Consider the following 288,358-nt stretch of genomic DNA (forward strand, 5'->3'; position numbering starts at 1 on the left):
ATCCTTGCAGTCACGAAAGCTTCAAATCTAGAACTAACTTCACTCCGAAACGTCGTGATTTTATTGTTTTATTTTTATTAATTTTAATTTCATTTTTTACCTACGTAACTTTACCGAAAGAACTAAGAGTATGAGTTAAGTTAGTCTTCAAGGAGGATGAGGGCCTGGTTAAAGATGATATCAGAAAAGGTGATATCAAGGTTTGGATTTTCTCGTTGAGCTCTGTGGAGGATGTCCTCACGCATGCCCTCTGTATTTTTGGCAGAGTCCCATGGGGTTAGATGGGCTGCAATCTCAGTTGAGAAGGGGACTGACTAACAGAAGCTTCTGTCATAACTTTATCAAGATGCTGATCATCAAGAATTCCACAAACATTGCAAGCTTCTCTGTATATTTGACAGACCTTGCACTGTTTTGAGGTCTTCGAAAGATTTGGGCCCTTTGACAACATGGAGAAGTATTCGGAGAAAGCAGCACTCCTGATTGTTGGGATGAACTGTGTAGACTCTTCCTAAGGCATCAGATTAACCGTCACCAGCACGTCGTTTCCATTTTTTTAGCAGTCCATGTATAGTAGGAGGGAACTTCATGGTAGAGCAGGTTGGCAGCAAATGGGTAACTTTGGCACAAAACAAATAACGCCACCAGGGTGGTATCTTGTGGTGCCAGGGCATGTTGTTGGGCATTTCCTTCGGTGAAGTAGATGCGTTGACCATTTTCGAGGTGAACTGCCAAATGGACGACTGTGGGGGAACACTCATGGATGGGAAACCAAGAATTCAAAGACAGCCATGTCAGAGCCTTTGTTGATGTATTTGCAAACATATTTGATGGCTTGCGCAGAATTGCAGAATTCCACATTTATGTGGCCCTCAAAGATCTTGCACAGAAGAGGGCAGTAGGGAACGATCCACTCGTTGTCAACCTTCATTTCAGAGTTAGTGCCAGGTCTGAGCGTTGTTTCAAATCCACCATGCTCAGTATTTCTGCAACGATGTAGAGGATAGCCATCATGGCCTGACTGAGTGTTTTTCAAGAAGTTTTGTGGATACTTCTTGGTACACCTGCGGTCTTGCATACATGGCGAATTTGGATTGAACTCCCCACATGGGCCATGGACCATTTGCTTCCAGACCACATCAAATAGTACAGGGTCTTGATTCTGGTTAGGTAGCTCAGCACTGATAAATGTGTCAATGTCACTTGCATTAATTTTTTTCTTCATCCATAGCAATATGTGAGCATGAGGAAGATCATGTTTTGCCACTCATTGGTGTGCAAGTTACATCTTGACATTCCAAAGATGCGGCCTTCCTTAGTCATAATAAGCCTCATGAGTTCATCAACTTTGAGTTTGAAGACCCTTGCAATAATGTCATGTCTGTCTGTTGGCTTTTGGTTTGGATAAAGCTCAACCTGGATCTCCTTACACTTAGGATTGCAAGTGAAGGTGATAGAGATTGGGCCTGCCATATTGGCTGATGTACGTCATGGCATCCTGAATCTTCTCATGCATGTGTAGTGACATAAGAAGGGAGGGGCTGCTGGGGGCTCTGGGACCCTGGGTGGGCCAAGCGCTTAAGCCTCTTGGCACCAGCCGTTGGGTTCCTAGGCCCTTAAGCCTCTTGGCGCCGCCAACGGGGGGGGGGGGGGGGGGGGGGGGCTGTGTGTGCTCTGTGGGATGTCTGGTGGCGCACACGGCCCCACCCCTCGTTGGACCAGGCATAAAAGGGGAGCTCCCTGGACAATCAGGGCCCAGTCGGAGCTCAAGACCCAATACCCAAGACCAGCCATCGGAGGACCCTGGGACGCTGTGAGAGCCAGTGGAACTCCCGACTCTACGACCTTGTGAGGGCGAGTTCCAGAGCGTAGCCAGAGTAGAGTATCTAGGCTGTGTACCTAGGCTGTGTACCTGGGAGCTGTTACAGAGTATCAGGGCTGTTGGAGTGTTGTATTGTAATAAAGGAGTTACCTCTACAAGTGTCTCCGGAACCCATTACACATGTGTAATAAAGCACTTCCACGATGGGTTAAGACTTGTGTCTTTCTTTTATTAACAATTACTGCTCGGCTCCGCACCCCCCTTCCAGATGGTTTCACTCTCTCTCCACTGCCGTAATGCGCGCATTCCCTCATCCTCCGTTGCGGCGCGGCTTTGCTCGCTCTCTCTCACTGCTGGCTGGCGGCGCGCAGGGAGTAGAGAGGGCTTCGCCGGTAGAGGTTGCCATGTGGCCGGTGGTGTGACGAGGTGGGCGAAGATGCAGTCCAGACTCCAGGCTTCCACACCGACCCCGAGTCCTCTCACTGCCTCTCCTTATATTGCTCCCGGCGGAGCTAAGCTCCGCCTCTAGTCATGCCCCTCCTAGAACCTCCCCGACCCTTCCTGAAAGTACCCACGAGCCCCGCCCATTACCTTTGGCCCAGATGGAACCCTTACCTCCGATTGGCTATGAATAACCCAGCAGTGCCTATGCAGCCCTTCGTCGTCCCTCAGGTGGCGCTCTCTCATTACACATGTATCTTGGTCCACCTGTGAAGGATGAAGGCAAAATAACTCATCTGCCCACATTCTGAGTGTTTGCATGTACGTCAGCATTGATAGCGTCCCTGGGATGAGCATACTGTTCTACACGCAGGCGTTTTTGATTAAGTTCAGTGGAAAGAAGGCGCTCACTCTCAACTCATCGACAACATACAGTAGGTTATCATTTGAAGCCGAGGCGACCTAGAGGAAGCTCACGACCATTTAAGAGAATCGTCATCGGTGTTAGGCGTGAGGGGAATGGAACTGGGGTCGGCGGGTTGGTGGTGCAGCGCGCTTACTGCTAGATTACCGACACACACACACACATGGACTGACACATACAGCGAATGAAATGGAGTAGGTATGCAGGGGAAAGAAACGTGTTACATCGTATCTGCTGTAATCAAACATCTTGCTTAAAAAGATAGCAGCGAGCGAAAGTGATAAATAAATGTAAACAAACTGATAATAGTTAATGACATAAAGTCCTGCTCACAAGAGGGAAGTTTGTGAGGCAAAAGACAATGGCTGTACTTTGTTGTCTTAAGGAAATGAAATAGAGTCGTCAGTCTGCAGGGGAAAAAATCGTGTAACAGTGTGCATGTACTGTCATCAAACATCTTGTTTAAAAAATTATCGGCGAGCGAAAGCGTGAAATAAATGTAAACAAAGTGATAATAGTTCTTGAGTAAAGTCCTGCTCACAACAGGAAACTTTGTGGGCAAAAAGACGCATTGGCTGGACTTTGTTGTCTTAAGGAAATTAAATATAAGATAGTACCCAGGGGAAAAAGCGTGTTACATGGTGTACATTAATTGTCATAGAAATTGCTTAAAGTGTACGCTGTATTCTGAAAAAAATCGGTAACAGAAATAAAATAAAATAGATGTATGTTTGAACGGAGCTGTAAATCGGTGTTACCTCGCTCAGTGTCCACACGAAAGAGAAATGGCCCCTCACCCCCACCGAACGCGTGACTTGGTAGGGTTGAGCGTGCTCGCTAATAAATAAATAACCGGAAACAGCACTAAATCGCGAATTAAACTACCTTAAAGGTGACGGACGCGAAATCGGAATAGCGCTGGCACAGCACGGGGCTTATGGCATGCTACCTGGCTACTTTTTTAAACCCCACGGTTTGCGAGCCAAATCCTTCGCAAGTTTGGGCCGCACAGACAGACAAAAAATACCTTTTATAGGTAAAATAAGTTAAATTTAAAAATACTTTTTTAAAAACACGCTCTAATTAAATGTACCGTACGAGTAATGGCAAAACTCCACGACTCCAGGAAGTGGCCCCGAAGCTTGCCATAACGTAAGGGACCGTGGTGATTTACAGCCAACGTCAATTGAGCGTGGACAATTAGACCCAAGCCTAAACATAACATAAAAGATGGTTGAAAAATATTGTATTTTAATGATATAATATAGTATTGTCATCAGTAAGACATACGTATACGAAGTTTGCAGTCGATACCACATTGGGAAGTAGGTTAAAATTGAGTTACAAGATTTTAGGATACGACAACAGACGGAGTGAGTTAAATAAAAGCGTGTAATAAAAAAGGGGTAAAACCTATTCTTATTTTTTCATGCTTTGATGTGGAGTCCACATTTTTGTTATACTGCCTTCTTCTGGCGAGCCAGGCTATTCTGATCATGATCTCTGGCTCTTAAGCATTATGATGCTACTAGGTGTATATATGTAATAAAAGACTCCGTCAGGCACTGCTGGTCTCCGTTGGTCTTTTATTTAGGTTCTTTCTCCGCACCCCGCTGGTCCCCTTCGCGGACCAGCGTCGTCTCGCGCGCGCCCCGCACGCGCTCCCTCGTCCTCTCCTCCACTCTTCCTCACACCCCGCTGGTCCTGACAAGGGACCAGCGTCTCCTCTCGCGTGCCGCGCACGCTCCTCCGTTAGCTCCTCCACTCCCGCACTCCGCTGGCCGACGGCGTGCTGAAGGTCCTTCTGCCACTTGGCCGATGGCGCGGATCTCCTCTTACCACCCAACGCGGCTCAGCCTCTTAACTTCCCAACTGACCCCGATCTCTTCCGGGCTCCCACTTATATCCTCTCCCCCCACGTGACCCTGACTCCTCCCCTTCCGGATCGTCAGATCCGGCCTTCTCGTACTGCCCAGCTGGCTCCGCCCCCATTCACCTCGCTTCCCATTGGAGCCGAGGTGAACGGCGGCCCCTCCCACACGCCCCCCAGACCGGGCTGTGTGATTGGGCCAGAGTCCAGCAGGAATCCCATTTACGCTCGCATTACATATATATGTGGATGCTTTAGGCATGAGCACCAGTCACCAGAGGGGTATGCAGTGCCAATTGGGGTATGTGGGACGAATTGGATAGACTTCATTACGTGTAGCTCATTTTGACTTGGTATTTTATCCACAAAATATAAAGTAATACAGTTGGAAGTCTACTGTTTTTGTCCAATTGCTAAGATAGGTTTTGTGGATGTACTGTCTACATTTTTAATCCATCCTGATTTTAAAACGTATTTTTTTAAAAACTGGAATACATTTTCCTCGAAACTAAACAAAATTACTGAGAACCCCTGAAATTAACGCCAATTACAAATCCCAGAGCCTGGATGGAGACTCGTGCATTCGGCAGCTGCAGCAAAGTGAACGCACCACACGAGATTAAAATTTTAGGAGAAACAATTTTTATTGCTAAAACAGCGCCGAACCTTCGTGCTGACGATCACACAATGCGCCAGAGGGTTTTTATTTTATTTTGTGAAACGCAGTTTAAAAAAAAATGGACGATGCGACGACGAGGCATTTCACTCAAAACTCCACGTGCACCATCTCATCAGCAGCGCGTTGACGTTGGGCTGTGCAGAAACTTTCAAGATCACTCACGGAGTTGATGCACCAGAGGCGTGCACACAGTGCGCCTTCTTTACTTAACGCAACCATTTTTTTTTACCTCGTGTAAGTGTAATATTGAATACAAATGACCAATACATTGTTGTATTTTTTGCAAACTTTAATAAAAAAAAATTCAATTTATTTCTAAGTCAGCAACCACACACTTTAAAGGGTACAATACCAAATCAGTGGTTGCTGCATGGCAATTCCAGATTGTAAATGCAATGTGTTTTTACTCCATATTAATAAAACGTGTTATCCAACATTGCAATCTAGAATGGTTGCCGGTAACGATGATACAGGCGCTTCCAATATAATTTCCCTTTTAAAATTAAGTTCACGTAACTTGTCTTACTTTCCAGTAGCCACAATTTTGTTAATACAGTAAAGTATACAATGGTATTAAACCACCACTGATTGACATTCTCCATACAGCCTTATGCGAACAAAATCGATGACAGCAGCCTCTCATACTTCATCGACCCACGACCAAACTCCAAGTACTCGCATCAAGGATTCTCGCTCAGTCTTCACTGAATGATTTGAAATGGAAATGACTGCCCGTCACAAAGATGACTTTTGCCAACAAAGCACACACACAACAGCAATTCATTAAAACTAAAAGCAGCGTGTAATGTATTGTTGTTAACAGTGTAAAGCGTGCAACAATGTCCTTGGCGACACTTGAACGAGTTATGCTTTGCGCTTGGTGCTGTAACCTTAGATATTTAGTCTTCTCAAGACTCCCGTCATAACATCCAACTCCAGGGTCAAACCTTTCCACACCATATCAACATTATCCAAGTAAATGCTGGTCAAGCCCGCTGATGGATAGCCTGAACGCATTTATCATCTTTCCTTGTCCACAAACAGCTCAGCCTTGACATTCGCTTTGCTAAGGCTGATATAACCCATACTACTCGAGTCATGTATAACCAGCTTACCTATACTCTTTTTCTCTCCGTGGCTACCGCTTTCACGTTGTAAACTTCAGGGGCATGGGGTTGGCGTATCGTGATTTGGAAACGTGCACCACGGTAGTTGTGTCCAAACTGGAGTTTGAGAACAGCTGAACTGCGCAATTAAATATTGAATTTAAAGAGGATCACATTACTTTAAGGAGAAAATGCATCAATAAATGGAGTCCATTCGTCATAAAATATAGTTTTTAACTGCAGTTCTGAATCAACGGAGCTATAAAAACACTTAACATTTTTACAAACAACACACTGGAAACATCTATATAAAAACAACAATATGCGCCACAAACTGTGTAAATACAAGATGGGTGGTTAAATGTGTTGGGGATTATTTATATTCCTTTTCATATTGGGAAAATGAATATAAACGAGTCGGTTGTGGATTTTCTTCTACATTACCATTCCAGGGTTCAGATTCAATAATACACTGTCGATGAGCGGAGACAAACCATCAACCAAGATTTTGAACTTGAAACTTTATGGCGGGGAGCGAAATGCTCTTTCGGCTCCAGCAAGCTTACAGAATCTCATGTTGAGTTGACCAATTTAAAGTTGATAAACTGCCTTCTACTCGTGTACACAGCATATAGAACCGATGCGTATTTTAAAATGAAGTACCTACACTTGTGAACTAAACACACATCTGTGTGATTTATAAATACGCTTGCACGTATTAAAATTATGTTCATTACAACTTTAAACATATGTAAACCGGCGATAGTTGAAATAATTCATTACCAAGCTACAGCTTTAAGCAGCTAATGCCTTCAACACTAAATGCATATGTTCTTTCTTAATGATATGATTGTAGTTAAATACTTTGCATTATAATTTTCCCTTTTAAAAATGATAATTTAACGTAATTCCAATACATAAATGAAATCAGGTAAACTGTCCCGATGTTCTAAACAAGAGCGTATCTCTTTGTCGGAGGCCCTGAGCTAGCTGTTGGAATTGAACATCGTACATCAGGGGTGGAGAAGAAGGTAGCTAACAAGCCCTCCCCCCACCCCCACGTTTTCATTTCATACGGCCCGGCCCACGGGCACACGAGGGCTCCAACCACTTGGAAAGGCCTGCAAACCGACACTTCTCTCGCAAGCACGCTATTTTAGGTACATGTGACAGAAATATTTCTGATCTGGCAGCACAGTTTGCAATTTTGGTGGCCTCAAGTCACTTTTAGTCATGGCAAAAGCCCTCTTGCAGTGACAATTGAGGTGCTTGTGTTACTCTGTGGCCCACCAAAAGGTATTTGGATGACCAGCAGTAATTGAACAGATTTCCTAACCCCTGTCGTTAATGGTGCTCGTTTCTACTGACCCAGCTCTCAGTTAAGTGAGGTCAGTCTTTGAGCGGCTCGGCCAAGTAACAAAGGCCATTGGCGTCCACGGCAAGTTATGAAATTTAGCTCACGGACCAGATGTGCGTGTCTCGAGAATGTGGAGCAAAACGGTTCTATTTTAAATGTGCTGTTGGGTATTCAGGTGCCACTGCTACATAACTCATCCAGCAGTGGAATGCGCAGGGCCAATGGTTCTTTAGTGCAATAGTCAACCAGATACCGTCTCAACGGGTTAAGTAAAAACTCACTGTGAACACAGCGATTCCTTACAGATTAATGCTATATTTTTTGCTGACTTATTGCATTACTTGCTCTGGAAGGCCTATGCTTTTTGTACATGACGTTGACTTACATACATTTTTTAACCCAATTTATTCAGTGCATCTCCGACAGGTCTCTTGAGCAGATGGCACGTATCGGCAGATGGCAGCCACCTCCGAACGAGTTTGCCACTTGCCAGAGGCACACATTCAGTGGATTCCCTTCAGCTGTACCCCGTGCTACTACCATTCTGTTACAACTTAAACAAAAGCTTACAACGCAACGTGGTCCATCAGAAATTGCCGTCCAACAACTGCAGGGCCTAAATTACCCTCCTCTGGCTTACTGCTATAAAAAAAGTAAAAACGTGCCATTTTGGACCACGTTTAAATTTTGAAGAATCAATTTAAACCCTTCTCGGTCACTGCGCACCATTTGCCATCTTCCAACAACGGTTAGAAGTTCCGCATTTTAAGACATTGCATTTTTTTTGAAAACGTACACATCGTATATGTACAAAGCATTTGTGATTTCCGATTCGTTTCAAGTGACATTGTTTTGCATATATCTCGTCATTTGGATGAATAAGTTAAAGACAGAAAGGCATTTGAGCAATATTCTCACTTCCGAAGCATAACTCAACGCTCGACTTTAAATCAGCCCACAGATAAAGGTGAGGGAGACGTTTGCATTAAAGTCCCTTCTACACTCACCACAGGAGTTTATACGTCGCCGGCATAATTCTCCCGGTCACCTGGTCTGTTGTACGATTGTTTACATCACAACATGGTCCACGTGTGGTCAGATGCACGGACACTTTGCCATATGGGTCAAGTTTAAGCCTTTGTCCACCGTATCACAAATCGGGATGATCGTGCCCAGCAAGCGGCCTGAAGCGATTGGGGCCTTGTGCAATCAGAATGATAGCAGAGGCCCAGATGTGGCCTATTCATGCCTTTACGTGTAGGCTCAAAATCCCTCCTGCAATGATGGTTGGCGTTGGTAATTATTACACGTTACCTCCCTATCATTTGCGAATCAACGGTGAGCTGGCACTTCTGGCTGCCCGAAAATGTAACCTCTCTTTACGCGTGCACGAACCTGCACCTACAAACACCAGCTATTTGCTCACATCCTCCATGGAGAAGGTTCCCACGTGTATCAATCATCTCCGTTCAATGCAGATTAAGTACGATACGCACATATTGACGTGGCGCAGATTACAGCAAACACTCTGACGTTTACCCGTTTCTTTGCAATGGGAGGTATCAGCACATTTTCACAAAAAAAAAATCAGACGAAAAGTTACATTTGTCAAGATGCTAATTAGTCCCCAAACTGAGTACCACACCAAACATAACGTACACGTTAAATTAAAACTTGGGTTGCGGAGTTTGGGATACATTGTTCATAAGGTTCCCGAGGCACGGCAATCCAACCCCCTTACATCACACGAACCCAGAGTTTGGAGAGACCCTGATTTAGTTTACTTGGACCAAAGTAATGGGACTTAACGAGACGATTCATACGGCCCTGGTGCCAAGAGACCCGAATGCATGCGTTACATGGTCCCTGAGCAAATTACAAACTGTGCGACTCAAACGCACGCTCATGCAAGCCCACCTGACTGCCTGAAGCACGTGAACCCGCAGGCACAAATCACATCTGTCACAATTTGCGTGGTGGCTGGGTCCAAGTGCCGCAAACTCACGGTTGACATGGACCCCTGATCGGGGGGGAGGGGGGAGAGTCCCAGATGAGGCATCGGCACAAACCCTGGCACCAAGCAGACCGACTGCGGGATCCACAACGTGAACTCCATGTCAAGGAGAGTTAAAATACTCGCATCATGTGGAGTGCGAGTCAACAAAGCACACGTGTGCGATCCTGCCGCTCGTATCACGGAACCTCAATGGTTCTTAAGTCTCAAGAGCCGATGGCGAACGCCGGCCTTCAATCTGCAACCAAATCCCACGGACCCTCAAAAACACAAATTCCCTTAACAATACTCTGAAATGCGACAATAAGCAGCAATGGAATGCCCTGCACGGCTGGACCGGGAGTCTGACCCAACAGACGAGGATCGCCCAAGCCATCGAGATACTGCATCGGGATCCCTCGGACAAAGTAACAGGCGAGGGCATCTCAAGAACAGGTGCCGTGGGTTGTGTGGTTTTTTTGATGCCAATGATATCGGAGGCAATTCCTTCCTGTTAATTAGAATAATCTCGTTTGACCATCCGGACTGTACAAGGTGAAAAAAGCACTTTCCTCACACACACACACACATATATACTGATGTTGAGTAGGTGGCGTTACACTCCTACTAATCTGCTCAGAAGGGCTCATCCCCAATTCCTCAAAATTGTGAATTTGCACCGAATTAAGAAAATGAGACTACGTTTATCAAGCAAAACTATGACCAATACGGAATTTTCCGTTTCGGCGTTTTCGAAAGTCTGCTTTTGGCACGGGGCATGGTAGATTTGGCTTCCTGTGAAGCACCGAATACATTATTTGGATTTCACTAATTGTGCGATCTCATCGTCAGTCGGTGTACGAGGGGAAGAACCACCCCATTGAGAAACGCCCGACACATTAATGCCGAGCAATGGCGGCTCGGTAGAAGGACCCTGGAAAGATTTTATGGAACCACTTCAAAATTCGGTGTTCCTTCCACGCGCGGGTGTCACTGCAACCGCAAGATTGGCATTCCTGTCGCATGGATATAGTCCTCGGTTGGGCTGAGCAAACGTATAACCAATGAGGTGGTGTGCTTTCTCTGCGCAGTTGATGGTCGAGCTGGACCCCAGCAGCTCGCTGCAATGGAGCACTTGGTTTTAATGTCTGGTGGGAGCTCGAGATTCAAACACAAAATCTCAGCGATGCTCACATTCAGCGATTCAAAGGTAGAATTTAACTCGCCAGAGCTACTGAGCGCGTTATGAAATTGGCAGCGAATTTGGGATTTCGTACTGGTATACACGTGCCCACACCGCACACTTACATGAAAATAAAAGATTCCTCGCCATTTACCCTTCGAGACTATAGCAATAATTTGTTGGATATGATGTACGAAGGACGGCACAGTACACGAGGCGGAGCACAGTCAGCTTCACACCCGGTCACCTTTGTTTCCCCAATATCGACATTTACACACAGTATCAGGTCCTCATTTCAGGCTGTCAATGTAGCAGAGGCCTCAAAACAGGTTCAGATATGACGTATGTGACCTGTAAATTGAATTAGCGCAGACAGGGGGGCAAAAACACACCTTGTGAAGAAAGTTAAGCGGCACCCAGGTGCTGAATACTGTTACGGGGGTCTTTGGTTGAACAGCAAGCGTTTAAGGGAAGCCCATCCAAGGGTATCCAGCCATACACACCGTAGACATGACACAGTTTTACCGGACTGGGATCCAGAGTCCATGACACGTTTCAGAATCGGTGTCATCCGTGCTGCAGAAATATTCACCTTTTTAAAAGTCTTAAAGTGACCAACACAAGTCAATTAAAGAGACGTCCCTGCTATTTTTTTAATAGAAAAATCATGAAATTCACGTTTAATTAGCCATATAAAAACACTAGTACCGCCAACGCCACGCCACGTGTTAGTGGTACTGACAAGTTGCATCTGTTCAGCAATCGTGAACGATCCAATATGCTCTGGGCCACTTCCCAAACACGGCACTGCCTCGCGCACATTAGCGTAAATATAGATTTTTTATCAGTGCCGATTTATATCACGACACATTCGATGCTACCATCTGTAACAGTTGGTGTGGCCGTTGCAAGTTGCGCGTGCCGAGTTGATGCGGTGCGTTTTTATTAGGCTTAAACTTTCTTCACTTGGTATAAAATTTTATACCTGCAAAAAATTAAGTTTTACAGAAAACTTTAAACTTGCAAGCATATACATGAAATATTTTTTTTTTATCCAAGCATTTGCAAAAAAAAAACCTAAAACAAATGTTAGCATTATAAGTTTGATTTCACCAAAAAAAGACAAAGCAGTACCGATGTCTTTAGATAGCCAATGAAAATGAATGTCCATAACTCCGCAGTTAAATGAAGAAAATGGACAATTCACTTTCAATTCCCTTTTACTGGCCATCTAAAGAATAGGACTGCTGGTACAATGTCCACACGCCACGCATGCCCTAAAGACCAAGCTGCAGGCAACAAGAAGATACTTTGTGGCTTGAAACTTAAGTTCCAGGAGACCTGAGTTTAAGGGACAACCGCATGGGTTACGACGGTGGGGAATTAAAATTGAAGGCACGGAAATTTGGGGACCAAATCTCATGTTTTTGCTGGAAGGCTGTTTCTGTCACATTAGTAGAATTTTTTTTCCAACTCACTGCTATTTTCTGCAGTGCATCCCAGTTTCCTTCCAAATGTGCAATGCTAAAAAACGAAACGTCCCAATTCATCCCAGAGCAGCACCTTTTCCGAAATGGGTCTTGGGACTCGAGTAAAGTTGAACGTAAATAAATAAATAAAGCTTATCTGTGGAAATGAGCATGGGGGGGGGGGGGGTGATCAAAGCCACGGGGCGAGAATTTCCCATGAAAAATGGTGGGGGGTCCAATTCCTCCGATTGACACTCCACTGCAGACTTCCCACACATCGGTACTCTACTGGGCTACGGGAGGTTTGTAGGCTCAACTTAACAAACAACGATTGTGAAAACAAGAGTCCTTTTGCGCAATGTTGCCCGGCTGAATTACAAACTATTGCTGGTGTGTTCACCTAATAAAAACCTGTGGAGTTGGTCTCCTGGAGCTGTTTCAAAGCACTCGGTGTTTCTCATCCAGGCAGTAGTCAAAACACTCCAAACCAAAACATTACATCCTACAAAAATGTTAAACCAACCTGGCGTATAACCCTAAATAAAATAAACTCGCATTTAAATAATCCTAACAATAGTTTAACCAAAACTATATCACAAACAAAACACAAAGCTTACTACAGTATACACACACATAGTCAATTATCGTGAACATAAATGGCTTTGGTGAAAACTTACACCTCATTGGATGCGATGACTCTGTGGCCACTTAAGAGGCACAGGTGTGTGCGCGTTTCCAGCATTGTTGGATGCATGAGAGAGAAGCAGCCTCTGAAGGTTGTATTTACACAACCACCAGAACAAATATAAATAACTCAATTACACATAAAATTTTGTCATCAAAAACAAGTTTGACAAATTTTGGGAGGGTCTCCGTTCCACGGGCCACCTCGAAGCCACGTGGAAATTCCACATTGAAATGGCAGAGGCCAATCCTTCTCATGAGACAGCCAACATCGACACCCCACAAAGAGGTCCTTATTTTATCAGCCCCTGAAAGTTGACGGGCCAAGCGGACCTCCACAGGAGTTACGCACATGCAACTGAGAAAGACGGCGACAAGAGATGAAGGTACGCGGGCAAAAATGTATGATAAATAAATTGCAAAAAAATATATACCTGGGCGATTTGGTAACTTTGGATATACAACCTTTGCAGCTGCTTTTGGTTTTGGAGAAGGGGGATGGGTGGATTTAACTTATTGACAAATGGCATTAACTTTGGAGTCAGAAAACATTGAACAAGGGGCAGTGGTGTAGCTTCCGGTAAAGCAGGCAACTGCGTTTACCGACACGCTCATAAGGAGTGGAGCGCTGGGGGCGGTCGGGGTGGGTGCCCCCATGGGTTCTGGCCCACAGTCGTGCCACTACTCAATTACGGGCACTTGCTGCAACAAGATAAATCATTACTGGATGTGGAAAGGGGTACGAGCATGCCAGATTTTACCTGCAATTTCTGACTTTGAAAGCACCAGTAGAAAAACACATCTGCAGGTCACTCAAAATCCTAATTGCGATTTTGAAGAGAGCATAATGAGCTGTGTAATTGGATAAACTATTATCACTGCACTGTTTGGATTACATTTGACACAGCATGGTATTGGAGACAAACGCGTGACTCCAAAAAAGTCCTTCGAGTCTCAAACAATACAGAGAATGGCATTTAAGATAAATATTTGAATGGGAGCCAAGGGAAGCATTTATAAAACTCAATTATAAAATATTGGTAATTGCAGTTCTATTCTTGGTTCTTTCGGTAAAGTCACGTAGAAGAGAAATAATAAAATAATAATAAAACAATTAAATTCTCACGAATATGATTGCTTGTGTTTCAATCGAAACGTCGTAATAATTTAATAGTTTTATTTTTATTATTTTATTATTTCCCTTCTACGTTACTTTACCAAAAGAACCAAGAATTTGAATCCCTGCAGTCACGAAAGCTTTAAATCGAAATTGCAGTTCTGCTTTCAGGCAGTAAAGCAATTGATAGCCAACCAGTTCCTGGCCTTCAGTAGCAAATACGAAACAAAAGTCAAACATGACGTGTTATTTATTTATTTAACCAGGTAAGGCCCACTGAGCTCTTATTGAGAAGCGGCCTGGCTATTATAAACGATAACTCAACGAAATGGATCATCATGTGGAAATGTATAGCAGTCAAATTCTCTAAACGCATGTTTCTAAATGTGGAGAGAAAATCCGGACGACCCAGAGAAAAATCCACGGGATCATGGGGAGAGAGACACGCAGACTCCAAATATACAGGCGTCACAGGGCGATGATCAAACCCACGACCTCCGAACAGGCAAAATTGAATTCGCATCTCGCTACCACAGGATGTAATCTAACAATATTCCGTGATGGACCACATGACGCGGAACGTGTGTGTGCGCGGCAGTGTGATGGGTGCGATTGGCTTGGTGGATGGCAGTGTAGCAGTTAGGCCTGGCGTGACGATTCCCGCCGTATGTGCTGCACTGGCAGCTCACAGGCATTGTATCATGATGAACGACGTAGCTGCTCCCAAAGCAAGGCCCAGCGCCAGGAAGAACATCATCACCGAGCCGGCTGTCTCCGCATTGTGGGCCTCCACTTGCCTGCGAGCGCGCACACACAAACGTCACCCGTTTAGCTGAGCGCGGGAAGTACTGCTGCCGGTGGGCGTCATTGTTGAGCAGCCGCGAAACAAAGATTAGTACGCAGCTCGCATGAAATGCAACACGATGGTGTGCTGAAGTAACTAATTGGCACGTTTTGTTTACGTGACAAAGTTTACTAATTTGGCCGTGTCGGGTGGTGGCAGGTTTAACGACACATTGATATTTTTCGATTTAAAGCTTTCGTGACTGCAGGTATTCATATTCTTGGTTCTTTCGGTAAAGTCACGTAGAAGGGAAATAATACAATAACAAAAATAAAACATATAATAAAAAATAAAATAAGTTATATTGTTTTATTTTATTATTTCCCTTCTACGTGCCTTTACCAAAAGACACATTGATATGTGATCTAACCCAAACAAAAATTCATCATGGATTAGCACGCCTGGCTACGTACGGTGTGAAAGAAGTTCCACATACACTCACACATGCAAAGATGCAGCTTCAAAAACATACACGGCTCTTATCTTGTAACTACATGTGCTGGTAGGGTGTCCCGGGGCAATCCGAACCCGGGTTTGAAGCTTTGTGAATTATATTTGTTTGTTGTTTATTGAGTCAGGAACACTCCGTAAACACTGCTGTGATTCCGGTGGCATTACATTAAATGCCCAGCAGTCACACTGCAATTATGTCACTCGGGTGCCACAGAGCACCCTGGAAATGTACTTCAAAGTCTTTTTCCCCTTGGAAGAAGCTTGAAAATCATTTCAGATCGCCCAGCACACGGTCAAAATAAAGGCTGCCGCATTACAAGATGTGGGTTGTGTGGTCGCTGCCACTCATGGCCGATAATCTTCGTCTTGCTTGCGTCTTTTAGAATTAGGACCAACTCATGATTAGGATACTCAATTTGGGCCGAGTCTACCGAGGGGGAACACGAGACAGTTTCAGATACCGGGTGCTCCTGCCGTTGCGCTTGACCGGGAATCGAACCGGAGACGCTTAAATTGCGCAGCGCTATGCGCTGGCTTGGTAGTAATAGCGCGATGCTAAACCCCGACGCGGAGGTTACATCGCAAAGGGCTGCCCCCTGACGCGGGCGCATCGGCAGCGGTAGTGGCAGCAGCAGCACCTACTTGGGGCCATAGCTCATGGCCAGCGAGGCCAGGTATCCGCTGCTCATGCCGAACAGCAGCATGACGAGGAAGAAGGCGACGTCGTGCGCCAGCAGGGCGCTGCCAAAGGGGTGTGGGGTCACGTTGCACAGCAGGAACGCCGGAATGAACACCAGGCGTGCCGCCACCAGCACCGGGAACCAGCAGCTGTGCTCCCCTGGCTACAAAGGCATAAAGAAAGACAAAGTTTCCCCCTTATGCACCGTGAAGACTACACGGGCTGCGGAGGGGCAAGTGCTGTTCAGCAAGCGCCTATGAAGGATGGCATGGCGCACGAGGGGCTTGCGTGGGGTCGACACGTGCTTTGCCTATGCCCTCAGGGGTCGGCAATCAAAAAAAGAGCGGCCATTTTTTTCGAATTCGGTCAAAAAAATAAAATATTTCAAAAGCCGCAACGCATGTGAATACGAGACGGCCCTCAATAAATAACGTCACGAAGCGGTCCTGAATGATCCGCATGGGGCTCCGGAGCCGCAAGTTGCCAAACCCTGCCCAAGGTAAACTGGACTTCCATGGCCAGGAGTTTGCAACCAAAATAACAAGAGGGGAGCCATTTTTTCGAATTTCAGGGCCGCAATGCAGTCCTTAAAAAGCCGCATGCGGAGTCACAAGTTGTCGACCCCTGCCAATGGCCTACCCAGTGCCGACGTTTACAGCTGCACCAACGGGTGCTCATGCAAGGCCAATTCAACCTTACCGCAGGTCCGAGACCCTGTTGGATATATTCGCCAGTGATGTTTGGCAGCGGCTGGGAATGAATGAAACTCATGTCGCCAGGTTTGGAGCACACTCCGGTGTTATCGACTGCGCGGACAAATTGTGAGTGGCGCAGATAATTGCATTCTCTAGTGCACTTACATGCTCTCCGCCTTCATCTAACTCGCACTAAGCGGCACGGTGAGGTATGGTCAAACATCCCTCATGACCTGCACAGTTTGGGGAAGGACCTCTCATCCAAGGGTTGTACGCGTACACATGTCTCCAACCGCCGTCTGGTCTGGCCTGTTCGGCGCGTGCGCTCTGCACGGATGTCAATGAGGAATTGTGGAGGGGGTGGTGGTGGGCGGCAGATGTAGGATGTGGTGGGAGGCGCTGGGTGGGACGTCACTCACCCACATGACGACAGCTGTGAGGCTGCGGCCCATGAAGTCGCTCACACCAAACGTGAGGAAGCAGCACACGGGCAGGAAGAGGCTGTCTGTTGCACGGGTTCGAGGGGGGCGGGCAAACGCGGTAATTGAAATTACCAACCGGGCAAATCGTACTACATCAAGCGAGTTGTTGTCCATGCTGCTAGTTTTACATGGGCTGCAAAGCCAGGGAAATAAGAGTTAAAACTCTAAAACTATTTTTATTTTACCAGGTAAGATCCACTGAGCTAAGTAATTATTATTGAGAAGTGAACACAAATGATAGCTCAACGAAGTGGCTTATCACGTGGTAATTTATAGCAGCCAAATACTCTAAAAAGCATGTTTCTAAAAGTGGAGGGAAAAACCGGTGAACCCGACAAATCCACGCAACTATGGGTAGAACATTACAACTCCAAATATACAGGCGTTAGGATCGGGATCGAACCCACGACTTCCTGTTTACCAGACGAGGTGGTTAACATCTCGCCACCGTGACTCTGCGATACACGGAAGAAACGTCAAGACTTGGTGCGAAATTTTTTTCCCTGTAAATGCGAGCTCTGATTTATTCTACGAGTCGTCATGGTGATGCTAAAACCAACATGGCCGATTTTTTGTTACAATGCATGTAACAAGCGTGAAGACGTTTATTCAGAAAACTAGATTAATCTTATCTTCATAAAGGCATTTTACAAATATAAAATGCCTAGATTTATTACACAGACGAGGCTAAAAAAGTTAGAATGGCAACGAAATGTGCAATTGTTTTGTAAATCAACAGAAACAAAGATGCCTGTTGAACATGGGACACAGGAAAATATTTTTGAATCACATCACTAAAGCTGTGCACGGGAAAGCTACACCTATAACTTTTTATTAATGAGGAGAGAAACATAATAAGGACACATTTATTATTTACACAACCTAACCCAAAAAAAACCCTTCATGACGGATGAATACCGGTTGTGAAAGCCGACTAACATGTTAAACGGGAGAGAATGGGGGGGGGGCTCTTACTCCACATGTTGTGGGTGCTGAATGTGGCGACGCGCACGGTGAGCGCCGGGAACACAGCGATAGTGAACCAGAACACGCAACACACGCACAGCGCCATCGGCCAGATCTGCAAAACACAACGGACGTCGCCCCACGGGTTAGGACTCGGCAAGGCTGTGGAGGGCAAGTGGCTGTTATAGCAAGCAGCCCATTGGTGCCAGCGCAGATAACACGCGAGTGTCGAGCGGGTACCTTTCTGAAGATGATGTAGATGCTGTCGGGCTTAGGAGGCTCTTCTCCCTTGTTGTTCAGATTCAAGAAGGCCTGATGGGGCCCTGCTACTTTACTATCGCCTGTAAAACAGACGGAAATACAGACACACCTACGTGTACATATATAAAACAGAAATAGATCCCACGTATAGCCTGCATACTGTTGCCGTTAGCGAGCACGTATGAAGGCCAGCACGGCGCATGCGGGGGAAGTGTATCCACCACCATGCTCAGCTGCCTTTGTCTCCCCAGCAAAGTGCGAATGCTCACGCAACGCATCGGGTTACTGATTTTTTAAATTCGTCTCGATCTAGGGAAGGCCCCCGGACTGGTCCAGATATTCACCAGCGATGTTGGCCATGAGAAGGAATTGAACACAGCTTTTCCAGGATCACCGTGCCCACAAGTGAACCAAAGCAGCATTGCGCACGCATGCACAAAGACCCTCGCCGAGCCGTCTATGCAGCAAAAACAAGTTCAATTCTATTCTCATATTTTGGTATTGGCAAAGGAGGTCCCAGGATACAGGCAAAGTTCGATAAGTTAAGTAAATGGTCAAAGTCTTTCCATCAATGGCGCAGTCTCTGAGCCATTGATGGAAATTCCAAATTCCCATAGCGGTGGCCGGTCTTCCTGCAGGATGCCCACTACAAACCTTCCACGTATTGTTACTAATGTTAACAATCACAGAGGGATAAAGACCTGAGCTGACACTCGACAATTAACAAAAACGACTTTATTCATAATAAATATACATGAAGACAACACGGTGTGTCTCTGAGAGCTCTTAATAAAAGTTTTTGGGTTAGATCGTGTTATTTATAAATGTGTCGTAACCCTCCACCACCCGACACGGCAAATCAGTAAAAAAGTGTCACGTTGACAAAAGACAAATAGTTCACTACTTTAGCCCACCGGTGTGTTGAAGAGTGAATCCACAACATTTACAATTTTTGGGTACAACGTTTCGCTGGTAATTACATCCAGCATCATCGGGCAATTTGCCAGAATAGTAAGTAAGGCGGTAGCTATCCGAACGGTTAAAGTTATTTTGATTTCTTTCAATTTCGATAGTTTCTCTAATTAGTCTTGAGCGGCCGAACGAGCAAACGCACATGATGCAAGCACGGGCACACGCACGCAGGTCACCCACCATTAGCGATGTGTTCATTTTTGTTTTCTGTGTCATCCGTGGTGGTGGGGTGGTTGTCTTTGTCCAGGTAATACCTGGCGAATTTCTGCATGGGGCGGTGGAGAGGCACAGCAGCAGAGAGGAACACGATGACGACGAGCAAAACAAAAAGTACGATCTGAGAGAGACGCTGACTAAGCTTGCACCAAGACACAACACGCCAGAGTGCGTACCACGGAGGAACAGATGCGGCGAGGCCGTGAGACAGAGAGTGAATGCAAAAATAAAACGGGGAGTGTACAGGAAGATAAAACATTTGGTCGAGGGAGAAATGGATGACTTATAGAAAGAGGGAGAGAAGGGAGAGGGAAGGGGTGGGTGAGGATGGCAGGATGAGAATGAGAGAGGAAGAAATGGAGAATATGTAGAGAGAAGAACAAGGAGGGAGGGATAAAGTAGAAATGGAGGCGACAGAAAAAGTTAAGGCAAGATAAAAAAAGGTGGAAGATCAATAAGGGATTGAAATTAAAAGCAAGAGAAGGATGGAAGGAGGAAAGTGGAAGAAGAGGAGATGGTAGAAAGGAAAGGGAGGGAAGAGCAGAGAGGAAATTGGAGGGGAAATGAAAGGATGGAGACAGAGATAGAGAGGGTAGAAAGGAGGAGAAGTGGATGGAAGGTGGGTGGTGGGATCGGTGCGGTGGTGAGATGGAATGAGCCATGGTGGGTGGTGGGATCGGTGTGGTGATGAGATGGAATGAGCCATGGTGGGTGGTGGGATCGGTGCGGTGGTGAGATGGAATGAGCCATGGTGGGTGGTGGGATCGGTGTGGTGATGAGATGGAATGAGCCATGGTGGGTGATGGGATCGGTGCGGTGGTGAGATGGAATGAGCCATTGTGGGTGGTGGGATCGGTGCGGTGGTGAGATGGAATGAGCCATGGTGGGTGGTGGGATCGGTGTGGTGATAAGATGGAATGAGCCATGGTGGGTGGTGGGATCGGTGCGGTGGTGAGATGGAATGAGCCATGGTGGGTGGTGGGATCGGTGTGGTGATGAGATGGAATGAGCCATGGTGGGTGGTGGGATCGGTGCGGTGGTGAGATGGAATGAGCCATGGTGGGTGGTGGGATCGGTGTGGTGATGAGATGGAATGAGCCATGGTGGGTGATGGGATCGGTGCGGTGGTGAGATGGAATGAGCCATTGTGGGTGGTGGGATCGGTGCGGTGGTGAGATGGAATGAGCCATGGTGGGTGGTGGGATCGGTGTGGTGATAAGATGGAATGAGCCATGGTGGGTGGTGGGATCGGTGCGGTGGTGAGATGGAATGAGCCATGGTGGGTGGTGGGATCGGTGTGGTGATGAGATGGAATGAGCCATGGTGGGTGGTGGGATCGGTGCGGTAGTGAGATGGAATGAGCTATGGTGGGTGGTGGGATCGGTGCGGTGGTGAGTGGGGGGGGGCTCACCAGACGAGGCAGGCAGAGGTAGCTAAATATGGCGATGGCCGTTACAACGCACGCTGTCACGAAATACCAGAACGCAGCCGAGCGAGAGTCTGCGCCACCTGTGGGGGAGAGGAGGGAGATGGGCGAGGGGACATTGCTGCATCCGACCGCATGTCTCCCGCGCGTCTCTTGGTGGCGCCGTCACCGTGGAGACCCAAACTGTTGGTGTGGTTGTAACCGTTCAATGAATCGTCACCATTCTGGATCTCAATCCCATTTCTTCTGTCCCCTTTTTCACCAACGAATATTTTTTTGTTTACCAAAAATGTATATTCACTGATGAATCGATGAATTTCCTACGACGGCAGAAAATGTTGTTCAAGTTTATTTGTAGTTTAGTTTTGTTTAACCAGGTGAGGACTTGCGTGGCGCGAATGAGTCTCATTTGAAAGTGACCTGGGGTTATGAAGATCACGAAAGCGGAACTAGTAAAATAAGCACAGCAATGAAGCAAGCTAGTGCAAAAACAACTGTGCCACAAGACACATCGAGAATACTGCACCAACATAAATAATTGTGAAACTAACAAATTCAATGCAGTGCAAGTCTTCTCGGGCATGTTCTTTTTTCCGTTTTGTAGTGTTGGTATGGCACAGGTCCTGTGACACACTACAGTGCGGCAGTACGGCACAGCACCGTGCGTCAAGTGCAACCGTGCGTCGTCACGAGGTGTGTGGAGGTGCCTTGCCACCGCATGCCCAAGCAGCTTTTGTTCGGCCGGATAGGTGGAGCTAAACGGGCGTGGTACGGGCTAGAGGAGAGATGGGACTGATGTGGCGTAGAAGGATGTGGAGCCGATTGGACTTGCCTGTGGAGGAGGTTCATGAAGGATGCTACTGGGCAGTTGGAGGCAGTCGCCCTCCAACAACAACGGAGGGCAGAGGAGCAAAGCGGAGCGCTGGGTGGCTGAAATACAGAAAGTTGGCTCCACTACGAACCCGGCAACGTGAGTTTGATATCCGCTAGTAGCCAACACTAGCAATGATCATCTGAACCAGTCCTGGGCCTCCTCAAGGTCGATTCAGCCTCAAATGAGGCGTGGTGCCAGCCTTCACAGGTGCTCGCTCACAGCACTTTCCCTAAACAGTCCGTTCAGGCTCCACGGGGGATCTTTGTTTTTGTATGATGTGGCGAGGTGCTTACTGAGGATGGAGAAGATCATGGCGAGGGCGGTGAAGATGCCGGACATGCCCTGCCCGCTCATGACGGGCGCCGTGTAGCCAGGGGGGAGCAGTCCCACAAGGCCAAACACGCTGCTCTGGAACACAGCGCCAAACGCTGCACCCGCACACGCACGACATCAACAACTAGTGACGTGTTGTGATGTTTAAAACGTGTTTACAGTCAGTCTTGCAGATGCATTCCTGAAAAGTCCCAGGTAAAGCCAAAACGCATTATGCTAGGAATTACTGTACAGTATACCAATACGAACTTGCTATTTGCGAATTGCATCTGGAACTGTACACGACTGCACCAATAGACAGGGAGAAAGAACGTGATGAGAGAGAATGTGATCCGAGAAAATGATGAGTTAAAGGGATGAGAGAGAAAGTGATGAGATGTAGTAGTCACGTATTGATTTACTGTAATTCGTAGGCCAATATCATTATCCACAAAAATTGCTATTCGCATGCATCTCTGGAACGTATCGCTTGCGCATAATGAGGGAATACCGTATACACATTGCGGCAGTCATCCTATGGCGGGACAAAAAACTGAGCTGTAGGCATGCCACCACGTGCCGTATCACTCCACGCGTATACCCAGAATTACCACACCGCTCAACTGCGCAGCTCAAGAAAATAGTTCGTCGTCGATGGCTCAGAAACCGTGTGACAGCGGCACACGTTCCGCGTTCCGCAATAAGTGTTGCCAAATGGAAGAACTGCGTTACAGCTAAAACGCGTTGTGTGAGGATTTACTTTTCATGTTATGTATGTATGCATATGGCGTGAGTGTAGTGGTTAGCACACTGCACTATGAACCCGGTGATTGATTCCCGCTCACGACTGCGAACAGTGACAAATATATATGAATTGGTCCTGGGCCTCCCCCCTAGGTCAACTCGGCCTCAAAGGAGTAACGGGTGCGGCGTGTAAACATCACCACTGGGGGATTACAAAGGAGGCCGGGCGTGGTGCAGGCCACACCATTTCCTCGTGTGAGGTGTTGGCTTTCGTAGGTGCTCGCTAACACAGCACTTGCCCCAACAGTCTACGGGGGGGGATAACTTCAGAGAGATTTGGCGAAAATTGTGTCGTCGAGACCACGAGACCAATTTTAAACGCGACAATTTGATTCGTTTGTCTGTGTCGGGTGCTTGAGAGTCTCAACCACACAAATTAGATCCGATCATTCCATGGCCCATCCCAAACATCTATCAAGAACAAGACGGATCTCCGTCTTGTTCATACCAGCTTAACGGTGGTGGCTATTATGCACGTGGCCTGTAATGCAGCACTGTCGAGGCAGTGAACGTTAAGGAGGTGCTATACCCTGGCTCGCCAGGAGAAGGCGGTACGGCAAAGAGCAAACCATCTGTATGGGATACATCGTTGCCCCCTCGCATGTGTGTGCTTTCTCCGGGCACCCCGGTTACCTCCCACACATATCAACACCCATTAATTGAATGAAAACATCTTAATATAGAGATGACCGCGGAGCTTGGACAACTGTTGGTGCTGATTCGCCACGTGGCTGCCTTCCCGTATGTCTGTGCTTCGTCGCAGAAGCAGAGGGCAGTGCAGAACAGTCCATTGTTATATTACACTACACCTCCTTGTCGACGCTACTCAACTTTTACTTACGACCCACACGGCGTGCGGGAGGTCCTTATCCAGGCACTGGACTTTAACCAGAACTTTCAAAGCGACAGAGAGAATCCCCCGTGATCACGTGCACGTGCGACTGTGCAGTTGTGTGGTTATGGGTAGCTGTGGGGCTGTGGGTCTGTGGGGCTATGTGGCTGTGTGGCTGTGGGGCTATGGGTTGTGTGGCTGTGGGATGTGTGGGTATGGGGCTGTCGGGCTATATGACAGTGGGGCTGTGTGGCTGTGTGGCTGTAGGGCTCTGTGGCTGTAGGGCTCTGTGGCTGTGTGGCTCTTTGGCTGCTGTGTGACTGTGAGGCTGTGAGGCTGTGTGACTGTGTGGCTGCTGTGTGACTGTGGCGCTGTACGACTGTGGTGCTGTAGAGCAATGCGCGAGGGGACCCACAGTTGATGAGGAACACGGTGACCATGGTGATGCCAAAAAAGGCGCTGGGCGACAGGGAGCTGGCCCACACGAGAATGCCCGTGAGCACGAACATCATCAGGATGCCACCCAGCCCCCCCACGATGCGCAGCTTGATCGGGATCCTGCACCGCAGACAAGGGGGAAGCGGGGGGGGTGGGAAGAAACACACACAGCCAATTAGTCACGTAAACAAAACGTGCCAATTAGTTACTACTTCAGCACACCGGTGAGTTGGAGACTAAACCAAGACATTTACAATTTGTGTCCAACATGCTGGTGTAGTGGACACAAATTGAGTGGTGGTATGGTGTAGTCCGGCAAAACAACCCCCTACCTCCTTGTTTGGCGCCGGACAGTAATGCTGTGATGAGCAGTGCCATGGGGGACGGGCCAATTTCGACTGGCCATTCCCCTCATGGTGTTTGTAGCCACCAAAGCAGCCAAAGGATTGTTCTGGATGGGTGTGAGTGGCTGGTAACCCCTCCACCTTCAATTTAATTACCACAAAACTACGTGAAAAATATGCAAACACGTTTGTGTCAGGGGCCCTGAGGAGACAGGCGTCTAGGACATCTCCTGGCCAAACCCCGTTTGGCGGAGCCAGGAGACTGAATCGATACCCTCACGGTTCCTCCAGAAACAACTAAAAGCCACTGCGGGTGGTCACGTGGAATGTTCGAATGCTCACTGCAGAGGAGAGGCTGCCACTCCTCTGTCGGCAGCTGGACCGGTACCACCTGGATCTCTGTGGTATTCAGGAGGTCCGGTGGACCGGCTCTGGCTCCTGCCACAATGAGGGGTGGACAGTCCTCTACTCGGGGCAGGAGACTGCCAGACAACAGGGAGTGGCCCTTCTTCTGAACAAAAGAATGAAGAGTGCATGGGAGCTTGGCGGTGAGGTGTGGGAAGCTATAAGTCCAGGCTACTTTGAGCTCATCTTCCAATCAACCAGAGGCGAGGAGTGGTGGTTGTGATTATTTATGCCCCCACCGAAGATGAACATCAGTGGAGGGATGCAGGCAAGGCCGATGAGTCAGATGCTTTCTTTCTATGACCTCCTGTTACAGGTGCTAGCTAAAGTGGCCCCTCGGGATAGAGTCATCATGTTGGGTGACTTTAATGCCCAAGTTGGTCATGATGCTGGCACCTGGTCTGGAGTGATTGGAAGGCATGGGCCAGATCAGCTCGATAATATGTTGTTCCATCATTGGCGCATCCACACAACATCATGGATGCACGCCAGGTCCAAGCAAGAACATCTGCTGGACTACATGATGACGTAACCGTGGATGTGGGCCCATATCCTTGAGACCAGGACCTACCATGGAGCTGATCTGCCCACTGATCATCGGCTTGTCATCTGTAAGATGCGCCTGCCATTCTTCCACTCCGGTGGTTGTTGTACACCCAGGACCCCATTCCAACCCACAGCAGCCTGGTCTCAGCTAGCTGATGAAAGTTGCAAGCGAGAATTTCATCTTCGCTTGTATCTGGGGTTGGCATCGTCCCCCACTCCTCCTGATGCCGAAGGGAAATGGGCGATGTTTAGGACTGTGGCTCATGCAGCTATAATGGCTGCTTTGGGTAAACGGTCCAGACCTCCCCAGAGACCCTGGCTGACAGAGGTGTTCAGGCAGGCTGAGAAAAAGGAACAGGCCCACTCTCACGTCTACAGCATCCCACGTCAGAGAATGAGGAGGCTTACTGCAGCCTTTTTTTGAAGGTTCAGAGAGCCGCGAGGCGCTGCAAGGATGAGTGGTGGTTGCGGGTTGCTGATGAGATGAAGTCTGCCTCAGTAGCCCGCAATCACAAATCGCTCTTTAACTCCATCAAAGAAGTAACTTGTAGCGCCACACCTATCACCGTCATTAGGAGAAAGAAAGATGATCCGATCTCTGACCCCCAGGAATAGGTTTGCAGATTTGCACAGCATTTCTGTGAGGTCTTGGGGAGGGGAAATCCCTCAGCCTGAAAAACATGGGGAAGTGGGGATGACCCTACTTAGGCTACCGTGCTTCAAATACTGAAAGAAGCAGTCACCCCCTGTGAGTGGCAGGCTGAGGTGCCATCTATTGAGGAAGCACAGAAGGCGATCCAGAGTCTGAGAAAAGCACCGGGCAGAGATTATCTCCCAAGCGAAATGCCGTGGGAGGGTGGCGTTTGTACCCAGACTGCCCTACATGACATTATAATAACAGTCTGGACCACTAGATGGGTTCCGCAGGATTGGAAAGATGCCCTGGTGGTCCCCCTCTTTAAAAAAGGAGGATCGCACAGACTGTAACAACTACAGGGGCATCTCCCTCAGTGCGCTGGGAAAGGTCCTGGCAAGGATCATTCAACATCACCTTGCCAGACACGCTGAGGAGAGACTTGCGGAGCCCCATTGTGGTTTCAGAAAAGGGCGGTCCTGCACAAATGCCATATTTTCTGTCCGTCTGCTACAGCAGAGGTGTAGGGAATTCCAATAGGACTTACATCTTTGCTTTATTGACCTGGTCAAAGCCTATGATACCATCAGTAGGCCTGTGCTCTGGGTTCTTTTTCGTGCTTTTGGAGTCTCTGACTCTCTGCTCACAATCATTAAGGACCTTCATCATGGTGATCAGGCCCGAGTAAAACTACGTGTCTGGGAGTCAAGAGCCATTCCCTGTTCACCTTGGGGTGCGACAGAGATTTCCTCTGGCTCCCAAATTATTTAACATCTATTTTGACCACGTTGTTCATGAAGCCTTCGATGGCTGTACCAGAGGAATTTCCTTCTGGTACAGATACAATGGGAGGCTAATCAATGCCTGAGGGCAGTCAAGGGATGGCTTCCTAGTTGTCAATCATGTTACGTATGCCTATGATTTGGTGATTGCTGCTCACTCAGAGGAGGGGTTGGAGGTGCTGCTGCTTAACCTGGAGCATGCCACTAAGAGGTGGGGCCTTACTATCAGCCCCACCAAAACTAAGCACTTGTCTGGGTATATGTACCATCAGACACTCCACCCCCCCACAACTCCCAATTGGTGATGGGGCAGTTGTGGAGTGGAGAGTTTTCCATACCTGGGCAGTATGCTCATGACAGGCTCCGGTTTGACATTAGAAGTCTCACTCAGAATCAGTCGAGCAGCATTTTCTTTTCATCGGCTGCGTAACGCTGTGTGGAAGCTACCTGGTCTGTCGCTCCACACGAAGCTTCGGGTCTTCTCGGCCACGGTCATGCCCTCCCTTCTCTACACTTGCAAAACGTGGGCCCCCCTAATGGAACATCTTCGCCGGTTAGAAACATTTAGACTGGCCTGCCTACGATCCATGTTGGGTTTAACCAGGCTAGATTGTGTGAGGAGCTCACAAATACTTGAAAGATCTGGACAAAGTTCCATCGCTGAGCTCCTCCGGCAAGCAAGGCTGCGTTGGCTGGGCCATGTAGCCCGCATGCAAAGTCACCGCATGCCTAAACAGCTTTTGTTCGGCTGGATAGAAGCGGCTAAACAGGCACGGCATGGGCTAGAGAAGAGATGGTACAGGAGGATGTGGAGCTGAGTGGACTTGCCGATGACTAGTACCAGCGGTGTCAAGATCGGCATCCGTGGAGGAGGCTCGTGAAGGACGCTTTTATATGTTATGTTTCGGCTTGGGTCTAATTGTCCACGCTCAACTGACGTTGCCTGTAAATTACCATGGTCCCTTACGTTAAGGCAAGCTTCGGGGCCACTTCCTCGAGTCGTGGAGTTCTTCCATTACTAGTACGGTACATTTCATTAAAGCGTGTTTAAAAGTTTTTAAAAATATTACTTATTGGTGTTGAGGCGAGTCGTGGTGTGGAGGTGAGAGGTGGTGTTCGGAGGGGTCGGTGGTGTGGTGTGTAGGTGAGTGGTGCAGTGGTGGATAGGTAAGTGGTGGTGTGGTGGTGAGTGGTGGTGTGGTGGTTAGTGGTAGTTTTGGGAGGGGTCGGTGATGTGGTGTGTAGTGTGGTGTGTACGTGAGTGGTGGTGTCGTGTGTAGGTGAGGGGTGGTGTTTGGAGGGGTCGGTGGTGTGGTGTGTAGTGTGGTGTGTACGTAAGTGGTGGTGTGGTGTGTAGTGTGGTGTGTAGTGTGGTGTGTAGTGTGGTGTGTAGTGTGGTGTGTAGTGTGGTGTGTAGTGTGGTGTGTAGTGTGGTGTGTAGTGTGGTGTGTAGTGTGGTGTGTACGTGAGTGGTAGTGTGGTGTGTACGTGAGTGGTGGTGTGGTGTGTAGTGTGGTGTGTACGTGAGTGGTGGTGTGGTGTGTAGTGTGGTGTGTACGTGAGTGGTGGTGTGGTGTGTAGTGTGGTGTGTAGTGTGGTGTGTACGTGAGTGGTGGTGTGGTGTGTAGTGTGGTGTGTACGTGAGTGGTGGTGTGGTGTGGAGGTGAGGGGTGGTGTTGGGAGTGGTCAGTGGTACGGTGTGGAGGTGAGAGGAAGTGGGTTGGTACGGGGAGGTAGGGGCAGTCTCAGCTGGCTGGGGAGACATTCAAATGTGGACGTGTCAGTCGGCGCATAAGATAGCTGTCACCGTGTCCACTGTAGCGGAAGCCGGCTATGTGACAAGCCAAGGACGGGGCTCACAAGGAAGGTTGCATCCCTTCCGTAGGGGAGGCTTGCCCCACTCCTGACAAGAGGCGAGGTGGACCGGTAGGCATGGGAGCGCGCTTGTGTCTCTGTGCGAGGCTCACAGCGTGTGCAGCATGGAGTTGAGGCAGCAGAAGATGAGCAGAGGCACCATGGAGCATATGGTCATGGTGCTGTCAAAGTTCTTGGACAGCTCGCTCTCCAACGCAGGTGCACCAGAAATGCTGTCATTGCTGCCGTTGCTGTTCCTGGCCGTGACGTTCTCTTTCTTGTCTTGCAGGCGGCCCTTGAAGTACTGCAACAGAGCCAGGGACAGCGACAGGTGAGCGGGCGAGTGCACTCGGGCACGTAGTAATTTATGGTGCGAAGTTTAACACGCGTACGTACGTTAGATGCATTCAAAGATATCAAAGGCTCCAATGCAGATGGATTCCGCCACGCTGGGTGCGGTGATGCACCCAGCGTGTGACCCAGTGCCGTCAAAGCTGGGAGTTTGCAAATTCACGCTGCGGGACTGTGAGGCATCCGCAACAGCACAGCAAACGGGTTCATGCCCCCATCTTTAGGCGCAGGTTTTTACCAGCCACTCAGGTTTCCTCTTCTGTGAAATGTTGTCTCTGAACAAGGAACTGGGTTGATTGTAAAGCAGGACACGATCTCGAGGTTATCTCAGCCCATGTCCCTTTGCTTAAACCAGGAATACTAGAGGTTCCTGCTGGTTGGTACTCGTGCTCAGGCGAGGTGTGGCATTCACAGACTCCAGGACTCAGTTTTTTACTCGTCTTAAGGAGCCTCAGCACCATAGTCGGTCAGAATGTTGTTTAATCGCCACGTGCAAAAATGTCATCAGGTCCTGCAATTTTCATGTCAGGGCTCTACGACACATTCGGCTGCTATTGAGTCACGACAGCCAACACGGTGCAATGCAGCATCGAGCAACCAGTCCTCTACTTATGAACACACGACTTACGAACATCCGCAACCTCGCTATAAGCGAGTTCTGGATTCGCGAGTTGCGCGAGCAACTCAGCGTCTACCAATTCCCTAGTCGCGACCCGCCAGACTACAGCGTTCGCGAGTGCACTACGTAGTGCCAGATCACCAACACTGGGGAGGCGCGCGCAGAATGTTGTTACATTTGAAACGGTCTCCGAGGATTTAGCCACGCTCCCTGGGCTGCCCCGCTTTGTCCTCAGTATCAAAGAAATCCCGTTCTGAACTCGCTATTGGGCATTTTTGTTTTAGTTTATACGCACTTACAGTCGACTTCGTTTAAACATTTTGGTATAAACGAGTAGACTGTGAGGCCCGTTACCATTGCCTCCAACATCATCAAATGATCATCATCAAAAGTACTTTAACAAGTTGTTATTAATGATTTATTCTAGTCATCGTTATTAAAGATTTATTATTTCCCCCCTTATGTTCACTGGTACCAGGAACGTAACACCAGTTTGTCCTATTGGGACAAGGTTTCTGCATTCGTGAAAAGTTTGAGAAAATGTAACCCTCAAAGATAGAGAGTTTATTGAATTTACTTTTAATATAGACTTAAAAAGCAAACTCGCGGAACAATTTTTTCTTATTTGTGTTTTATTTGCAAGTGAATATTTATCACAGTATTACATGTAAATACACAATATTTCTTCTTATTTATGAGTTTAACAATGTTTCCCTTTTTTGTCAAACCGTAAGATATTGTATAACAGTGACCATATGGGCAATTAAAATACGGTACATTATTGCGTTCTGTCTAACGAAATGCTCGACTTCCAAAACGGCTCTCAACGGAACCCGTTCGTAAGTCGAGGACTGTTATTCTTGACAAAGCTCGATTGTTGCAACTTTATACTCTACTGAACGTCTGGAAAAATATTGGCAAGGTGCAACGTGTCCAAAATCCTTTGACACGTGTTTGCGATAGGTACTGTAAGATCTGACCGTGTCCGTCCGGTCCTTGTCGAGCTGCATTGGCTTCCGGTTGCTGAACGAATACATTATACGTTCGCACTCATTACACACAAAGTGCTTGTCACAAATGAACCACGATACCTCGCTGATCTCGTCAAGAAGCATAAACCATCACGCAAATTCTGTTCATCCTCGCAGCAGCTTTTGGCTATCCATCGAACTAAGACGGTCACCGCATCGCACACTTTCAGATGCGTTTCTGCAGCCGTCTGGGACACCCTTCCTTCCGATATTGGAAAGCCACTGGGAGCTATGCACTTTTAAATAATCTAGATTGAAATCTCATTTCTTTTGAATAGCTTTGTTGTGTTTAGTTTGTTGTACTTCCCCCGCTCCTCTGATTAGAATGATTAGCTACGTACGGTGCGAAAAAAATTCAACGTATACACATACGTACATGTCCCATGCTAGGTGGTGCTTCTTGCTCTGTCATGAAAGTCAAAGGTCAAAGTGGTTTCTTACTCTGAGCATTGAGGCTGTGCTCTTCTCTTGTCTAAAGCCCTGAGCCAGTGGTGAAAATTCCACATTCCTATGGCGAGGGTATTATCCACAGGACAACGACTGACTTCCCCACAATCACGCGTCTCTGCGATTAGGGTGTTCGTGACGTGTGCGGTGTTATGGTGGAGTCGGTAGGGTGTTCGGCGTGCAGCGAATATGGTGTTCACAGTGCTGCATACCGGTCGACGTTGTGTTCATGTGGAGTGCACCATGAACGCCATTTGACAAGGTGTCACGGTGTTTAAAAAGAGGTTCAAGGTGTATTTTATAATGTCTTTGATATATTTTAACTAAATTTGATACTTTCCATTGTTTTTTGCAACTAAAATTTTATTGATGTCACGCTTACTTGTGAAGCGCTCTGCGACAATTTCACTCTGAAGGGTGCAATATGAAAGTTTGATTGAGAGGCCAAGTTAATCCCCAGCAAGAATTTGAACTCGCAACCTCGCAATTGCGAGCCGCTCGCTCTACTGCTGCTATGCACTAATTTCTTTATAACTGCTTTTGTATTCTTTGGTTTTTTCGGTAAAGTCACGTGGGTAATTTTTTTTTTTTTTTATTATGACGTTTTGATTGCAACACAAGCAATCATCATCAGGTGTGACATCAAGCAACGGCCAGAATTTCTTGCTGTGGTTGTTACACCTGATGATGATTGCTTGTGTTGCAATCGAAACGTCGTGATTACATTTTTTTTTCCTACGTGACTTTACCGAAAAAACCAAAGAGTATGAATCCTTGCAGTCACGAAAGCTTCAAATCTAGAACTGCTTGTGTTCAGTTTTTTGTCCTTCCCCCTGCACCTCAAATAACCCAACGGATAATAGATATCCATTGTAATTTCTGACTACTTTAACCCCCCGCCCCCTCTGGTCTTCGCACCCGATTGGCTCACAAGGGACGTCATCACATTCACCCCTCGTCTATTTAAGACCGAAACAGGCAGGAGGATTGGTTGTTGCACTTGCCGGCGAAATGTCGTACTCGAATTGTAAATGTTAAGGGTTTTATTCTCCAACACACCGGTGGTGTGCTAGTAACTAATTGCCATGTTTTGTTTACGTGACAAGCCTTACTTGATTGGCTGTGTCGGGTGGTGGTGGGTTTAACGACACATTTATATTTAGGCGATCTAACCCAAAAGAAAAAAAAAACCTCTTATGGACGTACATTGATGTTCATCCTCAGGGCTGTGCTGGGATAGATTACGTGAAGAGAGAAAAAACCAGTATGTCGTGCTTTACGAAGCTCCTGCCATTTCAGAATGAGTATGTGCGGATCGCATATGACAAAATCAACTGGAATGTGCCCCACCTTGTCAGATTTCTCAAGTTAACCCGGGCGTTGAGCCTGAACAGTGCTTGAACAGGTGACCAGCCTGGATAAACAAGGGCAATCCAGCAATGTGGAGGCGAGGGTCATGTAACACAGGCACCGTGGTGGCGAGGTGTTAACTCCCTCGCCTCATATGCAGGAGGTCGTGGATTCGATCCGGACCTTGACGATGCCTGTTTATAGGGGAGTTTGCATATTCTCTACATGGTTGGATTTTTCTCCGGATACACATAAGCCACTTTCATCGAGCTCTCATTTGTGGCTAGGTTGCTTCTCCAAAAGAGCTATATTGCTCAGTGGGCCTTGCCTGGTAAAATCCAAAATAGTGGAAAGTTTCAGCAGTGGACTGTAACCAGAACTTTCAGAGCAGCAGCTTGAGGCTGTTGTTATCAGGCGGCTACGAGGGGTGGGGTTGCGTGCACAGGATGGAGGAGGGCCGCTTACTCAGACAGGGAAAATGGATCAGCATCCACATATCAGTGACCCAAATGGTGGTGATGGACTACAACATCGGACTGTGGACGTCAGACGTGAACTGTGCAAGGGTTGCAGAATCTCAAAGCAGGGAAGCGATGACATGGTGTGGTGGGCATCACCAGGATTGGTAGTCATTACCCCTTATGTCTGTACGTATGTTGAATTTCTTTTGTAGCGTACGAAACCAACCGTGCTAAATCAGAGGTGCGGGATGTGCAGACACTGATGCTCCGTGTAGCCCGATTTAATTATGGGTATCTAGAGTCTAATGCAGAACCCATCAGCTCAACGGTGCAACCTTAAGTCTCGAGACATGTTCATTATGAGCCAATCTCAGTGCGTTAACTAACGAAAAAAAAACAACTTGCAAGGCTTTGTCAATTCACTGCGGGATAAAGGCCACCCCATGCAGTGCTTGTCATGGGGGTTGTTTGACTGCCACACCATCACCACCCCGCTGGCCAATGTGGTGGTGATGCCGGACGGTCCAGGACAGGTCCAGATGTCACCCTCCACTCATGTTAGCTGCAGCCAGGATTCGAACTCAGGTGGCCGGGTTCATAGCGCAATCGAGCCAACCACTGCTCCACCCCTCCCACCATTTGTGTTATAAACATAGTTGATTAAAACAGTTTTCTACACACACACGCAATTCATGCCTCGAAACGTGCTTGTAAGCAGCTTATTTATGGAAATGTATTTCTACGAGAGGAGTAGACTGCAAAAAGTTGCGAGAAACCGAATCGCAAACCTCCACAGCCTTTCTGGGGCTCTACAAATATTATTATTCAATCAAATCTCGTCCACGCACGGCGCACAGTTGATGGCGCCGTCAGTGGCCGGGGGCGAATCTTCACGCACAGACTCGTGAACGACTGTCACCCTGGCCTCACCCGAAAATGCACAATCGCAGTTTCTTCTACGGGGAGCACGGTGGCTGGGTCATTTCAGGGTAGGGTGGGGAAGAAACTACAATTGCCATTCATTAGAAAAAAATATATAAGGGCTCGGGGCTGGATTATTCACACATATTGCAGCTCTTTGACCGGTTGCCACTCATACAACACGTCATGAGGTCAGCGCATGATAGGGGTTTGAGATAAAAGCAAACGTTCGCTCTGCTGTGATACGAACACACAAATCTGTGGGAAAAAAAGAGCTTTGCAGCTCATCGGATTCCTCCGGTATGAATAAGTATTCCGATTCTGATTAAACACGTAGCATGGAGCGTCGATTACGTCGAATTTGGCTGTCCTGCTAATTTGTCGAGCGGCCACACGCTGATGCCCTACAGAGCCCCAATAGAAGACGAACTCTACACGTGAAAAACAACGTCCTTTATTTATGCAGGGATCCTGCAGGGTGGTCCACCTGTCATTGAAAGGTGCATGGTACACACAAAACTTCAAGAATATTGAATCTGTGAAAGAATGTGCAATATAACTTCCATTTTGTAGTTAAGTTTTGTTCTTTCCGCACTATTTTTGCCTGCACCTCTGACACGTTCCATTCCGTTGCTGCCTGGTTCCTCCGTATGGATCACCAATGGTGTTGTTCTTGTTCTGTGCCGATGCACCACGGATCTCCCTTGGCAAACTAGCTGGGAAACTGGCTACACGGGACTTTACTTTGCTGTTTTTTCCATGATTTTTCTGTTGCATGTAGTCACTTTAAGACGTTTCTTGTTCATGTTTTTGTTTTGTTGCGGTTACACCCGAGTCAAGAGCCGCATGGCTCACAGGGTTATACCTAATAAATGAAACTGAAAAGGAACATACATTGACCGATTACAGGACCGATCCAGCAGCATCACGTTGGCGAATGCCCCCTGCCTGGTGAACTGCGTGCACAAGACAGTTGTCCGCAAGTGTCGCCAGGAGGTAAAGATCATGAGATTCCACACGCACTTTTCTCCCGAAATACGGTCCATTTTTAATAATTAGTGTATATCTGAGAGAGTACTGGGAATAACGTCGTCCGTGGCAGTTCCCCCGATTGGACGCAAGGCTCCGATGACTCCAGGGTGATTCGTCATCTCACGTACGTACGTTTAACCAACCGTGCTAATTAGGGTTGGGGGGGAGTGGGAGGGAAGGACAACAAACTAAATCTCATGACGCGACTCCGACCGTGCTCTCACGAAAATAATGCGTGAAAAAGTAAAAGACAAATTAATAATGAATGAAGCGTCGATGGCACTAGTTGTGCAAGGATCTACGTTGTCAAGAAGCACGCGTGACCCAATACTTTATCGAACGGACAAACTCTACATTCTGCCCTCTGTTGCCACACACGAAGGCGCCACTGAACATGAACAATTGCGTAACAAAAAATTGCGTAACAATGCTATCATCATTACAAGTTCACAAAGCAGGCGAGAATGATAAACAACATGTAAGAACTTATTCTTTTGCTACTTTTGCTCGGTCCTATTTGCTGTGCTGCACTCCTTACAGCCACCTCTCATTATCCTCATCAAATAGCATTTCTACTGCGCCTTCCATGCAGTACATCTGAAGACACCCTGCTCGTTGGCTACCCACGTACACCTCAGCATGATCCCAGTCTCCAAGTCACTGGATTGTGAGCTTGAACCACCCCCACACTACCAAAAAAAATATTAATGAATTACATTACAGATCAAGTTAAAAGAGAGTATCCTGGCCAATTCCGACGACGCCACCACACTTCAGCTTTAAAATCATTCTGCCAGAGCTCTAAACTGATGTACAACAACCCAAAAAAGGTCAAACTATGCCACCACATGGCCACCGATCTCTGGGTACCACTCCAATATCTGTCCGGGTAACATGCCCCTCCCTCTGCCTCCCTGCTTGATAACGTCTACAGGGTTCAATGTGCTTACTGTGTCATGCCATCATATTGCACACATCCTCCACCCTCAGATTACTTTCTTGTTGTGCTTTGTTAAGAGTTCCAACACTTTAACCCACGTGGTACCAAACTCCTGCCACAAACACCCATTTCCTAACGCTGAAATTGACCACTCTAGTCTTCCATATTTGGTTGATTCGGTCCATCAAAAAGGCTGGTTTCTGCGAACGCAGCACTCGACTGACTCACAACTTGCCGAATGCTCCATCTCGCTCGGCCTCTCGTGAAAGGTTCCCAATATCTCCACTAACGATGAGAGAAGACCCCCCCCCCCCCCCCCCACCGAAGGTGATGCGTTTTGGCCGTGTTTATTGACGTTCTTCATCACACCCTCACCACACAGAGAAGCGTCACTCCCTATAACAACTTTCACCACAAACACAAACGCGACCATCAATCTTCCTCCACGGCGTGAAACCGCAGCGTGGCCTCGGCACATAGCTGTTAAATGTTTGTTAAATGTTGGCGGTGCGGCACAAGCAGAGGGCGGCCAAATTGCGATTTGTCGCGCTGCAACATAGGAAATACAAGCCCGGACTTTTTATAAACACATTCAGAGAATGTTCTGCCGTGTAGTTTTTGGATGTCGTTCAAATAGATACATTGTTTACGTTCTCTAAGTGGAAAAGCCACGCAGCCCTGCAGCAACCGCGCTGGAGTTGGCAGCAATTTTACGGATTTTTGCACGGGAAGCGTCACACACAAACAATACCTCTTGCCAAGTTTAATCCATTCACAAACTACGCATAACAGGTATAACTGCTTGTACAATATTAATATAATATATATGCATTTTATTGATTGAAAAGCCTAGCTTAAGCCTCGCTTCTCTTTCAGGAGGGATTTGCATTTTTACGTTTGGCCAATTAATTTCCATTCACTTTGTTATTATCGTGTAGGAGCAAACAGGAATAACCATAATGAAATCCACTTGCACTCAAACCCTCGTTGCAGACGGGGCCACCAACCCTCTTGCTTTACTGCAACCTGACCAGCTAGCAGGCCCTCTGGCTGGAATGGCACTCATCACTGCTCACGACGATCTCTCTACGGTCCACCAACCTCATCGCCAAATTTTGCACCTCAATCCAAGTGATGTAGCCAACTGTTTGGATGGGATTTCCGATTTTTTTTCAGAGCCCCACTGCTTTGTAAATTAAATGGGTCAACTTTGATATCTTAATCTGCAAATGACTTACCTTGTAGTTCATTCTACATTCTAGATTTGAAGCTTGTAGTTCACCAGCTGAGAACCTATTGAAATGCAAATGTCTCTTTTACAAGGGTATCTTTGATAAAAAAAATTTTATTTTACAAGGTAAGGCGCACTGAGCTTAATAGCTCTTTCAGAACAGAACTGTCCCGCAAATGATAGCTCAACAACGTGGCTTCTGACGTGGACATTTTATCGCAACCACATACTCTAAACTAAGGTTTACAATGTAAAATTTGATGTTACTCGGGACCAGGAATTGCACACACGCACACATAATATATTATACGACAATGATGTATCCATACGTCACCGATGCCACTTTGGGGCAGCGATATCGCCCAGTGGTAGTGCGATTGTCGCTCATTGCAGAAGTTCACGGTGAGAATCTAGCAGACCACCCTGGTTAATATTGCGTGTGTAGTTACCATAAAATGCTCGTACTCTGCTTCACAGTGGACAATAAAGATCCCATGATGCCGTTCAAAATGAGTAGGGCATTGTGTGTGAGCTTCACGGCCCAAAAACAAAAATCAAATCACCTGAAAATTACTCAAATGAGGATTATACATACCCACAACTCCCCATACTGCATGATACCTACTGCAGACTGTCTGTAGTAAAAAAAAACAACCCCTTTGCGACAGCCTTTGCGTTTTAAGAATGTTGGGAATACCAAACGTACGTCATTCTTGACATTTATTATTATATCCTATATGTGGGCAGGAACATGCCGGGGACAGGAAAAATGTGGGAATTCTCGGAGGTCTCACCATGGTGGCCGTCATAAAGAAATTCCATGGCAGCAGTGAGCCAAGGCCCAGGATGAAGAAGATGATCCATACGAGGTGATAGCTGCAGGCCCAGACGCAGGAACATGCACACACACGTGGCAACACACACATACATGGAACACGTGCGGAAACACACACACATGGAAACATACAGATACCAATACCCACCATTCGTCACTAAGTGACGGTTATGTCACCACAGCGCCTGTGCCAGGAAAGATTTACTTTGAGGCCATGTAACGTGTCGAAGATACACGCACGCATACACACACACGGAAACACACGCAGAAACACACACATACATACACACACGCATACACACACAGAGATCTCTGTAGGTGACAGGGAAAAGGTCTCAAAAGGAGCTGCCTGTGACATCATGAGTACCATATATTGACACTTCAAATAGAATCTACCTGGTGTGGTGCATAAATACAAACACGAACGTGGCCGTAAAAACATTTGCAGTCACCGAATCAATTATATCAATCTCAATGGAAGAATTGATTTTACAGTTACAATGGCGTAGTTTGACAACTGATTATTATCTTGATTTTAAGCTTTCGTGACTGCAGAAATCCACTCTTTGGTTATTTCGGTCCACTTTCTGCCCCGCCTCCTCCCCCCCTTCTCTCTCCCCCCACTGCAGCCGATCTCTCCATTGCTGCTGCGGTGGTCCACTTTACTCCAGTGACCCGGGTGCTGCTGCGGGGTCCACTTTCTGCCCCGCCTCCCCCCCTTCGCTCTCCCCCCCTACTGACGAGGCCTATATAACCTCGTGCCACGGCAGATTTCTCGCCTACTTCAGCAGTTTTTTATCACTGTGGTTGTCCCACCTGATGACGATTGCTTGTGTTGCGATCGAAACGTCGTGATCTATTATTGTTCTACCTACGTATGGCTCACAGGGCTATACCTAATAAATGAACTTGAACGTGACTTTACCGAAAGAACCAAAAAGTATTATTATTATCATCGTCATCATTATTCTCATTTGCAGCCACTCCTGTACATGTTGAACCTGGGTCTTTCAATTCTCACTACAGCCAAAAAGAAAGAAATCCGCATGAGGCCTCATTGCGTGTTTATTTAAGTGCTGTTTGCGAGCATCTGTTCAGGCTAGCGAGACAAATAAAAGGCAGCAGTGTTGCCTCGACTTCCACGCGCGTGGCTGCCTCACTGTAGCACAGCCAATGTTCACAGACTGCAACCAAGAGCTCAATTTAGACCGAGTCAACCGAGGGGTGCTCCAAGGGTCAGGTTACAGCTAAGAAATTAACTCGGTTTGTCCATCCATGGCGACACTGCTCCCATGAGTGATTAAGACAGACGACCAACCGGGTCTCTCACATTCCTCACAAGAGACTGGTTGTTTTCTTCGCAGCGTGTGTGCTCACGTACGCACGACGTCCCGCGATGCCGCGACATCCTTGCCAGGGTACCAACACGTAACTGTACCCCGTAGTTTATTTTTCGGCTTCCTTTTTGATCCACCGCTGGATGAAGTTTCCCCCCACGCCATGTAAGTCACAAGGATTGTGGGCCCCACGGTGAAGAGATGTTCACTATCCTGCCTGGTATACAGGAAGTTGTGGGTTCGATCCCGACCCTGATGCCTGCTGTATATTTGGAGTTTGTGTGTCTTTCTCCCCGTGGTCGTGTGGATTTTTCTCCGGTATTTGGTTGCTATAAATTTCCATGTGATAAGCCACTGTGTTGAGCTATCATTTGTGGTCAGGTAACTTCTGAAAAATAACTATATAGCTCAGTGGGCCTTACCTGATAAAATAAAAATATTCAGTAGAAAATAGACCGTATTTCACCACGCTGGCCAATGGCGCATGTGTGTTTGAGGTGCGTTTACCGGTCTTGGGGCGCCGCCTGGCTGGGCATGTTGTGTGTTTGGGCTGATCACGTGGTCCTGCAGCTGTGGGTGACATAAGCATGCGAACACAAACACGCGTGAGCGCACGATTGGCACATGCACGCAAAAAGACACGTATGCGAACACGTGCGTGCATGGAATACACATGTTGAATACACGCACGGGCAATTACAGAAACACGCATAAAAAAACCACACAAGACATATTTAGGAGACATTACCACGCCAACCACTGCCCAATTATAGAAGAACATTGCGAAAATTGTGGCAGGTAATGTACTGTAATAGTACAAAAATGCCTAAATCGGCAGCTCAAAAGTAAGTGGAATGTGTGGCCATATAATTTATAATCCACCAACAAACACAAAAAAATGTGGCTGTCCCATCAGGCAGCAGTGAAATAAGATAAGGCTGGGATTGTTTTATCGGTAATGTGGTGGTCACATGACATTCACGCAAGGTATGATGGCAGCCGTGCCTTCCTGCTGTTGGTGAGCAGTATCACTCTTTGCGCGTTGCTATTTCAAAGATCCTAGTCGTTTAGGGCTGACCACACGGTGGATTGTACATACACCTGCGCAGAGGACACAAAACAACAGCCTATCGAGATGGGGTGATGCAACTACAGCAGACAAAAGCTCAGCTTGAGGAGCGACATCAACAAAATACCTCTGGCCCATCTGTGGTATAAACAGCCCACGTGAGAGCCATTTAACCAAGTGTTCCTAATGAATCCACTCCGAGTGTCACTTCGCCACCACCCAACAACACGTGCTTTTTTTTGGCCTCTCTTGTTCTGCGATTCTATTTGCGCTGTTTATGCTTCACACGATTGTCCTGTAGAACACTTTAAAAATGCTCTTGGTATGGAGTCACCATATGAACCCTATGGCAGGACCCCTGGGTCCCATAAGCCCCCGGCTCTCGCATAAACTGCTTTGCGACGTCATTTTATGTCTTTTGAAGGCGAACCATACGGCAACCTATTCCTCTTGACGAGCTCTAAACGATGCGCTAACCAAAGTTTAAAAGTTTAGTTCCTTCTGCGCATTCGTCCTCGCTTGCGCTTGGACGACATGACAACAGAATGATCCGCACCAGGTGGGTTGCAGCGTTTATGTGCGCGGTGGGACGGAGTCGCCAAAAATAAATAAATTAATTGCGATTTTGACTTCCGTTTATTCGAGACTCCGGGGTCCCGCCATAAGGTTCATATAACTCAATTGAACACCATGTGCCTTGGGCTCAGAGCTGCCAACAGAGATTTCCAGCATGTTCGCTTGAGCAGAAAGACGCTGTCCTCGTCTCTACGGTGCTGTAATTCATTGGTCAAATGTGTTTCTGTTTTTGCCAATGACAATTCCATCACCTAAACTTGTTCGGCGTGGAACAAACAAAAACAACTACAACAACACCACCTGCTGTGCAACGAGGTCAGAGTAACTTCTCACGTGGGTTTCATAGAACATGGGGAAAAAATGTGTGATTTGAAAAAGATGCACGGAGAAAACCTATGGCATGGCAAGTAAGCGTTGAAAGGTGTTGTTGTGTACAGAATGCTTCGTATGCCTTTGGCTTAAATAGCGCTCACTCTCTTTCTTTCTCTCATGACAAATCTACTACTGAAAAAATTGGAATGCTCATCAGGCCTCATGGCGTCAAGTGCAGTCTTACAACTTGCGCGCTCTCTGGTCTTTCTCTTCACATGCAATGAAGTCGGGCATTGGCCAAAACATCGCCAATCATACTTCTTTCCTTGAAGACAAGTGTTACTGATGAAGTGTTCATCTTTTTTTGTTCGCTGCACCGTTGGTGATATAATCAGCCCATCATCCACTTCAGGACCAATAAAACAGAGGACTGCTTTTGCGGGAAGTCAGCAGTGATTGTCCTATGCATGAAAATATTAGCCGCCATACAACTGTGGAATTTACATCCACCAGGGGCTCAGGACCATTAAAACGAAATCAACACTGCTCCAAGAGCATGAAGACACTTTTTGAATGGGATCATCAAATCATCCCAACGAGCCCCCCACGATAAACAAAGCCGAGGACCACTAATCCCATTTGTTCATCGATTAGCTCAAAGGCAGGTAGACATCGCGAAACCCGCAGTGGAAGAAGCTTACTACTACTGTACTCCCGAAGCTGGCCTTCAAACGTGGGGGGGGGGGGGGGGGGGGGCATGGGAGGGGTGCATTTTAAAAAGTCGGAATCGTTGCGCTTTCTTGTTGGGGCCGAGATCCTTTCACATCCGAGACTGTGGTCACGCGTCGGCGCCTTCTTAACTACTCCCCACCGCAAGCGCTGACCGAGCGGCCAAAGAATTCCGCCGCCAATGTCGAACGAACGTTAATAAGTGAACGTGCGGCCACACGAGTAAAGACGCTTGATGAACAACAAGATACAATCCCCCGCACCCTCCCCACTAATGCAGAGATTCAATTATAACCCTTATTACCATCACGCACATGTAAAACACACGCACAGCGGGGCCCGGAGCCACACTCAAGGGGTTGCATAATCATTTATCCTGCACTCATTAACTCTTTGGATGTTGTCACTCATTTACGAATCACTTGCCCATAACGTTCTTCTTTCGTATGGCTGCTAATGTAGGTGCAGAGCAACAAACTACAATTTCACATTCAGGTGGTCAAGCAAGATATCTGTGTCAGGAGCAGCAGAATGTATCGCCATGATGTCTCCAAATTATTAGTGGATCGGGCATTGCGTTGTTACATGTTATACGGTCTGTTCTGGATGACCGCAGTCAAACAGTGGAGAATGTTATTTTCCATTTGTGCATCCGATATCCGCATATACCATGGTTTTGTGCAGTGGATGCGGTTTAGGGTGGACCATGAGCTTCATGGAAGTTCAAACCCAGGCATCTCCTGCCTTGGGTCTTTCACAAGGTGTCCGTTTGCGAGTTCTATTGAACGCCATTCAGCTCTCCAAGACTATGACCAAATGACCCTGAATACACCCAATCTCAGCTGCTTTTGGAAGCGAAGCAGGGTTGAGCGAGCCTGGGTAGTGCTAAGATACGAGACCACCATGTCTAATAACAACAGGTTGTTATAGGTCGTGGGCGGGCAGCAAAAGCAGTGCAGCAAAAATCTATCATTGTACTGCAATCCTTTGCTCTCACGTCTATGGTCCCTACCTTTATCAACTCGCACTAACCAGTTTGGTGAAGTGTTGTCAGAACTTCCAAGGAGAGGGGGGGGGGCCTTGTCCAGCAGTGCACTGACTGTTACACTTGCGTCACGTGTCTCTCTGTGGTGCCATGAGAGTCTCATTTACAAGAATAAATGTCCTTCAGATAATTTTTTTTTCATCTAAGCAGCAGTAGCCATGCCATAACTTGACAAACGGTTTTCATTCCTACGTGCTAGCATAGGTACTGGAGAATGGTTCCTACACACATGATCACCACATACATGTTGGGATATGGCTGAACAAGGTATAGCATGCCAGTGCAATTGGGGCCGAACCATCACAGCACAGGCACCCGATTCACTGCCCTGCTCATAAAACCACAAGTTTACTCTAGGGCACATGACTCTACAAAGTAATTTGTGAGGTCAGCATGGGCTGGGCCCGTGTTAAAAAAAGTAAACGTATCTGGTATTTTTGCGGGATTGGTGTGTGTACCATGTCCTATTAACAGTGTAAATGTTTAGCGTTTATTTGTTATATGGATAGAGAGAGAAAAAACACGTGGGTTTTCAACTTCTTTCAGAGGACCTTCGTATATTTGAGTTAATTAGGGTACGGTTTTTAGTTTCTGAAGTATTTAATTTCTGTTTGTGCAATGAGGTGAAATTTAATAGCATAGTTTGGGAGCACCAGATTATCTCCTTATTTAGAGGTGGTTTTTTTTAGACACCGTTTTGGCCGCTTGAACGTTCATTTTCAAATTAGCGCCTGCTGTGTCAGTTTCGCGAATTCAGGTCCTCGCGTCATTTTGGGCCTCGAATAATTTTAGGGCGGCTCACACCGTGGTCGAATCGCCCCCCCCCCCCCGCTCGCAATCAGAACGCTACACATTCAGTTCTCCATCGAGGGTTGTCGATTAAGCCCATCAGCACTCGAAGGACCGATAAACAGGTACTACTACACTGTGTTAAGTCGACAATGGCTGTCCTATGGACAGACTCATATAGACCACAGGAATGAGGAATTTCCACAACCAGCTCAGTTACCTTAACAATGACTGAAAACTCACATTCGTCATTTTAACAGTGGCACTGTTTCTGGCAATAGCCCTCCAGAGCACAATGAAAGGCCCGTGGGATAGAGTGGACAAGAATTGGAGACTGCACTCTGCACCATGGCACCCCGATAATTTTTTTTTACATTTCTTGAGTAACAGTTTTTAAATCGGCATATGACTAGTTACTTATTAGTATCTATTGAATCACACTTCCAATATTCAAACATGTATTACTGGTAAAAAAAACTCATTCGACATGCAGAGCATCATTTGTGACATACCATAGGTTTACATGCACCTCCACCAAATGAAGTTTATTGCATTGAGCGCAAACGTTGTGGCCTCCGTGAAATATTGGAAACTGGTAAAACGCCTTTGGCAACAAGATTTGCCCAGCATCTTCAGCAAGCTCACTATGCAGACATCGTGTCAAAACCAGTGGCTCGTCACTTCAAGCAGTGGTGACCATAGCCCCAGTGACAAGTCGGTGCATGACCTCTTCTTGATTTCTGGTGGGGGATCAGAGAAAAAAAAGCCACCTCCCCGTTCAAATTGAAAACTGTGCAGCGGTAAGAACGGATTCAACTACTCACCCCCTCACTTCTCGCAAAGCTTTCCAATTGAGTGCTATTTTAAAAAAATCCCTTTCGAAGGTAATATACGATGTAACCTCCCACTGGAACACACATTTGTTACATTACACATTTGATTTATGTGTAATGTGTGATAACCATCATGCGAACTCTGGTTATCCTCGCTGCGGATTTTGGCTAGCCATCAAACAAGGATGGTCACTGCACCACACACTTTCAAATGCGCTTCTGCGGCCGTCTGGAACTGGGAGCTATGCACTTTTAAATCTAGATTGAAAACTCATTTCTTTATAATTGATGTTTGCGTTTAGTTTGTTGTCCTTCCCCCGCACCTCCGATTAGCACGATTGGCTATGTACAGCGCAAAACAAGTTACAACATATATACATCTGTAAAATTGGAAAGAAATGTTAAAACGACGCTAAAATATAACTCATCTTTAAATTGCTCCCAAATTCCTTTACTCCTCTTTCAAGGATCAGGGATGTAGTACAATTGTAAGTCCCTTTTAGGCTGACATTTCTTTAGAGGTTTAGAGGTGCTCTAATCCTATTTAAATTATAATTAGGCCCCGGAATTCAATAGCGGTCCCCAAAATCCAATCGTGTCAGCAATATTTTATATTTCGATTTAAAGCTTTCGTGATTGCAGGGATTCATCTTCTTGGTTTTTTCGGTAAAGTCACGTAGAAGGGAAGTAATAAAATAATAATAAACATAATAAAAATATAATAAAATAATTGTGTTGTGTTTTATTTTTATTATTTTATTACATAATAAAAAAAACATAATAAAATAATTTTATTATGTTTTATTTTTATTATTTTAATACTTCCCTTCTACGTGACTTTACCGAAAAAACCAAGAAGACAATATTTTATAATTAACATTTCAAAAGAAATGGGTTTATTTAGTAATACGTTTCTGATTATTGACGGGTTTGTCTGCTACGCAATTTGTTACTAGTAATTAACGATTCATGTCAATAAAAAATTGTTCATAAACTTAAAAAAAACTTATTTATCTCAGGCCCCAGGGTATAAAGTGCAGTGTGTCCAATAATAGATGCGCTACATTTATTATATACAGTACTTTAAAATATTTTCCTTTGAAAATTATTGTTATTCTTTTTATATATACATATAAAAACACATTTGATCATATGACATTTTTATTTACAGATTATATATTTCTACTTTTCAGGGAGTTAAATTTAGACTTAAAACTTTAAGGGAGTGTTACCGACTAATGCCTCGAGTGTTTTGTTTTTACGATGTAGCGTCACCAAATAATTTGCTTACATTTCTACACAAATCATATTTGTCCCACACTTGCTTGAGCAAGTGTGTCTCATAAATAATATGAAATATGATCACGGTGGTGGTAAAGCAGGTTGCAGCAGCCACTTTTGTACATACAAGACAGAAATTCACACGTGGGACTCTGGGAATACAGCAGCATGCACATTGACCGCTTGTGAACAACAACGCACACACACAAATGCAAAGATCGACACTTAGGCATGTTGACTGTCAGGTTAATTACTTGTTTTGCGAGCAAGCACACACACACACTGACAAGAGCACGCAAGGGGATGGGGCGGCAAGAACCACGCCTGGCCGCATTTGTCTCCATAGCGCTGATTGTTCCCACAGAGATACTCATTTAAGGCCAATGTGACCCAGTAGTCCCCCGATCCATATTCAGAGATTATTTAAGACAGGCAGGCAACCCAGATTCATTGTGACTCTGGGAATCAAACCAGAGACACCGTGGGATGTAGTATAGTTCAAAAGCAAATAAAGTACTGTTCAACACACACACACAATGCACCCTCACACACACACCATATGACATAACGAGGCCTTGCTCAGAAATGAAGACACTTTGATGAAAGTCAACGCAAGCACTTTGCACCCACAAGCTCTGCTGTATAGCATAGTCCAAGGACATGAAAATAAATGCACACACCGCATCACAAGTAAATGTTCAGTATTACGAACTGCCTTTGTGTGTTAGTCACGAAAAACTTTTCTGATATTTGTGAATCGGCTAACGCCTTCAAGTTGCTTGATTTGATAACCTGCTTAATCACATGTGACAGGAATTGAACCGAGCAATTCAGCGGTGCTGAATCAGCTATTCGACATGAAAATTATGAGCTTTCATTGGCACGCGGGCAAATTGAACACGACCTACATTAAATTCTACAAAATAAATAAAATGTTCATGACCCATCTGTGCCAATCTATGAATGTCATGCCCCATTGGAGAGTTTTTCATGGGAACTCCAATTTCTGCACACGGAACACTTCTCAAAATTAAATTGGCCAAACGTCCGGGTATCGAACCCTTCTATAAAAAATTATCTGGACACAATTTAAAGTAGCTCGTTTATATCAGAATCTTTATTTAAGACTGCAGGAGGATTCCGAGGAGCTGTGATGCTCTTTTTTACAGATGTCCAGTATGGGCGGGTCAGCAAAGTTACAACAAACAACACAAAAAAGACAAGTCACTAAATATAAATAAATTATACGAGCCCGATTCATCAAGCTTGAGCGAGGAAAAACAGCAACAACAAAACAGTCCCGAGATCACGGCGAGATAGCGATCTAACAAAGACAACTGCAAAAGAAAAGAGACGGTCACTGCAGCATCGCGTGCTTTCAGATGCGCTTCTGTGGCCGTCTGGAACGCTCTTTCCTGCCGATACTAGGAAGCCACTGGAGCTGTGCACTTTCAAATGTAGATTTGAAAACTCATTTCTTTAGAAGTGCCTTTTGTGTTTAGTTTGCTCTCCTTCCCCCGCTCCTCCGATTAGCTCGGTTTGGCTACGTACGGTTAGAAAGAAGTTCAAAGTACATACTTAGTCCCTCAGTAAATGGCACATTAACAGTGAACTGTCGAGAAGCAAAAATTGGCATCCAAAGTTAGTTTTTTTTATATCTCTAGGCTAGACATGACACGATCTACTCAACTGATAAATGACCGGTTGTTTATTTGCTTGCTCAAGATAACGTTCCACATTTTCTGGTTTATCCGAGCTCATATTGCGACTTGCAAGTTATCCAAGGCACCAGCAAGATGAATACGTTACCCACGAGACCAGCAAAGGAAAACAATGGTGGTGATGTTTTCACACCAAGCTGGCTGCAATGGAAATTGCCATAACCATTCATATTGTAAACAAAGACAATTTATATTGAAAATAATATTAGATTTTAGTCTGCTTGTGTTGCGCCCGAAACGTCGTGATTTATTTTATTTTCTACCTATGTGACTTACCGAAAGAACCAAAGAGTATGGATTCCTGCAGTCACGAAGCTTCAAATCAAGAGTGAAGAATTAGTTTTATTCCTATTTTTATAGTCCTGTAGATCGATGAAAGTATTATACCAAAACTTTGTTTATCAAATATACGAATTTCGAAGCATTACTGTATTGAATAATGTATACATGGACTGTGTACTCATATGAAGTGACTAACTTTAATATATTTTCCTACTTTAAACAGACCTAATTGTAAAAGATAAAACCCCAACCGTGCTCAGACCTTTAGCCCTTCGTCATTATTCTGATAAAAGGATCATTGCACAGAGCTAGTAACCTGTGCCTGCATTGCGTTTGAGTTTCTTTGATTTGTCACACGGATGCCAGTTTTTCAGCTATTTTACAATGCGAGATCTGTGGTGCCCGAGCACAGCAGGAACAACAAAAATATAACATTTAACCACCGACAGTAACACTTAAAAGTTAGACTGCAGTAAAGCCAGGAAGCCTGCCCTCAATAAAAATATTAAACAATAAACCTAAAAGGTCTCACTTCTCGTGCGTCAAAGAATATGTGCACGTGCTGAAGCATTGGGCCTTCACTTGTGCAAGAGCAATACAACAGCTACATTATAGCCCAGGGGTCGGCAACCAAAATAACAAGAAGAGCCATTTCTTTCCAATTCGGTACAAAATTCAGTATTTCAAGAGCCGCAATGCATCTAAGTACATACTGTACATACGTACATATCGTCAAGAAGCAGCCCGTAAAGAGCCGCATGCGGCTCCGGAGCCGTAGGTTGCCGACCCCTGGTATAGCCAAACCCGGACTCGAGTAAATTGGAACTTGGGGTTAGCCAGAGTGGTTAAGTTAATTTTGTTCAACCAAGTGAGAACTCAAATGTCCCATATCGCCTCATTTGCAAGCACGAGCGAGTGATCGAGTGAATAAGGGTGTGATTTAGTTCGAGTTCATTTTATTTTAACAGGTGAGAGAACTCAAAGAGACCAAAATAGTCTCATTTGCAATAGGTATCTAAATAACTAGGGCGAGATGTTTACTACCTCGCCTGGTATACAGGAGGCCGTGGGTTTGATCCCGACCCTGGCGCCTGCTGTATATTTGAAGTTTGCATGTTCTCCCCATGGTCGTGTGGATTGTTCTCCGGCTCCTCCGGGTTTTCTCCTCCACATTTAGAAACATGCGTTTAGAGTATTTGGCTGCTATATATTTCCACATAGGCCACTTTCTTGGGCTATCATTTGTGGCCAGGTCGCTTCTGAAAGAGCTGTATCGCTCAGTGGGCCTTACCTACTAAAGTAATAGTAAATACATAAAATAACTTTGGGGTCTCAGGGAAACCTGATTGAAACATTTCACTGCGCTAGAAACTCAGGCAGGACACAGAAGCAACAACAAAAATTCCCAATCATAGTGAATTACACCACAGGGAAACACTCAGCCCCATACAATTTATTATACAGGCAGCCCTCAAGATACGAACGTCCAACTTAAGAACATTCCGCACTTACGAACGAACCGCCAAGAGATGTCATTATTTTTAAGTCCGACTTTCGAACGTTCGGTCGTACCCACGAACCAAACTGCGGAACTATTTTGTGTGGCGGAGCGATCCTCCGCGAGATGTAATGAGTCCCAGCTTCTCGCGTTATGCACACAACAGTATTTTCAAGTTTAACAATGCTTCCCTTTTTTCTTGAACCATAACACATTTTATAACACTGACCGTATGTACAGTCCAGTTAAATATTGACTACCAAGATAACGAACAAATGGACTTAGGGACGGGTCTGGAACGTAACCCGCTCGTAAGTTGTGTACTGCCGCCCGCAGTAGTGTTTGACGTACGTTGTTACGCGAAGAGACGAGAACAGGACCGCCGTGGGGAACGACTGTTTGCTGATGATCTCGTCATCACGGCGGATTCACTGGCGAAGCTAGGCGAGGTTGGTTAGGAGGGCAAGAGCACCTTGCCAGAGGCGACATGAAGGTGAACATCAGTAAGTCCCAAGTTATACTGAGCAGCCAGGAGTATGAGGGAAACCATCAGCCAGGGGACGTGAGAAAACAACTATCACCGGTGAAATTTAAATGCCTAGGTCGTATTATTAGCATGGCAGGAGGATGCGACGAGGCTTTGAGAGTTAATACAGGGTGCAATTGGGCGATGATTGATTGCCGTCGATGATTACAAAAGGTCTTGCGTGTCAAATACTAATTTACATGCTCCAATCATCAGTAGCGGATTCGTATTGTACGGCTTTACAAGAAAACCATTCGACTTCCCTGTCCATGGTAAATAATCATCAACTACAGCCGTGAACAATCCACTGCGAGTTGAAGATCTCCCCCCCCAAGTTGGTAACATGTCTCGCAATGTTGCGATGCAATCGTGTACAGAAAAAATGTTTGTACCGCAAGATAAGTACAAAAACCCTCAGTGAGACCACAAGTGTTTAATGTTTTCTGGAGAAGAAAGCTCGAAAATAAGGAATAGAAAATGCTTGAAAAATCAGAAAACCGAGTCTGCGACAGATCGTCAAAGTAACCCTGAGAGATAGTAAAGGAAGTAAGAAAAAGGACAGTGTGGTTGTGTAAAAATAAAAGTATCTCTGATACAACACAAAGGCCCAACAGCCTTTTTAGAAGGTCATGCGCGCAACTTGCTACATAGAAGGGCGTTTGCAGATGGGTTGCACAAGACATATTAAGGAGACATCGTCTGCTTACTTATTGTGATTTATTCTCTCCACAACTACACTGGTGAAGATTTGGTGTTTCGTTAATTAAGGGTATTCGGTATTAATCGAGCGTAAATGCCAACTTTTAACCATAATAGAGGTTTTTTGGATTAGATCGCGTAAATGTGTCGTTAAATCCGCCACCACCCGACACAGCCAATTAGTAAGGTTTGTCACGTAAACAAAACATGCCAATTCGTTACTCGTTCTTCAGCACACCGCTTGTGTGTTGAAGAGTAAACCCACAACATTTACAATTTGAGTACGACCTTTTGACGGTAATTACAACCAGCCCGATCAGGCGACAGCCACAGTTGTTAATTATATGCATCCAACATTTGTAAAGGCTCTCCCCACCTTCCAGAGGTTTTACCACACCACCATCGGTGGCCTGACTCGCAGTAATATCTCAACCCTAGAAGGGAGAATGTATTTTACGAGGGCCAAAGTACCAAAAACTTCGGTGATTAAAACCTGCGCTCAAAAGACAAACTCAAAAGACAAGCCGTGGTGGCCAAGACAATAATATCACACACAATGAGCTGGCCTTATCATTGTATTGGCAAATTAAATCAGAATCAGAATATTTATTTATACTGGTAGGAATCCGATAAGCTACAAATCTGTGTTTCACAGATGTCCAGTGGGGCGGGTGACAACGTTACAACAACAAAACAAAAATCTGATACAAGTGCAAAGTACAAGAAAGGTAAACAAATCACCCAAACACATACAAATAAAACTAAATTATCCTCATCCTACCAGGCAAAGCCTACTGAGATATATAGCTCTTTTTCAGAAGAAACCTGGCCACAAATAATATCTCAATGAAGTGGAAATGTAAAAAGTCAAAATCTCTATAAGCATGTTGATTCTGAATGTGGAGGGGAAAAACCTGAAGGACCCAGAGAAAAATCCATACGACCACGGGGAGAAACATGCAAACCCCTAATATACAGGCGTCAGGGTCAGGATCGAGCCCACTACCTCCCAGGTGAGGTAGTTAACATCTCGCCACCGCAGTGCCCTAAACATGTATTGGAACACGTTTATATAGGACTCATTCAGATGCATGATTTGCCCTACTTATTGTTAATCAGCACGGCATTACGAGCAGAATGACCGTTTGGTGGAGGGGGAATGAAGCATATAGTGCTGCTCACGAAAAAATAAGGAATATCATGTGAGGGTTGACTCGGCTTTTGAGCATTTGCCACTCTAAGAAGAGCAAGATGACACAGCTTAGTAAATAAAGCATACCAACGCTCGTGACGTCACTCCACATCGACCAGCCCCCCTCATTAATATTCATGACCAGGTGACGTCCTCCAAATGGACACCCCCCCTGACATTAATAATAATTAGCAGATGACGTCACTCCACATGGGGGGGCGATGCGCCTCCTCCCCCCTCATCAGCGTCAACTGACAACCCTCACTACAAAGGCAGAACCCTCACGTCACGCGATCTCCGTAACGCTATGGAGACAGAACAAAAAATGACGTCATGATGAACAAGGGATTATAACTTTTAAATTAAAATAAGTCTGTCACCACGGCCTTACCAATTGCATACGAATTGATGCAATGCATATCACGTCGCGGTCTGCTTTTCGCTTGCAAGTTTCAGATTTACTGCAATACACCCGTCCTTGGACGGGCAATAGGATAGTTGGCAATAACAACTAACAATGACCCTCATCAACCCAGTACACGTATGTGCATTGCGTTTTTTTACAATCGTGTCAATGCAAGTGTTCAAAACACTTTTGATTAATATTAAGCATTTTTAATCTACGCACGTCAATGCCTAGAGCTCATTTTACACACCGGTCCGAAATGATCATGTTAATTGTATCTCAAACATTGTATGCGTATTGTATGAACTGCATCTTTATGAACTGCAATTTAACTTGTTTCGAGTACACACTCCAAGACTTATGTATGAATAACCAATGCACCAAAAGTGCAACAAATATTTGAAGAGTGCACAAAGCCATTAAACAGAGTTGACGGCAAGTTCTGAAAACGAAAATTTTGTGGCTGGAAAAAATGTTTTTGGCTGGAATCCTGTCTGCCTGGTGCGTGGTCAAGTGCAGTCTCCTTGTTCTTTTGTATGGCTGATGGACATGCAGATGGTGGTCAAGCCAGATAACCGTGTCTGGGGTAGCGGAGATGTACCGCTGCGATGTCTCCTTCGTATTTGTGGGGCGGAGGCACAGCGTGCACATCTGCCGGATGACATCGCCACATCCTACCGACTCCAGCTGGGTCCGTGCGTCACGCTGACGTCACACCCCGGCCCGTGGATCCCGCACAAATAGGTGGGATATGATCTTGATTTGAAACTTCGTGACTGCAGGAATCCATACTCTTTGGTTCTTTCGGTAAAGCCACATAGGTAAAAAAAAAAATAGATCACGACGTTTCGATCGTGAACTATTATTTTTTCTACCTATGTGACTTTACCGAGGTGGGATACGCTATCGTACTATACAGGCGCCGCCCCCCGCATAGCGCAAATTCGCAGTTCCGTGATTCATCTTTAAGGGACATACTTGTATGCACGTGTGTTGAACTTCTTTCACATCATATGTAGCCAACCGTGCTAATCGGAGGTGCCTTGTGCGTATCACAGTTACGTGCTCAAGAATGATTTTTTCAAATTACGTTTTTCTCAACAAAAAAAACCTATCATTGATAAAAATACAAAGTCTTTTTTTGTTCACAGGTTAACTAACTCGAGTCTCAATCTGATGGCGTCACCGTGTCATGCCAGTGCCCAGTGGCGTGGGCTTGCTGTGGCCACTTTGATCTGAGTAGAAGCAGCCGCCCTGGAAGTTATTCCTTATTAAGTAATCTTTTTAAGTTGTAATCTTTTAATCTTGTTTGTTATTAAATCCCTAATAATTTTTTTGTACTGTTACTAATACTTTAATTATTACATTTATACGTATTTTGTAAATCCAGGGATAAATAATGAAACACTAAACTTTTTTCTTCGGCAACTCACTCCCCCCCCCCCCCCCCGTTATAAATGTATATGGGAAAATAGGCTTCATACAGCGCGATTCCATTCACACGCTGCTTTTCAGGAACGCTTGTTATGTGAGGGGACACGCGTATTATAAAAAAAAATTCTCGCTGGATAGTTGGCTGGAATGAGGGACAAATGGACACATCGAAAGGACGTGCGGGTTTGCTAGCTATATTTTATAAACAGTTCAGATGAGCGAGAGGCCTGTTGTCCCTATATTGTTGGACCTTCTGACATTCAGTAACAATGAAACCATTATCTGTAAATATCAAGTAATTTATTCTGAAGTTGAAAGCGTGCAGCCACAAGTATACATTTTTATGAAATGAAATTATGCAAAACATATCCATAATTCTGGATGATCAACTGAATGATGAGCAGTGCACATCTATTTTGACAGTCCTGCGTCAGTCGTGTAAATACGACATTGCCATGCGAGGCGTCTCCAAAGAACCAAAAAAACTTTACGCAAAACAGCACTTATTTTAACCAGCCCATAAAACAGGATTTGATGTCAAGACCTTTTCATTGCTCTAGCATAGCAACACCAAAATATCAGCTGTTTTGATACCATTATTTGGCCCCATCCCTACAGTTCTTATTGGAAGCAAATTTTTTAAACACATTAGTCTATAACACAACTTTAAAAAGGGAAAAAAACATAATAGGTTACAATCCAGGCAATTGCCCTTTTTCATAGCAAATCATCAAAAACTGGCACTGAGCAATGGGTAAAGAAAGTATCCCAAAAAACTAAAATATTAATGTCATTTATTTATCCAGCCCCACCAAGTCTAAAAACTGTTAATCAAGATGGTAATTAATTGGGATGTTTAACAAATACAATTGAGCATATTTGTGCATGTGAGGAAATATTCTTTTTTTAAAGAAAACTAACAAAAATAAGCAAAGACCACGGGGAGAAACATGCAAACCCCAAATACAGATGACACTAGCTGTACTACCCGGCTTCGCCCGGGACTTGTATCTACCACGGCCGGCCGCCTTTGTCTCCCCAGTGGCGATGTTAATACGCTACAGTAGTTAAGTTACTCGTTTGAGGCAGAGTCGACCTAGGGGAGGTTCAAATAATCGTCACCGGTGGTGGCCGTGAGCGGGAATCGAACTGGGTTTGCCGGGTTGGTAGCGCAGCGTAGCGTTAAGCACTACACCCACCGCTCCTCACACACCACACACGCACAGACACACACACAGACACACACACAGACACACGCAGACACACACAGACAGAAACACACACACAGACAGCACGCTAACCACTACACTACCGCTCCCCACACACCACACACGCACACACACACACAGACACAGGCAGCACGCTAAGCACTACACTACCGTTCCCCCTACACAACACACGCGCGCGCGTCCATAGGTACACATACACGCGCTTGCTGCAGACACACACGACTTTCAGGGTGCATACGGCAGTAAACGACTGAAATAATAAAGCGGCAATGCTGTGTAAGGAACGCCTTAGACCCGCATTATACATTTGTGTAATGCGAGCGTAAACACACAAACACACACAAACACATACACACATACATACACACATACACAACACATACACACAGACATACACATACACAACACACACATACATGCACACAAACACATACACAATACACACACACATACATGCAGACACAGACAGACATATAACACACATACACACACACACATACACACACACACATAGACACACACATACATAGACACACACATACATAGACACACACATACATAGACACACACATACATACACACACGTACATACACACATACATAGAGACACGCAGACATACACATAAAGACATAAAAAAACCCACATACATACACACACACATACACACAAACACATACATACACATACATACACACATACATAGAGACACACAGACATACACATAAACACAAACACACATACACATGACCCGGCTTCGCCCGGGACTTGGATCCACGATGCCCCGCCGCCTTTGTCTCCCCAGTGACGATGTTCACACACGACAGCAGTTACGCTTTTGAGGCTGAGTGGACCTAGGGGAGGGCCAGGTCCGTTTCAAATAATCGTCAGCGGTGGTGGGCGTGAGTTGGAATCGAACTGGGGTCGCTCAAGCAGCTTAATGACTGTTTGTACAAAGAACATATAAAGAATCGATTATAATAACCAGGCAAGAGTCCACATTATAGACTGCCAGTACACGCACTCAGCTTCATAAGCAGGCTAGAGTGTACATGATAGAGTGGCAGTACGCTCACCGAGCTTAATAAGCAGGCTACAGTGTACATGATAGACTGGCAGTACGCTCACCCAGCTTAATGAGTATTTGTACAGTGAACATTAAAGTAATCGATTGTTGGCGCGTTGGGTTTAAAAGTAATATTAATAGCACACATTGTGGTGGGGGTGTAGTGAAGAGTAGGAAAAACTTTGATGAATTTACCTCAGAGTGGCGTGGTGGGTGTCGAGGCCTAGTAGCGTGCAAAGCCTGCGGCCTCGCCTAAAATTGTCGGCTTGGAAGAGGCAGGGTACGGGTGGCGTTCCTTCCCCCCCCCCTAGCGCTCCAACAATACTGTGTAATGGCTATCATTTAATTAAATACGGAGCTTATGAAAGTGGCGAAGGCGTGGCTAGCCGTTGGCAGGGGCAACCGCCGTCCAATGAAACTGCAGCCCTTGGCGAAGGCGTGGCTAGCCGTTGCCAGGTCCAATGAAAGCGGCGAAGGCGTGGCTAGCCGTTGCCAGGGGCAACCGCCGTCCAATGAAAGTGCGTATGGGCCAAAGTCCACACACACACACACACAGACAGACAGACATGAACGATTTTATATATATAGATAGCTATTTGAGGTACTGCCTCCTAAGGACCTTTCAAGTCTCTGCAAGTGGACATTCCAAATACACAATTGCAATTTACGTACACGGTCCACAACGAACCCACCCTCCAAGTCGCTGGACTTCAAGGCAAGCCTCACCAAATCCAAACACTCGCTTTGGCTGCAAATAGGGGGTGTGTGGGTGGTTGGTTGTTAATCTCTCCGTTCTGGAATGAGAAATAAATCAAATTCATATGAAAAGCCCTTTCACACAGAGGGGGCCATCACAAAAAATAACAAGCTTGCATTCCCCCCCACCCAAATATGTCTCTCATTAGGAATAAGCAAACTGAATATTGTAAACATTCAGCATTATGAATGTCACGGTAACCGAGACTACTAGTTCCTTCTGTTTTCTGGACCTGAGGCCTTTTTGGCTGGTCAGGGTCATCTGGCCGATTGTCTCTTTCCTTTTATGTTGTGCCCGATTGGCCTGGGGCCTACGCAATGAACAGATGGTGTGGGCATGTGCCACAATGGCCCAAGACCCAATCGCACAACTCATTGTCCCATTGCTGCAACAAAAGGTTTAATCTGTGGTGCCTTTTCATGGCAGATGGTGCAACATTAACTGCCTGGAGTCAACTTCAAGATCTGCCACGATCAATGCAACGCTGGAAAGGTGGTGAGATGTCGCTGGTTGTGCACGGTCCCCACTCAGTTTTACGAGGCACACGAGGGCAATTTGGTTAAGGAATTTTCTGCTGCTGTGACCCCCACCCAGGACAAGCGGATTGAGAAACGAACGAACCTCTGTGGCTGGGAGTATGTTATTCATATTCATTTTAAAAATTATATTCAGGTTTCTCTATCACGGGGTGTTGAGAGAAAACTATGGGGTATTGATCAAAGGTCCAATTCCCTATGTCCAACCAAGTGAAGGGCACTGTTCGTGGCTGGAGGATCAAGGCCCGTGGGTTGAAATTACACATTCCCATGGAAATTACCAGTCTATTCATTGGTCAACCACTATTGACTTCCCACAAAGTGCTGCAGGCTCATAACGGGACTCATTTGAAGACTCGCTAAGGCAACCATGGCTGAGATAATTTGCCATGATATCCAAGGGCATGGTTGCTATTATTTGTTCGATGCTCCATTAGTTCTGGTATGCACCACTGCCAAGGCAAGTATCACCAAATAATGATGAATTATCCCCTCTATTTCTTTAACCTCTTTGCCTTGAAGAAGGACCATTGCCTGATATGTCACCTAATATATATATTTTTTTTCCTTTTAAAGGCAGCGTTACTGACCATATGTATTCACAGGGCTGTGGAATTTTCCCTCCGTGCCCCAGGGCTACGAGGACAAGATGAATCAGGTTATGTACACATTTGAATGGAAATCCATTTTGGCAATTACTGATTTATGACTGTTGAACCCCAATGGGTCGCCCACGAGTATACCATATATAGCATATGCATATATACATAGCTGGATAGTAATATCCCAATTTTCGCCCTCCCATTTTACGTTATTTCGCCATAATGTACTCAACTCAATGATACCCAATTCCGTTTTACGTACTGTGGTACCTCGCGATAAAGTACTCCAGATTTACGAACTTTACCATTAAGACTTAACATTTTGAGTCTTGGAGAGACTCAAAAATCTGGCGCACGAATTCACGGACACGTTCATGTGCCAGATGGTGCCCAAGCGTGAGCGTTCCTAAAGTAGAGGCGTCTCTTTCATGTGTCCACATAAGCAATTTCCCCCCCCCCACATACCGTATTTATGGCCACTATGTTTATACAAGTGTAAACTATTTTTAAAACGATATACGAATACATATAATATAACAGACAAGGTAACGTATCTTAATATATCAATAAAATACACTTACTTTTCACATGGTTGTACAGTATGAATGCGCAATGGGTGACTGAGCATCCTCTGTTTAGGTACTCTACTACGTTTTGATCCACCAAAAATGCTTTGATTGAAGTACTTTCGATTTTACGTTCTGGTTTTCAGGAACGCATCCCGGGCGTAAACTGTGGTATGCCTAATTCTAGATTTGAAGTTTTCGTGACTGCAAGGATCCATACTTGTTTTTTTCGGTAAAGTCACATAGGTAAAAAATAAAATAAAATAAATGAAAACAACTAAATTAAATCACGACGTTTCGGAAGCAACGCAAGCCTCAGTCTTCAGGTGGAACCGCCACACTACAGTAATTTTGCTGTGGCAGTTCCACCTGAAGACGGAGGCTTGTGTTGCTTCCGAAACGTCCTGATTTTATTTAGTTGTTTTCATTTTAATTTATTTAATTTTTTACCTACGTGACTTTACCGAAAAAACCAAACTGTGGTATTCCTGCACATGCATCTCGTACTTAAATGAAATACCGATAAATTACGGCCCTTTGTCAAATCAATGCTGGATTAAGAACTCCCCCTACAACATGCCAGTCATGACAGTTGTGTTACCATAGTTTACCACGCTGGTTAGCGCTGGTGGTGGGGGCAGTGGACTGGTTTAGATATCACACCCACAGATGTCAGCTGTGGCCAGGAATCGAATTTAGGTTTCTGCAACGACAACATGATCCTTTATGAACAAGTACCAGCTGTCCAGGCATGAACCCATGGGCACACAGCATCTGTGGCTGTCACTCCTGGCGTCCACCCAGCAAGAAAGTAATGGCGGTTACGATAATATGAACCTCATGGTGGGGACTCCGGGGTCCCATAAGCCCCCGGCTCTCGCATAAACTGCGTTGCGACGTCATTTTGTCTGTTGAAAGCGAACGATACGGCAATCTATTCCTCTCGACGAGCTCTACACAATGCGCTAATCAAAGTTTCAAAGTTTTGTTTCTTCTACGCATTCATCCTCGCTTCGCTTGGACGAAATGACAACAGAATGATCCGCGCCAGGTGGGTCGCAGCGTTTATGTGTGCTGTGGGAAGGAGTTGCCAAAAATAAAATTAATTACGATTTTGACTTACGTTTATTCAGGACCCCGAAGTCCCGCCATAAGGTTCATATGGCTAACATCGTGTTGGTAGAACCCTTTATTAATCCACTGCTGGATGAGGGCCTCCACACGCCGTTGTGGGTTGCAGGGGTTATTTTACCATACTTTATCACCCAGACCTTGGAAATCAAGCAGGCTTTAGCCTGGAAAGTGCTTGTATGTATGTTGAATCTCTTTAGCACCGTACGTAGCCAACCGTGCTCATTGGAGGTGCTTGGATGGATGACCACGATGCACGGTTTACATAAGTATGGGCATCCCTCAATATACGGAAAAGATACATTCCTGAAAAGTTGTCCATAAAGCAAAATCACATGTATTGAATCCAATTTCCATTGACTTCCATTATAAAATTAGAGATGCATTCCACCAGGAAAAGAATTGGCCACAAGGTGTACCATCATTTCCCGCATATAGCCCGCATACGCGTATAACCCGCAGACGCATATACCCCGCAAAAATAGCGTTTTGTGTAAAACAAATTTCAGATAGCCCGCACCTCCATATACCCCGCATGCATTCATATCTTTGACGTCGTTACCGCAGCTTAATTCCATCATATTAATACGAAGTTTATGTTTGTAATACATTCCACTATCAATTGTTAACATTAAAATCATAACGTGCACAAAGAAAAAATAACCGGAAACGAGTGAACTTAAAACAGTAAATAAGTAACAAAAGTAAATATCCAATAAGTAACACATAATTGGTAGATAAGTACAGTTTTAGCACTTGTAGAATGCGCACTGCGCTGACAATAGCGGCACTACGGTAACGCCGGTTGCCTCGCCCCCAATCCCTCACCTCTCTCTCCCCCCAGCTCTCCCGTCGCCGGTAAACAAAGTGCGCCCACTTCAAACATTGTCCCACTTCAAACATTGTCGTTTAATTGTACAAACAATTCGAATCATTTAAAACGTGATAACATGTGCAATTTTAGTGAGTGGTTTATTCAGCAGTGCTTTAGTCAAAGGTAAGTTTTGCATAGTGGATAGTCCTACCATGAAAAAATTAAACGAGTCACACGTGTAAAATATTTTTGGGATAGCCCGCACCTCCATATACCCCGCAGGGTCTTGTTTTGTTTGTAAAAAGTGGTATACCCCGCGGGTTATATGCGGGAAAATACGTTAATAGAATAACATATAAGAATACAGCAAACCTTTTTAAAGTACATATTTAATGGAAAATCGACAATTTTATGATAAAACTAGCTTTACTACCCGGCTTCGCCCGGGACTTGGATTCTTGTCTTGGATTAATGTCATATTCCCTTATATTTCACTAGAAAACCCTGAAAAATGTGATGCTTGCAAGAAAGAAAAAATCCGAAACAAATCAATTTAACTAAATCGGATGTTTTTCACTCAAGAAAATTAAACCTTAACCCACTTATACGTAAGGTCGATTTAGGCAACTCGGAAGGGAATGACGTGGCGAGCTGAAAATAGTTCCCTTAGAAATTCCAGACAGCGTCAGCTGTGCAAATTGCATGACGTCAGAGCTCAGCGTTCGAGAGTTTTTGCTGCTTCACACAAAGATGTATTTTCTGCTTTATATTTAAGAGCGAGCTGAAATTAGTCGCGTTGACTTAGAAAATCGAGACGGCTATGCCGCGCATTTGTGCGGGATACACGGCCTACGCGGAGGGTTGGGGATGCGTGACGTCGGCAGGCACACTGCGTGACGCTGCCGCATGCGGGTGACGTGACAGATGTGACGTCACAGCTCACTTGCCATGCAAAATATATCCATTAATGCGCCCCACCCCCCAAAAAATATAAAAGTCTATTTTTAAATCCTTTATATTAAGTTCACTTGCTTGCTTGCTTACGACCGTGCAAATCTTTTGGTCGTTTTTAAACCCACTTCCCGTGATCCAATCGAGCTGACATTTTGCACACAAACTCGTTGTGCGAGACAATTAATGTTCGTGAAAATTTTTTTCCAAAATTTTACACTGTTTAGGGAAAACAAATTAAATATTTAATTACCAATTGCTTAATACTGGCAGACAATCATCTGACCCATAGGTGGCAGCCATCTCAAGCCAGAGGACGAGAGGACTCTAGCCGCCACGCATATAAAGGATTTATAGTGAAAAACTTTGTTTTTACGGATTAATTTTTTTTAATTGTTGCATGGTGTACAGTCTGGTAAGTACCCACGTGGCAAATTTCAAGTTTGTTGCATGTCGGGAAGTACGCTAAACATTTTGAACAGACACACATAATCACAAATTTCCCTTATATATATTGAAAAAACTGAAAATAAGTAACAAAAAAAGACTGTACAGTACTTATCAAAATGCAGTGACCGCTATGAATTGCACGTGAGGACAAATGACAGACAACGTCTCGTCTTATTTCCCCCCTGAAAAATTAATAGTTTAGAGATTCATAACGCCGTAAATGTGATTTTAACAGAACATATATCAATTCCCCAATTTTTAAGTTCCATTTTTGCAAAACTCCATCTATTGAGTTGCCGTCCCCACGAGGCATGACCGTAACCGCAATTCCCTCGTAGAGGAGAGCATTGTACACAACAATAATAATTTTGAAATTTGTAAGGCTAATATATCATCCAAGGTATCCCAATGCGCCGTATGAGCGGTAGTAATGTTTGGCGATCCCACGTATTGATACCACAACAGATTTACGGCTAACTCCTCCAAACTTTCTTCCCAACAGCGGAACGAAGACTGTGAAAGCTACGCGCCTCACACAGCCGTGCTGAAAACTCTCATAAAGTCTACATGAGGTTGGTGACATTAACACATTCCTGCGGAGGGAGCTGGGAGGAACGTTGGGTTGCTCAGGTCAATGGCCAGGGTCAACGGCGGCGTGGTGTATTCCGCATATATGGCCGACTGTGAGGGCGGGCACAAGCCGGTGTGAGTAGGTTAAACGTTGAGTTTTATAAGGGCACCACGGGGTGACCAGCCCCTCCCCACCCAGCCCCACCCCTCCTCCCCACCCAGCCCCACCCTCCCCTCCCCACCCAGCCCCTCCCCTCCCACCCTCCCCTCCCCACCCAGCCCCTCCCCACCCTCCCAGCCCATCCTATTTTTGATGCACGACGGACGGACACAATAATCCCCTGTGGGCTGGTGGAACCAGGTGGTTTCTACCAGGATAAGGTGTGGTTTTTACTCTATTGTTTATACGTTAACATTATTATCCCGTGCACGTGGATGGTTTCTCCCTAGTGCTGGTGGAATGTTTTATTTATTTATTTCGTAATTAAAATATTTCACCTGGAAAAGGTCCTTTTGGGCGGAACATGCCCTTTGCATGGGTGTCAAGCGACACACGTGAAACATGTAATGACATGCATAGAGACAAAGATGCCCCGTGTAGCCTCAACAGACTGTTGGGGCAAGTGCTGTTAGCGAGCACCTATGAAGGGCCGGCACGGGACACGAGGGGTGGGGGGCAACCCCACGCCCGGCCGCCTTTGTCTCCCCAGTGGCGATGATCTTTAAACACCGCGCCATGGTACTCAATTGAGGTGTCAAGGGCACGTAAAGTTTTTAAATAATAAAATAATAAGCGGAAACCCAAAACCGCACTTTGGCGGCAAAATCCTCTTGGGGAAACACGGAACGAAGGCGCCAACATTTTTGATAATAAAACATTAAAAAATAAAACATAAAAAAATAAAACAACACTCGTGTTTACGAGAATCATAGCCATAATTGTCTTGTTTGCAATCGAACGTAGTTACTAAATTGCCTCACTCTCACTAACGTATGACATTTCATTATTGCTTTATGTACGGCACTTAAAAAATCGACGTAACTTCCATTAAGTTGGTACTTTAAAACCAGTAATACATGTTAATATCACTATTACAAATAACTAGTGTATATATCGTGCATACTTTTTAACGCACAACACTACACAGTATAACGCACTACAGTATACGTACATACTGCAGTAGCGAACTCTATAGTTCAGTACTCTACACGAGTTATATTCCGAATGGAATTAGATGTTAATTGCTATATTTATATATTTTCAGAGCATCTGTGTCAAGCCACTGCTGGATGAAGGCCTCCCTACCCCTACTGCGACCATACTTCACCACTCTGGTCAACGCGGCCTTGGGTGCAGGCCAATATACAACTTTGGCGCTAACATAAATTAAATACGTCGCGACAACAATGCTACTTTTCCTCAGAAACGCGCTTAAAAGTACTAAGTAAAATATAAAAACCTTAAAACAGGAGCAGACACGTTGATCGTCCGCTGACCAGCAGCCCGTGGTGCTTCGAGTAGGCCGCAGCGAATAAACATTACACAACGCTGCCCTTCGCAATACGTCCTACCACGAGTGTTTCAGTCAACACACACACAAATATACACAGTAGCGAGACAACTAGACATGATGTTAAATTATAGAACACAGTCATATTTGTACAGTGCGGTACAGTGCATGGTAAGCACGTGGCGAGCACGTTGTTACGATCATACGGAACTGTACGTCAACGCGCGTTATTCTATAAACTATGCACTAGGATAGGCTTCAATCATGAATAATTGTTCTTATAGTTGAAATAATCGATGTTTTTTTGGTGTTAATGTAACACTATTCCACACAACATGCCGCTTAATATCAGCGTGCGAGCCCCTGACGTTAAAGTTGACCATACAAACCCCTAACACGGCGCACCATCTTCATCAAAATCACCACCATCCTGCGTGCATTACTCAAATTAATCTAAAAAACAAGATGCGTTGTAGGAACACCCAACGCGTCGCAACTCACCGAATAGGCGAGAGCTGAGAACACGCGCGCCTCGTTCCCACCGACAACACCGGCAAACTCTCGCGCGCTGCCCGTCATCCGGCCGTGCTATAATGAGGACCCATCCCACTCCCACCCCCCTCCTCCTCCGCCCCCCAGAGGATCGAGCGGTTTTCCCCCCAAGTTGAACTTAAATCCACGTTTTTTCGGTAAAGTCACGTAGGTAAAAATAAATAATAAAACTAATAGAAATAATCATATAAATAAAATAATTATTATATTTCGGGATCGAACCCACGACCTCCTGTATACCGGGCGAAATAGATAACATCTACAAAAGCTTTTTTTTTTGGGGTTAGATCTCGTAAACATAAATGTGTCGTTAAACCCGCCACAACTGACAACCAATTAGTGAGGTTTGTCACGGAAACAAAACGTGCCAAATAGTTAATATTTCAGCACACAGGTGTGTTGGAGAGTAAACCGACATTTAAAATTCGATTAAATATGAATACGCGTCCGAAACAAAAGGTTTAAAAAACATTGTCATTATTTCCAGATCAATGTGCATCACATCCCCGCGGACCACCTGGAAGACCGTCGCAGACCGCTGGCGCTCCAAGCGACGCTCTCTGAGAACCACTGCGCTTGGCGAATCCCAGAGGTTGATATGGAACTGGCAGCCTGTGAAATAGCTGATAAACGACTCATGAATGCTACATTGTTCAGTCGCTCACTACACTGTCTCACATTTGATCAAGATTGAGCCGAAATTGGAGGTTAGAGGAGGGAGGTCCCAAACACGTCCCAAACACGGGTAGTTGTGCAGCCAGTGCTACAAAATTAATGTTTAACCTAGTAGGATGGTTGGCTCTTGAGTTTACTTGATTCATTCCACGGATGGTCCCAGTTTCCTGGCTACAAGGGAGATCCGTGCTCCTACGTTAGCGCAGCAGCAAACTATTTAACGGTCATAAATTAAACACACGCAAATTTAAGAAAACACAATGCAAATATAATGAGCGAAGAGGTTACGTAAAAAAAGTTAGGTACAGTTGCAAGTAAGCCCTTCATTTTGGTCTAATAGGGACATAAACAGGAGAGAAGGTTGAGAACCAAGCTATAGATGAGCAGCAAGGGTACTCCAGAAACGTGAAACAGTATTGGGGAAATACTTTTTAACAAGCAAGGTTTTGAAAAAAAAAATAGTTTTTAATAGAAATAAGGCGGCAATTCTGAGGCTATGGGAGGTACTCAGGAACTAAGTGGCCGATTTAATTCTACCAGGCAATACCTGGCACATAGGTGGCTCCCAAACATTAGCATCTACGTTCCAATAATTGGTTGGTATTTTCGTTAAAGATGGGGTAGTGACCGGTTCTCTCCCGGATTCTATAAACCGGGTACCCCTACCAAAAGCCTAAGTAACTATCTCCCCTTTGAAGGCAGATCGCAAACTCCTGGCCAAGATACTTGCAAGTAGTGTGGATGCGTTTCTCAATTATTGGAGAAGCACAGACAGGATTAGTTAAAAACAGGGACTCGGCAGACAACCATGAAGACTTTGGTTAATGCGGTGGAGTTAGTTACGAATGACAGCTTGGCTGCCTATGCACTTACTCTAGATGAGGAAAAAGTGTTCGACAGGATGGAATGGGTATTCCTAAACTAAACTAAAAGCTAAACTCTGTATTTTACCAAGTAAGGCCCGCTGAGCTATATAGCTGTTTAAAAAAAAAGAAACGAACTGTCCACAAATAATAACTCAACGAAGTGGATTATCACCTGAACATTTAGAGCAGCCAACTACTCTAAACGCATGTTTATAAATGTGGAGGGAACAACTGGAGGACCTAGAGAAAAATCTACATAACCACGGGGAGAACCTAAAGCTCTAAACATACAGGCGCCACGGTCGAGCTTGAACCACAACTTACTCTATACCAGGCGAGGTAGTTTACAATCTTGCCAACGGTGGTACCCTATTCTGGGTGATCGAGAAATTTGGCATTCCCCCCCATCAATTTATTGACAATGTAGACTCCTTTACGTGAAACCTTTTGCCTCGGTGGTTACGAATGGCCTAGCGTCTCCAAACGTTGTGTTTAGTAGGGGCACGAGGCAAGGTTGCCCTCTTTCCCCGTTGCTGCTCACTCTGGCCATGGAGCCATTTGCCGAATGTGTCCGGAGTGCTCAACAAATCTCAGGGGTAAGGTATGGAATGGTTAAAAAAAAAATTGACTTGTATGCCAACGATGTTCTCATCACATTCATGGACCCGACAACCTCGATATCTGCTATATTGATCCTTGTGTGGGAATACAGGGGAGCATTAGGATATAAGTTAAATGTGGCCAATTCGGAATTGATGCCCCTATCCCCCATATCTCTCAAACCCCCGGAGGGATTGCTAGCCTTTAAATGGTGTCCAACCCATATCAAGTACCTGGATATGATGATCCCTTCATCTTTAACATCACTCTTCCAGACGAACTTTCCTCTCTTGCTCCAAGAGACCACTACCTTATTAGTTGAGTGGGTAAAAAGACTCCCCTATCCCTCCAAAATAGACCATCTGATAAAGATGATGGTCCTCCATAAACTATTATATTATTTAGGAATGTTTCTTTCTCGGATCCCAAAGCTTTTTTTTAGAGTACTTCATTCCCAATTCTCATCCTTCATCTGGAACTATAAACCCGCATGGATAGAGAGTTGACTCTCCCGGGCATATTCAAATATCCATAAGGGAGTTACCTTCCAGAATATTGATTTAACCTTATAAAGCAGCGGTTCTTAACCTTCAATGCAGTCTGCACCCCTTTGGTTTTCAATAAATAAAACATGTATATTGTTAATAAATACATAGGTTTGATGAAAGAAAGTAGTTGTACTTTCCTGCCCATCCTTAATTTGTGTTTTCGATTATTTACCTGCGAAACAAATATGGCATGTCTCGCACCCCCAGGAGGTGCGTGCACCCTAGGTTAAGAACCACTGCTATAGACGGAGGTGTTGGCAAATGGTGAGAGGAGGAGTCTATGAGCCTGTGGTCCCCTCACTGGCTTTTCCTTTCCTCAGCTAAAGATAGGCCTCGGGGCCTCAGGTCACAGATGCGGACAGTTTCCTCGGCGCCGGGAATATGCAGAGGTAGAAGCATCCCCTCCTCCCAGTGCCCATTCGTAGAAGGTATCCCACTTTGGGGCAACCTCTCATTGAAAATGGGGAGCAAAGAGATAAGGTAGTTTAGCTGGAGAGAAGCAGGCTGGAAACTCTCTGTGACCTGACTTTAAGAGGGACATTTCTTGCCCTTTGACCAGCTGCAGGTAAGATACAGTATCCCCCAAACACATTTCTTTAGATATCTGCAAATTAGGAATACCATCACGAAAAGCACCCAGCAAACCCCTAGATCTTCCCTCACCTTCTACCACCAGGGGCACTGGAAGATCCGTTACTAGGAAGCTCTGGAATAGGCTTCTGGGGCAAGACATCTCCCAGCATAAATGGACCTACATCTGGTGGACCCCTCAATCTGGCCCAAGGTCACAACTATTGATGCTCATCCAATGTAAATGTATGTGTAGTGGGTTCAATTTAGGCGCACACACTTCTTGGGAGGCAACACTCATTTATTAGAACAGTAAGTATTATAACACTGTACATTACACATAGGGTGGTGACCACCGACCTACTCAACTAACACACACTTCTTTAACTCTCAGCTACTCTAGCGTGACCCAGCCAGGTGGGCTACTGGCAGGTCCGCTGACTGGAGGCTTGATTCTTCTTGGCGGCTTCACAATGCATCTTCATCCTTGGCACGGGCAGCCTCGAACCTTGTGAGGAGGCTGCTTATATGGGGCTCGGCGTGCCCGGGCCCCACCCCGGCCACGCCTCCCTTCGAGAACCCTCTCGAAGCCCCCCCCCCCCTACTGTCCACGTGCCCCCCGAGGTGCCCCGTGGGCCCCCCGGCCCCCACTGGGATCCGGTCACGTGTCCAGCCGGGATCACAGAGAGTGCCATGGCCTCACAGCACCACCGTGGCCTCCCGAGTCCCGAACCAGCCCTGACGGCATTCCCGCCTCCAGCCAGGATGACGTCATGTGTGTGTGTGTAGACCCGCGTGGTAGTGACGCTCCCGGCATAGTGACGTCACACGTGTGCATGTATACACAGTAGTGATGCTACAATCACTACATCACCCTCCCCCGCGAAAAAAAACCAGCCGTCCCGGCTGTGACAATACAGAAAAAAACAGTGTGCCTCCAACAGCAACATCAATAAATAACCGGCGACCGATAATAATTACCGCGAGAACATATGTACACACACCGAGAGGGGGGAAGGGTAAAACGTATGGAACGAGGGGAACCAACAACAACACATGTACACCAAAAGAACTGTTCAACCTACTTATCCCTCAGCACAGCCCATCCGTGTGAATTTGTACGCACGCACCGACATGGCACCTACGATGACCAATTACGCTGCGTCAAACTGACCAGCGCGCTCGACTGCAAACCTTTAGCATTACGGCTCAGAAGGCCATTTTGGCACAATGAAATGACCATGAACCCCTTTTCATGGACAGAGTGGCACGGGTCCTTTCTTGCCCTTGTGGGTACAGAACACTTAAGCCACAGGCTTAGAGACAAGGAACGGAAATTTGAGGACAGATGGTCCCCATTCCGGCAGAGGAGCCCTAGTGTGAGGTACAAACACAGTGGGGCCGGGACGGATGCTAGGGGGTTTTTTTTAGCCCGTCCTTCAGGGATGGACAGGAGCTAATTAATGCCCTAGAGGACTTTCACAAGTCATACATTCACTAAGCTCGTGTAAGTTGCTTTTATCCTATCCTAGTGAAGTATGGGAATTGACGGCAGGAACTTCTTGACGGGTAACACACTTTTATTAAATCCTTTAGGTATCACAATACAACGTGTGGTCTCTCTTCTTCCTCCGACACACTCCACTAATCTCGTGTAAGCTCTAGGCCTCTGGCTACACCCGATACACTTGACTCGTGTAGACCCTATGCCTCTGGCTACACACAATATACTCGACTCGTGTAAGCCCTATGCCTCTGGCTACACAATACACTCGACTCGTGTAAGCCCTATGCCCTGGCTACACATAGTACATTCGGCTCGTGTAGACCTATGGCTACACCCACTACACTCGCCTCTGGGTTACACAGAGTCCCGGTCCCCTTAGGACAGCGGGGCTAGGTACCGCAGGGCTCTAGGTCTTCATCCCCGTCTTCCTTCTTCGCTGGTTACACACTGCCCTTACGCCTGTGTGCATCCCCTTTTATAGCCCCTGCTCACGAGGGACGGAGCTGATGCGGCGTCGACGTGAGCGTCGTTCCTTAATGACCCAATCACGACGCACTCTCTCTACGATCCGCTTTCCCCAGCGCGTGTTAACATTACTCCACCAATCACACTGCGCTGCCACCTGATCACTCCCTCTCAGCGCGTCACCGCCCACAGCCAATCGGTACCCCGTAACCCACGACCCCGCGCTGACCCCTGATCCTCCACCGTCAGCGCGCGTCACCACCTACACAGCCAATCATCACGCACTGTGCATACGATCCTTAATCCCAGCGCGTATCACCTCTACACTAGTGTAAGTGCGTCCCCCTCTTCTCCCCCACCTACCCTCCTTCTCCCGTTCCCTATACCCCATTCACTTAAGTTCTTCCTGTCTTATCACCCTTCCCTATACACAAGTAAAGTACACGTTACCGCTCTCCCCACCTGGGTGGGACAGTGAGCCCAACTTCCCCCCCCTTCCTCCTTTTTGTTGATTGCGCAGGAGCATTGATTTAGGATTTTTTACACCACCGAGTTTCTTTGCCCCTCCTCATACGTCGCGGTTTATGCTCTGTATCGTGGTCTTGTTGAAATACAATAAAAACATGAACAAAATAAAAAGGGGATAGTGGACACCAAGGATGGCCCTGATTGGGAATAGAAGGGATGATGACCAGAGGTCGAGACTAACGATGGAGTAGCAGCCAGAGATAATGTCCAGCTCGGTTTGATTGCTAAGTGTTAGCAACTCATGCACGGTAAAATTATGTTAAGTGCCATGAGTGGGTCTGGGGAAAAACGTGGTCGGAAAGGGATCAGTGTTCTTAATTGGAGTGCTGATATACCAAAAATTGTTGAGCACTACTGCACTACATCCAGGCGAGATGTCTAGTAGGACGCACCTTGGGTGCCCAGGAATGACCCAGTTCTGATCAAAGGTAAGCACCAAGACCCAGATGTGGTGTCCGAAGACATGCTCCGTGAGCCATGAGGCTATGTAGGCTCGGCCTCAGCCACTCCATCCCTCCTCATACCCTCCTGTCCACTACCGACAAGTGAGATGGATTTTAACATCATATAAATAAACACACTGTCACCACTTGAGTCATGTCACCTCAATTTTGAGGCAAATATGGAAACTTTCCAAGAGGGGACGCTCCCAAAATATCAACATTTATAAATATGGTCCTGTAAAAATATATATATTTCCTCTGGAAAATATCAATAAAATACCAATTTACCACTCAATTGGTACAAATGTATACTCTTATCAGTAATAGTGGAGCTAGTTGGTGGGGCTGGTATTACTGACTTATCAGTAATACTTAGCTCCAGTTTCTTTGCCATGTATGCCATGTGCTGTGTGTCAAGGGCATGGTTAATGGCCAAGTCAAGTCCAAGTGTTATTCAAATACTTCACAAAGGCTTCAACACCAACGGAATTTGGGAACATGTTCAACACTTGCACAATACATTTGGATTCCATCAACCGATTATTATCTTTGTGATCAATCCAAGAATGCGAGTGCGTTCGTCATATATCAAGCATCTGCATTTCTCAATTTCATCATCTTCTGAAATCCCTTGCCAAAGCATCTTGCGATCATTGTCAGGCTTGTCCATCAGCGTGCGCTCGTCATCAACGCTGGTTAAATCACCAAGGCCATAAACATGTCGCAAGCCCCAAATCTATGCTCTCTATTGCCACACCACACTGTTCCTCAACCACACGAATGCATCTCGGCCTCTTACAAAAGGGGTATAACAACAAATTAGACACGGTCCCTCGTGATGCTGTGCTAGCAGTGGTGCACAAGAGCAACAACAACAACAAAAGACTCAACACATTCGTCAACATCACTGTGGCCTTCGTCAAGAATGCAAGGCATGGAACACGAGGCCAAATACACACACCTTATCTCCAAAAGCGTATAGTTTCATGGCCAAGCTGAGGAGGAGGTCCAATTCATTTGGCAAGGTATCCATTGCCTCACAAAAGAGCACTTCTCTTTCTCATGGAAAAGATTCAATATAAAATGTTACATTATTCTTACTAAATTTGTCCATTCATGAGTTCGGTACTGTATATGAGTGAGTGGGTCACACGCTGAGGAGAGGGCCATACCATCGGGGCCCAAGAATAATGGAAGGGCCGGAAGGGGGGCCAGAGGAGAGCCGGAACTCGGGGTGTGGGGGAGGCAGAGAGCCAGCGGCAACCACAATGTTCCTGAAATTCACGTTATCCAGGTAGCTTCTAAGGGTGCTTTCGATCGAAGTCGTGCACCGTATGGGATCGACTGAAACGCGGAGTAACTACTCAGAGGTACAGCGATAAAGCAGTGGAGAAGGTATAGTGCTGAGGCAGTGGAGGAAGTTGTTGAGAGCAAAGCAAGCATTTCCACATGGTTGTCGTGGCAGCCGTGTACAGCTCAAGCTGGTGGATATATACCCCGTGACACGCGATCCATGGTAGATGTAAGGATAATCCAAGGGTATAATAAGAACATGAACATACTTTGTGAGTAGAAAACTAGGAGGACGGATAAGATAACGGTGGCTAAAATAAATTAGATTGCTAACAACGTGTTCGGGAGCAAGGGGTAAAGCTGCAAGAGGGAGCGTGACTTCAACAAGGGGAGACTAACCAGCCCTACGAACCAGTCTGATCAACTAGCCCCACCAACCAGCCTAATCAACTAACCCCACTAACCAGCTCCACCAATCAGTTCCGCGAATCAGCCTCACCAACCACCCCGATCAACCAACCACACTAACCAGCCTCACTCACTCGCCCCACTAACTAGCCTCACCAACCACCCCAATCAACCAACTACACTAACCAGCCCCAACAACCGGCTTCTTGTTACTCAGCAGAGCAGTTTGGAGGGTGGGGGGGGGGTCTGAAGCTTTCCTGTGACACGCTCTGCTCTGATCCACAATCCGGACTGCTACAGAAAGCTTCTGCTCACGCAGCCTGAGGCAATCCCGGGGGGTGGTGGGGTGGCTCTGTCCTTGTCACCAGTGCTGGCCAGCGTGTCCACACGTTGTGCAAGACTGAACAACCAGTGTGTTGAATTACGACTTACGACTATATTCGGCTCCCCCCTGCTTGCAGCTGCATCGTGTCCTCAAATCTCCTTCCCTGTGCTGCAATAAGGTGTACCTTACCCACAGCATCACTGCCACCGATATCAACTTCAGCGATGTCGATCCTCAATAACTATTAAAACTAAAACAAATTTTATTTTATTTTACCAGGTAAGGCCTACTGAGCTCTATGGCTCTGTTTCAGAAGTGACCTGGCCTCAAATGATAGCTCAACGAAGTGGCTTGTCACGATTATATTATCGGTATTAACACGAATCCATTTACTTTAACTCTCCATCGGTTAACTGTGTCATTCCACAAGAGAACACAACTCACGATTATTGCAGACATAACAATGGGAGGATGAAAGCAGCAAAAATAGAGCTTGATGGTTGGTAATTTGCAAAATGGCATTATCATTTTGCAAATTACTAACCATCATTCTCCTAATTTAAATTTTATTTACAAAAATCATTGGGAATGGAATAAAATAACATTTGGAGGCAGATTGAACATAACACAACATAAAGATGGAATCTTCAAATTCATGGAGGAATATTATGCAGATTTTGTATAACAAAGAATCATGCACCGCAAGAATAAAACAATTTCTCAGTGGTAGAGGAAGTTCCAGATGTCACACTTGAAGGAGTGTGGACATTATCCTTTGTATCGTGAAAATATGGGAATCTCCTGGACCAGATGGTATTACCTGTGAACGTCATCAAAATAGAACCAGTTGTTGGAACAAAATTAGTTGATACATTTACTGAAAATTCACAAATAAATAAAATACCTCAATCATAGAACAACACCTTAATCATTCTCGTCAACATTGGTGAAAATATAACTTTTATAATTACGGATCCATATGAGCCTCTTTTATTGCACTATTTCAATGAATAACAACTATCGTTGGCAATGGATAAAAGAGAACTAGGAGCCCAACCAACCTCGTGAGCAAGAAAGAACGGCTTGTTTACCACTCACCACATACAATCATATTCTGAAGTATGAATTCATATTATTATGCCTAACCTTTGTAAATAAAAATGCGCTTATATGAGTGAAAATGGATTCAACCTTGCAAGCTCACACATACCAAGACCTCACAAAACAAAAATAAATTATGAACATAATGTGCAAGGATGCAACCGCTCCACTGAGATTGTGTGACGAAAGTAACAGAAGGTGAGTCAGGCCAAGAGGCACACAATCAACGTTTTTGGGTTAGATCGCGTTATTTATAAATGTGTCGTAACCCTCCACCACCCGACACGGGCAATCAGAAAAAAAGTGTCACGTTGACAAAAGACAAATAGTTCACTGCTTTAGCCCACCGCGATCTAACCCAAAAACGTTTATTATGAATAATATTGGTCAGGGAAAGCCTACGTGTTAAACAAGAGACACACATTCGCGAAAGTTATGAACAGCGTCATCAGAAATTGTATTCCCAAAATTGCATTGGAGAATTAAAGGTGTAAAGGACGTCGAAGATGATCTGTCATACAATTCAGTCATTACATAGTTTAAAAAGTAAGTAAAGTGAAGTGAATGGCAAAGCCATTGTAAACTTGGCTGAATAAAAGGGCATAAATAAATTAACTTTTATTGTAAATGTGTGTATTCTGCAAAACGATGACGTGCCACCTGTTTTGACAGCTTCAAAAAACGTTGTTTCTTTAAATAACCACAGTTTGGAAATGTTTTAACTTTATAGAAATGCGAGGACCTGATTTTTCACGTTTGCTGTTGTGCATAAAACAATACGAACCACAAAAGAGGACAATAGTGTCAGGCACCAGCAAGGAGTAACCTCGTCTCAGGTGACCCGGTTTTGTTAAGTCCGAGCAAACATTGCAGTGGGCGCTATTCAGACTTTTGTTCCCATCACTGACCATGGCGGGCTGGCACACTGCTTGCAATAACAACTCGATGCTGCTCGGCACACTGATCATGGCGGGTGAGGGTTCTAATGTAAGGTGCACTTACAAAACAAGCCAGGGATGACACATTTGCAATCCTTTGTAGGTAACGATGCAATTGTTTCGTAGCAACCTGTGTGAGAGTCACGGGTTTGAATGTTTGCTCATTCCAAACGGCCGTGCGCTCCGTGCCATGAGTGACTTACCTCCAAAAGGCACCCGCTGCCATATTTAGATTAGCAGCTCCCTATTGCTGGACAACTTGAAAATGTCCATTTGCTACGACAGCAAAGTTAACCATTACAGCGATCGAATAAATGAATAGATATGAAGCAAGTAAGAGAGTTGGTTCCCTCCCACCCCCCTCCCCCACCATAAATAAATGCGGTGACATATACCCGAACGAGGAACGTGATTTTATGAACCAAGGTATCCATTTCACCTTGCTGTAAGGGAAAACCTTGGACTTGTTTTTACTTCACAGAGTCACGTCAGCATGGCGTGACTTGGTCAACAAAATGCCGTGGTCGATTTTCCATCAGCAAGCAATGCTGATGTGATATGCTTCTTCTTTTGTATGGATGCTGATGTAGATGCAGAGCAACGACAATTTCACATTCAGGTGGTGAAGCCAGACAACCGAGTCAGGAGTAGCGCAGTGTATCGCTGTGATGTCTCATTCATATTTGTGGATTGGGCATTGTGTCGTTATATGTTTTATGGTCTGTTCTGGATGACCACAGTCGCACACTGCAGAGTTTGTAATTTTACATTTGTGCATCAGGTATTCGCATTGATGTCTCATTCGTATTTGTGGATTGGGCATTGTGTCGTTATATGTTTCATGGTCTGTTCTGGATGACCACAGTCGCACACTGCAGAGTTTGTAATTTTACATTTGTGCATCAGGTATTCGCATTTGGCACGGTTTGTGCGGATGTGATTTAGGGTGGACCATGAGCTTCGTGGAAGTTCAAACCCAGGGATCTTCTGCGTTGGGTCTTTCACAAGGTGTTTGTTTGTGAGTTTCTTTGAACTCCATTCAGCTCTCCAGGCTTAATCAGGGTTGAACTCACAATGTTGAAGGTTAATCGAATGGATCCAAAAGGGCTTGCGGCGTGACTTCAAGCAATTATGACGAGGGACGTTATTGAGGTCCTGATGAATTCGAAGGCGACTGCTTTACTTGATTTGCAGGACTTCCCGAAGGGTTGCAGCATTTCGGCGGATGGTTGGGGGAGAGATTTGTGATAGTACGGGCAGTCAGGGTGTTGGGGTCGACTTTAGGGTTCCAGTGATACACAGCATTTCATTGTTCAGTTGGACATCAACAAGGCGAGTGTGACTACTTCTGGTCCATACTGGTACACAGTACTCTGCTGCAGAGTACACAAAGGCCATTGTTGATGTCCGTATCACTGAGGGTGCGGATGCTCCCCCAGCTTGTGCTTCCCAGTTTCTGGATCAGGTTGACCCTTGTTTTGGTCTTGGCGGCTACCTTTTTCAGGTGGTCGTTGAAGGTTAGCGTACAGTACAACTTCACGCCGAGATAGGTTGGAGTGGGGTCTTGTCGCACGATGTTGCCGTCGAAGGTCACTTTCAGAGTGTGCTCGGCGCTGCTATTATCAAGATGAAATGTGGTGATTGTCGTTTTGTGGGGAATTTGGCTTGAGCCTCCTTGTCCGGAAATATTCTACCCGTGGTGTTGAGGTCTAGGTTAAGAGTGGATTCGATGTCGTTGATAGTGGCTGCTTGCAAGGCAAGGTCATTTGCATATACATATTTGTATGACCCGGTTGGCGGCATGTCACAGGTGCAGACATTGAAAGGCGTTGGCACAAGTATTGAACCTTGCGGCAATCCATTGTTGAGGAACCGGGCTGAGCTGGCTTGTGATTTGCTAAAAGTATTCCATAGACTTTGTAAACTGCAAAGTCTATACAATACAGCCGAGCGGCACAGGGGTTAGAGTGCTCAACTCACAATCTGAATGATGTGAGTTTCCAATCATGATTGAGGATACACCTTTGCCTTTAGATCTCTGTGATTTAGATAAAAAAAACACTCTGTGGTAAATCATTGGTTGCCTTAGGGCCACCAACAGAGATAGATGAGCATTGCCCCCGTTCTGTTAGGGCAGTGAGACACTTGTCATTTTTGTACGTTAAACGTTTACAATACGGCTACCTCTCGTTTCGTGTTCTTGAAAACAAGCGCGTAACTCAAAAATTGCGTAAATTAAACTTATTTTTTCTATAGGAAACAAAGGAAATGCTTGGGGTGATGGAGAGCATGCTATCCAACCTCATTCTAACGTCTACATATTTCACTGGTTACAGTACGTACTTATTATATTTACAATACTACTATACATGTATTAAAGATAGTAACAGCCTATTTAAATCAAAAAGTAAAATAAATTGTAACACGTAGTAAGATGCTTATCGGACATTTTGTAGGCAAATGTGTGCGCAAGACAACGTTCACGGGGACAAGATCTTTAAAATGTCGTGCGAGATCGGAGCGGCAGCTAATGCTGCTTTCCGCGCTTGTGGTTGTCGTACTGCTTGCACCTCAGGCAGCATCGCTGCTGAATTGCTGCCCGACTAACGATTAGCTCGTGGCGCGTTCCGTAACATCATAGCCAACGCGCCATGGTGTCGGGAATTAGTGTCAATTAATCTAAGGCACTCTTTCAAAATCGCGTTACATAAGCGAGCGTAAACAGCAAGGCGAATGTCTCGATACTGCTATATATAACTAAGAATATAGGTGGATAGGTGGTTCAAGTGGCTATTACCTGTGCCAGGATACTGAACCGCCATCTTTGAGATCGTGGGTTCAATTTTAGAGCCACTGCTTGAACTGAATATCATTGCCTGTAGCTCACACATTGTTGGAGGCGTCGATTCCGTGAGACATCAACCTGCAGGGCAAAGATGTCAGGTGACATGATCTCAAATGAATGTACTCTCTTCGGATCTCTGGTTATCTCCCTGATGCGGACGGACTCACACATTGCCAAACATTTAAAATAGAATGCTCCAAAAAACTATTAATACTCGGTGACGGTTTCTTGATCATGTAAACATTATTTGTTGATGTTCGTGTGTGCAGTGAGTTTCATCGCCTCACCACATCTTCCCAAACTTGTATATAAAAAACAACATTTGGTTTGTTTGTCGGAGATTAAACTGAAACAGGTGTTATCATAGACTATGTGCGCGCAGGCAATCTGGGAAGTCACTCCGCTGCTGGGAAACTGTCCATGGGAATTTTTTTAAAGTCTGTTTCATTTTCTCAAAATTCACACCACAACATGAGTCTAAATCACCGCGTGTAGTCTCTGTAGTCAACATGTGAAGTGACCGAGGTTGTACGTGTTTAAAAATGTTTTTGTTATGGCAAACCGCAAAAAGAAACCACAACCATGGTGCATTTTTCATCAATAAGTTTTGGTCTCCCCATTTCTGATGTTTACTCATTGCACCGGGTAGTAAATTAAGGCCTGAGTCAACCTCAGGGAGGCCCAGGACCAGGTCAAGTGTAATCTGCTACTGATGTTGTCTCTGGCCAGATATCAAAAATGTGCAGCCGTGGCATAGTTGATAGTGGGGACAAGTGCTGTTAGGCCAGCAAGGCATATAATGGGTAGTGGGTGGCCAGCACCACGCCTTTGATTCCCCAAGGCTAATGTTTACACAATGTACTCGGTACTCATTTGAGGCGGAGTCGATATATATTGGAAGGCCCAGGACTGGTTCAGATATTCGTGACCGATATATTGGCTGCGAGCAGGAATCGAACTCGGGTCGCCGGTTTCATAACACAGGGCGCTAATGAATGTTGCGCAACCGTAGCACAAGGTCATGTACATACAGTGCCGGATTAAGCTAGTGCGGGGTCAGTAGCATCTGTTGTAAAAGGGTCCCTAAATAAAAAAAAAATATTAAAACACGAAATTTTTAATTGCATAGTAAAATAATTTTATTTTTTTCATTTGCTATACAGACAGATAATACGACATATCGCTAACCTTAAACACCCAGTCGTTCATGAAAGTTGAAGGCAGTATAGTATTTTAGTAATAGAGCAAGTGCAAAATCACTGAACCGGAATTGAGAGCTTGAAAGCATTTAGCGCGAGGCCCTCGAAAGTTTGGGGCCCGTAGCATATGTAGCTACTTTCGCTATTAGGAGAATCCGGCACTGTGTACATACACACACAGGAACGCAGATAGCCAAGAAAATTCAACAGCTTACCCTTTGGGATAAATACCTGGCAGCCCGACGAGTGGAACGCTATTATTAGCAACACATTCGTCACAGAACGGCCGCTGGGAAACTGTTGCGCCAGAATGCCGTGAAGGAAGGATGTGGAATTGACTCGGACGCTGAAGCCAAAGGGGATAGGCTGCTCTCCTTCCTGCCTCGTCTCAACCACACTCCTGGCTGCATCCACATCATAATGTGTGCGCTGATGTCGGCTGAAAGTCAAAGGACACAGGCGGATGCCTTGATGTTTTTTCTTCTTCTGCCAAAATGCAGAGCATCGTGACCTCACGTCTCACCAGATGTCACAATGATGCACATCCGTGCATCGTTGAGAACTCTGAACAACATGAATCCTGTTCTGGCCGCTGCGACCTGACGCCTCACCCTGGCCTCGTTAAACTCCGGGTAGCAATATCGATATGACAAAAACAACTGTTGTTTGTCTACCATTCCCCCACCTAAAGTCATCACACTGGATTCCAATGTTTGTTTTATTAACTGTGTAAACTTTATATGAAATACTTTGGAAAGCAAAATTACGGTTTGATGGTTAAAGATTGAACACCTTTTAATCGTGATTATCAGCTCTTTTCTACTGGTCACTCCAGTTGAAGTCGAACAGGTGATTTTCTCTCACCAAACAAAAACCTCTCCTCTTGATCTTATTCCTAACCCCATCCTCGAACGCTGCTCCAACGAGATATCAGTGCTGTTTGCTAACATCACAAATTCATCCATCCAATCTTCATGTTTTTTTTAATTTCAGTCTGACCACGGCCTCTTGCCCCTTCCTAAGAAGCACGGCCTCGATAAAAGGGCCTCGACGTACTGTCGACCTATAACCCATATTTTACAATGTCCAAGATCCTCTTGAGGACCACAGCATCACCTTCCCGAACAGCTGCCCTCTCCAATCTGCAAAAAGTTCGTCGCACACCGCTAAACGCACACTCATAACGCCTGAGTAGACTTAGAGGAGGCCAATAACAGGATCAGATACCACCTGCCACTGATGTTAGGTCGCCGGGTTTTTCACGGTCATCCACTGTGCCTTTAACAGACTTGTGGCAAGTGCTGTTAGCGAGCACCTATGAAGGCCGGCACGGCACACGAGGAGGGGGTGGGTGGCCAAAACCATGCCCGGCCGCCTTTGTCTCCCCAGTGTTGATATTTTTACACACTGTACCAGGTACTCATTTGTGGCTGGTTCGTCCTACAAACACACAGGCACACAAATGGAATGGCACACGGTATGTCTAAACTAAACTTTTTTTTTACCAGGTAAGGCCCACTGAGCTATGTAGCTCTTGTTCAGAAGCGACCAGGCCACAAATGATCGCTCAACGAAGTGGCGTATCACGTGGAAATGAATACCAGCCAAATACTCTAAACGAGTGTTGATTCGAAATGTGGAGGGAAAAATTGGAGGACCTGGAGAAAAATGCACGCGACCACGGAGAGAGTGAGAGACACGCAAACACAAAATATACAGCAGGCGTCAGGGTCAGGATTGAACCCACGACCTCCTGCATACCAGGCGAGGTAGTTAACATATCCTAGTCACCGTGGTGTTCCCATGTCATTAACGGTGATGGCGGGACCAAATGGTGTGTTTACACAGCTCGGCAATCACACCTGCAGTACCGGTTTCTCGACAATTGCCTTCCCTCTCCTCCCTTCACAAATCCCAGTTTGTTGGCGGCAGCATTGTCCATTGTTTATTCGCTCATATCCCTGCCCCATCCGCTCTGAAGTGTAAGCACGTGTACAGTATATGGCATGAGTGTAATGTTACTTACCCTCCACGCACTCTCCTACCTCTATCATCTCACTCTACTCCCCTCCATGCACTTTTCTGCCTCTCCTCTCTCGTCTCACCTCAATCCACTCCCTTCCATGCACTCTCCTACGTCCCCCCTCTCATTTCACCCAAACTCCCCTACCATCTCACGTTACTCCACTCCACGCACTCTCCTACCTCTCTCCTTTCACCTCCCCTCACTCTCCTCTCTTCCACACAACTCCTATTTACTCATCTCCTATTTCTGTTGTCACTAAATCAATATATCACCAATTTGCTGTAAATCAACGGTGGATGTCTTATGCGTGTCTGACTCCTGCCATGGGATTGTGGAATTTCCACCACTAAGTGCCGCACCATTGCTCATACGCGTAGGGAGAGTCTTTGACCTGTTGTGCTATTAACGTAACATTGCATTTACATCGTAACGAGAATGAAATAGAAATTGGGGGTAGCGATTATAGTTTAGGCCCAACAATGCTTCCCTCATTAGGCAAGTTTTCATGGAGTTGAGGGCCTGACTTCTACCGCAGCCACCAGATAGTTAGCAGGAATAATCAAATTGTCCCTGTTGTTAAACGATCTGTCACCAAATGCTTAAGCTCAGGCCACGTCACGGATCTACTGTGACTAGTGGGAGATCTAGAACACTCCAAACCGAGTGGGCAGTCCTAAACAAAATATGTTTAAATAGAACTCTACATGAATAGAAAAGACAGTGCATTTCTCTGGTAATTATAAATAACTTATCAAATTGTGGGGTCTTAATGGTGGGGGGGGGGGGGTAAGAGTGATTACCTGTGTAATGGTCCAATTAAGGCGCACACACTCGTGTGGAGGCAACACTATTCATTAACACAACTGCAACACAACTACACTTAGGGTGGTGACCACCAGCCTACACTTGCTGACACTCGAACACTACTTGGCGTGGCGAAGCCAGGAGGGCTTCTGATTGGCCACGACGGCTGGAGGCTTCTTCAGAGTCTTTGTGAGATGGCTTCATCCCAGGCACCAACAACCCAGCCCCGCGCGCTGAGCCCGCTTATAAGCCTCTCTGGCGTGGCTGGCCCCGCCCTGGCCACGCCCCCCTTCTCGAACCCTCGAGAAGGCTTCCCTGCCTGACCACGTGACCCCCAGGGTCCCCCAGGGCCCCTGGCCCCCTCTTGGATCCAGTCACGTGTCCAGCCGGGGTCACTCTGAGTGCCATGGCCTGACACAACCCCCGTGGCACCCATCAACAGCCTCCATACCGAACAGGCAGCGATGTCACACATACAGACCCAACATGGTAGTGACGTCATATGTCACCCCCCAACCCCCCCCCCCCGTGTAACATACAGCCGTCCCGGCTGTGACCATACAAAGACAAAACACGTGCCTCACAACAACAGATTGTCAATAAATTACCGGCGAACGATAATAAATTACACGAGCAACATATATACACAAGAGAGAGAGAGAGAAAAGGAAACCAAAACAATCATGCATGAAGCAGCCAGCTCACAAGACCCCCTCCATCCCCGGTACACCCCTGTAAAATCATGCACACACTGAACAATAAACGACAGGAGTGACAACATACACACGTGAAAGTGTCATTTGAAGCGTGCGGTCTTCGAACGGGTCCGTGCGGCCGGATCCCCAGGCAAGGTGAGCCGAAGCTCCCTGGAAGGTCCGGGGGAATTATCAGCGCTGGCCAGCGAGTGTGGTCGCTCCATCATGGGCGGAAGCATCGAAAAGGGGTGGTCGGTCGCAAGCTGCTCCGCACACCGCGGGGCATGCCCTAGAGCAGCAGTCGGTAGCGGTGGGTTCCTCACAAGCTCCGATCCTGCGGGCGGTATCACAGAACCACCCTGAGGAACCACCTCTACGGGTGCGCCCTCCAGCTCGTCCTGCACACCCGACACTCGGCCCGCGGGATTTGGAGATCAGGGGATGTGACGGGGATGAAAGAATGGTTTAAGTCTTGAGGGATGAACAAACCAATACCGGCAACCAAACCGGATCTTAACACACTGGGGCCGGTCGGCCAGTACCACTTTGACCGGACCCCGCCAAGGCTTATACAGCTCGGGGAATGTACCGACAGGCACTTGTGGACAGTGCAGCCAAGCCTTGTCTCCCGGAGCCCACCGTTGGCCCGATTTACGATGACCCCTCAACCGCTTGTTGGTCAGCTGGCGGGCAGCGGAATATTCCCTCGAGGCCTCGCGTGCCTCCGAAACCATTTGGAGGGAGGGCGGGGGGTTCGGTTCCCGCCCATACATAAGAAAGTAAGGTGAGTAGCCAGTTGAGACATGCGGAGCCATTCTGTATGCCGCAAGCACGGCAGGGATGTGCAAATCCCAATCTCTCTGTGACCCATTGACCTGCTGACTCAGCATCGATGCCAGCGTCCTATTCAGCCATTCCACCATCCCATCCATTTGCGAATGGTAAGGTGAAGTGTGAACCTTTTCTGTCCCCAAAAAGTCGCACACCTCCTTCAGCAGTTTAGCCGTATCCATGCAGGAACGCCTCAGTAATACTGGCAGCTGATTGATTCGGGAGCCACCAAGCCACAGGCCAGCGGGAAAAGTATTCAACACCCACAAGCAAGTATTTGTTACCCCAGGCCGTAGTGGGGAAGGGTCCCAAAACAGCCAGAGCCACCAGCTCGTTGATGCGGGACACCTTGATCGACTGCAAAGGTGGGCAGCACTTGACAGGTGGCAGCTTACGGCGGGCGCACAGCACACAGCCTTTCAAGATGTTCCGCACGTCAGCTGCCATAGCGGGCCAAAAATAATCAAGCCTGAGGGTGGCCAGGGTCTTATGAACCCCTAAATGCATCAGGCATTCGTGGGTCGCCACAATCAGCCTGCCCCTGAGGCATGTGGGCACAACGATACCATATCGTTGCACCCCGCCATCCCAACACATTAACAGGCCCCCCTTCAAAATGACTGGTGCAACCTTGCATCGCCCAGAGCCGTCAACTGACCCCCGAACGCAGGGTCACAACTTCAACAGCGAGGCGTCCTCTGCCTAGAGGCGCCCCCATTCGGAATGACTTAGACCGAGGACAACGTCGGAAGCACTGGGCTCCTGGGGGTGAAGCGTCGATGCAGACGTGACAATGGGGGAAGCCGCAACCCCGCCTGATGATTTACAGCGGGACGAATCCGCAAGACATGCACAATCGCCATCCGGAGGAAGCCGTGACAGCACATCGGCATTGGTGTGTCGCGTACCCTTATGATAGAACACCAGGAACGAGTAATTCTGCAGGATTTCTAACCAGCAAAAAAGCTGGCCTGAAGGTTGCTCAACACGCAAGGCGTACTGAAGGGTAGCGTGATCGGAATGCACATCGAACCGCCTGCCATATAAATAGGGCCGGTACTGTTGCACGAAGAAAACAATGGCGAGTAGCTCCCGGCGCGTGATGCAATAACGTTGCTCCGCCGGCGAGAGAACTCTACTGCCATACGCCACCACCATCTCCACACCGTTCACCACCTGGGACAGCACAGCGCCAATTCCCGTGTTGCTAGCGTCGGTGTCTAAAATGAATGGCAAGGAGAAGTCAGGATAGCGTAGAGGAGGGGCGCCCACCAATCTATCGCGGAGGGCAACAAAGGCAGCCTCCTCCTCCGGCCCCCACCGAAATTTCTGACCCTTCGCCATCAGGGCATGTAGGGGCTTAGCAACGGTGGCAAACCTGGCTACAAAGCGACGATAATATGAGGCAAAACCAATAAAACTGTGGACCTCACCTACCGACTTTAGGGTAGGCCACGTGCGGATGCATGCAGTTTTTTCGGGATCAGTCACAATACCAGATTCACTGACAATGTGGCCCAGATACCATACGGACATATGCCGCAGATGGCACTTCTGTGGTTTAAACTTAAGATTAGCCTCTCTCATCTTAAGGAAAACAGCACGCAGCCAGGCAAGGTGATCATCAAACGTGCGACTAAACACAATAACATCATCCAAATATATCAGGCAGTAGTCCCATTGGAGTCCTGCGAAAACTAGCTCCATTAATCTCTGGAAAGTCGCCGGGGCCGAGTGCAGGCCCATCGGGAGCCTGTTAAATTCAAACAAGCCTTGCGGCGTTTGGAAAGCAGTTTGAGGCCTTGAACAGTCATCTAGCGGTAATTGCCAGAACCCCGAAAGCAAGTCAAGGGCGGAGAAGAAATGCGCCCCAGACAACATATCAAGCGAATCGTCCATCCGGGGTAGGGGGTACGCGTCCGCGACAGACACCTTGTTGAGTTTCCTGAAGTTTATGCAGAAGCGTAGACTTCCGTCATGTTTTTTAACCAGCACGATGGGAGCACCCCAAGGGCTCGTGAATGGGGAAATGACATCGGCGGCCAGCATTTCATCGACTACCTAGGTGGAGAGTCACCCGACTCCATCTTTGGAAATGCCGCCTGTGCCAGGGACAGCTGAGCGCTTCGAAAGGCGAGGGGCATCTCGGTATCCCCTGTTGCGTACGCAGGACGGTGGATTGTAGACTGTGGCCATTGCCTTGAATGCTTGCAATAGCGTGGACTGCTGCGCAGGGGGGATGGCATAGAATGCCACCAGGGTATCGTCGTCAAGAGAGGTGGGAAAGCGCTTTCAAAGCTTCTTCCTCTGTCCACCCTTCGAATATGCAGTTTGCGGTAAAAAGACGTTTGAACGCCTCCCAATCCCCGCCGGCAGCTGTGAATTCGCCGACAAATGGGAGCAGGCGTTGCAGCGCTGGAACGTCCCGCGGTGTGCTTGGCGGATGGGAGGAAATGGCGGTCTCTCCACCGCGCACTCCCGCGAAAATGGCGGCCCCCTCGCCACGCGATCCAAAATGGATGGCGCACGGTCAGGTGGCGTGGCGGGAGAGTTGCATGCTTGGATGGCGGCAGCAACGATGTCGATGCCATGTGGCGCCGGTATGATCTTCTCTGGCGACAGCTCTCCGCTATCGAGTTTGGCGACCAACTCGGCCGCGGCGCCCAGCAACTCAACAAGGCGGGCGCTGGCCATCTGACAGGCGTTGGCCAGCGATGAATCTGCTGCTTGAGCCGCACAGCGCTGTTCCGCTGGCGCCGAAGCCTCAGCAAAACTTTCCGGGGTCGCCATCCCCGGGGCAGTTGGAGGGATGAAGTCTCCGTCGTCCTCTTCTCCCAAGGAATTATTGGCAGGTTGCTTAGGACATGTGAGCATTCCGCCTCACTGTAGGTAAGTCTAACCTACAATTTGCCACTTCTGTCACCAAATGTAATGGTCCGATTAAGGCGCACACACTCGTGTGGAGGCAGCGCTATTTATTAACACAACTGCAACACAACTACACTTAGGGTGGTGACCACCGGCCTACACTCGCTGACACTTGAACACTACTTGGCGTGGCCAAGCCAGGAGAGCCTCCATACCGAACAGGCAGCGACGTCACACATACAGACCCAACATGGTAGTGACGTCATGTGTATACAGAGCCGACATAGTAGTGACGTCATATGTGGCTACACCTGTATCGGATCTGCTGCTGGTGATGTCATAGCCAATATTCAAATTATATGTGCTAAAGGTAACGATAAATGATTACTCCAATCATTCAAAAACTTTGCTTCACCTCCGATTAGTACGGGTGACCACGTACAGTGCGAAAGAAGTTCAACGTACATATGCAGTGGCTATATAAATCAAATAAGATTGACATGTTTTGGCTATGACTTTTAACAGCTTAGATATGTGACCTCAAATGTACACGCATAGGCACATTTCTGGCAGGGCACTGACTTGAGGTAAAACAGTTTTGCAATAACTGCGTCAAAGTAAAGTTTATTTATGTATTGTTGTTGCACACGTAGCATTTATCGGGTTGTAGTTTAACTTCTATCAGTGTGGCATTGAACCGTGGACATTTAACAAGGTCATTCCAAACACTTAATGAAACCATTAGCAAAATATATGCTGGGCCCTTACGCACCACATTCCAATGAAAGGATACTACACAGTTAATATTAAACCAGCCGGCACACCAGGCCATTAATTTAGATTCCACTTCACGCTTTGATAATGTGCAAACTCAACTCTTGCTGAATTCCATTTCGGCGCTTAAAGTGTTACAGTGTTCTAGATTTGAAGCTTTCGTGACTGCAATGATTCATACTCTTAGGTTTTTTCGGTAAAGTCATGTAGGTAAAAAATTATAATAATAATAAATAATAAAACTAATAGAAATAATAATAGAAATAAAATAATAAATCACGACGTTTCGGAGGCAACACAAGTCTCCGTCATCAGGTGGAACAGTCACAGCTGAATTTACTGTATCACTGATTTATTTTTTTATTTCTATTATTTGTATTATTTAGTTTTATCAACGTGACTTTACCGAAAAAACCCAAGAGTATGTTACAGTGTTATCAATAACTAGCTTTACTACCCGGCTTCGCCTGGGACTTGGATTCACGACGGCCGGCCGCCTTTGTCTCCCCAGTGGCGATGTTCACACACCACACCAGTTACTCGTTTGAGGCTGAGTCGACCTAGGGGAGGCCCAGGACCGGTTCAGATAATCGTCACCGGTGGTGGCCGTGAGCGGGAATCGAACTCGGGTGGCCTTGTTCGTAGCGCAGCGCGCTAACCACTACACGACAATGCGTTACGCTTCCACATGCGCGGGTTACGTGACAGATTTGACGTCACAGCTCACTTTCCGTGCAAAAATATATGTATTATTGAGCTCCCCCCCCCAAAAGAAAATAAGTGTATTTTTTATAATTTTTGCATGATGTACAGTCTGGAAAGTACCCACATGGCAAATTTCCAGTTTGTTGCATGTCGGGAAGTACGCTAAACATTTAGAACAGACACACATATTCACAACTTTGCCCTTTATATATATGGAGATGAACCAAACAAACTCCTCAAGACTTCAAACAAATAATCCCAGACTCTCAGCCATCAATATGAAAATGAAATGTAATTTTTTTTGACTTCATCAATGATTTCCAGATACGTTCCATTCCAGAGGAAGCAGACAATTCCAGGGTAAGCTCAATAAAAAGTTTCATCTGGTGAAATTCTCAGAACGCCAAAGTTTGTGTGCACGTTTCCAAAATGGCTTTTCTGGATCTCAGCTGTGGATGAGGGATGTCGTTCAGATCATCAATGATTGTGGCAGGTTAAGGTCGACTCGTCATTGGTGCAGTTCATGGAGCGTTGCAGCATTGCGGTGAATATCTGGTAGAGCGATAATTGACTGCAGGAAGTCTGGGCGATGGAGTATATGTTTAGTCAGGGCTGATGAGTTAACATTCGCGGCTTTTTTTTTACCAACCTGTGTTGAAGAAACAGTGTTGTCTGGGCAAAAATGGCAATGGTTTTCACAACCTCTCGACTCTAGCCCTGAATAATCTTAGCAGAATCACTCTGTACGTAATACTCATGATAAGCAGCATGGTCCAATCACTGATTCCAAGAGTAATATTATAAAAGTGTAAACAGGTACCTACTTGCGAACAATGAACTGTAATGATGTCAGATTCAGTTCCTATGGTGCTCTTAAGTTTGCAAAAGTAGAGTAATTCATGAAATAGGGGGCATTTCTCTGTAATACCATATACAAAAAAATCACTGATAATTATAGACCACGAATCCCCTTTGTTGAGACACTGGAGCCGATCATGATAGGCTATGTCTGCAAGTGGAACACTTCAGTTACAAATTGAAGGGTAAAGGAACGGGAATTTGAGACGGGTGTGGGCCCCCTTTCTCAATAACCCCAGCAAGCACAAACTACCACGGCATTAAATTCAAAGCAAGAAAGCGGAATGAAAATGGCTAGGAAGTGGGGGTTTAACTACATTTATATTTACGCGATCTAACCCGAAAATCCTCGATGATAGGTTAGTTACGAAAGCCTACTACTACGTGTTAAACTAGTTCACGTCTCGTCACTGTGACCACCACCCAGTCCCCACCCCCGCCTTAGTTCGAGAATGAACCCGGTGCACCTTAACAAGCCCCGGTTTAGGGAGGAAACCCCAAGTGCCCAACCCAGAGAGCACAATCCCGAGACGCGCGCTGGCATTAGTTGTATGTTTACGGTGCCCTCTGTTGTGACTGCTGGTTTGACTTCAATAATACAAAAATATATTAAAATAATTAACTTATTACAAGCTTGTGCTTTTTTAATGTGTCTTTATTTTTCTTTGCGAGATTTAACTCAACAAGATACTTCCTCGTTGTACTCAGTATTGTTGTTGATGATATTATGGGCTCATTTAATTCACATTTGGTTTTTCCACTTTAACTAAATTTCTCCTCTGACTATATGTCCAGTAAAACAACGATTCTGTTTAATTCAGTGAGTCCTCCACCCCTCTCCACCAATTTGCGGGAATGGGCGTGGTGTTTTTCTACACTGACCTCGTTACTAACCGTAAATCTAGCAAGGGGAAGTGATGACAAATATCTAATTGTATATCTGTGTGTGCCAGATGGGTCTGAATCACGTGGATTTTTTCAAGGGTCCTGTGGGGTTTCTCTCCACATTTAGAATCAATGTGTTGAGAGTATTTTGGCTACTATAAAATTCCACACGACGACAAGCCACTTCACTAAGCGTTTAATTGTGATATCCATGTCGCTTCTGGGAAAAAAGCTATACAGCTCAGTGGGGCCGTACCTAGTAAAATAAAGAAACATTAAAATAAAAATCGAATCACTCAAATCTTTGTACATTATTCCAAAAGCACGTGTGTGTAAATGCATGCGTGTGTCTGTGGCTTTATTTGTGTAGCGGCTTAGCAAGCCGCGCTACGGACCCGGCGACCCGAGTTTGATTCCCGCTCACGGTCAACACCAGTGTCGATTATATGAACCAGTCCTGGGCCTCCCCTAAGTCGACTCAGCCTCAAATGAGTATCTGGTGCGGTGTGTAAACATCGTCACTAGGGAGACAAAGGCGGCCGGGCGTGGGGTTGGCCACCCACCCCGTCGTGCGCCGTGTCGGCCTTCAAAGGTGCTCGCTAACAGCACTTGTCTCAACAGTATGTTAATGCTATACGGGATCTTTGTCTTTGTGATGGCAGACTGGTTCCATGGCATTTGCAAGTTGCAAAGTCCTGCACACCTCTTGCCACCACGCAGAAACTATTCATAGCAAGATACCTGACCTATTACACACAGAAACCCCCCGTAAAACCTGATACCCTATACTGTAAGGCAGTGGCGGCTCGTCACATTTCCACTAGGTGGGGCTGTTGTGAGTGACCTCTGAAACAAAAAAACCTCGTCATGTTATTGGCCTTCCCGTGAAAGTGATATAACTGTCTTATTTACTGATGGTAGGCATTTATCAACACTGAAATGCTGTCCCCATGACCCTCTTGTCCACACTACACAACCTCCTAGAGCCGTGACCTGCTATATTTACACAGTACAACCTAGCGTTGTGACATCGTCATTACAGCCATGGGCGCCTTTTTCTCCACCCTGTATGGGTCTCAAACGGCGTGGCTAAAATTATGGAAGCTAATCGCAATGAATGAAGGGAAATCTCTCACTCGGACGCCTTAACAGTCGCCCCAAGACCTCCCCGAGGCACAAATCAGACTGTGGTGTTGCAGCGGTTTCTAATATGAACTTAACATTTTATCTTCATGAGGCAATTCACGTCGAAACAATCATAATATTTAAAAAACACAACAAAACAATTTATAGAAAAGTATTTTTTTATTAGATAAATAATTTATCATCTCCAACAACTTGGTGGGGCGGCGCCACAACGCCCCTAGTGGACGAATCGCGTCTGCTGTAAGGGGCAATTGCTATGTAGTCGTCATGGTGCACGAAGGGGGTGTTCAGCATCAAGGACCATTACTGACATGCACACACACCAAGTGCTCATGAGCTTATTAGAGGCACGTGTCAGATTGAGATAGTATCACGCGGCACTTAAGTCCATGGCCAGCTGTTTGGTTTGGTAGTAGAGTGACCAACTCACTGTGTTTTCCACATTATACACACATAAATACTGTGCATATGCAGTGTGTGTTAACTTAGACGCACACTTGTACTTGGAGGCAACACGTTTAACACAACGGGTAACTCTGACAGGATAACAGCATAGGGTGGTGACCACCGAGGACTGAGAATCGAGGATGGCGACTTCATTTCCAGAGTTGAACGCTGAAATCCCTCTCGGGACCCCGCTTATAACTCACCTGTCATGGCCGGCTCTGCCCTTGGCCACGCCCCCCTTCCAGAACCCTCGTGGGGACTCTGGATCCCCATCACGTGATCCTCTCACCCCCGACTGGGGGCCCCCCTGCCCCACCTCATCCGGTCACGTGCCCTCCCGGGTTCACCTCGCTGTCACATCCTTAAAGTACAGTACCACCCTTCACTCGGTACTGTCTCTCCACCACGGTGGCCCCATCGAGGCCATTACATATACATGCACACACGTATAGGCCAAGTTATTGTTAAGTGGGCGTGATGGCGAAGTGGTTAACACATGGTTCTATAAACCCAGCAACCTGCGTCCAATTCCTGGCCATAGCTCATATCAGTGGCAAGGGATATCTGAAGCTATCCTTGAGTCTTACCTAGGTCGACTCAGCCTTAAATAAGCACGTGATGCAGTCAGTACAGTAAACAGCAATGGCGCCTGCCTGTAATACATCACTCTCAAGATAAGCGGTTAATGGACGACTTGGATATTTGTGAAAATTTCAAACCTGTCGGACTATGGCCAGTTGAATCGGGTGGCCAGCAGGAGACAGTGGACCTTTCAGAAATGTCCCTTAACACGTGTATATATTCTCCATGTATTCTTAGGTTTATTTTAAATGTTACTTTATTTATTTTAATTTTACTTTTATTAATTTTAATTTTTTACCTACGTGACTTTACAGAAAAAACCTAAGAATATGAATCCTTGCAGTCACGAAAGCTTCAAATCTAGAATTCTCCATGTACATTGTTCTGCCTCACGGCAGATGTGGAGGTGTGCTTACACAGGACATTTCTGATATGGTGTTGAGTTTGGTCACGTGACCAGGAAATTACGATTTAAGGTTCCCTAAGCCATGAGGCAGGGTGTCGGCCATTACACAGATTACAAAATGGAGGCAATGTCTGTACATTCGTTGTGTTCTTATAATACTGGGAATGCTGTTATAATGTTAGGATTGCCGTTATAATGCTGTAAATTCCTTTTATAATGCTGTTAAATTGTTAATGAATATGAGGCCTAGTTAACAACAAAGCCTGCCACTTGCATTATTGTGAATGCTACTTATAGTTGGATAAGTCGAGCCAGACTTGTGCCCTGTAACTTTAATGCAATCTTGAGAGCAAGGATGAAGAAGTATCTCATCCACAGTTCAGTGTTATATGCAGCACTGTACATTTAGTATGCAGTATGGTGATTACACAAAGTGACCTTATTTAACAGAGTAGCTTATTCTCTTGTTGTATAGCTATTAATTGCTCATGTTGGTGCCTGGTCCATCCAGGACCTATTGTTACGTTTAATGTTATCTAAGACAATGTTATGATGCTCCTTGTGTTAATTCATTGTTTCGATATTGTAAGTATTAACAGATGCTGTATTTTGTGCTGTGTTTTTCCATCAGTTTTACCTCGTTCTATTCATTAAATACGTCATAGTCGGATGTTCACCCTGGCTCTGAAAGTTTATTGAATGTGAGGTTAACTACTCGGATAGTGGTGCAACGCAGCGCACAGCGAGGCCGAGACATACATACTCTGGTCACACCTTGCACATGCAATGCACGTTGCATGATCGCTTGTAACAGGATATAATGAATACGCGATAGAATTAATTCAAAATTATTTTACATTTTGAAGCCTATATTTCGAGTAATTGGGCGTGTCTTTGCTCAAATGCTGGTTTCTGGTGTAATTCTTGGCTTTTAGCCCGCTCATTGAAGCCGATTGGCTTCTGTGACACATTAATATAATCTTCACTAATTCTGTTGCGGATTCATTATATCCTGTTGCAGCGTTGTAACATGACAATTAATCAACAAAAGAATATAATGAATCTGCAACACATAAGGAATACTGGAAGGAAAATCAGACGATTTTTTACGATCCAAAGCTCAATCACAGCTCGATCCATGCTCGAACACGTAGACGCAAGACAATATTCAATATATCATAGCTTAATCCACACTGAAACACATAAAGACACGATTTATGGATCGAAAGAGACGAGTTGTGGATGGAAAAAGCTCACATTAGCACGCCCATTGACGCTGATCGGCTCCCATGAACATAATTTATCATTAATTATTTTGCGAATTCATTACACCCTGTTGTAGCTCAACATCTCACACCAATGTATACAATTGCCATTGTATTACACAGCACATAGCATGCCTTAAGTACTTTTTATTTGTTATATTTTTAAACGTGCATAATGGAGGTTCTTTTGGGGGTTAGATCGTGTAAATATCTAAATGTGTATTTAAACCCGCCACCACCCGACACAGCCAATTAGTAAGGTTTGACACGTAAACAGAACATGCCAATTCATTACTCGTACAGCACACCAGTAAGTTGGAGAGCCAAGCTACAACATTTACAATCTGAGTATGACGTTTCGCCAGTAATTGCAACTAGCTTCATCAGGCGACAGCCAGATTTGTTGAGAAGTTGTTTCGTTCCTTAAATAGAGGCGTAGATGTGATGACAACCCTTGTGCGCTCTTCTTGCGCGAAATGGGGGGAAGGGATTAATGAATGCATATAAATGACTGTGGTTGAATGATGGCCAAATTTGCCTAATTAATTTTGCCATATGTGCTGTTTATTGACAATTCTATTGCTACTGTGTGGTTAATGTCGTGCTGCTAACACACACACTTGTAATAGAGTAAAACAAATAACTTCAATAATTATAACGTGCACAGTATTCGCTCATTCTCGAAGAGGAAGAATGACTCAAAGGCGCGAGAAACCACAGGCAAGCAGGAAGATAGCCGCGTGATAGCTGGCGCCAATAATTGCCCAAGCTCTACTTTTCTCGACATATTAAGATATCGGACAATTAATAAGTGTTTACATGTGGGAGGAAACACCTGGAGAAACCCCACGCACGTAAGGGGGAAACACTATCCCATACAACAAGTGGAGTCAACATTTTGCTGTTCTGCATTTTCCTGGCGAGCCAGGATGTGGCAACTTGATGCCCACGGGAAGCAGATTCACAACATCTGTGTGATCCACCAACTCTAGCCATCACAGGTGTGCTCCACTACCCACTCCTCGACAAAACTCACTTCGGCCTTCTGTATCATGCAATAACCATCAGCAGTTGTTAAATAACTGCATTGTGGTCCTCTCTTCTTAGTTCACCATAAAATAAATTTCAGCAAATATGGCCGACTGAAAGGCAGTGGTGAGACAAAGATAAACTGTAGACTGGTTTCATTCTTAAGATGACTCATCAGCACAGTATCATGACCAATGCTCACTGCTGCCGCTGCAAAGTCTGCCTCTGGTAACCATATGTGCACAGTCCTCACTTCTACACTATGGGGTCCATTAGATTGGATAATGCCAACAATAATATAACCTGTAAATGATAATAAACCCCATGATAACTTAACAATCAATGCAGAATCAGCGCAAAATCAGTGCAACGTATGTTTTTTTCGGCCTGCGCTGACTTTTCTGCCATGATTGTGTTTTCTCTGTCTTTTACAGAGCAAATTGACTGTCCTGTTACTGGTGTCAGCCACGGGACAGCAGTTCTATGGGTCAAGGTTAGCGATAAACAGAAATTCCTGCTTCATTTGACAAGGGCAACCACGGGGCAAACCACGTGTGCAATCACGCAATCGTCACCAGAAGGAAAGACAGCTGAGCATGGTTGGATGGGGCTACAATCATTGTACTTTGTTTGAATCAAGTCAGAGCCCACTGAAAGTCTTTGTCTCTTTTACAAGACACAGAAGAATACATACAACATCATTGTGCACTGTATTGAAGAAGTCGAAGAACACAAAAATGAATTAATAGACAAGACGACTAATGTCTGTTTCATTGCCAATAAACTAAACAACATTTAAGATTTATCAGCCAATAGTGCTTTTGGGACCATTGTATGAGAGCAGAATTGTTTTGAGCAGACGATGACTAAATCACACACACAATGCATCTGATCTCATCAGATCTCAGCAGATAAATAGAGCTGAGCCTGGATAGTACTTAGATGGGCAACCACCATGCATGCAACATAACTCAAAGTAATAATTTCTGTCATTCTGAGAATACAACAAAACAGACAACTGGACAATAAACGTCTCCTTTCTAATATCTGTCTCTCCATGTCAAAAAAAGTAAAAAAAAATATTATTTACTCAACTCATCAGCATGATGACCTTCTGGGAGTAAAGAATTACAGCAGAATTGATCCAGTACAGTACATCTCAGTACAACTCTGGACGAGTTTTGACATGCAATGTCCCATGGGCTGAGTCAGGGTTGCTTGAACCAACGCTGATTGAACTGCCACGTGTTAGAGGCGGAAGGACCTTACCACTAAGAGTATAGGTCAAACCCATTATATGGTTGTCCGTAGCACGAGCCATAGGGTCCTTGTCTTTAACATCTAGCAGTTCATCAGCATTGATTCAAGCAACAACATTTCTTCATAACTGACTTTTGTCTTTAGTTTGTTGTCCTTTCCCCGCACCTCCTATTAGCACGGTTGGCTACGTACGGTGCGAAAGAAGTTAAATATACATATATACAGCCCATAGACTAACACTACCCATAGATTCAACACTGCCCATAGACTCAACACTACCCATAGACTCAACACTGCTCCTCCGATTAGGGTGATTGGCTATCTTCTTGGTTCTTTCGGTAAAGTCACGTAGAAGGGACATAATAAAAATAAAACATAATAAAATAAAAATACTCACGACGTTTCGGCCACAACACAAGCAGCCGTTGTGGCTGAAACGTCGTGAGAATTTTTATTTTATTATATTTTATTTTTTATTATTTCCCTTCTACGTGACTTTACCGAAAGAACCAAGAAGATGAATCCCTGCAGTCACGAAAGCTTTAAATCGTGATTGGCTATGTACGGTGCGAAAGAAGTTCAACGTACAAAGAAGCCCGACTGTGCTGATGAGAAACTGCGTCAATACAAGAGTTGTGTAAAGAATTATGTTGAGATGTTTTGTAAAACATCCAATGTTATGGGGTGTCGCAGGGCTGTGTGTTGGGCAACAGAGGGCGGTGCATCACCGTATATTTCTGCACTGTACTACGCCCCCACTTGTTTACTCATGGATTTCCAAGAAAACAGCACTTGACCAGCAAAGTCAAGTCCAGTACTATACCCGTATATTCAAATAAACCCCCCCCAACTCAGCAGGGCCAGCCATTGAGTGTGAGAATTCCCTGCAGGCCTAATCAAAAGCAGAGTAGCTGAAGTTGGTTGTCATCAGATAGAGTACTGTCCTGTTATAACTTGGCCCCAGACCAAAATCACTGTCACGCGTGTCCATTGCAGAGTTTTGAATTAAAAACAAATCTCCTTGAAATGTGATCACTGCAGTTGCGTGCGCTGTGCGCTTTGCACCGCGTGGCCAGTCTGAGCTGGCAGGGCACTGCAATGGTGAAAACATCACAGGATCAACACGTGGCAGGCTTTCGCGTAAATATAAATGTGTGGTTAGGGGCCGTCCATACATGACGTCACGCACCTAGGGGGGTGGGGGGGGGGGTCAGACATTTGTGACGATGTGAGACTAGGGGGGGGGGGGTGATAAATGTGACGTCACATCAAAAGTCGCAACTTTAAATAAATATAGGCAACACGTTCTACTTAATTAAATAGACTTCTTAATAAATGTTTTCTCCTACAACATCAGAGTGCAGCGCCACATTAAAAACGCACTCGCAATGACAATAGTTTAAAGCGATTTGAAGCATGTTTATTTTGGGGGGAGGGGGGGGGGGCAGAACTTTGTGACGTCATATTTGAGGGGGGTCTGACTTTTTGTGACGCCGTGTGACGAGGGGGTGGGGGTAAAAAATCGTCCAAAATCGTGTGACGTCATTTGTGGATGACCCATTAAACGCTCCACCACCCGACGCAGCCAATTAGACAGGGTAGGTCACGTAAACAAAACATGGCCAATTCGTTACTCGTACAGCAACACCGGTGTGTTGGAGAGTAAATCCACTACAGCATTAACAATTGGTTGTGTCGAGTGGTGGCGGGTTTAACGACACATTTATATTTACGTGATCTCACCCAGAACACCGATATTAATGGATCACGGAGTTAGATGCAGCACGCTGTTTACTTTACAGCTGTGTGGGGGTGACCTGCAATTTGAGACCTCATTAGAGCTCACACACACAAACCTTGGGATGCAGATACGTTGGTAGTTGTTTACGTTTGGTAGTTGTTTACATAACACCAGCCTCGTGTTTGTGGACACCCACCAGCAACAAGAGGACCTTAAATGTAATCCAGACCGTCGGACGCGGATGTTATTCTTCACACAGAATCAGAATAAGTATCTATACTGGAGAAATCCAACAAACCGTAAGGTACAAATGTTCTCACAAGTTACTCGTGCTCAGATGCATTGCTCTTGATCCACTTGCGTCTGAAAAACATATTTAGCTGAGTTAATAAACATTTAAATGTTATTTTGTCCGTTTAGAACAGGGGTCCTCAAACTTTTTAAACAGGGGGCCAGTTCACTGTCCCTCAGACCGTTGGAGGGCCGGACTATAGTTAAAAAAAACTATGAACAAATTCCTATGCACACTGCATATATCTTATTTTGAAGTGAAGAAACAAAACGGGAACAAATACAATATTTAAAATGAAGAACAAGTAAAGTTAAATCAACAAACTTGCCAGTATTTCAATGGGAACTATGGGCCTGCTTTTGGCTAATGAGATGGTCAATGTCCGGTTCCATATTTGACACTGCTAGTCGTAACACGTTTATGCAAGTGTGCATCCGTTAGTCTAGATCTGGTTGGAGATTTCAAATGTTTCATTCTGGAAAAAGTCTGTTCACAGACATAAGTGCTGCTAAAGATGGTTGCCATTTTGAGTGCATGGTTCCTGAGATGAGGATATGTCTCAGAGGGGAGAGATGCATAGAAATTATGAAGGCTGCTTGACTTGAATGCGTCTTTCAGTCACAATTCTGCAGTTCAGCCAGTTCCATTTGGTAAATTGTATCCACATTTTCAATGTCAATAGAAAATGGGTTGCGGAAAAGCTGTATGTCCTGTTCATGGAGATGATGCTCTTTAAATCCAAATTGGAACTCCTTTTGCAATTTTTCCAGTGAATCCACACATGTTTTGTTTGGGAATGCAACCAATGGTTTTTCCGCTAACAGATTTTGAGTTGTAGGGAGATGGCAGAAGTTTTCCTCCTTCACTTGTTTGATGAGGAGGCCTAATTTTACTTCAAATGCTTTGACATGTGATTGCATATCACAGATGAGCTTCCCCTTTCCTTGAAGTTGCACATTGAAACTGTTGAGTAGCTCTGTTACATCTGTCAGAAAGGCAAGGTGCCATTTCCATTCTGCATCATTGAGCTCTGGTATTTCTTTGTTTTTTTAAAGCAGAAAAGCTGTAATCTGTGGAAGTAAGTCATAGAAACGTTTCAAAACTCTCCCTCGACTCAGCCAACGAACTTCTGTGTGATACAGAACATCTTCATAGTCAACATTTAGCTCGGACAGAAATTCCTGAAATTGTCTGTGGTTTAGTGCATGAGCTCTAATGAAGTTAACACAAGATACCACAAATTTCATAACAGAGTCCCACTTCAGTGATTTACTACACAGCGCTTGTTGGTGGATGAGGCAGTGTATGGCTATTGGATGAGAATGGTTATGTTTGTCCATCTCTTGGTTAATGCGAGCAATTACTCTTTTCTTAGACCCCACCATGCTAGGAGCACCATCAGTTGTCACACTGGCTAGTTTAGCCCAGTTCAGCTCCAAACCATTCACAGTTTGGCAAACCTTTTCATAGATATCCTCTCTTCTTGGTTCTTTCGGTAAAGTCACGTAGAAGGGAAGTAATAAAATAATAAAAATAAAACATAATAAAATAATTCTCACGACGTTTCGGCCACAACGCAAGCAGCCGTCCTCCGGTGAAAACCAGGTCTGTCGGGGAGACAGCGTCTGAATGAAACAGCACACGAGCTTATTTTATCTTTTCTCACTTCTCCGACCAAGCAATCATAAGTATCTTTATGTTGAGTTTCATAGTGTCGACGTAAATTGTATTCTTTGAACACAGACACTATATTCTGGCATATCAGACACACAGCTCTTTCCTTGTACTGCATGAAAAAGTAATCATAAGTCCACTGTTCTTTGAATATCCTACACTCCGAGTCAATTGTTCTCTTTCTTGACATCATTGTTTCCTAGGGAGTCAAAATTGCTATTAGTAAAATACCAATATATATACAGCGCTACAAAAACAATATACCAGCAATAACGATGCCCACACAGAGACACAGACTGCACTGCCCATCAATGCAGTCTGATTGGGGGGAACTCCGCCCCCTCTCCCTCTTCCACCAATGACCGTCCATCTCATGTAGAAAAAAAGTAACAGGCAGCGGCGGCAAAAACACCCGGCGGGCCAGATAAATGTCCTCGACGGGCCGCATGTGGCCCGCGGGCCGTAGTTTGAGGACCCCTGGTTTAGAATAACAAAAAAACTAACTTTTAATGTACAGTATAGAGTTTAGGTGGCCAGGGTGGTCTTTGGAGGTTAAGAGAATTGAGCTGACGCTGCTGAGATCCTGGGTTCGAGACCAGGCAAACGACCTGTGGTTACATCGGGGTCTCAAGTACAGCGAGTTGATGGTCTCGGCTCAGTGACCAATGACTTCACACAAAGCGCCACATTGAAATTAGGCCCCGTGCTTATTAATGTCACCAAGTCCCAGCTCTGAGGATTGGACGGATCAGCGGTGTCATTCAGCGGCGTGGGTGGGAAAGTGCTGCCCCCTACTGTGTACACCGGAGGTCACGTCAGGGGACCTTGGAGATAGAGTCGTGTAAGCCTTGTGATGCCCGCGGACAAGCATTGCCATGTGAGAGAGCTCCCAAATGGATGATTCACTTTATGGCGTGATGCCGACAGCACAAAGAGGAGAAAAATGGGGGGGGGGAAAGATTATTTTTTATCCAAAAACTCTATCGAGTTACCTTGTCTTGTCAGGCTTTCATGACAGAAATAATGTTGTACGCACATCCACAACTCTTCCTGGTACCTGCATGTCTGAGAATTTGCAGATAATTGCATTAATGGATGAGAAACCTAGCCTTGGCCTCATACTTCTGGCCATGATGAAGTCCTTGAACATATTGCAAGGCTAACCGTAGTGGTGAATGTTTTAAGTGTTCCCATGGGGTTGTCCATGTCACATCGTACGAGTCGCGCACAACCGGTAACGTGGCGAAATGCAGGCGACAACAGGGATTGTGCGTTACGTAAATATGGCTTGTGTTGTTGCTCTGGAGGCCGGGAGATCGATGATTGATGTTCGGTCACCGCATTAATAACATTCGTCGTGCTTTCTCACTTAACAGAATGGGCCGCGTGAAGTCTGCCACCTTCCACTCCATTAAAACCAGCATTGTGCGACTGTGGCCATCCAGAACAGATCGTAGCAACGTATAACGACGCAATGGCCGATCCACAAATACGAAGAGACATCACAGCGATACACTCCACTTGCTCCTGCGTCGGTTGTCTGGGCCTGATCACCTGAATGTACAAATGTTGTTGTTGCTTTGCATCTACATCAGCGGCCGTACGAAAGAAGAAGATGTACATTTGAACCTTCACTTGCTTGAGACAATTCTGGACTCATGCTGTCAATCACAACAACGTCCCTCCGTCATCATAGATAAGATGGTTTAACCTCGAATTTGAAGAAACTGCATACATATATACACGTAGACACAATATACGACGTGACATCGAAAATATGTGATGTATTATCTTCACACAATGTTTGTATCTTCATTCGGATTATAAAGAAAACGGATCGACCTCAAAAGATTACCAAGCGAAAGGTCAACTCAAAGACGAAGCATGCACACCTCTTATTTGCATTCTAAGGAGGTTCAGCGAATCTGAGATTAATATTTCTGCCCACAATATGCGACTCTTCCTGTTGCACAGATTTGCTCACCTCGCATATCCTGATATGTAGTTGTGCGTGTTATGTACACAGTATCACGATTTCACACACTCCACTTTTATAAAATTACCCCCGTGCAAACTTGTCTCATAGGATCGGCTTATTCATGCGACATTGAGAATGATGCATAATCAGATACGATCATGGATGAGCTACTGTAACCGAAATTAATTGTGACAAAATTGAGGAAGTGGGTAACTGGAATTTCTTCCTGTGATTATATATATTACCCAGTTATCAATTACGTTTGGGATTGAGCGGTTGTGCAGTGGTTCGCGTGGTATGTAATCAAACTGGCGAAATGTGTATTATATATTTATGGCCATGGCTAACATTAGTGGTGAGTGATATCTGAACGGGTCCTGCTCCCATTACAATCCCCTCCACCAATGCGCACTGACCAGCGGCTGTTGAACAACCAACAATCACCCCGACCGACACGGCATGAGGAGGCGTTTCATCCAGCAGTGGATTGACATAGGGCTTTAAATTACCCACGATTTTCATGTCTGGTGCCACGGTGGCTAGGAGATGTTAACTACCTCGCCTGTTATACAGGAGGTCGTGGGTTCGATCTCGACCCTGACGCCTGCTGCTGTGTATGCGGAGTTTGCGTGTCTCTCTCTCTTATCATCAAGGTGGCAAGATGTTAACTACCTCGCCTGATATACAGGAGGTCGTGGGTTTGATCCCGAACCTAACGCCTGCTGCTGTATATTTTGAGTTTGCGTGTCTCTCTCCCTGTGGTCGTGTGGATTTTTTCTCTGGGTCTTCCGGTTTACCCCTCCACATTTAGAAACACGCGTTGAGAGCATTTGGCTGCGACACATTTCCACACGACAATACGACACTTGTTAAGTGGACAAGTTGGCTGCTCCCTAAAATCCGCGATTTAGGCTCAACGATCCCGCGGGTTATGGGAGGAGTCACAAACCGCGGGTAATCTGCGATTATGAATTGGAGCGCGAATTGTTCTGCTGTATTTCACTTAGAGGACGTTTAAATCTTACCAATATTTTTTATTTGATTACAAATTGGGTTGAGGTAATCTAGGAAATAATAGCATATGTTAAGGATGATAAACCACCTCAGAGCATTCCGGAATAAATGTCCGATAAGTAAAGTAAATGTGTGATTATTCAAATGTCACGCTATTTACGACACTAGATATATAATATTGATGAATTCAAGTGAATAAAATGTTGATAAAATTGCATGGGTAGAACATAAGGACAGATTTGTATTGTACAGCACATCAAATGTAAACATACATTCTACAAAATGTGACCTTTTTGCAAGTATCAAAGTATTAAAACATAAGAATAGGTTTTACCTTGATTAGGGTTTCTATTTGATGTTTGAACATCTTAACACCAATTTTTTTGCCAGAAAGAGTAAAAACATTCTTATTTTTTCATACATGCCATAATTATCAGCTTTTGTTGTTTTACGTGTACACGTAATTAAATTGTGTGAATTTATTTAAATATTTGTCTAAATTTTTTTTATTTTGCTTCTGAAGGACCTTTGCGGTGCCTTCAGAGGCCTGGCTGAACAACCCTGGCCTGTCCGGCGTGAGACGGGAGGAGGCTGCATTATCGACCTAACAGGTGGTGCCCAGGCTGGAGGAAGAATCTAGGAAAATAGGCTGTACGGTTCGCACACAAATCACATCTGCATTTAAGGCAGGGGCCATTCTAAGCAACCACATAATTTGGCGAATTAATCGCCCCCCCCCCCATAAAAATCCCAAGATAATATTGCAATCAACGAAGCCTAAAATATGCGTTATATGCCCGAAATACGATCCCTGACAAACGCATTGACATCGCACGGAGGGCATATCCAAAAATCCATCACACTTACATGACCAGGCCACCATTTATATCATGCCACTTATGATAATAACAATGTGCATCTGTTATAAGTACTCCAAAGAGGGGGATTAATTGCCGTTACAGTAATTATGGAAAATTATAGTTCTGTTTTTCGATTAGTCCGTGAACGTTACGTGAGGTTGCCACCAGAGGGAGCAGTGGGTTTTTCTCAGGTTTCTGTGAGGTGACGAGTTGATGGATGGCCCCTATGAAATCTCCATGCATTGCTCCTTCCTTGCCTCCTCTGTTCACTGTGTTGAAATAAAACAACTCGCGTAGAGGTAGCTTATATTTTACTACAGAGTGTCAATATTTACAGTATATCAATACAGTTTACATCTTTTCACCCGTGTACGTGGGCGTCAGCAGAAATAGTAACATTTCACACTCGGGTTTTCACAAAATTCCTGTGTAGGCGAAGAGGACAGTACTTGAGCCTTATTATTGTCTATATATTCTTTAACCCCACAACACATGATCGCATTTTACCCAAATAAAAGCATTTTAGTAGTCTACCGCATTTTTATCAGCCGACGGACAAAAACATTTCAATTTACTTTAAAGAGTATTCACATAGATTCACCGCATCTTTCAAGATATGAACGAAGATTGTTTGCAAGGAATGCATCATTTGCAAATGTTTTAACACCACATTCCTTTGTAGGTGCCGATATAATTAACTTACATTGTATATTACCACATTATACGAAAAATATTGGAAATAAATAGACTTTGTAACATAAACACTTTTAAAATATGAAAGAGGTAGAAAGAGAAATAAAGCAACTTTATTTCATTTGTATTCTCACAAAGGCTTTTGTGCTGAATATTAACTTTCATACTGTGGTTTCAAAGTAGCACGCAGAATTTAAAAGTCAATAAATATTTTTTTTATCAACACCTAATTCGTTTAATGTAAGGCATTTTAAACAAATTATAACGCCCCTATCTATACTCCTGGAATAAAAAGGTTCGTTTCGTGTACACTGTATATATGTAATGTAAGCGTACAGTTGGTAAGTGAGGGTTTACATTTGATGTCTACATGTGTTTTCAGTACGGTGCAACGTGCGTGTATGTACAGGCCTCGTATATATGCATGGATGTATGGATCTATAATGTATTTAAATAAAACACAAAGCAGCATATGTGAAAATATAAGGCGACTTCACGTTCCATTAAAAGTAAATGTTGAGCACTACATTCAGCTATACACATTTCCTGCATAGTTTTAATGAAAATAAATTATACGGGTTCATTAAGTTATAGGAATATATAGCCTACATTTAATTTATGCAATCATTCCAACACGACAATGTAAATTTCCATAAAATTCGGCTCTTGAAATACAACCTCAAACCAAGGAATACAAATATTTAAATGCAGTCATTGATCTTGAACACGGTTGGGTTTACTGCGATTTGAGAGTATTAATTAACTAAAATTAACGTCAAATTTTCAGGTCTCCATTTTCTAAAACATGCAACGAGATATAGTTCAACACTGGTATTTAGCATACAACACACTTTCAAATAATCGCACTTTACTCAACCGCATATGGGATCATTCTACAGTCCAAAGTAAATTGTCGCACAATGAGTGCAGAACTCACGATTGTGTGGAACATCAACTTCTCTCCTCGTACATTCAGTGTATTCATTCATTTATTGTCCCCCCCCCCTCCTCACCTCCCTCCTGCTCCACGCTAACAGCCTCCATCCACTAATCCACCCTGCGGACAATCTCGTTTTAATTATCTCTGATTGAAAGCAAAAATCGGTGATCTGCAGGCTCACCAAATGAAGTGCAGTGAATCTAGAGTCGACTGCATACAATAATTAAATGCGTTTTTATCAAATGTAAAAAAGGTCGGGAGTATATCAAGTGTTATACTGAAGCATGTCTGACAGCTGGCAGAACGATGCACATTAGCAGCAGGGAACGCAGTCAGCAGTCGGTTGTAGCACGCTGATATTTTTACACTTCGTGCTCTGCATCCGAATCCCGGGGATCGCGTTCAGCCTCAACCAGAGAGCTCATGTGCAGATCAGTGTCGGGCGTCTCTAGGCGCAGGTTTACGGAGCCATATGTCCTGTTCGTTCGATAGCCACCCATTCTGTGCCTGCGGTATATTTCGCCCTTACAGATGGACACTAATAAAAGACAGGATAGGATCATTCCGCCGAGGGTCAGGAAACAAAGACCAGCCACGATGCACTTATCTAAATTGGTCCCAAGCCGCGCGTAATAATTTTCGATTTTCTCCATCTCCCTGGCCGACACGGAGTCTGGATCAACCCTCGCCTCTCTCGGCACCAGGTATGCGATGACCACAAGGACAATTCCAGCGAAGAGGAAAATGAGGGAGATGATGAAGCCGTAATCCACAGGTTCACCGTTGTCATCGGCCGGGTACGATTCACTGCCAGGCGTTGGGGTCATGTCGACAGCCCTCGGCTGCACAGTGCGCCTCGACGCCGACACGGGGCTGATGGCCACCAATTCCACGTCCACGTAGTTTTGCGAGTGCCGCCTCGCCGTGTTGTTCACCTCGTTTGTGCCGCAATTTTGCGCCGTGAAGGATGTCTCTCCCTGACCGCTCGGTTGCACGCCTGAAGATCCGCTCAGGAGAAGCCGAGCCGTCGTTGCAGCTGATGTTGCCGTTGCTGCGGCAGAGTGTCCCTTTGGATCTGTCCATGGTACTGAAATGGAGCCTCGACTCTGCTGGTTGGCGGTTGGCCCGGAGGATGATGGACACCAGCTATGAGGATAGGCTCCTGTCGTTCTAAGAGGAATTTGCTCCGAGGATTCCATTTGCAGCAGCGTGAGCAACAACCTTTTCTCACCAAATCTCAGCAAATTATTTTAGAGACACTCAAATTACTTTTCTGTAAGTCCTGAAATGAAGAAAAAAGACCGGTGGATTGAGTATTTTTTTAAAATGCAGGCTGAGCAAATGCAGCCCAAAGTGCAGACTGAACACAAAGACAAAAACAGAAGGATGCTTTTCTGCAGTATCGTAGCATTATAACGTCAGAAAATAATAGCTCGATGCTTGTGGAGAGAATTGCTATTTACCAGGAGTAACACAGTGGCTACCTAAAGTGTAAAAATAAACAACCGCATAACACCCACACGGTTTCTGGCCAGCTCCAACAATTGTGCTGTGCACATGCAGCATCAATACAGGATATACTGTATATCAATATATCTATTAGATGGAGCAAACTATCGAAAGACACGTTTTAAAATGTACCAGTGGACGAATGCAGTACAATAACAACAACAACAACGGACACCTATGTTTTCACATATAAAACAAAACAGCCTTGTGCAGGAAAATAAAATATATGCTAACTCTTTTGTCACAATTAGGTACAGCGTTTTATTCGCGAAAAACGGTCGTAGCGATGTGCAACTTGTACAAAAATAACCTATGGAGGTCAGTCACCATGCACACGTTACGAAGGGTCATTCACGAAACGAGCACCTTCACCATACTTTACCAATATGCAATCACATTCCACACAGTGTCGGAGCCTACCTACCTTCGCATTATTTCCAGGGGCAACGGCAGCTGTCCGAGGCCGGAAGGCGCACAACCCAAAGTGATGCTCATCATGAGATCATATGTTAGATATGACAGTAATGGCAATCTCTGAAGAGCGATTTTAAATCGCAGTTTAGGCAGATTTCCAGACATCATGCGCACGGCCATTTTAATTGCATCCTCCTCCCCTGCCCATGTGCACGGGGAGGTTTTGACACGGATAGCGACGAGCCTCGCTTAATCCCCATCCGCTCCTGTCCAGCGCCGGAGAATCCCGCTTGTCAAGCGGCGCGTGCAAGACGCACGCGCGGGCTCGAGGCAGACATCGCGTGAAGGGCGCCTGCAGCCTCCGAACGCTGGTGCAGCCGTAAGAGTGCGAAATCGCAGCCCACCAGCCAGTCGTGCAGATAAATAGATGATGTTGGGGGGGGGGGGGAGGAGAAAGCTTGGATGATTGGGCTCCCCACGCACTCTCCCACCATCCCCTCCACCACCCCCCTCCCCGCCCCCAGCTCTCGCACGCCTCTATGCGCTGCTCGCTCGCTCGGCTGACGGCGAATGCATCGCGGCTCTTCAGCTCCTGTCGCACGATAACAACGCAAAGATGAAAAAAGGGATAAAAAAGAGCGTGAAGCCTGCCCGGCCTACCTCTCAATGGAGGAATGGACAAGACGAGCCGGCATCTCGTCCAGCCCAGAGAGAGAGAGATTCGCGCACGTGCACGGGAAGCGCTTGGAACCAGTGGCGTATGCCGGAGCCCTTTACAGTGCCTTCTGGGATTTCATTGTCAAGATCTCGTACGCTTCATCTACGGGCGTTCTGCTCACACAATTGCTCACCGCTCATTGCGTTCGTCTTCCTTTTTGGATAACCAAGCTACGTTAAGGGGTTGCATATATATTTTTTCGCAACTGGATGTTTGTATTTAGTCGGATAACGGGGATTTTTTTTTCAATTTAAATGGAGGTGATTTTAAGATTTGAACACCAAAACACTTGCTCTCATGAATAATGCAGATAGGTCTTTAACATCCACTACATAGCATACAGTTTTTAATGTTCACTTTACAGCGCATTGTTTATTCCCTGTGGAAATAACAATATATCAGCGGGAATTGAACCATAAAATCCATGCAAACTGGCTTAGGTGGTTAGCACTTAAACCATGAAGCCATTTTAGTGGTTTGCAAATAATTGCAAGGGCTGTAATGAGCAATATCAGCACACAGTTATGGAGAGTGGTAAGCCATTGGCGCACAGACACCTAGCAGCTGCTGGCTACTCATTCTGTATTGATGAATTGAAGATGTGTGTTAGAGTGGGCTGGGTGAGTGAAGACTTCAGAGTGAGAGATATTTTGTGCGCATCCCCCCTGAACAAGCTGAGGAGGCAGCAGGAGCTGACAGATTCGTGTGGCAGAGGAAGCCCTCAAAATGAACGCATCCGCAGTTTGACGTCTATATATGGGGGAGGGGGGGGTGGTCGCTTTGTCACTCACATTATGAATAGCGGGTGCATATAATTAATTTATTTTAAATCTTATTTTGAAACTACTGAAAATAAATTAATAAAAATGTCCAGTTTAGGAGTGACGTTGCCCCTCCCCGTGCCATAACCCCCCACGCAAACTCGGCACTAGAACGCATCGGTTTTTCGTTGAAAGGTGCCGTGTGTTTTCTTCATTATCACAGAACCAGATGGCGTTGAAGAAAGCTAAATTTTATTGAAGATGGCTATTGGTGCACATCGCTGTCAAAACGGACTCCCTTAAATCGTGGCCACGCGTCCAGTGTTGTGCAGTTCAGCTTGAGACAAACATGGACGGGATTGTTGGTAGAAGTGAGAGATTGAGGTAGAAGCATGTCACCATTTCAAACCGTAAGATTGCGTAACACGACGCAAGGGCAGCAAAAAGAGCGGTCATGTTTACTGAATACGATGCCTAGAACAAGAGGAAGGGTGGTGGCACATCCAGGCATGGTGGCAAACACCTGTAAGCCAGGACACTATCGAGGGATCACAGAGATTCCATTGCATCTCTCTCCTGCGTGTCATTTTTCTACAGAGTCACGGGAAAAAAACACCTACGAAGGAGTTGGCCAAACACTCAAATTACACAGTGAGTCGTTCCTGGATAAATAAATGGCTATTTGTGACACTCTTCTTATCTACACTTAGAGTATATGTGACTTCGATTATCCACGTGTTTTGGGTGTATGAGAGGTGACTGGGAATTGGCAGAAAATTCATCCTGCTTGCATTCATCGGAGGATAATCACAAAAAGAGGAATTATTTTTTGCAGATATTGTATATTCAGGTAAGATGTGTTTCACTTTTTTTGGAAGCTGGAGGACTTTATAAAATGAGTTTAACGTAGGAAATATAAGTCTTTGCAAGGCTTTGTTAGAGTATGCTCTATGCTTTATTCGGTCTCCATCATCGTTATCATCTTCAGCCATGTTCCATCCACAGCTGGACAAGGGCATCTCCACACCATCACCATTCCTCATGGTCATGTGATATCACAATCCACATCGCTCCTACGCATGAGGTGATCTCATAGCTGTGTCCCTAAGGTGGTCGGTAACCGTAGTGAAAACAAACATGACCTTCAGGTGCTAAAAAAAAGCTAGATTCAGCCAAACCAGCAGGGTCATCAAACTGATTAGGCACCAAATCAGCTCGTATGAGTGTAGTGTCAGAAAATAAAAAAAACATGGACAACATGGACTTTACACGGTAAAGTATTAGATGTCATCCAGGAGGACGTGAATAACCAATGATGTTTGTCATTGTTAATGATGCTATCGTAAAGGTCGTGATGATTTAATATTTATACTGTAGTAGACCAACAAGGAGTGCAGGAAGTTAGGCAGAGCGTTTTGCCTTTTAAGTTAATTATTTTTTTTCTTCAAGAAAGAAATGGAATGACCCCAAAGGAGTAATTTCATTCCATTTCTGGAATGACCCTAAAGGGGTGATTCCATTCCTGAGCCCAGAGGGGCCATTAATCAAATGAAATAACTAACACATTTGGTATTCACGTCATTTTTGGCGGATGTGCAGGAGTTTCAGAGTAAGGGGCAATGTTACTCTGTAACTTTACCCAATTGGGAATAATTTTGGGTGTTATTTTCAAAGTTGGCAAATTTGGTCTGTGACGCCAGTGTCACGGGATCTTTGACGGTCACTGGGAAGCAGGTAGTGCGTATATTCAGTATTAATAAGGAGGCTACTGCGCTCAATTTGCGAACCTCTGCATATCCTACCATTCGGGAGGATATGGCTGAACGAGCATTTCATACAACTGATGTTGTCCTGCCTCAATGTGTCCTGTCTCGAAATGCACCTGGCCTGGCGCAAGCGCCGTTGCGACGTCACCGCCACTTAGTGGCGAATGGCGGTTGTTGTTGATGTTATTGTCTCCAAACACATAAAGTGAGGGAAAAAAATATTTGATCCCCTGCTGATTTTGTTCGTTTGCCCACTGACAAAAAAATGATCAGTCTATAATTTTAATGGTAGGTTTATTTGAACAGTGAGAGACAGAATACCAACAAAAAAGTCCAGAAAAACGCATGTCAAAAATTTTATAAATTGATTTGCTTTTTAATGAGGGAAATAAGTATTTTACCTCCTCTCAATCAGACATATTTCTGTCTCCTAGGTGTCTTTTATATAGGTAACGAGCTGAGATTAGGAGCACACTCTTAAAGGGAGTGCTCCTAATCTCAGCTTGTTACCTGTATAAAAAACACCTGTTCACAGAAGCAATCAATCAATCAGATTCCAAACTCTCCACCGTGGCCAAGACCAAAGAGCTCTCCAAGGATGTCAGGGACAAGATTGTAGACCTAGACAAGGCTGGAATGGACTACAAGACCATCGCCAAGCAGTTTGGTGAGAAGGTGACAACAGTTGGTGCGGTTATTCGCAAATGGAAGAAACACAAAAGAACTGTCAATCTCCCTCGGCCTGGGGTTCCATGCAAGATCTCACCTCGTGGAGTTGCAATGATCATGAGAACGGTGAGGAATCAGCCCAGAACGACACGGGAGGATCTTGTCAATGATCTCAAGGCAGCTGGGACCATAGTCACCAAAAAAAGAGTTGGTAACACACTATGCCGTGAAGGACTGAAATCCTGCAGTGCCCGCAAGGCCCCCCTGCTCAAGAAAGCACATATACATGCTCGTCTGAAGTTTTCCAATGAACATCTGAATGATTCAGAGGACAACTGGGTGAAAGTGTTGTGGTCAGATGAGACCAAAATGGAGCTCTTTGGCATCAACTCAACTCGCCGTGTTTGGAGAATGAGGAATGCTACCTATGACCCCAAGAACACCATCCCCACCGTCAAACATGGAGGTGGAAACATTATGCTTTGGGGGTGTTTTTCTGCTAAGGGGACAGGACAACTTCACCGCATCAAAGGGACGATGGACGGGGCTATGTACCATCAAATCTTGGGTGAGAACCTCCTTCCCTCAGCCAGGGCATTGAAAATGGGTCGTGGATGGGTATTCCAGCATGACAATGACCCAAAACACACGGCCAAGGCAACAAAGAAGTGGCTCAAGAAGAAGCACATTAAGGTCTTGGAGTGGCCTAGCCAGTCTCCAGACCTTAATTCCATAGAAAATCTGTGGAGGGAGCTGAAGGTTCGAGTTGCCAAACGTCAGCCTCGAAACCTTAATGACTTGGAGAAGATCTGCAAAGAGGAGTGGGACAAAATCCCTCCTGAGATGTGTGCAAACTTGGTGGCCAACTACAAGATACGTCTGACCTCTGTGATTGCCAACAAGGGTTTTGCCACCAAGTACTAAGTCATATTTTGCAGAGGGGTCAAATACTTATTTCCCTCATTAAAATGCAAATCAATTTATAACATTTTTGACATGCGTTTTTCTGGAGTTTGTTGTTGTTATTCTGTCTCTCACTGTTCAAATAAACCTACCATTAAAATTATAGACTGATCATTTCTTTGTCAGTGGGCAAACGTACAAAATCAGCAGGGGATCAAATACTTTTTTTCCCTCACTGTATGTGTATAAAATACAATGGATACAATGCCACGTCGTGAATTGGCACAGGAAAAAATGAATCGGCAATCAATTGGAATTGTACACTAAGTAGGTTCGTGTGTGTGGGAATCACTTGCATCAATCGAAATAAAGTATCCCGGGAAGCGGAGATTGGAACAGTACAATTTGAGAACTTGATCATGATTTTAGCTGAAGATAGGGCAGAATGATTTCTCTGAAATAATATATTTGATAACATCACACATTTTAAATTACGTGTCGGTGACACTTTGGCTGGGTGCATTTCGTGGTCATGAGAAGGAACGCAAGGTTGTTGGTTGGAGGTCATCATGAAAACGGTCATTTTATCTTTTGTTGTTGGAGGGTGGCTACTGTCAGCTGTCCATCCATTGTCATCATTCAGGAGTCTCCTCCATGGAGTCTGAACCTGACAACACTGCCACCAAATGTCAACAAATCCATGCATCTCATTGACCTCTTGAATCACATCAGATAGCTTCTTCAATCCTGTACCACGTGCTGCGCCCGTTAAGTGCTCTCTTTCTGGCCAAAGCAAGCTGGACATGCAGGTCACATTACCCAGTCAATGCAGTCTCACTTGTGTGAGAAGCTCACAAATTGGCCTTTGTTTAGATCTTTCGAGTACAGGTATATGGGCATTCCTCACACAAATCAATGTTTTATGCCAATTGAGGTCAATGTTTCACAAGCATAGAGGCGAGAGGGCATGACCGTGGCCGAAAAGACGAGCAGTCGTCCTGGCAGCGTCCACAAAGCATTGTATAACCGATGAATTGATGACACAGTTCACCTGATATGTATTCTGGCCACACATAGCCAGACAAATGCACACTGCCGAGGCACTATGCCACCTGTATTCTCTGTACTACTCCATCCGATTTTTTTCTTGCAGTGGCAGGGTGACCCACGTGACCCCAGCGACACGTACAAGAACCATGGGTGTCCAATCCTTTTCTAGGTCAGGCTTTCTGTTATCTGGCAGCCCGCCAAGATGGACAATTGCCCATGTTCCAGACGGCGAGCGCCTTTGAAAATATCCACAGCAAACGTATTAAGGCTTTCAACTGTACACAAAATTGATTTCCATCAAACTAAATTCGGCTGCCTCCTTCACGGTTCTAAAGAAGCACTCGTGCCAAAGACACGAGCCTTCTAAAGTATATTTCTATCAACTGATATTGACGAAGGTAGTGAGGTTTTTTTTTAAAAACCCACATGATTCCTTGCTTCCTCTGTGAAATCCGTAAGCTTCAATTGGCTCTCTCACCTGGTTTATTTTGAGGCTCTTGAGCGGCTGCCTAATGATGAGCTGCACGCCAGGGCACGCCATCTGTCGTGCCCCGGTGCAGCGAGGGTTCGCGCTCCGAGCGCTGCCCATACAAGGAGGGTAAGGGGGCTGCCCCGCGGCACGTTGGTACGCCAGCGCAACACGTACTGGGATGAGTAAGAAAAAGCACTTGTCACACATTGACAATTCACTGTGTGTGTCCGTGTGTGTGCGAGGGAGTAGAGCGGTGCGCTACAAACCCGGTGATGCAGAGTTCATTTCTCGCTCATGGCCAACACCAGGGACGATAATCTGAACCGGTCCAAGGCCTCCCCTAGGTCGACACAGCCTCAAATGAGTACCTGGTACGGTATGTAGTAAACATCGCCACTGGGGAGACAAAGGCGGCCGGGCGTGGTGTTGGCCACCCACCCCCTCGTGTGCCGTGCCGGCCTTCATAGGTGCTCGCTAACAGCACTTGCCCCGAGAGTATGTTCAGGCTATATGGGGGAACTTTGTCTTTTTTGCGAGGGAGTAGGATTGGGTGTAGGGAGGTAGCGTGTGAATGTGCGTCAGTATGTAGGTCTATTGCTGCATGTCTACTGGACATGCGCGACAAAAAGAGCTTTAAAGCTCATCGGATTACTACAGTATAAATAAATATTCTTATTTTGATACGTACATCGCAAACTACAGCAGCTTACTTGGACTTCCATATACTAATTAATACAAATATCAGCACGGCAAACAGCTTAAATGTACGGTTATTCATGCAATGGTAGTTTGTACATGTGTGTTATAGCCACAATACGTATGTGTGTAAATATTTTTAAATTATCCATGGATTACTTAATTCAATAACTGGTCTGCATGTGTTTCTTAAAGGTAATAATCGTACGGGAAACGTTCCTAAAATCAAGTGCAGTGCTTGAGATGCAGTATATTACAAAGCACGCTACAGCGTGTGTTGATTTAATAAGCGGGATTGAGAAAATCTACACGAGAATGCCCCCCCTCGCTTGCTGTTATTGGTGATTTTTTTTATTACACAGAATTAATTACATTTGGCTGGAGTTTCTTTGCTTCGCTGTGTGTTTTCTCTCCTACCAGCTCGGTAAAGGAGGTGGTGGGAGGGGGGTGGTAGTGGTGGTGCACCGACTTGACAGGTTATCTTAAACAGGGCTGAAATTCCACAGCAGTGGATACGAAATAGGAATGTGAAAGCACAGATACGTGTCCCCCCCCCCTCTCTCTCTCTTAATGGTACAAGGTATACCTACAAAGGGGAGTGTACATTAGAATTGTACAACCCTTATATGGTCCACGCACTAGCTGAGTGAAAGCGCTTTGCGGCCATGACGCTTGCTTGACCATACGTAGGCATTCAGATATCACTCCCCAATGGTGCACTGGCTGTGTGCAGGAATCTAACCGGGGTCACCACGCGAGAAGCACCGCGCTACCGCTCATCCCCATTTCAACATTGTGTCGGTGCATATCATAGCGAACATGCGGTCAATGTTCGTGTGCACTCGTCCCTCTAAGCACGATACAATTTCACGAGAGGAAAACTCACGAGGAAAATGTATGTTAGCTTGTCTTAAAATAATTTGTATGGCCCCTTAACCGAGGCGCTTTACACAGAATTAACAATAGTACATGTGAATGTGATGATGGAGATGAGATGAATGAAAAAGACGAGAGGAAGCAATGGGGGTAAGTCTGTGATGATGTGTGAAATCGGCAAAAGCGAAAATTTATATTCTGAATGGAGCTGTAATTGGCAAAGTCGAAAAAGAAGCATTCGTTGACAAAGTCCGTTTGTTGTTACTTCAGTTGAGTTCATTTATTAGGATTTACCCTGTGAGCCATTCGGCTCTTGATTTGGGTTCAACCGCAACAAACAATAAAATTACAAGATACACCTAAAATTAATTGTACACAAATCTAAACATCACATACGCAAACAATAAAATCCTACAGAAAAAGCACAACCCGTCCATGCTGCGTACAAAAAGTGCAAAAAATTCCATTTCGATGTTTGATCCCAATAACAATCATAATACAATACAGATCAAAATTTTAAGTATAAATCTATAGTAAATAAAAAAAAAATCGGGCCAAACCAAGCCTCTCTAAAACTTACTAAAACAATGCTATGTAAACAACGTAACAGTTTTCACAACAAATGTGATTAAAATATTACAATAGCGACACACACAACACACATCCTTCGCTAGCTGCATAAGTCAATCCATAACAGCCAGATTAACAATAGCAGTAGCAGCGCACTATAATCACAATACATAATATTTTCATACATCGGTCATCTATAGCTATATTTTTTATTTCAGGCCACAGGATAGCAGTGGCAGCCATTGTTGTACGACTCCTCTAGAGCATTTTTGAGTGATTGTCTTGTTGGTAACGATTCAAGCTGGAGTTTATTTGCGATAGCATTCCAGACCCTGGGGGCATCTATAGCAAAAGCCCTTTCTCCAGTATTTGTACGGCAAATTAGGAATGCGAAGCTGGTAAATGAGCGAAGATCTTAGCTCATATTTGTTTTCCGAAACAATAAGGAGATCCATGAGGTAATCTGCGGATTTTTGTGTAAGTACATCGTCAATAAATAATATCTGATGCATAAGACGTCGATCATAAAGAGATGTTAAATTTGACCCAATGCAGAGATCGCAGTGGTGGGTCCTATATGGGCAGTTAAATGCAAATCTTAAGGCCGAATGATATATTGAGTCAAGCTTCTTCAGAACAGTACTGGGTGCTAATTTATAAACGATGTCGCAGTAATCAAGGAGAGGCATTATGGTAGCTTTTATCAATTCTAAATGGAGCATAGGTGGAAAACAGTGTATGTGTGCGTCATACGCAGATCCCCCCCCCCTCCACGGATTGGATGGAGAAACGTTGTGTTACAAATTAACTGGGCAATCCGAACAAAGCAAAAGAGGTATCCATTTGGCGTTTGAACATCTTAACAGCTGTGTTATTGCCAGAAAGGGTAAAGCCGATTCTTAGTTTTCAGAGGTGAGGAACTTTCTTTGCCACGATGCGCGGACGTCAAGGAGTCATCCTCACTCATGGATGGCCAGGCTCTGGTAGCACCTGACGCATAGGTACGCGCACGTACGCGCGTTAAATGTACACTTCGTGGGGTTAGTCGGTGAAGTGTGGAGTGTCTCTGAACGTTGGGGAAAGGCTCCGCATCATGTTGCTTACGTTTCTACTTTTTTACACACTGTTTTACATTTATGCTGCAGTATATAACGATTAATGGCAACGTGGTACTGCTGCAGAAATTAAACAGAATTTAGTCTAAAGTAACACGCGATTAATTATTTGACATTTTTTCCTGCTAATGTAACTCAAGAAAAATATTATCCGATGATTAATTTCACAAACACGCTTTTAACCCCCCGTCCTACAAAATTTTTACAAATGACGCCGCATTTCGCGGAAGATTCACAGATTTCTCACCCTGGTGAATAAGAATAATAGTCGTAGCAGTAATATGTTCGGACATTTGGTATTTGCGCCATTTTTATAGCACAGGGCGCGCTCGCAAAGTTGTTTTTCTCTCACACAGGTCTGCCGTAGTTTCACAGTGGGGGGGAGGGGGGGGTGATGCTGCAACGCGAAATCCAAAATTTAGTAATTTTCCGGTAATATTTTGTACGTTGATAAATTGGGAGCATGCCGCCGCCACACAATGGCTTACTCCTGTCAAACGACGTCAGGGGATGTCTAACGTCCACTGTGAAGCGAACGGACGCGTAGTATTTCGGTACACACCGCAGTAATAACCAGGGCGGTCTGGCGGAACCGAACCGCGAACCCCTCCCCCACCACCAACCCCGACCGCAACCCAGCAGGCGAACGCGCTCCCGCCTGTGCCACCTCACCGCCTCTCGAAAGCTCCCCGGTCCACGGCCGATGTCAACGTTCCCAAGAATCTGTGTGGGAGAGCTGTACAGAGGGGAGAGAGAGACTCTCCATGGTGATGTCTCCACCACCCCCCCCCAACGCACGCGATCACCGGCTCGGTGTCCTCCACACACCGCGCATACCAGGGGTGAGTGATTGTAAGAGGCACTCAACAGGGTTCAACACACACACTCCGCAGAGGGGGTGGGGGGGGGGTAGATGTAAGTACACTTACGGTGCCCACAAGGCGAAACTGCACGGGGGAATTGTGGTGTTAAATACCCGTTGTCTATTTCCTCTATGGTAAATAGACCCTCGCCGCCATCGACTCAGATTTGTTTCCACGCTGTTGCAGTCGCTGTTGCGGTGCAGAGACTGGTGAGTCACTGTACACTTTATTTTCACCGATTATGTTGTTTTCTTACTCTCGTAGATTACAGTACGTGTAGCTTACACACGTGTACGAGTCACAAGTCATGAAAATAGTGGTATTTTTGCGCAGAAACATGTTTTTTTTAGAAAGTATAGAACATCACATATTCTGCCTCTTTAATGTACTTACAAATTGTTTGCAGAAGTGTGCGTTTCCTAATAGAAATACAATGGGTCAATAAAATAGATCAAATATCTCTTTTCAGGGGCGAGTTCTATGGTGTGAGTCGTATATTTACACTTTTCAAAAAACCCATAGAATTCCGTGAGGTGTGGAGGCCCGGCTTGCCACTGGGAATTGGGTGGCAGGATATGATTTGTACTGAGACCTGGTACCATTATTGCATTGAACCCTTATTCCAGTATATTTGAGTTTTGATAATCGACCTGGGCTGAGATGTGTCAAGGTTTACTGTGGACAAGGTGGCAACCTTCGTGTACGTATGTTGAACTTCAGAGATGTTAAATACCTCACCTCGTATGCAGAAGGATGTGAGTTCCATCCTGACCCTGACGCTTTTTTATTTGGAGTTTGCATGTCTCTCTCCCCGTGGTCGCGTGGATTTTTCTCCGGGTCCTCTGGTTTTCCCCACCACATTTATAAATATGCGTTTAGTGTATTTGGCTGCTTTAAATTTCCACATGATGAGCCATTTCGTTGAGTATCATTTGTGGCGAGGTCGCTTCTGAAAAAGAGCAAAATACCTCAGTTGGCTTTACCTGGTAAAACAAATGTTTAGTTGAGTTTTTATTTCACACCGTACGTAGCCAACCCTGCTAATCGGAGGTTGAGCTGATAAACCCACAGGTATTAGCAGACACATTTCATGTTACACAGTAGTACAGGCAGTAGAGGGACAGCCCTGCGGGAGCGCCTCCACTCTCATGAGTTCTCTCTCTCTCTCTCTCGAGCCCATCCAGAGGGTACTTTAGCCTTCTCTTCCGAGTTGGTCAGTGGTCTTGAAAGAGGTGGCCATATGCGGTGGGTTTATAAGAAACGCGCACCATTGATTCGACTGCCGTGGCGGGGATAACGGAACCGGCGACCTGCATTGCAAAGTCCGGCGTGCTGATCGTCACCACGACGACAGCTTCCCACCGCAGGAGTCATTTGTATTTCTAATTGGATTACCCGCAGACAGAAGTGGGGCTGCTGTGGTTGTGGGAAAACAAAAAAACCTCGCTGGGTTATCGACAACATTGCGGACAACCCCAAAGAGTCGTAAATGCATCATCATTCACATCTGCTCGCGTATGATTCTATTGATTTAACGAAGGCCGTACCAAATACGGCTGTGTTTCTAAGGAACACTGTAATGTGATACGTTTTAAAACTTACTCTTTGGTTCTTTTGGTAAAGTCACGTAGAAAGAAAATAAATTAAATAATATAATACGACGTTTAGATTACAACACAAGCAACCGTCATCAGGTAGAACTAAATTAGAGAGAGACAAAACACTTTACCGACTTTACCGAAAGAACAAAAGAGTAATTCCTGCAGTCACGAAAGCTTCAAATCAAGGTTAAAAACATTGTTATAAATAGTACATTTAAATCCTAGTTTGAACAGCGGTTGATTTCGACCAATCTTACCTCCTTTGTCAGAAACACTGTGTTTATAATGTATGCAAGATGCAGCTAGTTGCTTTGTTTTGTTGATACTGTTTGTGCGGTCAAACCACGTATCCCGTGTTTGTGTATCCTACGTTTGATTCAACTGTAGACATTGTACAGAATAGTTTTGTGTAGGCATGTGAGATAATTTAGGGTGCATGTGCGTGTGTGGGAAGCGGTTTGTGTAGCGGTTAAACCCGGCGACCCGAGTTCCATTCGTGCTCATGGCCAACGCCGGTGAATATTATTGGAACCGGTCCTGTGCCTCCCCCTAGGTCGACTCAGCCTCAAATGAGTACCTGCTGAGATGCGTAAACATCGCCACTGGGGCGTGGTGCTGGCCACCCACCCACCCCCTCGTGTGCCGTCCCGGCCTTCATAAGTGCTCGCGAACAGCACTTTCCCCAAAAAGTCGATTAAGGCTTTACGAGGGATCATTGTTTTTAGTCTGTGCATGTGTATACTTGGATGTAAAGTTTATACATGTGTTAAGCGGCATGTTTAGGTAACAGTTATTGGTGTCAATTGTTACTCCCTTAACTTTTGAAAGAAACGTTCTGTACATTTACTCAATAATTATGTATTTATTGCCGTACCATAAACCCCCTAACACTACGTTAAACGCGTTACTGTATTTGGCGATTGATGCTGCTGCTGCGTTGGCCGTGGTGCACAAGCACAAATTATCATACAACCTCAACACGTTTGTCAACAACACTGTGACCTTAAAAAAATCTAAAGGTATATAACAGGCGACGTTTCGGGCAATGGCCCCTTCTACACAGCGCAACACTCCCAGTCTCGCCACTGTTTCGGGCACGGTGAAGATGACAAGATGGCCGACAATCTGAGCCGCGTGTTAAATTCCAGGCGGGGAACTCAAATGGTTTGATTGATAAAAAGTTATTGTTATGTTCACGGTACAGGAATCAAATTGTACATTTGAAAATCAATTACAGTTGTGTTTATGAACTTACCGCAGTAGAAATTAGACAACAAAAGTTCACGCTTGAATTGATTTTTAAACCCTGCATCCAAAGGGTTAACAAACTGCTGCCGAAGCTGCCAGGCAAGTGAAATTTGTCGTTCAGCGTTTATATTCATGGCTGCAGTGCAGGATGGTGGAGAACAGGGCCATAGAGCAGTGGCCAGGACCGGTTTGCAGTGTATCGAAACGAAATTATCGCCCGTGGTTCGCAACGTGGTGCACAGAACCAGTGGAAAACTGTTACGCCCCCCCCCCCCCTCCTATTCATTAGCCATAACGGTCTTTTCTTCCTCTTCTCAAAGTGAGTGCAATCAATGTGATGGATGTTCCGCGATGCTCTCACAGAAAAGAAAAACAACCCAGAACAAGACCATGGAGCACAGCGTGCTACATCTTCTGCATTCCGTCTTCATTTTCTATTTAACACTGAGCGATGCTCAGATTCCGGGAGGCCAAGAGAACAACTCCAGCAGGTGAGGGAATGCTCTCAGAATTGTCAGATTTGCTCACTGCTCAAGCTAATGTTCTCATCAGTCACCAGGGCTGGAAATGGGAAGAAATTACTGGGGGGAACTCATCAATGATTTCCCCCCACCCCACCCGCGACTAGATCTGAGGAGGAGGGGCATGAGCAGGAGCTTAGCTCTGTGTGTGGGTCTCTGTGCCTGTCTGTGGGTCTCTGAGAGTATATGTGGGTCTCTGTGTGTTCGTGGGTCTCTATGCGTGTCTGTGGGTCTCTCTGTTGGTCGAGGGGTCTATCTGTGAGTCAAATCAATACAACAGTCGGGTTAAAAATGTCACTCCCACCACGGCGTTCCGGGGCATTTTGGCCTATTCCCACCACTGTTAGTCACTGTGTGCAGCTTTAGATAACACAGCGTTTTGGAAGACACCCATATTGCTTTGCATGCATTTATGGTGGAGTATGTGTGCAAGTGCTACTCTTAAGCATTAGCCTCGGGGAAACAAATAAACATCTCTTTTACTTTAGAAACCACGTTCACAGCTCAATATATACACGTGGTTAAGTGGTATGGCTAAAATTTATGTTTTTTTCTATCCAGTGTCACAAGATGAAATGTTCTGACGAAAAAAACAAGTGTTAAACTATACAGCGAACGATTGAAACCGAGTAATAATACAATTATATGAACATATGTTTTACAGGCCACAAGAGATCCACTGTGTGACCCGTAATTCAAAGACAACCTCTCCTTCAGCCGAACAGATTGTGGTGACTCTGTGCGAGAGAGGAAATAAGAGCGGCACTCCCAGCGGTGCCCTCTCCCGGGAGAATTTGCTCTCAAACCTAACACGACTACCCCACACGCAGCAAGCTCCCACGTCACAACCTCCGATGGGCACAGCAAACCCAGCCACCGCACACATCCCTGGCACCTTTGAATTTGAAACAGCTCAACCAGGTACGGAGCAACAACACACGGACAGGCCAAGCCTGAATTCTCAACCAACACCAACTCACACACGAAACCCAAACGCCACTCAACCGCACACACACCTGCCCGGTGAACATACGCCAGAATCCCCGACAGCGCACACACTCCAGCCAGACACGGACACAACCACCGCACGCGCACCCGCAACATTCACACCAGAACCCACAGCACGCAGGCAAAGCGTACATAATGGGCACACAACACAACCCTACACATCCCACGATAACACACAAGGAAGGACACGTCAGCCATCCACGTCTCAACCTTACGATGCCCATTACCTCTCAAACCCAGCACCCATCATCCGCACTACTCTGTCTGCTGACAGCGACACCACAACTGTGGATAAATCGATAACTTCGGATAACACGACCCCACCACTTAGTCTCTTTACTTCTAAAGAATACCCAACAAACTCCCCCGAGGACGCGTCCACGACGCATCCTGCCATTTTTCAAACACCGACACCGAAGCACGCCACTGCGTTCCAGACGCGCCCGCCGCAAGCCATCGACCCTCATCTTCTGTTCGGGCCTCCCAGTTTCTCCTACGAAACCTTCGATTTTGAAATGGAAGAAAACATCGCCGGTGTGGGCAATGAGTCGGGCGTCGCCCAGTACCGGCAGGCGGAGCCGTGCGACGTGGATCCCTGCCACCACCCTCAGCCGCCCTGCCGCGCACCGTGGCAGCGCGGCGGCTGTCCATGCAACACGTCGCCGGTGCGTCCGACGGCTCCTCGGCTGCTCGCCGTCGTGCCGGTGAGCGAGTCGGACGTGGAGGTGCGGTGGTGCTCCCCTCGCTCCGGCGTGCGGGCGTTCGCGGTCGCCTACCGCGCCGTGGACGGCGAGCCGGCGCACAACGCCGGCTCATCGCTGCTCGTACACGCCACCTGGCGCAGCCACGTGCTGCGGGGCCTGCGTCCAAATGGGCGCTACCAGGTGTGCGTGGCGGCCATCGGCCGGTCGGGTCACAGCCGCTGCTGGGAGACCGAGCGGTCGTTTGGTGACGCGGACGCCGCCGCTGCCGCCACGGCCGAGTTCACCGCGCCCGCCGGTGGCCCATGGCGACTCAACGCGGCGATCGTGGCGGCCGTGTTTCTGGTCGAGCTGGGATGCATCGCCGTGCTCTCGCTGTGCCTTCATCGTGTTCGAAAGGCACGCGGCAGAAGGGAGCCGCCGCCGCCTCCACCAGCCATGCTCATTTCTTACAGCAGCACGGAGTTCCTGAGCGTGAGAAACCAAGCTTTCCTGGAAATCAAAGATGAGCTCGCTTGCCCTCCTTCACTTAGCTGTCCCTATAGGCAGTAGCTTTCGGTGCCTTATCACTTGGCGTGGAATCACATATTTTAAAATGCTATGGCATCAGCATAGCATTATGTTGCACAGCCAAAAATACTGAAAACACACACTGTGAAAAAGCAATCGTGAACTCTTTACCTAGAATTTTCTTTAACAGTGTTATTATGCATACAATTCCTAAAATTAGGTTTAGGCACTTGCACACGTGTCTGCTGAGAGAACACAGGAGGACAGGCTGTAGCAGTGCTAATCACGGCTGGATTACACATAACCATGAACTTGAACCATGGATAAATTATTTTCCTGACCAGATTTTGGGTCATGGACCTTTGGGCCCTCTTCCATTCCCTTAAGCTCATGATTTGTCAGCACTCACGAGGCTTGGCTATGGGCCTCGTGAAGAGCCCCTACAACACAACTCACTGCACGGTGTTCCAGCAAGCAACCAGGACCAACCAATACGCTCAGGAAGCGAGTGCCTTATCATGTCAATCACAAGGAGTGATCACATATCCCTACTGAGTGACTGCAGCATTTTGCAGACTCAATGCCACATGAGCCCATGCCATTATGGATGCCGGCCAAGGCCGAGAAATCGTTTAATATTTTATTTGTGTATATTCCTGCTTGGGACATTTGCTTGAAACAGATATCGCGTTGGCAGTGGTCCTGTGTAGAACATTGATCTAAAGCATGGCAGCATAGATGACAAATGTTTGTCTGCAAAGTGTAAATACGTAACATTGTTCCCCCCCCCTACTTTACGCAAGAGTGCAGAAGTGTGGTCACCATATCTACACCTTTATATAAGGAACGAAACAGGTGAAATTCTCCACAAATCTGGCAGTCGCCTGATGAAGCTAGTTCTAATTACTGGCGAAACGATTGTAAATGTTGTGGCTTGGCTCTCCAACACACTGGTGTGCTGTACTAGTGACGAACTGGCCACGTTCTGTTTACGTGTCAACCCTTACTAGTTGGCTGTGTCGGGTGGTGGTGGGTTTTAACGACACATTTATATATTTATGCGATCTAACCCCAATACCCCCCCTCTATTATGGACGTAACATTGTGCATATTCTTTGGGTCTTTCGATAAAGTCACGTAGATAGGTTCAAAATAAATTAAAAAAAGAACAAAAAACCACGACGTTTCGATCACAACACAAGCGATCGTCTTCAGGTGGAAAAAAGGGGGGAAAGCTCCCAAAGGCAAGCTGTTTTTAAAGTTTAAAAATGGGCGTAACACAAGTGTCAACTTGCAGCGCACCCAACGAAGTGGGTGGGGCACAAGGGCCCTGTGGCCAGCACAAGTGGAGATGGTTACGTTATTAATTTTGAAACCAGATTGTATGGTTTACCAAATATCCATAAAGAAGGTACACCTCTTTGTCCCATCGTCTCCACCATTGACTCACCTACCTACAAACTGGCCCGATTTCTGTCTGAGACCTTGCAACCATTCACTGGTAAGACCACCTCATCTGTACTTAACTCAGCTCACTTGGTATCGTTAATTAATGACATCTCACTATCTTTAGGTGATTTGCTCATTAGTTTCGATGTAGTTTTTTTGCTTACCAAAGTTCCTGTGCCCGACACCATTGCAATCATTGAAGATTTGGTCCAACAAGGATTGAATGCTGATGTACCGGCCCTGGTGAGACATTTCCTCACCAACACATATTTCACCTGGAATCGAACATTCTACAAAAAAGTTGAAGGCACCCCAGTGGGTTCTCCCTTATCTCCGGTTGTAGCCAATGTTTTCATGGAAAATTTTGAGACAGACGCCATCCAGGCACCCACTCTACGTCCGTCCTTGTGGAAGAGGTACGTAGATAACACATCCGTCATATGGCCACATGGCCGACCAGCTCTGAACCAATTCCTCAACCACATGAATTCCATACACCCAGCCATCAAATTCACCATGGAGGTGGAAAAGGATGGCAAGCTACCATTCTTGGATGTTCGAATCGAAAAGAGACCAGATGTCTGAATGGGCCACTGTCTACAGGAAAGCCACCCATACTGATGCCTACCTAAAACCGGACTCCCACCACCATCCATCCCAGAATAATTCCCTCATCAACACTCGATACCATGGAGCTCGATGTATCTCCAACCATCATCACCTAGCCAGTTAACTGAAACACGTGCACCAAGCTCTCAAGACGAATGGATATTCTGACTACACAATCCATAAAGCTATCACCCCAACCGTTGGGAAAGAACCATCTAAGGACCCAATCAAAACCATCACCTTGCCATATATAGCAGGGGTCACCAAAAAGATTTCCAAAATCATGAGCAAACGCAAGATCCAGGTTAGATTTAGCACAGTGCATAACATTCGTGATCTGATTATATCTGTGAAGGATAGGATCCCTGACATGCAATACCCCGGCGTCTACAAACTAAGCTGTAATCAACGATTTTTGGGTTTAGATCGCGTTTATTTATAAATGTGTCGTAACCCTCCACCACCCGACACGGCCAATCAGTAAAAAATGTGTCACGTTGACAAAGACAAATAGTTCACTGCTTTAGCCCACCGGTGTGTTGAAGCAACAACATTCACAATTTGAGTACGACGTTTCGCTGGTAATTACAACCAGCATCATCGGGCAATTCGCCAGAATGGTGAGGCTCTCCTGTGTCTCCCGTTCTTATATAGAGCAGCAGCAGGATGACGTCATCATTAACTCATTAACTCATCAGGTGCAAAGATTCAAGGGGGGAGTGATTGTAATTATATACTAGATTAGTAATCAGGCTATTGTTACGATGCGAGTTGTAGATTAGTAATCATTTGGAATGTGTTTTATTGTGATTATGCTACATTAGTAATCTGTTAGTGGTTGTTTCCCTTATAAGTAATTGTAATGTATCTTATTTAATAATACGCTTCCAGGCCGCACTAAGCCTGTAGCTGTCTGAGCGATTAAAGTTATTTCTGTTTCTCTCAATTTCAATCGATTCTCTAATTAGTCTTTGCCAGTAGTAACTAGTTTTACACAACACTTCCACGTTGTCAAAATCAATTGAGTGTCCCTGTTGGCATGCATGTTCTGCTACTGCCGACAGTTGTGTTTGTGATAGTTTAATATTTCTCTGGTGTTCTTTAAGTCTTACACTAACGTTACGCCCTGTCTGTCCAATATAGCATCTGCCACATACACAATTAATCCGATATACACCTTCTGTTGATAATTTAGGTAATTCGTCTTTAGTGCACGTTACTAGTTGTTGAATTTTGTGTACTGTACCAAATCTTACTGTAATGTTTTGCTTTTGCAAAACACGGGCTAATTTATCAGTTACTCCTGAGATAAATGGTATTTTTATTGTTTTAATAATCTGATCGCTTTCAGCAGTGTTGCTTTGCGATCGTGATTTGGCTTTTAGTGCTCTGTTAATTTGAGCATTATTGTAGCCATTCTGTCTTAGTGCTTCTTTAACATGTTTAATCTCTCTCACTAGACTTTCACCATCTGACACTGTTTTAGCCCGATGTATGAGCGTCTTGATAAGAGAGGATTTCTGAGCTGGGTGATGATGCGAATCTGCATTCAGATAGGCATCAGTGTGCGTTGGCTTTCTGTAAACGCTGTGTGTTATTTTACCGTTTGGGCCATGCCCAAGTAAAATATCCAGGAACGGGAGTGTGTTATTCACCTCCATTTCCATGGTGAACTGAATGGCCGGGTTTTGTGCATTGAGATGATTTAGAAAATCGTTAAGTGTATCTTTACCATGTGGCCAGACAACCAAAGTGTCATCCACATATCTAAACCAAAAGGATGGTTTTAATGTGCTCGAGGCAAGTGCTCTGGTTTCAAAGTTTTCCATGTACAAATTTGCTATAGCAGGAGATAAAGGAGAGCCCATTGCTGCTCCCTCCCTTTGTTTAAAGAATTCGCCTCTCCATAAGAAGTAAGTGTTATTTAAACAATGGTCTGCGAGTTTCGGAATATCTTTTGGTAAACCTGTATTCTTTACCAGTGTATCAAGTAATTTAAGTGACTCGCTCACTGGAACCTTAGTGAATAGCGAAATCACATCAAAACTCACCAAAATATCATTAGGGTTAAGTTTAATATCTTTGATCATATTCACAAGATGTTCTGAATTTATTATGAATGATGATGTCCTACCGATGTAAGGCTGAATTTGTTTAGTTACATATTTTGCTAATTTATAGGTGGCAGAGCCAATTGTACTGACTATAGGTCGTAAAGGGATGCCGACTTTATGGATCTTTGGTAGCCCATACAGTCTAGGTGGTTTTGAAGCCCTTGGCTTCATTAGGAATTGCTCATTTTTTGGGATTAATGAATTTGCAATGATTGCAGTAGTCTTACGTTCCAAAGTATTAGTTGGATCTCGTTTAATTTTAATGTAGGTACTTTCCTCTAATAAATCTTTAATTTTATTATCATAATCGGCTCGTGACATCACTACTGTAGTGCGGCCCTTGTCAGCTGCTAGGATTTGAATATCTTTGTTTAGACGAAGCTCTCTTAAGGCTTTTGCCTCGTTCGAGCTAATATTTACTTTAGGTACTTTACTATTCTCAATAATTTTGGCAACCTCGTGTCTAGTCATCTCTGCCTCATTATGTGGAAGGAGTCTTACTGCTGATTCTACCTCAGCAATTATCTCATCCACTGGAATTGTGCGTGGGGTAACGGCAAAGTTAAGGCCTTTAGAAAGGACAGAAATCATGTCAGTGGTTAAATCAGTGTTAGTCAAGTTCATTACGGTTTTGTTTTCAAATTGTTCGTTTTTAATAGGGATTTGTTTATTGTAAAGTCTAGAAAATTTGTTAATTTGGTTAGCATTTGTTAGATTAAACACATTATCAGCCGATTGTTGTGTTATAGTATCGATTATATTCCAATCATGCATGGACACACTATTGCTTATATTTAAATGTAAATGCTTTAGCGATTCAGAAATGTTGGATAATTCACTCCTGTTGTGTTGTATTCTCTCTATTAATAATAATTCGCTAGCTTTGTGTAGTATTTTGTTAGCCTTAGAAGACTTTATGTGATGTGTTATTTTAACTGCGTTTGGTATTACCTTCGAATCTCTGCACCTTTTGAGGAACGCCAATGAAGATATCAATTTCATCCGCTTAATGCGGAGCTTCTCCAATTTTCTGGTTTTAAGAAAAGTATCCTCCCCATAGAGGTTAGTCAGTTTAACACGTAGGCTTTCGCGACCAATGTTATTCATAATCAACGATTTTTGGGTTTAGATCGCGTTTATTTATAAATGTGTCGTAACCCTCCACCACCCGACACGGCCAATCAGTAAAAAATGTGTCACGTTGACAAAGACAAATAGTTCACTGCTTTAGCCCACCGGTGTGTTGAAGCAACAACATTCACAATTTGAGTACGACGTTTCGCTGGTAATTACAACCAGCATCATCGGGCAATTCGCCAGAATGGTGAGGCTCTCCTGTGTCTCCCGTTCTTATATAGAGCAGCAGCAGGATGACGTCATCATTAACTCATTAACTCATCACACACCGGTGGGCTAAAGCAGTGAACTATTTGTCTTTGTCAACGTGACACATTTTTTACTGATTGGCCGTGTCGGGTGGTGGAGGGTTACGACACATTTATAAATAAACGCGATCTAAACCCAAAAATCGTTGATTATGAATAACATTGGTCGCGAAAGCCTACGTGTTAAACAAACTAAGCTGTGTCTGTGGCAGTAGTTACATTGGGGAAACTAAGCGACATGACTCTGACCGTGTTCGTGAGCATAAGGCAGATTTGAAACACGGGAGGACCAACACTTTAGCCGGGGCTGATCACTGTCTTAATGCGGTTGGCTCACACGACATTTATTTCTCTAAGACGAAGGTACTTTACAAGCCCACTGGCTAGCTATCAACAAAGATTCCTTCATGAAGCCATCGATATATATATAGACACAGACACAATTTCAACCGAGAGGATAGGTACAAACTCAGCAATCATTGGAATGACGTCATCGACCAGTTTAAGTCATAACTGGCTGTGATGTTTCCATCTTTTCACCTTCCGATGTTCGTTTAATTTATTTTACTAATTTCTCCAAAGCTCTTGCGCCTACCCTTCTCTTGATTCATTCACATAACCATCTCCGCTTATGCTCGCCCCAGGGCCCTTGTCCCCCGCCCACTTCGTTGGGCGCACTGCAAGTTGACACTTGGGCTATGCCCATCGCAAACCTTTCAAAACAACTTGCCTTTGGGAGCTTTCACCCCTTTTTTCAACGGTTTTATTCCACCTGAAGACCATCGCTTGTGTTGTGATCGAAACGTCGTGGTTATTTTAATTATGAACCTATCTACGTGACTATTCCGAAAGACCCAAAGAATATGAATTCCTGCAGTCACGAAAGTCAAGATTTATAACATTGTGCAGTTTAAATATGCAGCATATTATAATCTCTGTTGGTGTAATGTTCGAGCCAGACTCATTGAGCATGGCAGGAAGTTACATTCGCAGTACATTTGTATATCCAGGGCTTTGTGATAACGATAGTGCCACCGCTGTGAGGGAGCTTAAACTGTAAGTGTGATGTTAACTCCTTAGCTACTCAATTCTATAACAAACTTTTCTCACGAATATTAACATTGCCAAGTTACGTGTATTTTAATATCGGCAGTTTCACTTGCATATTCCAGCCACGTACATTGCATTTCTGTCAGCAGACATTGCCACATTCGTAAAACATTCCACTCAATCGAATCTTCCTTAAGTTATCGAGTACGGTTATTATAAGTGCTTAAATCACAATCGTGTTGTTTTCTCGATTTAAAACAATGAAGTTATAAAAAATAAGTAATAACCCGTAAAAACAAAGTTTTTCACTATAAATCCTTTATATGCGTGGCAGCGAACTTAATATAAAGGATTTAAAAATATATTCGCCTGTGGAGGACGCGGGGATCGATCCCGCGACCTTTGGCATGGGAAGCGAGGGCGTTACCAACTGCGCTACTCCGCCACAGCCTGTGGAGGGGTTACGCTCTGGGCTCTTATACTGTGACGTTCAGCCAAAGCGATGAATGAGTTATATTTGAATATATGTAAAATATTTTTTTTTTGCCTAAAAAGTGTAAAATTTTGGGAATTTTTTTCACGAACATTAATTGTCTGTCACAACGAGTCTGTGTGGAAAATGTCAGCTCGATTGGATCACGGGAAGTGGGTTAAAAAACGAGCGAAAGATTTGCACGGTCCTAAGCAAGTAAGCAAGCACGCAAGCAAGCAAGCAAGCGAACTTAATATAAATGATTTAAAAACAACGCGGGTGACAATCATCAAATGTATGCAACCACAGAGTATTGTTCACGACAACACATTCATAAACGTATCAAACCAAATGATCGCGATGCAATAATATAGGTTTTCTGATTCATTCAAATAATGCACAATTCGAGGAGGGAGCACTTGCCATGTCCTGAATGAATGTCCAATTGGTCATTTTCGTTCCTAATTATTTTTCTGTCAGTCTCGCAGCAGTTTTGTCTCGCCAATAGCATCCCATACATGTGTCAAGGAGAACCGACACACGGTTGCAGGGGATTAGTCTTTTATTCCTTTCCTCCCATCCACACCTGTCCCCAGCCGTCCCAATCTCGTTCCCGCCAACGACCTCCTCTTCCCGCTCGTTCTCTCCCTTCTATCTCCTCACCTGCTCCTCCTCCTTCTCCTGTCACCATCCCATTCCCCCTCCTATTGGTGGGAATCCTTCCCCTGACACCCCTACACATGGGCGCCACGGTGGCGAGATGTTAACTAACTCGCCTAGTATACATGAGGTCGTGTGTTCGATCCCAACCCTGACGCCTGCTATATATTTGGAGTTTGAATGTCCACTTTCTCCCGTGGATTATTCTCCGGGTCCTCCGGTTTTTCCCCTCCACATTTAAAAATAACAACGTGGTTTAGAGTATTTGGCTGCAATAAATTGCCACACGATAAGCCACTTCGTTGAGCTATCATTTGTGGCCAGGTTGCTGATGAAAAGAGATGTATAGCTCAGTGGGCCTTACCTGGTAAAAAAAAAAGTTGAGTTTACATGACATTGGATTCAGAATGTTCGACAGACCGCGTCGCCTCGCGGTCACCTAGGGAACAGCCTTGGAAAAAAAATAACCATGGGACCCTTTTTGTGAGTATGATAAAAAAGAGGCTGTACAACATACCCTTTCCAGCAATAATTGTTTAGTCATTTTGTTGTACTGTACCTATTACGGTGATTTAACTATCACACGAGAGAGTGGTGTCTAAATCATTATTAAATAATACACTGTGAGCATTGCTAACGAACAATTCCAGCCCATACGTTGCAATGCCACCACGCGCATGTACGTACATTACTGTATGTTGAACTTCTTTCGCACCGTTTGTAGCCCCAATCGGGCTCATTGGAGGTGCGGTGAGTTGGGGGGAATAACGAACACACAAAAAGCAGTTCATCACATGCCCTCTGCTGGTTGCATCTAAGCATTTACCCCGCAAGTATTTATTTGTCAAATGACTTTTTCCATCTTCATTTTCTTCTAATCGTACGCGTAGGATGGATGACAAGGCGAGCCGAGCGACATTTGCAGTGTTCATACCGAGAGAGTATTACGCCAATGCCATCGGCCTCTTCGAATGTTTCGCGGTCCGATGCCAACTCGACGATGCCCTCCTGGATTACTTGACCCACGGTGGTGGGCATCGGGCGGTGCAGAGGGTGGCAGTGGCAGGGGTCACGCGGGCCATGGTCTCTTGTGACCGCAGTCACAATGCCGACTCGTCTTCATTTAAAAAAAAAGTATTTCAATATTTGTAACGATAGGTTTTACTTGGCTTAAAGAAAGGAACGCAGTAAATGTGCCATCGTTGCCACAACGTTGGCACATTTACTGGGTGCCGTACGTAGCCAACCGTGCTAATCGGAGGTGCGAAAGATACAGTGTACGGTCATCATCATGGCTTGGCTTCGCGAACGAAGATCTAGGAAGGACATCCACGTCTTCTGCAGGCACGCTGGTGGCTGAAGAGGCCTATGCGGGACAGGCAGGTCCTGCCACAACAGCTGCAAGTGAAGGTCTCATCTGGGATGGGTGCTGAGGGATCACGGTTCTTCCTCCTTCTCCTTTTGTCCTCCATACGGGCCCTGCGGGTATCTTCGAAGAAGGAGGTGGCCTGGTGGACTGTGTGCCGCCAGTGTACGGTAGTTGCTCTGTATCTACCATCATCTGTATCTTAGAGTACGGTAGTTACTCTGTATCTTTGGAACTATTCTGAAGTTGAAAATAGACAGAGCAGCGACATTTCTTGTGTCTCAATATATTGCACGGATTTCCAGTAAAAATTGGAACGTTGGGCCAGCGTTGGTCCAACGGTTCCAGCCACATGCCAACGCTGCCCCAAACGTTCCAAGTTTACCGGGAATTCGTGAGACACAAGAAATGTAGCTGCTCTGTATATTTGCAACTGCGGAGTAGTTACAAATTTATAGAGTAACGACTGCACTCGGTATATTTCGCACCTCTGAATGACACGGTTTGCTCCGTACGCTGAGAAAAGAAGTTCAGCGTTCATACGTACATATTCTACAGTGCAGTTCAATGACGAAGTACAGCTTTCCCTCGCTTTATGCGGTAGTAGAAAGTATGCGTTCCACAAAACGGAGGGCGCACAAAGTGACACGGCACGAGGAGACAGCTGCCTTTCGAGTAGCGCACACAGTGCATACCAGGGGCGGTTTCTTCATTAGGGCGATTGGGCGACGCACCACCAATGTCATTCAACCACAGAGTCACGCTAGCCGTCACTGTGCCTCTGGATATAGTCCAATCAGCGTCATGTCACGTTCTGTGGAGTACCGCCTCTTTTTGGGCGATTTCACTCCGGCTGAGAATCGCCCCGAGTGGCCCCATAGACTTACATTCAAAGATGTTTTTTTTCGAACGGTGGGCGGTCCAATGCATTCTCTATGGCTTCCGGGAGGGCTTGCACTAACGTGCTTACGTCATCATACGTGCTAACGTCATCATACGTAAGCACGTTTCATCCAACAATATAATTTATCGCCACCTAGTGGAATCTTTAATAAAATAAACTTGAGTGGTTTGTTTTAATAGTGAGTATAGAAACAAACAAGATGTATTGTAAGAGTCACTTTATTTTTCATTAATATTAAAGAAGTGAAGTTGCCTTTACATGCTTAAGCTGTTAATTTATCCATTGCATGGGTGGACCTTATCCTTATCAATCATCCAGACATTTGCCCCCCCTGAGAGATTTTGCAGGAGCCGCCACTGGTGCATACAACACAACACAGACAAAGATCCCCCCGTATATCCTTAGCAGACTGTTGGGGCAAGTATTGCTAGTTAGTAGCACTTATGAAGGCCGGCACGGTACACGAGGGGGTGGGTTGCCAACACCACGCCCGGCCGACCTTTGTCTCCCCGGCGGTGACATACACACCGCACCAGGTACTAATTTGAGGCTGAGTCGACGTAGGGGAGGCCCAGGACCGGTTTCGATAATCGCCACAGATGGTGGCCGTGAGCGGAAATCGAGTCGCCGGGGTCTTAGCGCAACGTGTAAACCGCTACACCACCGCTCCCCACGGCACACACGGCACACACGGCACACACACCATGTTGCTCCACGTCCGACCGCACAGCCGCATGTTGAGTGAATTCAAACCGCATAGAGCGAATTTTGTGTACAAATGGGTTCCCCACATGTACGCGACATCGCACAAACAGAACCTGCACAGAGCGATGGAAACCTGTACAGTGGTGTCGGCTTCAGTATCAGAAATGTTTTTAAATGTATCTTAGAGAAATCTGATAATCTACGAAGCTCTGTTATTAACATATGTCCAGTAGGGGCGGGTCAACATGACATCACGGTGTCCCCAATCGTGAGATTAATTTCAGCTTCATTCATCGCAAGGCACGCAGCTTACTTCAAACGAGGACATTTGTGCTGCCTCTTGACGAATCTATTCTCGGCGATGTCCCGTCAAAGATATTGTCTCGAGAGAGTTTGAGGACATTGTGTTCTCCCCACAAAAGTCAAGTCGGCGCGTTCGACATTATTCTTGCAATGCATCGTCGTCACAGCTGGAGGGCTGTGACAGGGTTAAATAAAGTAACACGGGCAAACGCCAGGCTTAAGGTGAACATTTTTAATCTTGACCGAAACTATGTCAAACAGTCTCCGCTTGTCACGGTTGCTATGTTTAATTTTCCCCGTTGCTACCAGTTGTGAACGAAACACATTTTTTTTGTTGCTGCTTCAAATGCACACCCACATCGGTTGCATCTTATTGCGTGCTGGAATTCTTTCGCACAGTACGTAGCCAACCGTATTAATCGGAGGTGCGGGGGTGGACAAACAAACAACATTTAGTTTTATATTAATGTTCCGCGAGTGACAGGTCAGGTCAGTGATGCCAGGTCATCGCTGTCAGGAATTTTCACAAGTGATATTGATTGTAAATGAAGGCGTCCAAATGCTTTGTAATTCCAGATGCCTTGAGGCTCATTCTGCAAAAATCCAGATGCGGGTGGTGAGTGGAGGGGGGGTGTTTTGGTGACTGTTTCGAAGCTCGTGAGTGTACAGGACAACTATTAGATTTGTATTTTATTTTACCGGGTAAGGCCCACTGAGCCACGCAGCTCTTTTTCAGGAGCGACCCGGCCATCTCAAATAATAGCTCAAAGAAGTGGCCTATCACGTTGGAAATGTATAGCAAAACAAATACTCTCAACTCATACTCTTTGGTTCTTTCGGTAAAGTCACGTAGGTATAAAATAAAATAAATTAAATCACGACGTTTCGCAACACAAGCAATCATCATCAGGTTGGAAAACCACTGCAAGACATTTTTTTGCTGAAGTGGGAGAGAGATACCGTGGTAAGAGGTTATATAGGTAAGAGAGGGGGGGAGGGGAAAGGGAGGGGGGTAGGGGGAGGGGAGCGTTGCGTGGACGCTGGGAGAGGGAGACGTGAAGCTAGGACGGGGGGAAGTGGGCGGGGCTGGAAGGGGGAGGCTGAGAGAGCTGGGGATGCGTGGTCCTCCCACCTGATGACGATTGCTTGTGTTGCGATCGAAATGTCGTGATGTATTTTATTTTATACCTACGTGACTTTACCGAAAGTACCAAAGAGTATGGATCCTGGCAGTCGCGAAAAGTTCAAATCTAGATTAAATACTCTAAAAGCACGTTTCTAAATGTGGAGGAGAAAACCCAGAAGAGCCGGAGAAAAATCCACACGACCATGGGGAGAACATGCAAACTTCAAATATACAGTTTAACACGTAGGCTTTCGCCTACGTGTTTACAGAAAGCAAACGCACACTGATGCCTATCTGAATGCAGATTCACATCATCACCCAGCTCAGAAATCCTCTCTTATCAAGACGCTCATACATCAGGCTAAAACAGTGTCAGATGGTGAAAGTCTAGTGAGAGAGATTAAACATGTTAAAGAAGCACTAAGACAGAATGGCTACAATAATGCTCAAATTAACAAAGCACTAAATGCCAAATCACGATCGCAAAGCAACACTGCTGAAAGCGATCAGATTATCAAAACAATCTCAGATTATCAAACCAATCTCAGGAGTAACTGACAAATTAGCCCGTGTTTTGCAAAAGCAAAACATTACAGTAAGATTTGGTACAGTACACAAAATTCAACAACTAGTAACGTGCACTAAAGACGAATTACCTAAATTATCAACAGAAGGTGTATATCGGATTAATTGTGTATGTGGCAGATGCTATATTGGACAGACAGGGCGTAACGTTAGTGTAAGACTAAAAGAACACCAGAGAAATATTAAACTATCGCAAACACAACTGTCGGCAGTGGCAGAACATGCATGCCAACAGGGACACTCAATTGATTTTGACAACGTTGAAGTATTGTGTAAAACTAGTTACTACTGGCAAAGACTAATTAGAGAATCTATTGAAATTGAGAGAAACAGAAATAACTTTAATCGCTCAGACAGCTACAGGCTTAGTGCGGCCTGGAAGCGTATTATTAAATAAGATACATTACAATTCCTTATAAGGGAAACAAACACTAACTGATTACTAATGTAGCATAATCACAATTAAAAAACACATGCCAAATGATTACTAATCTACAACTCGCATTGTAACAATAGCCTGATTACTAATCTAGTATATAATTACAATAACCCCTCCTCAAATCTTTGCACCTGACGAATTAACGAGTTAATGATGACGTCACCCTGCTGCTGCTCTATATAAGAACGGGAGACACAGCAGAGCCTCACCATTCTGGCGAATTGCCCGATGAGGGGGGCCGCGACCGCGGCTGTGTCGTCTCTACCGTGTCTCTGCTGGTGTCGTGCCTAGTCTCGGCTCCCTGGCTGCCTGGCCAGTGGCAGCCTCGCAGGCCCTCGGGGGTATGGCGACCAAGCGCTCTGGGGTTGTGAGCCGAGGTGAGCGGGCCAGTTTGGCTGCTGCAGAGGCGGAGGATGGTGAGGTGGGACTGCCTGGAGGAGGGAGACCCGCAGAGGAGAGGGAAGAGGCGCGAGCGTCGACCTCGAGGCGAGCGGAGGAGGACGCCTGGTGGCAGCAGGCGAGGAAGGGAGAGGAGCCGACGAGGAGTGAAATGGTGTCGGCCAGCCCAGGAGAGGAGGCGGAGGAAGCACCGAGCTCGGCGGGCCTGCAGGCACAAGGTGCCCAAAGCGACGCTGTCCAGGCAAGTCCTGAACCTGTGGGGGCAGGGCGGCCCCAGGAGCGCGCAGGGCGGTGGCGTGGAGGATTGGCGGGGAACTTCACCCCGATACACGCTAAGCGGCATAACTGCGTGCGGGTGTCCTTTAAGGAGGACGTGCCAGAGGAGGTCACGATCGACAGACCGAGGTTCGTGCGGACAGTGATGGTCGAAATTCTGAAGGTGGATCCGGCAGATCTGTTTTGCTTGATAGCCTTGCCAGGTGGCAGGGCTTTTGATGTGAGCTTTAAGACAAGTAACTTACTGCAGCGTTTTATGACTTTGTTCGAGGAGAAGGCGGGGGAACGGCCACTGTCACTGCTGAAGCTCCAACTGCTCTCTGAGCTCGATACAAAAGTGGTCACCATATTTCTGTACAACGAGGCTCTGCCAGACCACGACGTCGAGGTGTGGCTGAGGCAGCACTGCCTGGTGCTTTCGGACATGTAAAGCGGGTCAAGGACTCTTTAGGGATCTGGACGGGCGCCAGACAATGGCGAGTGCGGTTGAGAACGGCAGAAGCGGCTCTGCAACACATCCCGAGCGCTCTGAACATTGGTGGCAATAGGGGCTACGTGGTGTACGCTGGGCAGCTGAAGCTCTGCAGGCGATGTGGGGGAAGCGGCCATCTGGCTGCAGCGTGCGAGGCACGGATATGTTTCCGATGCAAGGCACGGGACCACGTTGTGACAGAATGCTGCGCCCCGGCATTGTGCAACCTATGCGGGAATAAAGACCACCTGTACAGGGACTGCCCGCTGTCGTACGCAAACAAGGTCCGCGCACATAGGAGCAGGGTGGCAGATGGAGAAGGGGAGGTGGCCGAGGACGGGCTGAAGCCAACACAGCCCGGCGGGAAGATGGAGGACGGGGGTGGAGAGGAGGGCAGACAGGGTACGCCACTGCAGGACGAGAGGGAGGAGGGGGAGATGACGTCGGAGGAAGACGCGGATCCCACGGGCCAGCAGGTGGAGCACCCCGGGGACAAGGACGAGGAGCCCGTGGGAAAACCCCCCGACCCAACGGTGGTTGACTGGGCAGAGGCGGGGGAGGATGGGGAGGAGCAGCAGAGGGAGAGCACCAGGAGGGAGAAATTCATGAAGGTGATGAAAAGGAAGCGGAAAGCGCCACGTGGCCCAGCGAGGACGACCCCCAAACGGGTCCTGGAGGCAACAGACTCCTCGGCGGACGCGAGGTCGTCGGACGATGGAGGGGTGGGGACAAAGACCAACCAAGGGAGAAGGTCGGCCCCGGAGCTCAAAACTGCGGGGCAGCTGCTGATCTTGGCAGATAAAAACTGCTACGAAATATTAGACGAAGTGTCTGAGTAGGCGGGGGGGCAAATCTGAATGCACCTCTCCCTAGCCTCGGTAAATGTGAGGGGGATGAGGGGCAGGGCCAAGAGGAGGGCTGTATTGAGCTACCTACAGGGCTTGAAAAAGGACATCTATTTCCTGCAGGAGTGTGGATTGCCATACTCCCTCGGTCGGGAGGAGCTCGCCAGGGAATGGGATGGACGATGCTACTGGTCCGGTAGTAACGTTAATAAGAACTCGGGTGTTGTCATTCTCTTCGGAAGAAGAAACGTGGGAATACAGGAGGCCCGAGAGGTGGTCCCGGGACGACTCCAATATATTCACGCTTCATACGATGGCGTGGCGGTCCGTCTGATCAACATGTATGCCTCCACGCGCTCCCCGGAACGAGTGGAGCTCCTGGAGAATGTGGCTGCCTTGCTACTAACAAGAAGACACGTAATTGTGGGGGGAGATTTTAATTGCCCTTTGTCTCTGTCAGATACGTTGCCAGCCACCGGAGGCCGGCGGTTGGACCCCGCTTCTAGGAGGTTAGCTGCCCTGATTAGTGACTTCGAACTGAAAGACACTTACCGGTTGGAGCACCCAAAACGGCCGGGCTACACGTGGTCCAGTTGTTTGGGCACTTTACACTCGAGGATCGACTATCTTTTCGTCTCTGCTAAAGTGAAGGCAGAGAGGGTGGAGATTGAACCCTTTTTCTTCTCTGACCATAAGTTGATTGCCGCGAGGCTCCGAATTCCAGGAGGCCTGAGATTGGGAAGAGGGATGTGGAGACTGAATACGGGGCTGCTGGCAGACAAAAAGGTTGTGGGGGAATTCGTCAGTCAATATGAGCAGTGGAGGAGCCTACAATGCTGCTTCTCCACTATGGCCGAGTGGTGGGGGATGGTAAAGGTGCGAATTAGGGACTTTTTCCAGATCCTGGGCAGGAGGAGGAGTGTGATGGGTACTCTGCGAAAATTGAATGGGAGATTGGAAGGAGCCTATAAACTGCTGGAAGTGGGATTTCCAGTCATGGGGGAAATAAGCCAGCTGAAAGATAAGGTTTCCAGGTTATTGCAGAGGCGCGCAGCGCAGCTCGCTTTTAGGGCGAGAGTGAAGGAGGTGGAAGAAGGTGAGCAATGCACGAGATTCCTTTTCAAGAAATGCAGGAAAGAGGACAACACAATTCGCAAACTAATAAGACCCAGCCTAGGTAAGCTTACGCAAACGGAGGAAATTGTAGAGGCTGCGAGGGGTTACTTTAAGGAAATATACACGAGTAGACAGTCACAGGTGGGGCCACGAGACACCATGCTAGGGAAGGTAGACAGGGTAATCGAGGCTCCGGGTAAGATGAACAAGCCTATCCAGATGGCAGAACTGGAAGAGGCGGTAGCGGGGCTACATCGGCAAAGGGCACCAGGAGAGGATGGGATACCAGCGGAATTTTATATCACGTTCTGGAGTACCATCCAAGAGGATATGTGGCACATGTATAAAGAAATATTGGAGGAAGGCCCAGTGCCAGAATCGATGACAAGAGGAGTGATAACCCTTGTATACAAGGGCAAGGGGGAGCGCAGCGACCTTGGGAGCTGGCGCCCCATCACCTTGCTCAACTCCGATTACAAAATCCTAGCCAAGGTTATTGCGGCGCGGCTGGGGAAGGTGGTGGGGGAGGTGGTTGGGTCAGACCAAAAGTGCGCGGTCCCGGGGAGGAGAATATCTGACAACCTTGTCCTCTTGAGGGAGATAGTGGAAGTCACACAGGAGAGGGGTAACTCATTGGGATTGCTAAGTTTAGATCAGGAAAAAGCCTTCGATAGCATCTCACATGATTATTTGTTCGCGGTCCTGGAGCGTATGGGAGTGGGCAAACGGCTGATCGATTGGATCAGGAAGCTATACCACAACCTCGCAGCCAGCCTGCTAATTAATGGGGTCCTATCGGAGGGCTTCCCAATTGGGTCCGGCGTACGACAAGGGTGTCCGATATCACCAGTGCTCTTCATACTGTGCATGGAGCCTTTCGCCCAGGCTGTCAGAAGAAGTCGGCAGATTAGAGGGGTGTGCATGCCAGGGTGCACTGAACCAGCAAAAATCGCTATGTATATGGACGATGTCGTTATTTTCTGTGGGGACGTCTCTTCGGTATGGGCGACCCTAGGGCTCGTGCATGAATTCTTCTTGGCCTCGGGATCTAAGGTCAATGTAAGAAAAAGCGAGATGATGATATTCGGAGACCCCAGGTTATTCGAGGGTCACCGCCCAGGTATAAGAGTCCAGGAGGAGGGGATCAAAATCTTGGGGGTCACATTTTACAGGGAAGACTCGGCGGCAAAGAATTGGAAGGGAAAGGAGAGCATGGTGAGGGGCAGGCTGGCTGGTTGGGCAGACAGGTGCCTCTCAATGGAAGGCAGAATATTGGTCCTGAGGGTGGAAATCCTCCCGGCGCTCATCTACCTGGCCTACGTTTTCCCGCCGGAAGCGCAGATGGCGAAAAAAATGGAGCGCCTGTTTTTCAGGTTCATCTGGGGGAATGGGATGGACCGGGTTGGACGGGGGATAATGTATAAACGTGCCGAGAACGGTGGGAGGGGGGCCCCGAACGTCGCGTGCATTCTGGACACGATTTTTGTCTGTGATACCCTGCGCCTGTATTTCTCCAGTGGCCTCCAAGTGAAAGCCTCGTATCTCGTACAGTACAGGCTGGCGTGGCTCCTGCGGCGGCTAGGCATGGCTTCGTTGCCGCGCGGCACCCCTCTGGCTTGGCCCCAGGGGTGGTTGTGCACCGCGGTGAATGAATACGTTACGAAGAGCCGGTCAGGACGCGGGGGTCCTGGGTCCCCAGGGAAGTCCTGGCGGAAATCTCCAAAAAGGAGGTCTGTTCAGAGGTGCCAGGTGCACGGGGCACTGGGCACCGGCAAATTTGGGAGAACGTAACGTCGGCAGCCCTGACGAAAAGACAGCGGGATTTATCCTGGCTGGCGGCATGGGACAGGCTGGAATGCCAACAGTTTATGTGCTCCCGTAGAATGGCTCGCTCTCCTGATTGCCCGAGAGGCTGTAACCTGAGTGAGAACACTTCTCACGCCCTCATACAGTGCCTATTTGCCCAGGAGGTGTGGGAGTTATGTCGGCCTCTGCTGTCCCATTTTTGCCCCGTAAAGACAACGGTGTCTGATATAATTTGGGGGAGGTTCAGACAGAGGGCGGGCGAGGTTTGGACTCAGGCGTGGGCCGTAATAGGCGCCATAAAAGAGGCCCTGTGGACGGGCCGCCAGAAGCTGGTTAAAGGCATCTATATGTCGCCCCACGGGGTATGCCGCCTAGCCAGGGGGCTGTTGGAAAGGGTGGTGGAGCGGGAGACGAAGGGCAGGCGTGCCACAAACGCGAAGTGGCGATGGCCGCCACCCAAGTGCGGGATAGGCTGAATTCGGAACGACCCCCCCCCCTTTCGACGAGAATGGGTGGATGAACGTACCCCCCCCCCCTCCGTTGGGACGGTGACTTCTTGCCTTTTCGGAGTAAAGGGTGTGGAAGAGGGGAACTCGACCGCGGCGTACTTGGTGCATCTGCTGTAAAAAAGACCCCCTGTTCCGGTTACGTTCATGTGTTTTCCTGTCTTTTTCTGTTATTTTGGCTGTACAAGGCAGAGGCCTGCTCTTGATTGAAATGAAATAAAAACCTTAAATACGGGCCCTGGCTTGCCAGGGGAGACACCAGGAGCATCGAGGTGATCCTTCCAGCCCGTCCGGATTTCAAGTGAGACCTAGCCACCAGCCCCGAGGCCTGCGAGGGCCCTGACCGTGTGGCCAGGGATGACCACGCTGCCAAGAAGCGGGGACTGCTGGAGAATGGAGACGGAAATCGCAACAGACGAAGAGGGGAAACGGCGAGAGTCAAGGACCACGAGGGCCACCCGAGTTGCTGAAGGAGACCGGGATGACCGTGCCGCCCAGCTTATGCTCGCAGCAGATGAAAAGGAAGCAGGGAGAGCGCCAAGAGAAATGAATGCCACCTGCACTGCTGAGGGAGCCAGGGACGACAGAGTCGGCCAGACGGTGACTGCAGGAGACAAGAAGAAGACGTGGCGAAAGCAGAGGGCCACCGACACCACCTGTGCCGCCGGAGGGGACTGGGGCAACCAGACCGACCCGCTGGCAGCAGGGGGATGCGTGGAGGAGGCACGGAGACGGATGGAGGGGAACGTGGCGGAGGCACAGCAGAAGGAGAGGATGGAGGAACTGGATGGGAGGGTGGGAGCTGATGGAGTGGGTGAGGGAGGCCGAGGAGAAAAAGGTATGGCGTCCGGAAGCAGAGAGGCGGGCGCCCCCGAGCGGAGGGTGGGGAACGAAGCCAGGGAGACGCCAGCAACCCTGGGGCAGGGGGAGGCCCGGAGGTAGAACGCGACAGTGGACGCTGGACCGGTGGGAGCTGGGAGGCCCCGGGAACGAGACGGGAAATGGCGAGGCGGGGCAGGGGTGAGTCTGACACCACCTCATGTCAAACGACATAATTGCGTCAGAGTAATGATGAAGGACGAGGTAGCAGAAGTGACCATCGACCGAGCAACCTTTGTACGGTCAATAATGATGGGCTTGCTACAAATAGAGCCGACAGACTTGTACTGTTTGATAACTCTGCCGGGAGGGAGGGCGTTTGATGTAAGCTTCAACTCAAGCCCACTGCTACAAAGATTTATGACCCGCTTCGAGGAAAAGGCGGAGGAGAAGCCATTGATATCAATGAAGCTACAACTGTTATCAGAGCTGGACACGAAGGTGGTGACTATTTTCCTATACAATGAAGCCCTACATGACCACGATGTGGAGGTCTGGCTAAGACAGCACTGCTCGGTACTGTCGGGCTCTAAAAAGGTGAGGGACTCAGTGGGGATATGGACAGGGGCAAGACAATGGAGGGTGCGGCTGAAAACAGAGGGAGGGACCTTGAGACACATCCCGAGTGCCCTGAACATAGGAGGCAACCGGGGATATGTTGTGTATGCCGGACAACCTAAACTGTGTAGGAGGTGTGGGGGCAGCGGTCACCTGGCCGCAGTGTGCAAGACAAAAGTCTGCTATATAGATGCAAGGCACTGGACCACGAAGTAGAAGAATGCAGTGTTCCGGCACAATGTAACCTCTGTGGTAGCCGAGAACATCTGTACAAGAATTGTCCGGAGTCGTACGCCAACAAGGTTAGGGCGTATAGGGTAGGAGGAGCGAGGGATGAGGAAGGGGGTGGGACCAAACTGGACCTGGATAAGGAACTGGTGAGGGAAGGACGTGGGGAGGCGGCTGAGCAGCAGCCACCAGCAACGGACGGAGGGGGAGAAGGGGAGAGGCATGCAAAAAGAGCAGAATCGACATCGAGCGAGCAGGAAGAGGGGCTGGCGGGGGAGGGGAGCGACGGCATGGGCAGCATCTCCGAGACGACCGTGGAAGACTGGGCGGAGGCGGTGGAGGAGGATGAAGGAAAAGGGGAACGACAGCAGGAGGAAGGTGGTAGCGAGACATGGGAGGGACCAATCGGAAGGAAAAGGAGGATACGGAGAGCCCCAAAAAGAGGCGCCCCTTCAGGCAGCACGGAATCCTCGGACTCCTCGCCGGACGCAGAGGCCTCGAGGGAGGGGATGGAGGAAAGGGTGGAGAGCCGGCGCAGGGGGAAACCCTTGAGAACAAGGGGCAAAATGAAATTGCGGGAACTGGCGAATGAAGACGGTTACGGAGGGTGAGCGGAGAAGGCCACTTCGGACTGAGACACATCCCAACATGGAACTTTCCGTGGCGTCCGTAAATGTGAGGAGCTTGAAGGGAAAGGGGAGGAGAGGAGCAATAATACAACTGCTACAGGCTACCAAGTGGGAGGTGGTCTTCCTCCAGGAATGCCACCTACCATACACCCTGGGCCGGGAGGAGCTGTTGGAGAGCTGGGATGGCTACTACTTTTGGTCCGGGAGTAATGAAAATCGATGCACGGGGGTGGTTACCCTCCTAGGCAGGAGGGGTATACAGATAGTCGGGTCCCAAGAGGTGATCCCGGGCCGCCTCCATTATGTGGACGTGTCTTATGGAGAGGCAGACCTGAGACTAATAAATGTGTACGCCCCCACGACGTGCACAGAAAGAGTGGACCTATGGAATAATGTAGCGACCCTACTCGTGACGAGACGGCAAGTCATAATGGGGGGTGATTTTAACTGCCCGTTGTGCCTGGCAGACCTATTATCGGTGGCTGGGAGGAGGAGGCTCGACCCTTCCTCTAGGAAGTTGAAGGAGCTGATAGAGGATTTTAAAATGACTGACACCTTCAGAAAGGTACACCCGGTGAGACCGGGATACATGTGGTCGGATAAGGGTGGTAGAAGGCAATCACGAATAGATTTCATCTTTGTGTCTGCCAGTGTGAAGGTGGATGGAGCAGACCTGGAACCCTTCCCCTTGTCAGATCACAATTTGGTGAAGGCAAAGCTCGGTATTCCAGGTGGCCTGAAGATGGGGAAGGGAACCTGGAAAATGAATGTGAGCCTGTTGGAAGACAGAAGGGTTGTGGAAGACTTTGTAAGGAAGTACGAAGACTGGACGACCCTGCAAGAATGCTTTGCCACGAGGGTGGAGTGGTGGAGCATGGTGAAGGGCCGGATAAAGGCCCTCTTCCAGACACATAGTAGAAGGAGGAGTGTAAACAGGGAACTGCAGCTGTGGAACGCTAGAATCGAGAAGAAGCACAGGTTACTTGAGCTGGGATTCTCGGTGGGTGAGGATATACGGAGATTGAAGGGAAGGTTATCCTCGGTATTGGAGAAAAGAGTCAAACAAATGGCATACAGGGCAAGGGTCAGGGCAACGGAACAGGGAGAGAAATGTACGAGTTTCTTCTTTAAGAAATGCAAGGCAGGAGACAACACACTTAGGGAATTGGTGAGTCCGGTCAGAGGCAGGCAGGCAACGACAGAGGGTATGATAGAGATAGCGGAGGAGTACTATGGGGAGTTGTATGGGAGGAAGGGAACGGATAAGGGAATAAGGGAGGCACTACTAGGGGAGCTAAGACATGAGGTTAAGAACCCAGAGGTACTGGGAGGGAGGATCCAGATGGAGGAAGTGGAGGAGGCAGTGAGGAGGCAGAATAAGAATAGGATGCCAGGACTGGATGGAATTCCAGCAGAATTCTATATTACATTCTGGGATTTAATGAAAGGGGACATGCTGCAGATGTATAGGGAAATGCTGGAGGGCGGACTGGTGCCAGAAGAAATGTGTGAGGGGCTCATCATACTGATGTATAAGAAGGGGGACCGGAGAGAGTTGGGAAACTGGCGTCCAGTTACGCTCCTGAACTCGGACTACAAGATTAGGGCAAAAATTGCTGCGACGCGCCTGGGGAAGGTGGTGGAGGGAGTAGTCGAACCCGACCAGACGTGTGCGGTGCCAGGATGAAGGATTTCGGACTCCCTGATTTTATTAAGGGAGGCAATAGAGGTAGAAGGAGAGAGGGGATGCCCCCTAGGGCTTCTTAGCCTGGATCTTGAGAAGGCTTTCGACCGCCTCTCGCACGAGTATATGTTCGCAGTGTTGGAAAAAATAGGAGTGAGGGGACCCTTGGTCGATTGGGTGAGGCGTCTTTACCAAGGGCTCCAGACCAGACTACTGATAAATGGGGAGCTCTCGGGGACAATTCCAGTAGAGTCAGGGGTGAGACAGGGGTGCCCGATGTCCGCGGTTTTATTTGTAATGTGTATGGAACCCCTTGCACAGGCAATGAGAAACAATGAGGAGATTAAGGGAGTGACCATCCCCGGGAATAAGGAACAGGGGAAGGTGGCGCTATATATGGATGACGTAGTCGTGCTCTGTAGGGACGTGGCATCAGTGTGGGGGGCCATGAAGGAGACAAACCGCTTCGGCCTGGCCTCCGGCTTGAAGGTGAACGCGAGGAAGAGCGAATTGATGGCCTTCGGGGACCCGAGATTATTTGAGGGCCGGCTGCCTGAGTTGGGGATAAAGACGGAGGAAGTCAAGGTCTTGGGAGTGTCCTTTTGCCGAGAGAGGTCGGCGGAACGAAACTGGGACGGGAGGATAAAGCAGGTAAAGGGACAGTTAGGCAAGTGGGCCGGGAGACGGCTCACGATTGAAGGGAGGATTCTGGTAGTGAGGGTGGTGGTTTTACCAACACTCAACTACCTCGCATATGTCTAACCGCCAGGTAGGAGGGAGGCAAGAATCCTGGAATCGCTGTTGTTTCAATTCATTTGGGGAAGCGGGATGGATAGAGTGAAGAGGGTGGTGATGTGTAAACGCGTCGAGAACGGGGGGAAGGGTGCCCCAAATATTGCACGTGTGCTGTCCTCAATTTTTGTGTGCAACACTTTGAGGTTATTCTTTTCCGAAGAGCCCCGGGGGAAGGCCGCTTGTTATTTAAGGTATCGCCTGATGTGGCTCCTGAGGGGGCTTGGGATGACCCAATTACCGGCGGGCACGCCCTTGGCCTGGCCACAAGGATGGCTGAATGCGGCGGTGGGTGACTACATAAAAGAGTACAATTTGAGTCAGAGAGGGGGACCGTGGAACTCCAAGGAGGTATTGGCCAAAGTAAACGAAGGGGAGGCCTGCGAGGGGGTGATGGGCGCGAAGAGGACTATGTACCGTCAAGTGTGGAGGAACACTTCATCAACGGCGCTCACAAAAGAACAGAGAGATCTGTCCTGGTTGGCGGTGTGGGATAGATTGGAGACGAGGGGCTTCATGTTTTCTCGCCGAATGGCACGTTCGCCCAAATGCCCGAGGGGCTGCAACACAGATGAGGACGCGGTGCACGTCATGGTGAGGTGTCCCTTCGCACAGGAGGTGTGGAGACTGAGCAGTTCGCTGTTGTCCTGGTTTTACCCGTCGCAGGTGATAAGTCGGGACATTATGTGGGGACTCTTAAGGGAGGTGCGGGGAGATGACAGAGATCGAACGTGGGCCATAATAGGTGCGACAAAGGAGGCCTTGTGGGGAGCTCGCAGAAAAGAGTTGGATGGGTCCCCTATATCACCGTTGGAGGTGTGCTACTGGGCGAGGAGGTTGCTAGAAAGGGTGATGGAAGTAGACCGGGTTAGGCTGGGATACAAGGCCGCAGGTGTGAAGTGGAAGTGGCCCCTACCCGGGGTGGGGTAGCGAGGGGACCGGCGGGTATAGGGAAGGGATAGTGAAGGATGGCCACGCACATTTTAGCCGGCCTGCTAAGTCGTGTGGGCGAGGAATGTACGTGTTCGATCGGGGGAAGGCGATGTGATGGAGCAGCGCATGGGTGAATGGTGGTGATGAATGTGAATAAGGGGAACGGGGCGGTGTGCGTAATGGCGGCGAGTTTTTTTTGTTGCATTGTATGTGGGTGGAGCCCGCGGATGTGACGGAGACTCGAAGGGGCCAACCGGGGCGCCCGGGAAGGAGTGGTTTTCAGTACTCTCTTTTGTTTTCCTTGTACCCGCTGAGAAGTTAATAAAAACCTTTAAATCGCAATTACCAGCGAAATGTCGTACTCAAATTGTAAATGTTGTGGTTTCACGCTTCCACACACCGGTGGGCTAAAGCAGTGAACTATTTGTCTTTTGTCAACGTGATCTAAACCCAAACACGTTGATTTCAAATATACAGCAGGCGTCAGGGTCAGGATCGAACCCGCGACCTCTTGTATACCACGCGAGGTAGTTAACATCTCGCCACTGTGGCGGGCCTCTTATAAATATCTCTGCAGCCAAGTAGAGGGTTGATGTTGGGAGAGAATAGCGACCAGTGAGCCCCAGGATTAATAAGTATAACCCGTAAAAACAAAGTTTTTCACTATAAATCCTTTATATGCGTGGCGGCTAGAGTCCTCTCGTCCTCTGGCTTGAGATGGCTGCCACCTATGGGTCAGATGATTGCCTGCCAGTATTAAGCAATTGGTAATTAAATATTTAATTTGTTTTCCCTAAACAGTGTAAAATTTTGGAAATAATTTTTCACGAACATTAATTGTCTCGCACAACGAGTCGGTGTGCAAAATGTCAGCTCGATTGGATCACGAGAAGTGGGTTAAAAAACGACCGAAAGATTTGCACGGTCGTAAGCACGCAAGCACGCAAGCAAGCAAGCAAGCAAGCGAACTTAATATAAGTATAACCCGTAAAAACAAAGTTTTTCACTATAAATCCTTTATATGCGTGGCAGCGAACTTAATATAAAGGATTTAAAAATGTATTCGCCTGTGGAGGACGCGGGGATCGATCCCGCAACCTTTGGCATGGGAAGCGAGGGCGCTACCAACTGCGCTACTCCACCACGGCCTGTGGAGGGGTTACGCTGTGGGCTCTTACACTCTGACGATCAGCCAAAACCATGAATGCGTTCTATTTGAATATATGTAAAATATTTTTTTTTTGCCTAAAAAGTGTAAAATTTTGGGAATTTTTTTTCACGAACAATAATTGTCTGGCACAACGAGTCTGTGTGGAAAATGTCAGCTCTATTGGATCACGGGAAGTGGGTTAAAAAACGACAGAAAGATTTGCACGGTCCTAAGCAAGCAAGCACGCAAGCAAGCAAGCAAGCACGCGAACTTAATATAAAGGATTTAATAAAGGATTTAAAAACGACCGAAAGATTTGCACGGTCGTAAGCAAGCAAGCAAGCACGCAAGCACGCAAGCAAGCAAGCAAGCGAACTTAATATAAAGGATTTAAAAATCAAACCTCTGTCAGCCAATTTCAGTCCAAGTTTCGTCCACTCCATTCCACCGAAACAGCCCTTCTCAATTGTCCAGAACCATCTTGCATAACTCCTTAAATACCCGTAATTTTCCCATTCTCATTCTTCTCGACCTTTCCTCCGCCTTTGACATTGTCGCTCTCTCCGACCTCGGCATCTCTGGGACTCTTCTCTCCTGGCTCGAGTCTCACCTTGCATCTCGCACATCCTCAGTCTCCTATGGTCACTCCGTATCCCCTCCCTCCCCTTTCGGTGTCGGTGTTCGGTGGGCTGTCGGTTCTGGGTCTCTTACCATTCTCTCTCGCTATTTCGCCTCTTGCATCTATTATCTCCTCTATGTGCTTCCCTCGTCATTTCTTTGCTGACCATGCCCACATTTTCTTCTCATTTCCTTCATTCACCCCCTGACCTTTACTCTCCCTCAATCCTTCTAAAAACATCGATCTTTTTTTTTTCTCGCTCTCTCGTTAGCACCGTCTCCTTCCCTCCTTTCTCCCTCACTCCTGCTTCCTCTGCCCTCAACCTTGGTGTCACCTTTGAGTCTTCTCCCGCCTTTTTTGCATACACCTCCGCTACTACTCGAATCTGCCGCTCTCGTCTGTTCGATGCCAGGAAAAATCGCCATCTCATTTCACTTTCCGCTGCCAAATTCGTGGTTCCATGCTCTCCTCTTCACCGCTTGGACTATTTTAATTCTCCTTTTTTGGGTCTCCCTGCCTATCCTCTCCCCTCTAACAAATATTTATTGTAATTTTTGTTATTTTCTTTTTACATGTCTACGTGACTTTACCGGAAGACCCAAGAATATAAATAAAAATAGCTTTGGCACGGTTTTTCTCTCTCAATCTTCCCTTTAATTATCACACTTCGCCCCCCTCATTCAACTTCACTGGCTTCCCGTTGACCAAACCACTGTCTTTTCAAATACTTTCGTCTTTAAATCTCTCCGTGGCCTTGCTCCACCTAATCCTGCCTCTCGCATCTCCTTCTGTGACCCCTCTCGTCCTCTTCATCCCCAATCTTCTCTCTGTCGCTTTCTGTCCCTCCTTCTCCGTGCCTAATCTCGTTTTTGGACCTCCCTCCTTGTAACCTTCCACGAGAATAAACTTCCCTTGTACATTTAGCAGTCCCTCCCCTCCGTAACCTCCTTGCGTTCCTCTCTTAAAGCCTCGCCTCTTCTCCATTTTTCATTATCTTCCTCTTCCCTCCCCGCTCCACTCCCCTACCGTCTCGTGAGCCATACACAGCCTCAACCATCGCCCCCCATTCCTCAGCCCAATGCACTCCCTTGCAATCTAAATTGATGTTTGTTAAACTATCTTAAGCACCTTGAACAATTTGTGTTCTTTAAATATAATCAGATGAGATTGCGCACTCGGAGTTTGTTCTGCGTGAGCCGCTACCTGTTGCCCCGTGGCTGTTCAGTCTTGTGCTGTGCTCTTCTCTAGAGCATGGCGTCACCATTGCCTGGAACTCTTAGTACGGTCCTGACAGGTGCATATGACTGCGGGCGTGTTGTGCTCAGTGGTTTTGTTGTCTATTTACGCTGTTCCCTTGGTGCGCTTCGTCACCTGGTAAGCAGGAGGTCGTGGGTTCCACCCCGACCCCTTGACTATGCCTGCTGTATATTTGGAGTTTGCGGTGTATCTCTCTTCCCGTGAACTCGTGGATTTTTCTTCGGGTCCTCACCGGTTTTTGCCTCCCCATTTAGAATCAACAACATGCGTTTAAAGTATTGGGCTTCTATAAATGTCCACTACGTTGAGCTATAATTTGTGGACAGGTCGCTTCTCAAAAAGAACTGTATAGCTCAGTGGGCCTTTTCCGGTAAAATAAAAAATATATAGTTTTAAGAAATCTTCATGAACACTCGCCAAATGTGAAGTTTTTTTTTCGTATTATTAAAAAGATTTCATGCAGCTGAGCTTGGTCTCCGTATTTCGTCCAGGGTGAGTGCCGGGAAAACCGTGTGGGTGGACTTTGCAGAATATGATGGGGAGATCCACAACTGCCTCAATGTGCTGGATGAAATATGGGAACTTTCATCCAGCACATTGCCTCACACAAGAATAGAATAAGGAAAATATCCGGGGCCTAAAAAATCAATCATAATTCTGGAAATGAAAACCTACTTTTTAAGTCGTCAACCACTTCGGAATTTCTGCTGGCAATCATTTGGAAAGTTCAAAAGGGAATGAATTGTAGGGAAATAATGAGGGAGAAAACAAACCTAGTAAACTTAGAAATATAATGCAATACAACACAGATAGTCGGCTAACATAACAGTCAACACAAGATTGCTAAATTTAGCAATCTTTGGAAGAACGTAATCAACCAGGTAGGGTGTTGACTGTTATGTTAGCCGACTCTGTGTTGTATTGCATTATATTTCTAAGTTCACTAGGTTTGTTTTCTCTTCCACTTGTACCTGATGATGATTGCTTGTGTTGCAGTCGAAACGTCGTATGCAATTATTTAATTCATTATTTTCTCTTTCTACGTGACTTTACCGAAATAACCAAAGGGTAATTAATTCCTGCAGTCACGAAAGCGCCAAATCAAGTTGGAAATAACGAAGGTTGCAAAGTTGGGTTCTGCATAATGTCTGTCAGAGGAACGTAATAAAAAAATGCGGAGGAATGCGCGAGCCTAGGACACAGCTCACAATGGCGGGATCAGACATGCTCTATGGTGGGCTCAGAAACAGCATCATGCATTGTCTACATAGGCAGCAAAGTGAGGAGTGGACAGCATGGAGATATGATGTGAATTATAGATATGGCGGTGGCTTGGGGAACTTTCATCCAGCAGTGGATCGATCGTGGCTGGTGACAATGATGAATTTGTAAAAATGCAAGTATGGCAACTGTCCTAATGGTACCTCTTTTCCTTCGCACGAGAGATGCTCATTATGAAAAGTCACATGCACGATTCAGCAACAGACGGTGAATTGATAATTATTTTTAATACAAGTGAAGCTCTCAGAAACAAGTGTATTGTATAGTAAGGGCATTCTAAATTTTCTAAATGCTGTCTTTCCACCATCTTCCCCTCTTCTACCTCTAACTCCCTCACCCTCTGCCCCACCACCTCATAGCCCCACTTAGTTTTCCATTGACATTTGATAGAAACGCCACTCTCCTTGTCTCGGAGTGACGCCGCAAAGTGTGGGATGCGTGTGGTTGTTGGACAGAGTGATTTATTCAATGAGCGTATTTGTCAAGCGTGGACGAGATACCGTAGGTGTGACTGATCGTTCGGTCAAGAAAGCGTCTCGTCATGCACGTAGAGGGAATGCGTGCATCTAAACGTGAGCAGCAGCAGTAGCTATACTTGACGCTATAAATCAAAACCAGATTCCATAATTACAATTACATGCCAGTGAGCGGGGATCAGTTGGGGTTGTTCCACCCCAAGGGGGTTTGCTTTGCTAAAAAAAAAAGTGATGAGAGATCACCTGTGAGTGTGGACAACCCATGTCGTCACACAAGGCACGAATAATGAAATATTTAAATATATCGCGGATACATATAAATTGATCACCCACTCTTATGACCCCAGTGCCGAGTGTTGAACCAGACGTAGCGTCCTGCACGGAGAGTTCTGCGTCGATAAGAGTAAGTATGGCGCTCCGGCTACGGATATTAAACTTCTTTACACCAGAATATATACACGAATAAGACCAGCACGTCAAATTTATCGCACGTGATATTTTGGGACAGATATCGAATGTTCGTCTCAGCCCTTGCGTTTTGGTACGAAAAAACACGCCGTTGTCTCCATCACGAAATCAATGTATTTTGGTAATTTTGTCAACTTTTTAACCTGGAGTTTCATCTTTGATGTGACTCATGTTGCATATATGTTGGTTAATTTAATCGGACACTATATCATATGTGTATAAAAAAAGATACATATCTGATATATATGCATGGTGCAAGAAGACAATACGAGAAAATAAGACGCGTCGTTAAACGCTTGACTTTTATTTGGCTACAGTGAGGGAAAAAAGTATTTGATCCCCTGCTGATTTTGTACGTTTGCCCACTGACAAAGAAATGATCAGTCTATAATTGTAATGGTAGGTTTATTTGAACAGTGAGAGACAGAATAACAACAACAAAAATCCAGAAAAACGCATGTCAAAAATGTTATAAATTGATTTGCATTTTAATGAGGGAAATAAGTATTTGACCCCTCTGCAAAACATGACTTAGTACTTGGTGGCAAACCCCTTGTTGGCAATCACAGAGGTCAGACGTTTCTTGTAGTTGGCCACCAGGTTTGCACACATCTCAGGAGGGATTTTGTCCCACTCCTCATTGCAGATCTTCTCCAAGTCATTAAGGTTTCGAGGCTGACGTTTGGCAACTCGAACCTTCAGCTCCCTCCACAGATTTTCTATGGGATTAAGGTCTGGAGACTGGCTAGGCCACTCCAGGACCTTAATGTGCTTCTTCTTGAGCCACTCCTTTGTTGCCTTGGCCGTGTATTTTGGGTCATTCTCATGCTGGAATACCCATCTACGATCCATTTTCAATGCCCTGGCTAAGGGAAGGAGGTTCTCACCCAAGATTTGACGGTACATTGCCCCGTCCATCGTCCCTTTGATGCGGTGAAGTTGTCCTGTCCCCTGAGCAGAAAAACACCCCCAAATCATAATGTGTCCACCTCCATGTTTGACGGTGGGGATCGTGTTCTTGGGGTCATAGGCAGCATTCCTCCTCCTCCAAACACGGCGAGTTGAGTTGATGCCAAAGAGCTCCATTTTGGTCTCATCTGACCACAACACTTTCACCCCGTTGTCCTCTGAATCATTCAGCTGTTCATTGGCAAACTTCAGACGGGCATGTATATGTGCTTTCTTGAGCAGGGGGACCTTGCGGGCGCTGCAGGATTTCAGTCCTTCAGGCGTAGTGTGTTACCAACTGTTTTCTTGGTGACTATAGTCCCAGCTGCCTTGAGATCATTGACAAGATCCTCCCGTGTAGTTCTGGGCTGATTCCTCACCGTTCTCATGATCATTGCAACTCCACGAGGTGAGATCTTGCATGGAGCTCCATGCCGAGGGAGATTGACAGTTATTTTGTGTTTCTTCCATTTGCGAATAATCCCACCAACTGTTGTCACCTTCTCACCAAGCTGCTTGGCGATGGTCTTGTAGCCCATTCCAGCCTTGTGTAGGTATACAATCTTGTCCCTGACATCCTTGGAGAGCTCTTTGGTCTTGGCCATGGTGGAAAGGTTGGAATCCGATTGATTGATTGCGTCTGTGAACAGGTGTCTTTTATACAGATAACAAGCTGAGATTAGGAGCACTCCCTTTAAGAGTGTGCTCCTTACCTGTATAAAAGACACCTGGGAGCCAGAAATCTTTCTGATTGAGAGGGGGTCAAATACTTATTTCCCTCATTAAAATGCTAATAAATGTATAACATTTTGACATGCGTTTTTCTGGATTTTGTTGTTGTTATTCTGTCTCTCACTGTTCAAATAAACCTACCATTAAAATTATAGACTGATCATTTCTTTGTCAGTTGGCAAACGTACAAAATCAGCAGGGGATCAAATACTTTTCTCCCTCACTTTATGTCAGGTGGTGGAGAGCCTTACAACATACATTTGGTAAGATCAGTTCGAATATCACAGATATTCGTGGCTTGTCTTGGGAGGGAGAAAAGGCGGAGCCATATATTAGTCACAGGGGAAAATAGGTGATGCTTTTGAGTATTGACTCGAGTGTGGGGAGGCAAAGAGGGGATCTGAATTGCTAAAGAGCAGTAGGCGAGTCAGATCGTGATGTCTGGAGCAACAGGAAAGAGGGTACGCCATCCAACGGAGCAGACCATAACAATAATTCTATTTATATCGCGCTTTCCCACGCTCAAAGCACTGAACAGTAAAAAGTATTCAAGTTAATATATACTAAAAAAACTATAAAATAAAATATGCAACACATTATAAAAGTGCAAAGGTACAGTGCAAAAAAGAGATGTGTTGTTTAATTTAAAACAATGGCTTATGTATGAAGCATCAGAGCTGCATAGCTTGCATTTAAGGGACAGAAGATACAAGGCGGAAGAGTAGAGGAGGGAATTCCAGCCAGATTGTAAGACCCTTTGCAAAGATGCATTTCTAATAAGGATTTGAAGGTGGAGTTTGACTTAGCGGATCTGATTTCAGCGGGCAGTGCGTTCCATACCCTAGGGGCAACTGAGAAGAAGGCCACCAATCACCCATGGAGCGAGGAGCTTGGTGGGGGCACAACGAGTTTATGGGCGTCAGAGGATCGTAGGGCGCGGATGTAAGAGTGAAGGAGTTGGCGGATGTATTGAGTAGCGATGCCGTGTGTAGTGCGTTGTAAGTGAGAAGGAGGACCTTGAAGTCAATCCTAGAATTTTACGGGGAGCCAGCGTGCGTTGTGTCAAATAGGGGTGATGAGTTCTTCGCTGTTCGTGCGGGGTGAGGACTCTGGCTGCGGAATTTCAAATCAGTTGAAGCTGTGAGAGGAGATTTACGGGAGCATCGGCAAGTAACGAGTTACTGTGATCAAGGCGCGATGTGATGGAAGCTTCTGGGTATCGGAGAGGGACAGACCTGGTCGGATGCCGGAGATGATGCGGAGGTGGAAGAATTACACTTCCCTTGTGTGCTTAACGTGGGACTGACTGCGAGGTGAGAGGTGAGGGAGGAATCGAAGACAATGCCAATATTTCTGACAGTCGGTGAGGTTGTGATGGTGTCGTCGCCTAGGGTAAATGTTTTGGTGTTCGGAAAGGAAACCAGTTGCTGCAGCAAAAATGTTCACGAGTAAGACACGTGGACAATACGGTCAGAGTAGCAGGCAAGATAATGTTGTAGTCAGATGGTTTAATGACTAGTGCAAATAATAATAATAACACTACGTAACACAATTTTTGTTCCTGGGTACCAAGTGTCAGTGTTTAATTGCGTATGCCTCAAAAGTGTAGAAAATTGCTATTATTCCCCACAAACTTTGCTTTTGTGACCAGGACTTTATGTGAACGAAAGACAAAAATGCACACGTTTTCAAATTGAAAATAGGTACATTTCTAAATATCACTGTTTGATCACAAAAGCAAAGTTTGTGGAGGATAATAGCAATTGTCTGTACTTTTGAGGCATGCGCCATTAGGAAATAACACTTACTACCTAGGATTTTTTTTTGTTACACAGTGTAATGAGCACAATTCATTAAGCGATAATATATCACTAATTTAATGTACTGTTCAATCGAGAACTTGGAGGCGTGGATCCAGAACTCAAAGTCCCTCGGACAGAATGTTCAATCGAGAACTTGGAGGCATGGATCCAGAGCTCAAAGTCCCTCGGACAGTTGAGGGCCTGAACAAGTGATGATCTGAACTAGGTGAGATACTTAACAGTTCAGAGCCCGAACCAGGCAAGGGCCTGAACAGGTGATGGTCTGAACAGGTGATGGTCTGAACAGGTGATATCCTGAACACGTGAGAGCCTGAACCAGGTGAGATCCTGAACCAGGTGAGGACCTGAACATGTGAGGGCCTGATCATGTGCTGATCTGAAGAGGTGAGATCCTGAACCAGGCTGGGGGCCTGAACAGGTGCGGGCCTGAACAGGTGCTGATCTGAACATGTGAATGCCTGAACGACGTGACAGCCTGAACCGGTGGGCTTTGAGCAGCTTCTTGAAGGTGGATCGTGTGTTGGGGCAGTGGGAGAGAGCTTCAGATAGCTGCTGGTACAGCTATGGAGAAATGCCACTCAACCAAGACAGCCCTGGTCCTGGGTACAATGAGCAAGTGGTCAAATGTATTTCATAGGATGTGTAGGTTATCTATGGTCGTTGGGATGAGAAGGGTGCGGAGGCTTTGGGAGGTCTAAGGCGGGGAGACCTTGAAAAATACCTCTGTGGCACAGGATATTGAGTTTGTGCTGAATCATAGTTTGTATGCTAAAGCCTGTGCAGTGGTTTTAGTGTAGCCATGGAAGCCACGTGGTCGTGACTAATGCTGAGTACACCACGTGCAAGTTTGTCGAGGTGTTTTTTTTTCGTCTTCTGATGTCCGATAAAGGGTGGGCGATACAATAATCAAGTCGAGTGCCGACAACGATACAACGCGGAGCGTTTGCTGTGGCCCTGCTCAACATTGGGTGGGTGTACCATGTGGCCCCGACGTGGCGATTTGCCAACACGTATGTATTGTGTTGAGCACGTGATTATTGAGTGAGAATGTAGTTTAAGGCGATACCGAGGATTTTAAAAGGGAATTGTGAGACTGACGTTGGAGAGCCGGCGATGAGTAGATATATTTTTTTCATGGAACAACGCCATGGTGAGCCGCTGCCTGGTGCCGAAGATTTATCGGGGTTCAATAGGAGGTGATTTGACCAACACCAGTGCGGTAATGTTAAGGTACAATTGGCAAGACGTAAGAAATGGCGTCACGTTGTTTTAGCACACGTATTACACTCCAGCAACCAGCATGCTTTGCACCTTTTAGGTAAAGGTTAATCTGTTGACACATTAGCAAATGTATTGTTAAACAAGCCAAGCACGTCGACGCGCTAAGCCAGATGTTTCTGTTTGTAGCGAGGGTGTCAGATTTGATGGAGTCTATCGCAGCGTACGAATATCGCAAAATTTCAGAGACTGCATTTGCATTGCTCTAATGAGACATTAAAACAAGTCGATATAATGGTACTAGAATTCACGTGGCTAACACAATGCACTGCATTTACCATTAAACATTTGTGCTAATTACTGAAATAGTTATTTTCTGATTGAGCATTAAATTGTAATTTAAACTAACACGTTTAACTATTTAATCTCGCGTTTCAGCAAGTTTATCCACACGTCTTCGGTAATGTTAATTTCGTAACATTTCCACCTAATTCATGATATTACAAGTTTCCACGTCGTGACGAGTAATCTCATCCAAAATAAAAACCCTCTTTCTGCATCGTGGCAGAATGTGTTCGTAAATGTGAATTTATTGCGCATTTATAAATATGTCGGACAATTGTCAAGGATTAATAACGGCCACGGTATTGACAAATGACAGCTGTTGTCTTGCAATTTAAATCAATCGTTATATAAAGACGACACAAATAGTGACAGGAATACGCCATTCATTGGAATACTAAGACAGTTGTCGCATCACCATGTATGTTGTATGTGAAGTACCGTTGATGACGCTTGGACACCGTTGTTGGGCACACGTATTTATTCGTACAAGTAGTCACACTGCGGACATACAATACTAGAGGGGTGTATCGGCCCCCTCACCCGGATAGCTGGGAATACTCTACTAGCTACTCCTGACCTACCTCCTAGTCCTCCACTAACGGGCTAGGGGAGGCTATCTGGCCCGACACTGGTCAGTCGGGCTACGGTACCCGGAGTCCCAGAGTACTAACTCTGGTTCACGGGACCACGCCACTGGCTCGGTCCTGCGCGGCCCTGACAAGGGCGGCGTCCCAGGGGAGTCCAGGGCTCTAGCTAGTCGATCTTCTGTCTTCTCCCTTTTACTCTAAACTGAACCCCGAGCTCTCCGGCTCATCCCCATTTATACCCCCCGGAGGATCACAACCCCCCGGGCAGCCCCCCAGGCCGCCCGGTGCGGACGTCGTTGCGGGCACCTCCCCGTGTACTCACGGAGCCCCGCCCACTGTGTTTGTTACCCGTGTGATCCTATGCATACAGCCCTACACATACAGCCCCTCTGTAACAGCCCTACATCAACCCCCCCTGTACAGCTCGCAGCCGTCCCGGCTGCAACAATTTCAATAAAGGTTTATTAACCCCTTGACCTCCGCGTGTGCCTCAAAAAAACAATTTTTAACCATAACGTGAAGAGAACAACAACAAGAACCAACAAACCCCGAATGGAAAATAACCCGACGCACCCCCCCTGAATAAATACGAATTCCGTAAGAGCAACGTATATACAATTAGCAAGGAACCCCCAGCACACACACAACACGGGGCAACCCCGGATGGCGGACCATCCGGTGGCAGCTGTCCATTTTGAAGTGAGTCTGTGCTTGATGTCGCGAGACCCTCGGCATCCCCCGTAGGGGTGGTTGGGCGTGAGCCCGTCATTCCCGGTGCACCTGTGGGCGGGACAGCCGGCAACACGTCAGGCGAGAGCAGCAGAGACGGACCCTTTCAGTCGGCCGACCCCCCACATGTTTGGCCATGCGTGTGTGGAGTGGGGCCTCGCACCGCAACGAATGGTTTCAGTCTCGAGGGGTGCACAAACCACCGGCGCTTCCCCCATTTGATGCGAACGCACTGAGGCCGCAAAACCTCGACCACCTCGATAGGGCCGCGCCACGGCCGCACCAGTTTAGAGGATGTCGCGAGTGGTACCTGGGGGCAGTGCAGCCATGCTCTGTCCCCCGGCTTCCACTATAGCACGCGTGCGCGACCCAGTCTGAGGCGCTCATTCGCTTTCTGACGCCGGTCGGAATTTAGCATGGCAGCATCCCGTGCCTCAGTCAATTTTGCAAGGTTGAATTTAACATGGTCGACCAATTTAGTTTTACCCAGCGGCGCGGGGATCTGCAGCTGCGCCCGAACAGGTGGGTCAGGTTTGCGGCCATACATGAGGAAGAAGGGTGAAAATCCCGTCGCAGCATGGGGGGCCAATCTGTATGCTGCCAGGACCCCTTGAATTTGCTAGTCCCAATCGGTCTGTGAGTCCGAAACCTGCTGTGACAACATAGACGTGATGGTGCGATGCAGACGCTCGACCATCCCTTCAGTTTGCGGGTGATAGGGAGAGGTACGAATTGTTTTCGTTCCCAGGAGCTCACAGACCTGTTGGAGGAGTTTGCCGGAAAATTTTTTACCCTGGTCGGTCAGCAGCCGCTCCGGAGCACCTTTGTCCATGACATAACCTTGGACAAAGGCCTCCACGATGGCTGCTGCCGACTGGTTGGCCAGGGGCCAGGCCATAGGCCAGCGCGTAAAGTATTCGACCCCGGTCAACAAATATCTATTTCCCCTAGGGGTGGCGGGGAATGGGCCCAGAATATCCAGCGCGACAAGTTCGTTCACTCTGGAGACCCTGATAGACTGCAAAGGCGGGTTCGACTCCCGTGCTGGTGGTTTTCGCTGCGCACACCGAGGGCATGATGCCAACAGATCTGTGACATCCCTTGTCATGCCTTGCCAAAAAAAATCACGCTGGAGCAAGGCGAGGGTCTTTTGGGTACCCAGGTGGAGGAGGCGCTCATGAGCAGCCCACACCACCCTACCCCGTAACCCAGAAGGGACCACCAGCCGGTGTCGATGGGATTTTCCGTCCCAATGCATCAGCAACCCCGCGTGCATTTCCCATGCGTCGGCATCACCCGACTCCCGCCCCGCCTCTCCGGCGCGATGACGCAACGCGAGGAGGGAGGTATCCTCCATCTGGAGGCGCCCCCATTCATGAACGGGCAAACCCAGCAGGGAATCTTTTCCCTGTTGTTCGATAGAATTAGGAACAACTGTCTCGTCGTCGGCGGCGGCCGCCAGGACCGGAACCGACATGTCCCCTGCTGGCTTGCAACGTCCCGACCCCAGGAGGCATGCACATTCGGAGGTGGTTGGCATGCGCGACAGAGCGTCCGCGTTGGTGTGGCGAACGCCCTTACGGTAGGTGGTTTCGAAATCAAAATCCTGGAGGATCTCCAACCTTTGGGACAATTGTCCCGATGGCTGTTGAACTCGCAGGGCGTACTGCAGTGCCGCATGATCTGTGCGGACGGTGAAATGCCGACCGTACAGATATGGGCGATACTGTTGGATGAAATAGACAATTGCCAACAGTTCCCTGCGGGTGACACAATATCTTTGCTCCGCTGGAGACAACACCCGACTGCCGTACGCAACCACCCGTTCCACACCGTCAACCACCTGGGAAAGCACGCCCCCAATACCCGTGTTGCTAGCATCGGTGTCGAGCAGAAACGGTTTCGAAAAATCGGGGTAAATCAAGGGAGGAGTTTTTACCAGGGCGTCCCGAAGGGAGCAAAAAGCAGCCTCCTCCTCCTGACCCCAGTGGAACCGAACCCCTTTAGATGTTAAGGCGTGTAGGGGTTTGGCAATCGTCGCAAAATCAGCGACGAACCGTCGGTAATACGACGCGAAGCCGATGAAACTCCTGACCTCTCCCACCGAGGTGAGAGTCGGCCAGGAGCTGACACACTGCGTTTTGGCGGGATCGGTAGCAATACCCGAGCGCCCTACAATGTGCCCCAAATAACGCACCGAATCGCGTAACAAATGACATTTTTGGGGCTTGAACTTCAAATTAGCAGCCCGCATCTTTAGGAAAACCGCCCGCAACCTCTGGAGATGTTCGTCAAAAGTTTTACTGAAGACGATAACGTCATCCAAATAAATCAGGTACGACTCCCATTGCAATCCAGCCAAAACCAATTCCATAAAACGCTGGAAAGTTGCCGGTGCTGAGTGTAAGCCCATCGGCAACCGGTTGAATTGGAACAGGCCGTGCGGTGTACGGAAAGCAGTTTTAGGTTTTGATTCATCGTCCAGAGGAAGCTGCCAGAATCCCGAAAGTAAATCCAGTGTGGAGAAGAATCGCGCTCCCGCCAAGGCGTCCAGCGATTCGTCCATCCGTGGGAGCGGGTATGCGTCAGCAACCGAAATTTTGTTAAGGCGCCGAAAATCAACGCAAAACCGCAACGAGCCGTCCTGCTTTTTAACCAGGACAATCGGCGCTCCCCAAGGGCTGGTAGAGGGAGAAATGATGTCGGCGGCTAACATGTCATCAATAGCCGATTTGACATGGTCCTTTTCGGCGGGACTTAACCGAAACGGATTCTGGCATATTGGCGCGCTGTCACCCGTGTCAATATGGTGACGCAGCAGATGAGTGCAACCCAAATCGTATTTGTTCCGACTGAAAACGTCGGAAAATTCCCGCAGTAGCGTTCTAAGCTGTTGGCGCTCTGAATTTGACAGGTCCGTCGATCCCGCACAAAGCGCATTGAGCCACCCTTCATCGCTGTCCGAATGTGGGTGCGGCCGGGGAGCAGTGCCGACATGATTCGCAACCGGTTCCTTGCAGGGCATCGGCGTCGCGTGCGCAAGCACCGTCCCTTGAGGAACTACCACTGTTTGCGACCCCACATTGAGGACCGCGATGAAAGGGTCCCCGTCCCCCCTCACGACGGTCAGGGCCGGAATCAAATGCGGTCCACTAACCCCAGCCCTAGACGGTCCTAGCAGAATTCCCTGGGCCCCAATGCTCTCAGCGAAGGGCCGACGAAGTTTTAGAGGCACTAACATTTGAGCTCCCGGCGGCACACGAACTGTTTTAACGACGGACGCTGGTATAGTTACGAACGCCGTCCGAGTCGCAGTAGGTGAAGGCAGGAACGCCATGCGCCATCCCGACGGGAGCTCAATGCATACCTGGTCTATTAAAATACGAATCGGCATTTTGCCCAAGAAGTCCGTCCCCAGCAGGCACGGAACCGCCAGCGAGGAGGAAACAAAAATCGGGCCCGACAATTTGATATCCCCGATACAAATTTGCGCTCGAATCTGTCCAATGATGCCAAGGGAGCCCCCGTTAGCAGCATAGAATGGGACGTTAACCGGCAGTAAAGGACGGCTCTAAACAGGTAAAATGTTGTAAATTAGTTCGGAAATGATGGTCGCCGATGCCCCCGTGTCGACCAGGATGCGTACCTCAACCCCGTCAATGTGTCCCACGACGGCCGACGACCCCGACGACGCGGCCACAACGCGATGGGCTAACACGGACCACTGCCTGGGTTCGATTTGAGTCCCCACAGTGGTGCGTGTTGGCCCGTCGCAGCGCAATGTCGGCCCCCCGTTCGTTGTGGTGCGAGAGTGTGTGACAGGTGTGTGCTTAGGCCAAACATGTGTGGTGCCGCGACTCGTCGGATCATGTTGATGGAGCTTGGGAGGAGGAGGAGGGCCGGCGTCCTGTGGAGGCGTCGTCCCGCGCTGCCGAGGAGAGCGGCACCCCGAGGCGACATGGCCCCAGACGCCGCAGTTGAAGCAACGCGGGAGCGCCGGCGGCGATGACGGACGGTGGAAGCGGCTCGCTCCATCCCGGCCCGACCGTGCTCCCGTCCTCTGCTGCCGTCGATGGTCGATGGCGTAACCCTCCTCCGTCGGGAGGGTGACTGCAGCCACCGCACGCCCGGCCCCTGCCCTGCTGGCCCTCCGTCGCTGTGACAGCAGGTTGGCGTGGAGGAGCCGCGCAGCTTGGAGGGAATCCATCTCCGTGTTGTCCTGTGCAACGACGGCGATGTCCAGGTCGTCTGCCAGCAGGAGGATTTTTTCTGTCACCATGGCGTCGACGCCGCCCTCGTCCATGCGAGGGAAGGCCGTCTTCGCCAGCGCCAGGAGACTCGTTCTGTACGCCAGGGGCGACTCCTTTGCGCCCCGCTGGCGGTCGTAAAACTGCTGCCTGCATTCCGCTGAAGGTCCGTAGACCCCGGCCAGCAGCTGCAGCGCCATCGGTAGTGTAGAGCGCTTCTCCCTCGGCGCCGATGTGAGGGCGGCGAGTGCGTCGCCGTCGAGGAGCGCCGGCAGCGCGCAGAGAGCTTCAGCATCCGACCATTTAGCCATTTCTTGGTGGGCGAGGAAGCGTCGCTGAAAGCCGCCCCAGTCGCCCTCCGCGCCAACAAACTCTTTAAGCGGAGGCAGTCTTTGGTGCAGCGCAGCGGTCGCCGTGGAACCCCGCAGGCTGCTGTCTCCGTGACTCGGCTGTGCTTCGGCGCGAACGGCAGATGGTATCGCCTGTCGCAGCCGTGATGACGTTCCCTCCGCTGGCGATGACGCGGCAGCCCCAGCAAGGCCGATGTCGGACCCGAGGTTCAGGCTGGCCACGCCCTGAGCAGCCGTTGCGGCGATGGCAGGAAATTCAAAGTTTGAATCTTCGGAGATGGCGGGAAGGCGCTCCGGACGCCGGCTCTCCTCGCCCCGTGGTGGACCACCAGCCCCCAGCCGCGTGATGTTCTCCAGCGTGGCGGCAGCGGCGTAAAGTAGCTCTGCCAGCCTTGCGTGAGCCAGCCTCAGCCCTTCTGTCTGCGGCTCCTCTTCATGCCGATGCCCCGGTAAGAACGCGTCCGGCCCCGGCTGCACGATGTCTTGTTGAGCCGTCTCGGGCTCGACAATTTCAGCGGTGTCCTCCACTTGCGGTACTTTGGCTCGAGCTGTTTGGCGCGTGTCCATGTTCGTAGTTGTTCTGACACCAGATGAAGTACCGTTGATGACGCTTGGACACCGTTGTTGGGCACACGTATTTATTCGTACAAGTAGTCACACTGCGGACATACAATACTAGAGGGGTGTATCGGCCCCCTCACCCGGATAGCTGGGAATACTCTACTAGCTACCCCTGACCTACCTCCTAGTCCTCCACTAACGGGCTAGGGGAGGCTATCTGGCCCGACACTGGTCAGTCGGGCTACGGTACCCGGAGTCCCAGAGTACTAACTCTGGTTCACGGGACCACGCCACTGGCTTGGTCCTGCGCGGCCCTGACAAGGGCGGCGTCCCAGGGGAGTCCAGGGCTCTAGCTAGTCGATCTTCTGTCTTCTCCCTTTTACTCTAAACTGAACCCCGAGCTCTCCGGCTCATCCCCATTTATACCCCCCGGAGGATCACAACCCCCCGGGCAGCCCCCCAGGCCGCCCGGTGCGGACGTCGTTGCGGGCACCTCCCCGTGTACTCACGGAGCCCCGCCCACTGTGTTTGTTACCCGTGTGATCCTATGCATACAGCCCTACCCCTCTGTAACAGCCCTACATATGTATGTTGTATGTATGTTGGATTTCTATTATACCGGACGGAGCCAACCGTGCTAATCGGAGGTGCGGCGGAAGGAATGAGAGGTGCGGAGGAATTCATGGTTTCTGTATGATTAGCAATTCAATTATCTGGACTCAACAGCAAGAGAGAGATGTTTTTGTTAATTCCTAAAATGATAGACACAGGATGGTTTTCTCTTTGAGGCAAACCTAAATCTGTAAAGGAAATCTACATTCACATGCCAGTGGTTCGTACGACTTTATGATAACTACCTTTTTAGTTATATCAAAGTTGTAAACATTTTATCGACCCCAGAAGTATGATGGATTTTTGATTTCCAATTGTTTGCTTCACCTATCGTACACATTTTAATTTTGTATTTGAATAAATTTTCTATAATTATGTCGTGTTTGTTTGTGTATATGCAACAATGGGGAGCAGTAGTGTAGCAGTTAGTGCGCTGCGCTATGAAACCGGCAACCCGAGTTCGATTCCCACTTACGGCCAACACCAGTGACGATTATCTGAACCGGTCCTGGGCCTCCCCTAGGTGGACTCAGCAGTGTGTAAAATCATTGCCACTCGGGAGACAAAGGCGGTCGGGCGAGGTGCTGGCCACCAACCCTCTCATGTGCAGTGCCATGCCGTGCCGGCCTTCATATGTGCTCGCTAACACCACTTGCCCCAAACAGGCTGTTCAGGCGATACGGGGGATATTTGTACGTGTATGTGTTTGTGTATATGCAGCAACACCAGGACTACGACACTTGGCCACTGATGATCGGCGCCATGCCCAACGTCAAAGCCCCCCAAGATCGGTAACAAAAGAAGATTGTAAATTTTTGGATGTTGTGGATTTGCTCTCCAACACACTGGTGTGCTGTACTAGTAATGAATTGGCAAGTTATGTTAACGTGACAAACCTTACGAATTGGCTGTGTCGGATGGTGGCGGGTTTAACGACGCATTTATATTTAAGCGATCTAACCCCAAAAACCTGTATTATGGATGATACTGGTCGCGAAAGCCTACGTGTTAAAATAAGGCAGTTTCGCTAAATTCGGCATTGAAATTACAATGCTATTGAATCACCGTTGCACTGCCATTCAATGCAGCTGTTGTGTATATATTGACTCGTATCTAAAGCATTTTGGGCGGCTTTTGTTTTCAATTTATGCCGGTCGTGCCGGCTGAGCGCTCTGACCTCCGGCCTATATACCAGATATATACCATGGGAGACTGATACCTGTGCAGATGAGTATGGCTCAGAGATGAGTGCTACGAACACAATACTAGTCTAAGCCTTTGGGTTGCACTACTGCGACCCGAATAAAACACATATATTTACGCTGGTGGCCTTTTCGCCAAAATCTCAATATTTATCTGTTTTTCAGGCGGTAAGATATTGCATTTTTTTTTATATACCACGTATATGGTGACACTTCAATAAATTGAGAATGTGGAAATACAAGGGGGCATACAGTGACTGCATTGGCAGTTTGGTAAAAAAAACACGCACACGCACAGTGCACTTCGGCAGTGACTGGTGGTGCTAACGGGGGGCGGGGGGGTACAGTCTTTTAAATATGTGCACAAAGTGTTCTTGGTTATGTCCTGTGATGCTTTAAGACACGTTTAACACAACAGTCGCATGCACGGGCTTGTTTTGAGGACCTTTTGGCCCAATAACCCAATACGTTCAGCTTTTAAGCAGATAAGACATTGTATTTTTAAAAACAAATATGCCAATGATAATGGTTATTTTTTTAGGGCAATTGAATATTTTTAGAATAGGAGTGCACATATCCCTTAAGCCACTTGGGAGCCCGTTGAGACAACAAATATACTTTGCAAGATAAACTAGGGTTACGTGTGCAGTCTAGATAATACAATATTTCGGACTTCAGAAACACATATTCAGACACGTTGAAATATGTAAAATTCTCTAACACATTAAATTAAAAAAAACTACAGCAAAACAGAAACTTAAAGTTGTTATTGGGTGTTAGCGTGTATATTCAGTGTACGGGTTTTTTTTTGGAGTGACCTTGCCACAAAAACAGGAATCTTTAAAAAAATGTAAGTCGAAATGATCGTTTGACACTGGCACGTGTTGTAATTGCTAGTTCGTTGTCCATCACTACACTGGGGAACAGCTTCGTTTACCTTACGGAGTATAAGGCTTTGCGGCCACTGGCACTGCGACACAGAGTCTGTCCTACAACGCGGTGGTTGCGTTCCTGATGACCACCGCAGCGTCATTGCCCGATCGTTTAGATTTAAAGCTTTCGTGACTGCAGGGATTCATCTTCTTAGTTCTTTCGGTAAAGTCACGTAGAAGGGAAATAATAAAAGAATAAAAATTAAACATAATAAAATACAATTCTCACGAACAGAGCTGTCGGAAAGACGCTGTCTTTGCTGTCTTTCCGACAGCCCTGTTCGTGAGAATTGTATTTTATTATGTTTTGTCTTTCCGACAGCCCTGTTCGTGAGAATTGTATTTTATAATGTAAATTTTTTATTATTTTATTATTTCCGCTGTCTTTCCGACAGCCCTGTTCTTCACCTGAGGACGGCTGCTTGCGTTGTGGCCGAAACGTCGTGAGAATTGTATTTTATTATGTTTTATTATTTTATTATTTCCCTTCTACGTGACTTTACCGAAAGAACCAAGAAGATAGTCCGATCGTTCTCGTGCGTCCCCCAGTTGTACGCAACATCGCCAACATCTCTGTGCGTTCGCAAACGTCGTCCTGCAACGTGTGCCCGCAGATTCCGTCTCGTCTGGATCATCTTCTTCATCATGGGCTTGGGCGCTCTGCTGCCGTGGAATTTTTTCATTACAGCCTCAGCGGTGAGGCCCCATCACTGGCATCACCCCCCCCACCACACTCAGCTCAAGTGTACAGGGCACTCGAGCATCCGCTCGAATGAATCAGAATCAACATATTTATTTGTACTGGAGGAATCCTATGAGCTATAAAGTTCGTTTTCACAGATGTCCAGCAGATGCGGGAAAGGACACTACAACAACTGAAAACAGTACAAAAACACGATAGCAGTGCAAAGTACAAGAAAGGTGAACAAATCACAAATGACGGGGAGGACAGCCGTGGATAATTAAAAATTGCGGATAATCCAAAAACATCATTTTCCTCAGATCTCTAAGCAAAAAAACACTCGTATAGGTATAAATTGTGTTGAAGTCACACACTTTCGTAAAATAAAACTCACGAAATAAATGATCGGATAAATCACTCAAAATGAAGCACAACTGACGATTTGGATTGTTGCCGTTTCGATTTAGAACGAATACGAACGACCGACCAATGCGCGTCCTCAGTGATTAAAACACTTTCCTGCTTCTGCGCAGAAGACTCGGCTCACGAAGTGGATCGCAGCAGAGCCACGCCAATCAACATCAATCAAACTCCGCCCATTGTTGTAAAGAAATGCAACTACTTTACTGTAGACCCGATCACGTGGATTTGGATTAACTGGAGCACATATTTCTTCGGTTTAATCCCGTGACTTGTAACAAACATTTCCAAGAATAACAATGTATAACTATTTTTAGATCATGAATTTAGGCTTAAGGGAAAATCCATGAGTTTATAATTTATGTCCATGGTAAATACGCAAATCGGATAAACCGCACGCGGATAATCGAGAGTCTACTTAATTTAGTTTAACCAGGTAAGAAACTCAGGAGACCAGGATCAAGTCGCACTTGCAAAAGTCTCCAAAGTTACAAAAAGCAAACTACTTATTCTTGGTTCTTTCGGTAAAGTCACGTAGATAGAAAACAAAATGCAAAATTAAAAGCAAAAAACCCACAACGTTTCGATCGCAACACAAGCGTTCTTCACCTGAAGAAGGTAAAGTCACGTAGATAGGTGAAGAACGCTTGTGTTGCGATCGAAACGTCGTGGGTTTTTTGCTTTTAATTTAGATTTTTGTTTTCTATCTACGTGACTTTACCGAAAGAACCAAGAATATGAATTCCTGCAGTCACGAGAGTTTTAAGTCTAAAGCAAACTACTCTTAAATGTTAACGTGCAGCTTGCCCACAAGGGGTCTACCACAGTGCTTCTCAACCTCTTTCATTCCACCGCACACTTCAGAGCTTGCTCCGTCTTCACACCACACCGAACCAACAATTCACCGTGGAGACTGGATGGGATGTCCAACTGCGCATGCCGGAGGTGGTGGCTGACGGCTGTCTGCCACACTGCGCTGCGGTCAAAATGGAGAGTTCAGTTCATTTTATTTCAGTTCATTTATTTGGTATAGCCCTGTGAGCCATTCGGCTCTTGAATCGGATGCAACCGCAACAAACTAAAATATGAACAAGAAAACATCTTAAAGTGACTAAACGCAACAGAAAAATCCAGGAAAAAACAGCAAAATCTTCCAGAAAAAGCACCATATATCAATGCTGTTTGCAAAAAACACCTATAAGACAATTTAGATTACAGTTATCGGTCTAACTCTGTACTACAACAAACAAATATGGCTAAACCAGAATATTTTCGAAATCACCAAAATAAAGCTATAAAAACAATGTAACAACAGTGATCATAGGAACTGTGATTCCAATTGAACAATAAACGATCTGCATATCATGTGTAATAAACGACTCTGTCAGGCTTTCTTGGTCTCCGTTTTGTTTTTTATTTAGGTTCTTCTCCGCACCCCACTGGTCTCCTCCACGGACCAGCGTCGTCTCTCACCACGCGCCCCGCGCACGCTCCGTGTGCCCCGCACACTCCGCTAGTCATTCACTAGCCACGTGTGCCCCGCACACTCCGCTAGTCACTCACTAGCCACGTGTGCCCCGCACACTCCGCTAGCCACTCACTAGCCACGTGTGCCCCACACACTCTGCTAGCCCCTCACACACCGCTAGCCCCGTGCTACCCCACGCACGCTCCTCTCGCATGCCCCGCATGCTCCTCTCACGTGCCCCGCACGCTCCTCTGTCAGCTCCTTCCTCTCGCGTGCCCCGCATGCCCCATCAGCCACGTGGCTGATGGCGCGGCGACCACCCAACGTGGTCCCGCTTCTTCACTCCATCAACTGGCCCTGATCTCTTTCGGGCTCCCTCCTATAACCTCTCTCCCACGTGACCCTGACTCCTCCCTCCCGGACCGTCAGATCCGGCCTTCCCATACTGCCCTGCTGGCTCCACCTCCATTCACCTCGCTTCCCATTTACGCTGGCATTACACATGCATGACCAAACTTTGCAGCCATAGCATCATGAGATGCGTATTACAACTAACGAAGGCGGCGTCTTTGCATAGATAAGCAGTACCTTGCACACCACTGGGTGGCAAAAACGTCATCTTCCTCATTTTCCTGTAAAGTGTCCACACCAATCCGAGGGGAGGTGGCAGGAGATGGCGGCTGTGATCGGCCACTGAACGGCATGGAGGGTGGGAGGTGGAGAGAGTTCATTGGTTCTAGCTCGTGAACGGCGAGGTTCCCTTCCTTCCCTGTGATTCTAAAAATACCGCGGCACACCATGGGACTTGAGTGGACCGTGGCGCCAGACCGAGCACCACGGTGCCGTACCAGCTCCTCCGGACGCCACGCCGCTCGTCAATGAATGTGTAGGGGTGTCAGGGGAAGGATTCCCACCAATAGGAGGGTTAGTGGGAGGGGTGATCGAGGGGATATAAGGGGAGAACAGGCGGGAAGAGGGGGCCTTTGGCAGGAACGATATTGGGACGGCTGGGGACAGGTGTGGATGGGAGAAAAGGATTAAAGGACGAAACCCCTGCAATCTTGTGTCGGCTCTCCCTTACCTCTGGTGGCAGCGGTGGGATCTACAATGGTTACAAAGAAGAATCCCCGCAGAAAAGAGCCAAGAGAAGAGGAAGCAGGGGCCGGGGATCCTTCCCATCCCGGGCAACAAGGGGGCCTTGCTATCAGAAGCAGCAGCAGGGGGCCGGGATCGCCTGGAGGACCCCATGGAGGACCGCATGGCCTGCGTGGAGAGGGCACTCCAGGAGCTACTGCAGAGGCTCCTTATGGGGGGCCTGTCAGCACCGGGACCCCCACCCCCACGCGTACTACGGGAGGAGAGGCCACGGGACCCGGAGGCCGACCAGCCGGCCGGGCAGGAGCCGCAACCAACCTCGTCACGCCAGCCGCCGCCGCTCCCGCCAAAACCCCCAGGGCTAAACACCCAACACGGAGAGCAGGTGGCAGGACGGCCGCGTCGGCTGGGGCCCGTCGACAAGTTCGTGGCTGAGGAAGAAGATTGGGAGGGGTTTGTCCGCCGATTCGAGGCTGCCTTCCACGCTCTCGAGTGGACAGACGAAGAGGCACTACGAGCGCTGCCTTCCGTTCTGGGCGAAGAGGCACTCTCCTCTTACACCTCCCTTCCCTCGCACAGCAAGACCACGCTACAGTCGGCCTACGAGGCTTTGGGGGAGATCTATTGCCCGGCGGAAGGAGCCTTTAAACGGTTCCAGGACCGCCAGCGAGGGGCTAGAGAATCCCCTTTAGCCTACAGGGGTGCGCTGCTCGTGTTGGCGAGGAGATCTTTCCCTCGCCTGGCTGAAGAAGCGCTCAAGGACCTCGTGGTCGAGCACCTCATCGCCTATGCTTGCTGCGCTGGCGTTGTAATGCCCGTGGTGACGCCGGAGGAATGCACCTCGCTGTGGGCTGCCCGGACCATCCAAGCCCACGAGCAGGTCATGGGCTGGGCGCCACCCATGGGCCCGGTGGCTGGCGCGGCGGGGGGGAACAGCCGAGCCGTTTCCGCGGCGCTACTGGGTCCAGCGACACCAACCGCCGAACCTGCACCGTCGCCACAGGCTGCCTGTGGGGCAGCTGGGAACGGACCTCCGACGTCTGAGCCGGAGCCATCGCTGCGGGAGGTGTACGCGGCGATCCGGGGACTGGCGGAGCAGAGGGACCAGGGGCGCGACCAGCCGCCGCGTCGCTGGCAGCCGCCTCTACAACATCGCGCCGAGCCCCCCCGACGGAACGCCCCGTGGGTCTGCCACCATTGTGGTCGAGAGGGGCATGTGGCGAGGGGGTGCCGCACGGAGCCGGAGGCCGCCAACACCACCTGGAACCCGCCGGGGCCGAAGGCCGACAGGATCCAGGCGAGTGACGCCGTCCCGCCCGGCCTCTCGGTCGGGCCGAGCAATTATAACCCCGACGCCGCGAACTCACCGGGAGTCTCCTCGGGGAAGGCGCCGTCGGTGTCGTTTCCCGGTCCCCACTGTCCTGGTCGGGGGAAGGGGATCACGCCAGGGATAGCGCCGGGGCCGGTGATCGCGGCGCGACCAGAAGTGGCGTCGCGACCCAGAGTGGTGTCGCGAACGGACGTGACGTTGCATCCGGAAGCGACGTCGCGGCCGAAAGTGGTGTCGCAGATCGCGCCGGGAATTGCGCCGGGGCCGTGGACCGCGCCGGGAATCACGCCGGGGCCAGGGACCGTGCCGGGGATCGCGCCGAGGCCGGGGACTGCGCCGGGAATCGTGCCTAGGCCGGGAGGGACGTCGCGGGCGGAAGTGACGTCACGGGCGGAGGTGACGTCGCGGGCGGAGGTGACGTCGCTGGCGGAAGTGACATCGCGGGCGGAAGTGACGTCGCGGCCGGGGGTGACGTCGCGGCCGGCAGTGACGTCGCGGCTGGGCGTGGCGTCGCGGGCGGGCGTGACGTCGCGGGCGGGCGTGGTTTCGCGGGCGGGCGTTGTTTCGCGGGCGGGCATGACGTCGCCGGCGGGCGTGACGTCACCAGTTACCTGCGACGCCGGCGAGTTGCCAGGGGCAACGGCCCTGGGGCGGAGGCAGCCCACAAAATTGATATTGCGCCCTGGAGCAGTTCCACGGCCCGCCTCACCACCGCTTTGCGGCAGAGCGAGACGGAACCAGGGGGACCACGCCCCCGTGACAAAGGAAAGGGAGGGGAGAAGGGAGGGGCTCACGGGAAGGCCCACCCCCAAGTCCCCACTGCCCCCTACAATGGGGGGGCCCCCCCACACCACAAGGGGGGCCCATCCTACGTCACCAAGGGGGGGCAATTTGCACCACATAGAGAGCCCAGCCCGCAACCCAGGGGGAAGCCCACACTATGTAACAAGGACGCGTTCACCCTGCTGCGATGCACTCCAAAGGGAGGAACCCCATTTTCGGTCCATTCACATCCATCCCCCATCATCTCACCATGCACCACAGGATAACGAGACGCCGCCTGGTCAGTGGCCGGACTCAGCCACACAATGGAGGAAGCTGGCAAGGCGGGTGGTAGCGGCCACGTCAGGAACCTCGGTCCTGGTCGGTGAAATCGCGGGAGTGTCGGCACGTATCTTGGTGGATACGGGGGCATCAGCCATGATCATCTCGAGCACCATGCACGAGATGCTGCCGGATAAAATCTGATCTTTAGTCCCCGTCAAGACAATGTTCATTGCAGCAAATGGAGGCAGCATGGGCTTCCTGGGCCAGGTTGAAGCCCCGATACAGATTGGGCAGCTTTCGGTAGCAGGACCCATCCTTGTCTCCGCAACGTTGCCCGTATCCTGCCTGTTGGGGACGGACTTTCTGAGGCGGATGCCAATGAAAATCGATCTGGCAAATGGGCGGGTGGAAGTCCAGGGAACGCATCTCCATTTCCTAAAGGCGGAGGGGGCCAGCCGGGGTGTACTGTACGTGCAGGTTCTGGTCAGTAAGTCTGTCTCCATTCCCCCGGCAGCCCAGATGCTAATTCCGCTGCAATATCGGTCCCCCCTCGTGACAGCCCGACCAGACTCACCCATCCTGGTGTCTCTGGCATCAGCTGCCATGGATCGCCATGCGCTGTTGGGAGCCGAAACTATTGTACAGAGGAACCAGCATCTGTTCATTCAGGTGCTGAACACCTCCGATAGAACAGCGACGGTGCAGGAGGGAACAGTTCTGGCCCACGTTAGTCCCTTGTCACTAGGAGCCCCAGGGACAGAGCCCGAGCTTGTAGGCAGCATCAGCCAGTCTGAGGACAGAGGGACCGAATCGTGGATGGACCAGCTGGCGGGGCCTGAGCCAGGATTGCCGCCCGACCAGAAACAGCAGCTGCACTCGTTATTGCAGGAGTTCTCGGACGTGTTCAGCCGGGGACCGTTCGACCTAGGGCGCACAAATCTGTCGCAGCACCACATCAACACGGGAGATGCCGCACCCCTGCGCCAAAACACATATAGAATGAGCCCAATGGAAAAAGGGCACATTCAACAAGCGGTGCAGGAGATGCTGCGGGCTGACATAATTTCTCCATCCTCGAGTCCCTGGGGGGCACCGGTGGTCCTAGTCAAGAAGTCAGATGGGTCACTGAGATTCTGTGTGGACTTCCGACGTCTCAATGCCGTCACACTGGCCGATGCATATCCCCTACCACGTATCGACGACTCATTGGATGCACTGGCGGGAGCAACATTTTTCAGTACGCTGGATTTATTGTCCGGGTTCTGGCAGGTCCCACTAGACGCAGACTCCCGGCCTAAAACAGCGTTCCGGACACCACAGGGCCTGTTCGAGTTCAACTGCCTGCCTATGGGCCTCCAGACTGCGCCGGCAATGTTCCAACGCATAATGGAGTTGGCCTTAGCAGGCCTCCAATGGGAAACGTGCCTCATCTACCTGGATGACGTCATTGTTTTCAGCCGATCATTCGAGGAACACATTGACTGATTACGTCAGGTATTCCTGCGGTTCCGGAACGCGAAATTGAAGCTCAAGCCATCGAAGTGCCACCTTATGCAGTCGTCGGTACGCTACTTGGGCCACGTCGTCAGTGAGTCTGGAGTGGCTACAGACCCGGAAAGGACGGTCTGCGTGAGGGCCTGGGCTGTTCCCACAACGGTTCCAGAGGTACGCCGGTTTGTGGGTTTCGTTTCTTACTACCGCCGGTTTGTACCCAACTTCGCAACCATTGCCAAGCCCTTGCACGTGTTGACGGCGAAGAACCAGAGGTTTTATTGGGGCCCTCTGGAGGAAGAGGCATTCCAGCAGCTGCGCTCATGTCTGACAGATGCACCACCATTGGCCTTTCCGGATTTTGGCCTTCCCTTTATCCTGGACATGGACGCCAGCGATGTGGGCATCGGCAGTGTTTTGTCGCAAGTCCAGCAGGGTCGGGAGGTGGTTAATCGCCTACGGTAGTCGCGTGCTTTCATCAGCGGAGCAGCGCTACTGCGTCACACGTAGGGAACTCCTGGCAGTCGTTCACTTCGTGCAGCAATTCCGACCCTACCTGTATGGTCGCAAATTTACGGTCCGCACTGACCACGCGGCCTTGCAGTATTTGCTCCGCATCGACCAGCCTTCGGGCCAGCTGGCCAGATGGATAGAGCGCCTGCAGGAGTACAGGTACCAAGTAATGCATCGCAAAGGGACCAGACACGCCAACGCAGACGCATTGTCTCGACTGGTGCCCCAGGGCCCTTGTGCATGCACTACAGGCGGGGCACGTTGCAAGGAGGCGAGGCCGGAGGGGACGGTCATCGCTCCCGTACGCACGGCGGAGGGCGCACAGGGTGAGGTCCAGCTGACCGACCACGACCTGGGGCTGAACTTGGACGATTGGAGACGGCTACAGCTGGAGGAAGGCCCACTGCAAACGCTACGTGCCTCAGCAGAGGCAGGGGCGGAGGAGTACATCGTATGGGAGGACCTCCTCATGCAATGGGACCTGACAGGGCACCGGCGATGCCTGGTAGTTCCGGAGTCGCTGCATCAACAATTGGTTATGGACATACACGGCCGCCAGCTGCTGCACTTGGCGGGGCGGAAGACACTGTACACATTACAGGGTCGGTACTTTTGGCCAGGTATGACCGCTGACGTGCATCAATGGGTCGCTTCTTGCGTCGAATGTGCGGGGCGAAAGCCGCCACCCCGGGTAAGCCGGGCGCCCCTACAGCCCATCACGGTGACCAGGGTCAACGAATTGGTTGCGTTGGACATCCTGGGACCACTGCCGGTCACGCCACGGGGAAATAAATACCTGTTGGTCGGAGTCGAGTACTGCACGAGGTGGCCGATGGTGTGGGCCCTCCCGGACCAAACGGCACAGACCATCGCCGATGCCTTCGTGGGAGGCTATGTCCTTGATAAGGGGGCACCAGAGCGGTTGCTCACGGATCAGGGCAGGAATTTCTCCTCACAGCTATTGAAGGTCCGAACATCTCCGTGTCATCCCCAGACCGATGGGATGGTAGAGCGGCTTAACCGCACCATAGTGGCCATGCTGTCCCAAGTGGTGGACGAAAACCATTCCGACTGGGACCTCCACATTCCCTCGGTCTTAGCGGCGTACAGGGTGGCCCTGCACACGGCGACGGGGTTCTCGCCGTTTTTCCTGATGTACGGACGGGATCCCATTCCGCCTATTGAGGTGCAGCTGACGGACATTCCCGCAAGAGCCGATGCATGGCCGAAGGCACTAAAGACTTCCCTCATTTATTTGAGAGAGGCCCGCCAAGCAGCCGAGGCCGCATCGGCCACGAGCCAAGAGAGTAATGTACGGATACGGGAGAGGACAGTGACAGCCAAGCCCTTTAAAGTCGGGGACCAGGCATGGCTACACTGTCCTCAGGTGCCGGTTGGCCTCTCACCAAAGCTGCACCGACCCTGGAAAGGGCCGGTCGAGGTCATTAAAGCACTCTGACCGCAGTGCGTCCAGGTCCAACTGGGTAAGCGACGATGGTTTGTACACCCCACCCGCCTTAAGCCATACATCTCTCCGCCGTCATCTTCACCAACATCACCACCAACATCACTGCCAACATCATCATCATCATCATCCCTACCCAGGCCAAGGTCGCCGACCACCACGCGCCGACCGGCAGGGGGTTCGGTGCCATGTGTTCCCTTGTCACCTACAGCACCCCATGTGAGGCCTGACGGAGCGGCGGCACGAGCGGGGGCCGGAGAGAAAGCGGCGCCAGGCAAGGCGACACCGGCACCACCGAACCAGGGACCGTGACGAGAGGGCCTTCGAAGGAGGGGGCCGCCATGGTCATCTGCTGCCTGTGGATGTCCGGGCTGTTACGGGATGCTGGCTGGAAACCTGGGCAGGCCGCGCAATTGAGTTTGTTGTGTTATATTGCATTGTATGGTTGTGGGGGGGTTAAGGGCTGTCGTCACTGTCAGTGGGGGGAGGCATGGGGAGACTTAAATGGTCCATGGGGGAGACAGAACCGAGGACGATTTTTTTTCTCCGGGGAGGGGGGGGGATGTAGGGGTGTCAGGGGAAGGATTCCCACCAATAGGAGGGTTAGTGGGAGGGGTGATCGAGGGGATATAAGGGGAGAACAGGCGGGAAGAGGGGGCCTTTGGCGGGAACAATATTGGGATGGCTGGGGACAGGTGTGGATGGGAGAAAAGGATTAAAGGACAAAACCCCTGCAATCTTGTGTCGGCTCTCCTTTACAAATGCAATGACCGACATTGGGGATGCCTTCGCCCGATAGCGGATATTGACAAGTGTCTATGGCCTAATCACCTATAATATACAAAAAAAAACCTCGTAAGATGTCAGAAAACTATGCAGGGGTTGAGGCCTCAAGAGCGAATGGATATGAGACCACCATGCATATAACAGGTGCTATAGGTTCAGAACAGGGGCCGTGGTGAATGGAACTGGGTGGTGTAGCAAAATGCACTGTTGTACTGTGTATGCTTGTATGCTCCACGCCTACAACAGCCCGCCTTGACCAGCGTGGTGAAATATACTACAAGATGGGACCATTCTTGCCAGTATCAAAGTATAAGAATAGGCTTTACCCTTCCTGGCAATAAAACAGGTGTTAAGATGTTCAAACACCAAACAGAAACCTTTTGTAAGAAATCATGTCTTCATTAACCACACGTACTTGTGGTGAACTTGCAAACAAAAACATGCTCTGGTAATATATGGAGGCTGTCTCTGGTGTAGGCCAATCAGTTTCAAAGACAATGCAAGTATGGTTACAAAATACCTACAAACCCCTCATTCTCCAGTGGTTTGTACATGTTCATGTGCACTCACTGGAATCACGATGACACGCAGGAGGAATAACGGAGCTTATTCAAATCTGAATGGTATTGTAATAAAGGTCGTTGAAGCGACTTCTGGAATCCAGTATGTATTCGTCGTTCATTACAGCACTCCTTCACGCTGCTGACAAGACAGCATGAGAGGGGTAGAAGAGAGAGAGAGACGCGCGCAGCCACGTGGCAGGCTGGACCCCCGCTCTCGCGTGGCCTCTCCCCTTCGTTCGTTCCAGTTCTGACCACGTGTTGTTCGTCTCCACCCCTATTTAATACCCGGGTCACGTGGTACGTTTCCACCAATCCTGGTTAGCCTCTAGGGAATCTTCCAGACTCCACCATAGGCTCCCGGGACCACGCCCCTGACTCGTCTCCCCATTGGCTGTTGCTAAAGCCAGCAGAACCAATACTCTACAAACAGCTGTCACCTTTCCATTATGTCAGGGTCACGCTCCTAGGCTTCCCCCCATTGGCTATGGACCAGGACCGGCAGAGCCAATCATCGTGACGAGTTGTAATCCATCAACGACCCGGATATAACCTCACATTACATTATCATCATCAGCCATGATAAATCTACTGCTGGATGAAGACCTGAAGCCACCGCCATCTCTGCATTTCAAGCATTAATCTGCATGCTTTAAATTTTTTGTAAAAAAAAACAACAACCGTGCTTCGTCATTAATAAACATCTTTCAGAACCATATATCATAGCAGCAGGTAGAAGCTATTTTTTGTGGCAGTTCAAGAAACACCGGTTAAAGCCCTGGGCAAAACTTTTACGAAATATTTTGTTTGTGTCGTGGTTTGCGTCTTGCTACAAGCACGGCCTGGAGTCTTGAGTGGATGTCAGGGGCATGATGAACGACACACGAACCATGACATTTGTTCCTCCTCCTCTGCTCCCTCCCTCCCTTTCTGTCCCAGTACTTCAGGGATCGGCTGGAAAGCGTGCAGAACGAGAGCAGCATCAACGGAAGCCTCGTCAGCAACGGGAGCCTCGCCGCAAACGGCACCCAGCAGGCGCAGTGGACGGACAGCGTCCTCGCGAAACGCTACGACGGGGCCATGACGCTCGTGTCCATGGTGGCCATCTTCATCGCCTCCGTCCTCACCACCCTCGTGCAATCAAGGTGAGCCGATTGGCACCGCGTGGACCCCGCGCACGCCTGTGCCAGCCTGCGGCCACGTGCCCGCCCAGTAGTGGAGCGTGGCAGCCGTGGACACGGCCTTTTTTATGTCTAAGTTTGTTATCCTTGCCCCACGCTCAATCTTCGATTAGCATGGTTGGCTAGTTCAACATACGTACCACACTAGACTATACCCTACTATACACTATACTCTACAGTACACACACTACGCTATACACACACTACACTACTAGACACTAGACCACGATACTAGCTTGAAAACGCATCTCATTAGATACTGCTTTTTGTGTTTAGTTTTCTGTCCTTCCCCTGCACCTCCGATTAGCGAGGTTAGCTCGGTAATGTGCGAAAGAAGTTCGACAAACATGCATATTTAAAGCTGCGACAGGCAAAACTTACTAAAACTGTTTTTTATTAATTTTACCAGGTAAGGCCCACTGAGCTAGTAGCTCTTTTTCGGAAGCGACCTGGCCACAAATGATACCTCAACCAAGTGGCTTATCATGTGGACATTTATAGCTGCCAAATACTCTAAACACATGCTTCTAAATGTGGAGGGGAAAATTGCAAGACCCGGAGTAAAATGCAAGCGACCACGGGGAGAGAGACACACAAACTTCAAATATACAGAAGGCGTTAAGGGTCGGGATCGAACCCACGACCTCCTGCATAACAGGCGAGGTAGTTAACATCTCGCCACCGTGGCGCCCCAATAAATGTTGTGAAGGCATTTTTAGTCTCGCCGATTTGATGAATGATTTACCTTGTTATGGTATTATACTGAATGGCGTTTCACACATACACTCCTTCCTTCTGCTGTTTCCCTTTGCAGAGTGTCTGCCAGGGTACGCATCTTGATTGGCCTGTACGGAAACCTGGCCATGTTTGTGCTGACAGCAGTGCTGGTGTGGGTAAAGATGCTGTCCCCGAAAGATTTTTTCATCATCACCATAATAAGCGTGTTCATCATCAATAGTAGGTCCCATCGGGGAGCACACGCCCGCAGCTGCAATAGTCGTTGCTATTCGTTACTCAATTGTTTTGCAAAGCTATTTTTGTATTATTGTAGATTGCCCTCCAGACATATCCAAAGTTAATCGGCTCATGTTCATTGCTCGCTAAGACTCGCGGGATGGCAACATCCACAAGCATTTTATGCCATTGCTGCTTATACTGGAACGAGTCATGCCACAGAATCGCTTTTCATTCCATTCTTATAGTTTTACACGTGAACAATGGAATAGTATATTTAATTGCAGAGATCAGCGTAATGACAATGTTACACGCCTGGAACGCAGAATGGTCTCCAAGCATGAACTCGGGAGATACATCAATTTAGTAGAGTGGGTTTCTGTGCACAGCTCATTTCTCAAATGTATCTGGGGTTTACCAGCGTGCACTTCTGCTCGGAGGCCAACGCTTTAAAATTTTGTTCAGTCTCTTTTACATTTCTATTCATCGATCGGTCGCTGGCAGGTTGCTGAGGAAAGGGTCGGATCCAAACAGCAGTAATATTATTGGGCAGATGGTCTGCCACGCGTTCCCAGGCTACAGCAAAGCACTTTCATCTTAAGCACGGCAATAATCCGTGAATCTCCCCAAAAGTCCAACTGACGATTCAAAACCAAAAGCCAGCATCTCCCGCGTGATGCTCAAAATATCTGCACGATAAAAAAAGAAACTATCTCGAAATTGCTTTTTTTTTCTGACAGAGAATTCGGTCGATAGGTGACGCTCTGGAAGGAATTTATTTGCGGACCTGCGCGAGCCAAATTTTACAGCCTTCTAAATCGGCAGCTACAAACAATACAACAAAGCGACGTTCTCAAGACTCTAAAAGCGAAAAAGAGCGATTGGCTGAAGTGGAAACAACAATCGAGTCAGGTGCAATTCTATTTTTAGGAGCGGAACAGAAAACGGCAGGTGCAAGAAAAATGTTGCGTTGACGTTTTAAAACTTTGCGATTGGCAAACCTGTCACAGAGCTGCCTATTTCTAGATTTATTTTTAATGAAAGTAGCATTGCATCATGACATATTTCATGAATCTTGTGTTCGGTAACTTCGGTTATATACCTTTCTGTTTTGGTCTCGGTTGAAAGTGAAGTTAAACTTTCGGTTTCGGCTTCGGTTTTGGCCGAAAGTCAATTTTTTACTTTCGGCCTGGTTTCGGTTTTGGCCGAAACCAGAAATTCAGTTTCGGTCGGCCTCTAGTCCTGGGCCCCATCTAGATGGACTCAGCCTTGATTGAATACCTGGTGGTGTGTGTCGTGTACCGACATCGACACTGGGAACACCTCGGCGTCTGTTTGGTGATGCTGCCCTTTGATGTGCCCCGCACCTCCGATTAGCACGATTGGCTACGTGCGGCGCAAAAAAAGTTCAACACACATTGTTTAGGTTGTTGTCCTTCCACCGCACCTCCGATTAGCACGGTTGGCTACGTACGGTGCGAAAGAAGCTCAATGAACACAAATCGTATACAGGCCACGACAGCTGCTCACACTGTCTCCAAATGTCTCCACAGATAACAGCGGACCCTATGTGTTTCGTGCGTGTACGTGTGCACAGTGTTTGGTGCGGTGTTTGAGGCCAGCCTGTTCGGCCTGGCGGGTCAGTTCCCCACCAGCTACATGACGGCCGTGATGAGCGGCGTGGGCATATCCGGAATGTTCACGGCCCTGGCCATGATCTTCGCTCTCCTCGGTAACAAATGTCGGACGCACGACATCACATTGGGAAGGGGTCCAAGCCAAAAGTGGGACGCGTTGGCTGGGAACGGTGGGTGGAGGGTGTGGGTGGACAGTACAACGTCAACTGTGAAACCCGCTGCTTTCTCTCTATCTTGCAGGCAGCAGCGACAACAGCTCGGTGGCGTTCTGGTATTTCGTGACGGCCTGCGTCATAACCGTGATCACCATCTTGTGCTATGTGTCGCTCTCCCGCCTGGTGGGCCCCACCGCAGCGCCGCACGTGGCACCGCCGCCGCCACACGACAAACACCGCGCGCCACATCGATCCTCCACGCAGCCGCTAGTCAGCGAGGACCCGTCACGGCTAGCGTGGCACATTGGAGGTGGAATATGAGGATCCATGCATGCTCAGCCTCCTTTGTCTCCCAACCGGTGGTGGCAGTGGTGATGATGTCGATCATATTTTCGATTGGGATTATACGGCAGCAATAGTCGCTCCCTACTGACAGACGAACGCCGGTCGCAGTCCAGGTGCTGTCCCTTTGTGCCGGCACAGGGACAGCTGCCATCGGGGGTGCCCTTCGAATGGTTTGAGATGTCACGTGAAGCACTTTTGAGTTTTTTTTTTAGAGCTGTGTAAATTAAAATAAGATGATTATCACATCGTCATCAATCATCAGCCTGTATTTTGACGTATTGACAGCACACCAGTGCAGCATAACACACCGGTCCTTATAAAACAGTAAAAAAAAAATCTAAGTTTGAATCAGAAAATCTGTCGCCAACTTTGATGCGATTCGAAGGTTTATTCAGTCTATTGAGACTTTCTCAAGAAGGTCAATATTGACCGTTGATTTGGGTCTGTTAAATCCAGGAACCGTCCGACCAGGTCTAGGGCACGAGGTGTCAAATCTTGCCTTTGGAAGGCGGAGCGAGCCAATCGTCATCTGGCTGGGTGGTGCTATATGGCAACAGACTGTGCAGCTTCGTGTTCAGCCGCTCACAACATTCGTTTTCCTACTGCTTCGACATCACCCGCAAGATTTTCTGACCGGGTTTGCGGATCGCGGAAATGAAATAATTATTGCAATTTTTTTTATATGGCCGCATTCCTGTCATTGCCACATTGATTCATGGACTCGAAGCTGCATCTAGTGTGAGCAGTCTGCCTCTGCTCCTGTGTTACATTTGTGGTATCAATTCAATTACCATCTTTTTTCCCCAGTCAATGGCCATTATCTTAGACCGCCGTTCTTCTAGGTTCAATTAAATCAGTGCTACTTGTGGGATGTAATAGGCGGTTGTTGCACAGAAACACTTGCATCCTACCACTCAGGGCTATACCAAATGGAGATGCTTACCGACCAACAACTCTTTTGTACATGCACACCAATTGCTACTGCCCTTGAAACGGTTGAACACATAATGGCAGTTGCAGCATTAATACACGTGAATGGGGCTACCTTCTCTCTATGTTTCACCACTTGCGTTGATCGTCCAATGTCCCATTGCTCTTTTGCAGAGGTTCTCCATTTACTACTTGATGGAAGACATCAAAGTCCAAATCGAGGAAAACGTCAGTAGCATCGAAGGTAGTATGTCCTTCGGCTGTTCTCTGTTTGAAGAACCTCTTTTTTTCCCTCAATCCGCTCAATATCTCTGGCGTGTAACATTTTCAAACTCAAACTTGATTTGATCTATTTTATACTTACGTGACTTTACCGAAAGAACCAAAGAGTATAATTTAAAACCCTCCCGTTCAAGTCACGATGTTACAAACAGACGCATTCTGTGCGTTCTTTTGACAGCAGGAAAGATGAATGATTAAGCTGCTGGAAGAATGCCCCTCGTAGAAGAGAGATTGCTGAAATTAGTACAATGAAGAAAGCGGAGCTACTTTGTACACATTCCATCAGCCGCAGGTTGCATGGGATGTGCTTGGTGCTATGTTCATGATAGGATGTGAATTTTGGGACGTGCATGATGTGATGTGAATGATGGGATGTGAATGATGGGAGGTGCATGATGGGATGTGCATAATGGGACGTGCATGATGGGATGTGCACGATGGAATGTGCATGATGAGATGTGAATGATAGAATATGAATGATGGGATGTGAATGATGGGAGGTGCATGATGGGGTGTGCATAATGGGACGTGCATGATGGGATGTGCATGATGGGATGTGCATGATGGGATGTGAATGATGGGATGTGAATGATGGGATGTGAATGATAGAATATGAATGATGGGATGTGAATGATGGGATGTGCATGATACGATGTGAATGATTGTATGTGCATGTTGGGATGCGTATAACGGGATGTGCATGATGGGATGTGAATGATGAGATGTGCATGATGGGATGTGTGTGATGGGATGTGTATGATGGGTCGTGCATGATAGGATGTGAATGATTATATGTGCATGTTGGGATGTGAATTATGGGCTGTGAATGATGGGCTGTGAATGTTGGGATGTGCTTGATGGCATGTCAGTGTTGGGATGTGAATGATGGGATGTGCATGATGGGATGTAAATGATGGAATGTGATGATGGGATTTGTATGATGGGATGTGAACGATGGGGTGTGCATGATGGGATGTGAACGATGGGATGTGCGTGATGTGCATAGCTGCATGCGGCTCTTCAACGCTGCATTGCGGCTCTTTAAATATTGAGGTTTTTTACTACCGAATTCGAAAAAAATGTCCCTTATTGTTATTTTGGTTGCCGACCCCTGACCACAGAAGTCCAGTTTACCTACAGGCTTGTTGGAAGCCACGAGTGTAAATGAGAGCATACTAGGTCCTTAAGCCAAGATAAGACTTGGTACATGAAACATCCACACTATGTACGAGACATCAAAGACAGCCCAAGTCCTCTATAAAATGAAGAAATTACCACGTGGCGCAAGACCGTGAAGGACGAGCTGGTAACAGTGATGGACCTCTCTTGGGGCAAGGCTCAACTTGTTGCCAAGGACAGGAAGAAGTGGAGGGAACTCTTTGCGGCCTTGTCCCATAGGGGATGAAGATGATTAACTAACCAACTAGTCGAGTTTACCATGGAAGTCCAGTTTACCATGGGAGTCCAGTCTACCATGGAAGTCCAGTTTATCATGGGAGTCCAGTTTACCATGGGAGTCCAGTTTACCATGGAAGTCCAGTTTATCATGAGAGTCCAGTTCATCATGGGAGTCCAGTTTACTATGGAAGTCCAGTTTATCATGAGAGTCCAGTTTACCATGGAAGTCCAGTTTACCATGGAAGTCCAGTTTACAATGGAAGTCCAGTCTACCATGGGAGTCCAGTTTACCATGGAAGTCCAGTTTATCATGAGAGTCCAGTTTACCATGGAAGTCCAGTTTATCATGGGAGTCCAGTTTACCATGGAAGTCCAGTTTACCATGGAAGTCCAGTTTATCATGAGAGTCCAGTTTACCATGGAAGTCCAGTCTACCATGGAAGTCCAGTTTACAATGGAAGTCCAGTCTACCATGGGCAGGAGTCAGCAACTTGCCGCTCCAGAACCGCATGCGGCTCTTTAAGGATTGTTTCGTGACGTCTCATTTTCACCACACAGTGCATTGTGGCTCTTGAAATGTAGATCTTTTTTTTACCGAAATCGAAAAAAATGTCTCTTCTTGTTACTTTGGTTACCGGCCTCTGTGCTAAACGAATGAACTAACTTCTCAAACCCTCATCCACATCTCTGTTACATACTGCCTGGCCATTTGGTCCCACGCAGACCTTCCTGAATCCATGTTGAGCAACCCTTGTGGATGGGGGCGGTGTGTGTGGTTACTACAACAACAACACATAGCGAGTGAAAGGTGTGGCAGCAACGTTTCCACTCCGTTCCGCGATGTGCGTGCTAACCGTAAACAAAAACACGCGGCCCGTCCGTTTCACAGTGGAAGTTAAATATCTCGTGACGTCATTCTCAAAATTAGGTGTCGTTGGTCCAAATTTGTCTGCATATATATATAAATAAACACGCTTTAATGAAATGTACCGTACTCGTAATGGCAGAACTCCACGACTCCTGTAAGTGGTCGCAAAGCTTGCCATAACGTAAGGGACCGTGGTGATTTACAGTCAATGTCAGTTGAGCGTGGACAATTAGTCCCAAGCTGAAACATAACATATAAAAATGAATGTTTAAAAATACTTTTTTTTTGGATAGAATATATTGTCATCAGTATGACATAAGTATACCAAGTTTGCAGTCGATACCACATTGGGAAGTGGGTTAAAATTTAGTTACAATATTTGAGGATACGACGACAACAACAGAGTAAGTTAATAGAAAGCGTGTCATAATGAAAAAATGTGCCCCTAAATTTACTCAGTTGGAACCTACGTATCAATCACCCCGTCCTACTGCAAATACTCAGCATGACCCCGGGATAATTCAAACAAGTATAATTCAGTATAACGGGTGCTTCACCAAACATCACTTGCCCCAACAGTATGTTAAGCCTTTCTGGTGGATCTTTGTCTTTGCAGATGAGCACAATGGAGAGTTTCAGGATGACACCATGTGCCCGGACAACAAACACATCTTAAATGTTTGCCAAAGCCTTATCAGAAAATGTGCCATCATGAAACAGGTCTGTTGTACTCTGTGATTTAAACAAGGGTTCTAAGATATACCATCCCATGTCTACGTACATGTGTAGTGCTTGAGACACGCGTCACGCGCTGGGTCAGTATGCGCGCATGTGGCGGACAGTGAGGGCGAATGAGGACACGGGGCACTGATTGGCTGGCCGTTGTTGTTGCCCAAATTAAGGTGGCGTGATGGTTAAGGGGGCTGCAGGGCGCTGATTGGACGAGAGGGGTTGTTGTCCGAGATTGGCGCCGGCGTGTCTGGAAAAACAACGCCACGTGCCACGGGGGGCTGGGGGCGAGTGGCGTCGCGGGGGATGACCTAATTAATTAGCGGAAATTGGTTCGGGGATAAAGTGTGAGATGGTGGAGTGAAACGGGAGTTGGTGCCTGGGACGAGAGACGAACGGATGGAGAGACGGAGCAGTGGATAGAGTGAGTACAGCGTAGGGTAGCAGTGGATAGAGTGAGTACAGTGTAGGGTAGCAGCGGAGTAACGGAAGTATTAGAGGAGAGAGACGACGGAGAGTTACGTCGGAGTGGGACGACGGAGTTGATAAAGAGCAGCCGAGCTGGAGAGAGAGAGAGCGGAGAGGAGCGTCGACGGAGGAGCAGAGGGAGCGAGCGAGGCCAGCGGAGCGTGGCGAGCGAGCGGAGGAACATTGTGCGGTGTTGACGGAGAGTTGTGGGTTGGAGTGTATGGAGGAACTTTGAGCGGTGTTGGCGGAAGAAATGTGGAACTATATAATTGAATAAAGAAACGAGGAAAGACAAGAAGCTGTCGTGTCGGTCCAAGCACTACACATGCAATGCTATTTCAAGAGAATACCCTCTGGGCTGGTAATTGCAAGACAGACATAATTATTTGTATGGTGTACTGTTGCAGAAATTACGCAATTGACAGGCACGGCAGTGTGTGTTGAACATAAAATGCTACTTCGGTGGTCAAAAGGAGGGAGAGTATGACATTGTATTGGGACCAATCATTGTATTCCTCGTGTAATATGATCTAAGCACTCTATGTACGTATGTTGAACTTCTTTCGCGCCGTACGTAGGCAACCGTGGCTAATCGGAGGTGCGGGGTAGGACAACAAACCAACCACACAAAAAAGTAGCTATCAAGAAATGAGTTTTCAAACTATATTTAAGGGTGCATAGCTCCCAGTGGCTTCATAATATCGGAAGGAAGATCGTTCCAGATGGCTGCAGAAGCGCACCTGAAAGCGCGCGATTGGGTGACCGTTTTTGTTCGATGGCCAGCCAGAAGCTGCTGAGAGGATGACCGAAGCTCTATACGCATGCGCGTACTTCGCCTCAACGAGTACCTCGTGTGATGTGTAAACATCGCCACTGGGGAGACAAAGGTGGCATGGAATGGTGTTGGCCACGCACCTCGTCATGTAGCGTGCTGGCCTTCATAGGTGATCGCTAACAGCACTTGCCCCAAAATTCTGTTAAAAGGCTATACGGGGGATCTTTGTCTTTATAGTCGGCGTGTAAGATTCACTCCGTGTATGGACAATTACAGCTCCTTTGTCAATCCAATGCTGGATGAGGGTGTCACCCCACTGTCAGTGCGGAGTGGTGAAGGTGGGGAGCAGAGCATAGAAGCACAGCACAACCATGTATTTTGTGGCACTACCCACCCCCTAAATATTTGCAGTCACAATTCTATCTAAGAATCAATTTGTCTTTTGGTGATGTACTTGCAGCACCTGAAGTCATATAAGATATAAGGATATAGCCTAGCCTAGGAATCTACAAACAAAACTGATCCCTTAAATGACTGGCCTGCCATCTGCTTTCTGCAATATATCTTTGATACTGACAATGTTTTGCTCCCTTGTATATAACCTCAAAACTGGTGGAATGGCCTTATCGTACTGTTATCTTGTGTGAAGTCATTTGAGCTAAAACATCCCATGGTCAACAATGGAGTACCACTTGCCTTGCGTAGGAATGTGGAATTTCCATTTCTGGCCCAGGTCTAGGGATGAGCACTGCTCCGTTGCTAAAGAGAAGGTGAAACCGTGATCGTGTTTGACTCCCTTTTCACGAGAGAGTTTTCCTCATGTGGCTTTGATTGTCAATGCAGTCTGTTCTCTTATAACGCCGCATGTCATTTTCATAACGCGAATTTGATATAACGTGGTGGATGTTTTCGGGAACACATTTTCTTTTTTATAACGCAATGCAAATTGGATATGACGCGATCGAGCGAACGCAACTACGTCGCGCAAGTAGGAATAAGCGGTCGTACAGCTGCCTCGGCGTAACATCATCGCACAAGGTAGTGGGATGCTGCTGGATATTCTAGATGCTACCCACGCGCCTCAGTCTTTGTTCGGCCTGTGTACGCATCTCACGTGTTATCGCGGACTGGGCCTTACCCCTATATTATGATTTAATAGAATGCATTTTTTGCTATAACGCGGTGTTCTTCAGGAATGCAACTACTGCGTTATAGGAGAACACGACTGTTCATGTTAAATGCGTGTCCGTCTGCGTGTCCCTGCGTGTCTGCAGATCTGGATGCCGGCCTTCTCGGTGTGCTGCGTGTTCTGGATCACCTTCACCCTCTTCCCAGCCATCACCGTTCGCGTCGACACCGTCACTGACGATAGCAAATGGAGTCAGTTGATCACTCGCAGATTTTTCTCCTCAATCCAAAATAAAATCCCAAACAAATATTGCCAAATAACTCGATATGTTTGCGTGTATGTTGAAGTTATCTCGCACTGTACGAAGCCAACCATGCTTATCGGAGGTGCGATGTCTGGTTTCCCTAGGCAAGGCCAAGATGACACGCGCACACCACGTTTCATTCATCCGCTTCCCTTAACTGTGCATTGTCCTACTGTTAATTCATCTCTCATAAACACTTCTCGACCCTTACGATGTTGTTTGTCCACCTAACTGAACACACGCACGCACACCCGTGACACCACACCTGAACACTGCATCAGTGCTACAGAGCTCGATATGAATTCCGCCATCAGCAATGTTGTTGCGTCATTTAGTCGCAGAAGGATCTGAGCATGTGTTAATAACAGAACTGTAATTTTATAAGCCTGAGCCCTTTCCCTGTCCTTGTTTAAAGTGACATCTTCGCGTGGCTCTCAGAGCCTTTAATTTTTTGTTGTTGCCAGGTAAGGCCCACTGAGCGATATAGTTATTTTCAGAAGCGACCTGGCCACAAATGACAGCTCAGTGAAGTGGCTTATCACAGGGAAATTTATCGGAGCCAAATACTCTAAACGCGTGATGTTGATTCTTAATGTGGAAGGAAAACCCGGAGGATCCGGAGAAAAACCAACGCGACCACAGGGACAGAGAGAGAATGTGTAAACTCCAAATTAATTTTCATGAATTTACCCGAGCACAGACAAACTTGCTAATATGGGGATTGTGAAATCCTGGTCCACGATCCAAGACAAAACTAAGTTCAGCATCAGAGCGACGCTCAACAGAGATGCCGTGCATTGGCCTCTCATGCTCACGCTTGCCCTCCCTTCCCCCCGCCCCATCACGCACACAGATACATTTTTCCAGCCAGTGTGCGGCTTCCTCGCATTTGGCTTCAGTGACTTCGTGGGGCGCAGCCTCCCGGCCCTCTACATGTGGGTGAGTGTTAGCCCCTTTACACAGTGCCACTCTTGCACGTCTTTAACCCACTGTTGTTTCATGAAAGAAAAAAATATGCCTTGTTCACATCTCTCTTTCTCCGCTAAAAAAAAAAAATTTTAGACACATACCATCGGCCACACGGCATTCTGGGAGTGCATCATTTCAGCAGCATTCGGTTCAACAAAAGTCAGGTAAATTTTATTATTGGTTCGACATGTAGTGCCTTTCTGGCCCAAATCTGGCAACCCCAAAGCGCCATCACCACATTAATGCTCAAACATCAAAATAGACAAGGAAACTTTGGACATGTGGTGTCTCTCCAAGCAGAGTCACGCTCGCTTCAACCAATCCTGTTGAGCTGCCAGATGTTGTACGGTCAAGGGTGCCCCTCTCTGTTAGATACGGGTCCATGTCCAATGTGAACGTCTAACGCTTTTAAATCTTGGCTTAAAGCTTTCGTAACTGCAGGAATTCATATTCTTTGGATCTTTCGGTAAAGTCACGTAGATAGGTTAAAAGAAAATGATAAATAACAATAAACTACGACGTTTCGATCACAACACAAGTGATCGTCATCAGGAGGAAAAAATATGGGGAAAGCTGCTGAGGCAGACTGTTTTAAAGGTTTAAAATGGGTGTAATGAAGTGGGCGGGGCTAGTGATGTTAATGTGAGAAATTAGCATGTTCATCGAAGGTCCCAGAGCAGCAACGTCGAGCTCAGCGAGCGAGGTGGCTGTGTTAGTGTAGGAAATTTAACCTGTTAATGTAAAATCAGAGATCCGAAAATAACAACTAACATCGGAAGGTGGTAGGATGGAAACAACACAGCCAGTTATGACAAACTGGTTGATAACGTCCTTTCAGTGATTGCTCAGTTTATACCCATCTTCTAGATTTAAGTTGTGTCTGTGTCTGTATATGTGGATGGCTTCATGAACGTGTGAGCCCACCGCATTAAAACAATGATCAGCCACGGCCGAGGTATTGGTCCTACCATGTTTCAGATCTGCCTTATGTTCACGAATTCATTCCGAGACATGTTGCTTAGTTTCCCCAATGTAACTACTGCCGCAGACACAGCTTAGTTTGTAGATGCCGGGGTATTGCATGTCAGGGATCACATCCTTCACAGATGGGATCAGATCACGAATTTTACGTACTGTATTAAATCGAACCTGGATCTTGTGTTTTCTCATGATCTTGGAGATCTTTTTGGTGACCCCTGCTTTGTATGGCAAGGTGATGGTTTTGATTGGTTCTTTCCCAACGGTTGGGGTGATAGCTTTACGGATTGTGTAGTCTGAATATCTATTCATCTTGAGAGCTTGGTGTACGTGTTTCAGTTCACTGGCTAGTTGATGATGGTCGGAAATACATCAAGCTCTATGGTGGAGAGTTTTGATAGGGTAATTCTTCTGGGAAGGATGGTGGTGGGAGTCAGGTTTTAGATATGTGTAGTGAGTCCAACTTAGTCGAAGACGTTGTCTTAGGCGCAACACTATTTATTACATCAACTCAACACAACGTAATGTAACCTACACTCGGGTGTTGAATGCCCATCTAACTACGCTACGGCAGAACTAGACATGGTCCCACTATCCCAGTCAGGACCACGAGCTGGGTCGCGGACCGTGTGGCTACAGGCTTCTTCAACCCGACGTGAATCTTCACTCACCAACAGTCAAGAACCCCGAGCCCCGGGCTGGGGCTGGCTCTACCTCTCGCCCCTCCCACCTTCTCGATCTCTCTGGCCCTTTCCCGAAGGCTTCCGAGAGCTCTTCTATACCACATGACCACCCAGCGGCCCCCGTCCACCGGTGGCCCCCCTCCAATATTATCCGGTCACGTGTCGGCAAGTTCAAGTTCATTTTTTAGGTATAGCCCTGTGAGCCATTCGGCTCTTGAATCGGGTGCAACCGCAACAACCAAAAAACTAAAACATGAACAAGAATACAACTTATAGTGACTATGGGCAAACAAAAAATCCAAGAAAAGACAGCAAAAAATTGCAGAAAAAGCACCGTACACCAACACTGTGTGCAAAAATCCCAGTGGGATGCAAGTCAAACAACAAAAACCACAAGACAACTTAGATTAAGGCCATCAGTCTAACTCTGCACTACAACAAACAAACATGGCCAAACCAAAAAACTTTTCGAAAATCACCAAAATAAAGCCATAAAAGCAATGAAACAGTGGTCATAGGAACTGTGACCGAATTTTCACAATAAACAACGTAAACCACATGTACTACCAAACTCTGCAGCTATAGCTGGCTGCATGAGTCACTCCACAACAATAGGAGCATCAGTCGGAGTATCAACATTTTTCAATGCACCTTTAAGATCAGCACACTAAATCAAAACACAGATCATGCTTTGCAGCGATCATCCGGAGCGAAACATTGTATTTTAGGCCACTAAATTGCAGTGGCAGCTAGGGGTGTACAACTCCTCTAGAGCAGTTTTGAGTGAAGATCTCATAGGTAGTGATTCAAGTTGCAGTTTATTGGCAATAGCATTCCAGACCCTGGGGGCATAAATAGCAAAGGCCCTTCCAGTATTTGTACGGCAATAGGGAATGTGAAGCTGGCAAATGAGCGAAGACCTTAGGTCAAATTTGTTCTTTGAAACAGAGACGAGATCCAGCAGGTAATCTGCGGATTTTTTTGTAAGTACATCATGAATAAATAAGATCTGATGCACTAGCCGTCGAACATTGAGAGATGTTAAGTTTGACCCAATGTAGAGATCACAGTGGTGAGTCCTATATGGGCAGTTCAATGCAAGGTCAACCAGCGTATCATGCCCCAACGTAACCCTGGCTGGCTGAAACTCTCTCTCACTCCCTCACTGGGAACCCGCACCGCACACTGTACAGGGTGCCTCTGCGCTAACCAGCGCTCACCCAAGCCCCGATAGGGTTGGTGCTACGCAAGTAAGCGGGCTGCACATAATGACAACATATTATCTGCTGTGGCCTCGCAAGTCCGGCACCATACAGTGACATTCACAGTCACTATATATGCATCTGTATGGGTGGTTTTCTTGTAGACAGAGTGTCCCATTGAGCCACCTGGACTCCTTTCGATTAAAACATCCAAGAATGGTAGCTTGCTATCCTTTTACACCTCCATGGTGAATTTGATGGCTGGGTGTATGGAATTGATGTGGTTGAGGATTTGATTGAGCTGGTCGGCCATGTGGCCGGATGACGAACGTGTCATCTACGTACCTCTTCCACAAGGATGGGCGTAGAGTGGATGCCTGGATGGCGTCTGTTTCAAAATTTTACGTGAAAACATTGGATACAACTGGAGATAAGGGAGAACCCATTGGGGTACCTTCAACTTGTTTGTAGAAAGTTCCATTCCAGGTGAAGTAAGTGTTGGTGAGGCAGTGTCTCACCAGGGCCGGTACATCAGCATTCAGTCCTTGTTGGACCAAATTTTCAATGATTGCAATGGTGTCAGGCACATGAACGTTGGTAAACAAAGACACTACATCGAAACTAACGAGCAAATCCCCTGCAGATAGTGAGATGTCCTTAATTAACGATACCAAGTCAGCTGAGTTAAGTACAGTTGAGGTGGTCTTACCAGTGAATGGTTGTAAGGTCTCAGACAGAAATCGGGCCAGTTTGTAGGTAGGTGAGTCAATGGTGGAGACGATAGGACAAAGGGGTGTACCTTCTTTATGGATTTTTGGTAAGCCATACAATCTGTGTGGCCTATCAGCAGAGGGGTTTAAGGAAAACCGCTTGGTTGGTACAATTAGGGTAACTAAAAGTGATATGGTGAATAGGGTTGTGGTAAAGAGAGGGCGGTTAGTGGGTACCAAAATTCCGGGGGTGCCTAGGGATGGAAGGATGGGCCAGGGAGAAGAGGTGGGGGTCTTGAGGGAGGAGCGGAAACTACACAGGGATGGTGCTTCTCACTTAATGTGGAGGCAAGTTTGTTCCAGTGCAAGGGGGGTGAGTAGGGAAAAGGAGCAGAAACGGGAATGGGCACAAAGAGAGGGGGGAACGGTGAGAAGTCGGAGAGATTGAGAGTGGAGCGGGCGGGAGGCGACATTAAACGAGACGAGGGAAGCGAAGTAAGGTGGGGCAAGGCCACGAAGAGATTTAAATACCAGCATAAGAAGTTTGATTAGACACCTGTAGTAGGTGAGGAGCCAGTGCATTTCAATAAGAAGGTGCAGGAGCAGTGTGGTAGGTTGTAAATGAAACGTGCAGATGAATTTTGGATCTGTTGCAGTGGAATGAACGCATATGCTGGGAGATCGAGTAGGAGAGCGTTACAGTAGTCTTGCTGAGGGAAGATGAGTGAGTGTATTAGTAGTTTGGTGGTGGACTGAGTGATGAGAGGATGTATTTTGTGAATGCTGATAAGGTGGAAACAACAGGTGTGGGTGATGGCAGAGATGTAAGAGACGGGGGAAAGGGAGGAGTCAAAGAGGACACCAAGGTTGTGGCAGAAGGGACAGGGGTGAGTGAGAAGGGTGGGAAGGTAATGGTGGGCTGAGTGGAAAGAGCAGTGGGGTAAAAGAGAACCTGGAGTTTAGAGGGGTTGATGGCTAGGAAGTGAAGTGACATCTAAGACTGAAGGGCGGTTAGGCAGGCGGAAATGCGAGAAGAGAGGTCCAGAGTGAAAGTGGAAAAAGAGAAGAATATTTGGATGTCGCTGGTGAAGAAGTGGTGGAAGAAGTTAAAGGTGGAGATGAGTGTGTTTCGAGAGGGGAGAAGTGGATATGGAAGAGAAGGGGGCCCAGGTCAGAGGCTTGGGGAACACCTGCTTTGACGGGTGAAGGAGGGGTGTAGGGGTGATTGAAGGAGACCGAGGATGAGCGTGAAGAGAGTTACGATTGGAACCAGTTGGATGATGGACAGTGTCAAAAGCCCAGGAGAGGTCGAGGAGAACGAGGAGTGAGGAGAGAAGAGCGTGGAGCTGAGTTGATCACGTGGTTCTGGATGGTAATTAGTGCAGTTTCTGTGGAGTGGAGCAGGCAAAAACCAGACTGGTGGAGTAGGTAGAGGGAGTGGGTGACGATTAAGTTGTTGAGGCTGGGAGTGGACAAGACGCTCGAGAACTTTGGAGAGGAAGGGAAGCAGGGAAATAGGACGGTAGTTTTGAGATGAAGTTGGCATCGAGGGAGGGTTTCTTAATGAGAGGGGTAATGATGTCTGACTTGAAATTAGCAGGAAAGGCATTTGAGGATAGAAAAAAAATTGAAAAGGGAGAGTAAGTAGGGAAGGATAGAGGGGAGGACGGAGGTAAGAAGGGGAGCAGGGATAGGGTTAAGGGGTGAGGTGGTGAGATGGACTTTGGAGATGGTAACAGAGAGTTCCTCCAGAGTCATGGGGGAAGTTGGTGAGGGCAGGCGGAGTAGGGAATTGGTGAGGCGCTAAGGATGGAAGAGGCTCGGTGGGGAGCGGAGAAGCTAGAAAAGGGGAGCGAATGCCATTTGTTTTTGAAGAGAAGAAAAGGGCAAAGTCAGTAGCAGAGAGGCAAGTGGAAAGGGCGGGGAGGAGTTGGGGGGATGGGTGGAGAAGGTTATTAAGGGTAGAGACGAGCAAGCAGGGATGAGAGGAAAAGGAGGAAGTTAAGAGTGTGAAAGTAATAATGTTTGGCTACTTCCAGCAATGATAGAAATGGCCACAGTAGGGAGATATTATTGGAGAGGGAAAGGGGGGGGGGGGGGGGTGATGCGCTCTCCACGTATGCTTGGATTTGGGCAGAGAACGACGGCTTGATTGGATGGAGGTGGTTAGACAGGGCTGGGGGGGCTTCGGACGGTGGGAGCGGGGGCGCAGGGGAGCAAGGAGGTTGAGTGATGTGTTGATGGAGGAGTGTAAGATGGCAGAGGCAGCATCTGGGTGGAGGGAGGAAAAAGAGTGCAAGGAAGAGAGATAGGAGGATATCCAAGAGATTAGGGATGCGGAATCCAGTGAGCAGAGATTGCGGGAAAAAAAGTGGTGGGGTTGGATGGGGCCGGGAAGGGGTGGGCTGGGTACGGTGATGGTGAGAGGCGGAAGTGGTCCGATGGAGGGCGGGGGTCAGTTACAATGGGGAAAGCCTCGCAATCTGATGTAAAGATGAGGACGAAGATACTGCCAGAGGAGTGAGTAGGGGGTGAGGTTAGGAGACAAAGGTCGAAGGAGTTAGTGAGGGCATAGAGGGTCGAGGCAATGGAGGGAAGACTAAGATCCAGATTGAAATCACCTAGAAGAATAAAGAGGTGCGGGAGAGGGGGGACAGTGGAAATAAGACTGTCTAGGTGGTCGAAGAAGAGGATAGAGGGACCGGGGGGACGATAGATACTGAGGAAGGTGATACAGTGGAGGGAGGAGGATAATTGGTGTTCAATAGAGGGGAAGGATGGGATAGTGGGGAGTGTAGGCGCAGGGATCCAGGATGGAGGATTGAGCAAGCCTACGCCTCCACTTTTGCCCACCAGACGAGGAATGTGGGAAAAGGAGGCAGAGGATGAAAGGGCAGCGGGGGTGTCGGTGATATAGGGGGTGATCCAGATTTCTGTGATCGTGAGGGCGGTGGATTTAAGGGAGAGAAAAGCATCCAAGGTGGAGGCATATTTACTGCACACGGAATGAGAGTTCCAGAGGTCTAATTTGAAGGAAAAATCGGTGGATGGTGGGGTAAGAGTTGGACGGGAGTATGTGGTGAATGTGGTGGTGGATGTAGGTGACGACGGGTGAGGCCGGTGGTGCGTCCTCTACCACTCCTGCAGCCAGCAGCCACGGAGGAAGTTTCTGGGCCTGGGCCAACAAGAGTCCTTGAGCAGCCCAAGATTTAGGAGATTGACCAGGATACGTGGTCGAACAGCCGGTAGTCTTGAGCATTTAGCGATATGGCGGAGGTGGCTGTACACGATGGGACCAGGGATGGAGTAGATGCCGGAGAGTGGGCGGGGGGGGGGTCCACCAGAGCAACCCCGTAGGTCACCCGATGGTCAGCCGAAGGGCCACGGTGGAGCACGGAGCCGTGCAGGAAGGCGGCACACTGCGGTGCCACAGCAACGTGGAAGATTGCGGAAAAGCGGGGGGTGGGAAGGGTGGGAAGGGGGGTATGGGAAGCGGGGGTGGGAAGGGGGGCTGGAGCAGGAAATCGCTGCCTGCGGGTGCGGCGCCATCTACCAGAAAAGTGAGTTAGATTCCTCCAGAGGTCGGTTTGTAAGTTGATTTGTTCAACTTTACTCCTGTCGATTCCAAACGTGTTGTACGGAATGTACACTAAATACGGGGAATGGCTTAAAAAGTTGTATTATCTCTTATAGATGTAGATGCCACTGGTTGTTCATGTTCTGTAGATGCCACTGGTCCTTTATGTTCTGCAGATGTAGATGCCACTGGTTCTTCATGTTCTGCAGATGTAGATGCCACCACTGCCATCTATTGCACGGCGGTTGAACTAATAACTCTCGGTCCAAACGGGCAACTTGACATACGGCCTGGTGTGTTCGTATCTCTGAACGTTCGTAAGTCGAATGTTCGTAAGTAGAGAAGCCCCTGTATTTGTTAACAATCGTCCCTGTGCAGTGACTTTGTGGCCCAGTGGGTGGCTCTCGCTCGATCAGAGCACAAAGGGCAGCACTGGAGGTCCTGAGTGTGAATTCCACGTTCCAGGAAATCTATATTTTCTATCACAAATTAATATAATAACATTTAAGTAATTCAACTGTATTTATATATTTAATACCTTGAGCAATATTTTACAGCGGTATTAATTTCAAAAGGCAAAACCTTGGGGGCATCCTCCTGTCGGAACGTTTACACTCATAACCAATCCAGATTCCAAAGAACACAGGATGAGATGGTACTATCCTTTGTGTAAGCACTTCCAAGAGTTCATGAACAGTGAGCCTGGTGAAATTTGGGGAGCGCATCGTCAGTAGTGAACCTTTGGTTCCTAGGGTGTTTCGGCCTTTCATACTATACACCCTCCCCAAAGGCGGCCAGCGACAGGGTGATCAATCCTACGCTTGCGTCCCATTCCCAATTAGTCATAGGAGTTGCCTTGTTGGGACTATGCATGGCAGGGGCGTCCTCCTCCCTGAGCCAAGCATTGTTGACTGCAGACCTCCTGGCCCTCTCACTTTGGGGCCCAGCTGGGGTCTTTCCTCTTCATCCAGAGCCACTGACTGCTGCCTTCTGCCGCCTCCGATACAGCTTTGATTGCCGAACGCTGGCTCTGGCCCTTAATTCTCAGGTCTTTAAGCAGTCTGGTTGTAGATGTTGCCACAAAACCTCTGCAGCCCACCTCCACTGGTCGGACTTCTGTGTTCCAGCCATTATGCCGTGCTTCGGCAGCTAGATCGGCATAGCGCAGATGTTTTCGCTCATAAGCCTCATCTACTGAGTCCGCCCAGGGTACTGTGAGCTCAATGATGAAGTCCTTCTTGAGCGAACGGGACCAGAGCACCATGTCGGGTCTTAGGGTGGTGGTTGCGATTTCCGGAGGAAACACAAGTTGCCGGCCAATGTCAGCTAGCATTTTCCAGTCGCGGGCCAAGCGCAGCTGGTCTCGCTCTAATGGTGTAGAACCGCTCTTCGGTGGTTTAGCCCCTTCGTGGACAAAGGTCGTCCGTAAGGGGTGTGATGCTGCTGGGGGTGGTAGGGAGTTGGTGGCAGCTCGCTTGTCCTCCAGGGCGGACGCAAGGTTTTTAAGGACTTGGTTGTGACGCCAAGTGTAGCGTCCTTGGGTGAGGCTTGTTTTACACCCTGTGAGAATGTGCCTGAGGTTGGCTGGCATGGAACAGAGGGCACATTCCGGATCTTCACCATACCATTGGTGAAGATTAACTGGTGTTGGAAGGACGTCATATGTTGCTCTGATGGAAAAGCTCAACCGCCTCGCTTCCATGGCCCACAGATCCTTCCAGCTGATCTTCCTCTTCTCCACACTGTCCCATCGAGTCCACTGTCCCTGTTTGGCAAGAGAGACTGCCTTGGCCCACCTTGCAGCCTCCTCCTGATGGCGTACTTCCTGCACTACCATCTTCCGCCGCTCTGGTGCAGTGGCCTTACTCCAAGCAGCACGGGTAGTTAGCCCAAGGCCCCCTCTCCCTTGCTGAACATGACCCACAATGTCAGCATGTCTGAGGGCTGCTGTTGCCTCCTGGACTGCTTTTCCTGGCCTCTATTTGCGCCCAGTTGCCAAGGTCGGTGCGTTGTTGCTCACCACTGGGTCTCGAGATTCATTCAGTGTCATCTGGAGCCTGGTTTTTGCACACTTGAATTCCTCTGTTAGACTGGTGAGGGGCAGCTTGAGGACACCATCTCCAAAGACTCCTATGGTGGTAAGGCATCGTGGAACTCCGAGCCACTTCTTTAAGTAGCTCGTGACTCCTCTTTCCATCTTCTCCACTGTTGAGATTGGAACCTCATACACTGCTAGGGGCCACAACACCCGGGGCAGGAGACCAAACTGCAGACACCAGGCCTTTAACTTTCCAGGTAGCTGGGTGTTGTCGATGGACTGTAGGCTACTACTGATGTCTTTGCGCAGCTGTTGCACCTGGTCTTTGTCCTTCAGGCTTGCATCATACCACCTTCCAAGGCTTTTTACCGGCTGCTCAGACACTGTTGGGATTTGGTCATCTCCGATGAAGAATTTCAGGTCACAGAGTACTCCCTTCACAATCGAGATGCTGCGTGACTTGGATGGTTTAATCTTCATACGGGCCCAGCTGATGTTCTCCTCGAGTTTTCTGAGCAGTCTCCTGGTGCATGGGACAGTGGTGGTCAATGTTGTAATGTCGTCCATGTAGGCTCTGATTGGAGGGAGGCGAAAACCAGAGTCGACTCGTTGTCCACCAGCAACCCTTTTGAGGATCTGATAATAACCTCCATTGCCATTATGAATGCCAATGGAGAAATGGTACATCCCGCCATTATACCTACATTTAGGCATTGCCATGAGGTGGTGAACTCTGAGGTGGTGAAGCAGAACTGCAGATCCTGAAAGTACGACTTCACCAGGGTTGTGATGGTGTCCGGTATGTGGAAAAATCTGAAGGCAGACCACAGGAGTTCATGGGGCACAGAGCCAAATGCATTGGCGAGGTCGAGGAAGACTACATGGAGGTCCCTTTTCTCCACCTTGGCCATTTGGATCTGGTGCCAGATCATGCTGGAATGTTCCAAGCAGCCAGAGAACCCTGATATTCCTGCCTTCTGTACAGATGTATCGACGTACGCATTCCTTTGCAGGTACTCGGCCATCCTCTGGGCAATGACCCTAAAGAAGATTTTACCCTCGACATTCAGTAAGGAGATTGGGCAGAATTGGCTGATGTTCACTGCATCCTTCTCCTTGGGGATCAGGACCCCGCCTGCCCTACGCCACACTTTGGGTATTATCTTCTTTTGCCAAGCTGTTCTCATAAGCCTCCAGAGGAACCTCAGGACGTCTGGTGTGTTCTTATACACTTTGTATGGGACTCCATTTGGCCCCGGGGCTGATGCTGTTCTTGCCCTTCGAACTGTGTTTTCCACCTCTTTCCATGTCGGAGGGCTGGTCTCAATATGTTGTTCCGGGGGTTCAATGGGTGGGATATCTGATGGGATGGCCAGATGTTCATGTCGCTTTGAGTCAAAGTTTGTTGTTCTCAGGTGCTCTTCTAGGTCTTTCTTTGTTGTTTTTAGAACTCCACTTTTTTCCTTCGTGAAGAGACTTTTAAGGAACTTGAAGGGATCTTTATAGAATCGAGTTCTAGTTTGTTCTTTCTTCCTTCTGCGTTTCCGTAGGTTCTCTGCTCTACGGAGGGATGCCAACCGGGTTTTGATTTCAGCCTGAAGTGCCTCTATGCCCTCCTTTTCCACTTCCGAGGCTTTCTTCCACTGTTTCTTAAGCTGTCTCCTTTCTTGAACGAGGCGCTTGATTTCTTGTTGCCTCCTGGAAACTAGTGGGGTTGGAACCTTTCTCCCGCCTTTTGCCTCTTGCACTCCAAAGCTTTCTGCCCCGTACTCATAGATGATGTCCCCCATCCTCTCCAACTTCTTCTCCACTGTGCCTCGAAGTTTCTCGAGGGTCAAGGTAAGGTCAGTATTCACTGTTTCTCACAACTTCTTGTCACTGGCGCCAGGCCACTTTACATACGGTCTGTGCCCTGGTAGTCTCCTCTCGACTGCAGGTCTGGGAGGCTGGGTGAGTTCCACTCCTGTTGTTGGTTCCACCTCAGTTGTTACTTCGGTGCTTGAGTTTACGTCCTCCATGACGGTGGTACTGATGCACTGCAAACTATGGTTTGCGTCCAGTTGCTGTGCTTCATTTGACTGATTTGATCGCTTTTGCAGAAAGTAATCAATGCGAGGCCTCTGTCTCTCTTTACCCAAACACCATGGGTTGAGGATCCTGGTGGATCCTCAACCCATGGTGTGATGTAACTTTCTTCCAACCACAGACACATACTTGCATCTGTTTGTGGCCTGCTGTTGCAGCGGAACTTGTGACAGTTGCTGTGGTGTTCTCTTGTGCTGTGCTCTAATTACTCGTAGTCGTTTCCGGTCCAGTCGTTACCATGTTGTCAGTCGATGAGTCATCTTCCGCCCCCGCTCTCGCAGACTCTAGGGGTATTCTCGTATGTTGACTTTCTGTAGCTAAAGCGTGTGTTTCCAACATACTGCGAAGCATGGGAAACTACAGAAATGGGAAGCTAACCCATGACTGTCCCAGTGGGGTCTATTCCCTCCTGTCAGCCGTCTCTCCGTGCCGCCACAAGGACTTTCCCCCTGTTGTCAGCTGATCTTTCTCAACAGTCACTGGACAAGTCCAGATATTCAGATTCCAAAAAACACAGGATGAGATGGTACTATCCTTTGTGCAAGCACTTCCAAGAGTTCATGAACAGTGAGCCTGGTGAAATTTGGGGAGCGCATCGTCAGTAGTGAACCTTTGGTTCCTAGGGTGTTTCGGCCTTTCATACTATACACCCTCCCCAAAGGCGGCCAGCGACAGGGTGATCAATCCTATGCTTGCGTCCCATTCCCAATTAGTCATAGGAGTTGCTTTGTTGGGACTATGCATGGCAGGGGCGTCCTCCTCCCTGAGTCAAGCATTGTTGACTGCATACCTCCTGGCCCTCTCACTTTGGGGCCCAGCTGGGGTCTTTCCTCTTCATTCAGAGCCACTGACTGCTGCCTTCTGCCGCCTCCGATACAGCTCTGATTGCTAAACGCTGGCTCTGGCCCGTAATTCCCAGGTCTCTAAGCAGTCTGGTTGTAGATGTTGCCACAAAACCTCTGCAGCCCACCTCCACTGGTCGGACTTCTGTGTTCCAGCCATGATGCCGTGCTTCGGCAGCTAGATCGGCATAGCGCAGATGTTTTCACTCATAAGCCTCATCTACTGAGTCCTCCCAGGGTACTGTGAGCTCAATTATGAAGACCTTCTTGAGCGAACGGGACCAGAGCACCATGTCAGGTCTTAGGGTGGTGGTTGCGATCTCCGGAGGAAACACAAGTTGCCGGCCAATGTCAGCTAGCATTTTCCAGTAGCGGGCCAAGCGCAGCTGGTCTCGCTCTAATGGTGTAGAGCCGCTCTTCGGTGGTTTAGCCCCTTCGTGGACAAAGGTCGTCCGTAAGGGGTGTGATGCTGCTGGGGGTGGTAGGGTGTTGGTGGCAGCTCGCTTGTCCTCCAGGGCGGACGCAAGGTTTTTAAGGACTTGGTTGTGACGCCAAGTGTAGCGTCCTTGGGTGAGGCTTGTTTTACACCCTGTGAGAATGTGCCTGAGGTTGGCTGGCATGGAACAGAGGGCACAGTCCGGATCTTCACCATACCATTGGTGAAGATTAACTGGTGTTGGAAGGACGTCATATGTTGCTCTGATGGAAAAGCTCAACCGCCTCGCTTCCATGGCCCACAGATCCTTCCAGCTGATCTTCCTCTTCTCCACACTGTCCCATCGAGTCCACTGTCCCTGTTTGGCAAGAGAGACTGCCTTGGCCCACCTTGCAGCCTCCTCCTGATGGCGTACTTCCTGCACTACCATCTTCCGCCGCTCTGGTGCAGTGGCCTTACTCCAAGCAGCACGGGTAGTTAGCCCAAGGCCCCCTCTCCCTTGCTGAACATGACCCACAATGTCAGCATGTCTGAGGGCTGCTGTTGCCTCCTGGACTGCTTTTCCTGGCCTCTATTTGCGCCCAGTTGCCAAGGTCGGTGCGTTGTTGCTCACCACTGGGTCTCGAGATTCATTCAGTGTCATCTGGAGCCTGGTTTTTGCACACTTGAATTCCTCTGTTAGACTGGTGAGGGGCAGCTTGAGGACACCATCTCCAAAGACTCCTATGGTGGTAAGGCATCGTGGAACTCCGAGCCACTTCTTTAAGTAGCTCGTGACTCCTCTTTCCATCTTCTCCACTGTTGAGATTGGAACCTCATACACTGCTAGGGGCCACAACACCCGGGGTAGGAGACCAAACTGCAGACACCAGGCCTTTAACTTTCCAGGTAGCTGGGTGTTGTCGATGGACTGTAGGCTACTACTGATGTCTTTGCGCAGCTGTTGCACCTGGTCTTTGTCCTTCAGGCTTGCATCATACCACCTTCCAAGGCTTTTTACCGGCTGCTCAGACACTGTTGGGATTTGGTCATCTCCGATGAAGAATTTCAGGTCACAGAGTACTCCCTTCACAATCGAGATGCTGCGTGACTTGGATGGTTTAATCTTCATACGGGCCCAGCTGATGTTCTCCTCGAGTTTTCTGAGCAGTCTCCTGGTGCATGGGACAGTGGTGGTCAATGTTGTAATGTCGTCCATGTAGGCTCTGATTGGAGGGAGGCGAAAACCAGAGTCGACTCGTTGTCCACCAGCAACCCTTTTGAGGATCTGATAATAACCTCCATTGCCATTATGAATGCCAATGGAGAAATGGTACATCCCGCCATTATACCTACATTTAGGCATTGCCATGAGGTGGTGAACTCTGAGGTGGTGAAGCAGAACTGCAGATCCTGAAAGTACGACTTCACCAGGGTTGTGATGGTGTCCGGTATGTGGAAAAATCTGAAGGCAGACCACAGGAGTTCATGGGGCACAGAGCCAAATGCATTGGCGAGGTCGAGGAAGACTACATGGAGGTCCCTTTTCTCCACCTTGGCCATTTGGATCTGGTGCCAGATCATGCTGGAATGTTCCAAGCAGCCAGAGAACCCTGATATTCCTGCCTTCTGTACAGATGTATCGACGTACGCATTCCTTTGCAGGTACTCGGCCATCCTCTGGGCAATGACCCTAAAGAAGATTTTACCCTCGACATTCAGTAAGGAGATTGGGCAGAATTGGCTGATGTTCACTGCATCCTTCTCCTTGGGGATCAGGACCCCGCCTGCCCTACGCCACACTTTGGGTATTATCTTCTTTTGCCAAGCTGTTCTCATAAGCCTCCAGAGGAACCTCAGGACGTCTGGTGTGTTCTTATACACTTTGTATGGGACTCCATTTGGCCCCGGGGCTGATGCTGTTCTTGCCCTTCGAACTGTGTTTTCCACCTCTTTCCATGTCGGAGGGCTGGTCTCAATATGTTGTTCCGGGGGTTCAATGGGTGGGATATCTGATGGGATGGCCAGATGTTCATGTCGCTTTGAGTCAAAGTTTGTTGTTCTCAGGTGCTCTTCTAGGTCTTTCTTTGTTGTTTTTAGAACTCCACTTTTTTCCTTCGTGAAGAGACTTTTAAGGAACTTGAAGGGATCTTTATAGAATCGAGTTCTAGTTTGTTCTTTCTTCCTTCTGCGTTTCCGTAGGTTCTCTGCTCTACGGAGGGATGCCAACCGGGTTTTGATGTCAGCCTGAAGTGCCTCTATGCCCTCCTTTTCCACTTCCGAGGCTTTCTTCCACTGTTTCTTAAGCTGTCTCCTTTCTTGAACGAGGCGCTTGATTTCTTGTTGCCTCCTGGAAACTAGTGGGGTTGGAACCTTTCTCCCGCCTTTTGCCTCTTGCACTCCAAAGCTTTCTGCCCCGTACTCATAGATGATGTCCCCCATCCTCTCCAACTTCTTCTCCACTGTGCCTCGAAGTTTCTCGAGGGTCAAGGTAAGGTCAGTATTCACTGTTTCTCACAACTTCTTCTCACTGGCGCCAGGCCACTTTACATACGGTCTGTGCCCTGGTAGTCTCCTCTCGACTGCAGGTCTGGGAGGCTGGGTGAGTTCCACTCCTGTTGTTGGTTCCACCTCAGTTGTTACTTCGGTGCTTGAGTTTACGTCCTCCATGACGGTGGTACTGATGCACTGCAAACTATGGTTTGCGTCCAGTTGCTGTGCTTCATTTGACTGATTTGATCGCTTTTGCAGAAAGTAATCAATGCGAGGCCTCTGTCTCTCTTTACCCAAACACCATGGGTTGAGGATCCTGGTGGATCCTCAACCCATGGTGTGATGTAACTTTCTTCCAACCACAGACACATACTTGCATCTGTTTGTGGCCTGCTGTTGCAGCGGAACTTGTGACAGTTGCTGTGGTGTTCTCTTGTGCTGTGCTCTAATTACTCGTAGTCGTTTCCGGTCCAGTCGTTACCATGTTGTCAGTCGATGAGTCATCTTCCGCCCCCGCTCTCGCAGACTCTAGGGGTATTCTCGTATGTTGACTTTCTGTAGCTAAAGCGTGTGTTTCCAACATACTGCGAAGCATGGGAAACTACAGAAATGGGAAGCTAACCCATGACTGTCCCAGTGGGGTCTATTCCCTCCTGTCAGCCGTCTCTCCGTGCCGCATCAAGGACTTTCCCCCTGTTGTCAGCTGATCTTTCTCAACAGTCACTGGACAAGTCCAGATATTCAGATTCCAAAAAACACAGGATGAGATGGTACTATCCTTTGTGCAAGCACTTCCAAGAGTTCATGAACAGTGAGCCTGGTGAAATTTGGGGAGCGCATCGTCAGTAGTGAACCTTTGGTTCCTAGGGTGTTTCGGCCTTTCATACTATACACCCTCCCCAAAGGCGGCCAGCGACAGGGTGATCAATCCTATGCTTGCGTCCCATTCCCAATTAGTCATAGGAGTTGCTTTGTTGGGACTATGCATGGCAGGGGCGTCCTCCTCCCTGAGTCAAGCATTGTTGACTGCATACCTCCTGGCCCTCTCACTTTGGGGCCCAGCTGGGGTCTTTCCTCTTCATTCAGAGCCACTGACTGCTGCCTTCTGCCGCCTCCGATACAGCTCTGATTGCTAAACGCTGGCTCTGGCCCGTAATTCCCAGGTCTCTAAGCAGTCTGGTTGTAGATGTTGCCACAAAACCTCTGCAGCCCACCTCCACTGGTCGGACTTCTGTGTTCCAGCCATGATGCCGTGCTTCGGCAGCTAGATCGGCATAGCGCAGATGTTTTCACTCATAAGCCTCATCTACTGAGTCCTCCCAGGGTACTGTGAGCTCAATTATGAAGACCTTCTTGAGCGAACGGGACCAGAGCACCATGTCAGGTCTTAGGGTGGTGGTTGCGATCTCCGGAGGAAACACAAGTTGCCGGCCAATGTCAGCTAGCATTTTCCAGTAGCGGGCCAAGTGCAGCTGGTCTCGCTCTAATGGTGTAGAGCCGCTCTTCGGTGGTTTAGCCCCTTCGTGGACAAAGGTCGTCCGTAAGGGGTGTGATGCTGCTGGGGGTGGTAGGGTGTTGGTGGCAGCTCGCTTGTCCTCCAGGGCGGACGCAAGGTTTTTAAGGACTTGGTTGTGACGCCAAGTGTAGCGTCCTTGGGTGAGGCTTGTTTTACACCCTGTGAGAATGTGCCTGAGGTTGGCTGGCATGGAACAGAGGGCACAGTCCGGATCTTCACCATACCATTGGTGAAGATTAACTGGTGTTGGAAGGACGTCATATGTTGCTCTGATGGAAAAGCTCAACCGCCTCGCTTCCATGGCCCACAGATCCTTCCCAGCTGATCTTCCTCTTGTCCACACTGTTCCATCGAGTCCACTGTCCCTGTTTGGCAAGAGAGACTGCCTTGGCCCACCTTGCAGCCTCCTCCTGATGGCGTACTTCCTGCACTAGAGTTTACCTTCTGAAACAAATGCTGCCGGAAATCATTGGTTCGGAAGGCCCATAGGCTGTTGAACCTATATCCTATTTATCTAATTATTTTAGCAATAACATTAAACGAGACTTGTATCTGATTTGTGTATAATTTGCTCCATTAACTGATACATCCCAGCAGCTTTTTATATGTTGAGCTTCTTTCACACCATACGTAGCCAACCGTGCGAATCGGAGGTGCAGGGGACGGATGCTGCCCCTACTATACACCATTGTGTGTGTGTGCATGTCTCCTGCTCGCGTATGTGTGGGCATTGTGTGTGCGTAGCGGTTAGCGCGCCACGCTACAAATGTCGGGGTCGCTGGCCTTCGAGATCTCTCCCGGCTATATTCTGACTGCAGGGGTCCCGCCGCTCCCCGACCCATCGCTGCTGTGCGAACCGCCCCTGCTGCCGCTGGGCTCATCGCTCACTGGGCAAGGACTGTCGTCTGATGGTTCCCCTCCCTGGGTCCCCCCACCTCGGGTTCGCGAGAGAGGCATGGCTCGTCGCCGGCTCCCATATGCCTGTTAACACGGCATTGCCTCTCCTTCAATCACACGCGATGCCTCCCCTCACAGAGCTCCGCACAGCACTCACACGCTGCGAGCGTACGTACACACAGCACCGCGCGTGTTCACACTTCTCGTCGAAACCACACGAGGCTACGATTAGTTATTAATGATTTATTATCGGCTCCCTGCGATTTGCTGTTAAATCAGTGTGGAACGACAAGGCTGATCTACGCTAACGCCCAAGGATCTATTCCCGGTTTATCTAATTCGATACGCTCTAAGCGGATTTGGATACTCCTTTACCTCTTTACTCACGGTTGGATGCGCTCGGCGTTCCGTTGGTCTCCTCGCCGCTCACCTTGACGCGTCGCACGGACGTTCGGGTGGCCGAGCTGCAAGCCGTTTCGTGCGCTGACTTTTTGGAGTAAGAGCACCTTTTACCTCTCTGCGTCCTCTTTTTATCCCCCATCTACATCAAAGAATGCCGACCCGAGCGCCTTCTCGGCCAATCAGGTCGCCACGCTCGTTCAGCCCCATTCCCGATTGCTCTAACTATGGGTCCTCCACCGATTGCGGCGTCGATCCACGGGTGCCTTTGTTATGCTAATCAACTGCGGTTTCCATAACAAAGGCTCGCCCCGGCTGCTGCGCTGCGCACACTGTCCCCGCTAATCAGCCGCATTCCAAGATTTCCATAACAATGGGTCTGCTGGCTTGACTGCGGTGCTGGCGGCAGTCCACGGCACCTTTGTTCTGCCAAGCAGCTGCCCCCCCTCCTGGCTTCTCTTTTCGTTCGTGGCTGCGGACCCCTGCCTGCCTTGTCGATACGTGTGTGTGGGGGTGCGTTTCAACCGTGGTGGCTGGACAGCCCCCGCCGTGACCATGCAATCTCAACCCAGGTCACAGCGCCGCGGTGCGAAGTAGCATCGGGGGAGGTCGCCCAATTCCCTGGCCGCAGGAAACCGTGAAGATTATCCCTATGATGGCTTTCGGGTAAAAACCTGCCGGCCAGGTGACCTCCCCTCGGAGCTCTATGGGGGGGGAAATGCGTGAGGGTGTGTTTATTTGGGGGGCGGTGAGGGGGAAGCGGGGTCGGCCCCGTCGCTTGGTGGTGGCGAGGTCGTAGATGGGGCCCCCGCCGAGCGGCTTCGTGGCGGCGGCATCACACAAGCCCGGCAACTCGAGTTTGATTCCCGTTTGCGGCAACAACACCAGTAATGATTGTCGAAACTAGTCCTGGGTATCCCCTAGGTTGACTCAGCCTCAAATGAGTACCTAGTGTGGTGTGTAAACATTGCCACTGGGGAGACAAAGGCGGTCGAGCGTAGTGTTGGTCACCCACCTCTCGTGTACCGTGTCGGCCTTCATAGGTGCCACTCGCTAACAGCACTTTCCGCAAGTCTGCTAAGGCTATATGGGGGGATCTTTGTCTGTGTTGTGTTTCTTGTGCGTGTGTGCCCAGCCCAAGGCGGACAGCTGGTGGCTCCCGGTGCTGGTGGTGCTGCGCCTGGTGTTCGTTCCGTTGTTCCTCCTCTGTAACATCGCCTCCAGGCCCCTGGGCATAACCCCCTTCAGACACGACGCCGCCTTTGTGATCATCATGCTGCTGATGGGCACAAGCCACGGTTACCTTGCCACGCTGGCCATGAGCTATGGGCCCAAGTAAGTGAATGCCGTGCCGGTGAGATGTTAACTCCGTCGCCTGGTACGCAGGAGGTCGTGGGTTTTATCCCGACCCTGACGCCTGCTGTATATTTGGAGTTTGCGTGTCTCTCTCTCTCCTCGTGGTCGCGTGGATTTTTTCTCTGGGTCCTCCGGTTTCCCCCTCTTTATTTAGAAATGTGCGTTTGGCGTATTTGGCTGCTATATATTTCCAAGTGATGATAAGCCACTTCGTTGAGCTATCATATGTGGCCTGGTCGCTTCTGAAAAAGAGCTAAATATAGCATCGTGGGCCTTACCTGGTAATATAAAAAAAATGTTTAGTGTACTGCACTGCAATACGACTCCTGCACACTTGCACTGGTAATTGTGCTATTGGATGTGATAACAAAATTGGGCCTGATTAATGTAGAGTTTAACATGTAGTCGTAGGCTTTCGCGACCAATTTTTTCCATTAAAGAGGTTTTGGGTTTACATCGCGTAAATATAAATGTTTTGTTAAATCCGCTACCACCCAACACAGCCAATTAGTAAGGTTTGTCACTTAAAAAAAAACATGCCAATTCGTTAATGGTACAGCACACCGGTGTGTTGGAGAGTAAACCCAAAACATTTACTGTCGGGTGGTGGCGGTTTTAACGACACATTTATATTTAACGATCTAACCCAAAAACCTTTATTATGTATCATGTAGCGTTTGGTTCTTGACACCGGGACTGGGGCAGCTACTGTTCACCAGGGGGAAGGGCAAGCGGGCTTGTGTCGCTGTTGTCCATGCACCATAACAATAGTTCCAGCTCATACAATATATACACAGCTGTGACTCATAACAACAACAGCAGCCGCCGTTCACCACTTAGTGGCAGTGACATCACCACAGGACTTGTGCCTGGCGAGGCACATTTTGAGGCCATGTGAAGCATCGAAGGCTCGCTGGCAGGAGGACAGGGGACAGACCCAGGTCGCATGGGTTGACTGAGATGACTGGCAGATGCACCAATTGTGCCCACTACTGTGCCAATTTGCTGCATTTTAGCCACCCGGCACTCCGAGGCGAATGTTTGTGAGCATCGCTCCTCTGCCCTCCATTGTTGTTGGAGGGCGACTGCCTCCAACTGCCCAGTAGCGTCCTTCACGAGCCTCCTCCACAAAGGCTGATCTTGACACCGCTGGTACCAGTCGTCGGCAAGTCCACTCGACTTCACATCCTCCTGTACCGCATCAGTTCATCTCTTCTGTAGCCCATGCCGTGCCCGTTTAGCCCCCTCCATCTGGCCAAACAGAAAGTGTTCGGGCATGTGGTGGCTGGGCCTAGCCCAATGCAATCTTGCCTGCTGGAGGAGCTCACCGATTCATCTCGCACACATGTGTAGTGTATCAAATTACTCACACTGACACGGAGTAACAGATCACCTGCTTACACTTTATTAATCCTACTCTCGCACCAGTTGTAGGCACACCTATGATTGCCTCTCACTGTGATCACACATGCCGCTTCCTCCTCCTACCTGCTCTTATCTACTCGGCCCCGCACCTACTCTTCTCCATCTTGCCAATGCTCCCTGCTCTTACCTACGCTGCCTCGCACCCACTTACCCGTCTGTCCCGGGCGGGGGGATCAGCCAACACCCGCCTGGCGACGAGGTGATGGGCGAGGTCCCGTTGACAGACCGAGCGGCAGTGGCGAGACGTCTCTTCTCTTGGTCCCCAAACAACACCTCTCTCTACTCACGCACACTCCTGCTTATATATCTCTCCTCATTCCGAGTCCTCACGCCTCTCCCACTCGCTAATCCCTAATTATCGCCTCCAGCTCCCGCCTCTGCGGCGTCTACTCCGTGCCCCAACGCTCACACCTGTTTGTCCCCAAATGCACCCTCTCAACTTTGCTCACTGTGTACATCCATTCTCTACACATGTACACACAAAGACAAATATTCCTCGTATAGCCTTAACAGACTGTTGGGGCAAGTGGTGTTAGTGAGCATCTATGAAGACCGGCACGGCACACGAGGGTGAGTGGCCAGCACCACGTCCAGTGACCTTTGTCTCCCTGGTGGTGATGTTTACAAACTGGACCAGGTACTCATTTGATGCTGAGTCGACCGAGGGGAGGCCCAGGACCGGTTCAGATAATTCTGTGCACACACACACAAATGTGCAAATGTGCATATCAATGGTTTCACCCTCTATGAAGGTAAGTAAGCTCGAACGCATCTTAACATCACCACTGGCGAGACAAAGGCAGCGGGTGGTGATCATACCGCCGCCGAGTGTGACCCGTGCTGCCTTCAATCACTAATTGCTAACAAAGTTTACTGCATCAGTCTACACCGGCTAAACGGAGGATCTTTTTCTTTGCAGTGAAGTTGTGGGGTATAGATCCCCACGCGCCCCCAGAGTGTGATTTACGCCATTCCGCACGATGGCGGAACATACGGCATGTTTGCAGAAATGTTTTCCCCATCGCTGGTGAAACATTACAGAGAGTTGAAACAAAAACCTACCACACCATATAACAGATATTGGCTAAGCATCCCAGTTCTAAGACGTTTCCTGCAAATTACTCGATTGAGATTCTCCTCCAACGCACCGGTGTGCTGAATAGGCCTTGGCAAGGTAAGGTAAAAGTTAAAATGTAAAAAAAACAAGCCTACCTTTACCTTACCTTTTACCTTACCACAATACAATCACTCTACCCTACCTTTTACCCTTTAGCAGGTAAGGTAAAAGGTAAAAAGCAACGAGTCTACCTTTTCTTTACCCCATACAAATTACCCGATTAAAGGGTAATTACTAGGGAACTTCACATGAAAAGGTCGAAACCACACGAGGCTACGATTAGTTATTACTGCGTTGCCTCTCCTTCAATCAAACGCGACACCTCTCCTCACACAGCTCCGCGCAACACTCACACACTGTGAGCGTACGTACACACAGCACCGTGCGCATTCACACTCTAGTCGAAACCACACATAGGTTGCGATGCCCAAGGGTCTGTACCCGATATATCTAATTTGATAGGCTCTAAGCGGTTTTGTTTTTTCTAGCCTCAATCCCAATACTCCTTTTCCCTCTTATTCACGGTTAGATGCGTACGGCGCTCCGGTGGTCTAGTCCTCGCGGCACACTTCGACGCGTCGCACGGACGTTCGAGTGGCCGAATTGGAAACCGTCCCGGGCGCTGACTTCTGGAGCAAGAGAGCATTTTACCTCTCTGCGCCCTCCTTTTATCCTCAACCTACATCAAAGAACGCCGACTCGAGCGCCTTCTCGGGCAATCGGATCACCACGCCCGTTCAGCCGCATTCCTGGTTTCTCTAACAATGGGTCCCCCACCGATTGCGGCGCCTTTGTTATGCCAATCAGTCGCGGTTTCCGTAACAAAGGCTCGCCGCGGCTGCTGCACGGTGGCGGTCCCCGTGCACACCTGCCACGCTAATCAGCCGCCCCCCCCTCCTCCTTGGCTTCCCCTTCGTTCGTGGCTGTGGACCCCTGCCGGCCTTGTCGATACGTGTGTGTGGGGGGTGCGTTTCAACCGTGGTGGCTGGACAGCCCCCACTGTGACCATGCAATCTCAACCCGGGTCACAGCGCCGCGGTGTGAACCAGCATCGGGGGAGGTCGCCCAATTCCCTGGCCGCAGGAAACCGTGACGATTATCCCTATGAGGGCTTTCGGGTAAAAACCTGCCGGCCAGGAGACCTCCCCTCGGAGCTCTATGTGGGAACATGTGTGAGCGTGTGTTTATGTGGGGGGCGGTGAGGGGGAAGCGGGGCCAGCCCGTCGCTTGGTGGTGGCGAGGTCGTAGATGGGGCGCACGCCGAGCGGCTTCGCGACGGCGGCATCACATATGCTAGGTGAGGGAGTTAACACCAAATGCAGAGCAACGGGTTCTGTAGCTTTAAATAATATTAACTGGGCCATTCCTCAGTTGTGTCACAGGAATTGGGAGAATAGGCGCGATTGTGAGGGGGGCGTTGGCCGTACTTTCATTGCGAAATCTTGGGAGGAGCGACTTTCTACAAATAACAGTTATACGTAATGCTGCCAAAACGAACTACATAAACTGGGCTCTTTGAGTTCGACATGAAGAAACATGTTTACATATTTGCGGCTTATGATAAACTGTGCATACAGTATGTACATGCATGTGTAAGGGTATGTATTCTTAGCACAACCTGTGCTACCTGGGCCTGTCCTGTGACCTGTTGGTGAGCCTTCGATACTTCGCGTGGCCTTGGAGTGCACCTGGCCCGACATGGCGGTGACGTCACGTTGGTGTCGCCGTGACGTCACCGCCAATTAGTGGCGAATGGCGGCGGATACTGTTGTTGGTTTAATGGTTAATGCTTCACTGCACCACAAACCAAGGAATTCTGCCTTCAATTGCTGTTTGTGCACATGCAACATTTAGCATTTGTGCCTGAAACGAGCCATTCTCAGTTTAGTTTGTTCTCCTATAACGCGGTAATAGTTGCGTTCCTGAAGAACGTCGTGTTTTGGAAAAAAAATGCGTAGCTCCGTTCACTCGATCGCGTTACATCCAATTCGCATCCGCGTTATAAAAAAAAAATGTGCATCCAATTCGCGTTGTGCAAACAACACGCGGCGTTATAGGATAACGAACTGTACTTGACATTCAGAGTTTGGGGAACAACTACTTGTGCCGAGTGGAGAAATAGTAGCTGCTGCGTGCAAAGGAATGACCCTACCACCACCCACTTGTGTGCTGTTCCAGCCATATTAAGGGCTCTGTTAACAATTACCCTGACAGTATACTCAGACTAACAAAGGGGTTTGTTGTGTGTATTGTGCGTGCGTGTGTAGAAACGTCAATGCCCACCAAGCGGAGACAGCTGGCGTGATCATGATGACATTCACTGCACTGGGTTTGGCGTTGGGAGGTGTCTCTTCTTTTATAATCACTTGGTATTTGTGACCTCAGTCCAAGTGGCCTGCATCGAATTTATTTTTGAGAGATTTGACCAGAATGGTGCACAACCCAACCCATTGGATTGTTTAATTAAGGACCCCAGCACGGTTAGTTGGGGTACAAGGAAACTACTTTGTACTACAAGTACTGTTCGCAACATCAGTGCTTTTGTTTTACATCAAATATTGTATTTCCGCGTATGCGATAAGTACATTTATAGATAAAAAGACATTTAGGGGATCCGTGGTAGCGAGATGCTAACTACCTCGCCTGATATAAAGGAGTTCGTGGGTTCGATCCCGACCCCTGACACCTGTATTTTTGCAGTTTGCGTGTCTTTCTCCCCGTGGTCACGTGGATTTTTTCTCCGGGTCCTCCGGTTTTGCCCTCCATGCATTATTTAGTCATTAATTCACTGGTGGAAGAGGGCCGATCCACACCTCGTCATGGGGGTAGTTTTGCCATTCCAGCGTGGTCAGTGTGGGTCGATACAAAAATTGCCCCGGACCAATGCAGATATCACTCCCCACTAATATTAGCCATGGCTCATCTGTGTACTGGACATCTGTGAAAAAGAGCTTCATAGCTCATCGGATTCCTCCAGTATATTCTGATTCTGATTGCAACGCACCAACGTCTGGACACATTTCAAATCAACATCACAGGTTCAGAGTATTTGGCTGCTATTAAAAATTGTCGCGCAATGAGCCACTTCGTTGACTTATCATTTGTGATAGCCATGTCGCTTCTGAAAAAAAGCAATATAGCTTCAGTGGGGCCTTACCTGGTCAAATAAAACATTGTTTAGTTTAGACGAAAATATTGAAATCTGGTCAGGCCTCACCAACAGGAGGTTCTCGCTGGAGATGTTTTCGCCACTTTCCTGGTTGTCCATATTTAGAAACCAGAGTTCCTGGGAAAAAAACCCACGTGTACAGAGAGGAGGACAAGCCCCTACTTGTTGTGCTGCCTCCGATTTTCCCCTCGTTGGTATCCCACGTTAATCAGAATCAGAACATGCATTTATACTGGAGGAATCCGATGAGCTATAAAGCTCTCTTTCATAGATGTCCGGTAGTTTTCACAGATGTTCGGTAAACATGAGAACCCACATGTAGCAAACATGAGAAGCTGCACTTTTGCTTGCTATTCAGATGAATACTTTCCTCTTATTCACACGTGAATCCCCTTGCTCTCATGACCTACCTAAGGTATAGCCACTGAGTCAGTACAGAAGAAGTTTGCTCTGATCAACCCCGTTAATTTTCTATTTAAAAAGGGGATTGAACATATGTTAATGGTCATATACGATGCTTATAACGTGGACCTTTAAATTGGGGTCTCTCCACTTTAACCACAACACAGATGTGAAGCTATTAGCGACTTCCATCAGGATTATTGTGGCCATTATGTAGAGTTAATATTACAAGTCAGTTCACTGGCCAATTGTCTTATGGGTGGCTTCAGCCCATTTTGAATATCAAAAAAATTCAAAGCTCCTATCGTGTTCGTGTGGCGACAGTAAGCAGTCCAGATGTGGGAGTGGGGTACAGGCCATCTTCTGTGGATAAATCAGCGTATTGGGTGACTTTGATACATTACTAAGAAGGCTGAAGCATTGCAGTCTTGAGACTGCTCGGCAATAGCTGTATTTAAACATACATTGTATAAACTTTGACTCATTGCTTATTTATTTCCTGCAGAGGTAGGGCACCATAAACACGCATCGTAGTCGAAGCCAACGTGTCTCGGTGCTCACATGAGCATGGGGTGATCACCTCTTTTGGCCACTTGTGAGCCAGCGGTGGATATTCTAAGTTCCTATGGCTGGTGGGGAGGGGTCCCTTAATCGGGACAAATGTCGACTTTCCCACAGATATATATTTTTAATCTTTCCCAATGGGATCATTGGCAGCGTCATTCCTTGATAGGGGATTAAAGTAATGTAATTCGAGTGACCCATGCACCAGTATCGTCACCAGCACGGTCAGCAGTGCACGCACAGAAGCCAATCAACGGGTTTTAAGAGCAGTGCTCAGATGAAGCGTGCACAACCACGCGTATTACTGTCCAGTTGCACTGTGGAGCAAGCCACGACTTGGCCGGTGAGATTCCGTAAAAGTTAAACCAACCCGGGGTTCGCCTTGTTTAAACACGTGCTACTGGGCGATGTTTATATGAGAACACCATTTGCTCATGAATTAAATGTTATTTAGCTTCAGTGCTTTAAATAAGAAAAATGTATGCCCATAATTCAACAAGGTTGCACATTTTGTCCTTGAATATAAGACGTTGAGTACACTGCATCACGAGTGAGTATTCCATCTCCAATTTTTCTAATTGTGCCTTGTGTGCTAGAAATACATCTAATGTATGTACATAATACATACACACATATCTATGCAGAAAAAGTTTTTTTGCAATCTTCGACCCAGGTGGATATAAAACAAGTTAATGATGGTGTGTTGGTGGTCTGAGCAAGAGCAGTACAAAGGCTCACGGCTGTTGTCTCTTGCTTGAAGTTATCCCGGTAGGTATTTTAAAAATTGTATCAAAGACCCGCCTTTCCCGCTACTTACATTAACTCTTCTAACCCACAATTTCTTCAACAAAGGAGTGCAAATGATGGATGGACAAGGCACCTTCCGCTTGCTTCCTGTATATTTGGAGGTTGCGGTGTCTCTCTCTCTTCGTGGTCGCGTGGAATTTTCTCCGGGTTCTTCGGTTTTCCATCCACATTTAGAATCAACGTGCGTTTAGAGCATTTGGCTGCAATAAATGTCCACACGATGACAAGCCACTTCGTTGAGCTATTATTTCTGATGGCCAGGTCGCTTCTGAAATAGAGCTAGATAGCTCAGTCAGGCCTTACCTGGTAGAATAAAAAAATTGTTTAGTTATTTTCCCCACATACGCCCTTTGCAGCGTACACATGACTTCATCCCCCCCTTTATCTGACTGGCCAATTGGTTCCGCAGTAAGAGCGAACGGATTGCGATTGGAAAGGTCGCGAGTTCAAATCCTGGCTGGTGGTTGACTCAGCTCATCATCACTCAGAGGGGGGTCGATAAATTGAGTAGCACTTTGTGCGGAAGTCAACATTGGTTGTCCTATGGACAGACTCGTCCCGCCCCCTCGTCATAGGAATGTGGAATTTTCACCACTGCCTTAGAGATGTAAATGGGAGATGAGCACTGTCTCAATGCTCATTTGAGCGGGAAACTCACTCAGGACTTCTGGGATGTTCAAAAACATTAAGGACTATCTATAACAGGGCCATGGCTGAGTTTTATCACAAGTGTAGGGGTGTTACGGGAGGGCGAACAAACACACAAGGGGTGGTTATGCCCGCACGTGGAAGGATGCTTACATCCACGTCCGCATCGGTTAGCCCTGGGGGGCTGTAACGGCGCTGTGATCCCCCACGGCCCCAACCCTCGGGGGGGAATTGCTATAAGGTGGTGAGCCGGTGGGCTCGGGGTTCAGTATTCAGCTTAACCAGTGAAGAGTGAAGACCGGCTAGATAGGTCCTGGGACTCCCCTGGATCGCTGTCCTTCTAAGGACCGACCAGGGCAAGCCAGTGGCGTGGCCCCGAGAGCCCAGAGCCGATGCTCTTGTAAGAGCCGGTCTGGTGGCTAAGGGTGCCGTGATCCTAGCTTGGCCAGAGCTGGATCAGCTAGCCTCCTCTAGCTCTCGAGTGGAGGACCTGGGAGTAGGCTAGCCGGGCTAGAGTTAGTGGGGTCTCCCTGTTAGACGGGTGAAGGGGCCGTTACCCCTTCAAGTGTTGTATACATTGGCCTGTGCTGAGTGTAAAGTTATAATAAATAAGTGTGCTCCGTCTACGTCTCATTGAACCTACTACACAAGCATGAAGAACCGCTCTTTTCAATTATCCTTTGAATGTTCAAAGTTGTTTTCGTGCTGGCCGATACGAATTAACATAATTAATGCTGTGAACATCGACTTTGGTTTATGATAGAAGACGGTTGACGAAGTTGCATTACCTATTATACTGGTAGGAACCTCCTGGTTACACCAGCCCACATGGATTATTGTGTCCGTTCGTCGTGCAGGGAGGGGCTGGGTGGGGAGGGTGGGGAGGGGCTGGGTGGGGAGGGTGGGGCTGGGTGGGGGGTGGGAGGGGTGGGGCTGGGTGGGGAGGGGCTGGTCACCCCGTGATGCCGTTATAAAACTCAACGTTTAACTTACTCACGCCGGCTTGTGCCCACCCTCACAGTCGGGCATATTTGCGGAATACACCACGCCGCCGTTGACCCTGGCCATTGACCGAGCAACCCAACGTTCCTACCAGCTCCCTCTGCAGGAATGTGTTAATCACCCAGAAATGTCTGTCCGTCCCGCGCGTGACGTCAATCTAAATTAGGCCCACCCCCCCGCGTGACGTCACTCCACATGAGGCCCACCCCCCGCGTGACGTCACTCCACATGAGGCCCCCCCCCATTATTAATATTCATGCATGAGTGGATTTTTACACTAACGCAGGTCGAGCTGAATAAAATAATTTATTAAAGCCGCTTCAAATATGACGTTTCTTTACAGAAAGTGACAGTAAAAACTACATCTACGCAGCACAGTGCGACATCCGTGCGTGACGTCACTGCAAAAGAGGTCCTCCATTAATATTTATGCCCGCGTGGAAATTTACACCAACGCACAAGAAGGTCGCGCACTCCACATGCTGCACCCCTCCCCTCATTAATATTCATGAGCAGGTGACGTCCTCCAAATGGGCACCCCCCCACACCTCATTAATAATCATGAGCGGGTGACGTCACTCAATATGGAGTACTCCCCCCCCCTCACTAATAATCATGCGAAAGTGACGTCACTCTACATCTAACAGCCCCCCTCATTAATAATCAAAGCAGGTTACGTCCTCCAAATAGACACCCCCCCCGCCAATTATTATTACCTACTATAATGAGCCAATAATGTCTGTGTGCAATACTCGTGACGTCACTCCATGTCGACCAGCCTCCCTCATTAATTGTCATGAACAGGTTATGTCCTGGACGTCGTCCTCCGATCTTACATTAACATGCTAATCTCTCACATTAACATAGCCACCTCCGCACCGTCTTGGACGTCGTCCGCGGATCTCACATTAACATGCTTATCTCTCACATTACCATCACTAGCCATGCCCACTTTGTTTATGACCCTTGGGCTACACCCATTATAAACCTTTAAAACAGTCTGCCTCTGCAGCTTTACTCTTTTTTCCTCCTGATGACGATCGCTTGTGTTGTGATCGAAACGTCGTAGTTTTTTGTTATTTTCTTTCAACCTATCTACGTGACTTTACCGAAAGACCCAAATAATATGTTAGGTCCTCCACATGGACCCTCCTCTCGGACCTCCCCCCCCCTCATTAATATTCATGAGCAGGTGACGTCACTCCACATCGAACAGCCCCCCTCATTAATATTCATTGACTGGTGACGTCCTCCAAATGGACACCCAACCATTAATATTAATTAGCGGGTGACGTCACTCCACATGGGGGGCCGAGGCGCCTCCTCCCCCCTCCTCAGCGTCAACTTATAACCCTCACTACAAAGGCAGAACCCTCACGTCACGTCACGCGATCTCTGTGATGCTGTTGAGACATCAAAGCAAAAAGGACTTCATGATGAACAAGGGATTATAACCTTAAAATGAAATAGGTCTTCATCTTCTTGGTTCTTTCGGTAAAGTCACGTAGAATGGAAACAATAAAATAATAAAAATAAAACATAATAAAATAATTCTCACGACGTTTCGGCCACAACGCAAGCAGCCGTCCTCAGGTGAAGACCAGGTCTGTCGGGGAGACAGCGTCTGAATGAAACACCACCATGCTTGGAGCGTCTATTTAAGCTGGGTTGGAAGGGGGAAGGGCGCCTTGACAAAATAATTTGCATATCAATAGGAATTTTAGAATATTTATGGGAAATGCAGGTATGTGATTAGTACTACTTGTGAAATGCATAGGAGGTGGGCGGGGGGTTTTCAAAGTCATATTATGCCCGTGCATTATGCAGGATTAGCAGCATCAAAGGGAGGGGATCGGGGTAGTATTAATAAAGGGAAGGAATGTTAATAGTATGTAGCTGCTGTAACTAAACAACCACGTAAAAAACTAAAGTATGAACTACATAGTATCATCAGTATACTAAATATACTCTCCAATAAGCTGAGCTATTAACAGTAAGTAATACATTACAATTGTGATGCCGCCGCCACGAAGCCGTTCGGCAGGCACCCTATCCCCGACCTCGCCACCACCAAGCGACGGAGCCAACCCCTCGTCCCCCTCACCTCACCTCACATGAACACACCCGCACGCATCCCCCCCCCCCATAGAGCTGGAAGGGGAGGTCACCTGATCGACCGGTTTTTTCCGAGAAACCCTTATCTGGATTAACTCTCACGGTTTCCGGCGATCAGGGAATTGGACGACCTCCCCCGACGCTACTTTGCACCGCGGCGCTGCGACCAGCCTTAAGATGGTATGGCCGCAGCGAAGGGCATTCGGCCACCACGGTTGAAACGCATCCCCCACACACACCCCCCACGTGTCGACGAGGCAAGCAGGGGAGGGACGGGACAGCATGAGTAGCGGGACCGCCGGGGCTCTTGCGCATAGTCACGGATGGTTAGGATAATTACGCTTGAGCGCGCAGGCACCATTGTTAGGGAAGGTAAAGGATTAAGCTGAAAGTATGAATAGATCGGGAGAGGGGAGGCACGCGAGTCCGTACACAGATTCCCACGGCGAGCCTTTGTGATGGACACCACCGCATAAGTTGCATAACAAAGGCGCCGATTGCTGAAGAAGAACTGGGGGAGGGCCGCCATCACGCTCGGAGCCGCATCCCTTTGATGTAGGGAGGATAAAAAGGGGGCGCAAAGGGGAAATCGCTCTCACTCCAGCGCCAGGCGACAGGACGGTCTCCAGTCCAGCGACCCGAACGTCCGTGAGACGCATCGAGGTACGCTGCGAGTACGGGATCAACGAACCGCCGTGGGCACCTAACAGTGAGTAAGGAGGGGAAGTAGGATCATAGCCGATAAATAGGGAATAGGTCCAGGGGTAGTAGGATAGGCCAGACTCCAGTTCCAGGTAGCAAATAATAAATCCTTAATAGCTGCCCGTGTCTCCGTGTGATCTCGCTGAGAAGTGGGAACGCGTGTGGTGCTGTGTACACAGCGGCTCGTCATGTGGGAGCGCTGCGTAGAGCGGCGCACGAGTGGGTATCGCGTGTGTGCAGGTGTGTGTGCTCGTAGCGTGGGGAAAGCGCTCGGTGCGTCCACAGGTATCAGCTCCGTCTATCACCGCAGGGACTCGCGCAGTGTGAGGGCAGTGTCATTCGCCCTCCGACCCCTGACCCCCGTTTAATAGCGCGTGATTCATGGAGAGACAACGCAGCGTTTACAGGTGAACGAGAGCGTGCGGCGAGCTATGCCTCTCACACGAGCTCGCGGAGGGACGGACAAGGGAGGGGAGCCGTCGGGCGAGGAGCCCAGCGACGGCAGCAGCTGCTCGCAGAGTAGCGAGGGGTCGATGAACAGCAGAGCCCCTGCCATAGGCACGGAGCAGGGAGGGACTTCGGGGACCAGCGGCCCCAACAACATGGTGTCAGAAGTCGTACGAACCCTCACGTCTTCACGGGAAGGTAGCGCGTTACTCCACGCAAAGGTAAGGCATGTGTTCACCGGCCAGGGGACCCCTACATGGAAAGCGTTTTCCCGCAATATCATAGGGGCTAAAGAGCTGAATGGCTGGTCGGACGCGCAGGCGTTACGACATCTTACGTTGAACCTGGACGGGCGGGCAGCCGACTTTGTAGAGGCACTACCCGAAAGCGCGCAAACCCAACTAGAGGAACTAATGCGTAGATTAGATCTGCGTTTCGGCACGCGCAACGCGATACAGGCAAAGACGGCCTTAGAGGCGCGCCGACGCCAACCCGGCGAGGAATTTTGAGACTACGCCGAGGACGTGCGATCACTAACCCGGATCGCCCGTCCAGAGTTCGCGAAGGAGGTCATTGACGCACTAGCTGCAGACAAGCTACTCAGGTACCTAGCTCGCACCGCGTGGTGGCAGCCCAAAAGGGGTAGCGCAGGCCTCCCCTTCGATACCCTAGTCGAGCAAGCACTTGAGTGTGAGGAGCTCTCCAGCGAACGCGCGCAGCTCCGAGGATCGGGACAGGAGTGCACCGTGGCGAGCCTGATCCCTGACGAGGAGGAGGATGAGGAGGAGCCCGCCAGCCCAATAAGGAGACGGGCAAGAGAGCCCCAGAGACCCCGCAAGACAACTCCGGGGTGGGTAGCCGGGTTACAGACCGGCATGGGAGATATTGCTGGCCAGGTAAACCAAATGGACGGTAAGATAACCCACGTAGGTGAGAGGGTAACCCAAGTACGCGAGGAAGCGAGTAAAAATGTGAAGACCATCTAGTCTGAGATGGGTGAACTACACTCCACAGTAGGGGGGCTGGCCGGGAAGGTATCCCAATTAGAGTCTGAGTTAGAACAACTGCGTACAGGGAGAGGGAGCGGGCAGGGGGTGCACTACGGAGCCGCCACCCCTCCCCGGACTTGTTATGTGTCCGACCGTCGAGGGCATCTCAGGAGGGACTGCCCTCAGCTCGCCCGTGCGAGGCAGATGCATAGGTCAAACACTAAGGCCCTCCTAGAGAGGGGACCACCGGGGGATGAAATCGACGTAGACCCGACCCAAACAAGCTGTAATGATAATGGAGAGCGAGCGATCTCCACACAGATTCCAGCCACGACACCAAGGAACGCGGCGACTCCTGGCGACTGGTTGCGGGAGCTGTTGGCGGGAATCACGGGGGCCACGTCGCTGGTGGAGGGGCAGGTCAACGGACGCTGTACCCAGATCTTGCTGGACACGGGAGCGGTGGCCTCGCTTGTGAGCGCGGCGCACTGCAGCATGATCGGGGTCGATGTGAGCCGCCTGCAGGCCCCGGACCGCGCGCTGCACACGGCGAGCGGAGCCGGAATGGGGCTGTTGGGGAGAGCCACCCTAGAGGTCCGCATAGGCAGCCAGGTGTGCACTCAGGAGTTCTACGTGTCGAGTGTGTTGTGTCACGAGTGTATTGCAGGTACCGACCTCCTAGAGAAGCTGGGACTCAACGTGCAACCCCGCCAGCCATGCGCCACCATGGAAAGCAACGGCGAGCGGATACCGTTCCTGGGACAAGCACCGACGCACCCCCGCTTCACACCTGTGGCCGCTATCCTGGCGACGGCAGTCACCATCGGGCCGCTCACCGAGATGCTGGTGCCGGTAGCAACATCCCCCACCGACCCCGCGCTCCAACCATCAGGGGAGGTAATGCTAACTCCTCACCCGGAGTTGGCAAAACGGTATGGGGTCGTGGGATCCGCCACGTTGGTAAACGCAGATGGGGACCGATTGTTTATGCGGATGTTTAACCCTCACAATACCCCAGCGATACTGCGACGGCGCACCCCGATCGCGACTGTACACCCCCTGCACGCACGCCACTCTGACGAATCGGTGTTCGCACTCTGGGCTGAGGACCCCGGTCGTCCTGAGGGGGACCAGGACCTGGCCTGGTGAGTCGGCCCGACTCCCCGAGCCGAGGTCGTCCCCCTGCTCGACGCGTTACATGTACCATGGGCGGATCTACCTAAGGGAGAGGCCGATCGGCTGCGCGAGTTACTGCAAGAGTATGCCGACGTATTCAGTGAACACGACTCGGACGTGGGTCGGACCGACCTTGTTAAGCACCAAATTGACACCGGTGCAGCCCGACCCATCAAACTCCGTGCATACCGGGTGGGCACACCCGAACGTGCCCAGATCAAAGAGGCAGTTGGGGACATGCTTCGCGATAACATAATTCAGCCCTCGGCGAGCCCCTGGTCAGCCCCAGTGGTACTAGTAACGGAAAAGGATGGGTCAACCCGGTTCTGCGTCGATTACCGTAAACTGAACACAGTCACGCTCGGCGACGCTTTCCCCATACCCCGCATCGACGACACCTTCGACAGCCTCGCCGGAGCGCGATATTTTTCCACCCTCGATCTCGCGTCCGGGTACTGGCAGGTGGAGATGGCGGAGGAGGATCGGCCGAAAACCGCATTCACCACCCTGATGGGACTATTCGAGTTTCGAGTACTCCCGTTCGGACTCACCAATGTGCCCGCGACGTTCCAGCGGCTGATGGAGTTGGTGATGCGGGGCTTGCAATGGGAACAGTGCCTGATTTACTTGGACGATGTGATAGTGTTCAGTAGATCTTTGTCTGAGCATTGGTCCAGGTTACGGGAGGTATTCCAGCGACTGCGAGCGGCTCATCTGAAGCTCAAGCCACGTAAGTGTTACATCGCACAACGCGAGGTGGGGTACTTCGGGCACCGCGTCAGCGAGGCAGGCGTGCACACCGATCTGGAGAAGGTACGCGCTGTAGTGGAGTGGCCACGGCCAAGGAATCTGACGGAGATCAGATCATTTTTAGGGCTCGCCACCTATTATCGTCGATTTGTAAAGGGATTCAGCGAGATTGCACGCCCCCTCACCCAACTCACCTCCCCTAAGCACCCCTATCAGTGGACGGGGGCCTGCCAGACGGCCTTCACCACTCTCAAAGACCACCTCACCCACGCCCCCACCCTCGCTTTCCCCGATTTTACCACCGATTTTATTTTGGACACCGACGCCTGCAGCAGCGGGCTGGGCATGGTGTTGTCACAGGTACAGGATCGGACGGAACGAGTCATCGCGTACGCCAGCCGGACCTTGAGTGGGGCCGAACTGAACTATTGCGTGACCCGCCAAGACTTGTATGCCGTGATTTTCGCATGTAAGCTGTTCCGGCCGTATTTGTACGGCAGGAAATGTCGCGTACGCACTGACCATTATGCTCTGCAATTTCTTCTTACATTCAAGGAGCCGCGGGGGCAGATGGCCCGGTGGTTGGCACAGTTGCAGGAGTACAACCTGCAAATCGAGTATCGGGCTGGCCGGACGCATGCAAACGCGGACGCCTTGTCGAGGCGGCCCACGGTGTACGCCGAGACAAGGGCGGAGGAGGCCTGCCCGTGTTTCATGGGGGGACGCTGCCGGCAGGCAACGGACCCCCGAGGGGCCGTGGCCACTGACCCCCCCCCAGCGAGAGAGAGTGCAGTGTGCGCCACAGAGACCCTCACAGGTGGCACCGAGGATCCCGTCGACCGCCCGGCAAGCGTGGGACCCACGGCTCGGGACCCGGCGGATCACCCCGCCCCGATCGGACGGATCCAGGAGGACGTCGGCTGCGCCTTCCCGGGCCTGAACGACGAGCAGCTGAGACAGACCCAGCAGCGGGATCCCGATCTGGCGGCAGTGGAGGTGGCACTGCGGGAGGAAAAGAGCGCCCTACCAGGACCCTGGAGCGGTTTGTATGCCCGGTTGTGTGTGCAGAACAGAGTGGTACGGGAGTTAACCGAGGCCGGCCAGCCGGGGTGCATCTGTGTTCCTGCCCAGGTGCGACCCCAGCTGCTACGGCTGGTGCATGACCACCCACTTGGGGGCCACAATGGGGAACGACGCACTCAAGAGACCCTGCGTCGCCAGTATCTCTGGCCCAAATTGGCACAAGACGTGGCGGCCTGGGTACAGGGCTGCCGTGCCTGTCAGCAGTGCGGGCCGAAACCGGCACGATACCAGGTACCCCTAAGGCCGTTCCGCGTCAGCCGCACGAATCAGCTGGTCGGGATCGACCTACAGGGGCCATTCCCGCGATCCCATCGAGGCAACCGTTATATCCTAGTCGCAGTAGAGTATTTCACCCGCTACCCCGTGGCAGTGGCCATCCCTGATAAAACGGCCTTGGTGGTGGCCCAGGCATTCGTGGAATATTACGTACTTAAGCACGAGATCCCAGAACGAGTCCTCACCGACCAGGGTAGCGAGTTCGAGGCCGAGCTGTTCCAGGCACTGTGCCGAGAATTCGGAATCCAGAAGGACCGAACCACAGCGTACCACCCCCAAGCGAACGGTATGGTAGAGCGCATGAATCAGACCCTAGCGGGGAAACTCAAACGTATGGCGGCCGCAAATCAACGGGATTGGGACGAACACCTCCCCTACGCCCTTTTCGCCTATGCCACCACCATACACACGTCGACGGGACAAACCCCGTTTTTAATGATGTTCGGCCGTGAGTCTCCTTTACCCGCAGATCTGCTATTCGGCGTTCCTTCCCCCCAGCCGGAGGAGGGAAGCCGCCCCGTGGAACACCTGTTGGAGACCCTGCGAGAAGCCCGAGGCCGAGCATACCCGCAAGGGGAAGCCGCGCATCGGCGGCAGGAACAGGGCACCCGACCCCGCATGGAACCCCCCTTATTCCTGACAGGCGCTAAGGTATGGCTACACACCCCTCGCGTCGGGGCCGGGCAGGTGGGGAAACTGACGACCTACTGGCGGGGACCCTGGACCGTGGTGCGGCAGATCTCCCCCTGGACGGTACTAATTTATGGCGGGGAGAGGAGTCGAGAGACGGTGGTCAACGTCCGCCGCTTAAGACCGTGGAAAGTGGCCCTGGCGAGAGAGAACCCCGTCACCCGAAGGCCCCGAATTTCCGGAGTACCCGCACCCCTCGTGTTGGGGGGCCTCGCACACTACATGGGCCCCACCGGGCCCCCGAGACGCCCCGATCCAGTCAGGAGATGGCGCGGACGACGGCCCCTAAAGCCTTCCGCTGCTGAGTTTGTGCCCCAGCCCGCAGGTGCCGCTGGAGTGGAGGAGGAGGCCGCCGCAGGAGCTACAGAGGACGGAACCACCCGCCCCGAGACCAGCCACAAGGTCCGGATGGATCCCCCGGACCCCGCAACGTTTCCTCGTGGGCGCGGCCCAAGCAAGGTGCTCCAATCAACCCGGGACGGGGACTGGCACCTCGAGGGGCTATGTGATGCCGCCACCACGAAGCCGTTCGGCAGGCGCCCCATCCCCGACCTCGCCACCATCAAGCGACGGAGCCAACCCCTCGTCCCCCTCACCTCACCTCACATGAACACACCCGCACGCATTTCGCCCCCCCCATAGAGCTGGAAGGGGAGGTCACCTGATCGACCGGTTTTTATCCGAGAAACCCTTATCGGGATTAACTCTCACGGTTTCCGGCGATCAGGGAATTGGACGACCTCCCCCGACGCTACTTTGCACCGCGGCGCTGCGACCGGCCTTAAGATGGTATGGCCGTGGCGAAGGGCATTCGGCCACCACGGTTGAAACGCATCCCCCACACACACCCCCCACGTGTCGACGAGGCAAGCAGGGGAGGGACGGGACAGCATGAGTAGCTGGACCGCCGGGGCTCTTGCACATAGTCACGGATGGTTAGGATAATTACGCTTGAGCGCGCAGGCACCATTGTTAGGGTAGGTAAAGGATTAAGCTGAAAGTATGAATAGATCGGGAGAGGGGAGGCACGTGGGGAGCCCGTACACAGATTCCCACGGCGAGCCTTTGTGATGGACACCGCCGCATAAGTTGCATAACAAAGGCGCCGATTGCTGAAGAAAAACTGGGGGAGGGCCGCCATCACGCTCGGAGCCGCATCCCTTTGATGTAGGGAGGATAAAAAGGAGGCGCAAAGGGGAAATCGCTCTCACTCCAGCGCCAGGCGACAGGACGCTCTCCAGTCCAGCGACCCGAACGTCCGTGAGATGCATCGAGGTACGCTGCGAGTACGGGATCAACGAACCGCCGTGGGCACCTAACAGTGAGTAAGGAGGGGAAGTAGGATCATAGCCGATAAATAGGGAATAGGTCCAGGGGTAGTAGGATAGGCCAGACTCGTCGATTCACACTGACTCAACAACCACTTCCAGGTAGCAAATAATAAATCCTTAATAGCTGCCCGTGTCTCCGTGTGATCTCGCTGAGAAGTGGGAACGCGTGTGGTGCTGTGTACACAGCGGCTCGTCATGTGGGAGCGCTGCGTAGAGCGGCGCACGAGTGGGTATCGCGTGTGTGCAGGTGTGTGCGCTCGTAGCGTGGGGAAAGGGCTCGGTGCGTCCACAGGTATCAGCTCCGTCTATCACCGCAGGGACTCGCGCAGTGTGAGGGCAGTGTCATTCGCCCTCCGACCCCTGACCCCCGTTTAATAGCGCGTGATTCATGGAGAGACAACGCAGCGTTTACAGGTGAACGAGAGCATGCGGCGAGCTATGCCTCTCACACGAGCTCGCGGAGGGACGGACAAGGGAGGGGAGCCGTCGGGCGAGGAGCCCAGCGACGGCAGCAGCTGCTCGCAGAGTAGCGAGGGGTCGACGAACAGCAGAGCCCCTGCCATAGGCACGGAGCAGGGAGGGACTTCGGGGACCAGTGGCCCCAACACAATTCTATGTCGCAAAAAATATAATATGCTTCCAGCTAAACTTTTTTCCTTACATCACACGGGTCTACCCCGTACTATATGCTGCCATAGACAAACCCAACATTAAATGATATACTGTATTACTATACACCAGCCTATACCTTAGAATAATACATAGTGTAATATTACAGTGTAATATCGCGGCGGAGAGGCGGCCGTGCGCTGCCATCTGGAGGCGCCGCGTGGTGTGCAGCCTGCTGCTGAGCTGCTGTTTTGCGGGGAGGAGCCGCAAGGAGAGGACGCCGACGCTGCTGCTGCCGGGGCGGGAGCACTCCCGTCCTGGCTCGTGTGCGAGACACCGGAGCAGGCGCGGGAGGACGCCGCGCTCACCGTCCGAGTTTCGAGGCGTCTCAAGTCACCACCCTGCCGTCCTCTGCTCGCTGCAGCCCCGGGCGAGTCGTGACGATATGCAACCGGCCTTAACACACACCTCACCCATCTAGCGTGTGCCGGGGGGCGATTGTTGTCATGTCTCGAGCATGCGGAGTGCGGTTCGGGCTGTGTGTGTGTGTGTTTTGGATGGACGCGCTATCTGCTTGTTTGCTCGGTGTCAAATAGTGTGTGTGCGTTGCGGCATGGAGATGTTATCTTGAGGGCGAAGTTAATTATTAATTCGATTGCGTCGTGTATCCCGCGCTGTACCATCCCGTGGGTTGCCGTGTGCGACGTGGTTAATTGATAAAACTTTTTTTTGTTGTTGCTGCAAGGTGCCGTGTGCGACGTGGTTAGTTGAATTTTTGTTTGTTGCTGCAAGGTGCGACAGAGTTAATGGTGTGTCTGCCTGCAGCTCTGCTTGCGATTGTGCATAATTTACGCTTGTAATCGCAATATGCTGCCTGCATGTACTGTATAGACTGAATGTATACGGATACGGAGTGCGGTGCATTGTTTGACCATTGGGTTCGGGATTGTTATTAGTAGTGCGTACCTGTTCGGAAATTGTTAAATTCGGGGGGGACCCAAAAATGTTGGTTGTATGGGTGTTCATGCACACGAGATTGCGTGTGTGTTCAAAGCAAATTGCGAGTGTTGAAAGATGGGGTCGTAAATTGCCGCCAAGTGGCGTCGCTCTTTCTGTTGATTGCATGCGGACAGGGGTTGCATTGCGAGTTGGTGTGTGTGAGCAATTTGTCTTCGTCAACCATGGGTAAAAATTCCCCCGATATGACTGCTGTGTGCAGCGAGCTGCGGCTGTGCGTCCTATCGTTGGGGGTTGTTAAAACGTGACGTGGGATGTGTGTTGTGACCCCCAGCAAAGGGCAGCTGGGGTGCACGCACGGGGAAAACTGGCGACGTGGTCGCACGTTGGGCCGCCATTTTTGAGCGCGCGCGAGAAATCGCGGGGATGCGCATGGCGCAGGGGGCCGCCATTTTGAGTGTGTGCGGGAAATTGCGGGGATGCGCGTGGCGCAGGGGGCCGCCATTTTGAGTGCGCAGGAAAAACCTCGGTGGGGCACTTCGCGCGGGCCGCCACCATTTTGAGTATACACGTCGAGCCGCGGGGATGTGGTTATGGATATCATCCCTTGACTCTCGTGTTGCGCTCTAACTTGTGTGCGTGCATTGCGTGTTGTGCGCAATGCTGGCGTGTTGGCGCCCATCAGGGTAACAGGAGCGTAGTGGCACGTGGCTGACTAAAGAGGGGCGTGTCATTGCACCAGCATTTTGGGATAGAGATGCTTGCTGAGTTCTATTCTGGGGCAAATATTTCACCAGTATACACCTGCCATTGTTGGGTGGGTGATGCTTGAGTTGTGGTCACATCGGCCTATGGCCGATGGCTGACCTGACAGCCCGGAGGCGAGACACTCCGTGGTTTGTCTCAAACTAATGGGCCGTGTGCTCATATGGCTCGGGGAGTCGTGGTTCAGTTGTGTGGTGGCAGACTGAACCTGGTGTGCCGGGGGCTTACGGGATTCAGGAGTAGAGGTTCCGTTATGTGGCAGCGAACGGGGTGACTTGGCTAGCATGGGGCGGGGATTCCCCTTGCGGGTCCTCCAGCGGGAAGGGCCGCGGACTTGTTCCGCTCTGGGTTAGGATGTTATTGAATGTATAAGGGAATATTGCCCCGTGGGGGGGGGGGGGGGGGGGGGGGGTCGATGGGGTCTGGCCTTGCCAAGGGATGAACCTTCCCTTGTCTGTAGAGCGTCAGACTATAAGATGCTGGGGTGTGTCCATTGGTGATGGGATAGTACGGGATGGAGCATGGCTGAGTTGTTGCGATGTGCCATTGTCTCGTCCCCAAAATTGCACTGGCCGAGTGTATGGCCAGTGGACGTTGCTGTGGTTGGACGACCACGGTGAGGGTGAGGGCGAGTTAAATGTTACCGCTGGGGAGCGTGGCTCTCTCCATGCGAGGGTGTGCAGCTGGGGGCTTTGTTGAGAGTGATAGTGGGTACATGCTGTGTACGTGAGATGTCTGTGCTGGTCCTCAAGGGAGGACTGCTGGTGGGCAAGAGCAGGAAAACATTTTTTTTTTGTCACGTGTAAATAATATTTTTGTTAAAATGTAAATACTGGGGCATCCATCGCGTCTATTTTGGGTATTTATTGGGGTTTTCTTTACGCGGGCCGGATTTTGATCATCTCCACTACCCTGGGGCCGGGTGGCTGTCGTGTACGACATGCGGATGTGCGTTTTGTTGTGTTGTGCCTCAGGGGTTGGCTTCTCCTTCTCGTCACAGATCTTTGGCGCCTGCCACACTGGGTGTTGCCGGTTGTGCTAACCGGATGTGGACTTGAAGGGGGAGTGGAGCGTCTGTTCGTCACTCCTGCTCTACCAGTTGCTCTCTGAAGTTGGACTTGAGCCAGGCGGATGGACCAGCAACACGGACACGCTCTAAGACACCGCATTCCTGGTTTATGCGCGTCGGCCGTTCTTGGTGTCAGTTGCCGTTGTTGTGCATTGTTCCATTCTTAATTCTTGTTGCTTGTTGCGCGGAGGACGGGCCGGTGTTCTGTACCGGATCCTGATCCCTCCCCTTTCATTACTTGTGTTGTTGTTTTAATCTCCGTTGTGTCTGGGGTGATTCCTGATGGTTATGTTGTTGCTCGCATTATTTTGTCCTGTTTCAGCCGAGGACGGCTGGATCTTTCATCAAGGGGGGGGGGGGGGGTAGTGTAATGCGAGCGTAAATGGGAAGGCCGGATGTGACGATCCGAGAGGGAGGAGTCAGGGTCACGTGGGAGAGAGGTTATAGGAGGGAGCCCGGAAGAGAATGGGGCCAGTCGATGGAGTGAAGAGGCGAGACCACGTTGGGTGGCCGCCGCGCCATCAGCCACGTGGCTGATAGGGCTTGGCACACCGCCAGCTAGCGGTGTGCGGAGCGAGAGCGGAGTGTGCGGGGCACACAGAGCTAGCGGAGTGGCTAGCGGAGCCGTGCGGAGTGCACGGGGCTAGCAGAGTGGCTAGCGGAGCTGTGCGGGGTGCACGGGGCTAGCAGAGTGGCTAGCGGAGCCGTGCGGAGTGCACGGGGCTAGCGGAGTGGCTAGCGGAGCGTGCGGAGTGCACGGGCAGCAGAGTGGCTGCAGAGTGTGCGGGGCACACGGAGCAGCGGGGTGGCTGCGGAGTGCGCGGGGCGCGTGAGAGACGACGCTGGTCCGAGGAGGAGGCCAGCAGGGTGCGGAGGAGAAGAACATAAATAAAGGACCAACGGAGAGCGACATCGTGTGAAGGAGTCCTTTATTACATGTTTACAGTTTCAAATAAAATGTTGGAAAAATGTAGTAGTTCATGTGTATATCGCTCAACAATATTACTATCATGGGGGTATGATTTGGCCTAGAGGGGTATAATTTGGCCTAGGCCATAATATACCCGGGTATAATCAAGCCTAGGCCGTTTTAACCCCGGTTATACTACGGCCTGGGGGTATACTACGGCCTGTTACACCGGGGTTGAATAGGCCAGCTCTCTGTTCACGCCCCGCTTATAACTGCCGTGGCGTAGCTGACTCCGCCCCCCTTCTCGATCCTTCGGGAAGGTCCGGGCCCCCAACCATGTGACCCCCAAGCTCCCCCCTGGGGCCCCTAGCCCCCCTTTGTCCGGTCACGTGTCCTGTTGGGTTCACGCAGAGTGTCACGGCCTGACATGACCTCCGTGGCATCCGCCTACAGCACCCATACCGAGCCAACACAGTAGTGACGTCATATGTCCCGACACTCGTACAGTCTCGATACAGTAGAGACTTCGTATGTCACCAAACACGCATTAATGCAATGAATATCACGCCGCGGTCTGCTTTTCGCTTACAAGTTTAAGATTTATTGCAAAACACCCGTCCTTGGACGGGCAAAAGGCTAGTATAATATACGGATTTAAATAGCTAATACTTTGTGTCATTGTTTGATACCTAAGAGTGCGAGGGAGAAAAAAATCTCCAATGTGAAAAGATCAGACCCCAAAAGGTTGTCGCGTTTCACCCTCCCGGGGTAAAACGAACCACACACCCTATAAGACGATGGTACATTCCACGTCCAGTGTGTAAGACGTCGCACCTGCATGTACCCCGCGCGTGCAGGTGCGAACCATTAATGAGACATTTGTATTGGACCGTGCCATGTTTTGCAGGGTCGGGGGGGGGGGGGCTTTGTGTATTTTGGGTCGGGAGGTTCACATTTCACATGATGATTGCCTTCACATAGTTGAGAATATACACACATATATATAATTTCTTATATGTTCATTTAAACGAGTTGTTCGTCAAAATAAAATTAGCTGGGAGCAGCCCCAGAGCTTGCTGTTACGTTTGTTAATAACTTACAGGGGTGGGAAATGGGGGCAGAAGGACCCGGAACGCCATCGTGGGAGTGGAAATATTGAACCCGATGGCGTTGTTCTGGAAGGAACCAGGAACAAGTGTGATGAAAAATAAGAATAGGTTTTATTTACCCCTTCTCTGGCAACAAAACAAGAGGTGTTAAGATGTTCAAACACCAAAATACATACCTTTTGCAAGGCATCAAGATATCACTACTCGACTCGAGCTGTAAGTGTTATGATACTTTCATTATCTTTGTACTGTTCGTGGTTTGGCGTTCTCTGGTCTAACACTCGTGATACAAGGTCATAAAGAAGGCGCGTGCCGTTTGTAGTGGAAATGCGGCCACGGCTCTCCTCCGGTGCCTCTGTAACGGGTCCCGGAGACACTTGTAGAGGTAACTTCTTTATTACAATCCAACACTCCAACACTCCAACTCTCCAACTCTCCAACAGTCCAACTCTCCAACAGTCAAGATACTCTGTTACCGCCTAGGTACATAGCCTAGGTACACAGCCTAGATACTTATTCTTAGGTTTTTTCGGTAAAGTCACGTAGGTAAAACATTAAAATTAATAAAAGTAAAATAAAATAAAAATCACGACGTTTCGGAGGCAACACAAGCTTCCGTCTTCAGGTGGAACCGTCACAGCCACGACAGCTGTATAAAGTAAATGAGAGATTGCAGGAGCTACCACTCCGTTTATAAAGTGATGGGTATTACCTTGTTATCTCGGCATCTCTTGAGGAAGGCCAGCGTCTCGAGAAGCTGTGACTTCTTGTCTCGTTGTCTGTTAAAAACTCTAACAGATAGGTGGAATTCCTCCCCGTAGAGGGCATTAATTCTAGATTTGAAGCTTTCGTGACTGCAAGGATTCATATTCTTAGGTTTTTTCGGTACCTAAGAATACAATTCTTGGATGTTCGAATCGATAAGAGACCAGATGGTTCAATGGGCCACTCTGTCTACAGGAAAGCAACCCATACTGATGCCTACCTAAAACCGGACTCCCACCACCAGTGGCGGCTCCTGCAAAATCTCTCAGGGGGGGCAAATGTCTGGATGATTGATAAGGATAAGGTCCACCCATGCAATGGATAAATTAACAGCTTAAGCATGTAAAGGCAACTTCACTTCTTTAATATTAATGAAAAATAAAGTGACTCTTACAATACATCTTGTTTGTTTCTATACTCACTATTAAAACAAACCACTCAAGTTTATTTTATTAAAGATTCCACTAGGTGGCGATAAATTATATTGTTGGATGAAACGTGCTTACGTATGATGACGTTAGCACGTATGATGACGTAAGCACGTTAGTGCATGCCCTCCCGGAAGCCATAGAGAATGCATTGGAGCGCCCCCGTTCGAAAAAAAACATCTTTGAATGTAAGTCTATGGGGCCACTCGGGGCGATTCTCAGCCGGAGTGAAATCGCCCAAAAAGAGGCGGTACTCCACAGAACGTGACATGACGCTGATTGGACTATATCCAGAGGCTGACAGTGACAGCTAGCGTGACTCTGTGGTTGAATGACATTGGCGGTGCGTCGCCCAATCGCCCTAATGAAGAAACCGCCCCTGCCCACCACCATCCATCCCAGAATAATTCCCTCATCAAAACTCGATACCATGGAGCTCGATGTATCTCCAACCATCATCACCTAGCCAGTGAACTGAAACACGTTTCACCAAGTTCTCAAGACGAATGGATATTCTGACTACACAATTCATAAAGCTATCACCCCAACCGTTGGGAAAGAACCATCTAAGGATCCAATCAAAACCATCACCTTGCCATATATAGCAGGGGTCACCAAAAAGATTTCCAAAATCATGAGCAAACGCAAGATCCAGGTTTGATTTAGCACTGTGCATAAAATTCGTGATCTGATTATATCTGTGAAGGATAGGATCCCTGACATGCAATACCCCGGCGTCTACAAACTAAGCTGTGTCTGTGGCAGTAGTTACATTGGGGAAACTAAGCGACATGTCTCTGACCGTGTTCGTGAGCATAAGGCAGATTTGAAACACGGGAGGACCAACACTTCAGCCGTGGCTGATCATTGTCTTAATGCGGTTGGCTCACACGACATTTATTTCTCTAAGACGAAGGTACTTTGCAAGCCCACTGGCTAGCTATCAACAAAGATTCCTTCATGAAGCCATCGATATATATAGACACAGACACAATTTCAACCGAGAGAATAGGTACAAACTCAGCAATCATTGGAAGGACGTCATCAACCAGTTTAAGTCATAACTGGCTGTGATGTTTCCATCTTGTCACCTTCCGATGTTCGTTTTATTTATTTTACTAATTTCTCCAGAGTTCCTGCGCCTACCCTTCTCTTGATTCATTCACATAACCATCTCCGCTTGAAGTTGGGCGTACAAGTACAAAAATGTGTTAATTTCCCACATTAACATAACCATCTCCGCTTATGCTGGCCCCAGGGCCCTTGTGCCCCCCCCCCCCACTTCGTTGGGCGCACTGCAAGTTGACACTTGGGCTACGCCCATCGTAAACCTTTCAAAACAACTTGCCTTTGGGAGCTTTCACCCTTTTTTTCAACGGTTTTATTCCACCTGAAGATCATCGCTTGTGTTGTGATCGAAACGTCGTGGTTATTTTAATTTTGAACCTATCTACGTGACTATTCCGAAAGACCCAAAGAATATGAATTCCTGCAGTCACGAAAGTCAAGATTTATAACATTGTGCAGTTTAAATATGCAGCATATTATAATCTCTGTTGGTGTAATGTTCGAGCCAGACTCATTGAGCATGGCAGGAAGTTACATTCGCAGTACATTTGTATATCCAGGGCTTTGTGATAACGATAGTGCCACCGCTGTGAGGGAGCTTAAACTGTAAGTGTGATGTTAACTCCTTAGCTACTCAATTCTATAACAAACTTTTTCTCACGAATATTAACATTGCCAAGTTACGTGTATTTTAATATCGGCAGTTTCACTTGCATATTCCAGCCATGTACATTGCATTTCTGTCAGCAGACATTGCCACATTCGTAAAACATTCCACTCAATCGAATCTTCCTTAAGTTATCGAGTACGGTTATTACAAGTGCTAAAATCACAATCATGTTGTTTTCTCGATTTAAAACAATGAAGTTATAAAGAAAACAACACGGGTGACAATCATCAAATATATGCAACCAAAGAGTATTGTTCACGACAACACATTCATAAACGTATCAAACCAAATGATCGCGATGCAATAATATAGGTTTTCTGATTCATTCAAATAATGCACAATTCGAGGAGGGAGCACTTGCCATGTCCTGAATGAATGTCCAATTGGTCATTTTCGTTCCTAATTATTTTTCTGTCAGTCTCGCAGCAGTTTTGTCTTGCCAATAGCATCCCATACATGTGTCAAGGAGAGCCGACACACGGTTGCAGGGGATTCGTCTTTTATTCCTTTCCTCCCATCCACACCTATCCCCAGCCGTCCCAATCTCGTTCCCGCCAACGACCTCCTCTTCCCGCTCGTTCTCTCCCTTCTATCTCCTCACCTGCTCCTCCTCCTTCTCCTGTCACCATCCCATTCCCCCTCCTATTGGTGGGAATCCTTCCCCTGACACCCCTACACATGGGCGCCACGGTGGCGAGATGTTAACTAACTCGCCTAGTATACATGAGGTCGTGTGTTTGATCCCAACCCTGACGCCTGCTATATATTTGGAGTTTGAATGTCCACTCTCTCCCGTGGATTATTCTCCGGGTCCTCCGGTTTTTCCCCTCCACATTTAAAAATAACAACGTGCGTTTAGAGTATTTGGCTGCAATAAATTGCCACTTCGTTGAGCTCGTATTTGTGGCCAGGTTGCTGATGAAAAGAGATGTATAGCTCAGTGGGCCTTACCTGGTAAAAAAAAAAAGTTGAGTTTACATGACATTGGATTCAGAATGTTCGACAGACCGCGTCGCCTCGCGGTCACCTAGGGAACAGCCTTGGAAAAAAAAAATAACCATGGGATCCTTTTTGTGAGTATGATAAAAAAGAGGCTGTACAACATACCCTTTCCAGCAATAATTGTTTAGTCATTTTGTTGTACTGTACCTATTACGGTGATTTAACTATCACACGAGAGAGTGGTGTCTAAATCATTATTAAATAATACACTGTGAGCATTGCTAACGAACAATTCCAGCCCGTACGTTGCAATGCAACCACGCGCATGTACGTACATTACTGTATGTTGAACTTCTTTCGCACCGTTTGTAGCCCCAATCGGGCTCATTGGAGGTGCGGTGAGTTGGGGGGGATAACGAACACACAAAAAGCAGTTCATCACATGCCCTCTGCTGGTAGCATCTAAGCATTTACCCCGCAAGTATTTATTTGTCAAATTACTTTTTCCTCCTTCCTTTTCTTCTAATCGTACGCGTAGGATGGGATGGCAAGGCGAGCCGAGCGACATTAGCATTGTTCATACCGAGAGAGTATTACGCCAATTCCATCGGCCTCTTCGAACGCTTTGCGGTCCGATGCCAACTCGACGATGCCCTCCTGGATTACGTGACCCACGGTGTTGGGCATCGGGTGGTGCAGGGGGTGGCAGTGGCTGGGGTCACGCGGGCCATGGTCTCTTGTGACCGCAGTCACAATGCCGACTCGTCTTCATTTTGCATCAATGAACAAGATCTCCTCCCCCCCCTCTTTTAAAAAAAGTCTATAAATATTTGTAACGATAGGTTGTATTTGGCTTAAAGAAAGGAACCCAGTAAATGTGCCATCGTTGCCACAACGTTGGCACATTTACTGGGTGCCGTACGTAGCCAACCGTGCTAATCGGAGGTGCGAAAGATACAGTGTACGGTAGTTGCTCTGTATCTACCGTCATCTGTATCTTAGAGTACGGTAGTTACTCTGGAACGTTGGGCCAGCGTTGGTCCAACGGTTCCAGCCACATGCCAACGCTGCCCCAAACGTTCCAAGTTTACCGGGAATTCGTGAGACACAAGAAATGTAGCTGCTCTGTATATTTGCAACTGCGGAGTAGTTACAAATATATAGAGTAACGACTGCACTCGGTATATTTCGCACCTCCGAATGACACGGTTTGCTCCGTACGCTGCGAAAAGAAGTTCAGCGTTCATACGTACATATTCTACAGTGCAGTTCAATGACGAAATACAGCTTTCCCTCGCTTTATGCGGTAGTAGAAAGTATGCGTTCCACAAAACGGAAGGTGCACAAAGTGACACGGCACGAGGAGACAGCTGCCTTTCGAGTAGCGCACACAGTGCATACAACACAACACAGACAAAGACCCCCCCCCGTATATCCTTAGCAGACTGTTGGGGCAAGTATTGCTAGTTAGTAGCACTTATGAAGGCCGGCACGGTACACGAGGGGGTGGGTTGCCAACGCCACGCCCGGCCGACCTTTGTCTCCCCGGCGGTGACATACACACCGCACCAGGTACTAATTTGAGGCTGAGTCGACGTAGGGGAGGCCCAGGACCGGTTTCGATAATCGCCACAGATGGTGGCCGTGAGCGGAAATCGAGTCGCCGGGTTCTTAGCGCAACGTGTAAACCGCTACACCACCGCTCCCCACGGCACACACGGCACACACGGCACACACACCATGTTGCTCCACGTCCGACCGCACAGCCGCATGTTGAGTGAATTCAAACCGCATAGAGCGAATTTTGTGTACAAATGGGTTCCCCACATGTACGCGACATCGCACAAACAGAACCCGCACAGAGCGATGGAAACCTATACAGTGGTGTCGGCTTCAGTGTCAGAAATGTTTTTTAAATCTATCTTAGAGAAATCTGATAATCTTCGAAGCTCTGTTATTAACATATGTCCAGTAGGGGCGGGTCAACATGACATCACGGTGTCCCCAATCGTGAGATTAATTTCAGCTTCATTCATCGCAAGGCACGCAGCTTACTTCAAACGAGGACATTTGTGCTGCCTCTTGACGAATCTATTCTCGGCGATGTCCCGTCAAAGATGTTGTCTCGAGAGAGTTTGAGGACATTGTGTTCTCCCCACAAAAGTCAAGTCGGCGCGTTCGACATTATTCTTGCAATGCATCGTCGTCACAGCTGGAGGGCTGTGACAGGTTTAAATAAAGTAACACGGGCAAACGCCAGGCTTAAGGTGAACATTTTTAATCTTGACCGAAACTATGTCAAACAGTCTCTGCTTGTCACGGTTGCTATGTTTAATTTTCCCCGTTGCTACCAGTTGTGAACGAAACACGTGTTTTTTTTTGTTGCTGCTTCAAATGCACACCCACATCGGTTGCATCTTATTGCGTGCTGGAATTCTTTCGCACAGTACGCAGCCAACCGTATTAATCGGAGGTGCGGGGGGTGGACAAACAAACAACATTTAGTTTTATATTAATGTTCCGCGAGTGACAGGTCAGGTCAGTGATGCCAGGTCATCGCTGTCAGGAATTTTCACAAGTGATATTGATTGTAAACGAAGGCGTCCAAATGCTTTGTAATTCCAGATGCCTTTGTAATAAAGGACTCTTCCTCAGTGTCGATCTCCGTTGTCCTTTATTTAGGTTCGTGTAAATCTCGCTCCCACGGCGTCCTCGCTCAGGCCCGCGTCTCCTCCGTCGAGCACTCCGCAGCCACTCTGCTGCTCCGCCCTGCAGCCACCCTGCTGCTCCGCTCTGCAGCCACACTGCTGCTCCGCTCTGCAGCCACACTGCTGCTCCGCTCTGCAGCCACCCTGCTGCTCCCCTCTGCAGCCACACTGCTGCACCGCTCCTCCTCGCTCGCGGCCAGCCTTCCACAGCCCGCTAGCCCCCCTGCACCCGGACACCGATAGCCGACGGTGCCGAGGTCTCCCAACACGTGGCGATCGCGCCACCCTCCCAGTACTGCCCAGCGTGGCCTCCTCCCGTTTTCACTCCGTCTTAACTCCCCGATCCCTTCCGGTTCTCTCCCTAAATCCTCTCCCCCACGTGACCCTAACTCCTCCCTCTCCTCACGTGACCCAGACTCCGCCCCCCCTCAATCCTTGCTCGCATTACACGACCCCCCCCCCCCCCCCCCGATGAAAAACCCAGCCGTCCCCGTCTGCAACAGAACAAAATAATGCGAGCAACTTTCAACCATCGGGCATCACCGGACAACGGAGATTATAACAAGACGATAACAAAGAACAACAATGAAGTATGTGAATTGACGGCAGGAACTTCTTGACGGGTAACACACTTTTATTAAATCTTGACGTGTCACAATACAACGGGTGGTCTCTATCCTTTGGACTATACACTCCACTTAACTCGTGTAGACTCTAGGCTTCTGGCTACACACAATACACTTGACTCGTGTAGACCCTATGCCTCTGGCTACACACAATACACTTGACTCGTGTAGACCCTATGCCTCTGGCTACACACAATACATTCGGCTCGTGTAGACTCTATGCCTATGGCTACACACACTACACTCGCCTCTGGGTTACACAGAGTCCCGGTCCCGTTAGGACAGCGGGACTAGGTACCGCAGGGCCCTATGTCTTCATCCCCGTCTTCATTCTTCGCTGGTTACATACTGCCCTTACGCCTGTGTGCATCCCCTTTTATAGCCCCTGCTCACGAGAGACGGAGCTGATGCGGACGTCGACGTGAGCATCGCTCCTTAGTGAACCAATCACGACACACTCTCTCTACGATCCGTTTTCCCCAGCGCGTGTTAACACTACTCCACCAATCACACCGCGCTGCCACCCGGTCACTCCCTCTCAGCGCGTCACCGGCCCACAGCCAATCAGTACCCCGTAACCCACGACCCCGCACTGACCCCTGATCCTCCACCATCAGCGCGCGTCACCACATACACAGCCAATCATTACGCGCTGGCATACGATCCCTAATCCCAGCGCGTATCACCACTACATCACCCCCTCCCACATAGCTTGCAGCCGGCCCGGCTGTTAACCAACAACACAACCTAACGTCAACGCAGTAATAAAGAAACCCCACCCCCCAGTGTGCCCCGTAACGCAACAACAACAACACAACAACAACACTTAAATAAGAAGCAATATACAGCCCGACGAACAACACAATAAAAGCGAACACCAGAAAACGAACGCGCCAAGTGTCTCTGTGACTAAACGCAGTGACGAGGCGCTCCGGCTGCCTCGACTCCTCACGTGGTAGGTCATAAAAAGTAGCGCGACCTAGCGCGAGTCCGTCTGGCCGGTCCGTCATATGGGACGGGACGCTGGCGACCGTCCGGTGGCTCCGGCAGCTCTAGACGGCGCGGATCGGGCCTGGAAGGACCGGCCCCGCCGCGAAGATCCGGCCGCCGGTGGTCGGCAGCTGTCAGTTCCGAGACACCTGGGAGCGGATCAGGCGGAGACATGTGAGGATCAGGCAAAGACATTTCCCCCTTAGGGTCGTCGGTCACGTCACATGCTCGGCCCTCACGACACAAGGGGAGGCCATATGGAGGCGAGAACGGTTTCAGTCGGGAGGGGTGGACGTACCAACGGCGTTTTCCCCATTTTATCTGAACGCACTGGGGGCGTGCAACCCGCACGACCTCCACCAACAGGTACTTATTACCCCTAGGCGTGACTGGAAAAGGCCCCAGAATATCGAGTGCAACGAGCTCGTTAGTGCGCGAGACCTGAATAGATTGCAGCGGTGGATTAGCTGCCACGGGCGGTGGTTTTCGTCTGGCGCACTCAACACAACCCTTCAGAATATTCACCACGTCACTCCCCATTCCCGGCCAATAATAGTCACGCTGAAGCAGGGCAAGCGTTTTGTTAACTCCCAAATGCAAGAGGCGTTCGTGTGCGGCCAAGACAACCTTCCCTCTCACAGCAGAAGGCACCACAATCGCGTGCCGCCGGGACAAACTGTCCCATCTCATTAACAGGCCTTGCTTAAGTACGTAGGAGCCAGTTCGTTCATGGTCACCTTCAGAACCCCCCGTCCTGCGGCGCAATGCTAGCAGGGAGCTGTCCGCCATTTGGAGACGGCCCCACTCAATCAGCGACAGTGAGAGCAGCGAGTCCTGACCCCCTGGGGTAGCGGGAACATCCCCAATTGGTGTGCCCGCGGTCGCAACCAACGCCTCCATACCTTCCGTAACTGGCGGTTTACAGCGCGCCGATCCCGATAAGCACGCACATTTGTGACAAGGCAACAACCGCGACAGGGCATCGGCATTTGTGTGTCGCAACCCCTTACGGTATGTAGTCGTGAACTGATAGTCCTGGAGGACTTCCAACCACCGCGACAATTGGCCCGAGGGCTGGGCGACCCGCAATGAATATTGGAGCGCCGCGTGGTCCGTCCGGACCGTAAAGTGACGACCATAGAGATATGGTCTGAATTGTTGTACGAAAAAAACAATGGCAAGCAGCTCGCGACGGGTGACGCAGTAGCGCTGCTCTGCCGGCGACAACACTCTGCTACCATAGGCGACCACCCGTTCGACCCCTCCAACGACTTGGGACAGCACCCCCCCAATGCCCGTGTTGCTAGCATCCGTGTCTAGCAAGAAGGGACTCGAAAAGTCCGGATAGCGCAAGGGTGGGGCCCCTACCAAGGCGTCCCAGAGGGAACAGAATGCAGCCTCCTCCTCCGGTCCCCATCGGAACTTCACTCCTTTCGCCGTTAGAGCGTGCAAGGGTTTTGCAATGGTGGCGAAGTGCTCAACGAATCGGCGATAATAATAAGCAAAGCCGATGAAACTGCGCACGTCCGAAACTGACGTGGGCGTCGGCCACGAACTGACACAGTCCGTCTTCGCAGGATCGGTAGAAATCCCCGAAGAGTCGACAATGTGACCCAAGTATCTAACGGATTTACGAAAAAGGTGGCATTTGGCCGGTTTAAACTTTAATTTAGCCGATCGCATTCGCAAGAACACCCCTCTCAATCGCTGGAGGTGTTCTTCAAACGTTTTACTGAAAACAATGACATCGTCAAGGTAAATCAGGCACGTATCCCATTGCAAGCCTGACAAAACCAACTCCATAAGGCGCTGAAACGTCGCAGGAGAGGAGTGAAGTCCCATGGGTAACCGGTTAAACTGAAACAGGCCCCCTGGAGTCCGAAATGCAGTCTTAGGCTTAGACTCTTCGTCGAGTGGCAACTGCCAGAATCCGGATAATAAATCAAGAGTCGAAAAGTATCGCGCACCAGACAATGCGTCGAGGGACTCGTCCATCCTGGGGAGCGGATACGCGTCGGCCACAGAGATCTTATTCAGGCGACGGAAATCGACGCAAAATCGCAAGGACCCGTCCTGCTTTTTAACGAGCACAATAGGTGCTCCCCAAGGACTGGAAGAAGGCGAAATAATGTCGGCTTCTAGCATATCGTTAACGGCCGACTGAACATGTTCCTTCTCAGCAGGACTCAGTCGGAAGGGATTTAGCCTGACCGGTGCCGCATCGCCCGTTTCAATGTGGTGGCGTAGCAGGTCCGTGCACCCAATGTCATACTTATGTTTACTGAAGACATCCGAAAATTCAATCAGCAACCCGCGCAGCGCACCCAACTGTACCGCTGACAAATCGTCCGAGTCCGCGCACAGCGAATCGACCCATTCGAGGTCCTCCTTCGGTTTTACGTTTTGCTTGGGGCTCGGATCAGCCTGCGCAACCAGCCGCTCTTCCGCAGGGACCCGCGCCGCGTGAGCTAGCACGGTGCCCTGCTGAATGACGGCCGGCCGCGACCCAGCGTTTAAAACCATTACAAACGGATCCCTGTCAGCCCCAACCAAAGTGTGAGCCACCGACAAATCGAGACCTCCAACAGCCCTATTAGAAGGACCCAAAAGCATGCCTTGTTCCGAGGCCTCCCTCACCCATGGTTTCCGCAACCGGAGGGGAATTAACATTTGTGAACCCGGGGGCACGTGCACGGTCTGTGTCGCTAACGCTTGTATCGTAGCGCACGCCATCCGAATTTCAGTAGGGCTCGTCAAAAATGAAATACGGCGACCCGATGGTAGTTCAATGCAACGCTGATCAATGAGAATTTTGATGGGCATTTTTGCCAAAAAATCAGTGCCCAATAGACAAGGAACCGCCAGGGAGGACGAAACGAAAACGGGTCCCGACAATTTGATATCACCAATGCAAATGGACGCCCTAATCTGACCGATAATGCCCAACGATCCCCCGTTAGCGGCGTAAAATGGCACATCCACCGGAAGAAGCGGACGACATTGTACAGGGAGAATGTTATAAATGAGGTCCGATATAATAGTCGCCGATGCCCCCGTGTCCACTAACACCCTGACCTCGACCCCATCAATAGATCCCGTAACGACGGATGAACCCGCTGAGGCAGCCACTATTCTGTGCCCCAACTCCGACCATTTAATGTCTCCCCGGTCCCGGCCGAACCCCCCTCGCCGAACCGAATCCCCGAACCCTACTCGGCTGTCCTCCGCCGCAACGCGACGGCCCATGCGTGTCGAGTATGCGGGCCGAGCATGTGAGGTGCCGCGACTTGCCGGGGTTTGCAGGGATGACTTGGGGCCTTGTTCGTCGTCCAGCCGAGGTCCCATGGCGCGCTGACGTAGGGCGCAGCAACCGGAGGCCACGTGGCCCCGGAGGCCGCAGTTATAACACGTGATGACAGTCGTCGGAGATCTCGGTTGCTCCAGCTTGCGGGCCGATCGCAGAGGCGAACGACCCCCCGACCTCCAGTCCCCCGGTCGTCCCGCGATGAACGCCTCCTCTCGTGGGCTGACGACTTGGGGCACGGTGACTACCGGGCCCGGAGCTGAGGCCACGGCAGCAGTTGCAGACGACCCCCTTTTTACGTTGAAGGACCTCGTGCGCTTGTATGCTCGTAGCGACCCGTAAGGAAGAAATATCGGTCTCGTCGGCCGTGTTGATGGGGACCCCCAGGTCCTGCGCCAACTTGAGCAGTTGCTCCAAAACCATCGCATCTTGGCCCTCCTCGTCCATACGAGGGAACGCGGCGTCGGCGAGAGCCAGCAACGCCGTGCGATAGGCGAGCACGGTCTCCGCGTCCGCCTTCCGTCTTGCATAAAAATGATGGCGACACGCCGAGGGAGGACCATAGACCTTGGCCATGAGAGCCAGCGCATCCTTGAGCGTGGAGCGGTCCGACCTGCGTGCGGACGTGAAGGCCGCAAGCGCGTTGTCGTCCAGCATGGCAGGCAGTGCCCGCAGTGCCGTAGCGTCGGACCAGGCGGACATCTCCTGATGCGCCAAAAATCTGCGCTGAAATTGGCCCCAGTCCCCGCCTTCCGCCTTGAAGGCTGACAACGTGGGAAGGCGCTGTTGAAAGATGAAGTCGTCCTCCTCCTCGTGCTTCCTCTCCGCCGCCCTGTTGGTGTGTAAGATGGCGGCCCCAGTGGCGGGTGTTTGATGGCGGTCCGCAGCGTGCGTTGGTGACGTAAGCGGGCGCGCTTGGAGAACCGCTGCCACGTGGTGATGGCCGTTCCCGCCAAAAGTCGGCGCAGATGAAATGGCGGGAATCGCCAAGTCATTTTGGCGGGAATCTGCGGGGCGACCCTGTAGAACGTCCGCCGCCGTCCCCGCTCCTCCCGACGAGCTGATCTCCGCCAGGATGGACGCGGCGGCGAGCAGCAGCTCCGCCAGACGGGAGTGCGCCTCGCGGAGCACGGCGTCGGTCCCCCGTCGCTCGTCCGGCGCCGTCGGCGGATCCTGCAGCGTGGGCAATTCCTCGTCCTCACCCCCCGATGCCAGCTGGCCCGAGTCGTCGAGGTTGTCCCCGCGGTCAATCCCGTGGGTCCGACGGGTCTTCCTTGTATCCATGCTTGGAAGACCGTTTCACTTCTGACACCAGTTGAAGTATGTGAATTGACGGCAGGAACTTCTTGACGGGTAACACACTTTTATTAAATCTTGACGTGTCACAATACAACGGGTGGTCTCTATCCTTTGGACTATACACTCCACTTAACTCGTGTAGACTCTAGGCTTCTGGCTACACACAATACACTTGACTCGTGTAGACCCTATGCCTCTGGCTACACACAATACACTTGACTCGTGTAGACCCTATGCCTCTGGCTACACACAATACATTCGGCTCGTGTAGACTCTATGCCTATGGCTACACACACTACACTCGCCTCTGGGTTACACAGAGTCCCGGTCCCGTTAGGACAGCGGGACTAGGTACCGCAGGGCCCTATGTCTTCATCCCCGTCTTCATTCTTCGCTGGTTACATACTGCCCTTACGCCTGTGTGCATCCCCTTTTATAGCCCCTGCTCACGAGAGACGGAGCTGATGCGGACGTCGACGTGAGCATCGCTCCTTAGTGAACCAATCACGACGCATTCTCTCTACGATCCGTTTTCCCCAGCGCGTGTTAACACTACTCCACCAATCACACCGCGCTGCCACCCGGTCACTCCCTCTCAGCGCGTCACCGGCCCACAGCCAATCAGTACCCCGTAACCCACGACCCCGCGCTGACCCCTGATCCTCCACCGTCAGCGCGCGTCACCACATACACAGCCAATCATTACGCGCTGGCATACGATCCCTAATCCCAGCGCGTATCACCACTACAACAAGAACAACAATCAACGAAAGGAAAGGGATTTGGAACGCGTGCGGGTCGCCGGCCTGTCCCGAACGGGCCCCCCACAGACCGAGAACGCGACGGGGTTTTAAGAGCGACGGGATTAGAACCGCCCACCGCTGTTGGAGGCCCGTCAACGCCAAGGTCCCGTTCCCCAGAGAGACCCGAGTCCGGGGTCTCCCGCAACCGTGTCTGTGGTGGGGTTAAAGGGGCAGCGGGGTCAAGTGTCCCCGTCGCCATGGTAGGCCCACCCAGAGCAGGATTCGCAGCATCCGCCTGTGTCACGGCCGGTTCATCTGTAGAAGGCACGACAGGCGCGCTTGCAGGATCAACAGGCAAAGGCAGAGGTGCGTCGGATGCAACAGACACCGGCAAGGCAACATCAGGAGATGACGCATCCGTCAGCGGGGCCACGTAGGGTTTCAACCGAGACGTATGGACGTACCAGCCCCGCGATCCGAACCGAACACGCGCGGACTGCGGGTTAGGAACCTCAATAAGCTTAACCGGCCCCTGCCATGGTTTGTGCAGATTAGGGGAGGTCCCCGCCCGCACCAGCGGGCAGTGCAGCCAGGCCATGTCCCCCACACGCCAGGGGCATTTCCCATTCGAGCGCCGAGTGCAACGTTCGTTCCGGGCCTGGGTCTTGGCAGTAGCCAATCGGGCCCCCTCCCGTACCTCGGTGACGCGTCGAACAGTGTCTTGAATGTACTCGGGGAGAGGCTTAACAGGACCCTTCACCCCCGTACCCAGCTGTACGTCCACCGGCGGCACATTCTCGCGGCCGTACATTAGAAAAAATTGGAGAATACCCTGTCGACGCATGAGGCGTCATCCGATACGCGGAGAGTACCCCAGCGATATGCAAATCCCAATCAGCTTGTTTCTCGTTAACCGTGTGACATAGCATAGCCGCCAGCATCCGATTAAGCCGTTCCTCCATGCCATCCGTCTGCGGGTGGTAGGGAGACGTACGAACCTTCTTGGTTCCCAGAGCAGCGCACACTTCCGCCAACAATTTAGAAGAAAAATTTTGCCCTTGATCCGTGAGCAGCCTTTCCGGCGCCCCTTTGTCCATTACATATCCAAACAGGAAGGCGTCCGTGATAGACGCCGCCGACTGGTCGGGTAAGGGCCAAGCCATCGGCCAGCGGGAAAGATATTCCACCCCGACCAGCAAAAATGTGTTTCCCCTAGGGGATGGCGGGAAGGGTCCCAAAATATCCAACGCCACCAACTCGTTAATCCGAGACACTTGTATGGACTGCACTGGCGGCACATATGGGTGTTTAGGCGGCTTCCGCCGGGCACACTCGGGACACGCCCGAATGTGTCCGACGACATCCGTCGTCATGCCGTGCCAGAAGTAGTCTTGCTGCAACGTCAACAAGGTCTTCTGCACCCCGAGATGTAATAGAGTGTCGGAGTGCAGAGTCCGAACCAATTCGTACCATAACGACGACAGTACAACCAGACGCCAGCGATCGCGCAACCCCTCACTCCACATCAGCAACCCATCCCGGAGAGCGGCTCCCGGCGTCCCACCGGACAGCAGTCCCCCCGTACCCTTCGCAGCCCGACTCCGCAAGGTCCCCAGCGAGTCATCAAGCAATTGCTCGCGAATCCATACCGAGCGCGGCAGGTTCAGAACCCCATCGGCCGGTCCTGGGCACACGGGAGCCTCGGGCCCCCCGACAGTTGACACGACAGGCCGAGGGGGTTGCAGAACCGGCATACACCTATTTGTACCCAAAGCGCAAGTGCAAGGGGACCCCAGCAGCAATCTGGAGAGCGCGTCGGCGTTCGCATGACGCGACCCCTTCCGATACTGATTTTCGAAGGAAAATTCCTGCAGGGTTTCCAACCATCGTGCCAGTTGGCCAGATGGTTGGTCAACTCTCAGGGCATATTGCAAAGCAGCATGGTCCGTGCGCACAATAAACGAACGGCCGTATAGATACGGCCGATATTGGCGGAGAAAGTAGACAATAGCCAGTAGTTTGCGGCGAGTAACGCAGTAGCAGGTCTCTGCCGGAGACAGCACACGGCTACCGTAGGCTACCACGCGTTCCACGCCGCCCTTGGACTGTGACAGAACGGCCCTGATCCCAGTGTCACTAGCGTCCGTATCCAGAATAAAAGGGCGATCAAAATCCAGATAGTCCAATGTCGGCGCCGTCGCCAAACGATCGCGTAGGCCTTCAAACGCCGCTTCCTCCGGCGGGCCCCAACTGAACCTCCGGCCCTTCCCCATAAGGAGGTGCAGGGGCCTAGCGATCGTAGCAAAGTTCGGAACGAACCTGCGATAATATGAAGCGAACCCAAGGAAGCGACGTACGTCCCCTACTGAGGCCGGGGTTGGCCAGTTGCGAACGCACGCCGTCTTCTCTGGGTCCGTGGCCACCCCGTCCGCACTGACTATGTGTCCCAAATAGCACAAATCGTTGCAGTAGGTGACACTTTTTGGGTTTAAATTTCAAATTGGCGGAGCGCATCCTAGCAAACACTGCTTCCAATCTCTGTAGATGTTCATCAAACGTTCGGCTAAAGACGATAACATCATCTAAATATATCAAACATGTCTCCCACTGCAGACCCGTTAACACCAGCTCCATCAACCGCTGAAAAGTGGTGGGGACAGCATTCAAGCCCATAGGAAGACAATTAAACTGAAATAAGCCCTGCGGCGTACGGAAAGCCGTCTTTTCCCTCGAGGACTCATCCAGGGGAAGCTGCCAGAATCCCGAGGAGCGTAGAAAAAAATTCGCCCCGGACAAGGCATCGAGGGAATCATCCATATGCGGCAGGGGGTACGCGTTTGCCACGGACACTTTGTTGAATTTGCGAAAATCGACACAAAACTGCAATTTCCCATCCTTTTTATTCACAAGGACCACCGGCGCGCCCCACGGACTGTTAGACGGGGAAATTATGTCAGCAGCCAGCATGTCCTCCACTGCGCCGCGAACATGACCCCGCTCCGTCGGGCTCAACCGATGCGGGTTCATCCGAATCAGAGCGGCATCCTCCGTATCAATGTGGTGGGAAAGCAAAGAGGTGCGTCCCAAGTCAAAATCATCCGAGCTGAAAACGTCGGAATAGCTTAGCAACAGCGCGCGAAGCGCGGACCGTTATTCCCCAGTCAGGGATGAATTTTCCCCGCACAACTCGGCAACCCAGCGATCATCCTGCCCCGTGGGGCCAGAAACCCCCCCTACCAGGTCCCGGCGGCCCCGGTCGTCATGGGCCGTGAAAGCAGTCGTGGCATGAGCCAAAACCGTTCCGGCTGGTATGCTACATTATCCGCACTCCCATTCAGCACTTGTAAAAACGGAGGCTGACCCGGCCGGACAATCATCTGTGCCCCGACCAGCACCGAGCCGGCCGTTATAGCCGTAGACAGCGATAACAAAACACTCGCCGCTCCCTCAACGTCAGGCACTGGTTTCCGATACCTCAACGGAATAAGCATCTGCGAACCAGGTGGAATATCAACAGATACCTAGGACAGCGCCTGCACCTGGCAGACAGGGGCAGAGTTGCCCCAGGACGACGCCAAGAATGAAATTTTCCGACCCCCTGGCAATTCAAGGCAATTTTGATTCACCCTTATTTGAATTGGCATTTTTGCCAGAAAATCGGTCCCCAACAAACAGGGCACCGCGAGGGACCTGGAAATCAACACGGTCCCTGAAGCCTACACCCCCCCGATCGATATGTTGGCGTCCACCTGGCCCACAATGTCCATACTTCCCCCGTTCGCCGCTATGCAAGAGTCATAAACCGGTCGCACCCTTCCCGGCGGAATGCCTAAAAGATTAAAAATGACGTCTGAGATAATGGTCGCGGACGCACCTAAGTCCACCAAAATGTGCACCTCGACCCCCTGAATAGAACCAGGCACAGTGGACGACCCAGTAGCGGCCGCAACCACCCTCCGTGCCCATTTCCGCCACTGCGTCAGCGAGCGACACGGGTCAATCGGCGGTCCCCCGTTGTTAATGACACACGGACTCCGCGGCGATGGTGATGCATGAGGTGACAGGCCTTGCCGGGTGTCTGATGCGCACCAACTTGCCTGTCCTGGATGGTCCTTTCGCGTCACGTCCGTGGCAGAGGCCTCCTGCTGGGGCGGTCCCGGGATGCGAGCCCAACAATCCCTGGCGAAGTGGCCCTTACGGCCGCAGCGGAAACACTCCAAGTCGTTTCGGCACGCAGCACCCCCTCTGTCCCGACGCTCCCACGTCGGCGGCCCGGAGCGCACCCCCGCTCCCCCTCGAGCAGGCCACTGGGCAGACGCGGCCGTCAACTCCTGCGGACCCCTGTCGTCAGGAACGTAGACAGCCTTCTTGGGGTCCCACACTGTAGCACCGCCTTCGACGATGAGGCCCCCCATCCAAGCCGACACCTGTTTCCACCGTCAGAGGTTAAATTGGGCATCCAAGCACCTAGTCGCAACACGGGACGTCAACTTCTCATGGCCGCACACCGGCATGGGAATCCCCAAGTCCCTAGATAACTCCAGCATCTTTCCCAATATGAGGGGTTCCAACAAATCACGCTCCGGTTCAGGATACGCAGCCATAGCTAGTTCCAGAACGGCGCCTCGGAATGCCACTGGCGATTCTTCCGGCGCCCGTTGCCGCTGTATGAATCTGCGATGAGCATCGTCCGGAGGCTCATACGCGTCCGTCATTTCCTCAAAGACCCCCTGTAGCGTCCTCTTCTTTTCGGCCTTGATGGAGCGGAAGAACCTGACGGACTCGTCGTCGAGAAGTGTTAGCAGGACTTCCAGGGCCTCCGCGTCCGTCCATTTGGCGGATCGTACAGCCGCTTGAAAACGGCAGGCGAACGCGCTCCAATCTCCGCCGATGGAGAACTCTTTAACAGTTGTTAGATGACGGCTGCGGTCGTCCTCTGTCGATGGTGACTCGTGCGGCAGCGACAAGATGGTGTCACTCCGCAACGTGTTCAAGATGGCGGCTCCCCGCGGTGGAGGGCCTAAGATGGCGGCTTCCCGCCGTTCCTCCTCGGCCACGCCCAAGATGGCGGCTTCGTGCCGCTGGGCCTCCCCTAAGTCGTCGCCGGCGTCACGAGGTCGCACAACTGCGTCAACACCGCCTTCAGTGCCTCCAGTTGGGCCGCCACCTGTCGCCATCCTTCGTCGGCGTCCACTTGCGCGGATGGACCCACCGAAGTGGCAACGTCCTGCACCCCCGGACCGTCGCTCGTCCCTGCGTCGCTTCCCCCCTCTGTCGTCGGTAGCGCCACCGCTGGAGGGAGGTCGTCTTCAGAAGATGGTGCAGGGACGTTCTTTCTTCTGAGCTGTTTTGACATGCCGTTTCACTTCTGACACCAGTGTAATAAAGGACTCTTCCTCAGTGTCGATCTCTGTTGTCTTTTATTTAGGTTCGTGTAAATCCCGCTCCCACGGCGTCCTCGCTCAGGCCCGCATCTCCTCCGTCGAACAATCTGCAGCCACACTGCTGCTCCGCCCTGCAGCCACCCTGCTGCTCCGCTCTGCAGCCACACTGCTGCTCCGCTCTGCAGCCACACTGCTGCTCCGCTCTGCAGCCACCCTGCTGCTCTCCTCTGCAGCCACACTGCTGCTCCGCTCCTCCTCGCTCACGGCCAGCCTTCCACAGCCCGCTAGCCCCCCTGCGCCCAGACACCGATGGCCGACGGTGCCGAGGTCTCCCAACACGTGGCGATCGCGCCACCCTCCCAGTACTGCCCAGCGTGGCCTCCTCCCGTTTTCACTCCGTCTTAACTCCCCGATCCCTTCCGGTTCTCTCCTTAAATCCTCTCCCCCACGTGACCCTAACTCCTCCCTCTCCTCACATGACCCAGACTCCGCCCCCCCTTAATCCTTGCTCGCATTACACCTTGAGGCTCATTTTGCAAAAATCCAGATGCGGGCGGTGAGTGGAGGGGGGTGTTTTGGTGACTGTTTCAAAGCTCGTGAGTGTACAGTACAACTATTAGATTTGTATTTTATTTTACCGGGTAAGGCCCACTGAGCCACGCAGCTCTTTTTCAGAAGCGACCCGGCCATCACAAATGATAGCTCAAAGAAGTGGCCTATCACGTTGGAAATGTATAGCAAAACAAATACTCTCAACTCATACTCTTTGGCTCTTTCAGTAAAGTCACGTAGGTATAAAATAAAATATATTAAATCGCGACGTTTCGATCGCAACACAAGCAATCGTCATCAGGTTGGAAAACCACAGCAAGACATTTTTTTTCTGAAGTGGGAGAGAGATACCGTGGTCAGAGGTTATATAGGTAAGAGAGGGGGGGAGGGGAAAGGGAGGGGGAGGGGAGCGTTGCGTGGACGCTGGGAGAGGGAGACGTGAAGCTAGGACGGGGGGAAGTGGGCGGGGCTGGAAGGGGGAGGCTGAGAGAGCTGGGGATGCGTGGTCCTCCCACCTGATGATGATTGCTTGTGTTGCGATCGAAAGGTCGTGATTTTATTTATTTTATTTTATACCTACGTGACTTTACCGAAAGTACCAAAGAGTATGGATCCTTGCATTCACAAAAACTTCAAATCTAGATTAAATACCCTAAACGCACGTTTCTAAATGTGGCGGAGAAAACCCAGAGGAGCCGGAGAAAAATCCACACGACCATGGGGAGAACATGCAAACTTCAAATATACATCATAGGGTCAGGATCGAACCCGCGACCTCCTGTATACCACGCGAGGTAGTTAACATCTCGCCACTGTGACGGGCCTCTTATTGATATCTCTGCAGCCAAGTAAAGGGTTGATGTTGGGAGAGAATAGCGACCAGTGAGCCCCAGGATTAAAAATCAAACCTCTGTCAGCCAATTTCAGTCCAAGTTTCGTCCACTTCATTCCACCGAAACAGCCCTTCTCAATTGTCCGTAAACCATCTTGCATAACTCCTTCAATACCCGTCATTTTTCCATTCTCATTCTTCTCGACCTTTCCTCCGCCTTTGACATTGTCGCTCTCTCCGACCTCGGCATCTCTGGGACTCTTCTCTCCTGGCTCGAGTCTCACCTTGCATCTCGCATATCTTCAGTCTCCTACGGTCACTCCGTATCCCCTCCCTCCCCTTTCAGTGTCGGTGTTCGGTGAGCTGTCGGTTCTGGGTCCCTTACCATTCTCTCTCGCTATTTCGCCTCTTGCATCTATTATCTCCTCTATGTGCTTCCCTCGTCATTACTTTGCTGACCATGCCCACATTTTCTTCTCATTTCCTTCATTCACCCCCTGACCTTTCCTTCCGCATCTCCTCCTGGCAGGGCGCCATCCAATCCAATCCTGGATGGCGCTTTACTCTCCCTCAATCCTTCTAAAAACATCGATCTTTTTTTTCTCGCTCTCCCGTTACCACCGTTTCCTTCCCTCCTTTCTCCCTCACTCCTGCTTCCTCTGCCCTCAACCTTGGTGTCACCTTTGAGTCTTCTCCCGCCTTTTTTGCCTACACCTCCGCTACTACTCGCATCTGCCGCTCTCGTCTGTTCGATGCCAGGAAAAATCGCCATCTCATTTCACTTTCCGCTGCCAAATTCGTGGTTCCATGCTCTCCTCTTCACTGCTTGGACTATTTTAAGTCTCCTTTTTTTGGGTCTCCCTGCCTATCCTCTCCCCTCCAACAAATATTTATTGTTATTTTTGTTATTTTCTTTTTACATGCCTACGTGACTTTACTGAAAGACCCAAGAATATAAATAATAAATAGATTTGGCACGGTTTTTCTCTCTCAATCTTCCCTTTAATTATCACACTTCGCCCCCCTCATTCAACTTCACTGGCTTCCCGTTTACCACACCACTGTCTTTTCAAATACTTTCGTCTTTAAATCTCTCCGTGGCCTTGCTCCACCTAATCTTGCCTCTCGCATCTCCTTCTGTGACCCCTCTCGTCCTCTTCATCCCCAATCTTCTCTCTGTCGCTTTCTGTCCCTCCTTCTCCGTGCCTAATCTCGTTTTTGGACCTCCCTCCTTGTAACCTTCCACGAGAATAAACTTCCGTTGTACATTTAGCAGTCCCTCCCCTCCGTAACCTCCTTCCGTTCCTCTCTTAAAGCCTCGCCTCTTCTCCATTTTTCATTCTCTTCCTCTTCCCTCCCCGCTCCACTCCCCTACCGTCTCGTGAGCCATACGCAGCCTCAACCATCGCCCCCCATTCCTCAGCCCAATGCACTCCCTTGCAATCTAAATTGATGTTTGTTAAACTATCTTAAGCACCTTGAACAATTTGTGTTCTTTAAATATAATCAGATGAGATTGCGCACTCGGAGTTTGTTCTGCGTGAGCCGCTACCTGTTGCCCCGTGCCTGTTCAGTCTTGTGCTGTGCTCTTCTCTAGAGCAAGGCGTCACCATTGCCTGGAACTCTTAGTACGGTCCTGGCAGGTGCATATGACTGCGGGCGTGTTGTGCTCAGTGGTTTTGTTGTCTATTTACGCTGTTCCCTTGGTGCGCTTCGTCACCTGGTACGCAGGCGGTCGTGGGTTCCACCCCGACCCCTTGACTATGCCTGCTGTATATTTGGAGTTTGCGGTGTATCTCTCTTCCCGTGAACGCGTGGATCTTTCTTCGGGTCCTCACCGGTTTTTGCCTCCCCATTTAGAATCAACAACATGCGTTTAAAGTATTTGGCTTCTATAAATGTCCACCTACGTTGAGCTATAATTTGTGGACAGGTCGCTTCTCAAAAAGAACTGTATAGCTCAGTGGGTAAAATAAAAAATATATAGTTTTAAGAAATCTTCATGAACACTCGCCAAATGTGAAGTTCTTTTTTCGTATTATTAAAAAATGATTTCATGCAGCTGAGCTTGGTCTCCGTATTTCGTCCAGGGTGAGTGCCGGGAAGACCGTGTGAGTGGACTTTGCGGAATATGATGGGGAGATCCACACCTGCCTCATGCACATTGCCTCACACAAGATTAGAATAAGGAAAATATCCGGGGCCTAAAAAAATCAATCATAATTTTGGAAATGAAAACCTACTTTTTAAGTCGTCAACCACTTCCGAATTTCTGCTGGCAATCATTAGGAAAGTTCAAAAGTGAATGAATTGTATGGAAATAATGAGGGAGAAAACAAACCTAGTAAACTTAGAAATATAATGCAATACAACACAGATAGTCGGCTAACATAACAGTCAACACAAGATTGCTAAATTTAGCAATCTTTGGAAGAACGTAATCAACCAGGTAGGGTGTTGACTCTTATTTTAGCCGACTCTCTGTGTTGCATTGCATTATATTTCTAAGTTTACTAGGTTTGTTTTCTCTTCCACCTTGTACCTGATGATGATTGATTGTGTTGCAATCGAAACTTCGTATGCAATTATTTAATTCATTATTTTCTCTTTCTACGTGACTTTACCGAAAGAACCAAAGGGTAATTAATTCCTGCAGTCACGAAAGCGCCAAATCAAGTTGGAAATAACGAAGGTTGCAAAGTTGGGTTCTGCATAATGTCTGTCAGAGGAACGTAATAAAAAAATGCGGAGGAATGCGCGAGCCTAGGACACAGCTCACAATGGCGGGATCAGACATGCTCTATGGTGGGCTCAGAAACAGCATCATGCATTGTCTACGTCGGCAGCAAAGCGAGGAGTGGACAGCATGGAGATATGCTGTGAATTATAGATATGGCGGTGGCTTGGGGAACTTTCATCCAGCAGTGGATCGATCGTGGCTGGTGACAATGATGAATTTGTAAAAATGCAAGTATGGCAACTGTCCTAATGGTACCTCTTTTCCTTCGCACGAGAGATGCTCATTATGAAAAGTCCCATGCACGATTCAGCAACAGACGGTGAATTGATAATTATTTTTAATACAAGTGAAGCTCTCAGAAACAAGTGTATTGTATAGTAAGGGCATTCTAAATTTTCTAAATGCTGTCTTTCCACCATCTTCCCCTCTCCTACCTTTAACTCCCTCACCCTCTGCCCCACCACCTCATAGCCCCACTTAGTTTTCCATTGACATTTGATAGAAACGCCACTCTCCTTGTCTCGAAGTGACACCGCAAAGTGTGGGATGCGTGTGGTTGTTGGACAGAGTGATTTATTCAATGAGCGTATTTGTCAAGCGTGGACGAGATACCGTAGGTGTGACTGATCGTTCGGTCAAGAAAGCGTCTCGTCATGCACGTAGCAGGGAATGCGTGCATCTAAACGTGAGCAGCAGCAGTAGCTATACTTGACGCTATAAATCAAAACCAGATTCCATAATTACAATTACATGCCAGTGAGCGGGGATCAGTTGGGGTTGTTCCACCCCAAGGGGGTTTGCTTTGCTAAAAAAAAAAGTGATGAGAGATCACCTGTGAGTGTGGACAACCCATGTCGTCACACAAGGCACGAATAATGAAATATTTAAATATATCGCGGATACATATAAATTGATCACCCACTCTTATGACCCCAGTGCCGAGTGTTGAACCAGACGTAGCGTCCTGCACGGAGAGTTCTGCGTCGATAAGAGTAAGTATGGCGCTCCGGCTACGGATATTAAACTTCTTTACACCAGAATATATAAACGAATAAGACCAGCACGTCAAATTTATCGCACGTGATATTTTGGGACAGATATCGAATGTTCGTCTCAGCCCTTGCGTTTTGGTACGAAAAAACACGCCGTTGTCTCCATCACGAAATCAATGTATTTTGGTAATTTTGTCAACTTTTTAACCTGGAGTTTCATCTTTGATGTGGCTCATGTTGCATATATGTTGGTTAATTTAATCCGAAACTATATCATATGTGTATATAAAAAAAGATACATATCTGATATAGATGCATTGTGTAAGAAGACAATACAAGAAGATAAGACGCGTCGTTAAACGCTTGACTTTTATTTGTTTGGCTACAGTGAGGGAAAAAAGTATTTGATTCCCTGCTGATTTTGTACGTTTGCCCACTGACAAAGAAATGATCAGTCTATAATTTTAATGGTAGGTTTATTTGAACAGTGAGAGACAGAATAACAACAACAAATATCCAGAAAAACGCATGTCAAAAATGTTATAAATTGATTTGCATTTTAATGAGGGAAATAAGTGTTTGACCCCTCTGCAAAACATGACTTAGTACTTGGTCGCAAACCCCTTGTTGGCAATCACAGAGGTCAGACGTTTCTTGTAGTTGGCCACCAGGTTTGCACACATCTCCTGAGGGATTTTGTCCCACTCCTCATTGCAGATCTTCTCCAAGTCATTAAGGTTTCGAGGCTGACATTTGGTAACTCGAACCTTCAGCTCCCTCCACAGATTTTCTATGGGATTAAGGTCTGGAGACTGGCTAGGCCACTCCAGGACCTTAATGTACTTCTTATTGAGCCACTCCTTTGTTGCCTTGGCCGTGTATTTTGGGTCATTGTCATGCTGGAATACCCATCTACGACCCATTTTCAATGCCCTGGCTGAGGGAAGGAGGTTCTCACCCAATATTTGACGGTACATTGCCCCGTCCATCGTCCCTTTGATGTGGTGAAGTTGTCCTGTCCCCTTAGCAGAAACACACCCCCAAAGCATAATGTTTTCACCTCCATGTTTGACGGTGGGGATGGTGTTCTTGGGGTCATAGGCAGCATTCCTTTTTCTTCAAACACGGCGAGTTGAGTTGATGCCAAAGAGCTCCATTTTGGTCTCATCTGACTACAACACTTTCACCCAGTTGTCCTCTGAATCATTCAGCTGTTCATTAGCAAACTTCAGACGGGCATGTATATGTGCTTTCTTGAGCAGGGGGTAGTGTGTTACCAACTGTTTTCTTGGTGACTATGGTCCCAGCTGCCTTGAGATCATTGACAATATCCTCCCGTGTAGTTCTGGGCTGATTCCTCACCGTTCTCATGATCATTGCAACTCCACGAGGTGAGATCTTGCATGGAGCCCCAGGCCGAGGGAGATTGACAGTTCTTTTGTGTTTCTTCCATTTGCGAATAATCGCACCAACTGTTGTCACCTTCTCACCAAGCTGCTAGGCGATGGTCTTGTAGCCCATTCCAGCCTTGTGTAGGTATACAATCTTGTCCCTGACATCCTTGGAGAGCTCTTTGGTCTTGGCCATGGTGGAGAGGTTGGAATCCGATTGATTGATTGCGTCTGTGAACAGGTGTCTTTTATACAGTTAACAAGCTGAGATTAGGAGCACTCCCTTTAAGAGTGTGCTCCTTACCTGTATAAAAGACACCTGGGAGCCAGAAATCTTTCTGATTGAGAGAGGGTCAAATACTTATTTCCCTCATTAAAATGCAAATAAATGTATAACATTTTTGACATGCGTTTTTTCTGGATTTTGTTGTTGTTATTCTGTCTCTCACTGTTCAAATAAACCTACCATTAAAATTATAGACTGATAATTTCTTTGTCAGTTAGCAAACGTACAATATCAGCAGGGGATCAAATACTTTTTTCCCTCAGTGTATGTCAGGTGGTGGAGAGCCTTACAACATACATTTGGTAAGATCAGTTCGAATATCACAGATATTCGTGGCTTGTCTTGGGAGGGAGAAAAGGCGGAGCCATATATTAGTCACAGGGGAAAATAGGTGATGCTTTTGAGTATTGACTCGAGTGTGGGGAGGTAAAGAGGGGACCTGAATTGCTAAAGAGCAGTAGGCGAGTCAGATCGCGATGTCTGGAGCAACAGGAAAGAGGGTACGCCATCCAACGGAGCAGACCATAACAATAATTATATTTATATCGCGCTTTCCCACGCTCAAAGCACTGAACAGTAAAACGTATTCAAGTTAATATATACTAAAAAAAACTATAACATAAAATATGCAACACATTATAAAAGTGGCAAGGTACAGTACAAAAAATTGATGTGTTGTTTAATTTAAAACAATGGCTTATGTATAAAGCATCAGAGCAGCATAGTTAGCATTTAAGGGACAGAAGATACAAGGCTGGAGAGTAGAGGAGGGAATTCCAGCCAGATTGTAAGACCCTTTGCAAAGATGCATTTCTAATTAGGATTTGAAGGTGGAGTTTGACTCAGCGGATCTGATCTCAGCGGGCAGTGTGTTCCATAGCCTAGGGGCAACTGAGAAGAAGGCCACCAATCACCCATGGAGCGAGGAGCTTGGTGGGGGCACAACGAGTTTATGGGCGTCAGAGGATCGTAGGGCGCGGATGTAAGAGTGAAGGAGTTGGCGGATGTATTGAGGAGTGATGCCGTGTGTAGTGCGTTGTAAGTGAGAAGGAGGACCTTGAAGTCAATCCTAGAATTTTACGGGGAGCCAGCGTGCGTTGTGCAAAACAGGGGTGATGTGTTCTTCGCTGTTCGTGCGGGGTGAGGACTCTGGCTGCGGAATTTCAAATCAGTTGAAGCTGTGAGAGGAGATTTACGGGAGCATCGGCAAGTAACGAGTTACTGTGATCAAGGCGCGATGTGATGGAAGCTTTTGGGTATCGGATAGGGATAGACGTAGTCGGATGCCGGAGATGACGCGGAGGTGGAAGAATTACACTTCCCTTGTGTGGTTAACGTGGGACTGAGAGGTGAGGGAGGAATCGAAGACAATGCCAATATTTCTGACAGTCGGTGAGGTTGTGATGGTGTCGTCGCCTAGGGTAAATGTTTTGGTGTTCGGGAAGGAAACCAGTTGCTGCAGCAAAAATGTTCACGAGTAAGACACGTGGATAATACGGTCAGAGTAGCAGGCAAGATAATGTTGTAGTCAGATGGTTTATTGACTAGTGCAAATAATAATAATAACACTATGTAACACAATTTTTGTTTCTGGGTACCAAGTGTTAGTTTTTAATTGCTTATGCCTCAAAAGTGTAGAAAATGGCTATTATTCCCCACAAACTTTGCTTTTGGTGACCCGAACTTTATCTGAACGAAAGACAAAAAATGCACACGTTTTCAAATTGTAAATAGGTACATTTCTAAATATCACTGTTTGGTCACAAAAGCAAAGTTTGTGGAGGATAATAGTAATTTTCTGTACTTTTGAGGCATACGCCATTAGGAAATAACACTTACTACCTAGGGTTTTTTTTGTTTTTGTTACACAGTGTAATGAGCACAATTCATTAAGCTAAAATATTTCACTAATTGAATGTAATGTTCAATCGAGAACTTGGAGGCATGGATCCAGAGCTCAAAGTCCCTCGGACAGTTGAGGGCCTGAACAAGTGATGATCTGAACCAGGTGAGATCCTAAACAGTTGAGAGCCCGAACCAGGCGAGGGCCTGCACAGGTGATGGTCTGAACAGGTGATATCCTGAACATGTGAGAGCCTGAACTAGGTGGGATCCTGAACCAGGTGAGGACCTGAACATGTGAGGGCCTGATCATGTGCTGATCTGAAGAGGTGAGATCCTGAACCAGGCTGGGGGCCTGAACAGGTGCGGGCCTGAACAGGTGCTGATCTGAACATGTGAAAGCCTGAACGACGTGACAGCCTGAACCGGTGGGCTTTGAGCAGCTTCTTGAAGGTGGATCGTGTGTTGGGGCAGTGGGAGAGAGCTTCAGATAGCTGCTGGTACAGCTATGGAGAAATGCCACTCAACCAAGACAGCCCTGGTCCTGGGTACAATGAGCAAGTGGTCAGATGTATTTCATAGGATGTGTAGGTTATCTATGGTCGTTGGGGTGAGAAGGGTGCGGAGGCATTGGGAGGTCTAAGGCGGGGAGACCTTGAAAAATACGTCTGTGGCACAGGATATTGAGTTTGTGCTGAATCATTGTTTTTATGCTAAAGTCTGTGCAAGGTTTTTAGTGTAGCCATGGAAGCCACGTGGTCGGGACTAATGCTGAGTACACCACGTGCAAGCTGCTCTAGTTTGTCGAGGTGGTTTTTTTTAGTCTTCTGATGTCCGATAAAGGGTAGGCGATGCAATAATCAAGTCGAGTGCTGACAACGATACAACGCGGAGCGTTTGCTGTGGCCCTGCTCAACATTGGATGGGTGTACCATGTGGCCCCGACGTGGCGATTTGCCAACACGTATTTATTGTGTTGAGTACGTGATTATTGAGTGAGAATGTAGAGTCCAAGGCGATACCGAGGATTTTCAAAGGGAATTGTGAGACTGACGTTGGAGAGCCGGCGATGAGTAGATATTTTTTTTTTCATGGAACAACGGCATGGTGAGCCGCTGCCTGGTACCGAGGATTTATCGGGTTTCAATAGGAGGTTGATTTGACCAACACCAGTGCGGTAATGGTAAGGTACAATTTGCAAGACGTAAGAAATGGCGTCACGTTGTTGTAATTAAAGCATTTTTAGCACACGTTTTACACTCCAACAACGGGCATGCTTTGCACCTTTTTTGTAAAGGTTAATGTGTTGACACATTAGCAAATGTATTGTTAAACAAGCCAAGCGCGTCGACGCGCTAAGCCAGCTGTTTCTGTTTGTAGCGAGGGTGTCAGATTTGATGGAGTCTATCGCAGCATACGAATATCGCAACATTTCAGAGACTGCATTTGCATTGTTCTAATGAGACATTAAAACAAGTTGATATAATGGTACTATAATTCACGTGGCTCCCACAATGCACTGCATTTACCATTAAACATTTGTGCTAATTGCTGAAATAGTTATTTTATAATTGAGAATTAAATTGTAATTAAAACTAAAACGTTGAACTACTTAATTTCGCGTTTCAGCAAGTTTATCCACACGTTTTCGGTAATGTTAATTTCGTAACATTTCCACCTATTTCATGATATTACACTCCAAGTCTCTACGTCGTGACAAGTAATCTCATCCAAAATAAAAACCCTCTTTCTGCATCGTCGCAGAATGCGTTCGTAAATGTGAATTTATTGCGCATTTCTAAATATGTCGGACAATTGTCAATTATTAATAACGGCCACGGTATTGACTAATGACAGCTGTTGTCTTACAATTTAAATCAATAGTTATATAAAGATGACACAAATAATGACAGGAATACGCCATTCATTGGAATACTAAGACAGTTATCGCATCACCATGTATGTTGTATATATGTTGTATGTATGTTGGACTTCTATTGCACCGTACGTAGCCAACCGTGCTAATCGGAGGTGCGGGGGAACGAATGAGAGGTGCGGAGAAATTCATGGTTTCTGTATGATTAGCAATTCAATTCTCTGGACATAACAGCAAGAGAGAGATGTTTTTGTTTATTCCTAAAATGATAGACACAGGATGGTTTTCTCCTTGAGGCAAACCTAAATCTGTAAAGGAAATCTACATTCACATGCCAGTGGTTCGTACGACTTTATGATAACTACCTTTTTAGTTATATCAAAGTTGTAAACATTTTATCGACCCCATAAGTATGATAGATTTTTGATTTCCAATTGTTTGCTTCACCTATCGTCCACATTTTAATTTTGTATTTGAATACATTTTCTATAATTATGTCTTGTTTGTTTGTGTATATGCAACAATGGGGAGCAGTAGTGTAGCAGTTAGTGCGCTGTGCTATGAACCCGGCAACCCGAGTTCGATTCCCGCTTACGGCCAACACCAGTGACGATTATCTGAACCGGTCCTGGGCCTCCCCTAGGTGGACTCAGCAGTGTGTAAAATCATTGCCACTCGGGAGACAAAGGCGGTCGGGCGAGGTGCTGGCCACCAACCCTCTCATGTGCAGTGCCATGCCGTGCCGGCCTTCATAGGTGCTTGCTAACACCACTTGCCCCAACAGGCTGTTCAGGCGATACGGGGATATTTGTACGTGTATATGTTTGTGTATATGCAGCAACACCAGAACTACGACACTTGGCCACTGATGATCGGCGCCATGCCCAACGTCCAAGTCCCCCAAGATCGGTAACAAAAGAAGATTGTAAATGTTTTGGATGTTGTGGATTTGCTCTCCAACACACTGATGTGCTGTACTAGTAACGGATTGGCAAGTTCTGTTAACGTGACAACCCTTACGAATTGGCTGTGTCGGATGGTGGCGGGTTTAACGACGCATTTCTATTTAAGTGATCTAACTCCAACAACCTTATTATGGATGATACTGGTCGCGAAAGCCTACGTGTTAAAATAAGGCAGTTTCGCTAACTTCGGCATTGAAATTACAATGCTATTGAATCACCGCTGCACTGCCATGCAATGCAGCTGTTGTGTATATATTGACTCGTATCTAAAGCATTTTGGGCGGCTTTTGTTTTCAATTTATTCCGGTCGTGCCGGCTGAGCGCCCTGACCTCCGGCCTATATACCAGATATATACCATGGGAGACTGATACCTGTGCAGATGAGAATGGCTCAGAGATGAGTGCTAAGAACACAATACTAGTCTAAGCCTTTGGGTTGCACTACTGCGACCCGAATAAAACAAATATATTTACGCGGGTGGCCTTTTCGCCAAAAACTCAATATTTATCTGTTTTTCAGGCGGTAAGACATTGCATTTTTTAAAATATACCACGTACTGTATATGGTGACACTTCAATAAATTGAGAATGTGGTAATACAAGGGGGCATACAGTGACTGCATTGGCAGTTTGGTAAAAAAAACACGCACACGTACAGTGCAACTTTGCTTTGCCAGTGACTGGTGGAGCTGACGGGGGGGGGGGGGGGGTACAGTCTTTTAAATATGTGCACAAAGTGTTCTTGGTTACGTCCTGTGATGCTCTAAGACACGTTTAACACAACAGTCGCATGTTACGGGCTTGTTTTGAGGACCTTTTGGCCCAATAACCCAATACGTTCAGCTTTTAAGCAGATAAGATATTGTATTTAAAAAAAAAACAAATATGCCCATGATAATGGTTATTTTTTGACAAAGCGTCCCTTAACGACCGCGCCTTTCAGAGCGAAGCGATTTACATCAAATGTCAATGAATATGAGGGCAATTGAATACTTTTAGAATAGGAGTGCACATATCCCTTAAGCCACTCGGGAGCCCGTTGAGACAACAGATATCCTTTGCAACAGAAACTAGGGTTACGTGTGCAGTCTAGATAATAACATATTTCGGACTTCAGAAAAACATATTCAGACACGTTGAAATATGTAAAATGCTCTAACACATTAAATAAAAAAAACTATAGCAACACATAAACTTCAAGTTGTTATTGGGTGTTGGCGTGTATATTCAGTGTACGGGTTTTTTTTGGAGTGACCTTGCCACAAAAACAGGGATATTTAAAAAAATTCAAGTCGAAATGATAGTTTCACACTGGCACGTGTTGTAATTGCTAGTTCGTTGTCCATCGCCACACTGGGCAACAGCTTCGTTGATCTAACGGAGTATAAGGATTTGCGGCCACTGGCACTGCGACACAGAGTCTGTCCTACAACGCGGTGGTTGTGTTCCTGATGACCACCGCGGCGTCACTGCCCGATCGTTTCGATTTAAAGCTTTCGTGACTGCAGGGATTCATCTTCTAGGTTCTTTCGGTAAAGTCACGTAGAAGTGAAATAATAAAATAATAAAAATAAAACATAATAAAATACAATTCTCACGAACAGGGCTGTCGGAAAGACGCTGTCTTTGCTGTCTTTCCGACAGCCCTGTTCGTGAGAATTGTATTTTATTATGTTTTGTCTTTCCGACAGCCCTGTTCGTGAGAATTGTATTTTATAATGTACATTTTTTATTATTTTATATTTCCGCTGTCTTTCCGACAGCTCTGTTCTTCACCTGAGGACGGCTGCTTGCGTTGTGGCCGAAACGTCGTGAGAATTGCATTTTATTATGTTTTATTATTTTATTATTTCCCTTCTATGTGACTTTACCGAAAGAACCAATAAGATGTCCGATCGTTTTCGTGCGTCCCCCAGTTGTACGCAACATCGCCAACATCTCTGTGCGTTCGCAAACGTCGTCCTGCAACGTGTGCCCGCAGATTCCGTCTCGTCTGGATCATCTTCTTCATCATGGGCTTGGGCTCTCTGCTGCCGTGGAATTTTTTCATTACAGCCTCAGCGGTGAGGCCCCATCACTGGCACCACCCCCCCACCACACTCAGCTCAAGTGTACAGGGCGCTCGAGTATCCGCTCGAATGAATCAGAATCAACATATTTATTTGTACTGGAGGAATCCTATGAGCTATGAAGCTCTTTTTCACAGATGTCCAGCAGATGCGGGAAAGGACACTACAACAACTGAAAACAGTACAAAAACACGATAGCAGTGCAAAGTACAAGAAAGGTGAACAAATCACAAATGACGGGGAGGACAGCCGTGGATAATTAAAAATTGCGGAAAATCCAAAAACATCATTTTCCGCAGATCTCTAAGCAAAAAAACACTCGTATAGGTATAAATTGTGTTAAAGTCACACACTTTCGTAAATAAAAACTCACGAAATAAATGATCCAAAGTTACAAGAAGCAAACTACTTATTCTTGGTTCTTTCGGTAAAGTCACGTAGATAGAAAACAAAAATCTAAATTAAAAGCAAAAAACCCACGACGTTTCGATCGCAACACAAGCGTTCTTCACCTGAAGAAGGTAAAGTCACGTAGATAGGTGAAGAACGCTTGTGTTGCGATCAAAAGTCGTGGGTTTTTTGCTTTTAATTTTGCTTTTTATTTTCTATCTACGTGACTTTACCGAAAGAACCAAGAATATTAATTCCTGCAGTCACGAAAGCTTTAAGTCAAATTAAAATTGGCTGGGGGGGGGGGGTAAAAAGATTTTTGTTAACGTGCAGCTTGTCCACAAGGGGTCTACCACAGCGCTTCTCAACCTCTTTCGTTCCACCGCACACTTCAGAGCTTGCTCCGTCTTCACACCACACCGAACCAACAATTCACCGTGGAGCCTGGATGGAATGTCCAACTGCGCATGCCCGACCGAGGGAGTTCAGAGGGCCGGAGGTGGTGGCTGACGGCTGTCTGCTGACGGCTGTCTGCCACACTGCGCTGCGGCCAAAATGGAGAGTTTAGTTCATTTTATTTCAGTTCATTTATTTGGTATAGCCCTGTGAGCCATTCGGCTCTTGAATCGGATGCAACCGCAACAAACTAAAATATGATCAAGAAAACATCTTAAAGTGACTACACACAAGAGAAAAATCCAGGAAAAAACAGCAAAATCTTCCAGAAAAAGCACCGTATATCAATGCTGTGTGCACAAATCCCAGTGGGATGCAAGTCAAACAATAACACCCATAAGACAATTTAGATTACAGTTATCAGTCTAACTCTGTACTACAACAAACAAATATGGCTAAACCAGAACCTTTTCGAAATCACCAAAATAAAGCTATAAAAACAATGTAACAGTTATCATAGGAACTGTGATTCCAATTTAACAATAAACGATCTACATAACATGTACGACCAAACTTTGCAGCCATAGCATCATGGGATGCGCATTACGACTAAAGAAGGCGGCGTCTTTGCATAGATAAGCAGTACCTTGCACACCATTGGGTGGCAAAAACGTCGTCTTCCTCATTTTCCTGTAAAGTGTCCACCACACCACTCTGAGGGGAGGTGGCTGGAGATGGCGGCTGTGACCGGCCACTGAACGGCAAGGAGGGTGGGGTGGGGGGTGGAGAGAGTTCGTCGGTTCTAGCTCGTGAACGGCGAGGTTCCCTTCCTTCCCTGTGATTCTAAAAAAACCGCGGCACACCCTGGGACTTGAGTGGACCGCGGCTCACACTGGTTGTGGTGCGCCAGACCGAGCACCACGGTTCCGTAGCAGCTCCTCCGGACGCCACGCCGCTCGTCAATGAATGCAATGACCGATATTGGGGATGCCTTCGCCCCATAGCGGATATTGACAAGGGGCTGTACATCAGTGTCGTTTAGCCACCGAGGATAAATAAATACCAATGTGAGCGCGAATCGCTTAACTACGGTACGTTTCAGGTGTTCATTGCAATCCATTATTCCCTGCTCACCCTGCATATTCAGTGTCTATGGCCTAATCACCCAGAATATACCAAAAACTCGTCAGATGGCAGAAACTACGCAGGGGTTGAGGCCTGGAGAGTGAATGGATATGAGACCACCATGCATATAATAGGTGTTATAAGCTCAGGAGAGGGGCCGTCGTGAATGGAATTGGGTGGTGTAGCAAAATGCACTGTTGTACTGTGCTTGTATGCTCCACACCTACAACAGCCCGCGTTGACCAGCGTGGTGAAGTATACTACAAGATGGGACCATTCTTGCCAGTATCAACGTATAAGAATAGGCTTTACCCTTCCTGGCAATAAAACAGGCGTTAAGATGTTCAAACACCAAACATAAACCTTTTGTAAGGAATCATGTCTTCATTAACCACACGAACTTGTGGTGAAATTGCAAACAAGAACATGCTCTGGTAATATATGGAGGCTGTCTCTGGTGTAGGCAAATCAGTTTCAAAGACAATGCAAGTATGGTTACAAAACACCTACAAACCCCTCATTCACCAGTGGTTTGTACATGTTCATGTGCACTCACTGGAATCACGATGACACGTAGGAGGAATAACGGAGCTTATTCAAATCAAAATGTTATCATCATCACCAGCCATGATAAATCTACTGCTGGATGAAGACCTGAAGCCACCGCCATCTCTGCATTTCAAGCATAAATCTGCATGCTTTACATTTTTTTTGTAAAAAAAACAACCGTGTTTCGTCATTAATAAACATCTTTCAGAACCATATTTCATAGCAGCAGGTAGCAGCTATTTTTTGTGGCAGTTCAAGAAACACCGCTTAATGCTCTGGGCAAAATTTCTATGAACTATTTTGTTCGTTTCGTGGTTTGCGTCTTGCTACAAGCACGGCCTGGAGTCTTGAGTGGATGTCAGGGGCATGATGAACGACACACGAACCATGACATTTGTTCCTCCTCCTCTGCTCCCTCCCTCCCTTTCTGTCCCAGTACTTCAGGGATCGGCTGAAAAGCGTGCAGAATGAGAGCAGCATCAACGGAAGCCTCGTCAGCAACGGGAGCCTCGTCAGCAACGGGAGCCTCGCCGCAAACGGCACCCAGCAGGCGCAGGGGACGAACAGCGTCCTCGTGAAACGCTACGACGGGACCATGACGCTCATGTCCATGGTGGCCATCTTCATCGCCTCCGTCCTCACCACCCTCGTGCAATCGAGGTGAGCCGATTGGCACCGCGCGGACCCCGCGCACGCCTGTGCCAGCCTGCGGCCACGTGCCCGCCCAGTAGTGGAGCGTGGCAGCCGTGGACACGGCCTTTTTTATGTCTAAGTTTGTTATCCTTGCCCCACGCTCAAGCTTCGATTAGCATGGTTGGCTAGTTCAACATACGTACCACACTAGACTATACCCTACTATACACTATACTCTACAGTACACACACTACGCTATACACACACTACACTACTAGACACTAGACCACGATACTAGCTTGAAAACGCATCTCTTTAGATACTGCTTTTTGTGTTTAGTTTTCTGTCCTCCCCCTGCACTTCCGATTAGCGCGGTTGGCTAGGTAATGTGCGAAAAAAGTTCGACAAATATGCATATTTAAAGCTGCGACAGGCAAAACTTACTAAAACTGTTTTTTATTAATTTTACCAGGTCATGTGGACATTTATAGCAGTCAAATATTCTAAACACGTTTCTAAATGTGGAGGGGAAAATTGAAGGATCCGGAGAAAAATGCAAGCAACCACGAGGCGAGAGACACGCAAACTTCAAATATACAGAAGGCGTTAGGGTCGGGATCGAAACCACGACTCCTGCAAAACAGGCGAGGTAGTTAACATATCGCCACTGTGGTGCCCCAACAAATGTTGTGAAGGCATTTTTAGTCTCACCGATTTCATGAATGATTTACCTTGTTATGGTATTATACTGAATGGCGTTTCCCACATACACTCCTTCCTTCTGCTGTTTCCCTTTGCAGAGTGTCTTCCAGGCTACGCATCTTGATTGGCATGAACGGAAACCTGGCCATGTTTGTGCTGACAGCAGTGCTGGTGTGGGTCAAGATGCTGTCCCCGAAAGATTTTTTCATCATCACCATAATAAGCGTGTTCATCATCAATAGTAGGTCCCATCGGGGAGCACACGCCCGCAGCTGCAATAGTCGTTGCAATTCGTTACTCAATTTTTTTGCAAAGCTATTTTTGTATTATCGTAGATTGCCCTCCAGACATATCCCAAGTTAATCGGCTCATGTTTATTGCTCGCTAAGTATCGCGGGATAGCAACATCCACAAGCGTTTTATGCCATTGCTGCTCATACTGGAGCGAGTCATGCCACAGAATCGCTTTTCATTCCATTCTTATAGTTTTACACGTGAACTAGGTCTCGGCAAGGTAAGGTAATTTACTCATTTTACCGGGTAAAAGGGTAAAGGAAAAGGGTAAAGGTGTCGACATGCCAAGGGGTAAGGTAAAAGGTAGGGTAAAGGTAGATCGGAAGAATTGCCCGGTAGGGTAAAGGTAGCGCAAAGTATTACCCGGTAAATACGGTACCTTGTTTACCACTAAAAGCTCCATGGCGCAGTCCATGGCCTCCATTTAATAAGTAGTATTTAAAAACAACTTTTTAAAAACACGCTTTTATTAAATGTACTCGTAATGGCAGAACTCCACGACTCCAGGAAGTGTCCCCAAAGCTTACCATAACGTAAGGGACCGCGGCCAATTACAGCCAACGTGAGTTGAGCGTGGACAATTAGACCCAAGACGAAACATAACATATAAAAATAAATGTTTAAAAATATTTATTTTTTATGATAGAGTATAGTATTGTCATCAGTATGACATAAGTATACCAAGTTTGCAGTCGATACCACATTGGGAAGTGGATTAAAATTGAGTTACAAGATTTGAGGATATGATAACGACGACGACAACAACGACAACAACAACGGCAACAATGACAACAACGACAACAACGACAACAATGACAACAACGACAACAACAACAATGACAACAACAAGCGTGTAAAATTGGAATCCTCGAGAATATTCTATATGAATAAAGCGCTCTACCTAGCATTTACCGTAATAAACCTTGTTCATGTGTAGTAGTACCCTAGTAATTACCCTGTAATCGGGTCATTTGTATGGGGTAAGGGTAAAAGGTAGGGTAAAGGTGGTCTCGTTGCTTTTTACCATTTAACTTTTACCTTACCTTGCCGATGCCTAATGTGAACAATGGAACAGCATATTTAATTGCAGAGATCAGCGTAATGACAATGTTACACGCCTGGAACGCAGAATGGTCTCCAAGCATGAACTCGGGAGATACATCAATTTAGTAGAGTGGGTTTCTGTGCACAGCTCATTTATCAAATGTATCTGGGGTTTACCAGCGTGCACTTCTGCTCGGAGGCCATCGCTTTAAGGTTTTGTTCAGTCTCTTTTACATTTCTATTCATCGATTGGTCGCTGGCAGGTTGCTGAGGAAAGGGTCGGATCCAATCAGCAGTAATATAATTGGGCAGATGGTCTGCCACCCGTTCCCAGGCTATAGCAAAGCACTTTCATCTTAAGCACGGCAATAATCCGGGAATCTCCCCAAAAGTCCAACTAACGATTCAAAACCAAAAGCCAGCATCTCCCGCGTGATGCTCAAAATATCTGCACGGTAAAAAAGAAACAATCTCGAAATTGCTTTTTTATAAACAGATAATTCGGTCGATAGGCGATGCTCTGGAAGGCATTTATTTGCGACCTGCGCGAGCCAAATTTTACAGCCTTCGAAATCGGCAAACAATACAAACAATACAACAACGCGACGTTCTCAATACTCTAAAAGCTAAAAAGAGCGATTGGCTGAAGTGGAAAGAACAATCGATTCAGGTGCAATTCTATTTTGAGGAGCGGAACAGAAAACGGCAGGTGCGAGAAAAATGTTGCGTAGACGTTTTAAAACTTTACGATTGGCAAACCTGTCACAGAGCTGCCGTAACAACGTATGTGTGTACGTATGTTGAACTTCTTCCGCACCGTACATAGCCAACCGTGCTAATGGGAGGTGCGGAGGAAGGAATCGGAGGTGCGTGAGAATTAATGGTTTCTATTTCATTAGCAAGTATATTCTCTGTAGGCAACAGCAGGAGAGAGGGAGATGTTTTTTTATTCCTAAAATAATGTATATGGTTTTCTCCTTGAGGCAAACCTAGGCCCGTCAATGAAATTCTACATTTTTCTTAAATCAAAGTGGTACTCGTGTCTATACGTAGCCAACCGTACTTATCGGAGGTGCTAAAACAGAGGCGTGCAGAAATTAATTAAAGTATGGGCCTATGAAGTTCTTGATCCGTATGAATCTACATTCGAGACATATCCCGCTGGTAAACTCCAAGATAAATGCACACGGTTTTGCCAGGGGATTTTGTGAAATAAGTTCAACGTACAGTACATGTGTAATGCGGGCGTAAACGGCCCTCCGGAGGTGACGTCAGGAGGGGAGGAGTTAGGTCACGTGGGGGGGTGAGGGGTTAGGCTATAGAAGGAGGGGAACCGGAAGAGGACGAGGAGTGACGGGGAACCAGGAACAGAGAGAGGCCACGAAGGGCGAAGCGGAGGGTGGCGAGATCGCCACGAACACGGGGGAGCGAGGATCGGCACCGTTGGCCAGCGGTGACCGACCCGAAGCAGCGAGGAGGCTGCAGTCAGCAGCGGGGCTGCACAGAGAGTCAGCAGCGGGGCTGCATACAGAGTCAGCAGCGGGTCTGCATACGGTAGCAGCCAGAGGGTCTGCACATAGGGGTAGCAGCGGGAGTCTGCATAGAGGTAGCAGCGAGTCTGCAGGGAGGAGGTTACAGTAGATGAAGCAGAGAGTCAGAGGGAAGAAGAAGCTATAATAGCAGTGAATAGCCGGGGGCTACAAATACAGAGTTATAACAGAGTGCCGTGTGGGTGAAGACGAGAACCCAATAAAAGACACGAAGACAGAAGGAAGTGTCCGAGTCCATTTATTACACTGGAGTCAGAAGTGAAACGGCATGGCGAAACAACTGAGGAAAAAGAATATCCCATCTCCGGCGTCGGCTTCATCATCGGACGACGACGATCTTCCTCCTGAGGTCGGCTTCACTTCGGCGGAGGGAGAGATCCGTGAGGGCCCAGGTGTCGAGGAGGTTGCCGCTGCGTCCGCCCCATCTGCGTTGAAGGACGAAGATTTAAGATGGACCCGAATGGCGGAGCAGCTGGCGACTCTTAAAACCGTCATCACTGAGTTGTGTGACCTTGTCACGCCAAGGGCGGCGTTGGAGGGGGACGGTGGTGATCGGCAGGAGCCCGGATTGTCATCGATGGCGCCGCCATCGGCCACGCGGCGTGAAGACGCCATCTTGGGCGTGGCGCACCACGGAAGGCGGGAAGCCGCCATTTTGGGGCCGCCGCGAGGATCGTCCGCCATCTTGGCGACACCGCGTTGCGACGCCTTGCTGAACTTACCGCCGGAAGAGTCAGCGACGGACGGGAGCAGGCCAAGGGGCCGCAGTCGTCACCTTACAACCGTCAAAGAGTTCTCCATCGGGGGCGATTGGAGTGCGTTCGCCTGTAGATTTTTGGCGGCGGTACGTACGGCAAGGTGGACGGACGCTGAGGCACTGGAGGTGCTTCCGACTCTTCTTGATGATGAGTCCGTTCGTTTTTTTCGCTCTATAAAAGCTGCGAAGAAGAAAACTCTGCGTGGGGTGTTCGATGAAATGGCGGACGCGTACGAGCCACCGGATGACGCCCATCGCCGCTTCGTGCAGCGGCAACGCGCACCGGAGGAGTCGCCTGTAGCGTACAGGGGCGCCGTGTTGGAACTCGCTATGGCCGCTTACCCGGAGACGGAGCCTGACCTGCTGGAACCTCTCATCTTGGGGAAGATGTTGGAGTTATCCCGGGATCTGGGCATTCCTATGCCGGCGTGCGGTCACGAAAAACTCACGTCCCGGGCCGCGGCCAAGTGTTTGGACGCCCAGTTCAATCTCCGCCGCTGGAAACAAGTCACGGCGTGGACGGGCGGTCCTGTCGTCGATGGGGGGGCCGTAGGGTGGGACCCTACAAAGGCCGTGTACGTGCCGGATGCGACCGGCCCAAAGGAGTTGTCGGCCGCCTCCACTCCGTGGCCGGCTCGAAGCGGGCCAGGGCCGCGGGCTCCGCCGCCGGCGCGGCCGCGTCGGGACGGGGTGCCCGCTGCGCGCCACCCCGACGTCGACTGCTTCCGCTGCGGCCGTCGGGGCCACTATGCCAGGGACTGCTGGGCCCGGGTTCCGGGGCCGCCCCAGCAGGAGGCCTCGACAGCGGACGCCCCAAAGAAAGACCCTCCGGCACAGGCAAGTCGGTGCGCACCAGACACCCGGCAAGGCCTGGCACCTCACTCATCGCCGTTGTTATGCGACGCGGATGTTGTAAAATACGGGAGGCCAGTATCTGAGCCTTGTCGCTCGATAACGCAGTGGCGTAAGCTGGCTCGGCGGGTTGTCGCGGCCGCTACCGGTTCGTCCACTGTACCTGGGTCCATCCAAGGGGTGGACATACGTATTTTGGTGGACTCCGGTGCGTCCGCGACCATTATTTCGGATGTGATATTCCATCTTTTGAACATCCCACCGGGGGCCGTGAGGCCGGCTTACGCTTCCTGCATCGCTGCGAACGGGGGTAGTATGGGCATCGTGGGACAGGTGGACGCTAACATTTCTATCGGGGGTGTCTCGGCCTCGGGCGTTGTGTTGATTTCGAGGTCCCTGGCGGTTCCTTGCCTGTTGGGTACGGATTTTTTGGCTAAGATGCCCATTCTAATTAGAATCAATGAAAATTGCATAGAACTACCGGGGGGCCGGAAATTGGAATTTTTACAGTCCGCCTGGGGGCGACCGGCTCCTGTCGCCCAGGTGCAGGCGCTATCGGAAGTTTCGGTTGATATTCCACCTGGCTCTCAGATGCTCATTCCCTTACGATACCGGAAGCCGGTTCCGGGTCGGCAGGGTGCTCTTGGGATTTTGCTGTCGCCGTCCGCCGCGGTTACGGGCGGCTTAGCGCTGGTAGGGGCGCAAACTATTGTCCGTCCAGATCAGCGCCCGTTTTTGCAGGTGTTAAATGCGAGTACTGAAAGCGTGTGTGTGCCGGCTGGTACCGTTGTGGCACATGCCACTACGGCGTTTACGGCTCAGAGTGACCTGCCGGACGGGGGGCTTGTGGGTGGTGTTTCACACGATGGAGGGGTTGATGATCGTTGGATCGCCGAATTATGTGGGGAAAATTCGGCCCTTTCCACCGAGCAGCGTTGTGCGATTCATAAATTATTATCGAGCTATTCCGATGTGTTTAGCTCGGACGATTTGGACTTGGGACGCACCTCGCTGCTCTCTCATCATATCGACACGGGGGACGCTGCCCCTATCCGTTTGAACTCGCGTCGGATGAGTCCGGCTGAGCGTGAGCATGTTCGAGGGGCAGTGGAAGACATGTTGAAAGCGGATATTATATCTCCGTCTAATAGCCCATGGGGCGCGCCGGTTGTGTTGGTTAAAAAGAAGGATGGTAAATTGCGATTTTGTGTGGATTTTCGGAAGTTGAATAAAGTGTCGGTGGCAGATGCGTATCCCCTGCCGCGTATGGACGATTCTCTCGACGCCTTGTCAGGGGCTAAGTTTTTTTCAACGCTAGATCTCTCTTCGGGCTTCTGGCAGCTCCCCCTTGACGAGCCCTCGCGAGAAAAGACAGCTTTCCGTACGCCGCAGGGGTTATTCCAATTTAACTGTCTTCCGATGGGGTTGAATGCTGCCCCTGCCACTTTTCAGAGACTGATGGAGTTGGTATTGACGGGGTTGCAGTGGGAGACATGTCTCATTTATTTAGATGATATTATAGTCTTCAGCCGCACATTTGATGAGCATTTACTGCGGTTGGAGGCTGTATTCGCCAGAATGCGTTCTGCTAATTTGAAATTCAAGCCTAAGAAATGTCATCTACTGCAACGCTCCGTTCGATACTTGGGACATATTGTTAGTGCGGACGGGGTGGCCACGGATCCAGAGAAAACTGCGTGTGTCCGGGATTGGGCAACCCCGGCCACGGTGGGTGATGTGCGTCGGTTTTTGGGGTTCGCCTCATATTATCGGAGGTTTGTTCCGAATTTCGCTACTATCGCCAGGCCTTTGCATCTCCTTACTGGGAAGGGGCATAAATTTGTGTGGGGACCGCCGGAGGAGGCGGCGTTTCGGAGCCTGCACGATTTACTGGCTACTGCGCCGACGTTGGATTATCCGGATTTTGAACATCCCTTCATTCTGGATACTGATGCGAGTGACACTGGTATTGGGGCGGTGTTGTCCCAGTCAAAAGGTGGTGTTGAGCGTGTGGTGGCCTATGGGAGTCGGGTTTTATCTCCCGCGGAAACCCGTTACTGCGTCACTCGCAGGGAACTTTTGGCTATTGTGTTTTTTCTCCGACAATTTCGACCGTATCTGTACGGTCGGTCGTTTATTGTCCGCACGGACCATGCGGCCTTGCAGTACGCTCTTAAGATGGACCAGCCATCCGGACAACTGGCGAGATGGCTGGACACGTTGCAAGAATTCTCCTTCCAAATTCACCATCAGAAGGGTGTGCGTCACGCTAACGCGGACGCACTGTCCAGGTTGCCGCAACGATCCCCTTGTGCGTGTGCGTCGGGGACGCATAGGTGTGGACCGACTCAGCCCCCCCCTCAGCCTGTCGCGCTGGCAGTGGATGTTCTCGAAACTCCGCTTACACCGGGACCGGTTGATGGGGGACCGGCTGACGGGATTTTGCGTCTTCCAAGGTCTGTGTGGATTCGGGAGCAAATGTTGGACGAATCTTTGGTGTCGTTACGAAAACGAACGGAGAAGGCGGGTAAGGAAGTCGGTGTGGGTGGTATTTCGGAAACTGCTCTCCGAGATGGGTTACTGATGTGGAGGGAAGGGATACAGGAACACTGGCGTCTCGTTGTGCCTGCGTCATTGCGGTATGAGTTGATTAGATCTTTGCACTGTGACACACTTTTACACCTGGGGGTGCAGAAAACCCTATTGACGCTGCAACGAGACTATTATTGGCACGGCATGACGACGGATGTCGTCGGTCACGTTCGCGCGTGTCCCGATTGCGCCCGCCGTAAACCACCTAAACATCCATATGTTCCGCCGATACAATCGATTAAAGTATCTCGGGTTAATGAGCTGGTGGCATTAGATATTTTGGGACCCTTTCCGCCATCCGCTAAGGGAAATAAGTATTTACTGGTGGGGGTTGAGTACCTCTCTCGCTGGCCGATGGCCTGGCCTTTGCCTGACCAGTCAGCGGCGTCTATCACTGACGCCTTTCTATTTGGGTATGTAATGGACAAAGGGGCGCCGGAGAGGCTCCTTACGGATCAAGGACGTAACTTTTCGTCCAAATTGTTGGGGGAGGTGTGTGCGGCTCTTGGAACTAAAAAGATACGGACGTCCCCCTACCACCCGCAAACGGATGGTATGGTGGAACGGTTGAATTGGACTCTGTCCGCCATGCTGTGCCATACAGTCGGGGAAAATCAATCTGATTGGGATTTGCATATCCCTGGGGTGCTTTCGGCGTATCGCATGACGCCGCACGCGGCTACTGGATACTCGCCGTTCTTCCTTATGTACGGCCGTGAGAATGTGCCGCCGATTAATGAACAGTTGGGAACCGGCGCGAGGGGGCCTGTTAAGCCTCTTCCTGAGTATATTAAGGACAACGTTCGGCGTGTCGCTGAGGCGAGGGAAAGTGCCCGCATGGCTACTGCCAAGGCTCAGGCCAGGAATGAGCGGTGTGCCCGACGATCAAAGGGGGAGTGCCCCTGGAAAAAGGGGGACCTGGCCTGGCTTCATTGCCTACCTCTCCTAAATTACATAGACCTTGGCAGGGTCCGGTCCGCCTCATTGAGGTTCCCAACCCACAGTCGGCGCGTGTTCAGGTTGGTTCACGGCGCTGGTTCGTGCATACATCCCGGTTGAAGCCATACATTGCCCCGCGGCCGGATGCGTCATCTCCCGAAGTTGCCTTGCCGGGGTCTGTTGCTGCCGACTCGCCCTTGCCTGTGTCTGCTGACCTTGCGAGAGCGCCTGTCGTACCCTTCACAGACAAGCCGGCCGTGACAGCGCAGGGAGGAGGACGTTCCGCTCGTGGGACGTCGACTGGAGCCGCAGAACCCACGGGACCTGCAGCTCTTCCTATCCCTCCGCGGACGCGAGTACGGGATGTCTCTGGACGCGAGCGGGACAGTGGCGGGCCTCCAATGGCGACGGAAGAACTTGCGCCCGTCGCCCCTAAAACCCTTCCACGTTCCCGCTCGGCGGGTGGTCTGCCGACCGTCCGGGACGGCCCGGCTGCCCGTACTCGCTCGAAATCCCTCACGTTTCGTTGAAATTGTATTGTGTTGTGTTCTGGTTATATTGTTGTTGCATGCTTCGTGTCTTTTTACGTGTTGGCCCTTTACACCCGCATTTCTTGTCAGGTTGCAATTCAGCCGAGGTCGGCTGGATTTTCTTTATGGGGGAGGGTGATGTAATGCGGGCGTAAACGGCCCTCCGGAGGTGACGTCAGGAGGGGAGGAGTTAGGTCACGTGGGGGGGTGAGGGGTTAGGCTATAGAAGGAGGGGAACCGGAAGAGGACGAGGAGTGACGGGGAACCAGGAACAGAGAGAGGCCACGAAGGGCGAAGCGGAGGGTGGCGAGATCGCCACGAACACGGGGGAGCGAGGATCGGCACCGTTGGCCAGCGGTGACCGACCCGAAGCAGCGAGGAGGCTGCAGTCAGCAGCGGGGCTGCACAGAGAGTCAGCAGCGGGGCTGCATACAGAGTCAGCAGCGGGTCTGCATACGGTAGCAGCCAGAGGGTCTGCACATAGGGGTAGCAGCGGGTGTCTGCATAGAGGTAGCAGCGAGTCTGCAGGGAGGAGGTTACAGTAGATGAAGCAGAGAGTCAGAGGGAAGAAGAAGCTATAATAGCAGTGAATAGCCGGGGGCTACAAATACAGAGTTATAACAGAGTGCCGTGTGGGTGAAGACGAGAACCCAATAAAAGACACGAAGACAGAAGGAAGTGTCCGAGTCCATTTATTACACATGCATACGTTTGTGTGCAGCAATCATGCAGTGGTTTGTGCCATAGGCAACAGTCGTGATAAATGGTCGTTGAGCTTGTCCTGGGTAGAGGCCGACCGAAATTCGGTTTCGGTTTCGGCCACTTTCGGCATACTTTCAGTTTCGGCTGAAAGTAAATTTTTAACTTCCGGTCTGGTTCCGGTTTCGGCCGAAACTGATATTGACTTTCCGTAATTCGTCAACCGAAGATCTATTTTTAGAATATAATGCTACTGCTACGTCTATCACTCTGCCTATCGGCCGGTCAGTCGGCGCTAAGCAATCCTATGCGATAGGCTGCAAACACACACACGTCAGCAGCAGCAGCTTGGAGCGAGGTTACAGCCGCAATCAGGGGCCTTCCATAAATGACGTCACGCACCTGGGGGGGGGGGGGGTGGTCAGACATTTGTGACGATGTGTGACGAGGGGGGGGTTTGAGAAATGGGACATCAGATCAAAATGCGCAACTTTAAATAAATAAAGACAACACGTGCTACTTAATTAAATACACACTACAATGATAATAGTTTAAAGCGATTTGAAGCATGATTTTTTTGGAGGGGGGGGGGTCAGAGATTTATGACGTCATATTTGACGGGAGGTCTATTTGTGACGCCGTGTGACGAAGGGGGGGGGGGGGGTAAAAAATCGTCCAAAATCTCGTGACGTCATTTATGGACGGCCCCTAACGTATATACCACCAGTCAACAGACGGCAGCCTGTCTGGCTGAATGCGGAAAAACTGTTGTTTCTTAACTACAACATTCGTTTGTTTGGATATAATTACTAAGTAACACCTAAAGGTTTGATATTTAGCGACTCTTACTGCAGGCTCTGAATGATTAGTTCTAGATTTATTTTTAATTAAAGTAGCATTGCATCATGACATATTTCATGAATCTTGTGTTCGGTAACTTCGGTTATATACCTTCCTGTTTTGGTCTCGGTCGAAAGTGAAGTTAAACTTTCGGTTTCGGCTTCGGTTTTGGCCGAAAGTAAATGTTTTACTTTCGGTCTGGTTTCGGTCTCGGCCGTAACCAGAAATTCAATTTCGGTCGGCCTCTAGTCCTGCGCCCCGTCTAGATGGACTCAGCCTTGATTGAATACCTGGTGGTGTGTATCGTGTACCGACATTGACACTGGGGACACCTCGGCGTCCATTTGGTGATGCTGCCCTTTCATGTGCCCTGCACCTCCGATTAGCACGGTTGGCTACGTACGGCGCAAAAAAAGTTCAACATACATTGTTTAGGTTGTTGTTCTTCCCCCGCACCTCCGATTAGCACGGTTGGCTACGTACGGTGCGAAAGATGCTCAATGTACACAAATCGTACACAGGCCACGACAGCTGCCCCACACTGTCTCCAAATGTCTCCACAGATAATAACGGACCCTATGTGTTTCGTGCGTGTATGTGTGCACAGCGTTTAGTGCGGTGTTTCAGGCCAGCCTGTTCGGCCTGGCGGGTCAGTTCCCCACCAGCTACATGACAGCCGTGATGAGCGGCGTGGGCATATCCGGAATGTTCACGGCCCTGGCCATGATCTTCGCTCTCCTCGGTAACAAATGGCGGACGCACAACATCACATTGGGGTCCAAGCCAAAAGTGGGACGCGTTGGCCGGGGACGGTGGTGGAGGGTGTGGGTGGAGAGTACAACGTCAACTGTGAAACCCGCTGCTTTCTCTCTATCCTGCAGGCAGCAGCGACAACAGCTCGGTGGCGTTCTGGTATTTCGTGACGGCCTGCGTCATAACCGTGATCACCATCTTGTGCTATGTGTCGCTCTCCCACCTGGTGGGCCCCACCGCAGCGCCGCACATGGCACCGCCGCCACACGACAAACACCGCGTGCCACATCGATCCTCCACGCAGCCGCACAGATGACCGCTAGTCAGCAAGGACCCGTCACGGCTAGCGTGGCATATGGGAGGTGGAATATGAGGATCCATGCATGCTCAGCCTCCTTTGTCTCCCAACCGGTGGTGGCAGCGGTGATGATGTCGATCATATTTTCGATTAGGATTATACGGCAGCAATAGTCGCCCCCTACTGGCAGACAAACGCCGCTCGCAGTCCAGGTGCTGTCCCTTTGTGCCGGCACAGGGACAGCTGCCATCGGGGGTGCCCTTCGAATGGTTTGAGATGTCACGTGAAGCACTTTTGAGTTGCTAAGGCATTTTTAGAGCTGTGTAAATTAAAATAAGATGATTATCACATCATCATCAATCATCAGCCTGTATTTTGACGTATTGACAGCACATCAGTGCAGCATAACACACCGGTCCTTATAAAACAGTAAAACATTTTATAAGTTTGAATAAGAAAATCTGTCGCCAAGTTTGATGCGATTCGAAGGTTTATTCAGTCTATTGAGACTTTCTCAAGAAGGTCAATATTCACCGTTGATTTGGGTCTGTTGAATCCAGGAACCGTCCGACCAGGTCTAGGGCACGAGGTGTCAAATCTTGCCTTTGGAAGACGGAGCGAGCCAATCGTCATCAGGCTGGGTGGTGCTATATGGCAACAGACTGTGCAGCTTCGTGTTCAGCCGCTCATAACATTTGTCTTCCGATTGCTTCGACATCACGAGAACTGGTTTTGATCACACCACCCGCAAGATTTTCTGACGGGTTTGCGGATCGCGGGAAATGAAATAATTATTGCAAAAAATTATAGTTTTTTTTTATACCGCCGCATTCCTGTCATTGCCGCATCGATTCATGAACTCGAAGCTGCATCTAGTGTGAGCAGTCTGCCTCTGCTCCTGTGTTACATTTGTGGTATCAATTCAATTACCATATTTTTCCCCAGTCAATGGCCATTATCTTAGACCGCCGTTCTTCTAGGTTCAATTAAATCAGTGTTATTTGTGGGAAGTAATAGGCGATTGTTGCACAGAAACACTTGCATCCTACCACTCAGGGCTATACCAAATGGAGATGCTTACCGACCAACAACTTTTTTGTACATGCACACCAATTGCTACTGCCCTTGAAAAGGTTGAACACACAATGGCAGTTGTACTCTACACGCATACAGATGCGACAGCGTTAATACAAGTGAATGGGGCTACCTTCTCTCTATGTTTCAGCACTTGCGTTGATCGCCTAATGTCCCACTGCTCTTTTGCAGAGGTTCTCCATTTACTACTTTATGGAAGACACCAAAGTGCAAATCGAGGAAAACGTCAGTAACACCGAAGGTAGTATGTCATTAGGCTGTTCTCTGTTTGAAGAACCTCTTTTTTCTCTCAATCCGCTCAATATCTCTGGCGTGTAACATTTTCAAACTCAAACTTGATTTGATCTATTTTATACTTACGTGACTTTACCGAAAGAACCAAAGAGTATAATTTAAAACCCTCCCGTTCAAGTCACGATGTTACAAACAGACGCATTCTGTGCGTTCTTTTGACAGCAGGAAAGACGAATTGATTAAGCTGCTGGAAGAATGCCCCTCGTAGAAGAGAGATTGCTGAAATGAGTACAACGAAGAAAGCGGAGCTACTTTGTACACATTCCATCAGCCGCAGGTTGCATGGGATGTGCTTGGTGCTATGTGCATGATAGGATGTGAATTTTGAGATGTGCATGATGTGATGTGAATGATGGGAGGTGCATGATGGGATGTGAATAATGGGATGTGAATAATTGGCTGTGTGTTGCCTTAAAAGGAAAAATGCTTTGGGCACGAAATTATTTGTCTTATTTAGTACACAGAGAGACACATACGGGAACGAGGCATCATGTCCACTTATTCACCACCACGATGGTCAACAATTATTTTATATACTTTGGACGAATCAAGAGGAGAGGCAGCGATAACCTATACCAGGGGTCGGCAACCTACGGCTCCGGAGCCGCATGCAGCTCTTTACGGGCTGCTTCTTGACGATAAGTACTATGTACTCAGATGCATTGCGGCTCTTGAAATACTGAATTTTGTACCGAATTGGAAAGAAATGGCTCTTCTTGTTATTTTGGTTGCCGACCCCTGACCTATACAATACAATTATATAAGAATAGTTGTAAGGGAAAAACTCATTGGGGAAGGCCATGAACATGGTAGGAAGCCAGCATAAGAGAGAAGATGGAAATAAATGCAGCAGCAGTAGGATTGGCACAAGGATTGGCACAATAGCAGAGGCAGTGGAGGTGCTCATTGTCGAAGCCACGAATTTCCATATGGCATCTGCTAAACGAGGGTTTGTCAAACTGCGTCTCAATAGCTGCATGCAGCCCTTTAAATGCTGCATTGAGGCTCTTTAAATATTGAGGTTTTTTTCTACCGAATTCGAAAAAAATGGCCCTTGTTGTTATTTTGATTGCTGACCCCTGACCATAGGAGTCCTGTTTACGATGGGAGTCCAGTTTACCTACATGCTTGTTGGAAGCCAGGAGTGTGAATGAGAGCATACTAGGTCCTTAAGCCAAGATAAGACCTGGTACATGTAACGTCCGCACTATGTACGAGACATCAAAGACAACCCAAGTCCTCTATGAAATGAAGAGATTACCACGTGGCGCAAGACCGTTAAGGACGAGCTGGTAACAGTGATGAACGTCTCTTGGGGCAAGGCTCAACTTGTTGCCAAGGACAGGAAAAAGTGGAGGGAACTGTTTGCGGCCTTGTCCCATAGGGGATGAAGATGATTAACTAACCAACTAGTCGAGTTTACCATGGAAGTCCTGTTTACCATGGAAGTCCAGTTTACCATGAGAGTTCAGTCTACCATGGAAGTCCAGCTGAGTATGGAAGTCCAGTCTACCATGGAAGTCCAGTTCACCGTGGAAGTCCAGTTTACAATGGGCAGGAGTCAGCAACTTGCCGCTCCAGAGCCGCATGCGGCTCTTTGAGGACTGCTTCGTGACGTCTCATTTCACCACACAGTGCATTGTGGCTCTTGAAATGTTGATTTTTTTTACCGAGATTGAAAAAAATGTCTCTTCTTGTTACTTTGGTTGCCGGCCTCTGTGGTAAACGAATGAACTTCTGAAACCCTCATCCACATCTCTGTTACATACTGCCTGGCCATTTGGTCCCACGCAGACCTTCCTGAATCCATGTTGATCAACCCTTGTGGATGGGGGCGGTGTGTGTGTGTGGTTACTACAACAACAACACATAGCGAGTGAAAGGTGTGGCAGCAACGTTTCCGCTCCGTACCGCGATGTGCGTGCTAACCGTAAACAAAAACACGCGGCCCGTCCGTTTCACAGTGGAAGTTAAATATCTCGTGACGTCATTCTCAAGATGAGGTGTCGTTGGTCCAAAATTGTCTGCATATATATAAATAAGACATATTTAAAAATACTTTTTTTTAAAACACACTTTAATGAAATGTACCGTACTCGTAATGGCAGAACTCCACGACTCAACTGGAAGTGGCCGCAAAGCTTGCCATAACGTAAGGGATCGTGGTGATTTACAGCCAATGTCAGTTGAGCGTGGACAAACATAGACCCAAGCCGAAACATAACATAAAAATGAATGTTTAAAAAAACTTTTTAAAATATTTGGGATAGAATATAGTATTGTCATCAGTATGACATAAGTATACCAAGTTTGCAGTCGATACCACATTGGGAAGTGGGTTAAAATTGAGTTACAATATTTGAGGATACGACAACAACAACAACAGATATAGTGAGTTAAATAAAAGCGTGGAAAAATGAAAAAATGTGCTCCCAAATTTACTCAGTTGCAACCTACGTATCAATCACCCCGTCCTACTGCAAATATTCAGCATGACCCCGGGATAATTCAAATAAGTTTAATTCAGTATAACGGGTGCTTCACCAAACATCACTTGCCCCAACAGTATGTTAAGCCTTTCTGGTGGTTCTTTGTCTTTGCAGGTGAGGGCAATGGAGAATTTCAGGATGACACCATGTGCCCGGACAACAAACACATCTTAAACGTTCGCCAAAGCGTTATCGGAAAATGTGCCATCATGAAGCAGGTCTGTTGTACTCTGTGATTTAAACAAAGGTTTTAAGATATACCATCCCATGTCTACGTACATGTAATGCTATTTCATCTCATAACTCGTTCAATTGTTTAATGGTAGGACTATCCACTATGCAACACTTAACTTTGAATAAATCACTGCTGAATAAACCACTCACACTAAAATTGCACTTGTTATCACGTTTTAAATGATTCGAATTGTTTGTACAATGAAACGACAATGTTTGAAGTGGGCGCACTTTGTTTACCGGCGACGGGAGAGCTGGGGGGAGAGAGAGGTGGGGGGGCAACGGCGTTACCGTAGTGCCGCTATTGTCTGCGCAGGGCGCAATCTACAAGTGATAAAACTGACTTACTTATCTACGAGTTATGTGTTACTTATTTATTGTATATTTACTTTTGTTACTTATTTACTGTTTTAAGTTCACTCGTTTCCGGTTAGTTTGTTGTCTTTGTGCACGTTATGATTGTTATGTTAACAATTGATAGTGGGATGTATTACAAATGTAAACTTCGTATTAATATGATGGAATTAAGCTGCGGTTACGACGTTAAAGATATGAATGCATGCGGGGTATATGGAGGTGCGGGCTATCTGACATTTGTTTTACACAAATCGCTATTTTTGCGGGGTATATGCGTATACGGGCTATATGCGTGAACATATGATACAGCTCCTTTGTCAATCCTTGCCACTGTCAGTGCGGAATGGTGAAGGTGGGGAGCAGAGCATAGAAGCACAGGACAACCATGTATTTTGTGGCACTACCCACCCCCTAAATATTTGCAGTCACAATTCTATCTAAGAATCAATTTGTCTTTTGGTGATGTACTTGCAGCACCTGAAGTCATATAAGATATAAGGATATAGCCTAGCCTAGGAATCTCCAAACAAAACGGATCCCTTAAAAAACTGGCCTGCCAACTGGTTCTTTCTGCAATATATTTTTGATACTGAAAATGTTTTGCTCCCTTGTATATGTAATGCGGGCGTATATGGGCGGGGCGGATATGACGATCCGAGAGGGAGGAGTCAGGGTGACGTGGGGGAGAAGTTATAGCGGGGAGACAGGAAGCTATCTGGGTCAGTCGGGGGAGTGAAGGGTGGTGAACACGTTGGGTGGTCGCCGTGCCTCAGCCTGGTGGCTGAGGGGCTCATGACGGCGCCAGCCAGCGGGGTGGAAGAGAGAGTGGAGGATTGAGGTAGGAAGTGGCGAGATAGCCACAGAGGCCACGAAGGGCTGAGGTAGGAAACGGCGAGATAGCCACAGAGGCCACGAAGGGCTGAGGTAGGAAATGGCGAGATAGCCATAGAGGCCACGAAGGGCTGACATTGGGAGGTGGCGAGATCGCCACGCACGGAGGAACAGGGAGCAGAGATGGAGCTGCTGGGGGAGCAGCCAGAGGGCTGTACCAAGAGCCTGCAGCGGAGCTGCAGGAGCGTGGAAGGCTACGGGAGCGAAGGCAGATGTGGGGCTGCCAGGGAGAGAGTCTCAGGAGGAGTGCCGTGTGGGAAGGAGAACGCGAACCCCAAATAAAGGACACGGAGTCAGCAAGAAGTGTCTGAGTCCTTTTATTACACTGGAGTCAGAAGTGAAACGGCATCTCAAAACAACTGAGAGAAAGAAGAAAAAAAGAATATTCCTGCGCCATCATCTGCTACATCATCAGACGACGACGACCTTCCTCAGACGGTGGACCTGCCTGCGATGGAAGAGGAGATCCGTGCTGGAACGAGTACGGGTCCGGGTGAGCAAGGTGTCGCCGCGTTGGTGGACCTGTCTGTGCCGGAGGATGCCAACTTACGATGGAGACAGATGGCGGCGCAGATGGAGACCTTGAAAATCGTGCTGGCGCAACTGTGTGAGTTCACCACGCCGAGGACGGCGTCGGGGAGGCCCGGTGGTGATCCGCAGGCCTCTGCCTTTCCTGCGCTGCCAGCGCCATCTGCCACGTGGCACGAAGACGCCATCTTGGGCGTGGCAGGGGAGAAACGGCGGGAAGCCGCCATCTTGTCTTCACAGCGGCGGGAGGACGCCGCCATCTTCAACATCGCGGCGGAGAGGCAGCCTTGCGCTGCCATCTGGAGGTGCCGCGGGGTGAGCAGCCTGCTGTGAGCTGCTGTTTTTCGAGGGGGTGCTGCGAGGAGAAGACGCCGATGCTGCAGCTGCTGGGGCGGGAGCTTCCCGTCCTGGCTCGGGTGCGTGACAACGGAGCCGTCAAGTCGCCGAACGAGTTCTGCGAGGCGTCTCAAGTTGCCACCCTGCCGTCCTCTTCTTGCTGCAGCCCCGGGCGAGTCATAACGATACGCACCCGGCCTTAACACACACCTCACTCATCTTTCGAGGGCCGGGGGGGGCTATTTTGGTTTTCTCTTATGACTCGATTGTGCGGAGCGCGGTTCGGACTGTGTGTATATGTGTGTAATAACGATGAACGCGCTATCTGCTTGTTGCTTGGTGTCAATATAAGTGTGTGCGTGTGTTGAGAATGGACGGAGAGTCTGCTGTATTTGCTGAGTGTCAAATTGTGTGTGTGCGCTGCTGCGTGGAGTTGTTATCTTGATGGTGAAGTTAATTGTTAACTTGGGAGCGTCAGGTATCTTGCGCTGTATTATTTGTGGGTTACCTTGTGTGATGGGCTTAATTGGAAAAAATATATATATTTTTTTGGTGTATTGTGCTGCGAGGTGCTGTGTGCGATGCGATTGTTGCAAGAGAGAGAATAATTGTGTTGTTGCTGCAAAGTTACGACAGGATTAATGGTGTGTTGGTTGCCTGCAGATCTGCTTGCTATTGTGCTTAAATGTACGCGTGTGATCGCGATATGCTGATTGCATGTGCTGTTATACCGTTCTGTATGGTTATGGGGTGCGATGCAGTGGTTGACTATTGGAATTGAGATTGTTATTATATTGTGCGTACCTGTTGGAAATTGGTAACAAATTCGAGGGGGACCCAAATATTTGGTCGTATGGTTGTTGTGCACACGAGATTGCGTGTATATTATAGAGGGGGACCATAAAATTTGGTTGTATGGGTGTTGTGCACACGAGATTGCGTGTATATTATAGAGGGGGACCCAAAAATTTGGTTGTATGGGTGTTGTGCACACGAGATTGCGTGTATATTATAGGGGTAATTGAGCTTTTTGAGAATGAGGGTGCGCGATGACGCCGTTGTGGGTGGCTTAGATGTTAATGCTAATGGGATCGTAAATTGGCGCCAAGTGGCGTCGCGTATTCGGTTGATCGCATGCAACCACGAGTTGCTTGGCGAGTTGGGTTGTGTAACCAATGTGGTTGGTAAAATATTGGTTAAAAATTCCACGATATGACAGCTGTGCGCAGCAAGCTGGGGCTGTGCGTCTATCGTTGGTGGGGTTGTTATAACGTGACGGGGGATGCGTCTTGTGACCCCCAGCATAGGGAAGCTGGGGTGCACGAATGGAGAAAACTGGCCACGTGTTCGCACGTTGGGCCGCCATTTTGCGCGCACGCGGGGTATGGCGACGATGCGCTTTGCGGAAAGGGCCGCCATTTTGAGTGCGCGCGAGAGATTGCGCGAACGCGCTGGGCGAAGGGGGACGCCATTTTGAGCGCGCGGGATAAACCGAGGTGGGGCAAATATTCCATCTGTTATGCCTGCCATTGTTGATTGGGTGATGCACGAGTTGTGGTCACATCGGCTGATGGCTGATGGCTGACCTGACAGCCCGGAGGCGAAACCTCCGTGGTATGTCTTAAACTAATGGGCCATGTGCTCATATGGCTCGGGGAGTCATGGTTCAGTTGTGCGGGGGCAGACTGAACCTGGTGTGCCGGGGGCTCACGGGATCTGGGTTAGGGTGTTATTGTCTCTATAGGAGAACATTGCCCCGTGGGGGGAGTACAGGGGGTCTGGCATTGCTGGGGGATGAACCTTCCCTGGGCTATAAAGCATCGGACTATACGAGGCTGGTGTGTGTCCATCTCTGATGGGATAGTAAGGGAGGAGCGTGGCCGAGTTGCTGCTCATCCCCGAAATTGCA

The 288,358-nt window shown here is 48.4% G+C and overlaps 3 protein-coding genes and 1 long non-coding RNA gene across 10 annotated transcripts; 2 read left to right on the forward strand and 2 right to left on the reverse strand.

Annotated features, from left to right (window-relative positions):
* Positions 1 to 5,182: 5,182 nt before the first annotated feature.
* LOC133352564 (equilibrative nucleoside transporter 1-like) lies at positions 5,183 to 65,297 on the reverse strand. Of its 7 annotated transcripts, none has more exons than XM_061568288.1 (15): positions 64,594 to 64,672; positions 58,088 to 58,133; positions 56,897 to 56,998; positions 40,027 to 40,089; positions 38,142 to 38,223; positions 29,078 to 29,268; positions 24,377 to 24,519; positions 22,307 to 22,441; positions 21,125 to 21,222; positions 19,678 to 19,762; positions 18,505 to 18,605; positions 18,274 to 18,379; positions 17,236 to 17,321; positions 16,085 to 16,284; positions 5,183 to 14,942 (listed from the first exon to the last, which is right to left on the reverse strand). In XM_061568288.1, the coding sequence occupies exons 4-15, from the start codon at positions 40,053 to 40,055 to the stop codon at positions 14,831 to 14,833; spliced, it is 1,368 nt and encodes a 455-aa protein (XP_061424272.1). In that variant the 5' UTR covers positions 40,056 to 40,089; positions 56,897 to 56,998; positions 58,088 to 58,133; positions 64,594 to 64,672; the 3' UTR covers positions 5,183 to 14,830. The 7 variants fall into 7 exon arrangements, with proteins under 7 accessions (XP_061424272.1, XP_061424274.1, XP_061424273.1 ...); XM_061568290.1 differs by having other exon boundaries at positions 56,877 to 56,998; XM_061568289.1 differs by lacking the exon at positions 58,088 to 58,133 and having other exon boundaries at positions 64,594 to 64,690.
* On the forward strand, positions 28,881 to 65,206 carry LOC133352566 (uncharacterized). The gene is made up of 7 exons (XR_009756278.1): positions 28,881 to 29,036; positions 29,254 to 29,295; positions 53,033 to 53,221; positions 57,388 to 57,453; positions 58,103 to 58,155; positions 62,514 to 62,583; positions 63,847 to 65,206. It is a non-coding gene; the product is annotated as an uncharacterized LOC133352566 (long non-coding RNA).
* A 38,005-nt stretch (positions 65,298 to 103,302) lies between the features above and the next one.
* Positions 103,303 to 107,134, reverse strand: LOC133352725 (transmembrane protein 74B-like). Its single transcript, XM_061568554.1, has 2 exons — positions 106,662 to 107,134; positions 103,303 to 106,010 (listed from the first exon to the last, which is right to left on the reverse strand). The coding sequence occupies exon 2, from the start codon at positions 105,925 to 105,927 to the stop codon at positions 105,091 to 105,093; it is 837 nt and encodes a 278-aa protein (XP_061424538.1). The 5' UTR covers positions 105,928 to 106,010; positions 106,662 to 107,134; the 3' UTR covers positions 103,303 to 105,090.
* A 14,170-nt stretch (positions 107,135 to 121,304) lies between these two features.
* On the forward strand, positions 121,305 to 216,654 carry LOC133352563 (equilibrative nucleoside transporter 1-like). Its single transcript, XM_061568286.1, has 13 exons — positions 121,305 to 121,401; positions 165,113 to 165,183; positions 167,141 to 167,222; positions 178,323 to 178,528; positions 179,379 to 179,521; positions 181,116 to 181,250; positions 181,396 to 181,493; positions 182,760 to 182,829; positions 185,750 to 185,853; positions 188,380 to 188,485; positions 189,392 to 189,477; positions 208,478 to 208,677; positions 213,508 to 216,654. The coding sequence occupies exons 2-13, from the start codon at positions 165,143 to 165,145 to the stop codon at positions 213,617 to 213,619; spliced, it is 1,383 nt and encodes a 460-aa protein (XP_061424270.1). The 5' UTR covers positions 121,305 to 121,401; positions 165,113 to 165,142; the 3' UTR covers positions 213,620 to 216,654.
* The last annotated feature ends 71,704 nt before the right edge of the window (positions 216,655 to 288,358 follow it).

This window comes from Lethenteron reissneri, chromosome 41 (genome assembly GCF_015708825.2).
Source record: "Lethenteron reissneri isolate LAM-NWPU_2019-01 chromosome 41, ASM1570882v1, whole genome shotgun sequence".
Taxonomy (NCBI): domain Eukaryota; kingdom Metazoa; phylum Chordata; class Hyperoartia; order Petromyzontiformes; family Petromyzontidae; genus Lethenteron; species Lethenteron reissneri.

What these genes read in the sequence shown, in the direction of transcription:
- LOC133352564 (XM_061568291.1), bottom strand. Translation starts at nt 40,055, where the DNA reads ATGCCCAGCCAGGCGGCGCCCCAAGACCG. An exon ending in CAGGCGGCGCCCCAAGACCG is followed by an intron (nt 38,224 to 40,026) that starts GTAAACGCACCT and finishes CTGGGCCTGCAG; the next exon opens with CTATCACCTCGTATGGATCA. An exon ending in ACCTCTGCCTGCCTCGTCTG is followed by an intron (nt 19,763 to 21,124) that starts GTGAGCCCCCCC and finishes CGCCCCATGCAG; the next exon opens with AAATTCGCCAGGTATTACCT.
- LOC133352725 (XM_061568554.1), bottom strand. Translation starts at nt 105,927, where the DNA reads ATGGAATCCTCGGAGCAAATTCCTCTTAGAACGACAGGAGCCTATCCT.
- LOC133352563 (XM_061568286.1), top strand. Translation starts at nt 165,143, where the DNA reads ATGATCGGCGCCATGCCCAACGTCAAAGCCCCCCAAGATCG. An exon ending in CATGATCTTCGCTCTCCTCG is followed by an intron (nt 181,251 to 181,395) that starts GTAACAAATGTC and finishes TCTATCTTGCAG; the next exon opens with GCAGCAGCGACAACAGCTCG. An exon ending in GCCATGAGCTATGGGCCCAA is followed by an intron (nt 208,678 to 213,507) that starts GTAAGTGAATGC and finishes GTGCGTGTGTAG; the next exon opens with AAACGTCAATGCCCACCAAG.